The 202,117-nt window shown below is 41.7% G+C and overlaps 2 protein-coding genes across 2 annotated transcripts; one reads left to right on the top strand and one right to left on the bottom strand.

Annotated features, from left to right (window-relative positions):
• Window positions 1–19,133: 19,133 nt before the first annotated feature.
• Window positions 19,134–175,762, top strand: LOC126236003 (serpin B6-like). The gene is made up of 8 exons (XM_049945012.1): window positions 19,134–19,260; window positions 78,474–78,599; window positions 103,976–104,155; window positions 108,107–108,314; window positions 115,360–115,568; window positions 137,760–137,945; window positions 149,795–149,936; window positions 175,618–175,762. Exons 2-8 carry the CDS (start codon window positions 78,486–78,488, stop codon window positions 175,752–175,754), a joined length of 1,176 nt encoding a protein of 391 aa, XP_049800969.1. The 5' UTR covers window positions 19,134–19,260; window positions 78,474–78,485; the 3' UTR covers window positions 175,755–175,762.
• On the bottom strand, window positions 57,300–58,096 carry LOC126236004 (protein phosphatase inhibitor 2-like). The gene has a single exon (XM_049945013.1). The coding sequence runs from the start codon at window positions 58,094–58,096 to the stop codon at window positions 57,515–57,517; it is 582 nt and encodes a 193-aa protein (XP_049800970.1). The 3' UTR covers window positions 57,300–57,514.
• Window positions 175,763–202,117: the final 26,355 nt, after the last annotated feature.

Raw genomic sequence — 202,117 nt, 5'->3', positions numbered from 1 at the left:
AACTACTTTCTTTGCAAGATACCAACGTATTCCTCTAGATATCAAGCTACCAATAAGAGAAAAACAGCAGATAATTAATGCACCTTTTGCAAAGTGACGGCTTCCCTGTTAATTTTTAGCCGCCCAAAGTACATACAACTCTAAGTAGTATAATGTTAGTTTTATTTATTCGTGTAACCCTCCTAGAGGACACGATAAATTTGCTTTGGTTTTGCTTCTTTGTGTTTGGTTTTCATCCTTCGAGAGTGTCTTTCTTATCTCTCTACGTCCACTTCCTTCCATTTTCAGACCTTTTTCTTTTCTGAAATCCCGCCTTTTGTGGTGATTCTCTAAAACGCATTCTGTTATCCATAGTGCCCATTCTGATTCAAGTGTTTTTCATATCTTTGTCAATTGAGTGAACCGTGTGGGTTAAGTTGAAGATCTGCTTGGTTAGATTGTTATCATCCATTCAGTATGCATGTCCATAAAATTCTAGTCTCCTTTCCCTCATAAGAACAGTTAGCTTTTCCTTTTTCAAACAGAGCTCTCTGTTTTATCTTAATTTGTATTCAGCATTACTATGTTCTCGTATTTTGCTTACAATTCTTTTTTCAGCTTTTACCATGTTTTCAGCAGTCCCAGATCTTGTTAGTTTAAGTCTTTCTATTGTATATAGTCTTTCAGGCCTTATCACTGTTTGAGTGTCTCAGTTTTGTGTTCTAGGACAAATATTTTTTGTTGTATACGTTTCTTGTCATACGAAATGCTCTTTCCATTTTATGTACTCTATTTTCAATTGCTATATTTTCGTTTGTATTGCTCGTTACCCATTCTCCTAGGTATTTAAAACAATTTATTTTAAATATTGCGCTGTTATTAATTTTAAGATTTTGGGGTGGCATAATGTTATTTTCAGTCCAATTTTGTCTGCTTGTTTCTGTAGTTCTGTGATTTATACTTTGGCGTTATCCAGTAAGACAGTAATTAGCTCCACGTCGTCCGCAAAAGACAGACAATCGATGGTGATTTTATTTTGGTTTCTTCCTAGCTGAACTTTGTTAATATTGGTGGATTTCATCCGTTCTCTCACTACTTTCCATAATACGCTGTTGAAAAGTAGAGGTGACAAGCCATCTCCTTGTCTTAGTCCTGATTTTATTTCAAAAAGTTTCACAGTTGCCCCATAAATTCTACTTCCGCCGTTGTTTTTATTAAACCTCCTTCAGTAATTTCTATATTTTTATTGCAGAGTTTGAGTTACTTTCTAATGTTGATTACTGCATTTCTATCAGTTGAAACATAGGCCTTTTTAAAATCTACGAAAATGATCGCCCAATCTATCTTTCTTATTTACCTTATTTCTATTATGTTCTTCAGTTTTAGAACTTGCTCTACACAAGACCTTTCCTTTCTAGGTCCTGCTTGACATCCTCGTAGTCGTGTGTCGAAGATTCCTTCAGCTCACTTCAAAAGCGCCATGGACAAGATCTTATACCTGACTTGCAACAGGGAGATCCTTCTATAATTGTTGGGATCTATCTTTCTTTTTTTATGTACTGGATGTACTAAAGCCGATGTCCATTCTGGTGGCAAGCTGTTTGCTGCCCAAATGTCGTTAATGATTTCTGTTAGCTGTAGAATAATGTTGTCATTAGAGTGGTTCCACAACTCAGCAGCTATGTTGTCTTCTCCTGGTTATGGTTTGTCTGATATTCTCTGTTTTTGGTGGGTTTGAGTCTGGTTGTGTTTGAATTTCGTTATCAAAATGAAATTCTTCTTTTGGCGGGTCGCCTTTGTGTAGTTGTTTGAAGTAGTCCGCAAGTATTCTACAGTACACAGTGAGGTCATATGTAGTCGTTGTGTTTCTGAATCAATAAACTGTAAACTTGGCTGTGTGTGATTCTTTTATTTACAAAGTCCCATGGCTGCTTGAAATATGATTCAGCTGACATAACTTCTTCTTCAAGCTCTGAACAGCAGGTGGAGGAAGAGTACCCTTCCGTAATCCTTTCAGCCGGCGATATTCCCGAAGTGCAGCAGTGCGGTGGGGCCCCATCTTGCACTAAAACTTTTGAGTTCAATGCGTCTCGTTCCTGTAGGGATAGTATGACAGCCTGGCGAAGATTGTCATAGTAACGCTGGGCAGTCACACTGCACGTTTGTGCAGTTACTATTGTTTTGGTAATAGAGCTTCACCAATAACGCCCTGCTCCTTTTGTCCAAGCTCAAGTTGACGCGTCAACAAGTGCACTGCGACTGGTCAGGTGTGAGACCATGAATCACGGTGACTGATGACGATATATGGTGGCCATAGTAGGAACTGGACGGTGGTGCTGTGACGCATGGAAATCATGTACGCCACACTCTGGACATTAATGATACCAAGTTTAGTACTCGTACAGACATTGTTTCCCGTGTTATAACGTGTTAAATAGGGAAAGTTTCATTATAAATACACGGTACTTTAGCTTTCTGTGTATAAGGTGGAAAATTCTTGCGTTCCACATGGAATGTTGGAAGATTGTTGAATGAGCTTATCTGAGGAAAGCAGTGTGCTGCGTCGGTCAATGAAACGAAACCAGGTAACAATTTAATAATTAGTGTGACTCTTCACACAAAGAATTAATTAGTAAAAAGGGGCCTTAAATTTTAATGTAATTGGTCAGAATGCATATGCGCCTGCTTTCAGTTGAATCGATGAGCTGGAGAAAGGGTTATGTCCACTTTGTTTTTCAGGTTACGATAACTGAGATTTTGTATGCGTCATTTGGTATTGCAAGAGGGAATATCCCATCAACAGCAGTGCTCGTTAGAGGGGTATTGAGTTACAGAGGGGCCCATGTCCAGATAAATTTGCATAAGGTGGACCTGTTCCAACAAGAAAGAAGAAACTAGATGACGTAAAGAAAATTCTACAGCACACACCTGACGAGCAGAAACCATTTAATAACAGTATCTGCCAGCGAACAGCGAAGGATGGACAAGATGAAGTATACCAACCATTGTCTGCTTTGCTATATTTTGATTGTGGCTGTATTTTGGATACATTACGCTTATTTGGTTAGTTGGTTGATTAGAGGGAGGGGACCAAACAACGAGGATCTCAGTCCCAGCGGCTTAGGAAAAGGGTGGGGAAGGAAGTCGGCCATGCCCTTTCAAAGGAAACATCCCAGTATTTGCCTGAAGCGATTTAGGGAAATCACGGAAAACCTAAATCAGGATGGCCGGACGTGGGTTTGAACCGTCGTCATCCCGAATGCGAGTCCAGTGTGCTAACCACTGCGTCACGTCCCTCGGAGGTACATTATCAATAAACGTGTATCCTTGTAAAGCAGTCATTACTTACTTTCAACCATCTGCTGTTTTAAGGACTACTAAGTACTTAGTTACTTTAGATTGACACATGATAAATATGAAGCGCAACCCGTAGGCTTGGCCAACATCAGCATTCATGTTAAAACACGCATTTCGCCCGGTGTTCCCATAGTTTTGTCCAGCCGCTGTAGTTGCTGCCTCCTGCAACTGCACCTTGCAATCGACCATGCGGCACAAGCGTAGATACGCAATTACAGACGTTTCGAGACAAGCGACCGTAAAACTATTGACGTGCTGCCACAGCAATTTCCGGTACACACTGACTCCGCTTCCTAAGGCAAGAAGACTCCGGTGGGATTTTAATCTGCATCCTCTCTGCCCACGGTACATCCTGTTTTGTCTTTCGCCGACAGCAAGGCTGACCACAAAACCACAAACGCTCCGTCAGGTTTGGTGACAGTATACTAAGGTGCGGAAGCGGCCGAAGTAATACAAACAACGGAGATAAATCCCTGATATCTGTAACTTGTATTCAGACTTGTGCGTAGCCTTTTAAAATTTTCTGGATTTACGACGTAGCATGCATATTGTTTTTAGGAACTGACGGGTTACTCTTGCGGCCAACACGCTCATGTACATTCTGGTAGATTTGATTTTAAATGTGGTGTAACAGCAACCTTACGTGTGAGACGTTATATGTAAATGCCGCATGTTCTTCAGCTCTGTCTATCAGGAGATGGTTAGATGGAACTGTAACTGATCATAATATTAGAAATATATGTAATCTAGCCTGACAACAAAATCTGTTGAATTCTGAAGTGGCGATCAATTTTTCTGTAGCTGTAATAAGTGGAAAGTTCAAAATTGATGGAGAGTCACAAACAAAATATTCAGACCGTTGAACCGAGAAAAGGATGAAGGTATGCATATTAATGAAACTCGCATGAACTGTCTTCGTTTTCCTCATGATACTGTGCTGTTCGTCCCTAGCGCAGCGAGTTTGAAAGTGTTTGTGAAAATCAGTTACAGCATGACTAAAATAATGTGCATTATCAGATCAAAAGCGTACGGACACCGCTACATAATGTGGAACTCATCACCAGATGTCACCACAGGCGGACCTGCCAATATAAAAGGAGGCGGGTGGTACTGCGTTGTCAGGAGAGAAGCAGTGACAGCAGGAGAACGGATCGCTCACGAGAGATCAGTTACTTCTAACTGTATATTGGGTTGGGTTGTTTGGGTGAGGAGACCAGACAGCCAGATCATCGGTCTCATCGGATTAGGGAAGGACGGGGAAGGAAGTTGGACGTGCCCTTTTCAAAGGAACCATCCCGGTATTTGCCTGGAGCGATTTAGGGAAATCACGGAAAACCTAAATCAGGATGGCCGGACGCGGTCACTGTGTATCACTTGAGTAACAAATCCATTAGGGCCATTTCAATCCTTCTAAAGCTGCCCAAGTCAAACATAGGTGATGTAACAGTGAAGTGGGAACGCGAAGGAACAATGACACAGCTAAACCAAGGCAAAAAAGACCTCATCTACTGGCCGACAGGGACCGCTTAGCGTTCCGTGGTTCTAAAAAGTCGCATGCTACTAGCACCCCAGGTAGGGAGTGAAAAAGAACGGGGACGCAACGGGGTCGACCAGCCCTTCATAGGCCGCACAGATGTTTAGTCAATGCCAAGTGGCTCTTGAGATACTGTACAAGCGACGGCATTGGACACTGGAGGACTAGAAACAAATTATTTGGAGTGATGATTCACGTTGTACCCTGTGACAATTCTGTGGAAGGCTTTGGGTGGGTCGAATACCTGGAGAACGTCACTTACCATCATGTGTAGTGCCAACAGTGGTGATACTGTACGGTTATGCTTTTCGTGATTAGGGTGTGTTCCCCTCATTCCGGTAAACAAAACGCTAAATGCAGGAGGCTATGAGCACATTTTAGACTATTGTGTACTGTGTACAGCAGAAGAACAGTTTGGAGATGATGAGGGTTTTTGTCAGCATGACAACGCACTCTATCATAAAGCACCATCTGTGAGGCGGTATTTGTGGACAGTAAAGTTTCTGAAAAAGACTGACCTGGCCAGCGACCCGATCTCGACCTAATGGAATACCTCTGGGACGAGTCTGAACGTCAGCTTCGCTCCAGGCCCCTGCGACCAACATCACTAGCATCTCTGGTTTCGGCTCTCGACGCAGATTGCGCTGCCATTCCTCCACAGACATTCAGATATCTAATAGAAAACGTCCCGGGAAGAGTTCAGTCCATCATGAAGGGTGCACACTGTCAATATTAATGTCAACTAACAGGTGTCCCGATACTTTTCATCAGACAGTATCATCAACACATCGAAAAGAAAGCAGCACTGAAAAGCAATGATGAGTTTTTGAATTTTGGGCTGAACAGCTAAATAAATAAAATAAGAGTAAAAATGTGACTTTTGAAATTTCCCCGGCGTATTTCTTCTACCAATAATTTTCGGGTTTGCAGCCCGATCCCATCAACACTATGCCACGATATTTCGGCACAGAGACGTCTGGCCATCCTCAGGTGAGTAGACCTAATCTTGAAGAGACATAATGCAGTCATGGTATTATAGAGAATTCCGCGCATGCGAATCGTACTGGGGAGGAGATGGTTCAGAATATCCACAAACTGGATGAATTACGTGAGAAAAGAGCTACGTTACTGTGCTCACTTAATTTCTTTTTTAAATGTGGAGGCAATAATTTGATTCCAATGTTTGCTAGAGTTGTTAACCTTATTACACTACTGGCCATTAAAATTGCTACACCACGAAGATGACGTGCAACAGACGCGAAATTTAATCAAAAGGAAGAAGATGTTCTGATATGCAAATGATTAGCTTTTCAGAGCATTCACACAATGTTAGCCCTGGTGGCGACACCTACAACGTGCTGACATGAGGAAAGTTCCCAACCGATTTCTCATACAGAAACAGCAGTTGACCGGCGTTGCCTGGTGAAACGTTGTTGTGATGCCTCGTGTAAGGAGGAGAAATGCGTACCATCACGTTTCCGACTTTGAGAAACGTCGGATTGTAGCCTATCGCGATTGCGGTTTATCGTGTCGCGACATTGCTGCTCGCGTTGGTCGAGATCCGATGACTGTTAGCAGAATATGGAATCGGAGGGTTCAGGAGGGTAATACGGAACGCCGTGCTGGATCCCAACGGCCTCTTATCACTAGCAGTCGAGATGACAGGCATCTTATTCGCATGGCTGTAACGGATCGTGCAACCACGTCTCGACCGCTGAGTCAACAGATGGGGACGTCTGCAAGACAACAACCATCTGCACGAACAGTTCGACGACGTTTGCAGCAGCATGGACTATCAGCTCGGAAACCATGGCTGCTGTTACCACTGACGCTGCATCACAGACAGGAGCGCCTGCGATAGAGAACTCAACGACGAACTTGGGTGCACGAATGGCAAAACGTCATTTTTTTCGGATGAATCCAGGTTCTGTTTATAGCATCATGATGGTCGCATCCGTGTTTAGCGACATCACGGTGAACGCACATTGGAAGCGTGTATTCGTCATCGCCATACTGGCGTATCACCCGGTATGGGGTGCCATTGGTTACACGTCTCGGTCACCTCTTCTTCGCATTGACGGCACTTTGAACAGTGGACGTTACATTTCAGATGTGTTACGCCCCGTGGCTCTACCCTTCATTCGATCCCTGCGAAACCCTACATTTCAGCAGGATAATGCACGACCGCATGTTGCAGGTCCTGTATGGGCCTTTCTGGAAACCGAAAATGTTCGACTGCTGCCCTGGCCAGAACATTCTCCAGATCTCTCACCAACTGAAAACGTCTGGTCAATGGTGTCCGAGCAACTGGCTCGTCACAGTGCGCCAGTCACTACTCTTGATGAGCTGTGGTATCGTGTTGAAGCTGCGTGGGCAGCTGTACCTGTACACGACATCCAAGCTCTGTTTGACTCATTGCCCAGGCGTATCAAGGCCGTTATTACGGCCAGAGGAGGTTGTTCTGGGTACTGATTTCTCAGGATGTATGCACCCAAACTGAGTGAAAATGTAATCACATGTCAGTTCTAGTATAATATATTTGTCCAATAAATACTCGTTTATCACCTGCATTTCTTCTTGCTGTAGCAATTTTAATGGACAGTAGTGTAATAGTGTTGCTGCAAATAAGAATAAGCGCAGGGAAAGTATGGCCTTGGTTAGAGAACGAATCCGTTTTACACGTCGCGAGTTGGAGGTGATTTCCAAGGATTATTTTATTTACATCTGAAGATTGCGGCAAGATGCTCCCCCCTTAGTTGGAATTGCATTGATTGTGTAACTTGGGCCAAGGCGGACTGAGCCCACAGGGATAGTACAAATAGACAAAATACTAAGTTTAATCCTATCGCAACACGCAAACCGCAAGAAGCCCTTTTTGGACGATCCATTGTGAATCTCACGGAGAATTCCTTTGACGATGCGACGATGTCAGTGCTTGAGAAAGGTTTAAACTTTGCTCATACACCTTCTTCACCCTTTTTAATGGATTTCATCAGTTCTATTGAGGAGGCTTTAGACCTCTTTCCGTGGATTCTGCAGGCGAAATTCGACGGGAATCGTGTCGTACCTTGCTGAAATGTGAGCCACAACGGAGCAACATCTCTCCAGCAGAAAGAGCTGCTCTTCGCAATCTCCGTGGAGATACTGGTACGGTCGTACTCCCTGCTGATAAGATTAATGCTACGGTCCTTTTGACAAGGGAAGCCTACAACGAGAAGATATATAATCAACTAAGTGATTATATGTACCGCAAAATCGATAAGGACCCAACGAGCCCTGTATCCAGAAAAACTGCTACTCTTTTGAACGATAGTTCTTTACGTGAGGCTGAGACCACACAATGATGTTCCATCAAGACTGTATGGTTCAAATGGTTCTCAGCACTATGGGACTTAACATCTGTGGTCATCCCGTACTTCTACTCGGTAGGTAGCTAGGGATTCTTCTGTATTTTACATTAAAAAAACTCCAAGTTTGGTATCAACAGCCTTCAGCTGAAAGCTAAACGTCACTGCCACTCCTATTATGGCCTGCAACAACAGTGTTTTACGTTACTCGGCCCTGCGCTCCGCTCTTCTGGGGGTGAGGGCTGCTATTGTAGCACACTAACCTGTGTAAACCCACTGACGTTGCAGTTCTCAGGAGCAAGAATCAAGGTTGCTGCCTCTGCCAGGAAGTGCCTTTTCGAGACCATCTTCTTCAGTGACGCCTTACGACAGCGTTTAGGCGCTAGATAGTCTTACCAGTTAATTCTCTGAAGTGAAAATTCTCGCCTGGGACAGCTGAACTCCGGTAACCTAAACAGGAGGAGGTATTGAATGGAATTAGGGAGAAGAGAAATTTGTGGCACACCTTGACTAGCAGAAGGGGTCGGTTGGTAGGACATGTTCTCAGGCATCAAGGGATCACCAGTTTAGTATTGGAGGGCAGCGTGGAGAGTAAAAATCGTAGAGGGAGACCAAGAGATGAATACACTTAACAGATTCAGAAGGATGTAGGTTGCAGTAGGTACTGGGAGATGAAGAAGCTTGCACAGGATAGAGTAGCATGGAGAGCTGCATCAAACCAGTCTCTGGACTGAAGACCACGACAACAACAACAACCTAAACACTAACACTTTTGCCTACTCTCTGCATTGTCTCTCGGATTTCGTACCTTTGAGTGCCCTTGACGGCTCCAAATAGCCTTAAGCGTAATAACCTACAAATCATTATGTCGTCAAAGATACGACACGATCACGCCACAGGAGAATGCGAAATACGACGGATGAAAAAGCAAAAGCATCCTTTGATGCTTTGGATCACGTTCAGATTTCGTCGATTGTTATTTAACGGTGCCTAGTGGTTCCTGGTTCCAACTTGACACGATAGCTAAAATCGTGGTCGCGCTGCACTCCAAATCGGTCACGTCACGTTTAATAGGGATGCAGCCCCACAACATCCTTACGGAAGGGTTGAAAGTCCGAGGGTGCCAGCAGTGCCAAACGTTGTGAAGAACGTCTTCTTGCTGCTCAACGCAATACGAACTGTCGTTTCCGACCGCGTAATCTGGAGGAACAATAGCCACGGGGAAACAGATGGTTTCCTTGAGATCTTTTGTGTCGCCCTCTGAGGCTCGTTCGTGCCACTTCTGAACGGCGGTGTAACCGAGCGAGGTGGCGCAGTGGTTAGACACTGGACTCGCATTCGGGAGGACGACGGTTCAATCCCGTGTCCAGCCATCTTGATTTAGGTTTTCCGTGATTTCCCTAAATCGCTCCAGACAAATGCCGGGATGGTTCCTTTGAAAGGGCACGGCCGACTTCCTTCCCCATCCTTCCCTAATCCGATGAGACCGACAACCTCGCTGTCTGGTCTCCTTCCCCAAACAACCCAACCCTGAACGGCGGTGTGTCCAGAGTGTTTTCCTCGGCCACTTTTAAGAAAACTGGTAGATTTCAATGTTGGGCGTTGCGGTTCTAACCTCCATTCCAGAGGCATCAAAAGAAGGGGTGATTTTGGCTAAGACGGGCTGTGACGACATTCTCACGTCCACGGTGACGTTGGACGGAATTATGGTGAAGTTTGGTTCCAGTTTGACATCATTAACCCAATTGACACGTCACATGAACTTTTGAGCCCTGGCTTTTTTTTCGCATATGTGTCGACAGCTTGCCGTTTGAAGCCTCGCCGAGCCCAAGGGTGACGTCACAGGGCGGCACGATTTTGCACCATTACAGAGGAAAGCTGTACGCGTCTTTGAGCCAAATTTCAAACTTAAGCGTTGCAGGACGCAGGAATTAAAGTAGTTTCGAAAAAGTGACCCTTTAATTCTGTTGCGTAGTGTATAAGTCTTCGAGCCACTCTCATATCTGGAGATCTACTCTCTATGCCCGTACCTTCTTTAACAGTCTGCAGTGTGGCACCCAGTCAAACGCTTCTCGGAAATCTAAGAATAAGGAATCTGCCCGTTGCCCTTAATACATGGTTCGCAGGATAATTTTGAGGACATAGAAAACCACTTAGGCAGTAATTAAGCTTTTGAAATGAATCACTCACTGTTGTCTTTAATGTCGAGAAATGCAAAGTGATACCCACACGAGGGTCTATACAAGGGCGATTTACTTGAGGACACTATTATGGAAATGGAAGAGAATGTAGATGAAGACGAAATGGGAACTACGATACTGCGTAAAGAGTTTGACAGAGCACTGAAAGACCTGACTCGAAACAAGGCCCAAGGAGTAGACAACATTCCATTAGAACTACTGACGGCCTTGGGAGAGCCAGTCCGGACAAAACTCTACCATCTGGTGAGCAAGATGTATGAGACAGGCAAAATACCCTCAGACTTCAAGAAGAATATGTTGTTGTTGTTGTTGTAGTCTTCAGTCCTGAGACTGGTTTGATGCAGCTCTCCATGCTACTCTATCATGTGCAAGCTTCTTCATCTCCCAGTACCTACTGCAACCTACATCCTTCTGAATCTGCTTAGTGTATTCATCTCTTGGTCTCCCCCTACGATTTTTACCCTCCACGATGCCCTCCAATACTAAATTGGTGATCCCTTGATGCCTCAGAACATGTCCTACCACACGATCCCTTCTTCTGGTCAAGTTGTGCCACAAACTTCTCTTCTCCCCAATCCTATTCAATACTTCCTCATTAGTTATGTGATCTACCCATCTAATCTTCAGCATTCTTCTGTAGCACCACATTTCGAAAGCTTCTATTCTCTTCTTGTCCAAACTATTTATCGTCCATGTTTCACTTCCATACATGGCTACACTCCATACAAATACTTTCAGAAATGACTTCCTGACACTTAAATCTATACTCGATGTCAACAAATTTCTCTTCTTCAGAAACGCTGTCCTTGCCATTGCCAGTCTACATTTTATATCCTCTCTACTTCGACCATCATCAGTTATTTTGCTCCCCAAATAGCAAAACTCCTTTACTACTTTAAGTCTCTCATTTCCTAATCTAATACCCTCAACATCACCCGACTTAATTCGACTACATTCCATTATCCTTGTTTTGCTTTTGTTGATGTTCATCTTATATCCTCCTTTCAAGACACTGTCCATTCCATTCAACTGCTCTTCCAAGTCCTTTGCTGTCTCTGACAGAATTACAATGTCATCGGCGAACCTCAAAGTTTTTATTTCTTCTCCATGGATTTTAATACCTACTCCGAATTCTTCTTTTGTTTCCTTTACTGCTTGCTCAATATACAGATTGAATAACATCGGGGAGAGGCTACAACCCTGTCTTACACCCTTCCCAACCGCTGCTTCCCTTTCATGTCCCTCGACTCTTATAACTGCCATCTGGTTTCTGTACAAATTGTAAATAGCCTTTCGCTCCCTGTATTTTCCCCCTGCCACCTTTAGAATTTGAAAGAGAGTATTCCAGTCAACATTGTCAAAAGCTTTCTCTAAGTCTACAAATGCTAGAAACGTAGGTTTGCCTTTCCTTAATCTTTCTTCTAAGATAAGTCGTAAGGTCAGTATTGCCTCACGTGTTCCAGTATTTCTACGGAATCCAAACTGATCTTCCCCGAGGCCGGCTTCTACTAGTTTTTCCATTCGTCTGTAAAGAATTCGTGTTAGTATTTTGCAGCTGTGGCTTATTAAACTGATTGTCCGGTAATTTTCACATCTGTCAACATCTGCTTTCTTTGGGATTGGAATTATTATATTCTTCTTGAAGTCTGAGGGTATTTCACCTGTTTCATACATCTTGCTCACCAGATGGTAGAGTTTTGTCAGGACTGGCTCTCCCAAGGCCGTCAGTAGTTCCAATGGAATGTTGTCTACTCCGGGGGCCTTGTTTCGACTCAGGTCTTTCAGTGCTCTGTCAAACTCTTCACGCAGTATCGTATCTCCCATTTCATCTTCATCTACATCCTCTTCCATTTCCATAATATTGTCCTCAAGTACATCGCCCTTGTATAGACCCTCTATATACTCCTTCCACCTTTCTGCTTTCGCTTCTTTGCTTAGAACTGGGTTTCCATCTGAGCTCTTGATGTTCATACAAGTCGTTCTCTTATCTCCAAAGGTCTCTTTAATTTTCCTGTAGGCAGTATCTATCTTACCCCTAGTTAGATAAGCCTCTACATCCTTACATTTGTCCTCTAGCCATCCCTGCTTAGCCATTTTGCACTTCCTGTCGATCTCATTTTTGAGACGTTTGTATTCCTTTTTGCCTGCTTCATTTACTGCATTTTTATATTTTCTCCTTTCATCAATTAAATTCAATATTTCTTCTGTTACCCAAGGATTTCTATTAGCCCTCGTCTTTTTACCTATTTGATCCTCTGCTGCCTTCACTACTTCATCCCTCAGAGCTACCCATTCTTCTTCTACTGTATTTCTTTCCCCCATTCCTGTCAATTCTTCCCTTATGCTCTCCCTGAAACTCTCTACAACCTCTGGTTCTTTCAGTTTATCCAGGTCCCATCTCCTTAAATTCCCACCTTTTTGCAGTTTCTTCAGTTTTAATCTACAGGTCATAACCAATAGATTGTGGTCAGAGTCCACATCTGCCCCTGGAAATGTCTTACAATTTAAAACCTGGTTCCTAAATCTCTGTCTTACCAATACATAATCTATCTGATACCTTTTAGTATCTACATCTACATCTACATCTATACTCCGCGAGCCACCTTACGGTGTGTGGCGGAGGGTACTTATTGTACCACTATCTGATCCCCCCTTCCCTGTTCCATTCACGAATTGTGCGTGGGAAGAACGACTGCTTGTAAGTCTCCGTATTTGCTCTAATTTCTCGGATATTTTCGTTGTGATCATTACGCGAGATATATGTGGGCGGTAGTAATATGTTGCCCATCTCTTCCCGGAATGTGCTCTCTCGTAATTTCGATAATAAACCTCTCCGTATTGCGTAACGCCTTTCTTGAAGTGTCCGCCACTGGAGCTTGTTCAGCATCTCCGTAACGCTCTCGCGCTGACTAAATGTCCCCATGACGAATCGCGCTGCTTTTCGCTGGATCATGTCTATCTCTTCTATTAATCCAACCTGGTAAGGGTCCCATACTGATGAGCAATACTCAAGAATCGGACGAACAAGCGTTTTGTAAGCTACTTCTTTCGTCGATGAGTCACATTTTCTTAGAATTCTTCCTATGAATCTCAACCTGGCGCCTGCTTTTCCCACTATTTGTTTTATGTGATCATTCCACTTCAGATCGCTCCGGATAGTAACTCCTAAGTATTTTACGGTCGTTACCGCTTCCAATGATTTACCACCTATGGCATAATCGTACTGGAATGGATTTCTGCCCCTATGTATGCGCATTATCTCCAGGGTTCTTCCATGTATACAACCTTCTATCATGATTCTTAAACCAAGTGTTAGCTATCATTAAGTTGTGATCTGTGCAAAATTCTACCAGGCGGCTTCCTCTTTCATTTCTTAGCCCCAATCCATATTCACCTACTACGTTTCCTTCTCTCCCTTTTCCTACACTCGAATTCCAGTCACCCATGACTATTAAATTTTCGTCTCCCTTCACTATCTGAATAATTTCTTTTATTTCATCATACATTTCTTCAATTTCTTCGTCATCTGCAGAGCTAGTTGGCATATAAACTTGTACTACTGTAGTAGGTGTGGGCTTTGTGTCTATCTTGGCCACAATAATGCGTTCACTATGCTGTTTGTAGTAACTAACCCGCACTCCTATTTTTTGTTCATTATTAAACCTACTCCTGCATTAGCCCTATTTGACTTTGTGTTGATAACCCTGTAGTCACCTGACCAGAAGTCTTGTTCCTCCTGCCACCGAACTTCACTAATTCCCACTATATCTAACTTTAACCTATCCATTTCCCTTTTTAAATTTTCTAACCTACCTGCCCGATTAAGGGATCTGACATTCCACGCTCCGATCCGTAGAACGCCAGTTTTCTTTCTCCTGATAACGACATCCTCTTGTGTAGTCCCCGCCCGGAGATCCGAATGGGGGACTATTTTACCTCCGGAATATTTTACCCAAGAGGACGCCATCATCATTTAATCATACAGTAAAGCTGCATGCCCTCGGGAAAAATTACGGCCGTAGTTTCCCCTTGCTTTCAGCCGTTCGCAGTACCAGCACAGCCAGGCCGTTTTGGTTATTGTTACAAGGCCAGATCAGTCAATCATCCAGACTGTTGCCCTTGCAACTACTGAAAAGGCTGCTGCCCCTCTTCAGGAACCACACGTTTGTCTGGCCTCTCAACAGATACCCCTCCGTTGTGGTTCTACCTACGGTACGGCTATCTGTATCGCTGAGGCACGCAAGCCTCCCCACCAACGGCAAGTTCCATGGTTCATGGGGGGGAAGAAGAATATAATAATTCCAATCCCAAAGAAAGCAGGTGTTGACAGATGTGAAATTACCGAACTATCAGTTTAATAAGTCACAGCTGCAAAATACTAACACGAATTCTTTACAGACGAATGGAAAAACTGGTAGAAGCCGACCTCGGGGAAGATCAGTTTGGATTCCGTAGAAATATTGGAACACGTGAAGCAATACTGACCTTACGACTTATCTTAGAAGAAAGGTTAAGGAAAGGCAAGCCTACGTTTCTAGCATTTGTAGACTTAGAGAAAGCTTTTGACAATGTTGACTGGAATACTCTCTTTCAAATTCTAAAGGTGGCAGGGGGAAAATACAGGGAGCGAAAGGCTATTTTCAATTTGTACAGAAATCAGATGGCAGTTGTAAGAGTCGAGGGGTATGAAAGGGAAGCAGTGGTTGGGAAGGGAGTGAGACAGGGGTGTAGCCTCTCCCCGATGTTATTCAATCTGTATATTGAGCAAACAGTAAAGGAAACAAAAGAAAAATTCGGAGTAGGCATTAAAATCCATGAAGAAGAAATAAAAACTTTGAGGTTCGCCGATAACATTGTAATTCTGTCAGAGACAGCAAATGACTTGGAAGAGCAGTTGAATGGAATGGACAGTGTCTTGAAAGCAGGGTATAAGATGAACATCAACAAAAGCAAAACGAAGATAATGGAATGTAGTCGAATTAAGTCGGGTGACGCTGAGGGAATTAGATTAGGAAATGAGACACTTAAAGTAGTAAAGGAGTTCTGCTATTTGGGGAACAAAATAACTGATGATTGTCGAAGTAGAGAGGATATAAAATGTAGACTGGCAATGGCAAAGAAAGCGTTTCTGAAGAAGAGAAATTTGTTAACATAGAGTATAGATTTAAGTGGCAGAAAGTCCGATCTGAAAGTATTTGTATGGAGTGTAGCCATGTATGGAAGTGAAACATGGACGATAAATAGTTTGGACAAGAAGAGAATAGAAGCTTTCGAAATGTGGTGCTGCAGAAGAATGCTGAAGACTAGATGGGTAGTTGAGGATTGTTTTGGGGAGGGAGACCAGACAGCGAGGTCATCGGTCTCATCGAATTAGGGAAGGATGGGGAAGGAAGTCGGCCGTGCCATTTCAAAGGAACCATCCAGGCATTTGCCTGGAGCGATTTAGGGAAATCACGGAAAACCTAAATCAGGATGGCCGGACGCAGGATTCAACCGTCGTCCTCCCGAATGCGAGTCAAGTGTCTAACCACTGCGCCACCTCGCTCGGTAGATGGGTAGATCACATTACTAATGAGGAGGTATTGGGGGGAAGATTAGTTTGTGGCACACCTTGACTAGAAGAAGGGATCGGTTGGTTGGACATGTTCTGAGGCATCAAGGGATCAACAATTTGGCATTGGAGGGCAGCGTGGATGGTACAAATCGTAGAGGGAGACCAAGAGATGAATACACTATGCAGATTCAGAAGAATGTAGGTTGCAGTAAGTACTGGGAGATGAAGAAGCTTGCACAGGATAGGGTAGCATGGAGAGCTGCATCAAACCAGTCTCAGGACTGAAGACCACAACAACAACAACCCAAAAGAACGCACTAGTCTCAGGTTACAACGTCAGCATCAAGCTTCTCTAGGGTAAATATTGCGAGACAACAAGAATTAGGTCGAAAACACATAAAATCAGAGGAAGGGGAATGTAAAGGGAAGACCCAGATTTGTCGGAAGGGCTCTAGGGAAATGTAGTGCAGCTGTAAAGGACCGCAGGCAAGACTTATTCCTGAGTATTGTTCCAGTGTTCGGGGTCCTTTTCCAGTAGGCGTGACGGCAGACACCGAACGAATACGGAAACCCGCTTCCAGGAAAGTGACTAGTCGCTATAGCATGTATGAAAGTGTAACAGACCTGCCTGGGTAATTTAAATGGGACGGTCTGAAAGAACAGCAACGTTATTTTCGTGAAACCCTCTTGGATACGAAAACTATGCGACAGTTCTACAGTTTCCAGGCATTTGCTGTAGAGATGAAAGTAGTGGAACTAGCTTAAAGAATGCTAAGAATTATGAAATATTTGCCAAGTACTTTGAGCTGCTTTTTACCCACCCGTAAAAAACATAAGTTATAATTTACATACGGAAATTATGGAAATTCTGCCAACCACCAATGATGAAATAAGGAATTAATTAAAATACTAAAAAATAATAATACTTTACATAGTGTACAGAACTTCTGAACGTTTAATACGGTACCAACAAAAGTTTGAAAGTATCTACAAATAATCTGTGAAGAAACATGTAATACAGAAGAGATTCTAGAACAATGGAAAGTGACAATAATTGATTCATCCATAAGAAAAGTGAGAAGCAAAATGTCATATTCCGTTTTAGATTTGCTAATAATGTAGACTCGGAACGCTTGCTGGATAGAACACACTTGACAGATGGATGAACGTCAGTTGGGTATAGAATTTACACACCTTGAATGAAGCAATTCGTCACAATTACTGAATTCCAAGAACATGTTCATAACTTCAGTCCAGTTTAACAAAGGTAATCCGCTTAATACGTGGATGGTTTACAGGTAGAAACAAAGCATCAAACCAACCTATGGCCGAAATATCAAAAGCCTTACAAATAAATACAGGAATAAGGTAAGGTGATGATTCATTTATTTCCCTTACCCTTCAGTAGCATTCTATAGAAAATGTTAGGAAGCTCAAATGTGGGGGCCGAACATCCCCGGATGAAGCCTCCCGGCCAACTGTGTCATACGCTCATTTCATTTTTATCTGTAATTTCGGTGAAAAAGAAGGAAGTTGTTGAAGTAAACTGAATCTCACTTGTTGATAATTTCGTTATACTTCCTTAAACTTTTACAAATCCAGTAATGCATGTCAATTTCTTGGACAAGGGAGCCAACAAAATAGATTTAAGAATGTCTATGCAAAAACCAAATCTATTATGAACAATAATCAGATATGGGTCAAAATATGCTTTTCTATTTCATTTCCGGCCTGGTTCAGAAACAGTAATACAATTTTTAGATTTTAGCTAAGAAAATTTCCCTTGCACAGGATGAAAATGATGAGCTAATAGCTCTCCTTAGGGTCCCCACTGCCTACAGTTCCTATCACTACTTCTCCTTTAACAACCGTGTATATATGCAAAAAGATGGGCTAGCCATGGGGAATTGTTTAGGGGGTCAGCAAGCAGACATATTCATCAACAGTCTAGAATGCAGTTATTTTAAGCAGTAGTACTGTACTACTGTAGATACGTCGATGATATTTCTATCATTTTTAACGGTCTGGGTGAAGATGCAGGTACTGTCGTGGACGAATTTTGTGGCTTGCACGCTAAATTAACTTTAACGCGCCAACTAATGGCACCCTTTAATTAATGGAAGGGCGCATTAAATACGACATTTTTCTCAGACCTACAACAAGTGATGCTGTTATCCGTGCGTTCTCACGTCACGCAGTACCTCGTAAACACAGTTTCTTTTTGCCTATGGTTCATCGAGCGACTAGTACTCAGCCAAGTCACGAATCTTTAAAACTTGAAATCGATAATCTGAAATATATCGATTACTCTAAGAGCTATAACCCCAGTCTTGCGGACGAAATTAGCCAGTGTGAATAACGTTCTCCACATTTCTTATAATACGTCTGAGCGTACTTACATTACTTTGCCATTTGTAGGTAACGTATCATACAGACTTCCAGATCTGCTTAAGAAGGGTGTGATAGAATCTCTTATCTCACCCGGGATCGGATTCAGTATCAACCTAACCATGACGAACTACCTAGTAGATATCGCATTGCTAATTCCGGGGTCTACAAACTGACATGTGACCAACGCTCTCGTGCATACGCCGGACAAACGGGACGCGAGGTTAGAACGCGTCTTCGTGAGCATTTACCTACTATGAGGGTTACTGCAGGAAACAGTTATTTGTTTACGGAGCTCTAAAGGTTATCGGGCACGATGAACCAACAATAGATTCTTTACAAATCCTACACGTGGGAACTAAAGGTCAAAAGGTAACTCCACTTGAGGAATTTTAAAAAACCAAATTTTTGAAGCTTTCGGAAGATGTAAGTCTCAATGTGCAGCTTATGTCTAAGAATAAAATTTTTTATGACACTTTGATGACTGATTTACAAAAATGTCACTAATAGGTTCCTATATGGCTAAGTAACCACCAACAGGATTTCCGGGTGTTACTCGCCACTGTGACATCGTGTTTACTCTTTTGATTTTCAACTTTATATTTGTTTTAACAACTTTTAAGGTATTACATATGAACTATTGATTTATTTAATCTGTGTACTTCCGGCGCTATCTTGTACCATTGTTTTTAATTATCCATCAATACGTAAATGATGGCCACATACCAGGCACAACTAGCGCCACCAGCATGGCGCATACAATGAGCGTTCGGTTCGCCTTAGGTCAACACGCGGGCTGCTTTCGCAGCCCACACGCTGCGTGGCGCAGTTTTCGTTGACTATTGTGCGTTACCCCAGTTCATCGCAACCGTAACCACAACCTGTTTTCCCCATGATTTGGTGAGTGTGACTGTCTAACAATTCCTGGTTAGGTTCTTCATGTTCATAGATACGTAAAGTCTTTGTAGTAATCTGTTTTAGAAGGAATTCTTCTACAAATTTATTTGCCTTTTAATTCATCCGGTTTTAAATTTGACGACTGCGGTTCCGTTCCGTTTAATGTTTACGTTTTGACTAGTGTGGTTTCCGCTGTCTAAGGCAAGTTTGTTTTATAAGTTACTTAAGTCAGTAGTTACTTAGTAGCGGCTGGATGAGCCCATGGTCACGACTTTATGTAATACATGCGTTATTGTTAATTTACAGAAATTCTGAAGATGCGCCACTAGTGGCGTAACGCGTCAGTTTTAGAATAAATACCTGCAACAGAGACTACGTTATTATTTTGAAAAAAAAGGACAAATATAAATGGCGAAAGAACTGAATTATTTGCAATAAGTAATTCATAAAAATATTTAGAAAAGTCTTCTGTTTAGTTGCAGACAGATAAGATGGAAAAAGGCTATTGTACCACAAGGCGAATTTACCACAATGCGAAATGTTAGTTTACCGAATTGAAATTAAGCATTACAATACAGTAATCATACCACAATCCACATACGCAATAAATGCATAATGTTCAACAACTTGGAAAAACTGTAAGTCTTGATAAGAACAATTGTATAGAAAATGAGTCCTCCAAAAACGATGGACTTCTGGAAACTGGGAACTAATATTTACATGTATCAGAAAACGGAAGCTTCAAAAGAAACCATTTAGAAAGAGAAGATATTTTTTGGTCATTTGTGTATAATGAATGACAAAAAATTAAAAAAACAGATGCTCAACAGATTTTGCAAAAAAAAAAAAAAAAAGACACCCGAAGCTGGAGCAGGTCATGAAAATTTACGTTAAAACAAAACAAGCGAAGAAAGAACAGCAGTAGAGACAGTTTTGGAACAAAAATGTTTATGATGGGAGAATTGAAAGCGGGAGGGGGGAAAACAAACAGGTTTGTAGAGCTCGGAGAACAGGTAGAAGACACGCAGGGAAGTATTGAAGGAATACTGTAAAAACACATTAGAAACCAACAGAGTATGAAGGCCTAGACGAGAAATGGAGAAAAAGAGAAATGAGAATTCAGAAGGTAATAGGTTTTATTTAGACGAGAGCATTGTTCCACAAGTGGTCCGTCCACGTTCAACTGCTGCTCGACGTTTAGGTTGTGGCAGAGAGCGCCACTTTCCGAGTACTTAACGCTAAACGCGGAGGAACACCGGAGCATATTTTGACACTACTTCGGTCTGCCTGTTTACCGGTGCCGTCTGCTACTACACGCAACTGTGCCGCAAACTTTCTAGTTGTCCAGAAACAGGGCGCCACGCCACTGCAGCTGTTAAGTGGCGCCAGCAGTAGTGTGAGGTGTGCAGTAGTTGGCGGTGCGCGCTACTCACCTATAAACAGCTACAGTAGCTGCCTTCTGCCGCCACACGTCTGGTCGCGTAGCAGCCGACGCGAGGTGTGAGAGGTGCCGCAGAGTTCTGTCAGGTGGCAGCACCGGCGTTCACGTCTGCGCCACAGCGAGGCGACTCGCTGCTGCGAGCCCGCAGTACTGTACGACGACGCGCCATTCACCGCTCACCGCCTGCGTACGGCATACGTCAGCTGAGAGCATCGCCTTGAGATCGGGCCGACAGATTAGATAACTCCAGCCGCCGTTATCAGGTGTCTCAACCTGTAAATGGGACTGTAAGGCCACTTTATAGCGCACAGTATTCTTCACGATCACGGTGGTAAAAAGTATAACTAATCCGGTCATTAGCCTCGCCGGAGCACTCGTAGTTCAAGAAGACTTCTCACCATTCGTGACAACCACAAATACCTGCGCAAGCCTAACATTGGGCTTTTCGATCACTGCGCACTGTTAGGTTGGATGCGACCGGACAGACGACGTGATTTTCACATGCTCTGTTCGCTACGTCGGTTTCTTATTTACTGGTAACCACAGTGCCTCTCTTCACATGTCAGATATCTATAATCATTTCATAATCGTAATACAAAATCTCATCTGTCAATCATCTTGGCTTGTCAAGGCGCGAAGCATACAACATTCGTTTTCTGCAGAAATCTTGAACGTATTCTCAGAACAAATTTCTTTGAGATGGAAAAACTTCTTTTCGGGATTCAGCACTGTTTCAGAAAGCATTCCTCGTGCGAAACTTAGCCTGCCCTTTTCTAGCGTGAAATCCTGCCAACTATGGATGAACGACAACAGGTAGATTCTGTATTTCTATTCATTTTTCAGAAATATTTTGACACGGTGCCCCATTTGTGGCGGAATAAATTAAAAAAAATTAAATTTATTGATTTTTTAAAAGAAAAAATATGGATATGTAACTTTAACTTTAGAATTTTTTAACGGCTTTTATGGACTGTAAGGACTGGCTCTGAATGCTGACGAATTCAGTTCTGATTGAATTTTGTCTGAAATATAATTTACATTTCCGATTAACAATATTTTGGAATTTTACGTCGTTGGTCGCCATAAGCGTTCTTCTCTTTGTTGACCATGCGTATCTTCCTAAGGCGACGTCGGCTTCTTTAGCGAAGGCGGTGGAACGAAGTACTACAATGCTACGTCGATGGAAATAATTCTCGTAAGACTGGAATATTTTTCACTATTTTATTCACGAGGCAATAAGACTTTTCTTACGTTCGTCGCACAAGTCATTAATACTGACAATATGGCTGCCTTGATGCACACTTTAAAAAAAAAAACGCGTCCGTCACAGACGAGGTAACAAGCGAGAGTTTTTTGGCTCTTTCTTGGAGTACGAAACAAAAGTGAATCAAATATGGGCATTACAGATATTATTTTCTACATTCCTCTCAATTTAATCTTATGTGCAGAATTTGAAGTATTGTATCTCATTACACACTGCAGTCTGTTAACGAATGCACGAGTGTACGAAAGTGGTTCCTAGCTACGTAAGTGGCTCTTATACTGCTTAAGTAATACAATCCAGTAAGTTGTCCTCGACTGCGAGTGTTCATCACACACATGGGGTGCCCCAGGGAAGTGAAAGGGCCACTCTCATTCTACGTATACATAAATGATCTAAGAGACAAGGTGAGCAGCAATCTGCGGTTGTTCGCTGATGATGCTGCAGTGTACGGGAAGGAGTCGTCGTCGAGTGACTGAAGGAGGATACAAGATGACTTATACAAAATATCTAGTTCGTGTGATGGACAGCTTGCTGTAAATGTAGAAAATTGTAAGTTAACGTAAATGAGTGCGAAAAACGATCGCATATAATGTTCGAATATAGCATTAGTAGTGTACTGCTTGACACATCACGTCGATTAAATTCTTTCTTTCTTTCTTTCTTTCTCGGGGCCTTGTCCCGCTCCAACGCGGGGTCGGCTTTGTTAGTACGGATTTGGCAGTGTTAATTGCAGAGGGTGGCTGGATGCCCTTCCTGAGGTCACCTGACACACAGTACAGCAGGTGTTCATAGGAATTTCAAGCCTTCGACGAACTGTGACTGAAGCCCGAGCAACAGCGGGCTGACATGCTAGAACTGCATTGATACTATGAACTGGTGCATTGATAACGGCTAGGCATTAGCCCAATTCTAGATCTGCCGAATAAAATCTGCAAGAAATGGACGACTGATTGCTGCGCTCTATCATTTGAAATATAACCGGTATAGATACAAATGTGCATTAATGTGTTGGCATTGCCCTTACAGTGGTCAAGTACAAGTATAATTTATTTATTATTTTCAGAAAGCAACAAGCATTGCACACACTTGGCTTATGTAGTTTATGTAGTATGACGCTGCCGAAAAACACATATAAGATTTAGAAACTTTCAAAGTGCATTAAGATTTTGTCTTCAGTCTTAGTACCCATATGATTGTTTAATTTATTTATGGATTTCTTATAAATGACAGGAATGAGACATGGTCCTCTGTTACACCTATGCTAACAACAATAGGGAGCTGACGCACTGAGAAGAATACAAGAACTGCACGTAACAGCAATGGTAATTTTAGTAATAGCTATGGTAAGGAGTTTAGGTATCACACTGACTTAAGAGTATTAACATTGTAACATTTGTTCTCATATCATAAAGTTCCTGTCTAATGGGGCTAATGGCATATTAGCAGAAATCATGTCAGCACTACCAGAGGATGCGAAAATGAAGCTGACAGTCCAAAGACAGGAGAAATAATAAGATAAGGTAAGCAGATGAGATGAAAGGAAAACAAAAACGGAAATAGACAGCGATGACGAAAGCCTGGCTAGTGGTGACAGTGCAACAAAAATACTGTTGGATGGAAAAAAAGACAGCTGTAATATAGTCAGAGGAAAGCTACACCATTGATAATTCAGAGTAGTTTTGGGTAATACTTATTTATTTATTTGCTAGCACTGACTTTTGACCTTGTGCCTACTACAGCAGATGGTGTTATATCTGTCATTACAGTTTTTAATTGATTGTACATGTATTCTGTTCAACAAGGCGTGGATACTGTCCAGTTTTATAATGTCAATGTGTTGGCAAATTGCAACTATGTCTTACAGTAATAAATTAGTCCCACAATTAAATTAGAATTATGGTATAAGCTAAAGATGTTACTGCTAAAAATGAAGGCTCAACACTGAATTTAACAATTGCAAACTTTTATCTGTCATGGCATTAAATCAAAAATGTGTTAATATATTTTAATGGGTAATGCTCTGTTGTTATGTTTTGGATGAGTTGCAGGTTAGTGGATAGTTTTTCGCAGGGTTGAAGAAAGATTAGTGTTATGTATAGGTACATTGACATCTACATACTAGATAGTTGTAATTGAAGTGCAGCTAATCATGGAGGTCCAGTGTGGGCTGTAATAATCGTATGACAGGGAAATTTGATAGATATTCTGATATGTTAATGTGAAACCAATTTACGCTGGAAAAAAATTAGTTCAAAGTTTTGCCACCAGGTGCAAATTTGATACTATGAGTGGATGAAAGACATACAGAAATGTTTTAATATCTAATGGATTAGGAACAGAACGTTGGCAGTGTACAGTTGTAAGCTGTCGCCAGCACACTGGTAGGCAAATATGAAGCGCGAAGATCGATTAGTAGGCGCTGGGTCAAGCGCGCCTATCATCAGAGAGGCCAGAGACACACTCACAAGCAACACGCCGCCAACCCCCTCTCGACAGCATGTATTTAGGCTGCCGCCAGTGACTGGAGGGCATCGCTCACTCACTCACTCTTCCACTTTGGCATCTGTTACTTTACCTGCAGAGTGCAGAGCATAATGGAGCCAGGTAGCACCACGAATCTTCCAGGTTTCCGTATTACGTCCTACGCACTTTTCATTGTATGTCAATGATGTGTCATCAGTGTTGTCCTCCTATAAATACCGTAGGTACGCTGATGACTTCTAGCTGTGTCTAAGTGCAAAACCAAAATGCTATGGAGAATCTCAATATCGACCTGTGTGCACCATCAAAATGGACACAGGATACAGGGCTATAGCTCAACCCACTCAAAACTCAAGCGGTACTGGCTGGTCATCGTAGGCTGATTAGCCCTGAGTATCGGGAATCCCTGCCACATTTAACTCTATTTCTCTCTTTCTTTCTTTCTTTTTGAGTCATCAGTCTTCTGGTTTGAAGTGGCCCACCACAAATTCCTCTCCAACCTACTTCCTCAATTACTTGCTGGATGTATTCCAATCTCTGTGTTTCTCTACAGTTTGTGCCCTCTACAGCTGCCTCTAGTACCATGGAATTCATTCCCTGATGTCTTAATAGATGTCCTATTGTCCTGTCCCTTCTCCTTGTCACTGTTTTCCACATATTCCTTTCCTCACCGATTCTGTTCAGAACCTCTTCATTCCTTACCTTCTCAGTCCGCCTAATTTTCAACATTTGTCTGTAACAACAGATCTCAAATGCCTCGATTCTCTTCTGTTCTGGTTTCCCCAAAGTCCATGTTTCTCTACCATACAATGTTGTGCTCCAAACATACAGTCTTAGAAATTTCTTCCTCAAATTAAGGCCTATGTTTGATACCAGTAGACTTCTTTTTGCCAGTGCTAGTCCACTTTTGATGTCCTCTTTGCTCCGCCTGTCATTGGTTATTTTGCTGCCTAGGTAGCAAAATTTCTTAACTTAATCTACTTCGTGATCATCAATCCTGACGTTAAGTTTTTCGCTGTTCTCATTTCTGCTACTTCACGTTACGTTCATCTTTCTTCGATTTACTCTCAAACCATATTGTGTTCTCATTAGACGGTTCATTCCATTCAGCAGATCATGTAATTCTTCTTCAGTTTCAGTCGGGATATCAATGTCATTAGCGAATCGTATCATTGATATCCTTTCACTTAGAATTTTAATCCCACTCCTGAACCTTTCATTTAATTTCATCTTTGCTTCTTCGATGTACAGGCTGTACAGCAGGGGCGAAACACTACATACCTGTCTTACACCCTCTTTAATCTCAACACTTTGTTCTTTGTCGTCCGCTCTCATTATTCCCTCTTGGCTCTTGTACGTATTGCATATTAGCCGTCTTACCCTATAGCTTACCCTATTTTCCTCGGAATTTCGAACATCTTGCACCATTTTGCATTGTCAAAGGCTTTTTCCAGGTCGATAAATCCTATGTATGTGTCCTGATTTTTCTTTAGTCTTGCTTTCATTGTCAACAGCAACGTCAGAACTGCCTCTCCCCTGCCTTTACCTTTTCTAAAGCCAAACAGATAGTCATCTAGTACAGCCTCAATTTTCATTTCCATTCTCCTGCACATTATTCTTGTCAGCAACTTGGATTAATGAGCTATTAAGCTGACTGTTCTCCCACTTGTCAGCTCTTGCAGTCTTCGGAATTGTGTGGGTGATATTTTTCCGAAAGTCGAATGGTATGTCGCCAGACTCATAAATTCTACACACCAACATGAATAGTCGTTTCGTTGCCACTTCCCCAATGATGGAATGTTATCTGTCCCTTCTGCCTTTTTGATCTTAAGTCCTTCAAAGCTCTCTTAAATTATGAATGTAACCATGTATTCTATATCTCTTCTAAATCGACTCCTGTTTCTTCTTCTACCACATCAGACAAGTCTTTCCCCTCATAGGGGCCTTCAATGTACTCTTTCCACCTATACACTCTCTGTTCTGCGTTTAACAGTAGAATTCCCGTTGCACTCTTTATGTTACCACCATTGCTTTAAATTTCACCGAAGGTTATTTTGACATTCCTATATGCTGAGTCAATCCTTCCGAGAATCATTTCTTTTTAGATTTCTTCAATTTTTCATGCAGCCATTTCGTCTTAGCTTCCTTGTCCTTCCTATTTCATTCCTCAGTGACTTGTATTTCTGTATTCCTGAATTTCCCTGAACATTTTTGTACTTCCTTCCTTTATCGATCAACTGAAGTATTTCTTATGTTACCCATGGTTTCTTCGCAGTTACGTTCTTTGCACCTATGTTTTTCTTTCCAACTTCTGTGGTTGCTAATTTTAGATATGTCTGTTCCTCTTCAACTGTACTGCCTACTGAGCTATTCCTTATTGCTGTATCTATTGCCTTAGAGAATTTCAAGCTTATCTCGTCATTCCTTAGCACTTTTATATCCCATTTTTGCGTGTTGGTTTTTTCTGACTAATCTCTTAAACTTAAGCCTACACTTCATCACTACTGAATTGTGATCTGAGTCTGTATCTGCTCCAGAGTACGCCTTACAATCCAGTATCTGATTTCGGAATCTCTGTCTGACGATGAAGTAATCCAACTGAAATCTTTCTTTATATCCCGACCTTCTCCAAGTATCTCTCCTCCTCTTGTGATTCTTGAACAGAATATTCGCTATTACTAGCTGAAATTTATTACAGTACTCAATTATTCTTTCTCCTCTCTCATTCCTTGTCTCAAGCCCATATTTTTCTATAACCTTTTCTTCTACTCCTTCCCCTACACCTGCATTCCAGTCCCTCATGACTATTAGATTTTCATCTCCCTTTACGTACTGTAACGGCCTTGCTGCTGTGGTGACACCGGTTCCCGTCAGATTACCGATGTTAAGCGCTGTTGGGCTGGGCTAGCACTTGGATGGGTGACCATCCGGTCTGCCGCGCGCTGTTAGCAAGCGGGGTGCACTCAGCCCTAGTGAGGCAAACTGAGGAGCTACTTGATTCAGAAGTAGCGGCTCCAGTCTCGGACACTGACATACGGCCGGGAGAGCGGTGTGCTGCCCACATGCCCCTCCATATCCGCATCTAGTGACGCCTGTGGGCTGAGGATGATACGGCGGTCGGTCGGTACCGTTGAGCCTTCATGGCCTGTTCTTGAAGAATTTTCGTTTACGTACTGTATTACCCCATCAGTATCCTCACATACTTTTTCTATCTCTTCATCTTCAGCTCGCGACGTCGGCGTCTATAGTTGAACTATCGTTTCCGATGTTGGTTGCTGTCGATTCTGATAAGAACAATCCTATCACTGAAGTATTCACAGTAACACACTCTCCATCCTACCTTCCTATTCATAACGAATCCTAGTCCCGTTATACCATTTTCTGATGCTGCTGATACTACCGTAAAATCATCTCACCAGAAAGCCTAGTCACTGACCCTCACTATATCGAGATTGAGCCTTTGCATTTCCCTTTTCAGACATTCTAGCTTCCCTACCACGAACAAGCTTCTGACATTCCACGCCCAGATTCGTAGAACATTATCCTTTCGTTTGTAATTCAGTCTTTTTCTCACGGTCATCTCTTCTTTGGCAGTGCCATCCCAGAGATCCGATTGGGAGACTATTCTGGAATCTTTTGCCAATGGAGAGATCATCATGATACTGGTAAAACAATCTAAACTGGACAAATATCAACTTCTGTCCTTCAGCAAAGAGTCTAGGAGTAATAATAGATGAAAAGGAGCACACAACTGTAATGTGCAAGAAGGCATCAACATCTCACCATACTGTACTGTCTTCGCTCTTGACCTGAAAAAGATGGAACTAGTTATGAAAGCCTGTGTTCGTTATATCTGTGATGCTCTTTGATCATATTTCACCATCATATGCATGACCCACCTCCCATGAACCATGGACCTTGCCGCTGGTGGGGAGGCTTGCGTGCCTCAGCGATACAGATGGCCGTACCGTAGGTGCAACCACAACGGAGGGGTATCTGTTGAGAGGCCAGGCAAACGTGTGGTTCCTGAAGAGGGGCAGCATCCTTTTCTGTAGTTGCAGGGGCAACAGCCTGGATGATTGACTGATCTGGCCTTGTAACATAAGCCAAAACGGTTTTGCTGTGCTGGTACTGCGAACAGCTGAAAGCAAGAGGAAACTACAGCCGTAATTTTTCCCGAGGGCATGCAGCTTTAGTGTAGGACTAAATGATGATGGCATCCTCTTGGGTAAAATATTCCGGGGGTAAAATAGTCGCCCTTTCAGATGTCCGGGCGGGGACTACTCAGGACGACGTTGTTATCAGGAGAAAGAAAACTGACGTTCTACGGATCGGAGTGTGGAATGTCAGATCCCTTAATCGGGCCGGTAGGTTAGAAAATTTAAAAAGGGAAATGGATTACTTTAACTGTATAGTGGGAATAAGGAAAGTTCAGTGGCAGAAAGAACAAGACTTCTGGTCAGGTGAATAGAGGGTTATAAATACAAAATCAAATACGGGTAATGCAGGAGTAGGCTTAATAATGAGCAAAAAATAGGAGCGCGAGTACGCTACTACGAACAGCATAGTGAACGCATTATTGTAGCCAAGATATACACGAAGCCCACGCCTACCACAGTAGTACAAGTTTATACGCCAAACAGCTCCACAGATGATGAAGAAATGTGTGACGCTACTAAAGAAATTATTCGGATAGTTAAGGGAGACGAAAATTTAATAGTCATGGAGTGGACTTGATAGTAGGAAAAGGAAAAGTAGTAGATGAATATGAACTGGGGGTAAGGAATGAAAGAGGTAGCCGCCTGGTAGAATTCTGCACAGAACATAACTTAATGATAGCTAACACGTGGTTTGAGAATCACGAAAGAAGGTTGTACACGTGGAGGAGAGCTGGAGACACTGGAAGGTTTCAGATAGATTATATAATGGGAAGACAGAGATTTGGGAACCAGGTTTTAAATTCTAAGACATTTCCGGAGGCAGATGTGGACTCCCACTACAATTTATTGGTTATGAACTGTAGATTAAAACTGAAGAAACTGCAAAAACGTAGGAATTTAAGGTGATGGGACCTCGATAAACTCAAAGAACCAGAGGTTTTAGAGAGCATTAGGAAAAGATTGACAAGAACGGCGGAAAGAAATACAGTTGAAGAATAATGGTTAGCTTTGAAAGATGAAATGGTGAAAGCAGCAGAGGATCAAACAGGTAAAAAGACAAGGGCTAGTAGAAATCCTTGGGTAACAGAAGAAATATTGAATTAACTCATGAAAGGAGAAAATATGAAAATGCAGTAAATGAAGCAGGCAAAAAGGTATACAAACGTCTCAAAAATATCGATAGGAAGTGCAAATTGGCTAAGCAGGGATGGCTAGAGGACAAATGTAAGGATGTAGAGGCATATAACACTAGCTGTAAGACAGATACTGCCTACAGGAAAATTAAAGAGACATTCGGAGAAAAGAGAACCACTAGTGTGACTATCAAGAGCTCAGATGGAAACCCAGTTCTAAGCAAAGAAGGGAAGGCAGAAAGGTGGAAGGAGTATATACGAGCAGAGGGTTTATACAAGGGCGATGTACTTGAGGACAGTATTATGGAAATGGAAGAGGATGTAGATGAAGATGAAATGGGAGATAAGATACTGCGTGAAGAGTTTAACAGAGCACTGAAAGACCTGAGTCGAAACAAGGCCCCGGGAGTAGACAACATTCCATTAGAACTACTGATGGCCTTGGGAGAGCCAGTCATGACAAAACTCTACCATCTGGTGAGCAAGATGTATGAGACAGGCGAAATACCCTCAGACTTCAAGAAGAATATAATAATTCCATTCCCAAAGAAAGCAGGTGTTGACAGATGTGAAAATTACCGAACTATCAGTTTAATAAGTCACGGCTGCAAAATACTAACACGAATTATTTATGGACGAATGGAAAAACTGGTAGAAGCCGACCTCGGGGAAGATCAGTTTGGATTCCGTAGAAATGCTGGAACATGCGAGGCAATGTTGAAGCTACGGCTTATCTTAGAAGATACGTTAAGGAAAGGAAAACCTAAGTTTTTGGCATTTATAGACTTAGAGAGAGCTTTTGACAGTATTGACTGGAATACTCTCAAACTCTGAAGGTGGCAGGGGTAAAATACAGGGAGTAAAGGCTATTTACAATATGTACAGAAATCAGTCGAGGGGCACAACAGGTAACCAGTGATTGAGGAGGGAGTGAGACAGGGTTGTAGCCTCTCCCCGATGTTATTGAATCTGTATACTGAGCAAGCAGTAAAGGAAACAAAAGTAAAATTTGGAGTAGGAATTAAAATCCACGGAGAAGAGATAAAAGCTTTGGAGTTTGGCGACGACATTGTAATTCTGTCTAAGACAGCAGATGACCTGGAAGAGCAGTTAAACGGAATGGACAGTGTCTTGAAAGGAGGATGTAAGATGAAAATCAACAAAAGCAATACTAGGATAATGGAAAGTAGTCGAATTAAATCAGGTGAGGCTGAAGGAATTGCAGTAGGAAATTAAACACTTAAAGTAGTAGATGAATTTAAGGGATCACGAATGTAGTATTGGAGGGAATCGTGGAGGGTTAAATGGTTCAAATGGCTCTGAGCACTATGGGACTTAACATCTGAGGTTATCAGTCCCCTAGGACTTAGAACTAATTAAACCTAACCTAAGGACATCACACACATCCATGCCCGAGGCAGGATTCGAACCTGCGACCGTAGCAGCAGCGCTGTTCCGGACTGAAGCGCCTAGAACCGCTCGGCCACTGCGGCCGGCGGGGAGGGCAAAAACCGTAGAGGGACCCCAAGAGATGTATTCACTAAACAGATTCAGAAGGATGCAGGTTGCAGTAGTTCAAAAATGGTTCAAATGGCTCTGAGCACTATTGCGACTTAACTTCTGAGGTCATCAGTCGCCTAGAACTTAGAACTAATTAAACCTAACTAACCTAAGGACATCACACACATCCATCTCCGAGGCAGGATTCGAACCTGCGACCGGAGCTGTCGCTCGGCTCCAGACTGTAGCGCCTAGAACCGCACGGCGACTCCGGCCGGCTGCAGTAGTTATTTGGAGATGAAGAAGCTTGCACAGGATAGATAGCACGTAGAGCTGGACTGAAGACCAGAACAACAATATGCATAGCTATCATGGCTGCGGGCAAACAAGAGCAGAGATTTACATACCCTGTGTCTTCTTTACTGTCTTATCAATGTATACTGTCTCTCCTCGACCGAAACGCACTTGTCTGAACAACATGGCAGGAAAACCTGTTCCCCTCAGAGCAAACACCTTTCTCCGCCCCCACAACGTCCAGCCGCTTTCTCGAAGTAGCACGTAACCGACTTTGCAATAAACTCGATCATTGTATCAGAGAAATGAATAATATCTTCAGCTTTATAAGATAGTTATTGTCACGTCTACTGAAGCAACAGTAACGACTTCCACTGTTCCTGTATGCACCCGTTAACCCTATAGATCCTTTTTTCAGCCACCTCTTCCTTAACTGAATCTTACGTCGGTTCTTGGTAGAACAACATTATAATAAATGAAAAGCACTCGTTTGCTTTTGTTCTACAGTATTATTTTTATTGAGTTAACCGGTTTTCGGTTTACACGGCCATCTTAAGACATTTACTGTAGCCTTATAAACCTTGTAAGCCGAAAACCGGTTAACACAATAAAAATAATACTGTAGAACAAAAGCAAACTAGTGCTTTTCATTTATCACCTCTTCTTTATTTCCCAGTATTCTTAGCTATTGAGTCTCCTTGAATTTCCTTTGCCCTGTATGTAAAAATATCTATTTTGTACACGTATAAATCCTTTTTATATCTGCCAGAGTCATTATTGTTATTATTGTCATTATTGTTATTATTATCGCCACTGTTAGTTTCAGCATCAGCTGAAGTACAAGTACTACCAGTATCAACTTTATTTGATCTTATTATTATTTATCTCTGTAAGCAATGAAATCATTTTAATACTGTTTCTCATACTGAAATTGTTATATCTTAGGTAACTAAGGTGTAAAAAATATACTGTATGTGCGAAACCGTGGTCGAATGTAAGAGAGGGACTGATGGCGCTATTCAGGCTAGGTTAAAAAAAACAAATAAAGGTGGTTGAAGCGAGTTGCATCTCATCTGGACAGTGATGTATGCCTATGCTCGTATTACTGAGTTTGGTGTGATTGTTGTTTTCTCAGTACTTAGACATCTTCTCTGCTAATTGTTGGCCATTAGTCATAGGCTTCGTTTTAGTTAATGTTACCAATTGAACACCACCGCTTGTTCTTTTCCAAGGGCGTTTATGATAATTCGTGGCCTTTATTGTTGCTCAAGTTTTGGCTGCTGCTTGTGTCGGAGTGGCCACCTTTAGACTATTTTTTTTAACCTCTGGTGGTTGCTGCTTTGGCTGATTTTGTGCAAGGGTCAATACTGATTTTTAATCATACCGGTATATGATTGTTTTAAAGGGTTATTATTTTACCATGGGTTTGAATTTCTGAAGTTTTTACATTTATGTACAAATAATGCTAATCTGTTTTTTTGTTTTTAATGGATGCACCCTGCGGTTATTATAACTTGTAGTAATCAGTTATAAATATTCACGGGGAGGGTTTGTCTCTTGCTTTGGATCTGGTGAATTCGTGCCAACTTAGTATGCAATAAAGATCGTTCCTAAATGTTGTTTCGTTTCTCCCAACCGGACACCACCACTGCCAACTCCAACCGTAGGTTTGAAATGAGAAGAGAAAATGAAGAGAAATTCGGGAGTTACTCTGAAATTACGATACACAGAAGACGCTCGCACTGGGACTGGGAGGGGGGGGGGGAGGGGAGGGGAGGGGGGGGGGATGAGGCGAAGACTGACTACCAATCTAGGAGTTGGGGCCTATATAGTAGGAGCATACAGAGTGGAATAGTTGGCGGTTCACGTGTAGTGAGGCTGGTGGCCGGTCTGGTTAATAGGGCCAGAGGCAGATGACACTAGGCCGTCAACTCAGGCTGATGTCTGGAAACGGAGAGAGAGAAACAACTACCGTCTTCGCTCCAGGGCCCTCCAGCAGCCTAAAGCGTGAACGCCTCCCTCGCTCCCTACTGGCTAAGGAGCGACGTATAATCGCCAGGTTATAGGCCGGAAAAGAGCCTTGATGTATTCGGCATCTTTTACTGGATAGAACCTCCTCACTAGGCGCTATTGTCAGTTGCGACTGCAGTTGGATGTAACTGTGGATCAATTGAGACATGTTGCCCAATCAAATGAATCATGCTTCTATGGTCGTGTCCAACTATACTGGCATCCGGACGACGAGCTGCTCAAACTGTACGGCACTCCACAGACACAGATTGGTAGAGGCAGTGTTGTGCTATGGGGGACATTCGCTGGGGCCTTCATGGGCCATATGGTAGTAATTGAAGGTGCCGTGACAGCTTTGGATTATGTGAATATTATTGCAGATCACCTTCACCCTTCATGCCTGATGTCTTCCCCAACGGCAATGGTATCTTCCAGCACGACAACTGTCCTTGTCACAAGGCCAGAATCGTGCTGCAGTCGTTTGAGAAGCGTGACAGTGAACTCACGTAGATGTCTTGGCCACCAGATTCGGCTAATCTGAACCCAACGAAACACATCTGGGACGCCAGCACTGAACCCACAAATCACCAGCCTGTAGTTTGTGGGAATTGTATCACATCATCTGCCAAGGTCTTGTCAGATCAATATCATTCAGAATAGCCGCTGCATTGTATTCCAAAGATGGACCAACTCGCTATTATCACACGATCATGATGATTTGGCACATCAGTGTATTTAAGGCAAAGTTTTCTCCCCACTAGTCCAATACTCCATTTAATCCAGTGACTACTTTGGTTACAGTTCAACAAGTCCATCTGCTCGTGTAATCATCGGTATCACTCCGTGAACTCTGTTCGGACACTACCAAAAATTACAGGAAAATTTGTCCTAGATTTCCGCTCTACATTACGTACACATACCAGTCCACATATATCCAACACACCCAAATAAAACGCAAAAATACCAAGACTAATACACATCCCAAAGGTTGGAATCCAAACCTACAATTCTTTCAAAGACCTATCGATCACAGATACCGGGTGGTTATAGCTAAAGTACAGACACGCAAATTCTATGTGGGCTGTAATTATCGTATAGCAGCGAAACTTGGTAGATATGCTAATGCATATGGAGCCGATTTAAGCTGCAGAAAAAATAGTTCCAGTTTTGGCGACCACCAGCGGCAAATCGCGCTGAGCAGCATCTCGTCTACGACTCTGGTGCCCATACTGAACAAACTGTGCAACAGGTGCTTCATAATAAAATCAACATATTGCCTTTCCCAGTTTGTTTGCCCTTTTCTGCCCACATTCTTCTCCTAATCCATTTCATATGGAAACATTTCTATACGTCTTTCTTGCATTCACAGCGCCACATTTGTACCAGATTATTAAAACTGGCACTTTTTTCAGCGTAAATAGTTTCCGTATTAAAGCATCAGAATATCTACCAAGTTTAGCTACCATACGATAATTGAATCCCACAGGACCTCTGTCAGTAGCTGTACTTTAATTATAACGCTGCGGTGGAAGACTTCCAGCTACCCTACCTCATCTACACAAACCTTGCGTGCTGTTCCCCTCCTTCCAAGTGTTATTACTTCCCCCAAATTCTTTCTGTATATGATCACCCTCCTCAACCCATATCCTGCACCATCTTACAAATGCCCGCATCTCTTGAAATACCTAGAACACCTCGACCTGTCCTATATCTTCTGTATTCTCGATTCTCGCATCACTTATTTCATCTTGCGAGATTCCTGCGCTGTTTCTGTATCAATGCCAACAGCACTCCTTCCCTCTCCACACACTTCACAGCATTCTAGAGAAAAACTTAAATTCCTCCTCCTGCTGGATAGGGAGATTCAGCCCCCCCCCCCCTTTTTAAATTTAATCTATCACATGCAACACATTACAGATGAGGGCTACAGTTTATCCATTCCCTGTCTAGCTGCATTTCTGCTCACCACGTAACACCCTATGTACATACTACATCTTCTATTGGTTCAAATGGCTCTGAGCACTATGGGACTCAACATCTTAGGTCATAAGTCCCCTAGAACTTAGAACTACTTAAACCTAACTAACCTAAGGACATCACACACACCCATGCCCGAGGCAGGATTCGAACCTGCGACCGTAGCAGTCCCGCGGTTCCGGACTGCAGCGCCAGAACCGCTAGACCACCGCGGCCGGCTCATCTTCTATTCATAAACGATTCTCTAAAATTTCATCCACATCCAAACTTTCACTTTCAGTTACCAGCAGATCCAACACCATCCCAGTATGGAAGAGAGCAATACTCCAGGTGGCCTCAAGGGTCCTAGCTGCAGCGAAGGACGCTGCGCCTCTGACATGCTGGTCGGCGCTGCCTGCATCCGTAAGGTCGATGGCTGCCACATGCGCTTTCCTTGTGCCCGCGCGCCTGCCTCATTGGCCGTTGCTCGTCCACTGAAGCAGCACCTGCTACAAACGTACCCATCCACCTATGGCCAAATGAAAGTCTTTAAACTGGACACGACTTCAGCGACTTTCATCTGCCTACCGCAGTTCTCCGAACGAGGAAAGGAGACTTTCAGTTTGACCTGTAATCCGAACCATCTGTCATTCAAGACGACTTTACTCAAAGCTAAGAGCTGAAAGCTAGGTTTAAGGAAGACTGAAACTTTCTGTCGTCCGACCGTGGTTCGATTCCAGACCTCCGGATTTCCAGGATAGACATAAAACTGCGCTCGAATAATTCAAAATAGAGAAATGTTTGGCAACTTGAATCGGACGTACAGAAATGTAAAATTGTGCAATTCAGAAAACCCCAAAATGTAATAGCCTTTTCTTGAGTCATTAGTCTTCTGACTGTTTTGATGTGACTCACCACGAATTCCTCTCCTGTGCCAGCCTCTTCATCTCAGAGTAGCACTTGCAACCAACACCCTCAGTCATTTTCTGGATGTACTCCAGTCTCTGTCTTCCTCTACAGTTTTTACCCTCTACAGCTCCCTCTAGTACCATGGAAGTTATTCCCTCATGTCTTAACATATGTCCTAACCTCCGGTCCTCCTTCTTGTCAATGCCCCACAATTCCTTTCCTCGCTGTTTCTATGGAGAACTTCCTCTTTACCTACCTTATCAGTGTACCTAATTTTCAAAATTCTTCTGTAGCACCACGTCTGAGGTTCTTCGGTTCTCTTCTGTTCCGGTTTTCCCCGAATCCATGTTTCACCTCCTTAAAACGCTGTGCTCCAAACCTACATTCTCAGAAATTTCTTCCTCAGATTAAGGCCTTTGTTCGATACTAGTAAACTTGTCTTAGTCAGGATTGCCCTTTTTGCCAGTGCTAGTCTGCTTTTGACATTTTCTTTGCTCTGTCCGTCATGAGTTATTTTGTTGACTAGGTAGCAGATTTCCTTAACTTCATCTACTTCGTGACCATCAATCCTGATGTTAAGTTGCTCGCTGTTCTCATTTCTGCTACTTGTCAATACTTTCGTCTTTCTTCGATTTATTCTCAATCCATATCATGTACTCATTCCATTCAAAATGTCCTCTAGTTCTTCCTCACTTTCACGGATGATAACAATGTCGTCAGCGAATCCTATCACTGATACGCTTTCACAATTGAATTTTAATTCCACTCTTCAACGTTTTCTTCATTTTCGTCGTTGCTTCTTCTATAGATTGAACAGTAGGGCCGAAGATTACATCCCTGTCTTACACGCCTCTTAACCCAGCTCTTCGTTCTTAGTGTTTCACTCTTATTGTCTCTCCTGGCTCTTGTACATATTGTATAATACCCCCTTTTCCTAAAGCTAAACCGATCGTGATCTAACACATTCTCAATTTTGTTTCCCATTCTTCTGTGTATTATTCTTGCCACCAACTGGATGTATTAGCTGCTAAGCTGATTGTACGATAATTCTCGTACATGTTGACTCTTGCAGTCTTCAGACTTGTGTAGACGATGTTTGTCCGAAAGTCTGAGGGTATATCGCTAGACGTATACATTCTGTACACTAACGTAAACAGGCGTTTTGTTGTCACTTACCACAATGATTTTAGAAATTCTGATGGAATGTTAGCTATCCCTCCTGCCTTATTTGATCTTAAGTCTTCCAAAACTCTTTAAATTATGATTATAATTCTGGATCCCTTATCTCTTCCTTGTAGATTGCTACATCTTCTTCTATCACGTCATCAGACAAGTCTTCCCCTCGTTGAGGCCTTCAGTGTACTCTCTCCACCTACCCACTCTCTCCTCTGCATTTAACACTGGAATTCCCATTGCGCTCTTAATGTTGCCTCCCTTGCTTCTAATTTCATCGAAGGTTGTTTTGACTTTCTTATATGCTGCATATGCCCTACCGACAATCATTTCTTTTTCGATTTCTTCACGAATTTCGTGCAGCCATTTCACCACAGCTTCCTTGCACTTCCTAGCTCTTTCATTACTGAGTTACTTGTATTTCTGAATTTCTCCGAACAATTTTTTTACTTCCTTGTTTCGTCGACCAACAGAAGCATTTCTTCTGTTATCCGTGGTTTCCTTTTTCGTATCTATGTTTTCTTTTCCAGCTTCTGTGACTACCGTTTTTAGAAATGTCCGTTTCTCTTCAACTGAACACCCTACTGAGCTATTCCTTACGGCAGTATCTATATCCCTCGGAGAATCTCTTATTCCTTATTACTTCCATATCCCACTTCTTTGCTCATTGATTCTCCCGATTGGCCTCTTAAACTTCAACCTAGTCTTCATCTCTACTAAACAGTGATCTGAGTCTATATCTTCTCCTGATTACGTCTTACAGTCCAGGGTCTCATTTCAGAATCTTTGACTGACCATGATGTAATATATCTGAAATCTTCCTTTATCTCCAAACCTATTCCAAATGTACCTCCTCAACTTGTGATTCTTGAACAGAGTATTCGCTATTACTAACTGAAATTTATTGTAGAACTCAATTAGTCTTTCTCCTCTCTCATTCCTAGTACCAAGCCAATATTCTCTCTTCCCCTACAGCCGCATTTACGTACTGAATTACCTGTTCAGTATCGTCACATACTTTCTCTGTCTCCTCGTCCTGCCCTTGTGACGTCGGCATGTATACCTGAATTATCGATTTTTGTGTTGGTCTGCTTTTTATGAAAACAAACTTATCACTGGGTTGTTCAAAGTAACTCATTCTCTGCGCTACTTTCCTGTTCATAAGGAATCGTACTCTAGTTATACCTTTTTTAGCTGCTATCGATATTACCCTATACTCATCTAATCCGAAATCATTGTCTTCTTTCCATTCCACTTGACTGACCCCACTATATGTCGATTGAGCCTTAGCATTTCCCTTTCCAGATTTTCTAGTTTCCCTGCCACGTACATACTTCTGACATTCCACACTCCGACTCGTAGAACGTTATCGTTTCGTTGGTTATTCAATCCTTTTCTCATAGTCACCTCCCCCTTGGCAGTCCCCTGCCAGAGATCCAAATGATGGACTGTTCTGGGATCTTTTGCTAATGGAGTGATCATCACGACACTTTTTCAAATCACGGGCCACATGTCGTGTTGATACACATTGTGTGTCTTCAGTGCAGTGGTTTCCATTGCCTTCTGCAGCCTCACGCCGTTGATCATCGCTTCTTCTCCCTTTAAGGGTAGTTTCCCACCCCGGGAGGGAGAGAGTGCCCTGAAATTCTGTCTATACCTTCTTTAACAAGGCCGTTGGTTGCATGAGCTTGACTTCTTATGACAGAAGTCTTCGACCACTATTATTGCCGATTATATTGAAAACTTAATTGGTGGCAGGGTTCAAACCCAGGACGTTTTGATTATTGATCAAATATGCTTCCACTAGACCATGGGTGTAACAGCTTATTTTTTTAATACCAGTGAATCACAACTCGAATAAGTCAATTCGTAAAAATATGCGAGTGTAACGTTTTGTAGAGGTGTAAAATGAAATAATCATATAGCCTCTGTAATCTGTAAAAAAAAGGTGTCAGACTTCAGTTTATTGGTAGAATACTAGTGAAATGCAATAAGTTTACAAACGAAATTGCTTACAAAAAGTTTCAGCCTAAAATATTGCTTAAGTGTGCGGGAACTATTCCAAATGGGGCTAAGAGGGTAGACTGAATGTATACAGAGAAGGTAGCACGAATGGTCACAGATTTGTTTGACCCATGAGTAAGCGTCGAAGAGAAGCTTGAAAACTTCAACTGTCAGAATCTTGACAGTAGCCTGCAAATACCCCGAGTAAATCTATTCAAAATTTCAGGAACCAGTATTAAGTGAGGAACTTAGTAATCCAATAGTGATCGAAAGGACAAGATTAGACTTACTACAGCTCTCACGTAGGTACTTATACAGTGATTCTTTTCTCTTCCATAAGCGAATCAAACGAGAAGCAAGCCTAATATCTGGTATAATGGGAAGTGCCCTCTCCCACACACTTCACTGTGGCATGGAAAACATGGACAAATATGCAGATACACAACTCCCTTCATAGTGGGTGTCCGAAACTTATCTTCACAACTTCGTTCACGTATATTTCAGAAACGGTAATACCTAAAAAGGTGTTTTTTGCGGCCTGATGATCACACACCAAGAGCTTTAGTGGCCGTCTAACGGACTTCAAAGTAGCACGCAGGATATTTAAGCGATATTCCAGTTCGTCTCATGTCCAGTCTAGGATGTCCTCATTAATGTGTGCAATTGCTGCTCTTATGAACGCAAGCTTCATTCGTCAACATAATCTTTTTGACACATTCCGGGTCATCTTCGATGCGACTGAGAATGTCAATTGCGAAAGCATTTCGCTTTGGCCTGTCATCAGGTTGAAACCGAGGGCTACGAGAAAGACGAGCCGCTGCGCGTACGTCACGAAGGCGAGCCTGAACTCGCTCGCTCGCTCAGCTCAGCAAAAAAATTGTTCAAATGGCTCTGAGCACTATGGGACTTAACATCTGAGGACATCAGTCCCCTAGAACTTCCAACTACTTAAACCTAACTAACATAAGGACATCACACACACCCATGCCCGAGGCAGGATTCGAACCTGCGACTGTAGCAGTCGCGCGGTTCCGGACTGAAGCGCCTAGAACCCCTCAGCCACAGCGGCCGGCTCAGCTCAGCAGACAAAATCCGTTTCTACACATGTTAATTCGCAAATGGGTGTGTACGTACTAAGGAGAAATGCATCTTCTACTGGAATCCGCTACTATGAAGTCTTGCTGATTACTATATGTACAACAAAATTTAATATCAGTTCTCGACATAAATGGTATAACGGCTTGTTTATAGCATTTAGTCTCTTCTGCGTAACACTCCTCATTTCATACAACATTTGGTCCATATGTAACTGATAATCATTTTGGCATGATTCTAATTTTATTGTACCCCAGTACAGCTGTAACAAATTATTTGTAGGCCTATGGACTTCCTGTCGTTGTAGAACTATAAACAGTAAGATTGCATAATAGCGGATTCCAGTAGAAGATGCAGTTCTCGTTTTAGGTACACATCCAGTTACGAGTTAACAAGTGTAGAAACGCAGTTTGTTTGCTGGACTGAGCGAGCGAGCGCAGGCCTACCTTCGTGACGTACGGGCCGCGGCCCGTCTTTGTAATAGGCCTCGGTTAAAACGCGTGCAGCAGCTGCCCCTTGTAGGCGTAGAGCTTCGGTCTCTCGTGTAGCATCCCGTGCACCGTGGTTGATGCCAGCTGCAACTGTCGAGGCACTTCAGAGATTAATTAAATGCCAGTTGCACCCGTTCCACATTTGCATCACTCGTGCTCGGACACCCTGAACTCGTCCTCTTCATGGCAGTTACGAAGTCCTTGAAGTTCGTGTACCAATGTCTGATGGCCGGTCATCATGGTGCTGTGCTTCTGTAATGTGTCCAAAAGTACCGATCGAACTGGGCGGCAGGTTTGGTCTCTATCAACCATTTTACACACTATGCCACCTTCTGGAGGGTGGCCGTATTCGTCAATTGCTAACCTACAAAAACAAAACAGAAGTCTTAAAGTGTTTGTGAACACTGTGCCGCAAACCGTAGCTTTCTACCTTTCCCCATTTCTTAGATATACGTGATCAGAGTCGTAAAGATAGTTTTGGAACACCCTGTATTTCACAAATCTTCAAGGAAACTCTTTTATGCTTAAAATAACGTCAAAGCAACACATCTGTGTTCGCAATCTACAAAATTTGTCATTTAGTATAATTTTAATATTTCAGAACCCCTTTTATACGTTTTAATTATCTTTGGTGAAGAGTACACACGGCTGTCTCCGATGACAATCCAACCGCCGAACATCTGGGCTAGGGGGTAAATCTGGGCTAGGGGATAAATCTGGGCGAGGGGGATAAAGTATCAATGAAAAAAAGGAGTCCATGAAATAGCGTTCTCATATTGTATCCCCGATCGGAACAGGAGTAAACCGTAATATATGGTAGTGTAAAAAGTACTCCCTGCCACCCATTTTATACTGATTCGCTGATTCTAGATGTGGTTGTTGTGCATAGACGACGTCATCGCAGTGGTTTCCGTTTCCTGTCAATCCGTGAGAGAATCTGACGTTAAGCTGATGCGTTCACAAATCACGTCCACTTAACGAGCTAAGCGCCCTCATAAACGAAACACCTGCACAGTCCATGGCCGAAGAGTCGTCGATGTGAAAGCACTGCAGCTGTCTGAGCGTTTCTTTACTAAGGCGTCAACAAGCAGGTGAATTCAATAGCAAAAAAGCCGTTTGAGACGGTTTTCCTGTTCTAATAAGTGTACTGCATTCCTACAAAATTCATTATTTTTATACCCACCATAACCTCTCCATTGAACTCAAAACAATATTTTTGTTTTGGCATGGGAATAAGTGGAAGCCAGTGAGTACTAAATCTGGCGAGCGGGTTAGATGTTTCAACACTCTGTACTTCAAATCCTTCAGTTCTCCAACTCGCAAAGAACCTCTGCATTATCCAGACTGAGATAGGCATTTTCATTATATTCATGCTGTGAGAGCTGTATTTTTTTTCATATAGTCGATCTAAACTTGTTTAGCGTGCATCAGCCTTTCATTATACTTTTCAAGAAATCGGCGAGTAAGTCATAACAACAGTCCCTTTTACATGGTAGAAAGCACTCGCCCCATTGTTACCACTTGATAAAATCGATTTCACTTTTTTTTATGCAGGGACACCAGATCGCACTCAATATTTTGACCACTCGCTCTGCCGTGATCTCATCGACACAGTAACAGATCAGTCCATGAAATCAATTATTTCCCTTTTTTAAAAGGTCTAAGGTTTCAGTGAAAATTTCTTCAGTGTTTCACAGAATTATTCACCGAAGTAAAAATTTAAAACCCTGCCGTGATCTACTCATTAAGAGGTAGAAACTGGCGTTCTAACAAAATAATTCGAGTATGAAAGTTAGAAACTTTGTATCTATATATACATCTACATCTACATCAGTACTCTGTAATTCACAGTTAAGTGCCTGGCAGAGGAGTCATCGAACCGCCTTGAACTTATTTATCTACCATTCCACTCTCCAACAGCTCGCGGGACATTTAATCTGTGCTAAAAATCAAATAAAAAGTGTCGATCGCGTTTTCAGATTTTTATTCGTTAGCGACCTCTTTCAGCCCTTTTCTCAGATGACCCTCAAGCTTTTCCCCGCCATTATGGCTGCTGGTGGTGGCAGACGGAGAGAGATCCCTAGAAGAAAGGATGTTCCTGATCAGAATGCTTTCTAAAATTTTAAATCACCTGAAGATGACTGGTCCGCAGTGACATCCTTACTTCTACGGATCTAGCTCCGTCTGCCACCACCGGCAGCCATAGTGGCGGGGAAAAGACTGAATATGGTCTGAGAAAAGGGCCAAAACCTGTTGCTAACGAATAAAAATCTGAAAACGCGATCGAATCTCTCTAATTTTATCTTCATGGTCTTTTCAAGAGATATACGTACGAGGAAGTAATATACTTGTTCACTCTTCTAGGAACTTACACTCTCGGAACTTAAATAATAAACCACAACGTGATACAGAAAACCTCTCTGGCAGCCGCGCGGTCTCAGGCGTCTTGTCACGGTCCGCGCGGCTCCCCCCGTCGGAGGTTCGAGTCCTCCTTCGGGCATTGGTGTGTGAGTAAGTTTAAGTCAGTTTACGTCAGATTAATTAGTGCGAAAGTTTAGGGACCGATGACCTCAGCAGTTTGGTCCCATAAGACCTTATCACAAATTTCCAAATTCCTCTCTTGCAAATCTCCACCACTGGACCTCGTTGATCATCCCTGTGACACTTTGGTGCCCATTAAATGAACCTGTAGCGACACAAGGTGCTCTTCTTTGGATCTTCTCTACTTCCTCTACCATTCCCAACTGGTAGGGATCCCATACTGACCAGCAATATTCAAGTCTTTATCTGACGAGTGTTTTGTAAGCTGCTTCGTTTGTTGATGGACTGCATTTGCTGAGGAATCTTCGAATGGTTCTCAGTCTGGTATGTGCCTTACTCGCGATCGATTAATTTTATGTGGACGTTCCATTTCAAATCACTCTTTACGCATACTTCTAGATATTTTATGGCAGTAACTACATCCAGTGATTGTTCTGCAATTGTGTAATCGTACAATAAATGGTCTTCCTGTCTATGTATTCGCAATACCTTACATTTGTTTATGTTGTGGTACAATTGTTACCACCTGCACCAAACATCGATCTTCTGCAAGTCTTCCTGCGTTTCGCTGCAATTTTCTAGCCTTGCGACTTCTCTGTATACTATAGTGTCATCTGCAAAAAGTGTCATTGGACTTCGGACGTTATCTACTAGGTCATTTACGTATACTGTGTATAATAACGGTCCTAAGATACTCCCCTGGGGCACACTCGAAGTTGGTTTTAAGTTTGAATACTTCTTTCCGATCAGGATGACATGCTCCGCTCTGTTTGCCAGAAACTCAAAACCCAATCACGCATTTGGGCTGATGTACCGTACGCTCGCATTTTGTTAGTTAGGCAGCAGTGCAGAATTGTATCTAATGCCTTCCGGAAGCCCAGAAACACAGTATATACCTGCGCGTCTGTATCTACTGCTTTTTGTGTCTCGTGGACGAACAGAGTGAGCTGTATTTCACGCTATCGTTGTTTTCGGAAACCATGTTGGTTTCTACAGAGGAATAATTTTCGGCCTCCAAAACCGCCATAATACGTGAGCATAAAATATGTTCCAAAACTCTACAACTGGCAGACGTCAGAGATATACGCACAAATTTTGTGCGTCTGTTCGGCTCCTCTTCTTGAAAACGGGAAAGACCTGCGCTGTTTTCCAGTTATCAGGAACGCTTCGTTCCCCAAAGACCTACGATACACTGCTGCTAGAGAAGGGGCAAGTTTTTTCGCGTAGTCTGTGTAAAATCGTACTGTTACCCTGCCATGTCCAGTGGCCTTCCCTCTGCTGAGCGATGTCAGCTGCTTTTCCGTCTCATGGTCACTTATTTATATCGCAACCGTTTTGTCGTTCTTGTGACGATTTGAAGGAAGTACTACAGTGCGATATTCCTGTGCAAACAGTTCTGGAAAAATTCGTTCAGTATTTCGGCATTTTTTTTTGTCGTCCTCGGTTTCAGTCCCATTATGGACACAGAATATCTGAACAGATGTCTTCGAACCGTTTACTGGTTTAACATAAGACCAAATCTCAGGATTTTCTGTCAAGTCGGTAGATCGAATTTTACTTTCGGAATCGGTGAATGCTTCACACATAACTTTCCTCACGCTAAATCTGGTTTGTCTGTGAGGCTTTGGCTACGTTTAAATTTGCAGTGAAACTTTCTTTGCTTTCGCAGTAGTTTTCTAATATGACTGACGAACCACGGACGGTCTCTTCCACCCCTCACAACTTTTCTCGACACTATTATCTGTCTAAAGCATGTAGAATGTTCTTGAAATTTATACGTTGTTACTCAACATTGTTTGTTCTGGAGATGTTATTTTCGTGCTGTCTGCTCAGATAATCTGAAAACCGTTTCTTGTCACTCTTGCTAAGCATTTTACCTCCTTTCTTTTTATTCCTGTTTACAGCCTTTCAGTGATTCTGTAACGACCTTTTGATGACTGACTCCCTGTTAGACACTGTGTGGAAAAGTTCTGGTCTGTTTGCCATCAGCAGGTATAAGATGTTATATTCACCTACTCGTTCTCTGATCAACTGTTCAAGGTAATTTTCGGATAAACCACTTACAACAATTTCATATGATTCTCTGTTCCTAATACCTGTCCTAATCACTGAAGTGTCCCAGTCTGTTGACCGTAAGTTAGAATCTCCACCTAAAATTATAGTGTGGCCAGGAAATTTACGCTAAATTTTCCCCAAGTTTCCCCTCAATTGTTCCGCCATTACAGCGGTTGAGGCAGGGAGCCTCTAAAACTATCCAGTTACCATCTTTGATTCACCTTCCACACTTGTCTTCACTCAAATTATTTGACATTTGGACTGTATAATCATCTCACAAGATATTATTATTTATTTATTTATTGACCAGATTAGGGCCCTAATGGCCTCTTTTCTCTGACCGTTCGTAACACATACAAAAAACATTACAGGACAATCACAATAATAATTACCATCATCAGGATTTCCTTCCAGTGATCCCGGTAGGAACTTTGTGAACAATTTGCCGTATTGATTTCTGTACTGGTACAGCTTTTCTCCCTTCACTGAATCCCATGTTAATCCTCCTGAAAGCTTCATTAACCTGTTCTGCTCATCTCTCCCTAGGCGGACCAACGGTCTTTTTCATGATACGTCCATCTGACGAAGTTCGAGTTGGTGCATTTGCTTCGCAGGATCTAACCACTTTATTCTCGCAGCACTCATTCCTTCCTCCACGGTGAAGGCCACCTGCAGTTCTCTCTTCACATATTCGTTCCCGACTGTATCTCTCCTGGTTTTTTGTAGAGCTAACCTAAGTAACATCTTTCCTATGCTTGTATTTACCTCTATTCCCTGTTATTTATAACTCTAGTCTCCAGGCCATGTATTGAATGGCAGGAGATAGGTTTTATAGATAATCTGTTAAGCTGTTAGGTGGACTCCCTTGTTGTTGGTGGGAGAAGATGGATATTTTTGCAACTCTGTTTAAAACTTCTGTTGGGCAGTTCCATCACTTCATATGACACTACCCAGATAGTTGAAACATTTCGCATATTCAACACTCTCTCCTTCCAGTATGTTACAAGATGACATTGTCTTAGTCACACTCACAGACAACTTGAATTCTTTAAATTTTTTATCCCAGTATCCAGTCTCCTCTAAACGTCCATTTCCATCTCTCCCCAAATGTCGACGTCATCAGCAAAGGCAAAAGACTAGAAAGCAGGAGACCTGCGTCCAGGTTCTGGCCATGTCACAAATTTTAAATCATTTCTTCAGCTTCTATCATCATCGGGGAAAAGCATTGAGATCTTCGTTTTCCATTTCACGGTAATAATAATTTGCGTTATTAATAAAAATAATAATTGGTTATAACAGTAATAATGTTACTAACACTAAAATAATAATAAAATAATGGAAGCAATGAAAATGATATTGATTAGTGTACGAGGGTAGTTCGAAAAGGCAGGTAAAGTTCCATTAAAGAATGAAACATTTTTGTTGCGCCTTCATGGTTAGTAAGCTTGATTATTCCAAGGATCGTAGAAAGAATTTCAAGAATGTACAGCGTTACAGTTCATTGTTGGCAACCATCTGAACTGGTCAGTTTCTCGACTGCGATTGAAAGTTGATAAAACCGAGTTTCGTATTGGTATTAAACATTTTCATCCGAAGGGTTTTACTGCCGCAGAAAACAAAACTGAATTGGATGACGTTCACGAGGACTCTGCACCACCACTAAAGACCATTTCCTTTTGGATTAATGAATTTAAACGTGGCCGGGCAAGCAGCGAAGACGAAACGCGCTCCGGCAGTTCAGTTGAGGTCACCACAAAGGAAACCATTGGCAAGACCCGTGATATGGTAACGCAAGACCGCCGAATAAAAATTCGTGAGATTACTGAGACTGTATGAATCTCAAATGAGCGAGTACATGATGTCATGCACGGAGATTTGGGTATGAAGAAGCTGTGTGCAAGGTGGGTGCCACGACTGCTTACAGTCGACCGAAAGCGCATGGAGCACAACGATTCAACATTATGTCTGGTACTGTTTAATCATAGTCTGCAAGACTTTTTACGCCCATTTGTGACCTGGATCCACCGTTATACACCAGAGTCAAAACGGCAGTCGAAACAATGGACAATGGCCGGTGAAAGTGAACCAAAGAAGGCAAAGGCCATTTTGTCAGCTGATGGCCATTGTTTTTCCGATTCCCAAGGAATAATCCTTATAGATTACTTGGAAAAAAGCGGAACCATACATAGACCCTATTATGCTTCATTTTTGGATCGTTTGAAACGCGTTGGCTGAATAACAACCAATCCTGGCACGTAAGAAAGTGCTCTTTCACCAGCATAATGCACCATTCCACACGTCAGTGATAACAATGGAGAAAGTGTATGAATTGGGCTCTGAATTCGTTCCTCTTCCATCCTATTCACCAGACTTAGCCCTAAGTGATATCTTTCTGTTCCCTAACTTGAAACTTTGGCCCGCTGGGAAGAAATTTTCATGAAATCAGGAAGTGATAGTTGCAGTCAACGAGTATTTTGCAGTGTTTGACAGAACTAATTTTTCCGATGGATTGAAAAACCTGGAGGATCGTTGGAGCAAGTGTTTATCCCTCAAGGCAGACTACGTCATGAAATAAGGTGAATTGTTTACGAAGCAAATATTATTTCTTGCATTATTTTTACCAGACTTATCAAACCACCCGTGAAGCACTTTTGAAGCCTTTTTTGGCATTAGAAGAAGTGGAAGAGATAACGAAAGAGGAGAAGTTTGAAATGAAAGTGAGAACGGCAGCTAGCAAAGAAGGGAATTACAATAGACAACTCTGAAGACAAAGGAGGAGGGGAGGGGGGGGGGGGGTAGCGATGGGGGAATGAGTGTTGTCGAGAGTGGCTGTGGAACAGATAGCTATTGTAATAGAAGGTGGGCCTTTAGCTGTTATCTGAAATTTGAAAAGGGCCGGCCGCGGTGGCCGTGCGGTTCTAGGCGCTTCAGTCCGGAACCGCGGAACTGCTACGGTCGCAGGTTCGAATCCTGCCTCGGGAATGGAGGTATGCGATGTCCTTAGGTTAGTTAGGTTTAAGTAGTTCTAAGTTCGAGGGGACTGATGACCTAAGATGTTAAGTCCCATAGTGCTCAGAGCCATTTAAAATTTGAAAGAACTTTAATTTCTATAATATTTTGAGGAAGATTGTTCCAAAGTTGAGAGCCTGATATAGAAAATGATTTCGAGAACACGGCAGTGTTGTGTGGTGGTACAGAGTGGATTTCATTTTCATTAGAACGAGTACTTTCGCTGTGTTTTTTAGATAGCCGGCCGGAGTGGCCGAGCGGTTCTAGGCGCTACAGTCTGGAACCGCGCGGCCATTACGGTGGCAGGTTCGAATCCTGCCTCGGGCATGGATGTGTGTGATGTCCTTAGATTAGTTAGGTTTAAGTAGTTCTAAGTTCTAGGGGACTGATGACTACAGCAGTTAAGTCCAATAGTGCTCAGAGCCATTTGAACCTTTTTTTGTTTTTTTTTTTGTTTTAGATAGTAGTTCAAGGTTTTAAGAGAAATGGGAAGGAGTGCAACTATTGAGCAGACGATACAGCAAACACAGGTTATGATAATGTCTTCGCTTATCGGCACGTATCCATGATGACTGTTCGTGGGCAGGAGTCGTATGGTCAAAATAGTGTACTTTCAAATGTATGGATCACAAACATTCATCGCCAGTTCCAGCCGACGTGAGCTGTCGTACACAATTCCTAGGAGGATAGGATCACCATAATCATGGATGGAGAATATTGTTAATTCTACGAGCTTCTTTTTATGCTCGAGAGGAAATACTTTTTTTATATTTCTGTAGTGAGTGAAGCGACATGGACACCTTCTTACATACTGCAGTTGTGTGTTCAGTTCAGTCGAAGTAATGGTCCAGAAATATCCCCAAGCTCTTTGCAGAAAGAGTATAAAAGGTTATTTCTGTGCTGTTTAAGATTAAGGGTGGAAGAGACTCTCTGAGCTGTGGAGTAGTAAGTCTTCTGTGAGCACATTCTGATAAATCAAGTAAGTCAGCATTTAGAGAGCTGTGAGGACGGGCGTGAGTCGTGCTTGGTAGAGCACTTGCCCGCGAAAGGCAAAGGTCCCGAGTTCGAGCCTTGGTCCGGCACACAGTTTTAATCTACCAGAAAGTTTCACATCAGCGCACGCTCCGCTGCAGAGTGAAAATCTCATTCTGGAAACACTCCTTAGGCTGTGGCTAAGCCTTGTCTCCGCAGTATCCTTTCTTTCAGGAGTGCTAGTTCTGCAAGGTTCGCAGGAGAGCTTCTGTAAAGTTTGGAAGGTAGGAGACGAGGTACTGGCAGAAGTAAAGCTGTGAGGACGGGGCGTGAGTCGTGCTTGGTAGAGCACTTGCCCGCGAAAGGCAAAGGTCCCGAGTTCGAGTCTTGGTCCGACACACAGTTTTAATCTACCAGGAAGTTTCAAGTCAGCATTTACATTGCGGATGACTGCGTGCAGATTCGTTGGGCTTGTACTTACGTGTAACTGAAGCTCGTCACCGTGTAAATGGTATTTGTAATGGGAGAATTGGAGATAATGATCGACACATGATTAACATGTAATAAGAAAAATAATGGGTACAATACTGATCCTTGCGGGACGCCTGATACTACATTCTTTCATTGTGTTCTCTTTGTTCCGCTCATTACACACTGCTGGCGCCATGTAAAGTATGAGTGGAAACATTGTGCAGCGCTTGAAGAAAAGATTTGACTTTTGTGTTTTCCAAGTAGAACACTGAAGCCGACACTGTCGAGAGCTTTGCTGAAATTCGAAAAGCACGCGATAATCGCCCCATGTTTGTCCATAGCATTTATAAAAGCAGTCATCGTGCTGCAATTTTTCCAAAAACCACAGTGCTGCTCATCCACAAGGTTATTTGCTGTTCAGTAATTGGTAAGCTGATCGGGTACTATGTATTCAAAAGCCTTAGATAATGCTGGTAGAATGAAAATGGGCCTGTAGTCAGAAGGTTCTTTGCCAGGTTCCATTTTGGATAGAGATTTTGTGAGTCCCTTTTTCCAGGTTATTCGGAAGTTGCTGCTGGTCAGAGAATGGCTAAATCGATGAGGAAATAGATTTTTGTATTGTAATACTGTCGTCGCGAGTTGACTTCTTGACTGCGTTAAGGCTTACTGGTTACCGAACAAAATTTTCGTTTGTACTAACCATATCTACTTCAATGGAATCAATGGTTTGCATCCCCTGCGTTGGTCAAGTGGAAATGTAGGCTTGGTAAAATTCACATTTAGATCACCAATAGGAAGAAGGGCGCAGCTGCAGATTTAGGTGTGTCTACTGCTAGACCTCATAGATTTTTCCGGAATACAAAGGGCTTTGAAGTTCTTCAGTTAACGAGTGGGCGTACCTAAGTTATGCATTTCTCACGAACTGACTAACTGGATTGCGTAGTCACTTGTAAGCGAGAGGATTCTCGGAGGTTGCGTGCCGTTTATATATCCTATGTGCTGTGTCTATGATACTCATAAGGTGTATGAGTTTATCGGTTAGCCATTTTGCAGATTTTTTACTGATTCTTGCAGTTTTCACTGCAGCATGTTTTTCATATAAATTATTGAGTCTTTTGGTGAAATTAGGTACTTCATAATTTACGTCAAAGTTATTTCCTGTCATTCACCGCCAAGAGATATCATAGGCATCAGCTGTAAGCTAAGGCAAATTCAAGCGCTTGAAATCCCTAAAACTGGCCACCTACGATTTGTTCTTTAGACATCATGAATATTACATCAGGAGCAGATAAGCCACGTGCAGAGATCTGATCAGTGCAAATTACACTGTTTGGAGACTTGGCTGCGAAATTGTCGATAGAGGTATGAGTGTCTGCTATATGATAAGCTGGCCCAAGTGGTAGCAGTGTAAGATATGAGCAGGAAAATGTACATTTGAATTTTGAAACTGGGGGGCTGTTTTTTATAATACTTATGTTCACATCTCCGGCTACAATTATGTGTTTATACGGAGATTCAAGATCTGAAAGTGCGGATTCAAAGCTAGAGAGCTGCCCAGCTTTGGGCGGATTGTATGTTACACAGATAAGATTGTTTCTGTTGAGAGGTTTAATTTCAATGTACTTGTATTCAGGCTGCTTGTTTCGTTCTTGGACATGAGTACGACACTGGGGAGTACGTTTGCGAGTATATATGCTGCCACACCGCCACCTCATGTGTTACACCTGTCATGTCTCAGAAGGACATAGCCGTCGGCGCTTACAGAGCTGGATCGTATTTTCTATGGCTATAAAGACTCGTCCTCCACCAGGGTTTGACCTAAATTGGCGATATGCGTTCCATTAGGAATTTTCAATTTCGTTGCGACTGACAACTAGTTTCAGGCAGTTTTCTGGCCCAGGTACTATGTGGGCATTGTTACCGTTTATAGGCGAGACTAGTTCCGGGACCTTTGCATAGACGCTCCTACAGTTAACTAATACTATATTAGCATTTCCTTTCACAGGTCTGCCAAGACGAATTCTAATCTGTGTGGACGTGTAAGGTAGCTTATCGAGCCCGTGGAGGGCTTTCTCTAAGCTAAAAAATCCACATGTGCACGCCACACGTACTCCGCTATCCTAGTAACAGCTTCCTGCGTGTAGTCCACACCTGGCTTATAAAGACGAACCCTACATCTTGAAAGTCTCTTCGGGTTTGCTGCCGGATCCTAAAATCAACTTGACTCGATATTTCGGCGATCCAACTGTTCGCCATCTTCAGGAAAATGCTGCTTATGCTGATGAGTCCCGCTGAGAATTTCGGCGATCGAACTGTTCGCCATCTTCAGGAAAACGCTGCTTATGCTGATGAGTCCCGCTGAGAACTCAGCGGGACTCATCAGCATAAGCAGCGTTTTCCTGAAGATGGCGAACAGTTGGATCGCCGAAATATCGAGTCAAGTTGATTTTAGGATCCGGCAGCAAACCCGAAGAGACTTTCAAGACTTATTACGCCGGGAAAGCCTACGTAATCACGAACCCTACAATTCACCAACTAATTGCGGAGATGGAGAAATTTGCACCCGATACCGTCACAGAATCTTCTGAGCCGCTGGTTTAGACCTTACACTCTGCTCTAAACCAGAGGACCGTGATCAGTTCTGGGAACGATGCAGCAAAACGACAGCTTTGCTTCCACCCCATAGGCGGGGCTAGCTGTCTTCGTGAAATCAGCCGCCTGTCTGTTATGAGTCGAGTATGATCTCTGAATCCAGGCGGCAGGCGTCATTCGCACCTCCTTGAGCCCCGATTGGTAGCCGTATGCACCCAATGCGCTCATTCGTTGCTGGCACAGTCTTCTCCAAGTCTCGGACACGCTCCCCCCCCCCCCCCCCCCCCCCCTCTCCCCCGGCAAGCAGAGTGGACACTGGCCTTTATTTCAGAGCTGCTGGCTATTCCCCTGAGGGTCTCCTTCACCTGCATAATACTAGAGTTCTCAACAACAGGCAATCCCACTCTCTGCACTAATCAGGACCTCTCAGGAAGATCGGCCGTGATCCCAACAGGTGAGGCATCCCGTGCTGGTTCACAAGGGGAACCTACCATGTGTTGCTCTCTTCGTACAGTCGAAACTTGGCATGGTGAAAGAAGGGTGAAAATAAACGGAGGCATGCGTCAGCTTAAGTGCCCATATTCAATAGTTTTCGAGAAAATGACGGTCTAGCTGTCAATGTGACATCATCTGTCCACTCACACATCATGTAAACAAGTGAGTTGGCAGCACGTTGACTAAGAGCATAGTTTCGAAATTTCGCGCCCGTGTTCAAATCCTACCTTATGTTTCGTTTTTGTTTTATTGTCGCGGAAGCGTGTCACATCAATAATTTCTGTGACATTGAATAATACAATGGAATTACTGACAAAAGGAATAAGCATTTCGAATATTATTAAAAGCAGATTGTATCATCACAAATGCTATATCATGTTATATAATTAACAGTAACTGAAAATTAAAAACAAAATTTTAGTGTTACAGTTATTGCTTTGATTCGCAGTTTTATGCTTCCAGGGAACCAGTGCATTCATAAAAACATTCAAAGCATCCAAATTCGGAGCAGCATGCGAAGGCACATGTACGACAGTCAAATTTTTTGACCTAATTATCATTAAGAAAACAACTTCGCGATCTGGCGATGATTCCGCGGTAAACCACTCATATGAAAGTATTTTCTCGAAAGCTGGCGCTTGTAGATAATTGTGAGTCAAGGTGCGTATTTTAATTGTATTGATTTCTCTTTCCTGTGCAATAAAAGTAGGGCACTCCCGTAATGGGTGAATGTAATTCTTCAGCTGTCAGTAAAAGTATACGTCGCAGGGTTTACATAAAGGCATGCACTTTGAGGGAATCTCTTTTCAATGGACATGTCGGTATTGCGGTTTCATCGACAAACAGCCCATCGCTTTTCCCACCCCATGAGTCAGTAGTATACAGAAAAAAAGACTCCATTTTGACGTTACATCGTAAGCCTTTGTCCTGAAACTGATGATAGTATCCTTCTGCGAGCTTTACAAACTTTGTGGTTGTTTTATGTCTTGATGGACACGAGGGCCAATTTTGTCACTAAGTTATCGAGACAAGAAGTTTTCTGGAAGCTGTTAATTCAATTGTATTACACACTGAAGAGCCAAAGAAACAGGTACACCTGCCCAATATCGTGTAGGACCCCCGGGAGCACGCACAATTGCTGCAGCAAGACGTGGCATGGACTCGACTAATGTCTCAAGTAGTGCTGGAGGGAATTGACGCCACATGAATCCTGCAGGGCTGTCCATAAATCCGTAAGAGTACGAGGGGGCGGAGATCTCTTCTAAACAGCACCTTGCAAGGTATTCCCGATATGATCAATAATGTTCATGTATGGAGAGTTTGGTGGCCAGCGGAAGTTTTTAAACTCAAAAGAGTGTTCCTGGAGCCACTCTGTAGCAATTCTGGACGTGCGGGGGGTCGCATTTCCCTGCTGGAATTGCCCAAGTCTGTCGAAATGTACAATGGACATGAATGCATGCAGGTGATCAGAAAGAATGTTTACGTACGTGTCACCTGTCAGAGTCATATCTAGATGTATCAGGGGCCCCATATCACTCCAACTTCACATGCCCCACACCATTATAGAGCCATCACCAGCTTGACTAGTCCCCTGCTGTCATGCAGGTTCCATGGATTCATGAGGTTGTCTCCGTGCCTGTACACATCCATCCGCTCGATACAATTTGAAACGAGACCGACCAGGGAATATGTTTCCAGTCATCAACAGTCCAATGACGGTGTTGACGGGGCCAGGCGAGGCGTAAAGCTTTGTGCCGTGCAATCATCAAGGGCACAGGAGTGGGCCTTCGGCTCCTAAAACCCATATCGATGAAGATTCATTGAATGGTTCGCACGCGACACTTGTTGATGGCCCAGCATTGAAACCTGCAGCAATTTGCGAAAGGGTTGTATTTCTATCACGTTGAACGACTCTCTTCAGTCGTCGCTGGTCCCATTATTGCAGGATCTTTTTCCGGCCGCAGCGATGTCGAAGACTTGATGGTTTACCGGTTTCCCGATATTCACGGTACAGTCATGAAATGGTCGTACGGGAAAATCCCCGCTTCATCGCTACCTCGGAGATGCTGTGTCCCATTGCTCGTGGCCGACTATAATACCACGTTCAGAGTCACTTCAATCTTGATAACCTGTTATTGTGGCAACAGCAACCGAGCTAACAACTTCACCAGACACTTGTATTATACAGGCGTAGCCGACCGCAGCGCCGTATTCTGTATGTTTACATATATCTGTATTTGAATACGGATCCCTATACCAGTTTCTTTGTCGCTTTAGTATATTTATAACATACTTTCGCGACAAGAAAACGAAGAAAACATAATACTGTATTTTAATCTGGAAGCAGAATTTCAAAACTGTGCTCTAAGCTAGTGTGCAGTCAACTAACTTGGTTTTTCGCCGCGCAAATAGCCAGATGAAGTCGAGTCCAAACTTTGACAGTCATTTTCTCGAAAGCTATTGCATGTTGGCACCTAAGCTAAAATATGTATTCCTTTTTAAGATGTAGAATAATAATCGCTACCAGTCAAATCAGAAGCTGAATTTATTTAATGCACGACTGGTTTCTGGATTGTGCCGATCTTAAGGTGATTTTACATTCAGTTACATGTTTCAAAGATCAATTGTAAGTAGGCTGTCTAGGTTTTTTTATTGGTAACGCCACCTCTGTATGAAAATCACTGGCTGTGCTGTGTGCAGTCTGTGGCTGTTTTGCATTGTTGTAATACTCGCCATTGTAGTGTTAGGCAGCTGGCTGTGAACAGCGCGTAGCGTTGCGCAGTTGGAGGTGAGCCGCCAGCAGTGGTGGATGTGGGGAGAGAGATGGCGGAGTTTTGAAATTTGTCATGAACTGCTCTATATATATATATGTATATGATGATATCAAGCTGGCAGTAGTGGCGCTTGCTGTATTGCAGTAGTGGGAGTAACCAAGATTTTTGTGAGGTAAGTGATTTGTGAAAAGTACAGGTTAATGTTAGTCAGGGCCATTCTCTTGTAGAGATTATTGAAAGTCAGATTGCGTTGCGCTAAAAATATTGTGCGTCAGTTTAAGCACAGTCGTGTATAAATTGTTCTAAAGGGGACGTTACATATTTTGTCTTTTTTTTTCTTTTAGGGTGAAATATCTTTTATATATCAGAAATATGAAACAAAATATTTCAGAAAAAATAAGAATTTGCATTTCAGTACTTTATACAATTAAGAATAACATCTTACAACATATCCACAATATAATAAAGAAATGTATTTACAAATTTCTTACCAGTGGTTACAGGAATGTAGCATGATGCATTTCATCCCTATGAAAACAGATCACGAACATAACTGTTTGCACTAGCAATAAATCTATCACACTGGGAAGCTTAGGAATGGTACATGCTATATGACACAAATCACGACTGACAAAACTTCCTTGCAGTCCAAAGGTAGGAGCAAACTGTCACTGACCAGTGAACTGAAGCTATTATATATAAAGATAGCACCCAAATACAAATTTTAATTTGCTAGGTAAAATAAAAATAAAGAGCTTGACGGACTTCAATGCTGCCATATACGTGTGGGGAAAAAAATAACTGCATAGGAAAATAAAGCCATTTTATTTGTGTATTCTCATATGTGAGAATAACTCTTTCAAAAGTCCTTAAACAAAAAACTGTCCTTTCAGCCATAATTCTACCTTCAACATCATCTCTCTAAACCCTTCTAACAATTTCTTCAGTAGATTTTTATCAGCTCTGCAACATGTTCATCTGGTAAGTGACAGCCCACTAATCCTCAGACTTCAAATTTCCCTAATTTTTTTCTAAGTAACCTCAGTTTTGTTACAAACTTAAGCATTAATCTACCGGAAAAAAAAATATTTCAGTTCTAAAAGAATTCCAGCTTCCACTTTTCAAATCTCACACATATATATGCCCTATATTGGACAAAATACTGAAGGGTTTTTACATCTGATACATATATATATATATATATATATATATATATATATATATATATATATTAAAATTTTTAGCTGCATTTAATTGTGCATTCACATTTAGCAATTAATGTCAAAAACCAATGTTATACTTTTACTGATCAGTTTTGTCATTTGGGAAGGGGGAAAAGTATTGTTTCTTTTGATAAATTAAACTTAATGGACACAGATGAACACCAGTCTGTAATGTTTTAAATAAGATCCAGTTAGTAACACAATCCAGAAAGATTTAACTGCAATGTCCTGTTGCTGCAGGTACTGTGACACAGTTCATATTTGAAGCACTGGCACTGTTCTCAGTCGTTTGTTGTGCATGTTTATCATCCTCCTCCATTTCTACTGCTTCATCATGCTCACAGTAATCATCTTCTTCAACCTCTTCCTCTTGCTCCATCAGCTTCCGAGCAAGCTTTACAGCATAATACTCATTGTAGTGAGCTTTTCGTTTGCTTTCAAATGCCACACGCTTGGCTTTCACTTCATCAGTTTCATCTTCACTATCTTCTTCGCTTTCTGAATCTTCTTCAATGCTTTTTGGTGGCTTTGTTGCCTCAAGTCGAATTTTCTCTGCGAGTACAGCCGCATCAAGTTCATCTACCATTGCATCTTCATCAACCCAGTTGAATGGTGTTTTGGGTTCCTCGATCTTCATATGGCCATACTCTTTGTCAGGTGGATGAAGTGTTGCTATTATATTCATTTCATCCCATTTTGTCTCTTTCTGTTTCCTCTTCGGTGCATCCGGCTTCTCAAAACTTGAAGAGGTTTTCAGAATACCCTTCGATGGTCGTTTTCCCAAATTTTCAGCCATATTTTTGTGAGGTAAGTGATTTGTGAAAAGTACAGGTTAATGTTAGTCAGGGCCATTCTCTTGTAGAGATTATTGAAAGTCAGATTTCGTTGCGCTAAAAATATTGTGCGTCAGTTTAAGCACAGTCGTGTATAAATTGTTCTAAAGGGGACGTTACACAATGTTGGAGATCACTGTTTAAATAAAAACAGATCACATATGTAACTACTACAATACTTTACAACACATGTCGATTAGCAATTTCTAATTGTTTCAGTTGGATCTATTCAGTCATCATCACACTATTTCTTTTTTTATTTAAACAGGGATCTCTAAACATTGAGCACTGAAACATGTAATTGAATGTGAAACCACCTGAAGCTGGGCATAACTCCGACACCGGTAGTGCATTAAATAGAATCACCTTGTTATAATTGTTAGTACTTATTATTCTACTCGCTATAAAAAAAAGTCACAGAGTTCAACTGCATACATTATGGATAAAATGCACTGCCAACTTTCGACTGTATCAGAGAGCGACCTGAGGCGTGTTCCCCATGTCAGACGTACTTACAGCAGCAGGAAATACCTCAAACGTTTTTTTGTCAAGACATAAAGGGACAATCGTGCGACCGGTAACCACTTTCGCCTTGCGCCCAAAGATTCGCGACCCCACCACTGTTCGCCAGTTACTGTCGAGACGTGGGGATCGGAGTACCAGGCTGCAGGGGGGCCAAAGCCTTCGCCTCGTGTACTTCAAGCCAGCGCACACTGCAAAACCTGTCGACCGCGGCCAACACGGCTTCCAGCTGTTCATGGAACGTGGCCAATCCCTCATCCATCCGTTCATAACAGTCGCAGTCCCTATCCATCTTACATCACATTTTGTCTAAACCACAGGTAATGTAATCCTAAACCAGAAAATTGATCTCACTCAACCCAAACAACTGAGGAAACAACAAACTCGTACAACAAAAACGTACAGCACGACTAAAAGTACCTAAATAATCAGTTACTCTTCACTTCTACTCAGAAGTAAGTAAGACTAGCACTAAACTAAATGGTGTATACAGTCCGTCTACAAACGATAAGCTGCTGCTGACTCCTCTCCGCTGCAGAGCGAGGTGGCGCAATGGTTGGCACACTGAACTCACATTCTGGAGGACGACGGTTCAAACCTACGTCCAGGAATCCAGATTTAGGTGTACCGTGATTTTCCTAAACCGCTTAAGGCAAATGACGGGATGGTTCCTTTGAATGGGAACGGCCGATTTCCTTCCCCATCCTTCCCTAATCCGAGCTTGTGCTCCGTCTCTGATGACCTCGATCGGGTTATTACCCCCACTTAAGTTCGCGGTTGTATTACACGGAGAATATCTTACACGAATGATAACTCATGTGATTTGTAATTTGTATATCACATATGTAAGCAAAATTTTCGCGTCTACTGGTGGCACTATCTTTTGATAACCCATTTAAATGCCCTCTTCCATCTCTGAGGCATGTCTTTAGCTATGAAAACAGCAGGACCATATTATTAATAATAAAAGATAGCTAAAACTCAAAATACAGGGAAATGGAATCGTGTCAGGCGTCATTATACCGATAGCACAACGAACAGAATGAATTCCTCTGTTAGCAGCACTGGCATTCTTGGATTCGAAAACAATGAAGCGGTAACGCTCGTCACCCTCTATATTTTGTACATGGAGTTACTAATCAGCCTGTACTCCTCTTCCTAGACCGGCCTAAAAACTTACCTTCGCATACTGTGTGACATCTAATCTAACCCCCAAGTTGTTCGGACAAATAGTTTCCATCGAGTGGTAATTTTGATGCAACAATTAGTCCAATGGAATGTTCCGTGTTGTAAGTTATCGCGTGAGTTTCCACGAACATCGATCGCGATAACGAAACGACAGAGTCCGGTGCCATTAGGGTCTGTCCTTATCGAAAGGCGAAACATATTATTGTAGTCATTAAGAGCAGTAACTAAAGTTTTCCCTGACGCCTGGCGAATATGAAGGCATTCTAACATTCTGCGTGGTGTCTGTTTGTTCTAAGTCGTGTCTCCCTACCACTTTCGCGCAACTACGCTCTGAGCGTGTTTTTTAGGGAATTGATTAGTTTGAACCTGGGACCTGTTGCTGGTAAGGAGACGCCAGACCACACATGACATGTAGAGTTCAGAAGAGTTCAGTGAGACTAGCGATGATATAACCAAATACTTAATGATTTCAGCGTCAGCTCCACTGCACTCCCTGTAAAAGAATCTTAATCCTATCTAAATTTAGTGGAAGGGGTTCAAGGCTTTCCTGTTTTTAGTTAGCTGGAAAAATAACGTCGAAAAAGCAGTTAAGTTTACCATTGGAAATTTTATTCTACTCACAAAACATTGTTTATAAATTGCACTATTGATAAAAGGAAATATTTTAATACAGGATGATAAAAACCAACTGCGTTCAACAAAAATGTGAACGAATATTCCCTGAATGGGTTTCCAAGTTCTACAATGGATCTAAGGATGACCTATGCCATATCACATCTATAATCTAGATTTAACTTAAGTTTCATAAAAGAGAAAACTATCAAAATGGTCTACAGTGACCCTCAATTATCTTTAATTACTTATTTAACTTGTCGTAAATTACAGTGGCTGATGTGGCTTCTCAATAATTATATAACAGAAAAATCATCGCGTTTCAGATTTTAACTTCTAGTAGCAAATGTGAATACCACGAAGTTTAATTGACGATCGACACCAGTATTACGTAAAAAGGGGATGTAACAGATGAGACTTCTGCAGTTCTGAGTGAAGCCTTATGCGCTCAAAAATGCGGCATCGCGTGCGTTCATTACCTTGTCGGTGTTTAGGCAGCGTCAGGGGGCGGCGGACGACACAGTTCCACGCATCTCGCCGTCTCGGAAGCTACTCTTTTCTAACTTCTTCTTACTATAATTTACCGAAGTTGGTTTAAGAAAAGCTCTCTGGCTGTGTTTTCAACTGGCCAATCAGGGTCTCGATGTTAACCTTAAGCTCCGCCTACAAAAATTCTGTCTGTCCAATGAGAAACGTTATACTTTTCGTGGTGGGGCAAGGACTACACCACTTTCAGCTGGTGTGGTCCTTTTAGTGTTATCGTAAGATCTATACTTTTCTTCTGGAGGGCTCTATCTTTTAACATGGGCTGGGTTGTGGTACTGGCGGTCGGCTGGCGACGTGGGTGTCCGTCCCTTATCGTAGGGCCTCCTACCCTACACGACTCTGCTCTCGGCTTCTGTTCTCGTTTCTTCCCTCGGAACTGCGTCTGTTTCACGGTGGGAAGGTATGACATGCATTTAGGCGTTCTTGTGTTAGTCTGTGGTATTCCATTTGCTCACTCGTTGATCATATTACTTTGGTTAATTTAATGTCAGGATTTATTCGGAGCTATGTGACATACTGCTGGATTTGCTATCATGTCAGGGTTTTCATGGAAGGTGTTGGATTTGCCTGACACCTTACAGCATGAGACAACATTGTTGTTGTGCGGGCGATAGCGAGATTCCCATCGACCAGCTGGCAGGTATTGCTTCAGGAGATGAGATGTGAGATGGGAGGAGGAGGACGTCGATATTAGTTACACACACATCAAACTTCCATCCGTTTAACACTCTATGGTTTGTGCATTCGTCTAGTTCAAGACCCCAATGCGTTGAGATGACATAAGGGGTGCGGCGGGGGGGGGGGGGGGGGGGGGGGGCGGGGGCGCATGCATTCTCGCAATATTGACGCCAGCTCACCAAAGCTGAAGATGACATATTAGTCGGCACCTGTTCGACGGCTGTCGGCTACAGTGCTAGTGCTGTTTCGCTTCATTCCTCCGTGCAGTACGCTACACGTGAATAATCTCAACGATCGCTGTGAACACAAGCTGCGAGGCACTGTTGGAAGGCAGAAAACAGCAGCACATGATTTGCGAAGCTATAGTACAGTTTTTCAAAATGTAGGCAGAGCGCGTGAGTAAAGAAAAGCAGATATTTCGATGAACTGGCAGTGAATTTTGATGCACACTGAGAGCGACTTGTTGTTTCTCTCCGCAGGCTATCGATTGGCAGCGACCACAACTATCATTTTTGTGAGTAAAATAAGCAGTTGAAATTGAGTTTTTCATTCATGTTAGCGGCATAGCTAGTTCGATATTATATATCCCATCAGAACGCGGTCGCCAGTACTTGCAACGTGACCCCTCCCAGAAGATTGTGGTTTGCGAACGGGACGAGCTGGGTAGCAGGCATCTGACGCTCCTCACAAGGATGGATTTCCATCGTGAAGGCTGCTCCAGTCACCTCCACGGTATAACCACCAACTTCAGAAGGTGATTTAAATCGCGTTCTCTTTTCGTGAGAGTGGCATCGGACCCTGCAAGACATATTGTGTGAGAAAATGAAACACCGAGTCCCCAACACCACTATGCTTGCAACAACGTGCAGAAACATAATCGACGTTTTAAGGGATTGTAGGCCACACACATGTAATTGGTACCGTGGAGAGTTTCTGTATGATTGCATCGCCCGTCTGGTGCTTCAGAAGGAATAGTGATGTCCAGAACAACAATACTAAAATAACAACAACATTATTCTTCATTTGAACTGAGTTTAGTTCAGAAAGGGGTTAGGAATACTGATACCAAAATCTTTTATCATTGAGCATATAATATTAAATGCCTCACAGATAGAAACTGTGTTTCTTGCCGGTTACGATGATGTGTAATCAGCTGGTACCAGCTATTATAGGCCCTGTACATCTTTACCTGGATGTTTAAAATCATCAGACCCACCACAACTTCGGTAAGATGCGGTCTGTATGGTGTGTACGTCAATAAATGTAAATAAAAAGTACATTATAGCCCTGATAGTTGCACATGGTGCCGCATAATGAAGAAAAGAAAACGCAGTATGTGTGCATTCCTCTGTAACGAACCCTCTTTCATACTCGATCAATAAACGTGTTCCATTTGTTGTTGTAGTTTTTCTGCACGAGATGAAAATACACTTAGTACAATATCTTAATATCTTCCTTCACATGTCCTCCTTCTAGCCAATTTTACCGATAACGGTCTCATTCCTTGCCTTAACGGTCCACCTAATTTTCAACATTCTCCTGTAGCTCCATATCTCAAAAGCTTCGAACCTCTTCTGTTCTGGTTTCCCCCAGTCCATTGTTCAGTTTCATACAGTGCTGTGCTCGAAATATATATTGCCAGAAATAACGTCCTCAGACTAAGGCCGATGTCTGATGTGCCCTCCTTTTGACAGGAAATACCATCTTTGTCTGATATAATCTGCTTTTTATGTCCTCCTCGCTTTTCTATCATGCGTAATTTTGTTTCCAAGGTAGCAGAATTCCTTCAGCTCGTCTCGTTCGTCGTCTCCAGTTCTCATGTTAACATCATCGCAGATCTCATTTCTGCTACTCCTGTTTACTTTCGGCTTCCTTCTCTTTACTCTCAATCCATCAAATGTGCTCATTATACTGTTAATTCCATTCAACAGATCCTGCAAATATTTGTCATTTTCACTCAGGATAGCAATGTCATCAGCGAATCTTGTCATTCTTCTTCTTCTCCTTGTTCTTCACTTCAAGGAGTAGGCTTATAGCCTGTTCCGACTCCACAAAAGCGACCTTTATTTTGTCTTCCTGCATCTCTCTTTCCAACATGTCTGGCTATTCTTTGTGTCCCTATTTTTTCAGTGTGCTCCCTCGTTAGTAGCAGATGGGAGAAGGTCAAAGGCGACTCCTTGGCTCCTTAAAACTGGGACTTTCGGCTAAGAGAGAAAACCCTAACAGGAAATCGGCAGGTCAGAACAACTCAAGGTGGCAGCCCCAACACCTGACTACCCAGCATCAGGCTGGTATCCTATTATAGGGGAAACTTGAACACGGCCGCAATCTTTACAAAAGAAAGCCGGTCAGAATTTTAATTTTACGACTAAAACCATTTATATCTCTCTTAAAATTATTCTTTATTTATTACGCCGTTTCGGCTACTGCCGTCATCAGGTATCAAAAACTTAGAACAAGGTTCAATGTCAGTGTCAGTATTAAGAACTATGCCAAATAGGGACGTCAATTTTTATCATACTCCTGAAACTGAATATCTCCGTCATTCCTTCTTCAATGTACAGACTGAATAGTAAGGGCGAGAGCCAACATCCGTATCTCACACCCTTTCTAATTTGAGCATTTTGACCATGGCCTTCTATTCTTGTTTCTCGCCCTTAGTTGTTCTACATTTTGTAAAAGATTTGTCTTCCACTGTAGGTATTTTCTTGAGAATTTCGAACAACTTGTACAACTTTACATTGCCGAACGTTTCCTGTAGGACAAAAAGTCCCATGAATGGATCTTGATTCTTCTTAAGTCTTGCTTCCATTATCAGGCACAACGTCAGAACCGCCACTTTCCTGAAGCCAGACTGATAGAACAGATGCTCAGTTTGATTTCCATTCTTCTGCATACTATTGTTGTCAGCAGCTTGGATGCATGAGTTGTGTTAAGGGACCCCACATCTGACGCCAGTGTTAATGTTTATGTTCCCACTTCTGGTCACCAATGTTAATGTATACGGGCAGGGAAGGGGAGAGAAGGTTGTTACATACGCCTCGTGACGAAAGTGTGTAGGAGGTCGAGCGCTCAGGACTTGCGAGTGGGTATTCAGGGCTGACGTTAAATGACAAAACAGGAAATTAGGTACAATAAAGAGGATATATTTCAATGTACGGTGTACAAGGGGCGGGCCTAGGGTCGGAAGTTAGCAGGTTTAGGCCAGTCTAGGAGGTCGAACAATTAATTGAAATGGGCAATAGTTGGGGAAGCGGTTCATGTTAACTTACGTTACGGTCGTGAAAAGCAGAGCCAGAGGCTCTGCCTTCCAAAAAGACGTCTGTTCTGCTCGAGGTCTGGATTACAGGAGAGAGAAACAACTGTATTCCGCACTGCAGATCACTCCAGCGTCCACGCACGTGACCTGTACCCACGCACGCTGTTGGCTAAAACCGACGGCGTGAATTCGCTAGTAGTTTCAGCAGAGGTCTCAGGACGGCTCTTGTCAGCAGCTTTAGCTGGACAGAACTGCCTCGGTTTTGCATGACAGGCGACTTGTGTCACGTAGGCACAGCGTAAGTTACTCTGGCAGAAAACTTGTAAGGATTTCACTGAGCCTTTGAAATAAATTTTTTAATCAATTCTCCTAAAACATTCCTTGACTGGCTGCCACCCTGTACAGTTGTGTGGGTATGCCTTCTCATAGAGCCAACGCACCAACTTGAATAATAATGTGGCTTACATTTCCCCAAACGATTGTAGAAATTCTGAAGGTATGTTATCTACGTCTTCCGCCTTATTATATAGCTTGTCTGCGAAAGCCCTGTGAAGCTCTGCTCTAATACTGGATCTCCTACGTCTTCCATCACGACTCGCTCTCGTAGAGGCCTTCAATGTAGTCTTCCCCCCCCCCCCCCCCCCAATCAGCTCTCTAGTCTATTTGTAATAGGGTACCTGCGTACCAAAATTTGTAGGTAGTAATCGAAAGTTCATATTATTACCCAAGGGCGTCCAGTGCGAAGCAGACTACAAATGTTTTGTCTTTCATTATGGTGTCTGTATGTTCAAATGACATCGCTTTGACGATGCCGCTTTGGTGGACGACTTCCACTGTTGACAACCATTATAGCCGGAAAGAGAGAATACGCGCACGCATGTAGAAGTGACTGCTAGTCTATTCTGGCGAGACGCTTATCAACTTGGCATGCTTTTTCTGTATTGGATAGAACAGACAATACCAGAAACAAAAATGTATCGTCAAGACGTTCAAATCATTAACAGTAAACGTTCACTGATAACGCATCAAAGCATACTAGAGACATACAGGATGACAAATGTTGAACTATATGAAATGAAATTGTCATAACCTCTGAACGGTTTGCGTCGGGACGTTAAAACTGCACGGCTGGCCGCGGGGCATGATGGGAATTACACTCCTGGAAATGGAAATAAGAACACCGTGAATTCATTGTCCCAGGAAGGGGAAACTTTATTGACACATTCCTGGGGTCAGATACATCACATGATCACACTGACAGAACCACAGGCACATAGACACAGGCAACAGAGCATGCACAATGTCGGCACTAGTACAGTGTATATCCACCTTTCGCAGCAATGCAGGCTGCTATTCTCCCATGGAGACGATCGTAGAGATGTTGGATGTAGTCCTGTGGAACGGCTTGCCATGCCATTTCCACCTGGCGCCTCAGTTGGACCAGCGTCCCTAATTTGCTGGGAAGTGGCGGTGCGGTCCTCTACGGCACTGCGTAGGATCCTACGGTCTTGGCGTGCATCCGTGCGTCGCTGCGGTCTGGTCCCAGGTCGACGGGCACGTGCACCTTCCGCCGACCACTGGCGACAACATCGATGTACTGTGGAGACCTCACGCCCCACGTGTTGAGCAATTCGGCGGTACGTCCACCCGGCCTCCCGCATGCCCACTATACGCCCTCGCTCAAAGTCCGTCAACTGCACATACGGTTCACGTCCACGCTGTCGCGGCATGCTACCAGTGTTAAAGACTGCGATGGAGCTCCGTATGCCACGGCAAACTGGCTGACACTGACGGCGGCGGTGCACAAATGCTGCGCAGCTAGCGCCATTCGACGGCCAACACCGCGGTTCCTGGTGTGTCCGCTGTGCCGTGCGTGTGATCATTGCTTGTACAGCCCTCTCGCGGTGTCCGGAGCAAGTATGGTGGGTCTGACACACCGGTGTCAATGTGTTCTTTTTTCCATTTCCAGGAGTGTAGTATGCGCATGCGATGTTTGGTTTAGCGACGAAGCCCACTTTCATTTGGATGGGTTCGTCAATAAGCAAAATTGGTGCATTTGGGGGCTGAGAATCCGCATTTCGCGACCGAGAAGTCTTTTCACCCTCAACAGGTGACTGTGTGGTGTACAGTGCCCCATCACGGAATAATCGGTGCGATATTCCTTGATGGCACGGTGAGTACCGAACGATACGTGAAAGTTTTCGAAGATACCCAGAGACCACTGGCATGTGCCTCGATTGGCCGCCATATTCTCCGGATCTGAACATATGCGACTCCTTTTTGTGGGTACAAGCAATAACCCCAAAACCTCCATTCAGGAGGTCACCCACAGCATCGATGTTTCGACACTTCAACAGGTCATGCAGAATTTCGCTATTCGTCTGCGCCAAATCATCTCCAATGATGGCAGGCATATAGAACATGCCATAACCTATATCCGAGTATCTGTAGTGACGTTTGCATGTTGTGCACGCCGTAGTTTGAAACTAACTTACATTTTTTTCGTGTAGTTCAGTAATTGTCACCCTGTACATAGACAGGGATTCATAGCGAAGGTTCAACCGCTCTGCTGAGTCGCTTTCGTTGAAACCAGCGGAGTGTCAAAATCATCAGCACCCTTAAGCAGAGCGAACAGAGCCTTCGGAGGATCCATAAGAACTGTAGTGCGTGGAATCCACGCCTCCAGACCTCTGCTACACAGAGCTAACTGCCATTTCAAGGTGCATCCTTAAGATTAGCTACTACCTATTAGCAAAACATGATATCAATAGTTCCAAAAACGTTGACTGTCATTGTCATTACCTTAGCTGAGTATACAGACGCCGCACTTTCCCGTTCACGACTGGAGGCACTGCGTCTATTGAACCGCCGAGAATGGTGGTTCCCCTCCATTATACAGGTGGCCGTAGATGGAGAAATTCTGTGGTCGAAAGGGTTTTGAGAAATAGTATCAAAAAGGCAAAAACTATGAATGGTATGAGTATACTGCAATTTTTTTCAGTAGCTCATGTTCCATGTATTCCACGTTTGCTCTTCCCCGTTTTTCTTGTCTACTGTCTACTCTACTGTCAAAGTAGCTACATCCGGGTATCTCTGAAAAGTTTCATGGACCACGGGAGGTTTTCCTTGTCACGAGTTATCTCTAACAGGTACTCATTTCAGAGTTTGTTTGATCTTTTATTTTGTGAAACTATTATGTAACACTCCCTTTTAAATTCTTCCAATTTCTTCATTTCCATTTTATCTTTGTATACATGACATTCTCGATTGCCACGATGCTTTGAATATGAAAAACCTTTCTCTCAGTTACAGACCAATGTTTCCAAACTTTCCGAAAAGCCAATGGTTCACTAGATCTGTTCGGCAGATCAGGCTCAAATGTAGCTTCAATATGCGGAAAGGTGTTTATCGTGCTTGGATATCTCATATCTCCAGATTTTCTATTTACGTATTGCCATTCGTCCTCAAAACAAATCTTTATTTCACCTTTCATCCTCTTCCTCGACCTTTTCTCCCACCATCTCTTGTGTGTGTGTGTGTGTGTGTTATTGTGACTTCGTAGGCTTTCCCGGCGTAATAAGTCTTGAAAGTCTCTTCGGGTTTGCTGCCGGATCCTAAATCAACTCGATTCGATATTTCAGCGATCCATCTGGTCGCCATCTTCAGGAGAACGCTGCTTCTGCTGATGAATCCCGCTGAGAATTGACGCCAGGCTGCAAATCGACGTCCTATATAGGCCGCCGTACAGCAAACGGCGCATGCGCCGCCCACCACGGGTGCTGCCCTCCAAAACTGGGAGGTGGTGCCGCCCTTAGTAGATCACTGGCGGCAAGTATATATCGCACTTAGGGCCACACCGAAGAACGTTCTGTTTTGATGCGGGGTAGTACCGGATTCCACGTCCTGCTAAGAGGAAACCCATTGAAAAAATTGTGACTGACGCCCGAACAACAGGGATCTAGATTAGAAAATGTTGCATTGATAATGGCTATGCTCTAGCCGAAATCTGGATTTGCGTAATAAAACCTACAAAAAAAGGACGACTGATTGCTGCGCTCTATAATTTATAAATCACGTAACAGTTGCCGAGTGGACCCACTTTCCCAATGGAAGGTAACCTGATGAGAAACCCATTGTCTCTGTTAATTAAATTATCCGCCAACCTAATTTCAATTGCCTCTTTATAGACACTGTTCCAAAAACCGGAAGTGTTGGTAACTATCACAGTTTCGTCAAATTTCATACCGTGTCCCTCATTTAAGCAGTGTTCTGCTAGCCGATTTTTCCGGCTGTTGGAGCCTGGTATGACGGTGATGTTCCAAATACCTGTCATGGACTGTGCGAATCGAACGACCGATGTAAGCCTTCCCACCTTGACACGGAATTTTGTATACACCAGGTTTCGTAAGCCCCAAATCATCTTTCACAGAGCTGACTTTTGCCCTAATCTTAGAAGATGGACGGAACACACTCTTAAGGTAAAAATTCTTTATCTTAAACGATATGCCTCCAGCATAAGGAAGAAAGGCCGCCGATCTTTGTTCCTCTTCATGCACCTCCAGTGATGGTCCAAAGTCCAAAGCCTGACGAATCTGCTTCTCAGAGTATCCATTTTCCTCAAAAACAGCCATCAAATGCGCAAGTTCTTGGGTTAAGCTGTCCGCGTCGGATATGGCATATGCTCTGCGTACCAAAGTCCTAAGGACGCCATTGCGTTGGTGTGGTGGATGTCAACTCTTAGAATGCAGATACCGATCTGTGTGCGTCGGCTTTCGGTTTACAATTAAGTCCATATATGTGAAAAATTCGAAGAGCGACTATGCGAACGGCCTACATGTATACAGTGGGGTCAAAGCACATAAAATATGTGTCATTTATATTCGGTATAAAATATACTCACAGATTACACTTGATAAGGAATTGTCACTTACTCAATACATAGAATGACCGGCAACCTAACACATGTCCCATCTGCTCCGATTTGGTTAGCCACGGCAGGGTTCTTGATATGTTTTGGAAAAAATAGCCAGATACAAAATGAACATGAAGTTTATTGTAACACACGTAACATCCTCAGTCTGTACGTAGCATAAATGCTACGTCCAAATTTTATTTTTTACTGATTCAAGGAATCAACCAAACTCGTTGTGAATAATTATGCCTTTTACTTTATACCATGTGCTTTCACCGCATCACTTGTTTTCGTCTCTGCATATTCTCGGTAGGTAGCAGACCGAAAAATAAAGGTATTTTCAGTTTGTTTCCAATGATTTTGTACAAGAATATGTTCAGGCCGTGCTGTAATATGCTAATATATCGTACGCTGTCGAACAAAAGATTGTTTATTTCATCACAACAATATAGCGATATATTGCTCTCGATGTAAGAATGGGTCTACGTTGGGCAATGACTTATATTTTCTCATCGCGCTGGTGTTGTTACTTTTTTTTAGGTGTTTAATACTGAGTTTTCCGAGTATTGCACATATTTCAGTTAGTTCTAAAATTTTTGTGAATCACACCAATTTTTTAAATTTGGTATTTCAGTCTTATTTTGCCCAAAAGCAATGCACTAACTACCAATATAAAGTTTTCCTTCATAAAATCTAAGCTCAGAACTGGGGAGGATAAACCATCTTCATTTAGTTAGTTTCAACACACTAATTGAAAGCAAGTCACTTCTCAAATTTTGGAAGAACAGTAATAATATCTGAATACCTAAAAGGTCACAGTAAATTTTAGGTTCCAAAATCCAGTGTCCATGTGGTAATGGCGCCACAGTCAAACCCGGAACGTACACGCAAAAGTTAAAGTCCCTGGAGGCAGGCCAAAAGTTAAAGTTCGGAAAGGACACAAAAAAGTACGGCGTATTGCCGACAGAGACAAATATTACAAAGTAAAATTGATGGTCATGGCGTCGGAGGCCGTGTCTCTTCAGTGTAGAGGTCTTGGACGGTGAAGGTTCGCAGCTGGCGCTCATGGAAGGAAAGGATGATGATGATGATGATGATGATGATGATGATGATGATGATGATTGGTTTGTGGGGCGCTCAACTTCACGGTAATCAGCGACTGTACTATGTGCCAATCTTTACACAGTCCAGTTTTAGCCACATTCACAAATGATGATGATTAAATTATGGGCACAACACAAACACCCAGTCCCCGGGCAGATAAAATCCCCAACCCGGCCGGGAATCGAACCTGGGACCCAGTGATCTGGAAGCAAAGGATGACGGGGACGGCTGTGGTGTCGTGGCAGTGGCCCCTGAGGGAGGCCCTGATTGTTTGAATGCTTTCGCACTCTGAGCTGACTGTTGGAACGCCGGTCCAAATACTGCCTGGATGCCAGAATACTGCAGGGACTACTTTTGGTCATGTAGGCTGTGGAGGAGGAAAAGTCTGCATGGCTAGCGACCTCTGCGGCCTGGTGGCCAGGTGGAGGGTGGCCACCCCTCGTCTCTCATCTGAAGAGCTGTCCCCTGTGAAACCCACACTCGCATAACCTGTCTATGTTGTTGATTGCTACTTGAGTAAGTGCAAGGCCTTGACATAGCATTTCTGTTGTTGTGGTCTTCATTCCGAAGATTGGTTTGATGCAGTTCTCCATGCTATTGTATCCTGTGCAAGCCTCTTCCTGTCTCCTTAGCTACTGCAAATGACGTTCATATGGTATTCAAGCCTTGGTCTCATTGGTCCATTGCCAAATTGCCTCACAGCGTGTACTATTAACCGCTCCCTTCTTTTAGGCATGATATGCCAGAAATTTATTTTTTCCCATATTAGGATCAGTAACTTTTCATTATTCATTCGATCTGTCGAGATATTTTGAATTTTTGTAGCACCACATCTCCAAAGCTCCCTTTCCATTCTTGTGTGAACGCACATTTTACGTCCATAGAAGGCTACATAACAGACAAATACTTTCAGAAAAAAACTTTCTGATGCTGACATTTATATTCGATGTTAAAAAATTATCATTTTTAGCTACTCTTTCTTTGGTGTACCAGTCGGCATTTCATATCCTGTCTAATTTCATCATCGTCAGTTATTTTGCAGCCCCAATATCAAAACTCGCGTACTGCTTTTAGATTATATTTTCTTAAAGTAAATCCCTCAGAATTGCCCGTGTTAACATGACTAAACTTTGCTAGCCTTGCCGGCCGGGATCGCTGGTTCTAGGCGCTACAGTCTGGAACCGCACGGCCGCTACGGTCGCAGGTTCGAATCCTGCCTCGGGCATGGATGTGTGTGATGTCCTTAGGTTAGTTAGGTTTAAGCAGTTCTAAGTTCTAGGGGACTGATGACCTCAGAAGTTAAGTCCCATAGTGCTCAGAGCCATATGCGCCTTTTTTTTTTTTTTTTTTGTTAGCCTTCTTTTCCTTTTGTTGGTCTCCACGTTATAACCTCTTTCCAAAAGACTGACCATTTCGTTCAACGATTCTTCCAAATTTTTTGCCGTCTCTGACAGAATTTCATCCGCATACATTAAAGTTTTCATTTCTTGTTCTTGAACTTTAATGCCTTTTCTTCCTTTTACTGCTTTCTCAACATACAGCTGGACAGCGTTTGGCAAGACTGTAACCTTGCCTCTCGCCTTTCTCAACTGCTCCTTTTGTCCCTTGCTTTCGATTCTTGTAAACGTAGCCTGGTTTCAATACAAGTTGGATTTAACGTTTCGGATGTATTACTACACCGTGTAAAATGCTTTCATCCACTTCTTTCGAGAGATACAGGCACGAAAGCATCGTCACAATAAGCGACTTTGTCTCTACAGCGACAAACTGATGGGAGACCTGTGTACTCGAAAATTAGTAACAGCCAGCGACCACTACACTGTAACGGTATCTGGCTTCAGTAGCAGCATTTCAACGAACAGTACGCTATTTTCGGTTGAAAAAGTTCACCAGACACAAGATATTTCGTTTTCAGTTTTAGTTGCTTCATATTTATAAAACAAAACGGCTTTCCATTTTCTTAGAACACCTTTCTTCATTTTAATTCTTCCAGTTCATTATCACCGTTCTTATTATTTATAATCTACACTGAAGCGCCAAAGGAACTGGAATAGGCATGCATATTCAAATACAGAGATACGTGAACAGGGAGAGCACGTCGCCGCCATCGGCAACGCCTACATAAGACAACAAGTGTCAGACGCATTTGTTATATCCGTTACAGCTGCGGCAGTGGCAAGTTATCAAGATGTGAGTTTGAGCGTGGTGTTATAGCCCGCGCACGAGCGGTGGGTCACAGCATCTCCGAGGTAGCAATGAAGTGAGGATCTTCCAGTACGACCATTTCACGAGTGTACCGTGAATATCAGGATTCCGGTAAAACATCTAATTTCCGACATCGCTGCGGCCGGAAAAAGATCCTGAAAGAACGGGACCAACAACGACTGAAGAGAATCGTTCAACGTGACAGAAGTTCAAACCTTTCGCAAATTGTTGCTGATTTCAATGCTGGGCCATCAACACGTCAGCGTACGAATCATTCGACGAAACATCATCGATATGGGCTTTCGGAGCCGAAAGCCCACTCGTGTACCCTCGATGACTGCACGACACAAAGCTTTACGCCTCGCCTGGGCCCATCAGCATCCACATTGGACTGTTGATGACTGGAAAGATGTTGCCTGGTCGGAGAAGTCTCGTTTCAGATTATATCGAGCGGATCGACGTATACGGATATCGAGACAACTTCATATATCCATGGACCCTGCATGTCAGCAGGGGACTAGTCAAGTTGGTGGAGAGTCTGTAGTGGTGTGGGGCGTGTGCAATTGGAGTGATATGGAACCCCTGATACGTCTAGATATGACTCTGACAGGTGACACGTGCGTAAGCACCCTGTCTGATCAGCTGCATCCATTCATGTCCATTATGCATTCCGACGGACTTCGACAATGCGACAATCCTCTTATCCAGAATTGGTACAGAGTGGCTCCAGGAACAATCTTGTGAGTTTAAACACTTCCGCTGGCCACCAAATTCGCCAGACATGAACATTATTGAGCATATCTGGGCTGCCTTGCAACGTGCTGTTCAGAAGAGATCTCCAGCATCTCGTACTCTTACGGATTTATGGACAGCCCTGCGAGATTCATGGTGTCAATTCCTCCCAGCACTACCTCAGACATTAGTCGAGTCCATGCCACGTCGTGTTGCGGCTCTTCTGCGTGCTTGCGGGGGCCCTACACGATGTTAGACAGGTGTTCACTCTGTTATACAGAACTTATTAATTTCCACTACTTTCAATAGGATTATCACTGTCACCTCCATTCCTTACCATCTGCCTTGCTTCCCCAAGCTTTATTTCGTTTCGAATAATTATTTTGTTCCCTAATTGCTGCCTTCACGTTCTGTTTGGAAAATAGTAACATTAAAAGCATTGAACTTGACATCTTTGTTATCACATGTTTTTCGCACAAAAGTGAATTAGGATAAATGTACTGTTTACACCGATTACAGAAAAATACGTGCAGTTTCAGCGCAAGCATCAATTTTAAGTGTCATTGTCACTGGATAACTCAGTTTGTGTGTCAGATTGATCTTTTATTTGTCTCCTATTTGTCATTCCTGATTCTCAATGTATCTTAGATTTTAATGTTGTAGTTTTTAGTTTTATGTCACTATAGCATGCTGTATAAAATGACTGCTTGTCAGTGCTGTACATCACAATATTGTACTTCTACTCTACTGAGTAAAGTGGTGAAAGCACCGGATACGCATTCGGCATGAACGGGTCTCCCGATCTCTGACGCCCAGGTGTAGGAATACCAGTGATACTCTAAATAGAATATCGGGTCGTTTCCACTGAAAATGACGCAGCCTCTTTCGTTCCTCATTCCGATCTTGCTCTTCGTCTCAAGTGATGTCATCCGTTCTTCTCTACCACGACTTTTTTCAAAACTAATAAAGCAAAGTCTTTTGCGCAATTCTGTGAAAAAGTTGTACTTTGGGTAACTTCTTTTGCATCTAAGCATTTTCAATATTTTGCTACTTCTGATGCATGCTTTATCCGGTATATCGGAAACGCTGTTGAACGACATTCGTTTTCGTATATCGCTGGTTATGAAGTTTCAGCAGAACAAAGATACTCTCTATCGGCAGATACAATTCTACAAATCACTTGCGGCCACTGGGCTGATCACTGCAAGTCCCTGTCACTTGTAACAAGGGTCTATTCCATCAATCTTCCATTTTTAGGCATGAAAGCACAATCTGCGATCATTTTTCAGAAAAAGAATTACAGTTTCCATTCTGATTTTTCAATACCAAAATTTTTCATACACTCTGCTGGGAAAAAATTAGAACACCCTCAAAGACGAAGTCGAATTTAATCCGACGGCAGAATATGCCATCTTGGGTATGGTAAATGTAGTGACAAAAGTTCAAGTTCATCCGCCAGCAGAGCGTACTCTCAAGACTACCAGGACGCCATCTGTTTTTATCCTTCAGAAGGGAATGCCCTTGGCCATAAAGCTGAATGTGATGCAGACATAGCAGTAGCAGTAGCAGTAGTAGTAGTAGTTTCATTCTCCATAGATCACTTTTACGAGGATGTATGACGTCACATAGTATTACAACTAAAGAACAACGAAAGTAACGTAATTCACCTCTAGTTTGACATGGATGGGACAGGGCAGTTGGCCTTGGGCTTACAGTGGGAAACATCCCGGCATTTGCCTGAATGAATTTAGGGAAATCACGGAAAACCTTAATCAGATTTTACAAACAAGAGAAATTCCAGCGTTGGTCATATAAATTTGAAATCATTTTTTTATTATTGCATATCGATTTCAATCACAGAGTGATCATCTTCAGTGCAAGACTAAATCCTGTGGACTGATAAGATTTGAATCTTACCTAACAGTTAGCAGGTTCTTCACGATAAACAACTGTGTTTGAAGTTATATTTTGTACATGATTATATGAGTCCACAGGATATAGTTTTGCACTGAAGATGTTCACTTGTGATTGAAATCGATTTGCAGTAATAAAAAATGGTTTCAATTTTATATGATCAATGCTGGAGTTTTCCTTGTTTGTAATACTTGTTGTTTGGTCGTGGTATACAAAAATCCTACTGGAATCCAATCTCAACTAAATCAGGATGGCCGGATGAATGTTACAGTCTCCAGCATCCCCGAATACAAGGCAATTCTGCTTAAAACGGTGCTGTCTCATTCACTAGTGTACAATAATGTTTGGCAGAGAAGTTATTTGATAGTGTAAAATTTTAGTGCTACACAGTTCATTCATTTCTCACTCCCAGTCACTGCGTACACTATGCACACTACACACAAATTGTTTCACAATGTACCACGACTCTACACCATCAGCTGACGCCACGAGCTTAGCGACTATATTTGGTTACCATTTTGAGGACCACAACTTCCCATTTGCTAGCCTTAAAAATGATTCAGGATTCCTCTGTAACGAGTGTAGAGCAAGCGGGCACTATCCACAGAGATGCACTCGGGTGCTTCCTACAATCAACTTGGTGATATTGAGAGGGGTTAAATTATGGCCATTCTAATGACGGAATGGTTGCTTCTGAGAATAACCACACAAGCTGGACTTGCCGCTTTAGTTGTGAAGAGTTGCTGGCAGCAGTGAACAGGTAATCAGTCTCGCACTGGTTGACAGAGCTCTGGACGGCGTCGCAGAACAGACGCCCGCCGATACTGTCGTATTATAAGGGCAACTGTAGCAGATCTTACTACAGCTTCCACAGCCCAGATAAGAGCAAATGTGACCTCACTGTTGCGAACCCATTATCAGCAGTGGGACTAGAGGCACGCACACCTTTACTCCGTCTTCCACTCACGCCACAGTATCGACGTGCATGATGGGACAGGTGCTGTCAGAGAATCACCTAGAGGATGGAATGCCCCACCGTGGTCTTCAGCGATGAAAGCAGATCCTGCCCGCATGCAACTCATGGTAGCTCGCGCGTACGACGTGGACCTGGTGACCACCGTCTTGTAGAGTGCATTAGTCCAAGACACACTGGCCACATCGTGCGCTTTATGGTCTGGGGTGCGGTAAGTTACAACTCTGGTTCATCTTTGGTGTATCCAGAGAGGAAGCTAACCAGCGCTCGATACGTGTAGAATGCAACAGAAAGGTGCTGTCCTGTTCCAACAGAATAATGCTCGCCTACCCACTGCCCATGAAACTCAACGTGCTCTGTAAGACGTGTAACAGCTTGCCTGACCAGCGCAGTTGCTGGATTTGTCTTCACGGTGGAACGACAAGTGACTTGTGCAACTCATCCACCCGTAACTCTTACAGAGCCACGCGAAGAAATCGAGCAGGTATGGAATAACGTATCCCGTGACATTATTCTCCACCTTTACGATCGACTGAATGCCAGAGTCACTGCCGCCCGTGGACGCTACACTGCGTACCAATATGGGTGTTTCAGGAGGGATTCGTTCCACTTGAGCTACCGATCTATAAATGTAATCATTCCAGGTACTCCATATGTATTGTTCTTATAATACAGTTTCAATGAATTGGAAAACTCTCCGCGAGTGTTCTCATTTTTTTTCGCCAATGTATGTAAAACCTATTTGCTTCCTTAGTGGACGGATGCCTTTGTGATGACAAGGAAAACGTAATTGTCTTCAACGATCAACATATTTTTGTCTCCAATGAGCTGAGAAATTACTGAAGAAATCCTTTCTTTCGTAACGAATATCCGAAAAGAAACTGGGCTCATCTTAAACTGTGTGAAGGGAACAATAGTTCGGTGACAATTATATTACTTTAAACCTCATGACCACAGTTATGAGTGTTTATAACTCATTTGCAATTGTGCGCTCCAAATTCTTACACGGCCTCACCAGCACAAACAACTAGCCCGACACTACAGTGATTTGCTCAGTTTACGTTTATTGATGAGAGACTAAATTTCATGGCCTTGTTAGTTGACCTACTCTTTACTTCAACCCGTTTTAATACAGTTTCTGTAGTTGCTTGAGAGGCTTTCCTTTCTGCACCAACACAGGTACTTTGTTATTATTTACACTTTATTGCTCTCCGCACGACATACCTGGTATTTATACACGCTTCCATTTTTCGCTACATCCAACAGACGCTTTTGTTCCAAATTTGTCCAAGAAGCTTATTTTCTTATACCAAGTAAAGATCATTTAGTACACTATCAGAATTCGCTATTCCCTCAAAGTAAGCAGAAACTAAATGGTATCGAGTGTCGTCAATTTACCTACAGCTTGTGAGCAGCACGCCCATGTGACACTATTCCACTACTTGGAATATTGGACACTGATAGGATGTTAAAACTTAATCTTCCTTACTTCCGCCTACAGTTACTGTGTTCTATACAAATAAACACACAGAGCTACTGTGGTGATATGTGCTCTTTTCCACAGCAAATAACACGCTGTAAGATAATGTTATATATTGCTTGACATATTTTTCTGAGAACATCACATATAGCGGCTGGTGCGTATTGATTCAGCTCCATAAACATAGCGCTGAGCGTGTTTCCCCTTCATTACAGGATTCCCGCAGAATGTACGAGCCACGAGCTTCGGAGTTTCATGTGATCCCCCAGAACAACAGTAGCTTCTCCGCGCTTCAGGCGATATCCCAAGGAAACAATGCTTTCACGCTAGATTTGTACAGGGTAAGTCCCGTTTTTTAAGGATCATTCAGAAAACTTTGTCTTGTCTCTTGCAGAATTTCTGATTTTTCTATATGTTTGTTGAGTAATTATATGTTTATTCAAACTACATTCAACAATAAATCGCGCAATAAATAGGTCTGCCATTCCCACACTTGACAGAGAGGAGTAAAATCTGACGTACAAAGAGCAGTGTAGAGGTTCCTAGGAATTTAAACTTATCCTACTTCAATTTTTCCAACTAATAATTCTGGTAAACGAATTGTATCGAACAAAGCAAAGAGGAATAATCAATAACATTTGAATTGAGGCTTTTAAGGCTAGTGCTACTTCAGCTAGAACTTACAAACTGCCAGGTCGTGATCGATATGTAAAACTATTTACTAGTATTTCAACCTCTTCTGTGGAAAACATCTTCAGAGATATATCGATAGCTGCATCGAAAGCTCAAGGCGCATTGTGAACTCTGTAGAGGCTACTGACATTCATCATGAGATGCCACATTGGACATTACTTGCCACTGCAAGCGAGGAACAAAGAGGAAGTCTACCTAGAAAATGCAAATTCCAAAAAAGCTTTCATACGCAGCAAACCTCACGTTTTGACAAATGACTGGGACAGATATCGTCGTCAAAGATTGCTCGTACGCTTCAAAAGCCGAACAGCGTTGCCTTACTGTCAGTCTGCATTTAAATCAGTGTCAGGAGACATATCTATGTCACCTAGTGGAACATTTGAATATTAATTTTATATCAAAACCAGGTAGCATTCAAAAATTGCCAGGGCTCGCATTAAAATGCGATGGCAAATTAGTTGGTACAGAAAATGTCTTTTTTCTTTGAAGATAATAACTGGGACGTGTATATTCCGAAACATACAGTGGCAAACAGCGTGTAATCAGGGATGTTGAGCTTTCAATAGAGGCACGAGAGGTTAGGGAGACAACTGTAATTCAAACAGAATGAAGCTGAAGTAATCAAGAAGTTCGAAATATGTTTTTGACGTTTTGTGCGCAAACCGTACCGGCATACCTATAAAATAAAATAAGTGTTCTGTATTAGTACAGTAGATAGTCCTGGTCGAAACTAGAAAAAGTCCCATAAATAAATGTAAGTCTTCTGTGTCTTTTATTTTGAAATAAGCTGAGTACATAATTCGCATGACTTCAGTGAAAATGCCCTGAAAATACTCCCCCTTTACACAAAATTTTGAGTCATGAAAGAAAAGTAATGATATCTCGGAGCTTTTTGGTTAATATATTTAGAAGTAGGAAAGACCTCCATAGCGCAACGAGTAATTTAAGGGTAGTATTTAAGTGAATGCAACATTAGAGTCAACACACTCTAATCTCATGATACGATATGCAAGTATAATTTTACCCTTTATCACGGAGAAATACTTTCAATGAGAACATAAAACATCACTTTGTATGGTCTAACACCTATTCACAAAAAAAAAAGAATATAAGTTCTCAGCAACACAAACCTACCTGATACTTGCTGTGAAATGCATGCAAAGAATTTGAAAATACTTCTGTTGATGACAGCTTTTCTGAAAAACGATACTGCTAGAGGCAGAACGTGTCTATCGAACTGTGCTCGCATCAGCTACCGATTTAGGTAAGGATACATGAGCACATGGGAAAATTCTATGAAAACATGTTACCTTTCATTTATGACTGACTATGGGATCAATATAATTGAAGAGAAATTTAGACTAACTTATTACTGTTCAATAAATATATAAGAAGTTGCTGTAGCAAGGTTACATTTATCCTCCAATGGACCATGTGGAGAACAGCTACATTTGAATTTGTACAAAAAAGAAATAGAATATAATACTAAAATCCTACAGTAATGCTAAATAAGTGGGACAGCAAAGGGCGCCATGGGCTACATTCACCGATGAATAAATGAAATACAGATATTGACCATTGAACATGGCGCAAAGCCTCTCACTTTGAACAACGATTTTAACCTTGATAGCCGGCCGCGGTGGTCTAGCGGTTCTGGCGCTGCAGTCCGGAACCGCGGGACTGCTACGGTCGCAGGTTCGAATCCTGCCTCGGGCATGGGTGTGTGTGATGTCTTTAGGTTAGTTAGGTTTAAGTAGTTCTAAGTTCTAGGGGACTTATGACCTAAGATGTTGAGTCCCATAGTGCTAAGAGCCATTTTAACTTTGATAACAAAGACTTTACATGTATAAAACTGAAAAATCTACGAAATAAATTGAATACTGTACGTCGAAACTTGTTCTGTGAAAGCTGCTGGTTTGAAGCGTAATACTGTGCCCTATTTAAATTTCCCATTGTAGTGTACTACCTGTTATGATTACTATATATCCTGTGTACCCTGTTTAAAGTTCCCATTTTAATGTACTTCCTGTTATTATTACTATATACTTTGTAACTATAGCGGATGCACAATCTTTTATTTTGTGCTTCTCACTGTGTAATATTTCAGTGTACTTCTCTATACAGCGAGCTTTAAGTGATATAATTGTACTACATCTGAATACCTACTGCGTAAATTGTTGAACATGAAATGTTTCTGAAATTTCCAAGTGTAGCACTCAAAGATTTAGTTTAACGGCTTTTAAAAGATACTTAGTAACACTGAACAGTTTGCAAAATGGTTCAAATGCCTCTAAGCACTTTGGGACTTAACATCTGAGGTCATCAGTCCCCTAGACTTAGAACTACTTAAACTTAACTAACCTGAGGACATCACACACATCCATGCCCGAGGCAGGATTCGAACCTGCCACCGTAGCAGCAGCGCGGTTCCAGTCTGAAGCGCCTAGAACCGCTTGGCCACAGCGGCCGGCGAACAGTTCGCATGAACGCTCATTAATGATCATTATTGTCTTACTGCAGTACTCCGCAGGAAGTATCGGAATACGGGTCGGTAGGACACCACCAATAACACTCGGCACGTTATGCTGTACATACTTTGTTACACAAGCTATCGCAGAAACCTTTGTTCACCAGCATCATCTACAGTGCATTCCTACTCCATTATTAGGCGAAGACCTTCCTCTTCAAAGAGGTTCCCATCGTGGTTGAGGTCAATATCCACACAGAGTTGCAAGGCAGGATTACAGGTTACTGTGATGGACAATGGCAGGAAGCGTAGACGTGATGAGATGCGTATGACTGGCCACGTCGTACCAGGTTTGAAAGCGCATGTGGCTGGAGGGTTTCTCGGTGAAATATGGGTGTGGCCCCCATGTTATATAACTGTTTTTGGGCCAAGTGTCCAGGAGGGTAGCAAAGGCGGCCGCACCGCGATTCCAAGAGGTTGGTGGGTGCAGTGTGGGTGAAGGAGGTTGCTCAGTCATCCATGGTACGATTCAAGGATTCCGTGGCAGAACGGGCTGGAGAAGGTTCATGCCAGTCATCCTTGATCCCCAGTACAGTCTGGTCAATGGCCTGGGACAAGGTGAGGTTGTCCAGGAGTATCCAAGCCAGTTTCAGGCAGGTGATGGAAATATTTGTCGGTATGTGATGTAGTAGGACATCGAATGTCTGTGACTCACGGCTGATGACTTTGTGCAGGCCCCAGTACAGAGGCTGCAAGACTGCCACTACAAAGTCGTCCCGCAACATGACATAATCGCAGTGTGCTAGATCCTTGTGTAGAAAGACCTTAGGTGTCGAAAACAACGCTGGCAGAGGAGTGCACACTGCGCGCACAAGTAAAATCCACAAAAAGGCTTCAGTCCAGTATTCTCTGTTGCACAACATCAGGGCCGCTTTTATGGTCCTGTACCACCTTTCCATGAACCCATTACTTTGTGAATGATAGGTGGTGGTATGTGAGTGCCATATTCTACAGAGGCAGCACAGGGTGTTAAGCAGGCCAGACTGAAATTAACGCCCCTGATCAGTGGGAATGAACTGTGATGGCCCGAATCATGTGATTCACAGGTGGGTGAACACACGAGGAGTAGACATGTCTGTAACGTCGTGTAGAAGTGCTGCTTTGACCGACCATGTGGTTCTGATGATTGCTGAGAGAATGTAGCGATAGTATTCTGATTTTTGTACGGGGCTGACATTGTCAAGTTATACATATTTCAAGCGCGCTTTGGGATCAGACAGTGTCAAAGGTGGGGCTGAGTGTGGCGACCAATTGGTAGGGAATGCAAGCCTGAGCTCAGTGACGACAGTTATGTTTCACATTCAGCCACATGAAACTGTCCTTATGAAGTGTACTCTTTAAGGCTGGCTGCAGAACTAATATAAAATTTTCACTTTGCAATGGTATTTACGATAGTAGTGTCTCACCTCCACGTTGGTTAGGTTTCGTACTTATAGTAGTGCCCCACCTCCATGTTGGTTAGCGTGCATACTTCTTGGCATTGTCTGAAATTTCGAAAATCCCAAAAATACAGTCTGGAGTTGCAAACCATAATGCTGCGTGAGTGGAGTCGAATGGCGATAGTTTTAAATGCTTGCCTGACCGTTGCGACGGTGAATCCGGGTGAACAGTCTCATAATTTGCCGCGTTATGCAACATGGCTGCCGGATCTGCGTAGCACGCAGCTGGTTGTGGCGGAACAGTTAGCGGTTGCCGAATCCAATGCGCGATGCGGAAGACATGGAAGATGCGGGTGACATGAACACGAAATTGTACATAGTTTGTGGCCATTGCTGCACCAAGGCAGGGCCAGATGTGGTATTGTTCAGGGAGTACAACAATATGATCGGAACAGGAGGCCATTGTTGAGGTGTGACAAGATCAGTGCTGACCACAGAAACGTTGCACTGTTGAAAGTTGCACTCATCTACATCTACATCTACATCTATACTCCGCGAGCCACCTTACGGTGTGTGGCGGAGGGTACTTATTGTACCACTATCTGATCCCCCCTTCCCTGTTCCATTCACGAATTGTGCGTGGGAAGAATGACTGCTTGTAAGTCTCCGTATTTGCTCTAATTTCTCGGATCTTTTCGTTGTGATCATTACGCGAGATATATGTGGGCGGTAGTAATATGTTGCCCATCTCTTCCCGGAATGTGCTCTCTCGTAATTTCGATAATAAACCTCTCCGTATTGCGTAACGCCTTTCTTGAAGTGTCCGCCACTGGAGCTTGTTCAGCATCTCCGTAACGCTCTCGCGCTGACTAAATGTCCCCATGACGAATCGCGCTGCTTTTCGCTGGATCATGTCTATCTCTTCTATTAATCCAACCTCGGTTTTAATCACACGATTAGCACGCTGCACATCTCGCGCTGCAGTTCTTGAGCTGTTGTTGCAGGACAAGCAATGTGACATGACCACACTGTTGCAACACAAAAATCCATGCCGGATTTTTCGCGAACGCAGAACGATGTGTGCTCCTCGATAGAAGCAAGATTCACCAATGTACGAAGTATCTGAATACTGGTCGGTAGGATTACAAAAACTATCACATACATATCTCTACACGAGCATATTCCCCTATGCTATGTGTCTCCTCTGTTAGCCAAAGAACTTCCTCACAGCCCCCTCCAGAAGGATTCACATAGGGGATGAGGTCGATATCCCCACAACTCGAACTTTTGGTACTACAATACTTGCAATTCAGAACGATGGTATTACACTGATGTCATTGTCATCAGAGGACCAAACGATATTGATGAATTTAGTAGACGAATTGCTTCTATCGCATCAGTCTACCCTGGAGAAATTATCATATGGAAACATGATGACGACCACATCCACCTTGCTCAGATAATTGTCCTAAAAGGACAAATTATCTCGGCGGGACAGTGACGCCGCCATCGCGACCTTGGGACCCGGGGGGCCCCTTTTTTTTTATCAGTTGCTGACCCTCGAATCATGAAACGACGCGACGCAGTCATGTTTCGATTCATGAGGGTCAGCAACTGATAAAAAAAAAGGGGGCCCCCCGGGTCCCAAGGTCGCGATGGCGGCGTCACTGTCCCGCCGAGATAATTTGTCCTTTTAGGACAATTATGTGAGCAAGCACCCACGCCAGCAAAAGGTTGCCCGACACGTGCTGTTCGATAATGTAATGTATATAAAAGGTGGTAATGATTTATTTATTTTAGTCAGCAAAATGTCTTGGGTAAATCAGTATTTAAGCACGGGCAACCATGGCTCTATACAATACGACGGAGGTGTTTTATATCCGGGACCTGAGGAAGACATTGAAATGGGGGAAAGAATTCCATTAACAAATGTTAATGGTTCTCGTAGTACTAATGATATTCGAACAATGCAAAGAGACGAATCTATTTGTCTAATACGTACGATTTAATCACTTTAAACTGAATTTAGTAATCTGTAATGATTAACAATTGAACACAAAAGGAAACTGTCTTTGAAACACGTGATGAAATTTTCACCAACAATTACAAGGTAAAACGGTTAACTGATACATATTACATCTTTAGGCTCTTACAAAATACAAGTTCTACATTATACAGAAAGTTACAGATGATCACAGTTTCCTAATTACAACGCACAAAAGCTGGTTTTAGCCCTACAGTTGATCCAACCCATGCAATGGAGACGATTCTCTGCTCTGCTTTAGTACCTAAAAAGCAGTCACTGAGCTGTACGGATCTGTCAGAAATCGCTTCGTGGCTTATACATTTCAAAATTATATTAGGTGCTTGCACTGAAACACTCAATAGGTTATCAATAATCTATCTGACCACGACCCAGTGAAAGCAGTGTCAGTAAAGATACATTAATTTTACTTTCCAATATTAAGAGAAAAATGTGACAAACCGGGATTAAATAATTTGAAAGGATCGCTCTAAATCTACATTATATTATAGTTCAAAACTACAAAGATTTTCAGTTATAGTAGCATGAGAACCTTAGCTTCCCTCAGTCGTTGTCACAAACAATGATGCAGATTTACACAGGAATGAAAGACCGGTCAGTATTTCAATTAAATAAAATGTTATCCTTCCTTTTCTTTTGATAAACGTTTAAAATGTTGAAGAGGAATTGTTTATCTGCTCTCTGAACACACGATAGATAATCTACCATGCGAGGTAATGGGCGAGTTGTGGTGCGCTGAAACTATTCTAAGTTCGGAGTTGGCGTGGCCGCACGGGTCGCTAGGCAAGCCGGGGCTCATCAGCAACCACGTGGTGCCAAACGTTAGCAGGAGCAAGAGGGGTAGACCCAGCACGTGGTCCAGGCCGACCGCGTGGCTGGGAATTACATGTTGACGCTGTGACGAGGACTGTGCTTTGTGTCGATGAATGAGATTTGTATGCCGGGAGTACCAAAGATGGTGGACATTTCACAATTCGTGTAGAAATTAATAATAGCCAGAGGAATCGTGATACCTTAGAAAGAAACATGTACATTACCATTATTTGCACGATGATTCTGATGGTGTAATCAGATTTTCAATATCTTTATTAGTTTAAAGTTTAGTATCTGACTGTAAATTATACAAGTAACACCCAGCAACGAAATTCCCAAATATAAATGGTTCATCCGATTTTGTCGATCGACGTGTCTTTAGAAAGCTATTAGTGTAAGCCTAAATTGGTATGAATTACAGGCATGTAACTTGAATAGTACATGAGTTATTGGAGGTCAAAGTGGCCGATTACTATTGATAATGTCAGACCATGACAACTCCACAGTTCCACGAGAAAACGTTAGCAGCATGTTTATAAATATGTTTATTCGTCTATGTCTGTTTATATCAGATAAATACTATTCATGAAGAAATTGGTCAAATTTTTACCGTGTTTTAGAAAGCACAAAGACATTAGGCTACTGGCCTGCTTTTGTTTCTACTCTTTTGATATATGTTTATTTAATTTTTTTATTTATTTAATAATGTGTGTTAGACCGTGTTTATAGTCCAGCCATAGGAATATTTATTTAATTTCAAGTTATTTAAATGTGAATCCAGTATTTCGTATGTGTTTCAATATGTTTGTGAGTGTGTGTTGGCTTGGAGACATGGTGGAAGTGTCCTAGTCAATCACATCGCTCGTTGCTACTGCAGGTGACTACTGAAGACTGGAGAGACTGTACGGAAGTGGGGGAGCAGCACTGGGTCGCACAGGACACGAGAGAGTGCTGGATCTAATAGCCGCAGTTTTCGCTTTTTCGTTTGCGTCAAAAAGTAAACCGATTTTGTGACATATTACAAGTTCCTTATCAGGGTCAAATTATTTAGTTTCACCTGAGTGCTTCGGTAGTTAGGTTCTTGAATATCTCCGTATTACTAGATACAGTTCGTGCCTTTTCGTCAGGGTCTGCAGTAGATTTCCGTAGCGCGAGTCGATAGTCGTTTGTTCGCTTGTTTCGAAAACTAGTGTGACCGCTTGTTGGCGTTAGTCAGTCAGGCAGTAGTAGCCCACCGCGACAGAAGCAGCAACAGTTAAGTAAACCGCGTTTGTGACTTTTACGAGTTCCTAACCAGGAGCGAATTTTATTATATCATCTGTGTGCTTTAATAGTTTCGTTTCTTGAGTTTCTACGGGTAAATTTAAAATCTAATAGCCGCAGATCTCGCGTTTTCGTTTGCGTCAGAAAGTAAACCGAATTTGTGACATATTACAAGTTCCTTATCAGGGGCAAATTATTTAGTTCTGGCACAGAGGCTGACCCCTAACCTGTGGTCGGGTGGAACGTCGCCCCGGGGCGAAAGCAGGCGGTGAAAGACTTCCCAGTCGGCCGCACGTAAGACCTCCCTGGTTCGTCTGACAAACAGGTTTCAGGCGCTGTCTGTGGCTAACACTGTCGCTGAGCCGAATGCTGTCGCCTGTACTGCTTCAGAGGAAACCACTCAGCCTGCAAGATCCGGACAATCGCAGAGGGTGGGACTATTGGTAGTTGTGAGGTCCAACGTTAGGCGCGTTATGGGGCCCCTTAGGGACTTGGCTGACAAAGAGGGTAAAAACCACCAATGTGCACTCCGTGTGCATACCGAGTGGAGTCATTCCAGATGTGGGGTTGTTTGGAGAAAGAGACCAAACAACGAGGTCATCGGTCTCATCGGATTAGGGAAGGACGGGGAAGGAAATCGGCCGTGTCCTTTCAGAGGAACCATCCCGGCATCTGCCTGGAGCTATTTAGGGAAATCACGGAAAACCTAAATCAGGATGGCCGGACGCGGGATTGAACCGTCGTCCTCCTAGATGTGGAAAGGGTCCTCCCAGATGTCATGAGGAGCACAGGGTGCAGCCAACTGCAAGTGGTTGTTCACGTCGGTACCACTGATGTGCGTCACTTTGGATCAGAAGAGATTCTCTCTGGTTTCGAGCGGCTAACAGAAGTTGTAAAAGCTACCAGTCTTGCCTGCAAGATGAAAGCAGAGCTGACCATTTGCAGCATAGTCGACAGGACCGATTGCGGACCTCTGATACAGAGCCGAGTGGAGGGTCTGAATCAGAGGTTCACACGGTTCTACGACCGTGTAGGCTGCAGATTCCTCGACTTGATCCAAAGGGTAGCTGGGATTCGCGTTCCGCTGAATAGGTCAGGTGTCCACTATACGCAGAAGGCGGCTACACGGGTAGCAGGGGCTGTGTGGCGTGGACTGGGCGGTTTTTTAAGTTAGAGGGTCTTCAGTCACAATGGGTGCAGGCTGAACACAGGAAGAACGTAGATACAGAAACCATTGGTATAACAGTTGTAAAGTGTCGTAGCTGTGTTGGGAAAGTACCAGAGCTCCAAGTGCTAATAGAAAGCACTGATGCTCAAAACGTTATAGGCACTGGAAGCCGGATATAAGCTGAGCCGAAATTTTTGCGAAGAACCTTACAGTGTTCCGAAAAGATAGGCTAAACACGGTTAGCGGTGGCGTGTTTGTTGCTGTTAGAAGTAGTTTAACTTGTCGCGAAATTGAAGTAGATACTTCCTGTGAGTTAGTATGGGCAGAGATCATTGTTAGCAACCGGAATAAATTAATAATTGGATCCTTTTACCGACCTCCCAGTTCAGATGATACAGTTGCTGAAAGGTTCAAAGAAAACTTGAGTTTGATTTCAAACACGTACCCAACTCGTACAATCGTAGTTGGTGGTGACTTTAATTTACCCTCGATATGTTGGCGAAAATACATGTTTAATTCCGGAAGTACGCATAAAATATCATCCGAAATTGTGCTAAACGCATTCTCTGAAAATTATTTCGAGCATTTAGTAGCTGAGCCTACGCAAATAGTTAAAGCGTTGTGAAAACACACTTGACCTCTTAGCAACAAATAATACTGAGTTAATAATCAGCATCAAAACCGATACAGGGATTAGTGAACACAGGGTTGTCGTAGCGAGCTTGAATATTGTAATCCCCAAATCCTCGACAAATAAGCGAAAAATATCCCTATTCAAAAAAGCAGATAAAAGTTAACTTGACGCCTTCTTGAGGGACAATCTCCACTCATTCCAAATTAGTAATATAAGTATAGACCAGACGTGGCTTAAATTCAAAGAAATAGTATCGGCAGCAATTGAGAGGTTTCTACCAAATAAACTAACAAACGACGGAACTGATCCTCCTTGGTACACAAAACGGGTTAGAACACTGTTGCAGAAACAACGAAACAAACATGCCAAATTTAAACAGACGCAAAATTCCCAAGATTTGGAGATCCTTTACAGAAGCTCGCAACTTAGCGCGGAGTTCAATGCGAGACGCCTATAACAGTCTCCACAACGACACTGTCTCGAAACCTGGCAGAAAATCCAAAGAGATTCTGGTCGTATGTGAAGTTTGTTAGCGGCAAGAAACAATCAATGCCTTCTCTGCGCGATAACAATTGAGATACTATCGAAGACAGTGCTGCCAAAGTAGATTTACTGAGCACAGCCTTCCGAAATGCCTTCACAAAAGAAGACGAAGTAAATACTCCAGAATTCGAATCGAGAACAGCTGCCAACATGAGTAACGTAGAAGTAAATATCCTCGGAGTAGAGAAGCAACTCAAATCACGTAATAAAAGCAAGTCTTCTGGTCAAGACTATACCAATTAGGTTCCTTTCACAGTGCGCTGATGCATTAGCTCCATACTTAACAACCGTATACAACCGTTCGCTCGACGAAAGACCCGTACCCAAAGACAGGAAAGTTGCACAGGTCACACCAACATTCAAGAAAGGTAGTAGGAGTAATCCACTAAATTACAGATCCATATCGTTAACGTCGATATGCAGCAGGATTTTAGAACATATATTGTGTTCGACAAATAAGCGAAAAATATACCTATTCAAAAAAGCAGATAAAAATTCATTTGACGCCTTCTTGAGCGACAATCTCCACTCATTCCAAATTAATATATAAGTATAGACCAGACGTGGCTTAAATTCAAAGAAATAGTATCGGCAGCAATTGAGAGGTTTCTACCAAATAAACTAACAAACGACGGATCTGATCCTCCTTGGTACACAAAACGGGTTAGAACACTGTTGCAGAAACAACGAAACAATCATGCCAAATTTAAACAGACGAAAAATCCCCAAGAGAAGGTTGTATACGTGGAAGAACCCTGGAGATACTAAAAGGTATCAAAAAAATGCTTCAAATGGCTCTGAGCACTATGGGACTTAACATCTATGGTCATCAGTCCCCTAGAACTTAGAACTACTTAAACCTAACTAACCTAAGGACATCACACAACACCCAGCCATCACGAGGCAGAGAAAATCCCTGACCCCGCCGAGAATGGAACCCGGGAACCCAGGCGTGGGAAGCGAGAACGCTACCACACGACCACGAGATGCGGGCTAAAAGGTATCACATAGATTTTATAATGGTAAGACAGAGATTTAGGAACCAGGTTTTAAATTGTATGACATTTCCAGGGGCAGATGTGGACTCTGACCACAATCTATTGGTTATGAACTGTAGATTAAAATTGAAGAAACTGCAAAAAGGTGGGAATTTAAGAGATGGGACCTGGATAAACTGACTAAACCAGAGGTTGTACAGAGTTTCAGGGAGAGCATAAGGGAACTATTGACAGGAATGGGGGAAAGAAATACAGTAGAAAAAGAATGGGTAGCTTTGAGGAATGAAGTAGTGAAGGCAGCAGAGGATAAAATAGGTAAAAAGACGAGGGGTAGTAGAAACCCTTGGGTAACAGAAGAAATATTGAATTTAATTGATGAAAGGAGAAAATATAAAAATGCAGTAAATGAAGTAGGCAAAAAGGAATACAAACGTCTCAAAAATGAGATCGACAGGAAGTGCAAAATGGCTATGCAGGGATGGCTAGAGGACAAATGTAAGGATGTAGAGGCTTATCTCAATAGGGGTAAGATAGATACTGCTTACAGGAAAATTAAAGAGACCTTTGGAGAAATCTAAGCCACTTGTATGAATATCAAGAGCTCAGATGGAAACCCAGTTCTAAGCAAAGAAGGAAAAGCAGAAAGGTGGAAGGAGTATATAGAGGGTGTATACAAGGGCGATGCACTTGAGGACAATATTATGGAAATGGAAGAGAATGTAGATGAAGACGAAATGGGAACTACGATACTGCGTGAAGAGTTTGACAGAGCACTGAAAGACCTGAGTCAAAACAAGGCCCCCGGAGTAGACAACATTCCATTAGAACTACTGATGGCCTTGGGAGAGCCAGTCATGACAAAGCTCTACCATCAGGTGAGCAAGATGTATGAGACAGGCGAAATACCCTCAGACTTCAAGAAGAATATAATAATTCCAATCTCAAAGAAAGCAGATGTTGACAGATGTGAAAACTACCGAATTATCAGTTTAATAAGCCACGGCTGCAAAACACTAACACGAATTCTTTACAGGTGAATGGAAAAACTGGTAGAAGCCGACCTCGGCGAAGATCAGTTTGGATTCCGTAGAAATATTGGAACACATGAAGCAATACTGACCTTACGACTTATCTTAGAAGAAAGATTAAGGAAAGGCAAACCTACGTTTCTAGCATTTGTAGACTTAGAGAAAGCTTTTGACAATGGTGATTGGAATACTCTCTTTCAAATTGTGAAGATGGCAGGGATAAAATACAGGGAGCGAAAGGCTATTTACAATTTGTACAGAAACCAGATGGTACTTATAAGAGTCGAGGGGTATGAAAGGGAAGCGGTGGTTGAGAAGGGAGTGAGACAGGGTTGTAGCCTATCCCCGATGTTATTCAATCTGTATATTGAGCAAGCAGTAAAGGAAACAAAAAAAAGTGTGGAGTAGGTATTAAAATCCATGGAGAGGAAATAAAAACTTTGAGGTTCGCCGATGACATTGTAATTCTGTCAGAGACACAAAAGGACCTTGAAGAGCAGTTGAACGGAATGGACAGTGTCTTGAAAGGAGGGTATAAGATGAACATCAACAAAAGCAATACGAGAATAATGGAATGTAGTCGAATTAAGTCGGGTGATGCTGAGGGAATTAGGAAATGAGACACTTAAAGTAGTAAAGGAGTTTTGCTATTTGGGGAGCAAAATAACTGATGATGGTCGAAGTAGAGAGGATATAAAATGTAGACTGGCTATGGCAAGGAAAGCGTTTCTGAAGAAGAAAAATTTGTTAGCCTCGAGTATAGATTTAAATGTCAGGAATTCATTTCTGAAAGTATTTGTATGGAGTGTGGCCATGTATGGAAGTGAAATATGAACGATCAATAGTTTAGACAAGAAAAGAATAGAAGCTTTCGGAATGTAGTGTTACAGAAGAATGCTGAAGATTAGACGGGTAGATCACATAACTAATGAGGAGGTATTGAACAGAATTGGGGAGAAGAGGAGTTTGTGGCACAACTTGACCAGAAGAAAGGATCGGTTCGTAGGACATGTTCTGAGACATCGAGGGATCACCAATTTAGTATTGGAGGGCAGCGTGGAGGGTACAAATCGTAGAGGGAGACCAAGAGATGAATACACTAAGCAGATTCAGAAGGATGTAGGCTGCAGTAGGTACTGGGATATGAAGAAGCTTGCACAGGATAGAGTAGCATGGAGAGCTGCATCAAACTAGTCTCAGGACTGAAGACCACAACAACAACAACAGCAACATTGTGTTCGAACATGATGAATTACCTCGATGGAAACGGTCTATTGACACACAGTCAACATGGGTTTAGGAAACATCGTTCCTGTGAAACACAACTAGCTCTTTATTCACATGAAGTGCTGAGTGCTATTGACAAAGGATTTCAGATCGCCGGCCGCGGTGGTCTCGCGGTTTTAGGCGCGCAGTCCGGAACCGTGCGACTGCTACGGTCGCAGGTTCGAATCCTGCCTCGGGCATGGATGTGTGTGATGTCCTTAGGTTAGTTAGGTTTAAGTAGTTCTAAGTTCTAGGGGACTAATGACCACAGCAGTTGAGTCCCATAGTGCTCAGAGCCATTTGAACCATTTCAGATCGATTCCGTATTCCTGGATTTCTGGAAGGCTGTTGGCACTGTACCATACACGCTTCTCGTAGTAAAATTGCGTGCTTATGGAATATCGTCTCAGTTATGTGACTGGATTTGCGATGTCCTGTCAGAGAGGTCACAGTTCGTAGTAATTGACGGAAAGTCATCGAGTAAAACAGAAGTGATTTAATGCGTTCCACAATGTAGTGTTCCTCGTCTATATAAACGATTTGGGAGTCAATCTGAGCAGCCGTCTTCGGTTGTTTGCAGATGACACTGTCGTTTATCGACTAATAAAGTCATCAGAAGATCAAAACAAACTGCAAAACGATTTGGAAAAAATATCTGAATGGTGCGAAAAGTGGCAGTTGACCCTAAATAACGAAAAGTATGAGGTCATCCACATCAGTGGGAAAAGGAACTCATTAAACTTCGGTTACAAGTTAAATCAGTCTAATCTAAAAGCCGTCAATTCAACTAAATACCTACGTATTACAATTACGAACAACTTAAATTGGAAAGAACACACAGAAAATTATGTGGGGAAGACTAATCAAAGGCAGCGTTTTATTGGCAGAACAATTAGAAAATGTTACAGACCTACTATGGAGACTGCATACACTACGCTTGTCCGTCCTCTTTTAGACTACTGCTGCGCGGTGTGGGACCCTTACCTGGTAAGACTGACGGAGTACATCGAAAAAGTTCAAAGAAAGGCAGCACGTTTTGTATTATCGCGAAATATGGGAGAGAGTGTAACAGAAATGAGACAGGATTTGGGCTGGAAATCATAAGAAGAAAGGCGTTTTTCGTTGCGACGGAATCTTCTCACGAAATTCAAATCACCAACTTTCTCCTCCGAATGCGAAAATATTTTGTTGACATCGACCTACTTCGGGCGGAACGATCACCACGATAAAATAAGGTAAATCAGAGCTCGTACGGAAAGATATAGGTGTTTATTCTTTCGGCGCGCTATACGAGATTGGAATAATAGAGAATTGTGAAGGTGGTTCGATGAACCCTCTGCCAGGCTGTTAAATGTGATTTGCAGAGTATCCAAGCAGATGTAGATGTAGATGGACGGGAAGGTGCGATGGACGGTTGCAGGAAACACTGGCAGAGTGGAGTAGTTTGCACGTGATCGCGGGACACAGAAATATTTCGTAGTGCTGACTTGTGCACTTGTGAGATTTCCGTGGTTTCTGCAGTGAAGACGTAGTATGTGTTTAGAAGTGAATATCTCGCGAGCTGTGTAGTTGTTAACTAATTCCTTGAAGTAGGAATCTATTGTTTCCCTGTTATTCAACTTTTATTTTATTTAATTGCTGGACCATCGACACCAATAAGTGTTTGCAGTAATAAACGGCATTCTTAAAGGTACTTCTGCTATCGTTCTCATAATTTAAAGTCTTTAAAAATAGTACCTGCAGATTTTATTTAATTGCAATCTTTCGTTTATAATTTCTATGTTACATTCAAAATTCGCAATTGCCAAGTGATAGGAATCTTCGACCATTCGATTCATGTGTATATTCATATCGTATACTGTAGACTCAGCAGTATTTGGCTTGTAATGCGGCAACTACGTATCCCTGCCCCTAGACAATGAAACCAGCCAAAACTTTTATTATTTCAGCTCTGAGTCTCTGGGTACGTAGTTTAGGGACACCTCGTATTTTATTTTTTTAAAGCTCGCAACCATGGATACTATAGCAAAACCAAGATTTAAAGTAAATATTTCAGGTCACAGAAACTTACGATAGTACTCTATTGCCGGCCGCGGTGGTCTCGCGGTTAAGGCGCTCAGTCCGGAACCGCGCGACTGCTACGGTCGCAGGTTCGAATCCTGCCTTGGGCATGGATGTGTGTGATGTCCTTAGGTTAGTTAGGTTTAAGAAGTTCTAAGTTCTAGGGGACTGATGACCACAGATGTTAAGTCCCATAGTGCTCAGAGCCATTTTTGAACTACTTTATTTTCAGCTATGATTGTACCGATTTTCAGATAGGAAGTAAGTGATTCATGTTTTTTTCCATAATTTCGCAATGCCTTAGCACTCTGGCAAAGTTCTGTATTGCTCAGAGTTGGTCCATCACGTTTTGATAATTTTACATGCTATAAAAATTAGTCTTTTCATGAATGTCTCTACAAAGTACAAAATGCAACCTTGTTTTTATTTCTGCGTAATAAAATCATTGTACCATAATTCATAACAAATGCCATTATATTTGATTATTTTACAAACTTATATTATTAGAGGCTTGTGACGTGGAGTGTATTGGAAATCTGTTTAATTTAGCCGGCCGTTGTGGACGAGCGGTTCTAGGCGCTTCAGTCCGGAACCGCGCTGCTGCTACGGTCGCAGGTTCGAATCCTGCCTCGGGCATGGATGTGTGTGCTGTCCTTAGGTTAGTTAGGTTTAAGTAGTTCTAAGTCTAGGGGACTGATGACCTCAAAAGTTAAGTCCCATAGTGCTCAGAGCCATTTGAATCATTTTGTTTAATTTATTTTCACACTCACATAAACGTCATTTATTTATAGTAGTCTTTAATTCACAAAAATTACGGTTTTATTCAAACCTGTCCTATATCTTGAAAGCGGAAATGTTCTCGTTAATTTGACTTACCGAATGTTCTACATGTTTCTAGAACAAAATGTTTTTTTAGTATATACTAGGAAATCAGCGCTACAGGCAAAACTTGTACTCCGTCAGAAGTCAATTCAGTTGTTCACTTCAGGACATTCTCCATTTTTGTAAACTCTTATAACATTGAGATACTGCGCATTAGCTCTTTGTCTGAACATTACAAGACACTGTTTGCGAAAATGTTTCTGTGTTATGTGAAAATGCTTTAGGACAAGAGTGATCTAAACATAAAAAACGTCAGTACCAAGAAACTGGTATTAAACTAGTTTTGTCAATAGAAACACAGCTGATCATATTTCATATCAACAAGGTTATGCAATGGAAGCTACGCCTGGACACCGACCAACTTCAAGTTAAGTAATATTAATAATAATATTGTCCTTCCTTGGAAAAACTTCACTTATTTTGCAGGAATTGTGTATAAAACTAGATTGCAATAAGACTTTAATACGAAATAGCTATGGGGGGGGGGGGGGGAGTTATAAAACCCGGATAAATATTGTCGATTGAAATTTCATCTTTTACGTTATGATAATTCGCGGGATGAAAAAATGTTTCCAAAGCAAGTGGCAGAGCTGTTATGATCAGCGGTCGCAACGAATCTGCAAATCCAGATACATTTATCTCATTCCAAGTGCACAGGTACATAGGGAAGGTTCTCAATAGTTGCCTCTGCCGGCCATGACCGCCAAAAGCACAGCACCGAACTCCACTGACAGGTACTCTCGGCGAAACGACAGTGACCTCATCTGCCCCTATCATAATCTCTGGTAACCAAAGAGGTACATGTCATCCACATGTTCATAATACCGAGCGAGGTGGCGCAGTGGTTAGACACTGGACTCGCATTCGGGAGGACGACGGTTCAATCCCGCGTCCGGCCATCCTGATTTAGGTTTTCCGTGATTTCCCTAAATCACTCCAGGCAAATGCTGGGATGGTTCCTCTGAAAGGGCACGGCCGACTTCCTTCCCCGTCCTTCCCTAATCCGATGAGACCGATGACCACGCTGTCTGGTCTCCTTCCCCAAACCAACCAACCAACCAACCAACCAACCATCCACATGTTCAGATAGCAAACCGCATAGAGTATGTAATTTACTGTCACTTCTCAATTAACACATCTTTCAAAGTATTGCGTCAAGGCACACATGCAAGTGACGATATTGTTATAGCGTCCTGTAGATTGCAACACAGAAAATGGCCAACGACATGACATATCAGACAGTAATTCATCTGGTCCCATCGCTTCCAGAAACACAAGTTGGTTTTCTCTGGCCATCTACTTGGGCGCGTTGCTTAAACACTGCCGTGTTGACATCAGATTGGTCAGATAGCTAATCCAAGTACAGCGTAGACTGATGTACTTTTGCCGTGGAGCCCAAGATTGTGTCGTTCTTAACAGCTGAAACCGGTACATAGTGTGTCTTTGCACCCGACCAGCGACTAATATCTCGCACAAAGATAAATCATCTGAAAGACGTTTTATAACGGACGGCTATCAGCTGGTGTAGTTCGTCTTTAATGATGGTGTTGATTGCTCGTTTCTTGCTGGTTCTGGCCGTCTCTGTACATAGTGGTCTGAGAGTGAGGCTGTTGTTAGACAAAACAACCGTCTCCTACGTGACCCATTCCGTGACTATCAGTTTGAAACTGTGTTGGCTTCAGAACAATATTAGTGATTTTGTGCAGTGTGAACAGCTCGAAGAGTGAAATGGTTTATTCCAGACATGATATTCTCCTGTGGTTTTTCCAACGGCGTTAAGTCGTCAAACACGTGTCAACTACGCCGAAAAAGTGCTAAGTGCCACATTCCATTAAAAAAAATGTTCAGTAGGTTCTGCCAGAAATTTTGTAAAACTTTCTAAAAAGTTTGTAAATCGCGCCCTGGAGAAGTATGTGCCAGTAAGTGGATTAAGGTCAGAAAAGATCCACCGTCATTTAATAACAAAATTCGGAAAATGCTGCGGAAGCAGAGGCTGTTGCATTCTCGGTTCAAAAAGGAACGCTTAAATGATGACTTTGAAAAGTTAGTAGAAATCGTTCATCTGTAAAAATATCAACCGTCATACCTCAGCAAAAAAATATGGCCAAGAACCCGAAAAAACTATGGTCCTAAGGAAAACCGCTCAGCGGGTCGAAGGCTTCTATACAGCCACTCGTTGACCAGTTTGGTGTGGCAATAGAGGACAACAAAGCGAAAGCCGAAGTTTCAAATCCCGCACTTACAAAATCATTCACGCAGGAGGATCGTACAGACATACCGACCTTTGACTGTCTTACAAACTCCTGCATGAAGGTCATCATTATAGGCATCCCTAGTGTAGACAAGCAACTGAAAGAGTTAACGTATATGTCGCCAGGTCCAGTTGCAATTCCAGTACGGTGTTACAGAGAGTACTATATGGCATTGGCCCTTACTTCGATTACCATTATCACTATTAGAGACAGCAGCGGCAGTAGTACAAGTACTGTCACTACTAACTTTATCAGTTCATAGTCAGCATTACTTAGTCACATTGTCACTATGCACACGCAGATCATTTTAATACTATTAATTCTCATATTGAAATTGTAATTTCTTAGGTAACTATGATGTAAAAAGCTACTGTATTTGTGTAAACCTGGTTCGATGTAGAGAGGACCTCGAGGCCGTAATCAGGTCAGGCTGAGTAAATAAATAAATATTTATAGATTTTCGGAAAGAGGTTGACACGGTGCCGCATTGCAGATTGTTGACGAAGTTACGAGCATACAGAATAGGTTGCCGCATATGTGACTCGCTCGAAGACATCTTAAGTACCAGAACCCAGTACATTATCCCAGACGACGAGTGTCCATTAAAGACAAGGGTATCGTCAGGAGTGCCTCAGGAAAGTGTGATACATAAATGATCTGATGGACAGGGTGGACAGCAATCTGCGGCTGTTTGGTGGTGATTGTGCAGTGTACACGAAGCTGTCGTCTTTGAGTCACTGTAGGAGGATACGATTTAGGCAAAATTTCCAGTTGGTGTGATGAATGACAACTTGCTCTAAATGCAGGAAAATGTTAGTTAAGGCAGATGAGTAGGGGAAATAACTCCGTAATGATCGAATATAGCATTAGCAGTGTACTGCTTAGTCACGTCGATTAAATATCTAGGTGTAATGTTGCAAAGCGATATGAAACGAAATGAGCATGTAAAGACTGTAGTAGGGGAGGCAAATGGTTGTTTTCAGTTTCTTGGGAGAGTTTTACGAAAGTGTGACTCATTTGTAAAGGAGACCGCATATCGGACACTAGTACTACTCATTCTTCAAGGCTCAAAAGATATGGATCTCGCTTGGTGAGAGATCTTCTTTATATGAAGGGTATTTGCCCGCCCAAGGCTCTTTCAAGTACGCCAGAGGAGTTTCGCTTGGAAGCCATCACACATCCTCCATATAGCGAAACGTCTCCTTTGAAAAATTAAGAATGACCGTGCTGGTAAACTTCTACGTTATTTGATTTTCAAACAGCTGAGAAAAACTCCTCGTACTGGAACAGTTTTCTCTTTGCTTATTCTGATCACCATTAAACTGTCACACAATATTTTTAGCGCAACGCAGTCTGACTTTCAATAATCCCTACAAAAGGATGGCCCTGACTAACAATAACCTATACCTTTCATGAATCACTTACCTCACAAAAATCTTCTTGACTCGAAGTACTGCAATACAGCGAGCGCCAATACTGCCAGCTAAATAAAGGATTCTAACTACTGAAGGCACTAACTACTGATAGGCATTGTTAGCAAATGAAAGATTTTGATACAGAACAAACAATGTATTTATCTTAACAGCGTTCAAAAGTCATTATATATATATATATATATATATATATATATATAAAATTTTGTGTCATCCAATTAAACAAGTTTCCTTTTTCTGACGGACACACGTCCAAATCGTCCGCTCAAAACTCTGGCATCTCTCTCCCCACATCCACTACTGCTGGCGGCTCACCTCCAACTGCCCAACGCTACGCGCTGTTTACATCCAACTGCCCAACACTACACAAGCGAGTATTCCAACAAGAGTCCAACCAGCCACAGACTGCACACAGCACAGTCAGTGATTTTCATACAGCGCGCTAAGTGGCGTTACCAACATAAAAACCTAAACAGCCTACTTACAACAGTCCCAATCTGTCCTACTTTCCATATTTTTGGAGCACTGAGGAAAGACATACGTGGCGATCGATTTGCTTTGGATGAAGAGATTCATGCCTGGGTAGAAACATGCTTCGGTAACCAAGCGCTAATATTTTTCAGTGAAGACACTGACTGTCTTATCACAAAGTCTGATAAATTTATCAACATTTGAGGTGATTAATTTTGAAATAACAAACAGTTTACTTAATTTTTTACATCTATCTCGGTTTCATTTGGCTATCTGTCAAAAACTTGAATAACTGTCTTTTGCAGCGTGGACCGCTTCGAGACATGCAGGGGGAGAGTCGGTGAGGTTCTGGAAGGTACAGACAGGGACGTGGAGATATGCTGATTCCAGTGTCGTGGCCAACTGCAGTTGAGAATCCATAGCACGAACAGCCCCATCGAGGTGGTCCCACAGATTCTCGATTGGCCTTAAATCCGGGGTGTCTGCCAGGGGATTACAGTTAACTCGTCCTGGTTCTCTTTGAACCACACACATACACTGCGAACTGTGTGACAAGTGCATCGTCCTGCTGGCAGATGCCATCGTTCCGAGGAAAAACAAACTGTATGTAGGGGTGGACATGGTCTGCAATGAAAGACGCGTGGTTGTGTTGACCCATTATGTCTTCCAGAATGACGAGATCACGTAGGGATTTCCCTCCAGCTTGGATCCTTCTGATGATTGTTGCATGGTGTTCGCTTTCAGACGTTTCACGCCGTACACGCCAATCAGTGGAGTTCCAGTTGCGGTAATGGCGTGTAAATTCCAGCCTTTGTCACCGATGAACAGCAGTCAGTATGGGTGCATGAACCGGGCGTCTGTTGCAGAGGCCCATACGCAGCAACGTTCGCCAAGCGGTTATTGAGGAGACACTGTTGGTAGCTTCCTGGTTCATCTGGGCGGTCAGTTACTCAACAGTTGCGCGTCTATTCGCCCGTACACATCTTCGCAGCCGTCTTTCGCCCCTGTCATTTGGGCCCGTGGTGTGCCACAGTGGCCTCGGCACCTCTTTTAGATAGAGCCATTGTGCCATGCTCGGTATACTTTAACCACGGCGACAGGCGAGCTGTTTACAACTTAAGCCTTTTTGGAAATGTATGCTCACGTGGCCCGAAAGCCAATAATCAGGCGCTTTTGGTAGTCAGATAAAACGCTTCGTTTCCGCATTACGACAACGACTGGCCTGTTTCCGGCGACCCCCCTCCACCCCGTCACTCTCTGTGTACACCCTCCACTGCTAGTGCTGCCACCTGTTGCGTGTGATTGGTAGCTGAGAGGCGGTGGGGGCATTAAATGGCTGGACTGTGTAGAAGAGTGTGTAACTCGCCCGGTATGTTAAGGGGGTAGATATGCAGTACTAATAAAAGCTAGCCTTTAGCACTGGAGTCTGTACAACACTCCCGAGACACAGGAACGGAGCTGGATATTTAACGACCGTGTGCCCAAACCCACGTACCTGGTATTTCCTGCGGCGGTTGACCTGCTGCTCTCTGCACTGCCTGCTATGACGTGCCCTGTAATACCTATTGTCTAGCAGCGAGAGGAGCCACTCACACCAACGATACCAAGTTGATCTGGTAGAATTCTCTGTATTGTGTTAAACACTCGCACAGGGTGGGGCTGCGCTCTTCAAAAAAATGGTTCAAATGGCTCTGAGCACTATGGGACTTAACATCTGAGGTCATCAGTCCCCAAGAACTCAAAACTACTTAAATCTATCTAACCTATGGACATCACACACATCCATGCCCGTGGCAGGATTCGAACCTGCGACTGTAGCGGTCGCGCGGTTCCAGACTGAAGCGCCTAGAACCGCTCGGCCACATCGGCCGGCTGCACCCTTCACAATTAACATTATTCCGCAATGGACGTAATCATTATTTGTATTCCAAGTACGTGTCCATTGAGAAGTATAAGGTTGCTGTCTGAATGATGGAATCCAACAGTACTAAAAACTCAATAGCTTATAACACAAGCGTGCGCGTGACCGAATGCTCCATAAAATTTCGGGTACGATACACGCGTACGAACGAGGAAGTACCTGCGCTCGTGATATTCAGCCAGTCAAAAGGATATGTATTTCTTTCACTTAGAAGTTGCATTTAGGATCATACCAGTCCACATTATTTTTCCGTAACTGTCTGTCACGACGCGGTTGATTGTTGATCGCCCGATACGGCACACGAAACCGAGAAACGTCACCTTTTGCATAAACATTGATACTGAGTCGTGAACACAGAAATTAAAGGCAAAACTTGTGTGGCAAAAATTTTCAATTACTTCGCCATAACTTGTAAGATACGTGCTGCAGCCAATGCATCAACACAACACTCTTCCCTTTCTCCACGAAAGTCTGCGTTCGGCAGAGAGGCAACTATCGATAGTCAACGATACAATTCTATGCTTACAAGTGGTGCCAAGTACTCTTAGATGGCTCTGGAATAAAATATCTCTGTGGACAGTTGTGGTCCTTACGAATTTTCAGACATTCTCGATGAATTAATTCAGTATCAGCTTATCCATTAAAAATCAATATACAGCGAAAAATATTTACAAATTCGTAACGAATCGATGGGTGACAAGGTGATTCAGAGGGTAAACGTCAGACTGCAGATCGAAAGGTGCGCGGATCGATCTCTACAGCTGCACCCATACTCTACAAACCTTTTTGAAGTGTATGGCAGAGGTTTCTTCCGAGTGTTCTACACATTATGGTGTCTTACCGTTCCGTTCGAGTATAGAGCGCGGGAAGAATGACTGCTTAAACGTTTCTGTTGGTGCTGTAATTACTAATTAGTCTGATCTCTTCCTCACGATCCGTACGGGAACGATAGCTGGGGGACTGTAATATACTCCTAAAGGCTTCGTTTAAAGCCGGTTCTTGAAACTTTGTAAGTAGACTTTCTAGGGCTAGTTTACATCTCTCTTCCAGTTCAGTTTCTTTAGCATCTCTGTGACACTCCCCCACGGGACATACAAACCTCTGACCATTCGTGCTACTCTTCCCTGCATACGTTCAATGTCCCCTGTATATCCTGATTGGTGTGAGTCGCATACACGGGAGCAATGTTCTAGGATAAATGACACGAGTATTTTGTAAGCAATTTCCTTTGCCGACCCACTGTATTTCCTGTCACCCTATCAGTGAACAGAGATCTGCGACCTGCTTTACCTGTGAGTGAACCTATGTGATTAATTTCACTTCTTTACAAAGTGTTACACCCTGCTATTTGTAGAAGTTGACCGATGGCAACTGTGAGTGAGTGACGTTGTAGTAATACTGGGTTTCGCAAATCTGGTTGTCATTGCGTATTAGTTGATGACTTAAATTGCCCCCTTACGCTATGACAAAGTGCACTGATGTCAAATATAAATTAACGATTATAAAGAATTCGCCTCGATTGCAAATAGAAACCGGATGTTGACCTAGATTTCGGCGCGGATAACCACGCCTTCTTCGGAAAACGCTAAAACTACAAACTGCCTAAAGAGGCATGATCCTGCATTAATACAGAACGTCCAAAAGGGCAAAAGACCTAGGTCAACATCCGGTTTCTATTTGCAGTCGAGGCGGATTCTTTATAATCATTAAATTATTCACGATTGCTGACAATCTGCAATGTTAAAAGTTCTCTGATGTCTAATAGTTTCGCAGGAGAGCTTCTGTGAGGTTTTGAATGTAGGAGATGGGGTACTGGCGGACTTAAAGCATTGAGGAGGGATCGTAAGTCGTGCTCGTGTAGCTCAGATGGTAGAACACTTGCCTGCGAAAGGCAAAGATCCCGAGTTCGAGTCTCGGTCCGGCACACAGTTTTAAACTGCCAGGAAGTTTCATATCAGCGCACACTCCTCTGCAGAGTGAAAATTTCATTGTGGATGTCTAATCAGTCCGATGTTCTGAAGTTCGTCTTTAGACAATACTTAAGTTTTCTCTTCACCAGATTTTATCATCCCGGAGCATTATCCTGCTTTAAACCTTCATCACTTGCGAAACAATACGTGGATAAAATGCAAGACAATAGGTGAATGATAGAAGATTTGTATGGATGGAGTTTTGCACAGGTTAGCAAATCAGGTTCGCCCAAACAGCCAAATAGAGATGCCTTTCTTGCGATATCTAACACGTTTCGTCTTTACCAGCTCTTGTTTTCGTAAGAATAACTTGCAGTAAGTATTTGGAGATAACTGTAACTGAACAGTGTGACCCATTAACTCTGTTTCAGAGCTTAGCAGAGCAACCAGGGAATATCTTCTTTTCCCCTCTAAGTATTCAGGTAGCTCTGGCACTTGTGTTTCTTGGAGCAAAAGGAAATACAGCAATAGAGATCGCGGCGGGACTACACCTGCCAGATGAATGGAAACTGATCGAGAATGGCTTCAGAGCGCTAATGACACAACTAAATGTAAGTAAATGAAAAATTTTATATTCACATTGAGACTGTAGCGTAATGATCCTAAATTGTTACTCAGCTGTGTGGAATAGACGTTAGCTGTATTTTATTCGTAATTCTTTTTTATTAAATACATCACTTTTTACAAGGTATCCTATAGGGAAGACACAGAAATAATGCAGTTCGTCAGGCGAGCCACGAACCCAAAGGGTTGGAAATCACTACCTTAAGCTATTTCGTTTTAACTGTATTTGGGATAAATGCAAAAAAAAAATCTATGACTTAATTTCGTTCATCATGATTGATGTATTAGGAAAGCCTGCAGCTGTGTCATTCATGATATAAATAATGAAAAAGTGAACTGGTTACTTATCTTTTCATGTTTAACACAAAGCGTTGCGAGACTTTGTTAACATTTTCAAGTGCATTTGTTTACATGAATATTTTTAGTGATGCTTGTATATATGATTTTTACCTGTCTTGCATTGTACATGTCTTTTTGATGTTATACTGCAATCGGAAAATCGGACAACATGAATCTAGGAGTGTTTAGTGTTATCTACGAGTGTCCAGCCCTGGAAATGGTATTATTGTATTCCTACTTACAGGTATTGTGCAACCTTCATCATACAAAATGTCACACACACACAAATCATCACTTCTATTGTTTGTTTCTGTAATCAAAACATGCTACAAAGATATTACGATACTATGGTTTCACAAAGAGTTTTACACAGTAAGAAGTGTTGCAGTGTTTTTGGATCACATTATACATACAAAGTTATCAATTATAATTATTTTTACCCCTGTTGACTATGGGATTATGGGTTAAATTTTTTGTATGTGAGGAAATGCATATACTTATAAAAATTATTATTGTTATCCTATGTAGGAGAAACTTCTGAAACAGTTAATGATCTACTATCTAGAGTTTCACTGAGAATTTTTTCTCCTTGCTTTTCGTGGTGACTAAAATTTCAAGCTCCTCCATTAAATCCACTGTATGCGAATTTTTTTCATGTGGTGCAATATCTTTATTTCAATTTGAAAATTCCTGCCAGTTTGTCGTATGCAGTAGCATGTGCAAGTTTTGCATATGATTTTGTATATTGCTGAGTCTGAGAATTTACGTTTTTTATTGTTTAAGGTTTGGACTAATTTTTTAGTAGTTAGTTTGTAGAGAGAACTAATTTTACACTTTCACCTAAGTACAATACCTATTTTTTGAAACATATTACCTATGTAAGGTATGCTGGCCAACACTTGACTGTATTATTGGATCCTTCTAAACAGCTAGGAATTCATTTGTTTTTTTGTTGTTGGTTTCAGCATATTGTCTGCCATTGAGGTGGAGAAGTCATTGGCCACGGCAATTTTCTTAATGACGTCTCATTCTTTCTCCCTGTCCTATTTGTTCATTGGAATTTATTTGCTTTGTATACCATCATTTTCTATGCAGCTTTCTTGTGTACAGATGCATTACTTGATGTGGCAGAGATTGTATTGTTGGACGTTGTCTTTTTTTATCTATATTTTGAAATTGTGCCTGTTTTCGTTTTCTATGGACAATTGTAGAAAATTAATCCTATTATTTTTTTGTCATTCAGCTGCGAAATTTATTTTCTTGCGTATATTATTAAACAAATTTATGATGTTACTGGTGTCATTGGTGTACCTCTGACTAAAATTAAGGTATCATCCACACGTATTTTGTAGTATATTACGTTTTTTTCAGCAATTCCTAACTGACGAATGTTTTGTGTTCTAGATGGTTTATGAAAATGTCTGCTGTTGTGCTAGATATCGATCAGCCCTTGGCTAGCCGATCTGGTTGTTGATAAACATGTAAAGTACTTGTAACTGGGGATTATTTCTACTAACTCTATAAATTCAATAATTTCAGCTTGTGAACACTTTTTGTGCTTTAGTAAGTTATTCCTTATTATTACCATGGACATTACAGGAGAAAAACACACGAAAACACTGGACAACCTTCTGAAAACTTAGAAAAAGATTTTACGAACTCCAGCACATCCAAAAGTCACATACAATAGATGTAATAGATGAACTTGAAATTTTTGGACGCCACAAAAAGCAAGGAGAAAAAATTCTGAATGACAAACTATATAATGAAACAGTTCAACTTTTCAAATGTTTCTCCTGCATATGATAACTGTAGATTTTTCATAAATATGTAAATTTCCTCATATATAAAAAATGTAATCGATAATTCAGTAGCCAATAGCGGTATAAATATATTTTATGATCGACAACTTTACTCTGAGGTGACGAAAGGTCATGAAATGGCGATATGGACATATACAGATCGTGGTAGTATCGCGTACGCAAGGTATAAAAGGGCAGTCCTTTGGCTGAGCTGTCATTTGTACTCAGGTGATTCATGTGAAAAGGTTTCCGACATGATTATGGTTGCGCGACGGGAATTAAGAGTTAGAATGCAGAATGGTAGTCGGTGCTAGATGCTTGGGACATTCCATTGCGGAAATCGTTAGGGAATCCGTATTCCGAGGGCCAAAGTGTCAAGAATGTACCGAGAATACTAAGTTTCAGGCATTACGTCTCACAACGGACAACGCAGCGCGGGCTTCAGTTACCGACCGAGATCAGTGGCGTTTGCGTAGAGTTGTTAGTGTTAACAGACAAGCAACACTGCGTGAAATGATCGCAAAAAACAATGTGAGAAGTATGACGAACGTCTCCGTTAGGACAGTGCGTTGAAATTTTACCTTAATGGGCTATGGCAGCAGACGACCGATATCACCTGAAGTGCCTCTCCTGAGATCGAAACCTTATCGGTTGGACCCTTGGCTACTGGAAACCTGTGGACTGGTCAGATGAATCACGATTCCACTTGGCAAGAGCTGATGGTAGGGTTCGAGTGTGGTGCACACCCCACGAAGCCACAGTCCCAGGTTGTCCACAAGGCACTTTGCAAGGTGTTGGTGTCTCCATAATAGTATGGGTTGTGTTTACATGGAACAGACTGGTTCTTGTGGTCCAATTGAAACGATCATTGAGTGGAAATGGTTATGTTCAGTTGTTTGGAGACCATCTGCAACCATTCATGGACTTCATGAGAATGTGAAACATCACTGGGCCACGATTGTTCGCGATTGATTTGAAAAACATTCTGGACAATGCGGGTAAATGATTTGGACACTCAGATTGCCCGACATGAATCCCATGGAACATTTATGGGACATAATCGAGAGGTCAGTTCATGCCCAAAATCCAGCACCGGCAACACTTTCGCAATTGTGGACGGCTATAGAGACAGTATGGCTCTTTATTTCAGCAGGGGACTTCCAATGAGTTGTTGAGTCCATCCCACGTCGAGTTGTTGCACTGTGCCGGGCTAAAGGAGGATCGAGATGATAGTAGTAGGTGACTTTGTCACCACAGTGTATGCATAATAATGCAATCCGAAAACACTTTACTACGTCTGACTGTGTACAAACTCTTTGTGAAATCATAGTGTCGTAATATGTTTGTAGCATGTTTTGATTACAGAACAAACATCGTAGCTGATTTTGATTACAAAAAAAACATTGTAACTGATGATATTTGTGTGTGTGATATTCTGTCTAATGAAAGAGGCACAGTACCTGTAAGTACAAAAACATACATACCATTTATAACACTAGCACATAAAAACATTCCAAGCGTTTGCTGTCCGATTTTCCGATTGCAGTGGAACTTTAAAAAAATATCTACAGCACAAGAGAGGCAGAAAACCATACATGCAAACATCTGCAAAATTATTCATGTAAATCAATGCATCTGAAGATGAGAATAAATTCTCGGAACGCGTTGTGTTAAGTATGAAAACATAAGTAACTGGTGCAGTTTTCCATTATTTAAATGAAAAAATCAATGGTTTCAGTAAATTATCATTGTATAGAGTTAAATTATCAGTGTACAAATATGCGCAACATGTTTTAGGAGTACGACGAGGTGACACTTCATATCGCAAACAGGATTTTCTTAAAGTACGGCTTCAAAATCAAAGAAGACTTCAAGGCGGCTGCTGTCAGATTCCTTTCTGGAGCTCAGGAATTAAACTTCAGTCGCTCGGAAGAGGCGAGGTCTCAAATAAACAAATGGGTAGAGGACCAGACGCGTCAGAAGATAAGGAATTTAGTACAGCCTGGTAAGTAAATGTGTTTAAACAGGATGTGGCGCCCATTTTGGTGCGTGCTGATGTCATGTAGAGTACAGTAGTTCGGAGTGGAGCGTGGCCATGGTGTCATCAGATACTTGACCAACACGGCTATTTTTTAATATGGCACTTCAAATTTTGAATTAAGCCAAAGTAGACGTAGACTACCTACAAAGCAGTTATCCCAGTTTATACATTTTATGTAGACATCTCAAAATGAATCTATTGTGATTACATTCCGTTAGTCGTTCATTTTACAGATGTAGGATGGCGTAGAAAGGAGTAATTCATGCATTTCCACTGAATAAATAATGCTTCAGTTGCTATTATGAATAATTTTCATAAATTGATTTAGTTAATTTTTTAATTTCACCTGTGGTTTCCTCCTTTATTTTTCAATACACAACTGCAATTTTGGCACTTAAGCCATTAGCAACGACGTATAGGTGTCCTAGCACGTCAAAAATACAGTACAGTGCCTGACAAGAAAAGTGAAGCACCCAGAAGGCGGCGAACAAATGAAATGAAACTTCACGGGTTGAGAGGGTGTGTGAAGTTATTTCAGTTATTATACAGGGTGATTCAAAAAGAATACCACAACTTTAAAAATGTATATTTAATGAAAGAAACATAATATAACCTTCTGTTATACATCATTACAAAGAGTATTTAAAAAGGTTTTTTTTCACTCAAAAACAAGTTCAGAGATGTTCAATATGGCCCCCTCCAGACACTCGAGCAATATCAACCCGATACTCTAACTCGTTCCACACTCTCTGTAGCATATCAGGCGTAACAGTTTGGATAGCTGCTGTTATTTCTCGTTTCAAATCATCAATGGTGGCTGGGAGAGGTGGCCGAAACACCATATCCTTAACATACCCCCATAAGAAAAAATTGCAGGGGGTAAGATCAGGGCTTCTTGGAGGCCAGTGATGAAGTGCTCTGTCACGGGCTGCCTGGCGGCCGATCGCCTCGGGTAGTTGACGTTCAGGTAGTTACGGACAGATAAGGGCCAATGTGGTGGCGCTCCATCCTGCTGAAATATGAATTGTTGTGCTTCTTATTCGAGCTGAGGGAACAGCCAATTCTCTAACATCTCCAGATACTGTAGTCCAGTTACAGTAGCACCTTCGAAGAAAAAGGGACCAAAAACTTTATTGGCTGAAATGGCACAGAAAACGTTCACCTTAGGCGAGTCACATTCATACTGAGTTGTTTCCCGCGGATTCTCAGTGCCCCATATACAGACATTGTGATGGTTGACTTTCCCGTTAGTGTGGAAAGTTGCTTCATCACTAAACACAATCTTTGAAACGAAAGATTCATCTGTTTCCATTTGAGCAAGGATAAAATCACAGAAATCGATTCTTTTAATCTTATCAGCTGCAGACAGTGCTTGAACCAATTTCAGATGATAAGGTTTCATAACTAACCTTTTTCGTAGGACTCTCCATACAGTTGATTGTGGAATTTGCAGCTCTCTGCTAGCTCTGCGAGTCGATTTTCCTGGGCTGCGAACAAATGCTTGCTGGATGCGTGCTACATTTTCATCACTCGTTCTCGGCCGTCCAGAACTTTTCCCTTTGCACAAACACCCATTCTCTGTAAACTGTTTATACCAACGTTTAATACACCACCTATCAGGAGGTTTAACACCATACTTCGTTCGAAATGCACGCTGAACAACTGTCGTCGATACACTTCTGCCGTACTCAATAACACAAAAAGCTTTCTGTTGAGCGGTCGCCATCTTAGCATCAACTGACGCTGACGCCTAGTCAACAGCGCCTCAAGCGAACAAATGTACAACTAAATGAAACTTTATAGCTCCCTTAATTCGCCGACAGATAGTGCTTAGCTCTGCCTTTTGTCGTTGCAGAGTCTTAAATTCCTAAAGTTGTGGTATTCTTTTTGAATCACCCTGTAATATCGAGTCAAGTTTACAAGGCACTTGACACTATGGTCCCACTTCTCAGCATGACATTGCGGCCCATCTGGCATGGATGCACGCACTGATTCGGTTGGGAAGAATGTCATACAGCTGTTGCACGCTCTCCTGAACCAAGATGGCCCACAGCTGTTTTAACTGATTCTTCATATCCTGGATATTAGCACTGGGACGGTGTTCTCCAACGAGCTGGTGCCGTACACATTGTCAGGGACAGATCTGGGGATCTTTTTCGCCCTAGGAGTATCTCTTCGCGACATGGACAGCTCATACAGACACCTACCATGTGTGGACGAGTGTTGTCCTGTTGAGAAATGGCACCACAATATTGTCGCACTTGGGAGGTAATACATGAGGAAGTACCCGATGCACCATTGCGCCATCAGATTTCCTTCAATCCACATTACGAGTCCTGACCAGATGTCATACCCGATGCCTTCCTGTAGAATGACGCCAGGAGTAACACCGATGTGCCTCTGTAAAACATGGGTAGAACGGGATCTCTCCCCAGGTTGCTGCCATACCCACCAACGATTGTCATCCGGGGTAGTACAGAACCGCCGTTCATCGCTGAACATAATGCGATGTTCTTCACCAGCAGTCCATGTTCCAGGTAATGGCAACAATATAAACGTTGCCATTTATCATAGAACACAGGCTTCTAGGGCCGGTTAATTGCAATATTGCTGATATTAGTATTACGGTCATAAGACTGTGGTCCAAGGCACATTCTCAGCCTAACGTTTCGTCTTTCAATGCTGGAGACACCATCATAAGCTTTAACGACGCAGAAAGCAGTTACGGAAACAAGCTCAGCAAGCCAAACTGTTTGTATGTATCCACACAACAGTTCGTGACGTCATCAGACTCTGCCAAAGGTCGCGTAGTCGCGAGGATGTGTGTTACGGAGCCTGCTGCGGGGAGGAGTCGACACAGTTCCTTTTATTTAGCACTAGGGTGCACAACTGGTTCAATTTCGGCCCTTCTTTCCTTCCGAAATTGTTTTTGTGCTTTTGTGTTTCTATGACTGTATCAGTCTTCTGACTAATTTGGCGGAGCCTGCCACGAATTCCTCTCCTGTGCCAACCTCATCATCTCAGAGCAGCACTTGCAACTTAGGTCCTCAGTTATTTGTTGGATGTATTCCAGTCTCTGTCGTCCTCAACAGGTTTTCCCTTTACAGCTTCCCCTAGTACCATGGCAGTTATTCCCTAATGTCTTAATAGATGTCCCACCATTCTACCCTTTCTTCTTGTCACTATTTTCCATATACTCTTTTCCCAGCCGATTCTGCTGTAAGCCTCTGCATTCCACGCCTTATCAGTCCATCTAACTTTCAACATTCTTCTGTAGCACCACATCTAAGGTGCTTCGATTCTCTTCTGTTCCGGTTTTCCCACAGTCCATGTTTCAATAACAAGCAAATCTGTGGTCCAAACGTACATTCTCAGAAGTTTCTTCCTCACATTGAGACCTAGGTTCGATACTAGTGGGCTTCTCTTGGTCAGGAATGACTTTTTCCAGTACTAGTCTGCTTTCTATACCCTTCTTACTCCATCCGTCAAGAGCTATTTTGCTGCCTAGACAGCAGAATTTCTTGACTTCGTCTTCTTCGTGATCCCCAATTCTTGTATTGAGTTTCTCACTGTTTTCGCTTCTTCTACAACCTGCACATCTTAGCATAGTAATTATGAGACCGTGCTTAAACCACCGTGTCAGAGAAACTACTTTGCACTTTGGTTAATTCCCAGGCCTAGTGCATTATCAGCTTCTGCTGATTTATCCGTTTTGCACAGGCCACAATTGCTCTTGTGTTCCTTAAGATAGGTGCTAATGCTTTTTTTTATAGTTCCTACGTACAATTGACAGAAGGAGCAACAGATTGTATATACTCCTGCTGCGGCAGGTGACGTGCGTAGCATTTTTGGTGTGTTCAAATATTCGCGCACCTTTCTTGTTGGCTTAAACACTACCGAGCAAAGTGAGCACTTCACTGATGCAATACGTAACGGTTTTTACAAATGGCTGAGAAACTCCATTTGATGGTTCTTTTTCATTACAAGTTCTAAGCATTTTACGTTGTAATGTTCCATTTATCTCTTTGTCAGGGTAGCCATTTCTTCTGAAGGCTGTCCTTAAACGGACGGACTTATCTTCCAAGTACTGTGGTTGACAGACTTCTTTAATCCGCTCCACGAATGTTTCACTCACTCTGGTTTTCTGCTTGGGAAGATGACTACAATTTCTGCGGAGAAATCTATCTGTGTGATTGGGAATTCTGTAGACCTAATGCCCTAATGTTTCTTCTGTACTGTACATCCAAAAATGAACTTTTACCGTCTCTCTCTTTTTAAATAGTGAACTTTATATTAGAATTTATCTTATTCAGAAAATTTAGAAATTCAGACAGTTATTTTACTCCCTGAGGCCATATAACGAAAGTATCATCCACGTGCCGAAACCAGCATCAGGGTTTCTTCTTCATTGTCTCAAGGGTCCTTCTTCAAATCCATACATGCATACATATTATAAAAATGGATGTACGAGTACGTATATATGTCTGTATTTATGTTTCAGATTCCCTCACTAAGCACTGAACAGACTACGCACAAACTTGGTAAACATTTCACTTAGTGTTTGGAAATCATCATTGTGGGAGTAAGAAGTACGTGTATATCAAAGGGATGGGGATGAGAATGCAGTGTAGCCCACGACGCGCGAATACCCGTGCTTGAGTTATCCAGTATTTGAGAATGGGAATACTTAGAGATCTGCAACAAACTTTATACAAAATTTCAAGCCGTTGCGAAAATTTCTCTCGCTGACGAGCCACAAAAAATAATGAAGGGAAAAAAGTTTATCGCTTAATCCACTTTCTCAGTTCGTGCAGTAAGACAGTCGCGTCAACCATGACGTTTTGATTTATTACTAACTGTCTTCGTGACACATTTTATAGACTGAATTTACCTGCAAAACTATGCCATTTTACGACTCTTAGGTCAGGATATATGACGTCCTATACGCTGCGATGCGTGAAAACTGCCGCATCATGAATGATGTTACAGTTTATTACTTCTCTGCTACTAGTTCTATTCGCAAACCATTCAGCAGACGGTATCTACATTAGCCATGGAAAGGGAGGAGCAAATGGACAAGGAGAGGGAAGAGAAGGAGATGGACAGAGAGGCGTGAGAGGAATAAATAGAGAAAGGAAAGTGTAGGAGATGAACAGGGGAAGGAGGAGGAGAAGATGAAGAGCTAGATTGGGGAAGAATGAGAGAGGAGGAGATGAAACTAAGAGGGAGAGGAGGAGACGGAATTAAAGGGAGAGAAAAGGAGATGGAAGAGCAGAAGGACAGAAGGGGGGGGGGGGGGCAGATTGACAGAAGGGGAGGAGAAAATGAGCAGAGACAGAGCAAGAGGAGATGGATAGTCAATGGGGGACAGAGGTGATGGACAGAGAAAGGGGGTGGAGGAGATAGAGAGGGGGGGGGGGGTGAAGGACGAGAGGGACAGAGAGCGAGAAAAGAGAACGAAAGAATGGAATAAATACATAAATACATCTCCAGGCAGTTTCAGGTAATCAGCTAGTTTTTCATCCAATTACACTGAGTGGGTGCCCCATAGGCACACCATCAATTTGCTCATAGAATTTGTTGTTCTACTGGAAATAAGTTGATATGAGAAAACGTTTAAAGAGACTTAACATATTCTCTGCTAAAATACTTTTAACTCTGACATCATGTTATTAAGAGCAATCATTGTAAACAGGGTCAAACTAACCATAGTATCATTTGGACTCAGACTGAAGGATTTTTATTTTTTGATAAAATGACCAAAATCTTTAATATAAGTGTCAGTTTTTCCTACAAATAGCTGTAGGAGAGTGGCTAAGTGTTTGACAATCCCATAGGTCGGGCAATCAATGGCGTTAGTATTGAATTCAGTGGAATACTATGTTCGTTAATTTTTGGTAAGGCATACCATCTTGGTGGCAATGTGTTTCATTTGATGAGACCCTTCCTCTCAATAGGTAAAATCGAAACCCTGAGAACAAAAGTTGTGGGATCTCCCATAAGTTCTCTGTATTTTCCTCGTTTTAATAACTTCCGAATAACTTCTTCGTCAATACTTCTCTAACACTGTAGCATTGCCTTCATCTGCTGGAAGTACTAGAATATCTTTATCGTAATTTCAATCTCATGAGTACACGATATCTCTGTCCTTCACCGTGACCACTTAACATCTGACGCTGTTCACGACCGTTATATAACCTACTAGTCCTGGTGATAACGCTAAACGTGAACAACAGTAATGTACTATAATGGTTTTCACAGAGAACTGCATCTCTAATCATTTCGATGCCCGCGATGGTGTCTTTATCTGCGAAGTTATATTGAAATCCGACCATGCATCAGGGAATTTATTTTTTTTTTTCTTTTCAGACAGTGCATCTCGAGATATTTTAAAATCTTTCTAGAAGCATTTTATTTGCTTGAAAATCCCAGAGAACAAAACATGATGGTAAATAACTTGATTGTAAACAGTCGATCAAAGATATCCAGTAGTTCTAGCTTTCCTGTTGGTAACACTCTGTTCAACTTAAGTAGCCTATCGTGCAACTTAAATAGTTTCTGGATTTTGAATAGTGTACTGCGCACTTTCCCACATACAGTTTATGGTCATTACATTTTGGCAAGTTAACTAACTTTGTTTTGTACGTATAAATATAAATTTTTCCATGAAACTGTGGTTACAGCTTCATTTATTTTCGTCTCATGCATTTATTAGGTTCACCTAATTACACCACATTCGGGGCTCAGTTTCTTGAACCATATTTATTTTTGTGATTTTTTGTTGACTAAAGTAAATCAGCACATGCGAAACCGCCGCGAAGTTATCCGGGATAAGCCCCTCTATTTAGCGCTATGAATAAAGCGCAATAGCTGAATCGGGCCCTAGGAATTCATAAACATCTCTCTCTCTCTCTCTCTCTGTGTGTGTGTGTGTGTGTGTGTGTGTGTGTGTGTGTGTGTTGTCCTTTATGAGTTCCATAATCTAATACTGTACACAATTTTTTTACAGGTGTTCTGAATTCTGATACAATAGCGGTAATAGCGAATGCAGTTTACTTCAAAGGCGACTGGGCAACAAAGTTTGACAAAAGAAGCACCTCACCGATGCCTTTCCGTTCAGCATCAACAACAGATGTTCAGATGATGTTTGTGAAAGCCAAGTTCAGATACGCTGAGCTCCAAGTGCCCAACTCACAGATACTTCTTCTGCCTTACAAGGTACAGCAATTCACTTTCTCATTACCATGACGAACAAAAAAATGTTTGGTATTACACTGGTGTCCAAAATTAAAGCAACAAACTGACATTTAGCAAGGTTGCGTTTATTTTGCCACAAAACGGTATAAATAGGTGATTGTAAAGTAAAAACAAGGTAAAGTAAACAACTGCAAAATGTACATCTGTACACAACAATCTTTTTTCCAACTTAACGGATTTGCACACACATTCTGACAATTGGTTAATGTGCTCACTATCGGGTGTGACCATCTCTGGCAGCAATACAGACCTGACAACGACGAGGTATGGTGTGAATCATGTCATCAGTCTCATGTTGATGCACTAATGCCCATCCTTCCTGAAGAACTGGTCGCAAGTCTTGGAAAGTGGTTGATGGATGTTGACGTGATTAAAGCCGCCTTCCTAGTGCATCCCAGACATGCTCTAAAGGGTTTTTAATCAGGAGAGCTAGCAGGCCACGCCATATGTGCAATATCTTCCGTTTCCAAGAAAACATCAACCACCCGTTCTCTGTAAGGTCGAGCATTATCGTTCATCAGCACCTCGCAACAACCGCATATGAGGTATCAAGATCTCGTCACGATACCTGACAGCAGTTAAACCCTGCTGACTCACCTGTATAATTTCATGAAGAGCGGTTCGAGTGGTCATCATAATAAGTGCCCACGCCGTTAGGGTTCCTCTACGATATCAATCTTTTTCCAATGGCTGGTCCCTGAAATTGTGTCCCACGTTCCCTCCTGATGCGAAACCATCGAGAATCACTCTCCAGACTAAAGCGGAACTCATCTGTGAAAAGAACGTTGGTGACGACTCCACTTTAGACGTTCCTATCTGTGAAGATGCACCAGAGGTAGACATACAGCAACTCTCCAACAACAAAGCCCACTCTGTTGCCTTCTGCACACCGTTTACCTCGACACATCACATCCATTGGATGCTGCGAGCTCACTTGCCACTTACTGTGCAGTACTAATGCGGTACTGTCGTGCCCTTACAGTCAAATAACGGTCCTCTCTTCTGAAGTTACACGTGGTCGGCCACGCCCCGGTCTTCAGGATACAGTTTTGGTCTCTCTAAACTGTCGCCACATCCGAGAAACAACAGAACGATTCACATTAAGGCATCGGCCACAGCTGTTAGCGACGCTCCTGCCACCTTACTTTCATTGGCCCTCCACTGCGGAGAGTCTATAGGCGTCTTCTCTGTACCATTACTGCACCGCCTGTGATAGTGTACACAGCGATTGTGGGTGTCGGACTACGCGGCAAACACTATCTCGTTTCATATGTGTCCTTAAGCCATCGATGGTATCGTTGGAATACCTAGACACAGGCAAGGGAAATAGCGGTTTGTTGCTTTAATTTTGGACACCAGTGTATTTCGCTCTAATGCCATTGCTATACGAAAATTATAAATGAAATTTATTTACTTTTAAATAAATGACAAACTGACATACCGTGGAGCAGTTCGGCAGAACTTACAGTGTCACATGCGATGGCTGAATACATACAGCAGACAACCGTCCAATACTGTGAAGCCTGCACACTTCTACGGGCCCTTGATTCATTTAGGTGCCTTTGCCAATGTCGACAATTTCAGATATTCAGTAGTGGGTATATCTGCGGCGGTTCTGATGCAAAGAGCAATTCCGAGTCAAATTTCAAATTCACAAATCCAGAACTCCCCGATCCCCCCCCCCCACAACAAAAAAATATATAATTCCCCATATCACAAAATTAAAATTCTCTACCTCTCATTATAAAAATTTTAAAACTGTTAAATTTTGTTCTCTATGAATTACAGCTGCCAAACCACATTTTCCCATATCAAAGAAATCAAATTCAATTTTATCTTTTTTACAATTTTGAAACCATAATATTTTATTTTCTATAAATGCAAACAATCAAATCTCGAAGATACAATTCAACTGAAAACGTTTAAATAAAAAAAATTCAAATTTCCTCCTATCTAAATACAGTGGAAAAAAATGACTAACGAAGTTGGGCTGTTTGAGAGCCAAGAAAATTACTGTATAGGAGTGCAGGGCTTGGATTTAAGACTAAGAAAATTATTGTAAAGAAAATGGTTACTCAAATGCAACTCAAAACGATTTTATGGAATTTATCAACTACTTGAATAGGAAAGAAGTGAAGAAAACATGAGGAAGGAGGAATTAAATTATATAAAAAAAATGAACTGTGATCAATAGCTGAAACAGAAAAATTGAAGAATTATTACAAGTTTAGAAAGAAAAACTTGACTGATCTTATTGTAAGCTGTATGGCATTAAAAACAATATTGGCAGCGATGATTTGGGTGAAAAAACTAAAATAAATTCACCAAATCTGAAAAGGAAAAAAATTAAAAATTAATCTAAATTTAGAAAAGACCAATTATTTGATCTTATCAAAGGAACTGAAGTTAAAATTAATAACAATGTCGATTTGAGTAAAAACTCTTTAGATGAACATCATCCAATTTGCAAAAAGAAAAATTAAAAAAAATATTCTACACTAATAAACAACCATTAATCGATATTATCAAAATATCTGACAACAAAATTATTAAGAACATCAATGGCCTTCACAAGCATCTAGTAGATGAATATCAAGAAATTAAGCAAACAAATTATCAGGAAAATCTACCTGGTTTAAATTTTCTAGGTGATGAAGATTTTTTCAAATCACCCAAATAAGTTTACAGAAAACGTTCAGCTTTCGAATCAAGAATAATAACTTATGGATTCGGTAATATAGATAATATTGTGGAAACACAAGAATTTTTTAATTAAATTAAAGAAGAAATAGTCACCAAATTAAGGAATATTTTAAGATAAAGAAGATCAATTAAAGTTAACACAAAATTTTATTGTAGTTTTAAAAGACAAGAACAAGTACAAGAATTTAACTTTAAAAACATCTAATCAAGTTTTATTCAGTAAAACAGGTTTAGAAGAATATTACCAAATTCAACTAATAAACTAATAATTGAAATCTAAGAAATGCCAAGGATTAAAATCTTGTTGGTCTTTATTTAATATAGACAATTTAGAGTTAGATGTTAATAGACATAACCCAATTTACGATTCATCATATATCGATTTAACAAAAGCAATTAAAGATAAAAAAGCTGTAGTTAATGGAAAAAGTACAGATCAAAAATTGTTTCTGTGGGCTATAAAATTACCATTACATCCTGTAGAATGTGATGCAGAAAGAGTTAATAAATGTAAAAATATTGGACTAGAATTAGATGCAATTTTTCGAAAAGACCAAATTAATTTTCCAGTTCGGTTAACATATATTCCAAAATTTGAGAAGAAATAAGATATTTCAATTAATGTTTATTCATATGAAAGAAGATCAGAAGAAGCTGAAAAAATTATTGTATAACCTCTATACCATACTAAAAATAAACAGGAAAAACATGTAAATCCTCTTTTAATTAGAGAAGAAAATAATTCACATTATTGTTGGATAAAAATCTATCTAGATTAATTAGCATACAAAAATCGAAAAATGGACATCAAATTTATCTTTATGATCGATGTGTAAGATATTTTTATTCATAAGAAAAATTATACATTCATGGAACCGATTGTAAAGAACATAAAGTAGTAAAAATAGATATGCCTTTTAAAGGTAAAAAAATTGAATTTGGAAATTATCATCATTCATTAAGAGTCCATTTTTTTCATTTACACAGATCTACACAGATTTCACGATTTATCAGCCAAATGCCAAAAAACTTATATCAACAAATATCAAAAACATTTGCCAATTTCATTCAGTTATGTTAACTATTTGAATGGTGATAATAAAAACTCAGTTATATATGTAGGTGAAGATGCAGCACAAAAATTCGTTGAAATGTGGAAAAAAGAACCAAGAGAAATTGTTAGAATATATAAAAAACGTTTCAATGAAATTGACTAAAGGAGATTTAATCAATTTTAAAAATTCAGAACTCTGCCACATTTATAACAAGAATTTGATTTTGACGATAAGAAAAAGATCATTGTCATTTAACAGGAAAATATCATGGAGGTGAATATGAAAATTTCAATCTTAATTACAAAAATCCCAACTTTCTTCCAGTTTATATTCACAGTTTAACAAATTATGATATACATTTGCTTATCATAGATTGGCAATAGATAATAAAGAAAGTGATACAATTCCAAATAATAAACAAAAATATAATTCTTTTAGTAAATGTATTGAAGGTGGATTAACATAAAGAGTTTTGGATAAATTTAAATTTATGGCTTCAAGCACTGAGAAATTATCTTCTAAACTCATAAAAGAACGATTTAGGGAAACAGCAAAACATTTTGAAGGCGTACAACTAGATTTAATAATTAAAAAACCAGTTTATCCTTATCAGTATATGGACTCAGAAGAAAAAATGAAAGAAACAAAATTGCCCAAAAAAGAATGCTTTTATTCAAGACCGAATATTTCTGATTATGACTACAAAAAAGCAGTCTGGAAAAAATTCAGTATCAAAAATTTGGATGACTATACAAGAATATAAAATAAATCTGATGTTTTAACTTTAGCAGATATCTTCGAAAATTTTAGAGATACATGCATTAAATCTTATAAACTAGGTCCATCTTGTATTTTACGGTTCCTGGACTAATTTAGGATTCTATGTTAAAAATGAATAAAATTGAATTCGATCTATTACATGATTATGACATGATCATGTTTCTTGAAAAAGATATTTGAGGTGGAATTTCTCACAGAATTAAAAATATGCAAAAGCAAATAACAAATATATGAAAAATTTTGAGCCAAAAAAAGAAAAACAGTCAAATTGTATTGCACATTTAGATGTGAACTGTTTGTATGGTTGTATGTCTCAGTTTTTGCCATTCTGAAATTTCGAGTGGATGGAACCATATCATAGCGCAGAAAAAAATACTTAAAATTCCAGATGATTGTAAATACGGCAATATTTTTGAAGTTGATCGAGAATATCCAAGAAAATTCCATGATTTACATGAAGATTTACCTTTGGCTCCAGAAGGAGGAAATAACTCACTTAGAACTTTGAATGACAAAGAAAAATATGTCTTACATTATAGAAATCTTAAACAATATTTAAATCTTTGACTAAAATTAAACAAAATTCACAGAGACATATTTGAATAATCAGGTCTGTTGCAAAAATACAATGACTTTAATTCAGAAATGAGAAAAAGGGTAGTCAACGATTTTGAAAAAGATTTCTACAAATTGTAAAATTAATTTGTGTTGGGAAGACAATGGAAAGTATTAGAAACAGACAAAATATAAAAATTATAACAAATCTATGAATGTATACAATGTATGTTTCAAAACCAAATTATGAGCATACTACAGTGTTTGCAGAAAATGTAGTGGTAGTTCATATGAAGAAAATAAACAATGTACAATAAACCAATATATATTGGAATGGGTATTCTAAACATTTCGAAAATAAAGCTGTATGATGTACACTACAATGTTATGTAGCTAAAATATGGGGAAAATATTGATCTACATTGTATGAATACTGATTCTTTCATTTACAATATAATAACTAAAGATTTCTATAAAGACATGAAGACAATGATAGACAAATTTGATGCACATGATTATCCAGAAAACAATATTTATGGAATTCCGCAAGCAAGCAAGAACATTTTAGGATAAATGTAAGAAGAAAATTGTGGAAAAATCATGCAAGAACATGAGAGTTTAAGATAAAAAATGTATGTTCATGGAGTTGGCGAAAAAGAAGAGAAAAAGTCTAAAACAGTTAAAAAATCAGTTGTGAAAAATGAAATTGCTTTCGATGATTATAAAAAATGTTTAGATGACAAAATAAAGCAACATAGAAAAGAATTAGATCAGATCATTTCGACATTAATTATATACAGTTGAATGTAATAAAATTGTTTGAAGTTCTGACAATGATAAACGAGATGTATTACAAGATGGAATAAATATATTGCCATATGAACATTATGAATTAAAGCCAAACAAAATAAAACATGAGAAAAGTGATTTATTAAGAGAATTAAACAGTTGTGCAGTTGATTAAAATAAAAAATTTATTAATTTTTAATTATTTTCCATAAAACATTCAACTTTTCGATAATCTTTGTCTTTATGTTTTTGATAAAGCAATGCTAATATCTCATCTTTTGAATGATAACAGTTATTGACGTACTTAGAGGCATTTTCAATTCCCTTTCCACACTTTTCACGACTTTTATAATACCAAATATGAACACATACTTTTTGCATCTTTCTTATACAAACTTTACAGCCCAATTTTCAAGGTATATTACGTTTTGTTATTTTAATTTCTATATGAATTTATTTTGTTGGTTTTGTGCACACAATGGACTAATTAAATTCTTTTGTATATAAATGGAGTCGCTTGTGGATCTAAAAAATAATAAATGCATTTATAACAACAAAAATATTTTAATAATTATTGAAGAAAATAACAAACCATGGTTTAAAGCAAAAGATGTGGTTATACTTTTAACATATAGTGAAACACATAAAAGTCTTAAGCATGTTGACAGAGATGATAAAAAATATTAAGATAAAGTTAGTGAACTGCTTATAGATGTTGACTCTGAAATTATTGGTATATCTGAACACTTCTTAAATAAGGAGATAATTCAGAGGCTTCCTTTATGAGAATACAGGTTGGCTGGCAGCTTTTCGAGGAGCTGTTTGGGGTTGGGGGAGTAGCTATGTATGTAAAAAACGGCATCCCATTCGAGTCAATTGATGTTTCAAAGTACTGCAATGAAAAGGTGTGTGAATATTGTGCAGGTGTGGTTAAATTTAACGGAGCTAAACTTCTAACTGTTGTTATTTATAGATCCCCAGACTCCGATTTCACAACATTTTTGCTAAAGCTAGAGGAGGTTCTTGGTTTACTTTATGGGAAGTACAAAACGTTAGTTATATGTGGTGAATTCAATATTAATTGTATAAGTGATTGTGCAAGGAAGAAGATGCTGGTAGACCTCCTTAATTCATATAATCTTATGCAAACCGTATTCTTTCCAACGAGAGTGCAAAGGAACAATAGAACAACCATAGACAACATTTTTGTTCGCTCCTCATTACTAGAAGGGCATTCTGTTAGCAAAAAGGTGAATGGCCTTTCATATCATGATGCACAAATTTTAACTCTAAAAGATTTTTGTGCTGCAACACGTGTTAAATATAGTCATCAGCTGTTTAGGAAAGCTGATCCAGTTGATGTAGAGACCTTTGTATACCTTACCAAGAAACAAGAGTGGCAAGATATTTATAGCGCTGATACAGTAGACGATAAATATAATGCTTTTCTCAAGACTTTTCTTGTGCTCTTTGAAAGTTGCTTTCCGTTAGAACGTTCAAAACAGGGTACTAGCACAAACAGGCAGCCTGAGTGGCTGACTAGAGGGATAAGAATATCTTGTAGAACAAAGTGGCCATTATATCAAAACATTAGAAACAGTCAAAATCTAAATGCAGCAGCTCATTACAAACAGCATTGTAAGGTGCTTAAAAATGTTATTAGGAAGGCAAAAAGTATGTGGTATGCAGATAGAATAGCTAAGTCTCAGGATAAAATTAAAACCATATGGTCAGTTGTAAAGGAAGTGGCTGGTCTGCAGAGACAGTCAAGGATATAGAATCAGTGCATAATGGGAATGTCTGTGTTACTGATAAGTCGCATATATGTACAGTATTTAATCATCACTTTCTGAATATAGCAGGTGAACTAAATAGAAACCTAGTCCCAATAGGGAAGCATATAGCGATCTTAGAAAAAAGTGTTCTGAGACTGTTACCTGAATCCTCCTCCATGATACTGACAAGAGGGAGATTGAGTTAATAATTAAATCACTAAAGACCAAGAACTCTCATGGATATGACGGGGCATCTAGCAGAATACTGAAGTATTGTTCTATGTATGTTAGCCCAGTACTTAGCCACATCTGTAACTTTTCGTTTAGGAGTGGTCTGTTTCCTGACCGATTAAAGTACTTGGTAGTGAAGCCACTTTATAAAAAGGGAGACACTGATAATGTTGACAATTTTAGACACATTTCTATGCCATTGGTGTTTGCTAAAGTCATCGAGAAGGTTGTATATACAAGGTTACTGGAGCATTTAAATTCACATAATTTGCTGTCAAATTGTCAGTTTGGTTTTAGAAATGATTTAACAACTGAAAATGCTATATTCTCTTTTCTCTGTGAGGTTTTGGACGGATTAAATAAAAGGTTGCGAACGCTAGGTGTTTTCTTTGATTTAGCGAAGGCGTTTGACTGTGTTGACCACAAACTATTACTGCAGAAGTTGGACCATTATGGAGTAAGGGGAGTAGCTTACAACTGGTTCGCCTCTTTCTTTAAGAACCGAAAGCAGAAGGTAATTCTCCGCAATATTGAGAGTGGTAGTGATGTTCAGTCCGAATGGGGCACTGTTAAGTGGGGCGTTCCCCAAGGGTTGGTGCTGGGGCCACTGCTGTTTCTTATTTATATAAATGATATGCCTTCTAGTGTTACAGGTGATTCAAAAATATATCTGTTTGCTGATGACACCAGCTTGATAGTGAAGGATCTTGTGTGTAATATTGAAACAGTATCAAATAATGTAGTTCATGAAATAAGTTCGTGGATTGTGGAAAATAATTTGATGCTAAATCACAGTAAGACTCAGTTTTTACAGTTTCTAACTCACAATTCAACAAGAACCGATATTTTGATCAGACAGAATGGGCATATTATAAGCGAGACGGAACAGTTCAAGTTCCTAGGCGTTCAGATAGATAGTAAGCAGTTGTGGAAAGCCCATGTCAAGGATCTTGTTCAGAAACTAAATGCTGCTTTATATACCATTAGAACAGTATCTGAAATAAGTGACACTTCAACACGAAAAGTAGTCTACTTCGCATAGTTTCATATGCTTATGTCGTATGGTATTATTTTTTGGGGTAATTTTTCTGATTCAAAAATGGTATTTTTGGCTTAAAAACGGGCTGTTCGAGCTATATGTGGTGCAAGTTCGAGAACCTCTTGTCGACCCCTATTCAATAGTCTGGGTATTCTGACATTGCCCTCACAGTATATATTTTCTTTAATGCCTTTTGTTGTTAGCAATATTAGCCTATTCCCAAGAGATAGCAGCTTTCACTGAGTTAATACTAGGCAGAAATCCAATCTGCATGTGGAATGCACTTCCTTGACTCTTGTGCAGAACTGAGTGCAGTATTCTGCTGCATCCATTTTCAATAAGCTACCAGAAGAACTGAAAAATCTTAGCAGTAACCCAAACTCTTTTAAGTCCAAACTGAAGAGTTTCCTCATGGCTCACTCCTTCTATTCTGTCGACGAGCTCCTGGAAGAGCTAAAAAATTAAGCAAATTCCAGTGTTAAATTGTTGATTTTCTTTATTTAAATGTACGACTTGTCACCTGAATATGTTTTTTTTATATTTCATTTTATCTGTTTCCAATATCGTGTTATAATTTTGTGTATTGACCATGGAGACTTCTCCTTAATTTGGTCCCATGGAACAATAAATAAATAAATAAAAGTTTAAAACATACAATTTGGATGCATTAGAAGACAATGAAAAATCACAATTTTTATCAATGAAGGAGGTCTTAATTTTTTATTTTGTTATAAAAAAGCAAAAAATGTTCTGCCATACATTCACAAACATGGAGAATATAAAATAAAGATTAATGTAAAACAACTTTATGAAGGACAACCAAATCATTTAAAAGAACCGAATAAAATTAAGGATAATTATATAAAAAAAGTCAGATAAAATATATGATAAAGCTGTAGAAATGCTGCTTGGAAGAAACGAGCAAACAAATACATTACTGCCATATGTTGTTAGACAACTGAAAGTTTAAAATTTAAGACCAACTTTTGTTCTTTTGAGATTAAGTAATTTTAGTTATGGAAACTATCTCATCTGAGCACAATTTAAAAATGCACATAAACGAATATATGTTATCAGAAATGCGCACCAAAACTGTGAAGAATATTTGAGAATTTATATCAACGAATGAAGGAAACTTTAAGAACTATTTGCTGTAAAAATCATTTCAACTCTTTGGCTGAATAATGAACAGAACAACTGCATGAAGATATCAATAATATAGCAGACATTTTAGAATATGAAACTAAATTTCCAAGTTCTTTTTACATCACTAAATTTTAAATAACATTCATAAAAATTTTATATACATATAGTAGACAAAATTTATGGAAAGCATCATTTCATTCAACGAACTTAAATTTAAAATCCTCAAATCATTTTGACATTAATTCGTATTTTAACCTTTATCTAAACATCAAAATAAATTGTATCGTCTTTGATTTAACAGTAAGCTTAATTGATATTATATTCGTTGCCAAACATGTTTAAAGTTTCAATAAGACTGTCTATTTATGTACAACAAGTTTCATTAACATTTTAAAATATTACATTCGCTATATTTACCTAAAAATTATGTGAATTATGAGAACGCTGCCATTTAACAAACTTTATCTCCTTTCTTTTTAAAAAGTGTCTCAACAAGGTAAACATCTGGAAAATTCATTTTCATTCCTTCTTGTTTGGAAGAAGTTCTCTCAACATCTTTCAAATTATATGTGACTGGGTTGGAGAGAACTACATCTTCAATTTCGAAAATTTCTGTTGACCAATTGACAGTGTACTCTTTCCCAAAAATTCATTTCAATTTGCTAATTCTTACTTTATTGCCCATTTTAAATTTGGCTTCAATATCTAGCAAATTTTTATGTATACAGATTTAAGTTTGGCTTTTTTTATTTATTTACATTTTTCAGGGCCATTTTTATAGTTGAATATCTTGTGTTGTTGTATTCATAAACTAATTTCGAAACTAGTTCAGTCCATTTATAATTTCCCTGAGGAGCAAATTTCTTCCACATTTTTTCTTTCAATGTTTTATTAAATCGTTCAACAACAGATGCTTTTAATTTGCTAAAAATTGAATAATGATTCATGTCAAATTTGTCATTAATTCTTGAAATTCTTTGTTGTACAATTATTTGCCATTACCTGTTGCAAAATGTTTGCCGATTGAGCGATGAATATTTTTTCCAAACATTCAACTATATAAGATTATCATAAACACTTACTGAAATATCAAAGTCATTAACCCATAATTCTTTACCTTAATTTTGGCCAATTACAATAACTTTTTAAAAAATAAAGTTGTACTCGAAATTATGAAGTTTTTTTTCACCTCCGGTATAAAAATAAATTCAGTTATTTGTTTATCATATACTTTCTCTTTAAGATTGCTTAAATCGTTCAAGTTGGAGTTAAATCGCCTTTTGAAAAGTAATCTGATAAAACTATCTCAATATCTTTCTGAGAATAAATATTCTGAAACAAAGTTAACACATTTACATATTGTTGTTTAGATTCTGAAATCTTTTACTAATCCAATCCAAATCATGAAGTGGATCGTTAATATTAACAATTCTTGTATTTTTTAAAATCAACATAATATTCAGCAACTTTAAAAGTTTTATTTAATTCTTTCTGAAATTGTTTAATTACATTATGTATTTTTTGAGTCTACTGATGTTTGAGAATCTTTGATTTTTGATAGAAAATGTTCAAATTTTGAACTTAATTCGCTATTGATTTGTGGCTCTAATGATCGAAAAAACTCAACAAGTTTTTCCAAAAATAACCATTTAGTAAATTGAAAATATTTTTGCCTGACGGTTTTAAAACATATAGACAAATGACAGCAAATTATTTCATCAAAATTTTTATTCTCTCAGTATTTTATACAAATTATTCTTTCTCAAATAGTTAAGTAGTTGTTTTGGAATGTTTCCCCATTTGAATCAAAAACAATTCTTTGTCCTTAGTTTTATAACACTAAAACCAATGAGTTGCAACATGATCAGCTGTATCTAAATTTACTATTCCACTTTCTAAGTTTTTCAGTTTATTTAGCAGTTAATCATCAAAACACCTTATAAAAGATTAATATGTAACAGTTTAAGTAGTTTTCTATACCAAAATTAGATAATGGTGCATTAAATTTTTCGATTACTTCTTTGATGTATTTTTACTTTCTTCATTCCAGTGCCCTTCTGTTTTTCCATTTCCAAATTATGTCTTCTATTTTTCCAAATCTTTATCAGCTTTCTTATTATTTATCACCACATTTGCAATTGCTGCAGATCCACTAGCTAATGAGGCAATTAATCCAAGATAGGATATAGCTGCTAAAATTAATGGAAGAAAAACTGCTATCATGTTTCGTTAGTCCAGCTCCTTTCAAAGTTTATGTGATTTTGGCAGTTCTTTGCCACTTCAAAGCAAAGTATAATCGATCGAAAAGTTGTTCATTTATATAGATTAAAAAATAATAAAAAACTTTATAATTCCTATCCATTTTTATCAACTTCCAGGCTCATTCCTAATTTTCGTTTTCCATACATAATTCCTGTAACTGCTGTTGCAGCAATTTTTTTCACCTAAAGAAGCATCACTTGCATACATTTTTACTTTTGCAAATAATTGAAGTTCTTTTTCTGCTACATTTCTTTTTTCTAAATCTGTATTATCTCTATAAGTAATATCATGTTCTTTACATTTTTCATCTAATAGATTAATTCATTGATCTCCTAACTAATCTTTCTTCTAGTTTCGTCCCCAGACTACAAAAATTATAGCCTGGAAGATGCATTTCGTATGGCAATTTGTTAATCAAGGAGTTTACTCTTCCTTATCCCTATTTCACTTTTTTCCAAAATGTATGTGGTAAATTATTCAAAAATCTGATTAAACATGGAATATATTTAGGATTGTTGATAATGAGATCGCTAAATTTGTTTTTCAACATTTTTTTATGCAAATTTTTTCTCAATATGATGATTTTTATTTCTTGTCAATCCTTCACTATGAATAACTGCTAATGTCAGTTAATTGACGAATATCATCCCTCCAGACACACAACTGGTTTTTATGAATATTTTTTCACTAACACTTAATCAAATTTTCATCTATATCTGAATACAATACTTTTTTGGAAGGATATTATATTTACTTTATTTTGTTTTATTTGGATTATCATCAGAATATAATGATCCTGAGTGAATCAATGCATCTGCAACAGAACCTGTAAATAGATTATTCACATCATCCACAGTAACTTTTTTGTTAACATACTCATTAATCCATGAGTTCCTTCCTATATTCCATAACCAATTGTTAATTAATCTCTTTCAAATTTCACTGGAAATTTACCAACAAAATCAAAAACACCAACAGGACATAATCCAAAAACTTTATCTTCTCTATAATTGATAAATTTTTTAACTTCTTTTTCGTTTCATTTTTATCTTCCTTCTTCATAATCCTGTTCACTTGATGTGAAATCTCTTATCGCTTTCATAATGTTTCATTGTAGAATATCATTAAATTCTTCAAAATAATGTTGATTATAAGGAACCATTTGTTTTTCTACTTCTCTATTTTCTTCAATTGCTTTTAAAACTTTATCACCTAAAAATTCAATTCTTTCTTTAACTTTTTCTACTGTATCGATAACTGGTTAATCTTTTTTAAAATTTTTATATTTGTTTTTGGTAACAACTTCTCGATCGTATATTGCAAAAATTTATTAAGAATAAATTATGATAATTGTTTTTTATTTTGCATTCATTGTATATGTTTATTGTTCAATACTTACGTTTCTCGTTTGCATTCATCATTTATGTGCATCGTTTTATGTTTATTGCTTACGTTCAACATTCAAAAAACCCTTAATTTTTTCTCTATATTTACCTTCATTATGTTTTGTTGGCATATCAATCATTAGAAAACGGGTTTTTTTCTCTATGTTTACCTTCATTAAGTTTTCATGACATATCAATCGTGAGAAAAAGGGATTTATCTTTATTTTAACATTTACTACATTATTCTTTAAATTCACAGTACATTAAGTTACCTACAACAAATTCATGAAAAATATGATTTTGTATCATGTTGTCTAAAATATTTAAAAATTTAAATTACCTCTAACTGTTTCACTATTTTTTAATATGTTTGACTTAAAAACAATCTGTTCCTTTGTCTTCCTCTAGTAAAATATTCTCTAAACATATCCTGATTCAGATGAAGGAAGTCATCAAATATAACAAGTGAATTTATTTCACATTCATCTAATGGACTAATTTCATCATAACTTTCATAAAACTAAGAATTTTATTTACTTTTTTCTTCAATTTTTTCACATATTTTTATAAATTCTTGGTGTTGGTTGATACAAACTTTTTGAAAAAACATATAAATGATTAATTTTTTCCAGTTTAATCATCGAGGTGCTGAAATATAATTATCAATCATTAATGTTGTTATTCCACATCGATGTGGTACAGTACTTTTTCATCAGATTGAATCTGGTAAAAGTTTACCATGTTTGCATTTTGATTTATGTTCTTTAATTCTTACTTTTGGCTTATAATCTGTCATTTAGTTACATAATTTTTGCTAATATACATGAGTAAATTATTTCGGTTAGATGATATTTCTTTTGTTCCTTGAAACAGATTAACTGTTCCAAAAAGAAATTTAATAACTGTATCACTGGTTGGATTTTTTTCAACTTCTTTAACTCAAAACATCACATTAAAAATCAATGAACTTTACTGTGATGGAGAAACGATAGAAATTGCTGTTGGTCAATATAGTCCGAAAAATTTAGAAAAATGTGTTCATTCAAAAAATCCAAATATTCACACTACAGCAAATGAAATTTTAAATAGAATCATCATTGAAAATGATTAAAAAATATATATGGATATAAGAAAAAATAATATAGCAAGAGTGCTAGGATTTAATAATCAAGTTATCGAGCCTAATCAAAAAACTGTTACTAAAGAAGTTCCTAAAATTGTTCCATTTGAGATAATAATTGTAAATTTTAATTTGGCTGATGGAATGTTTGTTAAACATAATGATCATTTTCATGAATAAACTAATATATTGCTTTATTTAGACCAAATTCTGAATTTGTATATCCAATAATTTATCACTCTATAAAGATTCCAATTTTCCATACTATTCAAAATTTAGAGATAATCATACCTGAGAAAAATGATAGTTTGATTAACTTCAATGGTCACTTGTGTAACTGTTGTTTTAAAAATAAATGTAATTATATTTTTATAATTAATTAATTAATATTTTTCCCCATTAAAACATGAACCAAATCGAGAGTTATCAATTTTACTCATTTCCTATGAATAAGAAGACTAGAAATAATCTAAATCTCCCCAAAAATGAGACTGAAATTAATATTAATATTGAGGTGGTTGGCTTCATCCTAATTGCCTTTTGATTTTGAAACTTCCTGGCAGATTAAAACTGTGTGCCCGACCGAGACTCGAACTCGGGACTCCACTGCAGAGTGAAAATCTCATTCTGGAAACATCCCCCAGGATGTGGCTAAGCCATGTCTCCGCAGCATCCTTCCTTTCAGGAGTGCTAGTTATGCAAGGTTCGCAGAAGAGCTTCTGTAAAGTTTGGAAGGTAGGAGATGAGATACTGGTAGGAGTAAAGCTGTGAGCACCAGGCGTGAGTCGTGCTTCAGTAGCTCAGATGGTAGAGCACTTGCCCGCGAAAGGCAAAGGTCCCAAGGTCGAGTCTCGGTTGGGCACACAGTTTTAATCTGCCAGGAAGTTTCATATCAGCGCACACTCTGCTGCAGACTGAAAATCTCATTCTGGACTTTTGATATCGTTCATTCAGAAGGAACTGATTTTTCTGCATATGATGGAAACACAAATATTTAACTGATTGATAATTATATCTTAAAGCAGTTCGACATTATTACAATTAAAAAAGGAATAATATTTTATCTAGAATCGAACATCCTTTTATTTCTTCTTGAGACCTTATCACTTAACTTCTCTTTTGAATGAATTAAATATGGATGGACATTTTTAACAATGGAAAAGTTTATGCTAAGCATTATTTGGTTGATTTTTAAAGATCATAAAGAAATTATGTTTGAAGGTGATTTAACTGTAATTTTTACTTGGAGTTTGAGAAAAGATCAAAAAATTGTATTCTTCATTGGACTACTGAAAATAATAATTCTACTTTTCCAAAAGAATGTAAAATCGTTGTAAAAAAACAGAATTTTCATTTGAGCTATAACAAGAAAGACTTAAAAATACAAAAATTTCAATTTCTTTGTTTGAACTTCAAACAATTGAATTTTCTGGATTACAAGGAAAAAGAAATTTTGAACTAGGTATTACTGATTATGGTATTTCAACAGAATGTGACATGCCTTGCTTTATTTTTATTCTTTCCCAAACGAATCGAGAAAAATAATCAAATACTTGATTCTTCTTTATTTGATGATGGAAAATTACAAAATACGTATGTTAAAAATGGAAGAGATGAAGGTTTTCCACAAGAATTGTGGAATTGTGAACCATGAAGTAACTTTTAATTTTAAGTAATTTTAAAAGATTAACTCACTTAAATAATGATGTAAATGTGAGTCCTTTCAATTTTGTTCAACATTATCCAATTTATGTAATAAATATGTCTAGAAGAATAAATGTAGAAACTACTCAAAAAAACAACAATGAAATTATTAGCATTCTTTAACGTAAATATTCCAAATGACAATTGCATATATTATTATGCATGTAAAAAGAATTTAACTTACGATTCACAACACAGAAAGTTTACTGAAAATTTTTAAACTGAAAACTTGACTTCTTCAGAAAATGAAAATGTTTTCCAAATGCAAGCATTTGGATAACATTTTAAATTTTTTCATTCTTAGTTTTTATATTTTTTATTTTTAAATTCTTTTTCTAAATAAATAAAAATCTCAATGAGCAGTAGCACTGAAAATCTATTAATTGAACTCAACAAGTAATGGGTGTTCAGAATTCTTCACAAAATTATCAGAACTAAAAAAGCATGAACCATATGAAATTTCAAATGCAGAAATTTTGACAACTAAATTTGGAGGTAGGATATTAGTTTTAGATGAAAAATATATAATTATTGTTCCAGCTCGATATACTGAAATGTTTAAAAATGATGATAAATTAGATAAACTTGTATGATTATGTGTTGTTTATCATGGTAAAAAAGTAATTTTTTTTAGTTTCTTCTAATTACATTGAGATTTTTTGCATTGATTTTCTAAGATTTTGAACAGCTCAACTTTGTCCATCATGTTTTCGTAAACGATTTTTAATTTTTTTTAAATTTTCGATATGAGCCCATTATATTTTTTTGTTTGAGGGGGGGGGGGGGAACTGAGAAATTGAATTCTGGGTTTGCACACTTGACATTTGGCTTGGGATGCTCTTTGCACCAGAACTGGCATAGATATACTACTGCTTTCGTAGCATGCCGATAGTGTAGTGAATTAAATTTCAGAGAACAGTGACATGTGCATCCATTTTACAACAGAGTATGTACTTACAGTGTGAACTTCAGTTTCAGTAGTGTTACCATGCATATAATAGTGTGCATCTTGTATTGTTAATCCTCAGAAATCTCTTGGCTTATATGGGGTCAGGGTACATTAAAAAGACTTACCTTTTAAAGTGACAAAACGTTCTAAGCACCATAAGAATCAAATACAAAACAATATGTACTCTCTGAGAGTAGTAATCAATAAATCTGCTCCATTTGTTAAGTATTTCTAAGTTTATCATGCATTATGGTGTGGTAAACATACCAATAAATCAGGTGTTCAAAATCTGTACTGAAAAAGTTTGAAAATATCTGCAGGAAATTAGTAATTTCATCTTCTGTTAGTATCCATATACCCCAATGGTGAAGGCCTTTCCCATAGAACTGGATTTCACAAACAACTTTTGACCAGAGACATGAATCCGCATTTGTGACCAGTTCAGTACCAGTTCATGAAATGTTTCTTCAAACAACCTGCTGCATGTGTACTAGCCGTTTCACCCACTGGGCCAATTTACACTGTTACTTAGACAACCATCAGTTACTGTAGCAGTCTTCGAAACTGCATAAATTGTAGCTAATAGTAGCTATATCATCTGCAGCAGAGTCTCCACCAAATTCTGAGTATTTTGCTTACTCTTCTGTAACTTCTCCCCAGCAGTTCATTAGACGAACAGCCAGGACTTTTTCTGCGATGGAACTATGCCAGCTCTATAACATTGTTGTTATGTTAGAGATCTAAAAGAAATATACACGACTCTCAGTGTGATCGTTCGGACTCAAAAAACCAACCAAAAGTGAGTAAATAAAAAGCCTGTAGCACTGAAGTGTGTGGAAAAATAGTTTTCGTCATATCGCGTATTTTCAGTAATCATCCAACGTACATGTGCACTGTTAGCGGAAATAATTTGTATTACCTTAGCAGCTAACTTTTTCGAGATAATTTATGAAACAATATTATCTGAAATGTCCGTTCGTCATTAGGAGAAGCATGTCACAGCATACAGTCACCAAAACTGAATACAACTAGGAATCGAATTCACGACTATCTCTCTCCTTACATGTGCAGTGTGGAAGAAAACTAGCTACAAATATGCTTACAAACGACTGCCGTCTTGATTTTACACTTTATAACGCAGGAAATGTTACTGTGAATTGAACGTACATTGGGAGAGTAGATCCGCATAAATGCTAGCTTAACACAGGGCCCAATGTAAAGGGGAGCGTGACTCAAGGGCTCCGGTCAAAATTCATACCATCACTCACCTGCTCGCCAATATCTCAATCCTACCGACTTAGAAACATAAAAATAGTATTCGTACTTGCCATAGAAGCTATTCCGAATATATTAATTATAATACAATCGATAGCCTAAATAGTGTAACAGGCAGAATTTAAGATTAGCGATATCTATACTTACCAGTGTTACTCTAAGGATAACATTTTGCGCTCAGATTCCTCGCATCGAAACAAGAAAAATAGCTTCATGAAATTAGTCTGTAGATCTTACTTTTTCACTATTCTGATGTAATAATGAGTGGAAAATTACCGTTTAGTAACAAATACATACCAAAACTACAGCCTTCAGTATTGTTAACGAAAATAACAAAACTGCTATCTTCAGTATTAACAAAAATAACGAAACTATAGCCTTCCGCGTTATTTTTCCATCATCATTTTGAAATATTGCACTGAAGTGATAAACATTATGAGACAGCGATATGGACAGATGGCGGTAGTATCGCGTGCACAAGGTATAAATCGGCAGAGCATTGGCGGATCTCTCATTTGGACTCAGGTGATTCACGTGAAAAGGATTCCGACGTAGTTATAACGACGGGAATTAACATAATTTCGACGCGGAATGGTAGTTTCAGCTATACGCATGGGACATTTCATTTCGGAAATCGTTAGGGAATTCAGTATTCCGAGAATCATGATGTCCAGAGGATGCCGAGAATACCAAATTTCAGGCATTACGTCTCACCACGGACAAGCCAGTGACCGACGGCCTTCACTTGACGTCCGAGAGCACCGGAGAGTTATCAGTGCTTACAGAAAAGCAACACTGCTTGAAATAACGGCAGAAATCAATGTGGGACGTATGACAAACGTATCCGTTAGGACAGTGCGGCGAAATCTTGGGTTAACGGGCTGTGGCAGCAGACGACAGACGTGAGTGTCTTTAAGGGGAGGTTTACTATCTTTTCGTTCAAAAAATCAATTTTTTTCAAATTCCATTTTTGGGTTCATAAAAGTGTTTAGAATCCACCAAGGAAACGGTTTCTCCGAATACAGAACGGAAATGTTTGCTATTCGCAGTTGAACAAAAAAATGCACCTGCCTGAAATCGGCGTTTTCCACCCACCAGTTGTTTTGCTTTCGGAGGACGAGTTGTTGTACCGGTGCTTGGGAGGAAACACACAAAATTCAAATGAAAGTTTGGGCGCGTGTGTTTGGAAGTTAGCCCCCAGGTATCTGCATTCTGGTGCGAAGACTGTGGAGATTGCGACTTTCCTGGCAGTGAGCAGCCTCAATGAAGGTTATTCAGCAATTTTGAAGACCGTGACAATGATGGACGTCACCATACGAGCGGCTCTGGAGCAGCGCTGGATGGTCCAGATCGAGCAGAACGCCCTCTATGAGGAAGAGGGAGGACTAGTTTATGGACCCGGAATAGCAGATTGGACGTACGTTGCATAATATTGCATTTGTATGTAGTCAAAACTTCAAACGCGTTTTTATCGAAATGACTTTTTTATCGCGTGGCACGGTAACTTCAAATCTACTGAACTGACTGGCATTGATTCTTTGTTTCCGACGAAGCTAACTGAATTGTCTAGGAGTTGTACAACTTTTATTCCGACCCATCAGCTATATATATTTTTACTTGGCCGACGAAATAGAAAAATCGATGAGAAAACCCTATTTTTTTTTTCAAATGGCCGCCATTTTGTTTCCTATGGTCCAAATAACTTAAGAGAGGTAAAGCTCCTAAAGAATCTTATATGCTTCGCTAACGTCAACTCAATTTTGATTTCAGACGAGCCGGCTGACCTGTGACATTCCGCGAGTGGAGGTCTACATCGAAATTTTGTTTCGTTCCGACGGCACTTACGCCTTTGCTCTTCGACATTTCCGGTCGAAAAAATTCCAGTTTGTAGAGGAAATATCAATAATCATTTTGACCAAATTTGACATTAGTATCTATAACTCATCCCGTGAAAAAAAATTCTCAGAGAACATACATTTTTCGGGCCAAAGATAGTAAACCTCCCCTTAACAGCACAACATCGCCTGCAGCCCATCTCTTGGGCTTGGGACCATATCGGTGGACCCTACACTACTGGAAAACCATGGCCTGGTCAGATGAGTCCCCGATTTCAATTGGTAAGAGCTGATGCTAGGGCTCAAGTGTAACGGAGACCCCAAGAAGCTGTGGACCTAAGTTGTCTACAAGGCACTGCGCAATAATGGTGTGAGCCGTTTTTACGTGGAATGGACTGGGTCCTCTGGTCAAACGTAACCGATCATTGACTGAAAATGGTTATGTTGGGCTACTTAGAGACCATCTGCAGCCATTCATTGACTTCATGTTTCCAAACAATGATGTCATCACACCGTGCTACAGTTGTTAGAGATTGGTTGCAAAAACGCTTTGGACAATTTGGGCGAATGATCTGGCCATTCAGATCCCCGACATGAAACGTACCGATCATTTATGAGACGTAATCGTGACGTGAGCTCGTGCACAACGTGGCTCAATTTTTCTGCAGGGGACTTCCAACTATTTATTGAGTCCGTGCCATGTCGAATTGCTGCACTACTCCAGGCAAAAGGAGGTCCGACACCATATTAAGAGGTATCGCAAAACTTTTGTCACCTGAGTTTACTTTCTTGGTTGGAAACAACGTCTAGATGCACTTACACCGCAAAACATTCACATACCGGTCCAAGAACTTACTCTGCCACTTATCACTTCTTGCACTCCAACTGTTAAGTGTTAATGTGCAAAATGCCGAGCTGCAGCGCGGATCAGAGAATGCGTTAAACTGTAGGCCCCTCCATAACTGGCTTCATGAGTCAGTTCAAAGATGGGAGGAAGACAGTTGCATACCACCTCCAACAGGACCGTCCCTAGTAAACTTCTGTGCTGTTCAAAGCAGCCTTCGGATTGATGACTGCTTTAATTCTTGACCGTAGTTCTTAGTGTACCACAAGCGGAATATCATGAAATGGCGTCCTGCGTCATTAAGGACCCGTTATATTACACTGACTCAAAATAATATGCGCTGTCCTCACGCAATCTTGTAGGCAAGCGGACCATCCGCCTGTAGACGATCACCTCATGTAGTGCGTGGTTATGTCATTTCGACTGATCAAGAAGCCTACTGACTAACGATCAAGTTCCCGCTTACCTCAAGCCAGCTGGTAACTATAAATTTCTGATACCTCAAATTGATACATTCACCCTTCACCATCATCCCTGAAAGTTTCATACATCAACCATCATGGAATCACCCTGTATACCTAAATGAGACTTAATTCCTTACTTGGTACGAATGTACAATAATTATTTTTGTTAGCTTCTTATTGGTATATATTCCAAAGTCGATAAGATATTATTTTTTGTTGTTTCTGCACTTATCTTTTCTAGGGCAACAGGTTCAGCATGATGGTGGTTCTACCAACGGAAGTAGACGGCTTGTTTGACGTCGAGAAGCATCTCGCGGATGCAAACCTCTTCGACATTGCAGACCAGACGTTTAAACAAATGGTCCACGTGTATCTACCCAAGTTCAAATTGGAGTACGAAAAAGAACTTGAAGAAAGCCTTCAAACTGTGAGTTACTTGGGTGCACTGCAATTTAAGATCAAGTTTTATGTGGTAGCACATATAGCAGACACACACTGGCGTGCAAAACTTAAGGACCAAAGTAACTTTTGCGTGACGTCTTACTACCTATAGTATCGTAGCTCGACGAAACTTGGACCATACATAGGAAGCACTGCTAAAATTACGGTACAGTAGGTAAATTAAAGAAATACGCAATGAGACGAACAGAAGCGGCACTTTTATTGAAAGAATAATTACATTGCAGTCACGGCGATTCATCGTGGTCCAGTAGACATTACGAAGGCGGAACATCGTTCTTAATATGGTGTGCGATCAGCACGTATGGCACAGCGCACCCTGCAGTGTGCTTCCATGTTGTTCACAACCCTGGGTAAGAGTTCTTGTTGTAAGGCGTCGCACCCCTCCAACACCGCAGTTCACAGCTGGCACGCTCGATGTTAAATACTGAGCTTTCTGAGATCACGGTTCGTGACGTCACGCCACCCAGTACCTAGGTCGGCCAGTAGATGTCACACTCAGCAAATCGTCCCATTTCAGCCTTTTGAAGGTGAGCGCAATATATCTGAGGTACTGAAATTTCTTAGCACACTGTTTGCACTCTGGCCAGATGGCAGCCTTATATATTTTTACGCCTTATGGATTGGCCTTGTTCATTTTCATAATTTATCTTCATGGAATTTGAAAGTCTGTGCCCAGATGTCGGTTTCTTAATACAGTGCGACACAGTTTTAAAAAAAGAAGAAATCGAAAAAGTTGTATCTAAAAATGAGATGATTTCAGAACTCTGTTAACTACAAAACAATTCGTCCACTGTAAACAGATATTTGTACGTCAGTAAGTAGCGTCCAAGTATGATAATGTAGGAGTCTGAAATTCGAATTTCCTTTACAGGATTCTTTAAAATTTATATTTAAACTCTATATTTTTTGTGAAGTGAAAATTATAATAAAAACTGCATCATAATTTTAATGAAAAATTATGGATCGCACAAAACAAATTATAATTTGATACACACATGTTAAATGACTTATACGTATACTTCAATAATAATCCAGAATTTATGGAGTGGGCATTGAAATGAAAATTCCTCATAGATTAAAGCCAGATTAATCTGCCAAAATGTTTTATTAACAATACCGGTGCATTTTGTACGTTTGTTTCTCCACGGAATGAGAAAGAAGAAATTAGTGGGCATCAGCATTAAATAGAATAGATATAGAATACCCAGAGAAAAAAACATTTGCAGCTGACTAGCACATCCTTGTGCAAATACAGTCCAGCCTTCTGAATTTTTACGTAATAGAAGCTACTAGATGACTACTGTCTTTTCTCGCATTTGTAGTTGGATCCTGTAGCACTATTTACTGTAAACAAGCGTCTACGTGAAGATATTTTGCTGAAAAAATCTGACTATAAAGCTTGTAATCTCACACATGCAAATTTGCTGAGATGTAATATTTATTGCGGGGTTTTATCTTATCTGCCGTAATGTGTCTTTTACGTATGTTTAACTTCCTGCACTTGACGTGGAAAGAAAGTCTTAATACATTTCGACTTGTATTCCGTGTTCTTGTCAGATCAATGATTTGTCTCCCGTACAAGCTTCAATGCAGACATATGTAGATCCATAAATGTCTTTCACATTCACTGATCTGAATTCCAATTACTGTTAGTGTAAATATGGCTAGGAAATATATTATTGTTCCAGTAAGCACACAGTAATTAAAAACTCGTTCACTACCGTATTTTCCACAATTTCATCTTGTGTCTTTGCTCCAGTGCCAAGGATACATTGAAGCGCCAAAGAAACTGGTGTAGGCATGCGTATTCAAATACAGAGATATGTAAACAGGCAAACTATGTCGCTGTGGTCGGCAACGCCTGTATAAGACAAGTATCTGGCGCAGTTGTTAGGTCGGTTACTGCTGCTATCACGTTATCAAGATTTAAGTGAGTTTGAACGTGGTATTGCCGGGCGGAGTGGCCACGCGGTTTGAGGCGTCATGTCACGGAGTGCGCGGCCCCTCCCGCCGGAGGTTCGAGTCCTCCCTCGGGCATGGGTGTGTGTGTTGTTCTTAGCATAAGTTAGTTCAAGTAGTGTGTAAGTCTAGGGACCGATGACCTAAGCAGTTTGGTCCCTTAGGAATTCACACACATTTGAACGTGGTGTTGTAGTCGGCGCGTGAGCTATGGGACAGCATCATCTCTGAAGTAGCAATGAAGTGAGGATATTCCCATACGACCAATTCACAAGTGCTGTGAATATCAGAAATCCGGTAAAACGTCAAATCTCCGATATCGCTGCGGCCGGAAAAATGGCTCTGAGCACTATGGGACTTAACATCTGAGGTCATAAGTCCCCTAGAACTTAGAACTACTTGAACCTAACTAAACTAAGGACATCACACACGTCCATGCCCGAGGGAGGATTCGAACCTGCGACCGTAGCGGTCGCGTGGTTCCAGACTGAAGCGCCTATAACCGCTCGGCCACACCGGCCGACAGTCCTGCAAGAACGGGACCGACAACGACTGAAGAGAATCGTTTAATGTGCCAGAAGTGCAGTCCTTCCGCAAATTGCTGCAGATTTCAATGGTGGGCCATCAACAAGTGTCAGCGTGCGAACCATTCAACGAAACATCACCGATACGCGCTTTCGGAGCCGAAGGCCCACTCGTGTACCCTTGATGACTGCGCGACACAAAGTTTTCCGCCTTGCCTGTGTCCGTCAACACCGACATTGGACTGTTGATGACTGAAAAAATGTTTCCCGGTCGGACGAGTCTTGTTTCAGATTATATCGAGTGAATGGACGTGTGCGGGTATGGAGACAACGCCATGAATCCACGGACCCTGCATGTCAGCAGGGGACTGTTCAAGCTGGTCAAGGCTCTGTAATGGTGTGGGGCGTGTGAAGTTGGAGTGATAATGGACCGCTGATACTTCTAGATACGACTCTGACAAGTGACACGTACGTAAGTATGCTGTCTGATCACCTGCATCCATTCATGTCCATTGTGCATTCCGACGAACTTGGGCAATTCCAGCAGGAACGCCGTTCTGAGTTTAAACAATTCCGCCGGCCACCAAACTGCCCAGACACGATCATTATTGAGCATATCTGGGATGCCTTGCAACGTGATATTCAGAAGAGATCACCACCCCCACGTACTCTTACGGATTTATGATGTACAACCCAGCAGTATTCATGGTTTCAATTCCCTCTAGCACTACTTCACACATTATTCAAGTCCATGCCACGTCGTGTTGAGGCACTTCTGCGTATTCGCGGGGGCCCCACGCGGTATTAGGCAGGTGTATCAGTTTCTTTGGCTCTTCAGTGTACATTAGCAGAGTTTGCATTCAGCTACCGTCCATTCGTACGTCACGCCACGATCTGCAATTAGGTAGCAATATGGCTGCGGTATTCACCACTCTCTCTCTAAAGACGACTCACTGAATGTGACACCTAGTGGTTATACCAGGTACCTGTGGGGTGACGTCACAAGTCGCAACCCCAGAAAGCTTAGGAATTAACGTTGAGTGTTGGTACACATGTGGATGTGCCGTAATACGTCTCCCAACGGTTCCCACACGTGCTCGATGGGATTTAAGCCGGGGGAACGGGCAGACCAGTCCAATCGCCGAATCTTCTCTCGTTCCAAGACGTCTTGCACATGCACCGTTCTATGTGGTCACATAATGTTATCCACAAAAACGAAGTAAAGGCCGAATGCACCTCTGAAAGGGCGCACATGGGAATGGAGTACAGTGTCACAATAACGTTGACCTGTGAGCGTATTGCGCTGGAGGATGGTAGAGGTCAACGTATCCATGCGTCTTTTCACAGCTGCATTCGGTCTGACTTCATCTTTTACCGATGACAGTTCGCGATTGCATAGGGCAAGAACTGTTGGAACGAGAGGATATTCGGCGAATGGATGGCCCGCTCGTTCCCCCAGACTTAAATCCCGACCATCTGGCAGTTGTCAACGGCGGTGATGACGGAATAGAACGCTCTATCACAAGAATTCCTTACCAACTTTGTGACCAGGATGAGAGCGCATTGCAGTACATGCATTGCCGTATGTGGTGATCACACACCCCATTCAGAATCACGTTCCGCCTTTTGGAATGTCTAGTGGACCATGATGAATCATTGTGATATCCGTGTAATTGTCTTTTAATAAAAGTGCCAGTTTTGTTCATCTCACTGCGTATTTCTATCAGTTACCTTCGGAACTGGATTTTACTGTAGCAGTTCTTTCTTTGCATGGTGAAACGTTCATCCAGTTGTGTTACTTAGCAATGAGACATAATGCAAAAATTACAAAAGTTATCTTCGTCCTAACGTTTTGCACGACAGTGTATTATCTACATACTCTACTTTAGAGACTGGATTGATTTAACATTTTATTTGTAGCACGATGTTAGGAGCCTTAAGTCGTGTCCTCAAGTTACTTTCAGTTTATTGCGCGGAACTGTTCGCTATCCTGCAGATGAGACGGCGTCGTGACAAAAAATTTATCATCTGCTCCGATTCTCAAAGTGCCCTTCTCGCTATTGGACAGATGTATGCAGCAGATCGGATGGTGCCACAGGTGCAGGATCCTTCCCTTGCAAAGATAAAACAAGGAAATAATTTTTTGCTGGGTTCCGGAGCACATAGGGATTCAGGGAAACGAACTCGCTGATGCGGCTGCTAATGAGGCTTGCTGTCTTCCTCCTCCTGCTCTTTGTTCAGTCCCTCTGCGGGCTGTCACTTTGTTTGTGACTAGGAAGGTCATACGTTGGTGGCAAGCTCAGTGGCTGGAAGTGAGGAATAATCAACTATGTTCCATTAAGACTTCAGTGCGACTATGGATTACCCCTTCCGCTCGCGATGGTGTGAAGAAGCAGCCCTTACTTGGCTTAGAGTGGATATTGTTCATTGAACTTGAGGGTTGAACTGGGTAATTCCCTCTATTTTAACTGACAACGAGGCGAGTGTTGTTAGTTTATTAAGATTTTGTGTGGTGTCCGGAATTCTTCCCAAAATACTGGGTGTGAGATCTTAATGTATCACAGAGTGGCTGGTTCACGTATTATTTCTAAGTCCTCATCCAGCCAAGGTTATCTGTCTTTTGTTAAAAGCGTCGTTACAGGTATTTCAGCCATGAATTTAGTTAATTATTCTGCTGTGTCTCGTTGGAATTTTCTTTTCATTTCTGAAGTTTCTGGGGTTGCTTTACGATATTTGTGGTGGAATGAAACGTAGTTTTCAGGTTTATTAATCTTTTTCCATAGAATCTCACAATGTTCTTCGGTACATCATTAACGCAAGGGCGCAGATGACCTTGCTGTTTAGCGACCTCCGCTATAAATCATCATCATCACCAAATCTAGTTACGTTTGATCCGTTAAAGATATTTGTAAGCTCTTTAAACCTCGACTAATAGCGACAGGGAGTCATGAAGCAAAAACGAAAAATGCTTTCTCGGAACTTTATCAATAAACGAGACGCTATTATCACCCTTTTCTTATGAAATTATGCTATTTTTGCTACCAGAATACGGATCTCGATGAGTCAGATTCAGTGATACAACCCTTTAGTAGCTCAGACACGGAAACATGGGCTAAAATTACTTGCTGCGGCATTTAAACGGCCCGCCACCTGGAAGCAAACATTTCTCTCCGAGGAAACTTGAGCCGCCAGATTAAGCGACAAGGTCATGTTTGTGTGTTAGACTTTAGACTTACATATTTTGTACTAAAGAAAATATTGTATCAACTGTAATTCAGATTAACTTTTCTTACCAGGAACAATGTTTAACAGATGATCAGATATCCATGAGAACACCTGATGCCCACAGAGGACACTTTTTTAGTGACAAAACTGTTAGAATTTGTAGAATGCTGTTTATTATTTTTAATGAATATCATGTTGTATATTCCATCTTTTTTACATATGCTGAGTCATGTGAATACCGGTAAAAAAATAGTACATTCAAATAACCCATAAAATAAATGAAACCATAGACTGAGAAAACAGTAAATGGATTAATATGTGCCATCACATTTTTGTTGGTGATTTTTTAAAATCTCATTGATTGTTGCTACGAAGCATGTAAGCTGGCGAGATATGAGCTAGGTGAAAGTTTTAAGTCGTAGAGATTTAAGTCAGTGTTGGATCGGATGAACGGGCTGGGGCGAAGGACTTTAACGGATGGCCAAGCGGTCGCCGACACGCGAGTGCCCTGTGGCAGCTAAAACGGCGGTTTTTCCCCCAAGAAGCAGGAGCTGGAGGAAGCGGCTGGTCTAGTGTGTGAGTACATTGTAAAGTGGAGGCAGCTGCAACTACCGTGAAATACTCGATAATTCAAAAGAAATTCGATGTTTCATTGTAACACAAACCCTGTCATATCGAGATATCCATGGCCCTGAGGTGCATTTATTAACACATTAATATTACAATCATCACAAAAACTACAGAAGTTAGGTGACACAGTAAACGAGCGCCCTTACGGAAATCATTGAAAATTGTTAACCACTGAACAACTCTTACGATAGTGACAAACTAGGTGTCGGGTAGCAGCCTAGCACTGTAGCTGTCATCTAAAAAAATCCACATTTGCACATACCTTGTTTATTGCATTATTTCATACTTAAAATATTTTTAGTTCTGTAAATATGTCAGATCATCATATTCTCCACAGTCACACAACACGTGAACGCAGTACAGAACTTCTTATAGCTCTCTACACATAACCATATTATATTTGTCTACATTCAGAATTGTTTTCTGATTTATTTGACTAAAAATTAATTCGGCAGTATTAAAAATACACAACCTAAAAATGGCAAATTTTCCATAAGATTTGATACCATCACTAGATTTAGTGTGAGACAATGCATCAACTGCGCTGGCCAAGTATATTAATTCATATGTTTTAACGTATATTTCTTAGTTATTTGTCATAAGAAAGTATTTGCAAGATACATGTTTTAATTATTTGTGTCTACACCTTTATATACAGAAAATTGTGTTTTGTCTGGAAGAGAAAAATTTCTTTTAAATCATATGTCAAATTTGTGACTTGGTTAGTATTCCAGTTCTGCATTTTGTCGATATAAAGCGAGATGTGATTGACAAGAGCGGCAGTTGCTCGGTTATTCCGGGTTATGGACTCACTCTCTGGAACGGCATTCAGTAGTCAACACTGGTGCAGAGCAGTCTTCAGGTAATGCGTCAAAGAGCTGACAGCGCGCTCAAGTGTTGGTTTTTGCGCGAAAATCGGACGCGCTTATACTCTAAAATTCTCTGACAGATAAATTCTGAGGAAAATGGTTTTTTTTGTTATTCTAGGAATTAGTGGAAACTTAAAACTACTCGTGAAGTTCATGGGATGGCATTACAGAAATTTAATGTTATTTACGTGCTAATCTGGAATTAATACTGAGTAGATTACGTGAATCTACTGATAATTTCGAAAAGTTCAATATAATGACCACTGTAGTGGACAATGTATACGTTTATGAGTTCGCGATTATTTTGCGCCTGTTTCAAAAGTACTGTTGGACTCTGTTCTGTTTGCGGACCAGAGATGATTCAGAGGTATCTAGGGATTCTGCTACCATTCAAATTACACATTCACACTAGGTTACTGCAACTGGACTTTCTTTTATTTTATTTCTTGTTACGTTGAATTATTGTAGCGCCACCATCTCTACGTTTTTCTCTGAAATGATTAAATGAATAAATTATCAGTTTATTCGACATAAATCTTTCAGTCTTGTCTTTGTCAGTCTATCAGTATATGATAACTCATTTTCTTATTTTAGTATTATCATATTTAATCGCAATTGATTATTATTTAAAATTCGGATCACTTGTAAGTGCTTATGTTACCAGCGACACTCTCTGTATCGATTGCAGCATTACTCAAAAGAAACCTGGCCTACGGAGACGGTGGTTGCACTGCACTTCAGCCAACACTTCAGAAGTGCTACTCACAACCGACGACGAGTCTCTTATCTCGACCAAACAGGTTTCCGTCGATAACAGCGTAAACATCACGTAGCTATTGCCTCTGAAAGTGGTGTAAACATCCGGCTGGTGGTGGGCCATTAAATCGCCGCAGCAGTAACGCTCTGCAATCCGCATATTCAATTTATTCTTTCCCAGTGATTTGATGTTAGATCTGTGAACGAGGTATATCATAGAATATCTCTCTGTGAGAACAGCCATTCTGACGGCAAAAATTTAATGTTCTACTGGTTGCAGAAATTTCTGAAGACTTTTAGAATGACTCCATTAAAAAAAATAATGAAGTTGTATCACGTTCATTAATGAAGTATGTCATCATAGAAAGAATCTCTAGTATTCCTCTCTTCCTTTCTTCCACTTTATATTTGCCTTAGTAATGTTAATCTTTTTCTCAATTAGAATTATCGTCAACAAAGAATTCCTAAAATCCTGTTATGGATTGGAGCTCTATAATAAGACCTAATTTGGAGAGTGGGCATGCAGTCATGACACTCTAACATCCTACTCAAGAATGAATTTTCATTCTGCAGTGGGTAGTGCACTTGTCCGCGATAGACAAAGGTCCCGAGTTCCAGTCTCGATGCGGCACACACTTTTAAACTGCCAGGAAGTTTCATGTCAGAGCCACACTCCGCTGTAGAGTGAAAATTCATTCTGGAAACATTCCACCAGGCTGTGGCTAAGCCCTATCTCCGCAATATCCTTTCTTCCAGAAGTGCCCGTCTTGCAAGGTTCGCAGGAGAGCTTCTGTGAAATTTGGAAGGTAGGAGACGAGGTCCTGCCAGAATTGAAGCTGTGAAGAGGGGTCGTGAATCGTGCTCGAGTAGCTCAGTCAGTAGAGCACTTGCCCGCGAAGCGCAAAGGTCCCGAGTTCGAGTCTCGATCCGACACAGTTTTAATATGCCAGGAAGTTTCAACATCGTACTCGCCTATTACTCCAGTTAATGTAGACATGTCAGTTTATTGCGGATATACAGCAGTGCACTATATTATACCACTGCCTGACAAAATAAGTGAAGCTCCCGGAACGGGAGGAGAAAACGCAATGAAATTTCATAGGTCGAGAGGGTTTATGATATTACGTCAAAACGCGACTGCAAAATCGCATCAAATTTACGAAGAACGTGGCAGCACAAAACCACTTATTAGCACGACGTTACACCTCCTATGGCCTGGAAGCATGCACTGGTTCGGTTGGGTAGGGTGTCATAAAAATGTTGTATCCTCTCCTGAGGCAGCCGGTGTATACTGGCACTGGGGCAGGGATGCCATCCGAGCAGGTGCCGCACGTGTCCTGTCGTGGACAGATGTGGGGATCTTGCTGGCCACAGGAGTACCTCAGTACCACGCAGACAGTTCATGGAGACGTGTGTCATGCGTGGACGAGCGTTGTCCTGCTCTAAAACGGTACCATGGCATTGTCGCTCGACTCACCACCCCGAGGCACCAGCAGTAACACCGTAACATCAGGACAATATATCCTCTCTCCAGGTCCCTGCTGTACTCGCCGACGATGTCATCCAGGGCATTCCGCAACCGCGATTCATCAGCAATCTACGCTTCTCGGACATGGCACCACTTCAAAAGTTGCCGTTTGTCTTGTGATTTTAACGCCATCCTACTCATGAAACGGTAATTCCTTACCCCGCTCTAAGGGTAGTTTCCGATCAATGGTGCTGATGACAATATTGCAAGGGTGTCCAACACAGGTTCCCAGAAGGCAGGCGCAGGTGTGAAGGAGTTGCGATGTGAGCTCGGTGCACGGCATGCCGTTATCGAGCGGAACGCTGTCGACGAGTATTGCTGCCTTCACGTTCCCAAACAGTTCAACATCGGGCCACTGTCACATCCGAATGACCCAAAAATTTGGATACTGCACGATTCGATCAGCCGGCCAAATGTAGATCCAGACAGAATGTGATCACTTCCAAACTCTGCCAGCTAGGCCAGCTGGAAATTTTCTAGCACTAAAATCCTACTTTAATATTATACATTCTTGATTATGGCTGGAAGTGAAGTGAAAGGAGTTTCAGTAGTAAAAGAGCTGATGGAAAACAGCAGAAGAAAATTCACGAAACCATATGAGGTTTCAAATCTTGAAAACCAAAAAAGAATGCTGTTGTGGGCCTGCTGGTAGGTGCTGATAACGCTGTCTCATACAACTACGCGGTATCTCCGTGTCCTTTACAGCAATTATTCGACATCTGACGTTGTTCACGCCCCTTTGATGCCATACCAGACCTGGTAACAACAGTAAACGCCGACACTAATGCTCTCTGGTGGCGATTCCACCTATCACATAAGAGAGGTGTTGTGCATCACGGAGACGTTTACTGTTGAAAATGCGAGGGAGCGCATTCCAGGAAGATTAGGACTACATGATACTTCTTCCCACAGACGAGAAAATTCGAGAAATTGGACCCAATACAGAGGCTTGCCGACATTCATTCTTCCCATACGCCATTCGCGAGTGGAACTGGGAAGGGGGACGACGTAGTGGCACCAGAAGTACTCTCCGCCATCCGCTACACACCGGCAGGTGGCTTACGGAGTATGATGTAGATGAAATTACAACTATGATGATTCACATACACGATACACGTCGATGGTGAGCACATGAACGAAGTTACATCAACATTCGGCCATGTCTTCTACGGCTTCGCTTTTTTTGTCAGACAGTGTATTAAAGGGCGCCAATAAATAATTACGGTCATCCTCATGGTGGACCGAATAGCCCGTTCCGTGCAAACTGGAACTCCATGATTGTCCTCGCGTTTCTTTATTTCGCGACCAGTCAATTTTTACAGAATAGCATTTATCTTCCATTCGCAAGAGGTGCTAGTCCCACTTACTTTGGAGTTCTTGTTTTTTTATTAATGTTTAATTTTATTCGCCAATTATATTTAATATCTTTAATTTCTTCCTAACATTTTTTATTTTTGCTTTAACTGTATACCCAGCCATTCTTCTCAGGGATTTCATTTAGTGTGTTTCAATAGGTCTCTTCACTTTCATACTCATATTCCAATTCTCTCCGTCAAATAATATAGTAAGCGGCGGCATCACTTGCTAAAATTTCATTTGTATGTTCTTTCTTGTTCTATTGGAGAACTTTCTGTTTATAGCACCTCATTTCAGATGGGATTTATTTAATTTACTTCTCAGATCTCCAGACATCCCAAATAGTTAAATTTTTGTATCTGCTCGATTATATTTGTGAATTGCATTTCTGAAGGGACTGGATGTATCCCCTTAAGTGTCATTATTTTAGATGTGTTGAAGGATGTCTCTGGAACTTGTTGCCCGCAAATAAAATCATACTTAAAACTGTGCTGCCACTTAAAACATGTATTGTGTGTCTTTGACAGACAATTATAGTTGCGTCAGTTACAAATAGTTCATTGATTGTGTGTGTGTGTGGGGGGGGGGGGGGGGGGCACCATTATCTCGCATCCGGGCATCTTGTCAGCACAGGTGGCAGTTTGCTTACATAATTTCTTTACTACTTCTGCTGCATTATTTCCCACAGCTTGTGCCTCCGCGTTAAACAAATGCTTTTGTGAGTCAATGAATAATTATTTGTTTTAATAAGCACCCAGTGGCTACAAGAACGTCCTTTCCTCAAAATCGTGCTGCTGTTATACTACACGCGACTCGCTAATTGTGTTCAGGAGCCTTGTACTAATTTTGGCACAGAGTTTATATGGAGCTGTTACTAGATTTGTGTCCCTGTAGCTTTCAAATAATAACGCCGTAATTTTCACGGTGGAATGGTACGCAATCTTAATTATCTCACTGCGTGTTTCAGCTCGGGATGAGGTCCATGTTCGATGTGAACAAGGCCAACTTCAGTGGCATCAGTGATAAGGAGCATCTGGTGGTGAATCAAGTGCTGCACAAAGCGTTCATTGAAGTCAGCGAGGAGGGGACGGTGGCCGCAGCGGCAACAGGTGAGTGCATTGCGCTTAGCCTACCAACAGGGGCGAACACATCGCGGAATGTATTTTGCTTGCAGCTCTCATTTCTGATTACAAAGGGACACCATGCACTAGTATGACTTAGCCCAATCGCGTCAATTGAAGAGCCTAACTCTTCAGACTGCCACAGATGACTCTAGCGGGCACATCAGAAGATGTTAGGAAACCGTGGCTTTCTGCCGCTTTGACCCTCATGCGTCACGATTCGAAACATAAAAGAGAGATATACAGGGTGATTATAAATAAAGTTAAACTTACAAAACGCTGTAGAAATAACACCACTGGTCAGAATGGCGTCAAATTGCAATGGAATGTAATCGGAGAATGGGGAAAACGTAAGTCAGAAAAAAAATTGCCTGAAAATCGATGAATAGATGGCGCTGTATGTGTCAAAATACGTAAATGAAAACGCCTGTCATGCGCAAGACCCATTATAAGTTGGTATAAACAAGCCGGGTACACTGCTTTTCTTCCTTTCCCGTCTGCGACGTTCACCATGACTGTCTCAATGCAGGATCGTGCTCTGCTTGTAAAGCTGTATTACAAGAATGATGACTGTGCACACCTCGCTCTGCAGAAGTTCCGAACATTGAAGGGTTTGAAAAAAGGAGTTGGTCCGATGACTACCAAGGGTCTGGAGAAAATGATTCGGAAATTCAAAAAGACGGGTTCTTTTGTCGTGCAACATGGTAGAGGGAGGAAACGAATTGATTGGGGTGTAGTCCACGGAGAATTGCCCGAACATTAGACATACCCGTGAGCACGGGGAGTAAAATCCTACAGAACATCCTTCCCTGCTAAAATTACCAATGCGCATGAGTTGCTTCCTGTTGACGTGCCAGCAAGAGACCTTTGCTTTAGAATTTCTTGCTTGCATGACAGTGGACAATGATTGGACGTGGAAGATTTTGTGGAAAGACGAAGCTCACTTCCATCTGATAGGATATGTCAATACACAGAATGGTCGAAGACGTGCAACGGAAAATCCACACGCAAATCAACCAGTACCACTTCATCCTGAAAAGGTCACTGTGTGGTGCGGGTTTACGGCATCATTTGTCATAGGGCCATATTTTTTTGAAGAGACAGATGCTTCAGGTCCTATTATCTGACATTCATTCGTAAGCGCTATGAGTGTCTTTTGCACAACCACGTCATTCCAGCTCTCCAACAGCGTGGAACTGTGGATGGGATCATTTTTATGCAAGATGGCACACCTGCTGCAAATCCAGTTAAGCAGCTGCTGAAGCGCCATTTCGGAAATGCTACAATTATCAGCCCCCATTTCACTACAGCCTGGCTGTCCCGGTCACCTGATCTTAATCCGTGTGACCTCTAGCTGTGGGGCTATCTGGAAGTTGTGTTCAGTGTTCCGATTGAAAACGTAGCTGTATTGGAGGCTCGCATTGCGCAACACATTCTGTACGTGACACTTCGATCAGTTGTGGAACATGCTGCTTCTCTATTTCAAATTGTTGCAGAAAACGGTGGACAGCATATTGAACATGTTTTGCGCCAGTCACACAAATTAGTAATCCGATTTGATTTTGACTGATGCTTTTTATGCGGTTTTTGGCCTCAGGACAGCTAAAAACCGATGCGAGTGTGTTTTTTATGCGGTTTTTGTCCTCAGGACAATTAAAAACCGATTTTATTGATGATTTTTATGCAGTTTTTGGCCTCAGGACAATTAAAAACCGATTTTTCCCATCCTAAGTGATATGACCTTGCCGTGGTGGATGAGCTTACGTAACTAACAGTAACACACTTGTACATCTATGCAAACTGAGTAGTACAGTTTGCTTAATGTCAGACGTACACCTTATGCATTGTTGTACGATTCATTTGTCATTTGCAGTCGACCACTATTAAATTATGATGCTTACAGTGCCATCTATTGCTACATTTTGTAACTATATTTCTTCTGCCCTTCTCCGATAACATTCCGTTGCAATTTGAAGCCATTCTGACCTATGATCTATTTCTACAGTGGTTTAACTATAATTATAGTCGCCCTGTATGTGGAGTGAGCATAGTGAACTGCGGATGTCACCAACGTCAAAGTGGGATTGTACACGGCTTATGTTTGCGTACGTTGCGCTCTAAGACCGGATTATAATGCCAAGCGTATTTGCCCAAATTGTAGACAATTATTAAGTAGTAACGGCACTGGAAATAATTGTTTTTGTTACGGATGTAAATCAAAATACTTCAAACGAGGAAAAGTTACTTTTCATAGATAAGTAACAACAGTCCTAATTTCTAGAAAGAGGCGCTTTACGTGGTGAAAAATATCGAGACATACTGTAATCAACAGTTAGTAAGGTAGGACTATTTTATGTCCATTATTATTATCGCATGCATCCGTTAAAACAATAAATTTGTTTCACATATTTATCAAAAAATACATACGTACAACTATTTACGCTATATAGGGTGATTCCACGATTATGTTACAAACATTCATGGATGATGGTGAAGGGTAAACGAGTATCGACTGGATGTAAGGGACCCTGGTTCCGGAACGACCAAGTCGAAGGCTATAATCAAAAATCGTTTCGGTAATTGGCAGTGGAATACATATACTCATCCTGTTGTTCCTAAAAATGTGGAGTAGGCAACTTTCAGAGGAGGCAGTATGGACCAAAACGAGAAAAAATGTCTAGTAAACATGGGCCCTAAAATGCATTCCTTAAGTGTTTTGAGCACTTGTTCATCTTCGCTGGCGTGAAACTCATCTTTTCTACTGCAAGCTCTTCGCTTTCCATAGATTTGGAGGAGGTGGTATGCACCAAAAATCAGCGAAAAAACAGTCTAGATCGTGACGGTTATTTTATTAAGATGACGGGTTTCGGCCTGGTCTTATGTCATTCAGAAAAGCGCTGTGAAAGATAGAACTCGTGCTAGTTACATGAAGAAGTCGATGACTTAAAGTAAGTTATGTAATTAAAACTGAAGAGCTGTTACCCATCAGCTGAAACTGACGATGTCTAGAACAGTCAGTAGACCTCATTCGCTGAAACTGCTGCTGTTGGCTTTTTTTCCTTTAATGTAATTTCATGCCCCTGCCCCACATGGACAGGGGAAGGCTGGCAGTGGCACAACCCGCCGCTCTTCAGCCGAGTGGCATTACAAAAAATAAAAATGAGAGCTTATACAGAAAAAGGGGTGGTAAAAAGGAGGATATAAAAACACAGTAAACAGAGACCATGGAAGATAAAATACACACTAACACAAGAGCAGTCATTGGGGGCAGTTAAAAAACTCGACATAAAACTGTAGGCGATTCTGGGGCACTTAAAATGCATTGGAGTCACAAGTTAAGTCGGCCATAGTATAAAAACACAGAGCGAGAGACACATAAAAAGCCACTGTAAGCGATGGTACACACACGAAGAAGAAAAACCCCTGGTACGGACCTGCCGAGGGACAGGGGGCCTGAGAGGAGGGTAAAAAATGGGAGAGGAAGGTACAGTGGAGGGGGGGGGGCGGATGGGGTCGGAGAAGAAAAAGAGGGGATGCAGCAAAAGGCAGGAGATGGGTAGGGCAGGAGATGAGGCAAGGCAAGTCAGGAAGTGCAGAGACACAGAAGGTGGTCATGGGAAAGGGGGAGATGCAGGAGAGAGGAAAACTGATCAGGGGAAGGGAAGAAGGGAGAGGGAGCCCTGAGGAGGAGGAGGAGGAGAAGGAAGAAGGTGGGATTAGATTTGGTAGGAGCAGTAGATATCAGGACGAAGCTCATCATCCGGGAGGGGTAGGTGCTGGAAGTTGCGTTGGAGGGTGTGGAGTTGAGAGAGGGCGGGACACAACGGTAAAGATGCGGCAATGGGGTGGGGGTGGAGAGGAGTGGGAACACCAGGAGGTGGGGACATCGAGTCAATGGACAAAGTACAGGGTGCAGATGTGTTCGAGGAAAAGAAGATAGTGGAAGGGGATGAAGTCATAGAAGGTGCAAGAGGGGGATGGAAGGTGGATACAGAAGGCAATGTGGAGTGCATGGCGTTCTAGGATTTGGAGGGCTTTATAGAATTTTGGAGGGACAGAAATCCAAGTGACGCTGGCCTAACAAAGGACAGGACAGGTCAAGGATTTGTAGGTGTGAAGAATGGTGGAAGGATGCAGTCCCCATGGCGTCAGACAGGAGTTTCAGGAGGCGGAGTCTATTGTGGGCTGGGATCATGAGGAGTCCAGGTCAGGTGACAGTTGAGGAAGAGGCCAAGGTATTTTAGGGTAGAAGTGAGGTGGATAGGATGATCATAAATGGTGAGGTAAAAATCGTGGTGCTGGAAGGAGCGGGTTGTACAACCTGTGATGATTGCCTGGGTCTTGGAAGGGTTGACACGAAGGAGCCACTGGTTGCACCAGGCAGTGAACTGGTTGAGATGGCTTTGAAGGGTACGTTGGGACCGCGAGGAAGGTGGTGTCATCAGCAAATTGGAGGAAATGATCAGGTGGGTGAGGTTTGGGTATATCAGCAGTATACAGGAGACAGAGGAGAGGGGAAAGGGTGGAGCCTTAGGGCACACCGATGGTGGAATAGGAAGTACAGGAGTTGATATTGTGGATAGTGACAGAGGAGGGATGATGGGAGAAGAAAGAAGCAACACGATGGAGGAAATTGATGGGGAGAGCATAGGTCTGGAGTTTGAAGAGAAGCCTGGGATGCCAGATACAGTTGTAGGTGTTCTCGAGGTCGAGGAAACCAAAGATAGCAGAGCGACAGGAGTTAAGTTGGAGGGTTCAAATGGCTCTGAGCACTATGGGACTTAACAGCTATGGTCATCAGTCCCCTAGAACTTAGAACTACTTAAACCTAACTAACCTAAGGACAGCACACAACACCCAGCCATCACGAGGCAGAGAAAATCCCTGACCCCGCCGGGAATCGAACCCGGGAACCCGTGCGTGGGAAGCGAGAACGCTACCGCACGACCACGAGATGCGGGCTAAGTTGGAGGGACAGGAGATTGGTAAGATTAAGGAGCTGGTCGTCGGCTGAGAAGGAGGGCCAGAAGTCACTCTTGGTAAGGGGAAGAAGGTCGTGCTGGTTAAGGTAGTAATGAATACAGTGGGAGAGGATGGACTCTAAGACCTGAACACAGAGGTGAGGCAGATCGGACGATAGGAAGAGGTATCAGAGTGGAGTTTGTTGGGTTTAGGGAACAGCACAACACGGGAATTCTTCCATAGGTCAGGGTAAAAGCCGGTGGAGAGGAGGACGTCGTACAGAGTAGCAAGGGCAGGCAGGATGGACGGGGGGGAGGATTCTTTGAGGTGGCAGTAGGTGACATTGTCGTGACCAGGAGCGGTGTTGTGTTTGAAGCGGAGGACGAGTTTGATGTCATGTGCAGTAATGGGAGTGCTTACATGTGAAGGGGGTAACTGATCCAAGTACTGGAAACTGGGGGAGAGTGGTGGGACAGATATGTCAGTGTGTTTGAGGATGGTGGGGATCAAAATGGGGATAGTCAGGAATGTAGAAGACCTCAGAGCGGTGGGAAGCAAAATGGTTAGCCTTTCTGAGGTTGTCAGGGAAGGAGCGGTTGTCGTGGAGAAGTGGGTAATGCGGGGCGGGATGGCTACCAGTAAGGTGTTGGAAGGCTGACCAGTACTTGGAGGAGTTGACAGTGAGGGTGGGGTTGAGGCATGTATGTGTCTGGCGCCAGTCCCGTAGTTACTGTGAGGAGGTAGCAGATGTGTCGTAGTAATTGCCGCTGGTGGAGGAGTGTATCCCGGTCACGGGTGCGGAGGAAGGAGCGGTAGAGCTTGTGGGATTCATGGAGAGGGAGGACGGTCTGTGGAGGAAGTGTAGGGCGGTGAGGGTGGATGAGTTTGGTAGGAACGTGGGCCTCCACAGCGTCAGTGATGGTCTTCTGGAGGAAAGAAGAGGCATGGGTGACGTTAGAGGGATGGTGGGAGTGGCTTTCGACATGTGAGGCAACGGAATCGCGGTAGGCATCCCAGTCGGTACGGTGGTAGTCGTGGGCGGACTTCGGAGGGGCAGCGTGGCGGGTGGCACGAGGGCGGCCATGGGCAGAGGAGATGGTGAGAAGGACAAGTAGGTGGTCACTGCTAATGGGATGGGGGACGTCTGCGGGGATGCGACCAAGGAGGTTGGGGGAAGCGAGGATGACATCCAGGGTGGAGTTACTGCTGTTGGCTAGGCAGCATTGCGTTATATAGATCTGGTGAGGGCGTGTTTGTACTGTACGACGTCAACGTCAGCTGATGAACGATTTACATAATTACTTATTTTAAGATACAGTTTATCTGAAGTTAGTAATTATAAGCACTGCCTGTAGGACAGAACAAAATATTAAAAATCGTGAGTAATGTAATAATATTATTTAAATATTTTTTCTTTTATTTCTTGTTGTTCCATCTGGAGGAAATAATGTACTTAACTAGTATAAAATATCTATAGCATGGGTTATTTAATCTAGAGAATATGTGTATAGAACAAACAAATGGATTAATGTAAAATAATTATCATCTATGATAATTATGCAGTAGTTACACTGTGTTCTGAATAATAAGAAATTTAGTAGAACATTGGGGCACTCTTCTGGCCTGAACTTGCCATCTACGGACGCCGTTGCCATGAGGACATCATAGAAAGATGGCGTGAGTAAGTATCAAAGACATACACTCCTGGAAATGGAAAAAAGAACACATTGACACTGGTGTGTCAGACCCACCATACTTGCTCCGGACACTGCGAGAGGGCTGTACAAGCAATGATCACACGCACGGCACAGCGGACACACCAGGAACCGCGGTGTTGGCCGTCGAATGGCGCTAGCTGCGCAGCATTTGTGCACCGCCGCCGTCAGTGTCAGCCAGTTTGCCGTGGCATACGGAGCTCCATCGCAGTCTTTAACACTGGTAGCATGCCGCGACAGCGTGGACGTGAACCGTATGTGCAGTTGACGGACTTTGAGCGAGGGCGTATAGTGGGCATGCGGGAGGCCGGGTGGACGTACCGCCGAATTGCTCAACACGTGGGGCGTGAGGTCTACACAGTACATCGATGTTGTCGCCAGTGGTCGGCGGAAGGTGCACGTGCCCGTCGACCTGGGACCGGACTGCAGCGACGCACGGATGCACGCCAAGACCGTAGGATCCTACGCAGTGCCGTAGGGGACCGCACCGCCACTTCCCAGCAAATTAGGGACACTGTTGCTCCTGGGGTATCGGCGAGGACCATTCGCAACCGTCTCCATGAAGCTGGGCTACGGTCCCGCACACCGTTAGGCCGTCTTCCGCTCACGCCCCAACAGCGTGCAGCCCGCCTCCAGTGGTGTCGCGACAGGCGTGAATGGAGGGACGAATGGAGACGTGTCGTCTTCAGCGATGAGAATCGCTTCTGCCTTGGTGCCAATGATGGTCGTATGCGTGTTTGGCGCCGTGCAGGTGAGCGCCACAATCAGGACTGCATACGACCGAGGCACACAGGGCCAACACCCGGCATCATGATGTGGGGAGCGATCTCCTACACTGGCCGTACACCACTGGTGATCGTCGAGGGGCACTGAATAGTGCACGGTACATCCAAACCGTCATCGAACCCATCGTTCTACTATTCCTAGACCGGCAAGGGAACTTGCTGTTCCAACAGGACAATGCACGTCCGCATGTATCCCGTGCCACCCAACGTGCTCTAGAAGGTGTAAGTCAACTACCCTGACCAGCAAGATCTCCGGATCTGTCCCCCATTGAGCATGTTTGGGACTGGATGAAGCGTCGTCTCACGCGGTCTGCACGTCCAGCACGAACGCTGGTCCAACTGAGGCGCCAGGTGGAAATGGCATGGCAAGCCGCTCCACAGGACTACATCCAGCATCTCTACGATCGTCTCCATGGGAGAATAGCAGCCTGCATTGCTGCGAAAGGTGGATATACACTGTACTAGTGCCGACATTGTGCATGCTCTGTTGCCTGTGTCTATGTGCCTGTGGTTCTGTCAGTGTGATCATGTGATGTATCTGACCCCAGGAATGTGTCAATAAAGTTTCCCCTTCCTGGGACAATGAATTCACGGTGTTCTTATTTCAATTTCCTGGAGTGTATTACGATAACGACTGAGGTCGATCGCAGCTGTCAAAGATGCTCAGGATACTCAGAAGTGGTGCCAGTACATTTTCCCCCATAAGTTGCCAACAAAAAGCTTGTGATACTCATAATACAGACCTGTTATGACGAAAGAATAATAGAACTTGGCAGCGTCAACGTATAAAATCCGATCATAAAATAGGTCTGATCATGTAATAAAACCGGAATGTTGGTCATATCGCTTAATGCAGCACTATTTTTTCACACAAAAAATGCTTGGAAATTCATGAACCTTATTTTTCGAAAAATTATGTCAGCATATAAAACCTAGTGATAAAAGTGCGTATTATCTAGTAATAAAACTGGAAAAAATCCTAGTGTAGTCACTCAAGTCAACATTCTGTTAATAACGCCACAAAACATATGTATCTATCTGTTACGAGATTTTAGTTCAACTTCAGATCGCTCCGTACCCATACTCCTAGTATATTACAGAAGTAACTGCTTCCAGCGATAATTTTGCAATCGTGTAATCGTACAATAAAGGGTCTCTCTATGTATTCGCAATACGTGACATTTCTTTACGCTGAGAGTCAATTACCACTTCCTGCACCAGGCGTCGATACTTTGCAGGTCTTCCCGTATTTCAGTGCAATTTTCCGGCGTCGCGACTTTGTGTTCAACTGCATCATCCTTGAAAAGCCTCATAGAACTTTCGATGTTGTCTACTATGTCTTGTACATATATTTTGAAAAGTAATGATCTCATAGAACTCCTCTGGCTCATACTCAAAATCACTTTTACCTATGAAGACTTGCCTCCATATTGTGTTCTGTTTGCCAGAAACTCTTCAGCCTAGTCGCACAGTTCTTGTGCTATTCCGTACGCTCGTATTTAGTTCATTGCGTGACAGTGCGGAACGTATGGAATACCTTCCGGAAGTCAAGGAACACGGCACCTACCTGGGCGCCTATATCTACTGCCTTCTGCGTCTCGTGAACGAACAGAGTGAGCTGCAGTTCACACATCATTGTTTTCGGAACGTATGTTGGTTCCTACAGAGGAACTTTCGACCTCCAGAAATGACATACGTGAACATGAAGCATGTTCCAAGACTCTACAACTGACCGATGTCGGAGATATAGATGTATAGTTCTGTACCTCTGTTCGACCACTTTTCTTGAAAAGGGGAGTAACTTCTGGTTTTTTTTTCTTTTTCCAATCATCAGGAACACTTCGCTCTTCCAGACAGCTACGGTATACTGCTGTTAGAAGAGGACAATTCTTTCACATGCTCTATGTAGAACGGAGTTGGTATCCCGTCAAGTCCAGTGGCCGTTCCTGTGTAGAGCGAATCCTGTTGTTTTTCTGCCCAGTGGACACTTATTTTGTCACCCGTGAGACTATTTAAAGGAGGTAATGCATCGCTAGTATGAAATAGCTTTGGAAAATGACGTTTAGTACTTCGTCCTTTCTTTGTCGTCGTCCGTTTCAGTCCTATTATGGTCACAGAGGGTCTGCACAGATGGCTTCGATCCATTTACTGATTTTACGCAAAAGAAAAACTTCTTAGGATTTAATGTCGTCTTTAGACAGACTTTTACATCGAATTCGTTTAATGCTCCACACATGGCTCTCCTTAGGCTAATTTTGACTTCGCTTTTGTTTTTGTTTGTCTGTGAGGCTACGGCCTCGATTAAATTTGCAGTGAAGACCTCTTTGCTTTCGTACATAAGTATAACTGAACTGTAGAACAAAACAAATGAATCTAACTATTGTAATTATTTTTGCAGCTGTCGTGACTTTGGGTACACTGCCTGCAGCAAACCCACCACCGGTCATTTTCAGAGCTGACCATCCTTTTGCATTCTTCGTAGTAGATCTCCAAGAAAGAGTCTTAATGTTTGCGGGTCGGCTATACTCTGTACCACCTTAAATGCACAAGTGGGAAAAAATCGAAGGCTCCAGAGCAAATGAAAAACAAACATTGCCTGTGATCTATCGTTAATAAATTGGAAAATAAGGTTCCGTACCAGGAAACCACATTATATTGTTGTATATTACTAGTCTGTAAGAGATGAATAAGTCATAGTATGAAAAATGCTTTCACTAAATGAACTTCGCTGCTGAATGGTCTATAATTTTAGACTAGATTTGTTAAGTGCCTACAGTCGACTTCCACAATTTAGGTGCCTTCAGAAATCAAAATTGTGATGTATTATGAGTTATTTTTATTATGCAAGCATCATCTGTGCCGTAAATTGTTATTTTCGTCCTGAAGAGTTCGTCTGACTAACAAGTAATGTGCGAAGTAAGTGCAGTCGACTGGAAAATATGATTACAGACTTCTTTGGCTCTGAAGAAGAAAAGGACATGACATGTTGCAGAAGTTCGTCGTTTCAGCTATCAGTACTGCAAGCCTGTCTCAGAAATATTTACAAAATCACTACAAAACGTCGAAACAAGGTATTGTATCACCGTTATTCTAGCAAATGCAAATCATAAATTGCCATAACAGTACACCATAACAGAAAAAATTGGGAATAACCGTACCAACTTTAACGGCGTACTTTAAGAATAGCTCCGGATAAAATATGTAGGTTTCTTTATAGCTGTAAGTCATTACCAACGTTCCATGTTTAGGGAGGACATCAGGATAAATCCATCAATCTGCTCGCGACCATATACATTTCTTAAGCATAGGGTAAAGCTATTTAAGGGCAGCAAACCTCATTGTATCAAAGTCGTGTGAGGTGTTTTTACTTAATTTTAAACATCTAGTACATACAGCCCAATTAAATGAGGTCTGCGCCCTCATTTAACGTGTTGTGAAATATTTATTTGCCCCCTTCCTTACTTTGCTCTTCACCCTGTCTTAAAACAGTCCAGACACCTTACAGTAAAGGCACAATGTAGACATTTGTAATTTTACGTGACAATTAAGGTGTCTTAGAATGAGTAAGTTGTCTATGTTGCAATAACTGTCTTACTTAAGACATACACTCCTGGAAATTGAAATAAGAACACTGTGAATTCATTGTCCCAGGAAGGGGAAACTTTATTGACACATTCCTGGGGTCAGATACATCACATGATCACACTGACAGAACCACAGGCACATAGACACAGGCAACAGAGCATGCACAATGTCGGCACTAGTACAGTGTATATCCACCTTTCGCAGCAATGCAGGCTGCTATTCTCCCATGGAGACGATCGTAGAGATGCTGGATGTAGTCCTGTGGAACGGCTTGCCATGCCATTTCCACCTGGCGCCTCAGTTGGACCAGCGTTCGTGCTGGACGTGCAGACCGCGTGAGACGACGCTTCATCCAGTCCCAAACATGCTCAATGGGGGACAGATCCGGAGATCTTGCTGGTCAGGGTAGTTGACTTACACCTTCTAGAGCACGTTGGGTGGCACGGGATACATGCGGACGTGCATTGTCCTGTTGGAACAGCAAGTTCCCTTGCCGGTCTAGGAATGGTAGAACGATGGGTTCGATGACGGTTTGGATGTACCGTGCACTATTCAGTGTCCCCTCGACGATCACCAGTGGTGTACGGCCAGTGTAGGAGATCGCTCCCCACACCATGATGCCGGGTGTTGGCCCTGTGTGCCTCGGTCGTATGCAGTCCTGATTGTGGCGCTCACCTGCACGGCGCCAAACACGCATACGACCATCATTGGCACCAAGGCAGAAGCGACTCTCATCGCTGAAGACGACACGTCTCCATTCGTCCCTCCATTCACGCCTGTCGCGACACCACTGGAGGCGGGCTGCACGATGTTGGGGCGTGAGCGGAAGACGGCCTAACGGTGTGCGGGACCGTAGCCCATCTTCATGGAGACGGTTGCGAATGGTCCTCGCCGATACCCCAGGAGCAACAGTGTCCCTAATTTGCTGGGAAGTGGCGGTGCGGTCCCCTACGGCACTGCGTAGGATCCTACGGTCTTGGCGTGCATCCGTGCGTCGCTGCAGTCCGGTCCCAGGTCGACGGGCACGTGCACCTTCCGCCGACCACTGGCGACAACATCGATGTACTGTGTAGACCTCACGCCCCACGTGTTGAGCAATTCGGCGGTACGTCCACCCGGCCTCCCACATGCCCACTATACGCCCTCGCTCAAAGTCCGTCAACTGCACATACGGTTCACGTCCACGCTGTCGCGGCATGCTACCAGTGTTAAAGACTGCGATGGAGCTCCGTATGCCACGGCAAACTGGCTGACACTGACGGCGGCGGTGCACAAATGCTGCGCAGCTAGCGCCATTCGACGGCCAACACCGCGGTTCCTGGTGTGTCCGCTGTGCCGTGCGTGTGATCATTGCTTGTACAGCCCTCTCGCAGTGTCCGGAGCAAGTATGGTGGGTCTGACACACCGGTGTCAATGTGTTCTTTTTTCCATTTCCAGGAGTGTATTAGAATGCCTACCTCACTTCAGTAACTACAATACAGTCGAAACTTAGAAAAAGGAAGAAAGAAGACATTAGAAAAAAAAGCGGAGAGAATAAAAATGGGGCAACTTCTAAGATGTATTTTTAGGAAGCTAAGACTGAGTATACGATACACATTTCGTAGGGAATTACAGTTCCCTGGAACAGCTGTAAGCTGTACAGTAGATGCGGAGCATACACTTTGCGAAACATCATTGTTGATTTAAAGCCAGATACCTGTACTGTTGTAGAGTAATTAGTCTTGATAGACTGCGTACTGACCCATGGCGAACATTGCTGTTGTAGTGAAATGACACTTTGTGGCACATACAACCTTGCAGAGACCGCAATCTGAGTCTGATGTACTTCAAAGATTCCAAGGACGCTGAATCTTCAAATCGGGGTCAAAACCGAATATTTGTGGAATTGCATTGCTAATTTCGCAAACAATGTTTTCGAGATCTGAAGTTTTGTATGGACACTAGCGAAACTGGCAGTGCTTCGTAATTGATAAGTACACTATGTGATCAAAAGTATCCGGACACCCCCAAAAACATACGTTTTTTATATCAGGTGCATTGTGTTGCCTCCTACTGCCAGACACTCCATATCAGCGATCTCAGTAGTCATTAGACATGGTGAGAGCAGAATGGGGCGCCCCGCGCAACTTACAGACTTCGAATGTGGTCAGGTGACAGGGTATCAATTGCGTCATACGTCTGTACGCGAGATTTCCACACTCCTAAACATCCCTAGATCCACTGTTTCCCATGTGATACTGAAGTGGAAACGTGAAAGGACACACGCAGCATAAAATCGTATAGGCTGACCTCGTCTGTTGACTGACAGAAACCGCCTACAGTGAAGAGTGTCGTAATGTGTAATAGGCAGACAGCTATCCAGACCATCACACAGGAATTCCAAACTGCATCCGGATCCACTGCAAGTACTATGACACTTAGGCGGGAGGTGAGAAAACTTTGATTTCATGGTCGAGCGGCTGCTCATAAGCCACACATCATGCCAGTAAATGCCAAACGACGCCTCGCTTGGTGTAAAAAAATGGCTCTGAGCACTATGGGACTTAACATCTGTGGTCATCAGTCCCCTAGAACTTAGAACTACTTAAACCTAACTAACCTAAGGACATCACACACATCCATGCCCGAGGCAGGATTCGAACCTGCGACCGGAGCGGTCGCGCGGTTCCAGACTGAAGCGCCTAGACCGCACGGCCACACCGGCCGGCTCGCTTGGTGTAAGGAGCGTAAACATTGGACGACTGAACAGTGGAAAAACGTTGTTTGAAGTGACGATTTACGCTACACAATGTGGCGATCCGATAGCAGGGTGTGGGTATGCTCTGTGAACGTCATCTGACAGCGTGTGTAGTGCCAACAGTAAAATTCGGAGGCGGTGATGTTATGGTGTAGTCGTGTTTTTCATGGAGGGGCTTGCACCCCTTGTTTTGCGTGGCACTATCACAGCACAAACCTGCATTGATGTTTTAAGCACCTTCTTGCTTCCAACTGTCGAAAAGCAATTCGGGGTTGGTGATTGCATCTTTCAACACGATCGAGCACCTGTTCGTAATGCACGGCCTGTAGCCGAGTGATTGCACGACAATAACATCCCTATAATGGGCTGGCCTGCACAGAATCCTGACCTGAATCCTATAGAACACCCTTGGTCTTTTTTGGTACGCCGACTTCATGCCAGGTCTCCCCGACCGACCTCGAAACAACTCGTCAGCGCAGCATTCCGTGAAGAATGGACTGCCATTCCCCAAGAAACTTTCCAGCACCTGATTGAACGTTTGGCTGCGAGAGTGGAAGCTGTCATCAAGGCTAAGGGTGGGCCAACACCCTACTGAATTCCAGCTTTACCGATGGAGGGCGCCACGAACTTTTATGTATTTTCAGGCATATGTCCGGATACTTTTGATCACATAGTCTATGTACGGGAACTGAATACACGGCTAATCTGGGGTATCCCTAGGAAACGTGTCAGGACGTAACTTTGAACTACTCGTTGCGACTTTACTTGATTTGACGGTATGTAACTCGAAAACTTAATAGGTCATATTGGATATGAACGAATATCTCTGAACGCTCTTGCCCGAATTATTTCCAATGTTTACGCAATACTCTTATTAGCATGGACACGGGCTACTTATTTTTTAAATTAATAGTATACAGGTTTTATGTTAAAACGATTGCAACGAAGAAAATGTTACGCTGTGCTGTGAAAATGTGTGGTCTCGTTTTCTTTCTAGCAGTCGTTTTTAATTGTGACAGGAGGACATTTGTACCATTAGACAAATTATTTTTACATAATTTCAAACAAAAATTGCATACACAACACTGTGACAGAGCGAGGTGGCACAATTGTTAGAACGTTGGACTCTCAACTGGGAGGATGACAGTTCAAACCAGAGCCGGCCATCCTGATTTAGGTTTTCCGTGATTTTCCTAAATCGCTTCAGGCAAATGCCTGGGTGGTTCCTTCGAAAGGGCATGGCCGATCTCCTTCCCCATCCTTCCGTATTCTGATGGGACCGCTGACCTTGCTTTTGGTCGCCTTTCCCAAACCAAACAACCAAAACACTGTGCTATTTCGTTTTCTCCTTTGCATTCGGCTGTAACAGAGAACTTTAATATTAGTTGTGGACGTAATTTATCCGATTATGGCCAGAATACTGCTAAAATATCTGAATCGTCCGGAAATTCGTAATGTTACGCATTCGCAAGTTTGAAACTGTGCGAAATAATCGCTGAAGTTACTATCTTCACAGATGCAGCGCCTGGGAGATGTATACTAATGCTACCAACCGACCCACCAATTCACTTTACGCTGTCGTAGTTAAAACCTACTGCAAGAAAGAAAACGAAACCACATGAGTAAAGCAATCTGTGTCATAATTAACTGTGAAACACATCCACGCTTAAGAATCAGTGATGGATTAAATAAGCACTACGCATTGCATTAACGCTTTAGACGATTTAGACCCTAGCAGTGAAACTTAACTTTTGTGGAATCATATTTTCCTGGAGACATACGAGTCTGAACTTCATCTTCGATAAGGACAGAAGCTGAAGTAATGAATTAAAATTTGTGTCAAGGCTGGGACCTGAACCCACGTCTCGTGCTTGTTAGGCAGCAGATCCCAGTTCAAGTCCCAGCCTTGGCACAAATTTTAATTCATTACTTCAGCTTCTGTCCTTATCGAAGATGAAGTTCTGACTCGTATCTCTCCAGAAAAATATAATCCCATCAGATCAATAGATCACCTACGCCTAAGGTACAGGCAGGATTTCCCCATTATCTACGAAGCCAGAATCCTACTGCAATATCAGAGACCCTCGGCAATAGTGACAATTTAACAAAAGGGCTGAAGGCGTGAACTGAAGTTTCTGTTGAGGAGGGTGTTGGACGAGTTTAGTCCGTACAACTGCAGAAGCCATATTCCGATAGTGTTGTATTGGTTACCGCATCTGCCTAGTAAGCAACCGACCTGCGTTCAAGTCCTAGCGTTGGCATAAATTTTAATGCATTACTTCAGCTTCTATCCTTAGGTAGGGGTATCCACAATTCTTTTACTCACAAACACTGATAACGACAGTTCACTAACTACTTTAAATAAAATCAAGATTTGCATGCCTCTCAATATATTACAAAAATCTGTATGCACAAAAAATGAAAAAGGCCTGACGCTAAATTACTTATTGCACAATTAAATACCGACGAAAATTGAATTGGGATAATACAAATGACGATTGGCAAAGTGAAGTGGTGAAGGGATTAGATATGCTCCCTTTATTAATAATTTTACCGCAACCTGCTTTCACATCAAGCAAAGTGACTGTATGGCTAGAGAAAGATACAAGAGTTTTCTGTACAGCTGCGATCGTACTGTCGAACACGGGAAGGGGTGAACCGTAAATAATGTTGAACCCCTACGTTCCGTTTATCCTAATGTGCTGACGCTGCGTGTTAGTATCACCGTACTGGACTGTGCAGACTGCTGATGGCGTCGCTGTCTGCCATCAAGTGCTCTGCTGTGGACAGCAACACCGGACGCCATCAATGGCCGTTGCAGACGAGAACTGCCGTCCCTTCATATTCCATATCCGATATCCCCATCTAAGTTGATCCACGTCCAACAAAAACATTTGTTTGCACGATCTGCATAAGTTTCGTTTTCTAAAACTGAATCCATATACAACCTGAATGAAAAGGACCAGCCAACACAGCGTAATGCTTTTCTATTGACCAAGATTTTTTCTAGTCTTTTTTTAACAATATTTTCCCATTTCATATTTTACGTGTATAGTTACACACTGAAGCGCCAAAGAAACTGGTGTAAGCATGCATATTCAAAATACAGAGATATGTAAACGGGCAGAATACGGCACTGCGGTCAGCAACGGCTATATAAGACAGCAAGTGTCTGGCGCAGTTGTTAGATCAGTTATTGCTGCTACAATGGCACTTTATCAAGATTTAAGTGAGTTTGAACACGGTGTTATAGTCGGCGCACGAGCGATGGAACACGGCATATCCGAGGTAGCGATGAAGTGGGGTTTTTCCGTACGACCATTTCACGAGTGTTCAGTGAATACCAGGAATCTGGTAAAACGTCAAATCTCCGACATCACTGCGGCCGCAAAAAGATGCTGCAAGAATGGAACCAACGACGACTGAAGAGAATGGTTCAACGTGACAGAAGTGCAATCCTTCCGCCAATTGCTGCAGACTTCAACGCTGGGACAAGTCTCAAATTCAACGAAACATCAGCGATATGGGCTTTCAGAGCCGGAGGGCCACTCGTCTACCCTTGATGACTGCACGACACATAGCTTTACGCCTCGCCGGTGTCAATCAGCACCAACATTGGACTGTTTATGACTGGAAACACGTTGTCTGGTCGGACGAGTCTCGTTTCAAACTGTATCGAGCGTGTGGACGTGTACGGATATGGAGAAAACCTCATGAATCCATGGACCCTGCATGTCAGCAGGGGACTGTTCAAGCTGGTGGGGGCTCTGTAATGGTGTGTGGCGTGGGCGGTTGGAGTAATATGCGACCTCTAATACGTCTGGATACGACTCAGAGGTGACAGGTACTAAGCATCCTGTCTGATCACATCCATCCATTCATGTCCATTGTGGATTCCGACGGACTTGCGCAATTCCAAACACGTCCAGAATTGCTACAGAGTAGCTCCAGGAACACTGTTCTGAGTTTAAATACTTCCGTTCCCCACCAAACTCCCCAGACACGAACATTATTGAGCATATCTGGGATGCCCTGCAATGTGCTGTTCAGAAGAGATCTCCAGCCCCTCGGACTCTTACGGATTTATGGACAGCTGTGCATGATACATGGAGTCAATTAGTCAGTTCTCTGTAGCACTACTTCAGACATTAGTCGAGTCCATGCGACGTCGCGCTGCGGCACTTCTGCGTGCTCGCTGGGCCCTACACGATATTAGGCAGGTGAACCAGTTTCTTTGGCTCTTCAGTGTATATGGTATATGTTAAAAATATGTAGCCTATGTCTCCCCAAATTTTATTAGAGTATCGTGTAAAAATTTGAAACACAAAAATTTTCACGATTTATGTTAACAATGTTTCCGCATTAAATATTTCTTAATTATATAATACATACATTAAAAATATATAGTATAGGTCCAGTCAGATCTTTCTTAGAGTATCACGTAAATATTTGAAGTAAATCGTCAAGAGATTTCTGATGTATGGGGAGTTTGGTGACCAGCGGTAGGGTTTACGCTCAGGAGGGTATTTCTGGAGGCACTCTGTAGCAATTCTGGACGTGTGCGGTGTCGCTTCGTGCAGCTACAGTTACTCAAGTCCATCGGAATGCACAATGGATACGAATGGAAGCAGGTGAACAGACAGGATGCCTACGCACGTATCACCCGTCAGAGTTGTATCTAGACATATCAGGGGTCTCATATCACTCCAGCTGCACTAGTCCCAAACCATTACAGAGCCTCCACCAGCTTGAGCAGACCTCTGCTGACATGCAGGGTCCATGAATTCATGAGGTTGTCTCCATACTCGTATACGTCCTCAGCTCGATACAATATGAAACGAGACTCGTCCGATGATGATGTTTGGTTTGTGGGGTGCTCAACTGCGCAGTTACCAGCGCCCATACAAATTCCCAACCTTTGCTGAGTCCAAACTCGCCACTTTCATGAATGATGATGAAATGATGAGGACAACACAAACACCCAGTCAGCTCGAGGCAGGCGAAAGAGACTCGTCCGACCTGGCAACATGTATACAGTCATCAACAGTCCAATGTCGATGTTGATGGTCCCATGCGAGGAGTATGGCTTTGTGTCGTGCAGTCGTCAAGGGTACACGATTGGGCCTTTGGCTCCGAAAGTCCATATGAATGACGTTTCGTTGAATGGTTCTCACGCTGACACTTGATGGCCCAGCATTGAAATCTGTAGCAATTTGCGCAAGGGTTGTACTTCTGTCAGGTTGAACGATTCTCTTCAGTGGTTGTTGGTCCAGTTCTTGTAGGATCTTTTCCCGGCCGCAGCGATGACGGAGATTTGATGTTTTACCGAATTCCTGATATTCACGATACACTCTTGAAATGGTCGTATAGGAAAATCCCCACTTCACCACTACCTGGGAAATACTGTGTTCCATCACTCATGCACCGACTCTAACACCACAGTAAAACTCGCTGAAATCTTGATAACTTGCCATTGTAGCAGCAGTAACCGATCTAACAACTGTGCCACACACTCATTGTCTTATATAGACGTTGTCGACCGCAGTTCCGTATTCTGCCTGTTTACGTATCTCTCTATTTGAATACGCATGCCTATACCACTTTCTTTGGCGCTTCAGTGTATGTATTGACACGAACAAGTAGAGATCCTGACGTAGACGCACACTACAAAAACTACTCAAAATTGCTAAGCGAAGTTATTAAAAAAGTAATTCCAACAACAGACTTAAAGATAGATGGAACGTAGTGAAACAGGAGACAGGAAAACCAGTCTCAAACCAGGATAATATCACATTTGACCTGAATTGAAGGGCTGTAAATGATGATCGTAGGTAGCAAATAATTATTTCTTAAGTATAGTTTAAAGTATAGGGATAAACAGTTCAAGAAGAAAACCACAGCAGTACATTGAATGCATCACCAACTTCTCCATTTGAAATTAATGTACATGAGCCGTGCGCGGCTCGCGGTTATGCCGTTTATTGCTAGTAATCTTGTTTTTGTGGTTCTGTAGCCTCGTTTTTCTTTTAATTCGATTTACTGGCGTCACTAGGTTGCTGGATTGCTTGCCCGTGAGTGGCAGCAGCAGCGCTTATCGATAACGGCACTGTCGTACCATCTCTGGAGCGACCGCGAGTATTTCCGGGTCGTCGTCTGTCGGGAGTTCAGTCGGGGACGGAGCGCCAGTGAGGCGCGGACGGCCAGTACTTGCCGAGCGCTGGCCACACACATGAACTGTCCGACGGAAGGAGACTGGAGCGGGAACGACCGCCGGTTGGTCGTCTCATTCGGCGAAATGTATTTGGTGTCTTGACCGTTTCTGGGCCTCGTCAGTTGGTCATCTTGCCGGACGTTGATCGGTTCCTTCCTCGTGCAGAGACGTCTTCGCCGATGGGCAAGAGTTACCTCTGCATGGGTGGGTCCGAGCCAGTGTGCCCTGGTCGCCGTGTCTCCGAGTTCCGAACGGACATCGAGTTGATTCGCGTTGGAGCTGCAGTGAGCTCCGGACAGCCAAGACTCGCCCGACCGTTGGCGACACTCATAACTAGAATAGGGACGACCTTGGTAGGTCGTTCGATCGGTCGTCTCATCGGACGACGTATATTTGGTCGCTGACCGCTTACGGAAATTCTGTGTGTGTGACTTGTCATTTCTCCTTGTTGTTCTACAGTTATTGGTTTTAGGATTGTCGGAGTTCTTAATGCAAGTGTTTACGTGGAACTGTGTGTAGCTTCTGTGATTTCCGCTGAGCAGACGAATGCTGCCTGCGTACTGGAGTAGCCAGTCGGTCGGTTGCGACGGAGCAGCGAGGAAGTCTCTGCGGCGAGTGACCAGGTCGGGGCCGCTGGCGGCGTGCACGCGCGGTCGGAGTTGTGTGGCACTAGCTGCGACAACTGTTAAGTTCGTCGCCCACCGCACCTGCGTAATCAGAGAACCTGTCATGAAAGCTCAACCGTTGTGGCAGCTTTTCGTTGATTGCTGGTTATTCCAGCCTGGGCTGTCCCCGCAAGCAGCAACGTGATGGTGTGTTGGAGTCGGAAAAAATTTGCAGCCGTCTCCCTGTGTGGTGTTTAACCCTTGAAATGATTGTAATTTGTTAGTGAAGTGCTATGAGAAGACGTCAGCCAATCGCACGCTGACGGACCCCTCTCCAGGACAACACGACAGTAGGACATAAGCTCCGCGACCGACTGGCGACGCCCCAGTTGAACAGTAGCTTCAAGATTAGCAGCTTGTATACAAGCATCAACTCTTGTTACTTCGCTTGTACTATCAAAGTAACAGACTTTGAATTCTCTATACTGAGGACATTGCTTATTTTGTATGTCGCCCTTTGCTTGCGACACATCGGTGTCATTACAAAGTTAAGTATTGTCTCAGTTCAATTTGTAATAAAACTCATTAATACGACTTGTTTGAATTGTTTGTCTAGCGAACCGAGTACGTAGGATTCCTAGACTCCACATATTTGACGAAGCGCATAGGGACACAATACTTGACACGGGTAGACGTAACAGAAACAAATTTTAATTCTTTGTTACCAAGAGTCAACAACATTAACATAACCCAATTACTTCAATTACTGTAGATGCTCAAAAATGCCTCCGTTGTCTTGTAAACAGAGGTTACACCAGTGGGTCACGTTCTGTTTAACACGAGCAAAGAATGCATGAGTGTCCTTAATTCCTACTACTGCTGATGCTATCCAGGCAGCCAGACCCTCTTCTGATTCAACAGGGGTTTTGTAAACAAGGTTGCACATTGAAACGTAGCAGGTTTACGCTTCATTTAACTGACTGATTAATTTCTACATGTGTGATAATTCATTTTACTCCGGGAGCGTCCTTTCAATGTTTCGTCTAGCTTATTAACCTCTGGATTCATGAATTCTTCCGAGTATATTTTTTCTTCTGTTGGTGTCATACCTCTCTCATCCTTTGATCCCAAGATGTATGTGGATGGATAAACGTAATTATGCATGGCATATATAATAATCTGGGTTAGTCAAAGATGGTAGCTGTAGGGCAGTTAGCACCAACATAACAACGTGAGCAGATTCGGCAGTGTTCGTGATTCCAAAGATAGTGGGGATGAACAGGGCAGAGTTTGTGAGGTTGGTTATCACTGAGGTCCTACCCCCACCACCAGTTTTTTTGAACGGTTGGCGGTTGGTCCTGGAACGCGCCATGTTAGGACACTCAGGGGCCGCCGATTGAACGAGACGGACGCAGGGGTGCGGCGCTCGTCATTGATGGTGAGAAAAGTTATTCATAATGTAGGTTTTTTGGGGTAACATTGATTATGAAGCATGTTCGGGTGTGAATTAATACCGGGAAACGTTCAACGATATTTTATTTGTAGAAATTTTTCAGATTAATGTGTTTCAACTAGAGGACTTGGGCGCGAGGTGATTGAGGGCATGAACCAACGGTTCTTGTTCTTAGGTCAACAGCGGATAGGTTCATTAATGTTTCATTTGTTGCATAGTTTCGTTCTGGATAGAAGCAATATAAATTTTTCATGATTCAACGGTTTATTTTACTCGTTTCTTTGTTGTCGAACTTGGCCACGTGTTGCCCTCATTCATAACGGTGGTCACTGGATTTGCCATTCGTTAATCATAGTATGAATAATGTGGAGTCATGAAGCCTGGGCTGGTTTGCTCACGTTGCATTGCGGTTGCCTAATACGCGGTTTCAACATGAACTTATCCGCATGGTACTGCATGTGTAGTAACACAAGTAATGTTTGAGAGAGTGAAAGGTAATATCCTTCCCTACTCCGCGCGTCAAATAGGTGTGACAATAACTAAATGGTGTTAAGAGGCCACCATTCAGTAACATTCATTTTTACCCATTTTAATCATTAGTAGATGTAACTGGCGACGAAGTGTTGTCTATGTTTCCCGTATGATAAGATGCAAGAGATAGTGAGTGCTTCATGTACGTTTTGTCACTGAGAGTGGTAGTTTTCTTAAATATAATAGATTTCATGTACGTTTTGTCACAAGGAGTAATAGTTTCCTTAAATGTTTTGTCACAGAGTGTAATAGTTTCCTTAAATGTTTTATCACAGAGAGTAATAGTTTTCTTAAATATTATCGAAATAAATCAGAACGATAAGTGAAATTCTCTCTTAGCGTTATTTAGTATCCTTCATCCATATCACTGAAATAATGACTATATTCTATGAAATTTCAATCCAGTCATATCCATTGTATGCATTATGCACTTCATGCGACTAACTGAATTCACAGTATCAGAAAAAGAAAGTCTTACCGTCCCTAATGTGCACATATTGTTCCATGGCCATTCACCGATGTTGCGTTATCCGTTGTTTCATTTTTAAATTAAAATACTATCTTTTCTAGCGGGTTTGATTATCCATATCTCAATTTATACCGGGCCTAATTGAAAGAATTAGACACATAGCGGTAGAAGTGGGAACCATGGAGCACTGCGTCCGCTTATATTAAAGGGAGATACTTCTTACATGAAAATTAATCAGCTTAACAAACAAGGGGTAGACTTTCAACATCTCTCGTCCCACAAAAAAGTCCAGTGGGGTCAAATCAGGGAATCGAATAAGACATGGTACACAATCACCACTGCCAATCTACTTTTCCTGAAACTGTCGGTTCAAGAATCGACGCACAGGGTGACTGAAATATGGCCGGCCGAAGTGGCCGCGCGGTTCTGGCGCTGCCGTCTGGAACCGCGAGACCGCTACGGTCGCAGGTTCGAATCCTGCCTCGGGCATGGATGTGTGTGATGTCCTTAGGTTAGTTAGGTTTAACTAGTTCTAAGTTCTAGGGGACTAATGACCTCAGCAGTTGAGTCCCATAGTGCTCAGAGCCATTTGAACCATTTTGAACTGAAATATGGCGGCGGCGCGTCGTGCTGGAAAAACACGCGCTGTCTTGTGGCGAGTGGCACGTCATCTGCGTCTCCAACTACACAGATACTCCTCAAGTCACCGTACGATGCGTGGACGAGGGTGCCCTGTACCACTACTAGTAATTTCCCTTCCTGTTTCACTCGCAAATATGAGTGAGGGAAAAACGACTGTGTATGCCCCAATTTCTTTTATCTTATCTTCGTGGTCCTTACACGCAGTGTATGCTGGTTGCGGTAGAATTTTTCGGCAGTCAGCTTCAAATGCCGCCCCTCTAAATTTTCTCAATAGTGTTTCTCGAAAAGAACGTCTCCTTTGCTCTAGGGATTCCCATTTCAGTTTCTGAAGCATCTCAGTAACACTTAACGTGTTATTCGAAACTACCGGTAACAAATCTAGCAGCCCGCCTCTGAATTGCTTCGATGTCCTCCTTCAGTCCGACCTGGTACGTACGCCAAATACTCGAGCAGTACTCAAGAGTAGGTCGCACCAGCGTCTTATATGCGGTCTCGTATGGGTGAAGTACTCTTTCCTAAAATTCCCCCAATAAACCGGAGTCGACCATTCCCCTTCCCCGCCACAGGTCTCATGTGCTCGTTCCATTTCACATCGCTTTGCAACGTTACGGCCAGGTATTTAAACGACTTCTTGTGCCAAGCAGCTCACTAGTAACATCACAGGTTTGTTCTTGCTACTTATCCGCATTGACGTACAGTGTTCCACTTTTAGAGATAGCTGCCACTTATCACACCAACTGGAAATTTTGTTTAAGTAGTCTTGTATCTTCCTACAGTCACTCGACGTCGACACCTTACCGTACACCACAGTATCATCAGCAAACAACCGCAGATTGCTGCCTACTCTGTCTGCCGGCCAGATCATTCATGTGTATAGGGAACAACAACGGTTCTATCACACTTCCCTGGGACACTCCTGACGATACCTTTGTCTCTGATGAACACTCGCCGTCGAGGACAATGTACTGGGTCCTGTTACTTAAGAAGTCTTCGAGCCACTCGCAAAGCTGTGAAATTAGTCCATATGCTCGTACCTTCGTTAACAGCCTGAAATGGAGCACTGTGTCAGATTCTCTCCGGAAATACAGAAATATGGAATCTGCCTGTTGTCCTTCATCCATAGTTCTCAGTATATCATGTGAAAAAATTCATCCAGCAACTTTGGCAGTGCTCTGAAGACGAAATTGTAATAATGCCTATCATTTGGTGGCTTTAGGAGATATGGCTCAGTTAAACAGTCATCAACAACATCTTCCCACACATTCACGAAGAACAACAATTGATGAATGCGAGAAAATGTGGCGTATGGATTAACGTCACTCAAAACAAGCGAACTGTGGATGTTGAAGACCCCATCATGCCCGGACGTTGCTTCACCTGTCAACAGCAGAGAGGACTGAAATGTAGAAGGCATCTGACACTGTTCCAGGTACCAATGCGAAAACTGTACTCTGAGTGGATAATCATCTGGTTAAAAGTTGTGTACACGCTGTAAGTGAAGTGGATTAACAGTTAATGATGAAGGATGTCTCTTACATTCGTCTGATTCGTCCCCATGTTATGCGCAATTGCACTAGTGCTCATAGGGAATACGCCCTCTACTGGATTAAAATATGCTCACTGGTAATTACAACATTAGAGAAAAATGATTTTAGTTCCTCCTGCAACCTCCCAGAGTTAGCCGGTTTAAATAATTCTCACCCTGCATAGTCGAGCGGACCCTTAATGCATTACTTGGCAAAGCGAAGTGAAACTGCTATTTCTGTGCACAGCTACAAAGTATTTAGAAAGAACGAAAGAAGATAAATGACTATGTCCTTAACACAATAGCCAAAACCTTAAGCTGTTTGCCTTGAAGTCTGAGAATAAACGGGAAAATTGCCATTATTCACCTTTTCAAAACTTAAGTTATGTATCTTAGTCATATGAGATAAGAAAGAGGGAACGGTGTGAATGACATTTTGTTTTTTTCAGCTGTTACGATCGTCACCTACTCCGCCTGGAATGCGCCGACCGTGTTCAAGGCTGACCACCCATTCACGTTCTTCATTCTAGATGAAGAGGCAAGAACTGTGCTCTTTGCTGGACGGGTCTGTGCCCCCACTACTTAAATTGCAAAGCAACATTGTCTGTCGTAATTCTGGACATCTGTCGTGATACGTTTGTGGCAAGAAATTTTTGAACATTGTAAAAGTAATAAAATACACTTGGCTACATTGCTATCCCTCTTTTCGGCCACTAATGACATTACTGAATTAATTCAGCAGCGGATACTGATGAACTGCAAGACGGTAAACGACAAAATAAACTATGTATATAATAAAATTCATAGGAAGTCCACTGTAATGCGCCGCCAGTCGAGTGTTTAATGATAGTGCAGTTTAAAACATTAAGAATTCAGGAGTGTTTTAATGGTGTAAACAATTTGACTTTGAATGACTATCAGTAGCCAACTCCGTAAACTATTGTTTTAAACGAAAAGCATTTCTCATTTTCAGAAAATTCTATCAAAAAAAGAGTATCCACAGTACTTCAACTACGAAACACTAGTTAGTCAGTAAAATCACTAGGCATTAGTTTAAATCTATTTTTCGTTCCAATAGATCCATAGTAAGGACAACTTCCACGGCGCAGAAAATGTTACCAAAACACGAATACATAATATTTTACAAAGAAAACAAAGAAAAACACACACACACACACACACACACACACACACACACATATATATATATATATATATATATATATATATATATATATATATATATATATATATATATGATAATCTACCTTCTACACATCCCAAGGGAAGTGGTACCCACGGACGTCGAGTAAGTCAAAAAATCTTTAAGATTTTTATGAAAACAATAAGTAGCTTACTACAAAACATGTAAATGTTCAAAACACTGAGGTGCATATGAGAATTCTTAGGCTATATGTAAGTACATATGAATAAACAGAAAAATCGATTTAAACATTTATTTACAGTGACGGCATATAAGATACACACGTCAGCTGATTCTACTTAGAAATTAATCAGTGGTGTGGAAGGAATTGCGATCCCACAAATCCTTTATACTCCTGTTAAAATTAACTTATTAGTGTTTAAACTGTTTATGGATGCTGGCAAGCTATTGAAAATATGTATTCCTGAATAGTGGACACCTTTCTGGACAAAGCAATCTTTCTGAAAATTGTTCTTATTTCTAGTACTGATTCCATAAACTGAGCTGTTGGTTTGAAAAAGAGATATACTTTTAATGACAAATTTCATTAAGAATTAACCAGAAGTTAGAGTTCGCAGGCCACCAAACAGATCTCTGCAGGACGTGCTTGAGTTCACAACACAAATAATTCTTATTAAACGTTTATGACCACCAAAATTTTGGCTTGGCTTAATGAGTTACCCCAGGAATTAATCCCGTATGGCATTATGGAATGACAGTAAGCATTGTATGCTAGCTTCTTCATTTTTATGTCACAAATGTCTGACAACATTCGCACTACAAACAGAGATTTGTTTACACACTTCAGCACTTCTGTGATGTGCCTCCCCCAGTTTAATTTATTATCCAGCTGTAATCCTAAGAATTTAATACTGTCGACTTCTACTATCTGTTTGTCGTCTTATTTTAGACATTGACTGGCGGAAAACCTCTCACAGGCTCTAAACTGTATGTAGTGTGATTTTTCAAAGCTTAATGACAAATTATTGGCTAGGAACTATCCAATAATGTCCATTACATTTCATTATCCAATCTTTCTAGGATTGCAATTGGTTCGCTATTTATTGCAATGTTTGTGTCGTCTGCAAACAAAAACTTGGTATCTTGAAATGTCACAGATGAAAGGTCATTGATATACGCAACAAAAAGAAAGGACACTAAGATGCAACCTTGTATTTAGTTTCCAGTTGTATGGTCCCTGATGTCTCTTTCCTAATGACACTCTTTGTTTCCTGTTAGGTTTTGTAGGATTTGAATCATGATATGCTGTTGAGATTTCGTCAGACTTTCTTTCAGGCTTTCCTTCAATCCAGCAAAGTTTTCTAGTATTCGAACTGTTTTCCAATTGTTATGGATTTCAATAGCTACAGAACCAGTTTCACGTCATTTTGCCATTACGTTTGGCATTGCAGATATTGCTCCACGTTTTGCTAAAATACTTCCAGGATTAATCTCTTCCGCAAACAGTTTTGCAAAAGTTTCCTACGAACTGTGCTTCGCATAACACTCGACAATGAACACACGCTGTTTTACTGTGTGCACAGTTTTGTGTTTCATTCAGTTGGTCATTAAATACGTCTGTTACTCCAACTCACTGAAAGATAAATGACATAGTTTTTCTGTTCTTTAAAAAGGGTCAGTTCCGCATAAGTACTTTAGATACACTCTGAGGAAAAAAGGAACGATGCACCACAAAGGAGGAGGAGGAGGAGATTACTGTTTAACGTCCCTTCGACAACGAGGTCATTAGAGACGGAGCACAAGCTCAGATTAGGGAAGGATGGGGAAGGAAATCGGCCGTGCCCTTTCTAAGGAACCATCCCAGCATTTGCCGGAGGCGACTTAGGGAAATCACGGAAAAGCTAAATCAGGATGGCCGGACGCGGGATTGAACCGTCGTCCTCCCGAATGCGAGTCCAGTGTGCTAACCACTGCGCCACCTCGCTCGGTGATGCACCACAAAGGATTTCAAATGGTTCAAATGGCTCTGAGCACTATGTGACTTAACTTCTGAGGTCATCAGTCCCCTAGTACTCAAAACTACTTAAACCTAACTAACCTAAGGACATCACACTCACCCATGCCTGAGGCAGGATTCGAACCTGCGAGCGTAGCGGTCGCGCGGTTCCAGACTGTTACGCCTAGAGCCGGTCGGCCACTCCAGCCGGCCACGAAGGATTTATCCGAATTGAACGGATATCAGTAGCTGTAATGTAAATGTACAGACAAACAAATAATTACAATCTCAGGAAAAATTCATAATTTATTCAAGAGCAAGAACTCGGTTATTCAGTAACGCATTGGTCAACTTCTGGCCTTTATGCAAGCAGTTACACGGCTTGGCATTGATTGACAGAGTTGTTGGATGTCCTCCTGAGGAACATCGTGTCAAATTCCGTCCAGTTTCCACGTTGGATTGTCAGAATACGGATCTGGTTGAAGGGCATTGCCCATAATGCTCTAACTTTCTCAGCTGGGGAGAGATCCGGCGACCTTGCTACTCAAGGTATGGTCTGGCAAGCACGAAGACAAGCAATAGAAACTGTCGCCATCTCCGGACAGGCAATATATTGCAATCCTAGGATGGATTGCCATGAAGGACTACAGACTGTTGCGTAGAATATCGTTGGCGTACCACTGTGCTGTAAGGCTGCCGAGGATAACAACCGAAGCGGTCCTGCTACGCAATGAAATGCCACTCCAAATCGTCACTCCTGTTTGTCGGTCCGTATGCCGGGCGACAGTCGGATTTTTTTTTTTTTTAGCTGCACCCTCCGGAAGACGGCGGGCCAAGTCGGGGGTGTCGCATTTTTGTTTTTTTCAAACTGGCCAGTAAATTGCTTACATTTTACACCAAACAGTGAATTACTGTATACTGCACAACATTACACTGATAAATCATACAAAAAAAATGGTTCAAATGGCTCTGAGCACTATGGGACTTAACATCTATGGTCATCAGTCCCCTAGAACTTAGAACTACTTAAACCTAACTAACCTAAGGACATCATCACACAACACCCAGCCATCACGAGGCAGAGAAAAACCCTGACCCCGCCGGGAATCGAACCCGGGAACCCGGGCGTGGGAAGCGAGAACGCTACCGCACGACCACGAGATACGGGCTGATAAATCATACAGTAAGACGTAAAACAATACCTGGAATTCATGACAACTTTTTATCTAAATTTAAAATTCTTCATTTATCAAACAACCAATCTTGAAACAAAAGGGATACTTCTAGCAAAATTATTCACTGCAAGCGAAGTGTTCCCTGATATCCGTACAATAACGCAACAGATAAAGTGTTGGCAAAATGTTCGCGGTACTTCGTTGAACATCGCAATCGGTGATGACATTCCCACAGGTATGCCATGTATTGCACCGCGTCACTGAGTTGTAACTCAAAAATGGCGTAGGCAATGTGTCCCAGTAGCCAGGTCATGGCGTTTCATTTTGTTTTTGGGAGCAGTTTAAAGTCGGGAAGGATAATCCACATTGGTGTCGCGCTGCAAGGTGTAATCTGGTTCATAAGCCCCACCATCAATCGGCACAACTCCGACACTTCCCACACGTAGCGGCTCTCTAGACGGTGGTCTCTGGTGTCGGCAGCTCCATACTGGCTGCACTCGTTCGTCTGGCTGAGGTGGATGTCGGCTTGACGCTGCTTAGTCGGAAAGGTGTCACTGACGACACGGTACCACAACGAACTGATGTCCGACGGCAGGAATGGGTTGTTAATATTAGCCCACACCTGCTTCCAGACGACCGTTGGCATCCGTATTTCCAGCTTGTGCGCTGGGCGACAGCCTAGGAGAGCTTCATAGATCTGTCCAGCCGACGTATTCCGATCTGTAGCCGCCTCCAAGACATAACTGCGTGCGAGGTAAAATTCCCTGACGTAGGACATCTTGAAGGCAGTGCCCGCTACTGTAACTGGAGCGCATTGTGTCTGTGGCCGGTATCGATCTAATATGGCTGCCGTCGACCCGTTCGGATGGTCGGTCTGCAACGTCGCTGTTCGGTGGATGAGGAGTGGAGTGCCGTGCACTTCCGCCGGAAGTCGATCAGTCCCAGTCCCCCGAGTGACCGACCGAGGACGCAGGTGGTGGCTCGCACTTTGAAGATGGAGTGTCGCCACAGCAGCCAGTAAACTGCTTTCATAATCGAATTTCCCAGACGTTTCGGGGCTGTCAGCAGCTGGGCGACATACAACGCCTTGGCGAGAATCGTCGTGTTAATGACCGACACTGCCTGGTGGAGGTTCAGAAGTCGGTAGGTGTGGCAACGGCACAGTCCCCTGATGGTGTTGAGGAGTCGCCTCCACGTGAGGGTCTGCAGTCCCAGCAATTTGTGCTCCTGGACGATCTTGTACCACCGGCGTTCGTCATCAGGAATGTGCAGTCCGAGTGGGAGCAGGACAGTCTTGCGCCGGTTAATTGTAGCTCCAGATGCCCAGTCATAGATGTTCAACACTTGGCTTGTGGATTCTATGTCTCTCGTGTCGACCAGGAAGACGCCGAAGTCATCCGCGTAGGCGACGCAGCGTAGAGTGATGTTGTTAAGGGGCACTTCACTGACTGCATTTCCTAAGGACCTCAGTAGTGAGTCAATAGCCAGCACAAAGAAAAACATCGATAACGGGCATCCCTGACGTACAGAGCGACGTATCTGCATAGAAGGGGTACAGTATACATTTATTGCCACCATAGAATTAGCAAAAATGGTTGAAATGCCTCTGAGCCCTATGGGACTTAACATCTATGGTCATCAGTCCCCTAGAACTTAGAACTACTTAAACCTAACTAACCTAAGGACATCACACAACACCCAGTCACCACGAGGCAGAGAAAATCCCTGACCCCGCCGGGAATCTAACCCGGGAACACGGGCGCGGGAAGCGAGAACGCTACCGCACGACCACGAGCTGCGGACTCAGAATTAGCACCTGTGCGTATATTCCTGACTACACTGATAAAATGTAGTCCAAATCCCATTCTTTCCATGACGCGGAACAGGTACACGTGACTAATGCGGTCGAAGGCACTAGCGAAGTCGACCGATGGTATGCCAATCCGAAGTCTGTGCACTGCCGCGTAGGAAACGATGTATCTATACGCCGATGCTGCAGTGAAAATTGTCCTTCGAGCAACTCCGCACGGCTGGTATGAGCTGACCACTTTGTTCATGATGGTTCTTAGTTTGGAAGCCACACACCGCACAACGAGCGTTTAACAAAGTCATTGGTCGCAGGTCTTGTGCTCGACATCTGCCTTGCACCTTAGGAATTTAAACTACTCGACCTTTTAAAAAATGAACTGGGTACATCACATCCGCTGAATACTTCATTAGCTAGTTTAGTAAAATGTTCACTAAAGATGTCCCCACTGCTGTCTGGCGCTTCTCCAGACACGTCTAAGCTGGTCATCAGGGCTCAGTTCCAAGCGGGAGTCCTCACTGACGACAATTCTACCCGAGTCAAGGAGATTCCAGGCCGAATTATTCCAGACACAACTACAAAAGTGCTTGTTGGGGTACAGAGGTCAATGACAGTCGCCGCTAGGGGTGCCGTGAGCTCAGCCCCCTTTTCTGTGAGCCGCCTACTACTGGTCCTTGTGGTCACTGAAGCACCAGTTGCATGTCGGATCGATGACAATGATGAATCCGGTGCTCTGAGTGCTTCTCTGACGACTGGTCGGTCCTCACGTTCTGTCGTATCTAAGTCGACCTCTTCCTTCTTAACGCTGTGTTCGGCCCTGACTCACCCATCCCTACCAGTATCATCGAATAGTGGCATCGCTCCTATTCAAATGTCGAGTGATTCGCTCATTACTCCAACTGGATTCTTTGTGCCCAACTAGACGTACTCTCTCTAATGCTGTCATCTGCGTATATTGTTCACACTCCTGTCTGCGAAGCATAGTTACCGCCCAACGGAGGATAGGACTGAAATTCACGAAAACTTCATAACTTTGCACTTTCCTTCGATACCTGTGTGAATATCAGTTTGTGACCAATTTGCATAACTCCTTCGTGGTGCTTTTTTTCCTCTAACAGTGAATTTTCCAGGCCAGTTTTGTCTCGCCACCGCGTGTAACCCATTTTAATCGCACATAAAAAAAGAAGTTGAAATATTCTGTTTATGCATGCGTTCCTCTTTGCAATACTTGTTACATCGACAGTATTCTGAAAATTTATTTCAAGCAAAAGAAGAACGAGGCTTATCGCAGTATTCAAGTACAGTGTGTACGGTGACATACCAGTGTTCAAAGCTTTCCACCGCCATTGAGCAGTGTTCTTACATTGTTGCAAGTTTCATCAGAACCCATCATCAAAGTAGCGTTTCATCAGCAAACTGGCAACGGACTATCTGCTTACTGCTCTTACGTTTGGTATCTCTTGGCGACCATAAATAAATAATGTAAGTGGCAGTCACATGAAAATGAGACAGGTGGAAGTAAGTAAGTAAACTGTTCACTATTTAAAAAGTAATACCATATATCCCATTGTGAAACTAGACGGTCAATACCTTCATGAAAAAAATGTTTGCGGTTGCCTGCGGCAGCATGATTGTGCCAAGGCGGCAACGAAAGCGTTTCTCCAGGGCTCCAACAATACGGAAATCGCTTGGGGAGAGATAGGGACTGTATGGAGGACGTGTGACGGCTTCCCAGGGAAACTGCGGTGTAATCGAGACAACAGGCACGCCAGCTCCGGGAAAGTCACGATGACGTTTTTCTTTGACTGCAAGGGTCCGCTACTCGTTGACTTTCTAGAACACGGCTCCACAATTAAAGCGCAGCAATACGTGGACACTTTCAAACAATTGAAGCCCACCATCAAGTTCAAACGTCCAGGAATGTTGATGGACGGCATCATTCTGTTGCAGGATAATGCCCGCCCATATGTTGCCGAGGATTTTTCGAGTACGGTGCAAAAGGCACGCGGGGAAGCCTTACACATCTTACATACAGTCTCGACCTATCTGCCTTGGAGTTCCATATTTTTGCAGCCCTGAAGAAAGTTATTCGTGGCCTCTCATTTGCTTCAGACGAAGACGTACATGTTTATCTCCCCATTTTTACACGTAAATTTGTACTTAGTAACTGAACCAGTGTAGTCCGGGACTTTATTCTGACTTGGGAGAAATCACGTTCCCTGAGGCTCAATCTTAAGACCGCTGTTGTTCCTCAATGTATAAACGATCTTCCACCCAACATACAAGAAGCAGAATCAGTTCTGTCTGCAGATGACATTAGCATTGCAATGAATTAAGCATACATACAGCAACAGAAGAAATGGTAAACAATGTTCTTCAGAGTATCATGACGGAAAGCACAACATTCGACGATAGTGAATCATGGACTGTGGGAAAACCGGAACAGAGGAGAGTCAAAGAGTTTAAGAATGTTGGAAATTAGGTGGACTGATAAGGTAAGGAATGAGGAGCTTCTCTGCAGAGTCATCGAAGTAACGAACGTATGGAAAACACTGAGAAGAGGAAAGCACAGGACGATCGGACATGTTTTAAGACATCAGGGAATAACTTCAATAGTACTTTAGGGAACTGTAAAAGGTAAAAGCTGTTGACGGAGACTGAGATTGGAATATATGCAGCAAATCATTGAGGACATTGGATGCAATTGCTTCTCTGAGATGAAGATGGTGGCATAGGCCGGGCCACATCAAACCAGTCGTAAGAGTGATGAATCGAAAAATAAATTTCTGTGAGTCCAAATAGACTGGCGAGAGGTTGTCGTCCTGCAAGGTAACACGCCAGAGACAAGGAGTAAGTAATAACCAACGCAGCATTTTACAAAGTGAAGGTTATATGGGTGGACACAGACTGCACTTACAGGGTGTTTCAAAAATGACCGGTATATTTGAAACGGCAATAAAAACTAAACGAGCAGCGATAGAAATACACCGTTTGTTGCAATATGCTTGGGACAACAGTACATTTTCAGGCAGACAACCTTTCGAAATTACAGTAGTTACAATTTTCAACAACAGATGGCGCTGCGGTCTGGGAAACTCTATAGCACGATATTTTCCACATATCCACCATGCGTAGCAATAATATGGCGTAGTCTCTGAATGAAATTACCCGAAACCTTTGACAACGTGTCTGGCGGAATGGCTTCACATGCAGATGAGATGTACTGCTTCAGCTGTTCAATTGTTTCTGGATTCTGGCGGTACACCTGGTCTTTCAAGTGTCCCCACAGAAAGAAGTCACAGGGGTTCATGTCTGGCGAATAGGGAGGCCAATCCACGCCGCCTCCTGTATGTTTCGGATAGCCCAAAGCAATCACACGATCATCGAAATATTCATTCAGGAAATTAAAGACGTCGGCCGTGCGATGTGGCCGGGCACCATCTTGCATAAACCACGAGGTGTTCGCAGTGTCGTCTAAGGTGGTTTGTACCGCCACAAATTCACGAAGAATGTCCAGATAGCGTGATGCAGTAATCGTTTCGGATCTGAAAAATGGGCCAATGATTCCTTTGGAAGAAATGGCGGCCCAGACCAGTACTTTTTGAGGATGCAGGGACGATGGGACTGCAACATGGGGCTTTTCGGTTCCCCATATGCGCCAGTTCTGTTTATTGACGAAGCCGTCCAGGTAAAAATAAGCTTCGTCAGTAAACCAAATGCTGCCCACATGCATATCGCCGTCATCAATCCTGTGCACTATATCGTTAGCGAATGTCTCTCGTGCAGCAATGGTAGCGGCGCTGAGGGGTTGCCGCGTTTGAATTTTGTATGGATAGAGGTGTAAACTCTGGCGCATGAGACGATACGTGGACGTTGGCGTCATTTGGACCGCAGCTGCAACACGGCGAACGGAAACCCGAGGCCGCTGTTGGATCACCTGCTGCACTAGCTGCGCTTTGCCCTCTGTGGTTGCCGTACGCGGTCACCCTACCTTTCCAGCACGTTCATCCGTCACGTTCCCAGTCCGTTGAAATTTGTCAAACAGATCCTTTATTGTATCGCTTTTCGGTCCTTTGGTTACATTAAACCTCCGTTGAAAACTTCGTCTTGTTGCAACAACACTGTGTTCTAGGCGGTGGAATTCCAACACCAGAAAAATCCTCTGTTCGTACCATGTTGTCCACAGCACACTTGCACCTTGTGAACAGCACACGCTTACAGCAGAAAGACGACGTACAGAATGGCGCACCCACAGACTGCGTTCTCTTCTATATCTTTCACATCACGTGCAGCGCCATCTGTTGTTGAAAATTGTAACTACTGTAATTTCGAAAGTTTGTCTGCCTGAAAATGTACTGTTGTCCCAAGCATATTGCAATAAACGGTGTATTTCTATCGCTGCTCGTTTAGTTTTTATTGCCGTTTCAAATATACCGGTCATTTTTGAAACACCCTGTATATCACATACATACTCCGGTGGTATAAAGTTTGTAAGTACCAGTCATGTCGTGACGTAAGCGTGGATTCCACGACTTGTGAGAATCAGCGGGCCTTCATCTCCTCTGAACGATTCCGGCACAACTGACCTCCAACTACACCTTCACCTGTGTTTGCTGCAGCGCATCTGACGCACTCACAACAGCGCATACAGCTTATCAATGCTGTGTCCTCCAGAAGACACTGTACATAGGTTACATTGAAGAGCACCGAACTGCCTACCACTCAGACGTACCAGAGTTATGTCTGTAGTAATACTGTTCAAACAGCCGTCGATTTCACTGTTTATTAGGCAAACAGTTTCGACGTTCCAATCATATGGCACCAATAACCGTATCTGGTTCCGTAGACATCTGAACGTTTAGACTGCAAAAGAGGCCGCACACTACAAGGACTTTGTTATACTTCCGCCATACGGCACATAGTTCCCAAGTGGACATCCATCTGCCAAATGTCGACGTAAGTATACACACCACCCCACTCAGCAGTTAGTCAAGTCGATTAGGTAGTGTTCAAGACAATCATCAGGACAGTATCAGGAGCGTCTCAGGACTCAACTGCAGTCATCGCCGAGGAAAGACAAACTGGACATTACGCAGGTGATGTTAGTCATCGTTCGTTGGATTTAGCACTACACCAAGGTTTAAAGACATATTAGTGTGAGTGAACATTGATCTATATTGCCATCCACAATCTTCATAATCCAGAAGTAAAAACTTCTATTAATAAATCATCGTAAATTGTTGTTACTCTGTATTGCAACCTATTTTCGCCATATGTGTTTTCCTAACCCTAATTGGCCTTGTGTCAAACCTTTATAGTTGCTGTGTGCAACAAAGACTCCCCATAACAGAAACTACTCGGTGGTGGGAGTATCTCTGCCAGCCATATGGAAAAACATTTTCTAAATCACGGAGGTCGCCATCGTGTTCTCACCTGGAATAAACAAAACGAAATCAAGAGAACAGTGTGCTTTTTATTACAGACATCGCAAAAATATACGATATACACACATCAAAAAAAGTTTTGCATCACCCCGGTTCCAAGAACTCATGAAGATAGACATTGACTGTGCATATTGTATCAAAGACACAGTCTCTTTGACTGTTCAGAGATGTCACTAAACCCGCCCAAAGATGGGAACAACCATGCATGAGCAGCGACTGATTAGACGGAGGGGGTCCGACAGCCAATCAGTTCCAATCATTCCACCAGGAAGGAGGTTCACGGCCCGTTCAACCATGCCTAGATGGCCAGTACCGGGGTTCGATCGCGTCCGCATTGTTACTTTGTGCCAGGAAGGGCTCTCAACAAGGGAAGTGTTCAGGCGTCTCGGAGTGAACCAAAGCGATGTTCTTCGGACATGGAGGAGATACAGAGAGACAGGAACTGTCAATGACATGCCTCGCTCAGGCCGCCCAAGGGCTACTACTGCAGTGGATGACCGCTACCTACGGATTATGGCTCGGAGGCACCCTGACAGCAACGCCACCATGTTGAATAATGCTTTTAGTGCAGCCATAGGACGTCGTGTTACGACACAAACTGTGCGCCGTAGGCTGCATGATGCGCAACTTCACTCCCGACGTCCATGGCGAGGTCCATCTTTGCAACCATGACACCATGCAGCGCGGTACAGATGGGCCCAACAGCATGCCGAATGGAGCGCTCAGGATTGGCATCACGTTCTCTTCACTAATGAGTGTCTCATATGCCTTCAACCAGACAATCGTCGGAGACGTATTTGGAGGCAACCCGGTCAGGCCGAACGCCTTAGACACACTGTCCAGCGAGTGTAGCAAGGTGGAGGTTCGCTGCTGTTTTGGGGTACCATTATGTGGGGCCGACGTACGCCGCTGGTGGTCATGGAAGCCGCCGTAACGGCTATACGATATTTGAATGGCATCCTCTGACTGCTAGTGCAATCATTTCGGCAGCATACTGGCGAGGCATCCGTCTTCATGGACGACAATTCGTGCCCCCATTGTGCACATCTTGTGAATGACTTCCTTCAGGATAACGACATCGTTAAATTAGCGTGCCCAGCATGTTCTCCAGACATGAACCCTACTGAACGTGCCTGGGATAGACTGAAAAGGGCTGTTTATGGACGACGTGACCCACTAACCATTCTGAGGGATCTACGCCGAATCGCCGTTGAGGAGTGAGACAATTTGCACCAACAGGGCCTTGATGAACTTCTGGAGAGTATACCACAACGAATACAGGCATGCATCAATGCAAGAGGACGTGCTACTGGGTGTTAGAGGTGCCGGTGTGTACAGCAATCTGGACCACCACGTCTGAAGTTCTCGCTCTATGGTGGTATAACATGAAATGTGTGGTTTTGATGAGCAATAAAAAGAGTGGAAATGATGTTTATGTTGAGTCGTATTCCAATTTTCTGTACAGATTCCAGAACTCTCGGAAACGAGGTGATGCAGAAATTTTTTGATGTGTGTATTTCCTCAGTTAACTTTGCCGGTGGACTTCCCTGTGCTAACATACTTTTATTTACGATAAAAAGTTTAGGCCACGAACTGTTCGTTAATCGGGAAAACCAGCGGCAATGAAATAAGCTAGCCGGTACACAGTATCTTACCAACGTTGTGAAACAGTGTGAAACGTTGTCCGGCAGCCGCGCGTTCTCGTGAACATTTATTGCCCCGCATGCGTCAGCCGCAAATCCTTGGTGAACCTCTAAACAAGAATAACAAATGTTCCCTCTGATCACGATTCACAATTAGTTAGGATGCATAAGATAGTACCTTACAGAATAGATACACCTCAGTGGATATCAAGTAGAATAATTAACGACACTAGAACATATTTTTTTAAGAATAGGTACAAGAGAGGACCAGGGAGGAAATGCCTAATGAAACAAATGCAGCCATAAAATTTAACATATACCACGATAAATTCATACCATTATTTGAAAACAGCACTCTGCCATTTACAAACCATGGAGCACTAAAGATAATAAAGTACATTAAGAAAGGAAAAAAGAAATGTATCTGTTAGCATGAGCAAGTAGAGAGCCTGTAGTATCTGTACTCTACAAAAACCACTAAAAATTGCTAAGAAATTTATTACAACTGAAGGAACATGCACGTTATGTCATAAATAAATAATTGCAACAATATACTTAAGGCTGTATGGAATGTAGTGAAATGAGAACAGAACAATCGGCCACAGAAGAGGATAAAACCACTACTGAATGAAATGGAAGGACTATAAATGATTCACAAGTCAGAAATATAGGACAAACAGGTCAAGAGAAAACTCATAGCACGTATACTGAAAAAATAACTCTCATAAATTGCAAGAATATGAATGTAGCACCAGCTGCTCCATAAAAAATTAAGAAAAATACGTATTCTGTCAAAAATAAAAGCTCATCTGGATTTGATGGTGTTTGCGACTGAGTACTAATGACTTGTTCCCGTATAATAAGCACTGTGTTTTATGAAATATGTAATGCACCACTAATGCAAGGCATTTGTCCAAAGAGACTGACATATACTATTGTCAGACACCTTAAGAAAGGTGATAAATGTCAATAACTACAGATCTGTTTCACTGCTGACATCCTTTTTCAAACTTTTTGAAAATATGATGTATTCTGAAATAGTACATGACTTGAACAATAATATTATCCTCAGCAAATCACAGTTTGGATTTCAAAAGAGTTATTCCACTGAGAATGCCTTTTACATGACCACTCGCCAAATTTTACAAGCTTTAAATAATAAAATAGTGCCAGTTGGTGTTTTCTGTGAGCGTGAAGAAATTGATGAAATGTATGATGAGATAAAAGAAATTTTTCAGGTAGTGAAGGGAGACGAAAATTTAATAGTCGTGGGTGACTGGAATTCTACAGTAGGAAAAGGAAGAGAAGGAAACGTAGTAGGTGAATATGGATTGGGGCTAAGAAATGAAAGAGGAAGCCGCCTGGTAGAATTTTGCACAGAGCACAACTTAATCATAGCTAACACTTGGTTTAAGAATCATGATAGATGGTTGTATACATGGAAGAACCCTGGAGATACTAAAAGGTATCAGATAGATTATATAATGGTAAGACAGAGATTTAGGAACCAGGTTTTAAATTGTAAGACATTTCGAAGGACAGATGTGGACTCTGACCACAATATATTCGTTATGAACTGTAGATTAAAGCTGAAGAAACTGCAAAAAGGTGGGAATTTAAGGAGATGGAACCTAGATAAACTGGAAGAACCAGAGACTGTACAGAGTTTCAGGGAGAGCATAAGGGAACAATTGACAGAAATGGGGGAAAGAAATACAGTAGAAGAAGAATGGGTAGCTTTGAGGAATGAAGGCAGCAGAGGATCAAGTAGGTAAAAAGGCGAGGGGTAGTAGAATTCCTTGGGTAACAGAACAGATACTGAATTTAATTGATGAAAGGAGAAAAAACAAAACTGCAGTAAGTGAAGCAGGTAAAAAGGAATACAAATGTCTCAAAAATGAGATCGACAGGGAGTGCAAAATGTCTAAGCAGAGATGGCTAGAGGACAAATGTAAGGATGTAGAGGCTTATCTCATAAGGGGTAAGATAGATACTGCCTACAGGAAAATTAAAGAGACCTTTGGAGAAAAGAGAACCACTTGCATGAATATCAAGAGCTCAGATGGAAACCCAGTTCTAAGCAAAGAAGGGAAAGCAGAAAGGTGGAAGGAGTATGTAGAGGGTCTATACAGGGGCGATGTACTTGAGAACAATATTATGGAAATGGAAGAGGATGTAGATGAAGATGAAATGGGAGATATGATACTTCGTGAAGAGTTTGACAGAGCACTGAAAGACCTAAGTCGTTGCGTTGCGTTTACACTGTTTTAAAATTTCTTCTCACGAATGTAAGAAAATGTGTGACATACGTCCACAGTTACAACGACAGTGATTTTCTACAATTTAAATAGTGAGGACATAGACCCTTCCAGCGAAGAGTACAGTTCTCGTCTCTTCATCAAGAATAAAGAACGTGAAGGGATGGCGAGCCACAAATCCGACTGGTGCATTCCAAGCAGAGTAGGCGGCGAACGCAACAGCTGAAAATAAACTCAGACGGTCATTCACGCCATTATCTTTTTCTTCTCTCCTGTGACTAACTTACAAAACCTTTATTTGAAAAAAAAGTTAATAATGGTAATGCTCCTGTTTATTGTCAAACTTCTGCGCAAACAGCTTAAGGCTCTGGCTGATACATTAACAAGATACAAGATAATACACCTTCCTTCTCCCTATCCTCTGTGGTTGACAGTAGGAATACCAGTTTTACTTAGTTTCTGCCGAGTAATGCGTTACAGCGTCTGCTCGATTACGTGTAACTTATTTAAGACTATTCGCAGCGACGTGAAGAAAATTCGGTGTTATATCAACAATTCCTTGATTTATGGGCTCACCTTTCATCTGAACTCGAATAGTAAGTGAGGTAAACTAACGTTGTCATCAACCAGAAGGTTGGTTTGTATGCCGCAGCGCTTGGGTGTGCTGGAAGTTGTCTGCGGGGTTGCCTCCCTCCAACTTCTGAATTATCCAGTCAGTTGGGGGACCTACACTCCCGTAACTAAGAATTTACAACATACACAGACAACTGACAGAAGCATAAGACCTCATAAGTGGCAAAAGATAGTCCTAAAACATCCTACGGAATTGAATTCTGAACTTTGTAGACTTGCACTCACTCACTTAACTGCCGAGCAGTTCCACAAAGCAGACACACAGGATTAGATTCCTCTGAGCGGTCCGCAGGTAACTATCTATCTTAAGGCTCAGCACAGTTATGTCGCTTGATGAACACGTAACGTTGTACGGAAGGTACACGGCGGGCAAAAAGAAACTAGACTGTAAAAAATTTCATGCTCATTAAGACAGTTAACCCAACTCACAACAATATTTTACGGGTCAGTTTCACTTTGCCCAGCGTGTATACAATACATTTGAGACCGTAAGTTAACAGTACTCATGGAAAGAGGAAAATGGAAAGAAGAAGGATGTACACATGTGCTGATTGTTAAGATACCCCCCAGAACTGGAGTTGTGCAACTGTAGTGGTCGGATAGTGTCTATTAAAAACTGGCGTGTGATGCAAACATAACTAAAAGGAATGTATTACATGCGTAATGTATCAGTCATGTGTTCATGTAAATTCTGAGCAGAGTCAGTTAGTCGCATGTTCAATGGATTATTTGCACGATAAATCTTAATGATGTGGAACGAGTCATATAATTTTCGCCTCACAAATAAATTTATAAATTTGGTTACATGCTCAGCATTTACAATATTTTTTAATATACGGATGTGAATTAGTAATTCCTACCCACCATCTTTTACACCTTACAATAAGAGAAATTGTCCGAGAGAATAAAAGGAGCTGTCAAGGAGGAACTTTGTGTTTGCAAATTTCACTTTGCACTTCGTTAGACATTTTATGTCACTGGGTAAGTGATCAAAAACTTTGGTTGCAGCGTTGTACACCGCTTTTTGTGGCGAAGATAACATTAATATGGACTAATGAACGTCGGTTTTCTTCTGGTATTGTAATTATGAACATTATTGATCCTTCCGAACTGCAGGGAATTATTTACAATAAAGCAATAAATGTACTGTGAAGCAGTAGTCAAAATGCCTAACTGCTTGAATAGATGCCTACAACATTATCATGGGGTGAGTACCACATATTATTATTATAGCGTGTTTTTGAGAAATGAAGACTTTCTTTCTTAAAGGTGAGTTACTCTAAAACATTATTCCGCACAACATCACTGTACGAAAATACACAAAATACAGCATGTGATCTTACTGACTCGTCTCTCTGCAGTTATGCAATGATCTAAGCGAAAAATTTAGATGAACTAAGTTGTTCCATGAGATCCAAAATGTGCTTTTCCCATTTAAACTTCTCATTCATATGGACACCTAAATATTTTAAAATTTCCACCCTTTTTATTACTTTCTCACAAAGTGTTACACTTATCGTTGCTGTATTACCTCTAGATCTGCACAACTGAATATGTTGTGTCTTTTCAAAATTGAGAATGAGACCATTCGCCGAAAACTAGTCAATGATAGTTTTGTATGACTGGACTGTTTACAGTACTAATGTCATCTGCAAAAAGAACTAATTATGCTTGTTGTATATTATGTGGAAGACCTTTTACATGTACCCGGAACAATAGTGGACCTAAACTCGACCTTGAGGAATTCCATACGTGATTCCCCTCCAGAAGAATAATTTCCCCAGTTTACATTGGTTGAATTACTAAGTCCAACTTTCTTCATTCTTTTCGTTAGATATGACATTATCCACTGATTGGTTATACCGTCAGTTCTATAAAACTTTAATTTATCTATGAGAGTACTGTGATTCACACAGGTAAATGCCTTAGATGTTGTTGTTGTTGTTGTTGTGGTCTTCAGTCCTGAGACTGGTTTGATGCAGCTCTCCATGCTACTCTATCCTGTGCAAGCTTCTTTATCTCCCAGTACCTACTGCAGCCTACATCCTTCTGAATCTGCTTGGTGTATTCATCCTTCAAGTTTTTATTTCTTCTCCATGGATTTTAATACCTACTCCGAACTTTTCTTTTGTTTCCTTTACTGCTTGCTCAATATACAGATTGAATAGCATCGGGGAGAGGCTACAACCCTGTCTCACTCCTTTCCCAACCACTGCTTCCCTCTGATGTCCCTCGAGTCTTATAACTGCCATCTGCTTTCTGTACAAACTGTAAATAGCCTTTCGCTCCCTGTATTTTACCCATGACACCTTTAGAATTTGAAAGAGAGTATTCCAGTCAACATTGTCAAAAGCTTTCTCTAAGTCTACAAATGCTAGAAACGTAGGTTTGCCTTTCCTTAATCTTTCTTCTAAGATAAGTCGTATGGTCAGCATTGCCTCACGTGTTCCAACATTTCTACGGAATCCAAACTGATCTTCCCCGAGGTCGGCTTCTATCAGTTTTTCCATTCGACTGTAAAGAATTCGCTTTAGTATTTTGCAGCTGTGACTTATTAAACTGATAGTTCGGTAATACACAAAACACAATAAATATTTACCAAGAAAACAAATACGCTAACGTACCTTCCACGAAGTGAAACGGTCTTCTTGAATTTCGAATAAGTCAAGAAATCTTAAAGATATTTTTGTTTAAATGGTAATAAGTAACTTGTCACAAAACACACAAAACAAGTAAATGAGGTGCATATGAGAATTATTAGGTTACATGTAACCATATATCATCATATAGGAAAATCATTTTTCAGCATTTATTTACAATGATGATCTTCTGCCCTGAATTTGAAGACAAGTCAGATTATATCAATACTCGCGTTATTTGATGTTATTAGTAAGATATACTCATTTGGTTTTGCATAGAAATTCATCAGTGGAATACGTGACAAAACAGGACCTCTATGAATGTTAATCTAGCCAGAAATGACAGTGTTGATCTACTAAAAGTGGAGGAAACCTGATCCATCTTCCCAGATTTCAAATGGTTCGAATGGCACTGAGCACTATGGGACTTAACATCTGAGGTCATCAGTCCCCTAGAACTTAGAACTACTTAAACCTAACTGACCTAAGGACATCACACATATCCAAGCCCGAGACAGGATTCGAACCTGCAACCGTAGCGGTCGCGCAGTTCCAGATTGAAGCGCCTAGAACCGCTCGGCCACACCGGCCGGCTCCCTGATTTCTCACGTACGTAAGTTTGTAGGTAAACGAAACCAAGAATATTTGACTTTCTCCAGTACTGACTATATAGCATACTAACATTCACGATTCACAATTATCGCTTTCTCTTCTCGCTCCCAGTTCTTTGTTCATGCTTTATCTGTGGACCTATCGATATGTTTCTGCACCGCTCAACCCACCTTGCTTCACGTTACACTTTAAAAAAATTCCAAGAACATCGATTTACAGTTTCATACAAAATTATAATACCGTATTATTCTGCTTATGTAAAACATTTTAAGCACCATGTTAATAAACGTGAAAACATATAGAACTAAAACAAATGAAAATAGAAATTACATACATGACCACTGCATGACGTAAACACCAGAAATAAAATTACAACATTCGTCCTAAAATAACTCTTTCTACGTATCAGGCAAATAAAGTAGAAAAACGGGAAAAGAAAGTACAGAAAAAAGGAAAAACAAAATCTACATCGTTCTGTAGTTTTATCTTCAGAAATATAAGACGTTAGCCACCAACAAACCTCTTAGTCTCCTCTTAAACTGAACTTTATTTGTGGTTAAACTGTTTATGGTTGCTGCCACGCTATTGATTAAGCGTGTTCTTGACTAAGGGCTACTTCTCTGTTCGAAAATAACGGACTTTCAATCTTTGTAAAGATTATTCCTATTTCCAGTATTGGCGACATGAACTGAGCAGCTCTTTCACATTTAGTGACGAATTTCATTGAGGAATAAATGTATTGGGGAGCAATATTTAGTATCCTAGGTCTTTAAACGGCATCTGCAGGACGTTCTTGAGATTACACCACAAATAATTGTTATTACCTGGTTTTTACACCAAAAAAGGTCCCATGTGACATTGTGGAATAAAAGTAAGTACAGTATGCTAGCTTTTAGTTTTCATATCAGCTGTGTCTGACAACATTCGCATAGCAAACAGAGACTTGCTTATGCGCTTCAGCAGTTCCATGGTATGCCCCTCCCAGCTGAATTTATTATCGTGCTGTAATCCCAAGAATTTAAGACTGTAAACTTCTTTTATCTGTGCGTCGTCATATTTTAAGGACATACCGGCAGGAAACCACTTGCAAGTTTTAAGTTGCATGTAGTGTATTTTTCAAAGTTTAATGACGAAGCACTGGCTAGGAAACATTTATTAACGTCGATGAAAATTTCATTAACCGATCGTTTAAAGAATTTACTGGTTTTGCTGTTTATTGCAATGTTTGTGTCATCTGCAAACAAAACAAACTTAGTATCTGGTAATGTTATTGATGAGAGGTCACTGCTACATACATGAATTGGTGAGGATCTTAAGTACCCTGTGGTCTACCACATGTGATTAGTCAGCAGTTGGATGATGCCGGATAACTTTTAAACTTTGTCAACATGACTAGGAAGGATTCAGGATTAACACTCATAGCAGTGGAAGTTCAAAAACATAATGAAATACGTTTTTTTTTTTTACATGTGAAATTTCATAAATTTTTCACTTGCTTTTGGCTGCATTGTTGCTTTACGTACACTTTTCTTCATAAGAAAAATTCTTCGATGAATTTTGCACGGTATACGAACCATACTTACAGGTGTATGAAACTCCAGAATTTTCCGAATCTAATAAAAACTGTGTTAAAAATTGAGATAATTAACTATAAAATTTGAGATTTTTCTAAATATGAAGTTTAAAATGTAACAGCTCATTCATTTTCTCATAAATTAAATAAATTCTTAAGTTTCATACACCTGTAAATATGATTTGTATGCTGCGCAAAATTCATCGAAGAATCTTTCTTATTTATGAAGAAAAGTGTATCTATAGCAACAAATGCACCCAATAGTAAGTGAAAAAAATGATGGAATTCCACATGCAAAAATTTTATTTTATTATGTTTTTGAACTTCCACTGCTATGAGTGTGAATTCTAAATCCTTCCTGGTCATGCTGACAAAGTTTTATGAATTTATTTGTAGAAGTATAGAAAATGGAAATTAAAATGTCCTATGGTGCCTCTCAACCTTCAAGTCGGCCCATTTGACGTCCTACTTCCGTTAACATACGTCTGTTTCGTAATGACAGCCTGTGTTTCCTGTCAGAGATGTAGGATTTGAACATTTTTCCAGTATTTTCTATTACCTCGTAATATTATAATTTACTTAAAAGGATATTGTGATTTACACTGTTAAATGCCTTTGACATTAAAAAATATACCAGACGCTCGTAATTTGCTGTCTAATGAATCAAATACATTCTCGCTGTACGTATAGATAGGTATCTGAATATCAGAACCCTTTAGAAATCCGAACAATGACTTCGACAATATGTTACTTGTTATCAGATGATTAAGAAGTAGATTGTTTATCACCTTTTCTAAAATTTTCGAGAGCATTGGCAAAAGTCAAATTGGAGGGAATTTTGTTTGTGTTTCTTTATCTCCTTTTTTAATCAAAGACTTGATTCCAGCATATTTTAGCCACGCAACAAATGCCTCCCTCATAAATGACTTCTCACATATGTCTTACTAAACTCAGAGGCATATCCTTAATTAATTTTACTTATATTTGATCATAACAACTAGATTTTTCTATTTTAATGGTTTGATGCTGGACATTACTTCTACTGGTATGATGAGGGCCACATTCACATTATTAAAGTTGTTTGTACTGATTGGTCTGAGATATTCCATGGTAGCATCTACTGAACCTAACAATCCCACCTTTTCAGTAACAGTTATGAAATGCTTGTTAAAAAATTTTACAACAATGCACACATCTGTTATCAATGTGTCATTTATTCTTAATGCTATCTGTTCCTCTACATGTCTGGTTCTCCCTGCTTCACTATATCCCATATTGTCTCTATTTTTTATCTGATGTGATTATCTTCTTCTCATAATGCATTTGCTTTGATGTCTGTATTACTGTCTTTAATATATTGCAGCATGTCTTGCAACGAGCTGAAACACCAAAATCAGAACTGTTACTGATTATCAATTACAGTTTCCTTTTTGTTTTGCAAGATATATTTATTCCCCGGATTCTTTGTTGACTTTGGTCTAATCTGAGTTAGTCTTGGGGAAAAACAGTACTGAAATAAGATAATTACTTTATTAATAAAAGTCTTGTATTTCTTGTTCGTGCCATGACCCCTGTGTACATCACTCCAGTTCATGTCTTTCAGGATTGTCCTAAAATAACGAATTTTTGGCTTATTGACCACCCTCTTGAAATCAGATTTAGTAGATTTTATATCCTGATCAGTGTTAACATTTAACAAAAGGAAATATCAGAGTCTATAGGCCATTGACTATAGGTTTTGTAATGCAGTTTTGTTCATAAAGTGAGGATCCGGTTCATAATTGATTTATAAACGGCACTGCCTGTTTCAGAGCATTTCAAGATAGTCATATATGCATCGCTGTCGGGTTATTCAATATGGAAAGACGGGCTCACACGCTCTCATGTGTAAGGGAGCTAAGAGCAGCTAGGAGAACATGTCATCGAGAGTAACGAGAACAGCTTTGCTCATTAGACCTTTTTATAAAAATATTATCAATCGTTGTTAGTAAGCAATTACCTACCCTAATGGGGAAGTTTGTGGCAGAAATTAAATTGAATGATAGTGTTACTGAATCTAATAAATTCTTACTGGAAGAGTTTTTAAGAAAATGTACATTAAAACTACCAGCAACTGCAATTTTTCTCTTAAATAAATCAGTAGGGCTTCAAAATGATGAACACATCAAAATTACCTGCAAGTACTCGGCATACATTTACTATTATGAATGAGTCTGTCGCACTTCCTTCCGATATGCTATTTTAGAATAAAATTTATGAATTTGTTTGTTATTAAATTTTTGACAGTTTCTGATGAATGTGACAACTTCTTTCCCCACCCATACTCTACAGAAGTGAAATGCTAAGCTAAGTCCTGTAAGTCTTAACCAGTGGTCACATGACTTTCAGAGAGACATATTATGTCAACAGTGATATGGTGTCTCATCATAGTATCTCTGTCGCATGTATGGTCTCAGGAGACAACCAATTATTGTTTCGATAACGACCGACGAAGGAGCGAAGACGTACCCAGCTTTCAGATGACACAGATGCAAAGATGAGTTGTTTAAGATACGTAAGCAACGGTCGGACGTCATTTTTTACGTAAACAATTTATTCCCCTACAGCAACAACATAAGCTCGTAGTACATGACTTATCGACGGACATCACAGCTTCGATAAATTTAAAGGAAGAGATCGACTCCACAGGGCTGTTAGTCTACGCGAATACTCTGTCAGTGAATGTGAACACATCATCTTCGGAAATAGTATAAGGCATAAGTCACAGGCCTCGCGCAGTCATGGTCGTCAACAGACATGACGTCGGATTATGAATCCAGAAACCATGCGTACAGAACTGCTTGCATTTTAACCTTGTGTTTTGAAATCTCATAGCGAGTGTTAGAAGTGAAATAGAACGGAGCATTAAGTTTTACTTCACTTTCTCAAATACTTCTGCAGTATGTTCTACAACGGGACATCCAGCTAGAATCCCATCAACCAGTTACTCTCCAGTCTCTATTGAGGTTTCAAGTACCAACGATTTTATGTAACCCTAGAAAGAAGAAATTTATAATAGTGAGATCCAACTAGGTTCTGGCCGTCGGACACTACTTTCATTTCCTACACACGACACAGCTTTCTCTTGGTAAGGAGCTTTATATATACACAGGGTGTTACAAAAAGGTACGGTCAAACTTCCAGGAAACATTCCTCACACACAAATAAAGAAAAGATGTTATGTGGACATGTGTCCGGAAACGCTTAATTTCCATGTTAGAGCTCATTTTAGTTTCGTCCACCTACGCTCAATGGAGCACGTTATCATGATTTCATAGGGGATACTCTACCTGTGCTGCTAGAACATGTGCCTTTACAAGTACAACAGAACAGGTTCATGCACGATGGAGCTCCTGCACATTTCAGTCGAAGTGTTCGTACGCTTCTCAACAACACATTCGGTGACCGATGGATTGGTAGAGGCGGACCAATTCCATGGCCTCCACACTCTCCTGACCTCAACCCGCTTGACTTTCATTTATGGGGGCATTTGAAAGCTCTTGTCTACGCAACCCCGGTACCAAATGTAGAGACTCTTCGTGCTCGTATTGTAGACGGCTGTGATACAATACGCCATTCTCCAAGGCTGCATCGGCGCATCAGGGATTCTATGCGACGGAGGGTGGATGCATGTATCCTCGCTAACGGAGGACATTTTGAACATTTCCTGTAACAAAGTGTTTGAAGTCACGCTGGTACGTTCTGTTGCTGTGTGTTTCCATTCCATGATTAATGTGATTTGAAGAGAAGCAATAAAATGAGTTCTAACATGGAAAGTAAGCGTTTCCGGACACAAGTCCACATAACATATTTTCTTTCTTTGTGTGTGAGGAATGTTTCCTGAAAGTTTGGCCGTACCTTCTTGTAACACCCTATATATATATATATATATATATATATATATATATATATATATATATATATATACTGGCAATCAAGTCGGGTGATGCTGAGGGAATTAGATTAGGAAATGAGACACTTAAAGTAGTAAAGGAGTTTTGCTATTTGGGGAGCAAAATAACTGAAGATGGTCGAAGTAGAGAGGATATAAAATGTAGATTGGCAATGGCAAGGAAAGCGTTTCTGAAGAAGAGAGATTTGTTAACATCGAGTATAGATTTAAGTGTCAGGAAGTCATTTCTGAAAGTATTTGTATGGAGTGTAGCCATGTATGGAAGTGAAACATGGACGGTAAATAGTCTGGACAAGAAGAGAATAGAAGCTTTCGAAATGTGGTGCTACAGAAGAATGCTGAAGATTAGATGGGTAGATCACATAACTAACGAGGAGGTACTGAATAGGATTGGGGAGAAGAGGAGTTTGTGGCACAACTTGACCAGAAGAAGGGACCGGTTGGTAGGACATGTTTTGAGGCATCAAGGGATCACCAATTTAGTATTGGAGGGCAGCGTGGAGGGTAAAAATCGTAGGGGGAGACCAACAGATGAATACACTAAGCAGATTCAGAAGGATGTAGGTTGTAGTAGGTACTGGGAGATGAAGAAACTTGCACAGGATAGAGTAGCATGGAGAGCTGCATCAAACCAGTCTCAGGACTGAAGACCACAACAACAACAACACTGGCCATTAAAATTGCTACACCAAGAAGAAATGCAGATGATAAACTGGTATTAATTATACAAATATATTATACTACAACTGACATGTGATTACATTTTCACGCAATTTGGGTGCATAGATTCTGAGAAATCAGTACCCCGAACAACCACCTCTGGCCTTAATAACGACCTTGATACGCCAGGGCATTGAGTCAAACAGAGCTTGGATGGCGTGTACAGGTACAGCTGCCCATGCGGCTTCAACACGATACCACAGTTCATCAAGAGTAGTGACTGGCGTATTGTGACGAGCCAGTTGCTCGACCACCGTTGACCAGACGTTTTCAGTTGCTGAGATATCTGGAGAATGTGCTGGCCAGGGCAACAGTCGAACATTTTCTGTATCCAGAAAGGCCCGTACAGGGCCTGCAACATGCGGTCGTGCATTATCCTGCTGAAATGCAGGGTTTCGCAGGGATCGAATGAAGGGTAGAGCCATGGGTCGTAACACATCTGAAATGTAACGTCCACTGTTCAAAGTGCCGTCAATGCGAACTAGGTGACCGAGACGTGTAACCAATGGCACCTCATACCATCACGCCGGGTGATACGCCATTATGGCGATGACGAACACACGCTTCCAATGTGCGTTCAGCGCGATGTCGCCAAACACGGATGCCATTTGTTTTGCTATTTGTGCACCCAGGGTCGTCGTTGAGTACACCATCGCAGGCGCTCCTGTCCGTGATGCAGCGTCAAGGGTAACCGCAGCCATGGTCTCCAAGCTGATAGTCCATGCTGCTGCAAACGTCGTCGAACTGCTCGTGCAGATGGTTGTTGTCTTGCAAACGTCCCCATCTGTTGACTCAGGGATCGAGACGTGGTTGCACGATCCGTTACAGCCATGCGGATAAAATGCCTGTCATCTCGACTTCTAGTGATACGAGGCGGTTGGGATCCAGCACGGCGTTCCGAATTACCCTCCTGAACCCACCGATTCCATATTCTGCTAACAGGATCGAAAGTAATATTATGCACTAACTTTACAGCAAATATTATATTACCTAATGATTCAACAAGGTGTCATGCTGTCATTGTGCAATGTGTTTTGTGAGGAGGTGATGATGATCTGATGCTTGACTGAAAATACTGATAATTTAAATTTGCTATATCTTTTAAACAAACAGAGATGGTATTTACATTGTTTGTTCAAATGGTTCAAATGGCTCTGAGCACTATGGGACTTAACATCTGAGGTCATCAGTCCCCTAGAACTTAGAACTACTTAAACCTAACTAACCTAAGGACATCACACACATCCATGCCCGAGGCAGGATTCGAACCTGCGACCGTAGCGGTCACGTGGTTCCAGACTGGAGCGCCTAGAACCGCACGGCCACACCGGC

Source organism: Schistocerca nitens, chromosome 2 (genome assembly GCF_023898315.1).
Source record: "Schistocerca nitens isolate TAMUIC-IGC-003100 chromosome 2, iqSchNite1.1, whole genome shotgun sequence".
NCBI classification, from domain to species: Eukaryota; Metazoa; Arthropoda; class Insecta; order Orthoptera; family Acrididae; genus Schistocerca; species Schistocerca nitens.
Note: the sequence above shows the minus strand (reverse complement) of the source record. Positions and strands in the feature narration are given on the sequence as shown.

Excerpts from the sequence above, each read along its gene's own strand:
- LOC126236004 (XM_049945013.1), bottom strand. The coding sequence starts at position 58,096 with ATGGCTGAAAATTTGGGAAAACGACCATCGAAGGGTATTCTGAAAACC.
- LOC126236003 (XM_049945012.1), top strand. The coding sequence starts at position 78,486 with ATGTACGAGCCACGAGCTTCGGAGTTTCATGTGATCCCCCAGAACAAC. Across the intron at positions 78,600-103,975 it reads TCACGCTAGATTTGTACAGG|AGCTTAGCAGAGCAACCAGG; the intron begins GTAAGTCCCGTT and ends ACTCTGTTTCAG. Across the intron at positions 115,569-137,759 it reads TACTTCTTCTGCCTTACAAG|GGCAACAGGTTCAGCATGAT; the intron begins GTACAGCAATTC and ends TATCTTTTCTAG.